Source organism: Pezoporus occidentalis, unplaced genomic scaffold, assembly GCF_034315485.1.
Source record: "Pezoporus occidentalis ecotype Australia unplaced genomic scaffold, CSIRO_AGI_Poc_V1 ctg158, whole genome shotgun sequence".
NCBI lineage: Eukaryota > Metazoa > Chordata > Aves > Psittaciformes > Psittacidae > Pezoporus > Pezoporus occidentalis.
Genome location: NW_026913404.1, coordinates 2,751,316 through 3,037,490, shown reverse-complemented (window position 1 = coordinate 3,037,490; position 286,175 = coordinate 2,751,316). Strand labels below are relative to the sequence as shown.

Here is a 286,175-nt window from a genome sequence, read left to right as displayed (position 1 = left end):
ATGGCAGGGGGTTGGAACTGGGTGAGCTTTAAGGTCCCTTCCAGCCCAAGCCAGTCTGGGATTCTATGAAGATGCACTTGAAGCAGGACTGCTGAAAGCTTGTAAGCTGGCAGGGGAGGACTGATAGCCCAGCCCTGCAACCACAGAGATGCCCTGCTCCAAATGAGTCCCAGAGACCTGGTTACCCCACACTCCATTCTTCCTTCAGGCCTGGGCTAAGGCACTGACAGTCCTGCGGGGAGTCTCTTCTGAGGATAAAGTGCAGTCTTTATTCTGCTGGGATTCCAGGCCAGCATCTTTCCCCAGCACGGGCTTCACTTCAGGAAAATGAGGTGGTTTTTTTTTTTTGTTTGAATGTTGCTGTTTTTAAAGCAAATTCTTAGGGAAAACACTCACTGAGATGGATCAGCTCATTTTCAAAGTTATCCTGAGGCAAAAGACAGAGGGTGTGGGCTGCGATACACACCCACATCTGTACAATAAGGAAGGCAACAGCACAAAGCAAAAACAATTGCATGAAAAGCTTTCCAACAAGAAAGTTTGCAAACCCGCAGAGCCCAGCCTATTTCTTGTGGTCCATGGGTAAGAGTTCCCAGATAATGGGGCCTGACAATGGAACAATGGGGGCCGAAAGACGCGGCTCATGATTAGGAGTTATATAACAGCAGCTGGCATTTATTAATAACACTCTTGTTGTGCTTTATTCTCTTGGTTAGCACTTTTCAGGTTCAGAGGACTTTACAACCCCTGGCTATCCCAGATTTGTTGCTCAGCAGGAGGTGACTGGGAAGAAACACTGGCCCGTAGCTGCAGGAATGCCTTTCATGCCTGCTCCCGTTGTAGACTTTAAAAGGGAGAAGGGGAAATGCTAAGTGATGGGCTTGCACTGGCTATTTGGGACCTCTCCTCTTCCCCACAGTCTTACGGGTGGTATAAGACCACAAAGAAACCTCATTGGGGAACACAAGGTTTTCCTGGTATGAGTTATGGAACCTTAACATTTTCAAAGTGCTCCTTTTTCTGGAGAATGAGCAAAGCTGGGTCTTTCACTGGAATGGAGAAGTACGGTTGGGTTCAATCCCAAATGGGAACCAGCCCTGGAGGAGAAGTCCACAGCCAGCCTGCAGCAATGGCATCTGCCTCTTGGCACGTCTTTGGGAGCAGGAGTGAAACATCTCACTGGAACAAAGACAATCCTGATGGCTGCCTACCACATCCCTGGGACGTGCTGGTTGAAGCAGTAACCATGGCTGCTCTTGGAGAACCCGCTAGGTGCAGGCTGGGCCTGGCCAGAGGCTTTCTCTCCTCAGCACATGAGACCTTGACACAGAGCAATAGTTATTCTGTCCAGCACAGGGGATGAGTGGTCCAGTCTGAACAGGTTGTCTCCTTCTGGTCTGGGTAGGCTATTTATTGCTCCTCTGACTGTTGCTCATGGTATGTGCTGACCGCTCAGCCTGCTCACGAAAAACAGAATTCCCATCCAAGCTCCGGTGCCAAGCAGGCAGCGATGGTTTTCTTCTCAGCAGGCCTGGGAACCTCTTCTCATCCCTGGAGGGCAGATGTCTCCAAAGCAGCTCAGACCTGGGACAGTTGTAGCCCTGGACGAGGCTCTGGACTCAAACACCCGAACAGCTCATCAGACAGCCCTTGGCCTGTCCAAAAGCAGAACTAGCACAGATAGGAACAAAACCTGCCCATGTGCATGCAGGTGAAAGCCAAGGGATCCTCACAGCCCCACAGCTCTACTAACCAGGAGGCATGGGAGAGCTGCAGATTCCCACAGTGAGACTCTTCTGCAATGAGAATGAGGCAGGTTTTGCAGCTACAGCAAGGGATGGGACCTGGTGCTTTTCCACTGGTTCTTGGACTGCACATGCTCCAGTGAGCAGTCCTCAGGCATGGAAATTCACACTTTCAGCAGCTGCTGTTATAGGAAAGGGCTGGGGATGCCAAACAAAGCCAAGGGTAAAGAGCCACTCTAGGGACAGCCCTAGGAGAAGCCCAGGGAGTCCTGGGGAGGTGCCTACTCAGCCTTCACTGCAGTTCTTGGGTTGCTGACTGAAGGTACAGGGCTATGATGCTGAAGTGTGATTCCCAGAGCAAGTCAAGCAGTAGCCAAGCTGATACATCCTGTAAGGACAAAACCACATTTGTTAGTGTGACTTAAATCAATCACATCTCCCTAGACATGCCCACCTGCAGAGGACAGATCCCGAGATAACAGGTAGCAGGACCTTTTTTATTTCACCTGCTGTCTCAGAAGTGCTGGCAGCATCAGGAGCATCTCACATCCATCCCCTATCTGAGAAAAAGCATCACACATCACCAGCTGATGTTCTCTGGTGGAGAGCATATTGCCTTCTGTGTTTCAACTACCAGAAGAACTGTGCAAGGCTCCACACACTGGCAGCCACCTGCCAGCTGGTGGCTTATCATCTCTTCTTAAAGTATTGAGAAAGGGAACGGCAAGGTTGACTACTCGTTGCACATCTCCTCAGCCTTTGGCTGTTTGTGTGCCAAACTGTGTGAGAGTGACAGCAGGATGGCAGCGGCTGAGCATCCTCCATGATGCAGCCAAGGAGATGAGTGCAGCAGAGCTAGTGGCAGGCGTCAGCGGTGACACATGGGGACCACAGTGCGGGATGGGGTTGCTTTCAGTCTTTGACGAACACATTGCTGGTAGGGAAAACAAGGCCATCTCCTGGGGTTCCTCTCTCATCTAGGGTCTGGCTCAGCCTCAGAAAAGAGTCAGTCCTGGGGCTTCTTCCCACCCCTGTGTGCCTTCTTGCCTTCTTGGCTGAGAGAGCCTATGATGGTGCATAGCTGTGCTATGTGACAGGGGTATTAACAGGGGACAGTGCCCCTCAAGCCCCCACCTCACGATATCTGGCCCCAGTGATCTCAGCTACAGGATGGCTGGGATGGCAGCACGGATGGGATCCAGCTGCCTGTTCCTATGGGATGAGGTGAGACTGGCTGGATGAGACGGGCAGCCAGAGGAGATGATGAGAGTCATTTCAGACCTTTTAAACCAAGGATTACTTACACATGCCCTTTGTTGCTGAGATTGAAATCAGGACCCTCCCAGCTTCAACGATGGTGGGCATAAACGATCATATTTCTGTTCATACCTCCAGCCTGAGCTATATCTAGAAATATCTAAGATCACACTACTTCCAGGCAGGAAAATCCTTGTTATGTGCCCTGACATATTGCAGAAAAAAGGTTTAATTACAAAGGATTTTCTTAGGGCAAGAAGGACATCCTGATCCAGGCAAGTTGATGAGGAATAAAACATTCTCCTTGCACTTACTGGGAAAGGATCACACCTACTATCCTGAAAGGACCTTTCGTTTTCTTTTTGCCTTGTGTCACTGTAACCACACCAGCACTGCAGTCTGAATGTATGGAGTCTGGAGGCTCAAGCTGGATCAAAAGGCTTTCATGCTGTCCAAAGGAAACCTCTAGAATGCATTTTTTTTTTTTCCCCTACAACTTGATTTGATGGGTAATTGCACAGGTAGACAAACAATATAGTTTCAAGGTAAGTCTTATCTGAAAAAAAATCCTGCCAATTAGCAAACCCAGTTTCCAGGGCTGTTTCTTTCTGGTGTGGGTTTCACATGCATTTGTCGTGCCTCCCCACCTCCAGATGAGGTGCGTTTAACAGTATGGCTTAACGTCATCTGGCTGCAAAGCTGGTCTCTCTGGAGTCTAGTGACAGTTCTTCAATGACCCATCCCCCATCTTCTTGTATTTCTTGATCTGCTCTGCCTGGTTTGAGGTTTCACCCTGTTAGAGGTTGGGTGGGTTTTTTCTGGACCTGTCATTGCCAGTACAACCCGCACCTTGGAGATCCACTTGAAAAGCTTGTGAAAGGAGAAAGAACTCCATATTCTCTGAAGCTGCCCATGGCATTGGGATTTCCTGGCCTTGCTCCAATGGTTCTCAGGGCACAGCAGAGCCAGCCTCCCACCTTGGGAGCTCAGTGTCACAGCAAGAATCTTAGAATCATAGAATGGTTTGGGTTGGAAGGGACCTTAAAGCTCATCCAGTTCCAACCCCCTGCCACAGGCAGGGACACCTTCCACTAGACCAGGTTGCTCCAAGCCCCTACCAACATGGCCTTGAACACTACCAGGGATTAGGCAGCCACAGCTTCTCTGGGCAACCTGTGCCAGTGCCTCAGCACCCTCACGGTAAAGAACTTCCTTCTGAATTTCCCCTGTTTCAGTTTAAATCCATTACCTCTTGTCCTGTTGCTACAGTTCCTGATGAAGAATCCCTCTCCGACATCCTCACAGGCCCCCTTCAGATACTGGAAGGCTGCTATGAGGTCTCCATGCAGCTTCTCTTCTCCAGCCTAAACAGCCCACATTTTCTCAGCCTGTCTTCATACAGGAGATGCTCCAGCCCCTGATCATCCTCATGGCCTCCTCTGGACTTGCTCCAACAGCTCCATGTCCCTTTGAGGAAAAAGGAAGCAAGAAGAAAGGAAGAAGTCTGCTAGCAATGAGCAGAAACACAAGTCTGCAGGGTTTGTTAGTAGGAATTACTGCCATATATTACCAGTGCACTCCTCCGTGGCCAGGATTAAAGCCTCATGTCCCAGGCTTTAGCAGGCTTGCCCAGAGTGCACCAACACATGCTTTTATTCTCTTGTGTGTATGCACCAACAGAGACATCTCTCACCTGTGTTACAAAGGGGTGGAGGTTTGCAGATGGCCTTTAGCAGACAGATGTGCCATGCAGCGCTTGCCAGCACTTTTGGATGAAAAATGGCATAAAAATATTAAATTCTGGTGAAGAACAGAGGAAAAAACCTGACTGAATTTTCACCATTCCTTTCCTGGCTCCTGGCTCACTACTGAGCTGATCAGATGTTTCTAAATTCAGCCACACTTCAAAAATTTTGACCAAAAAACACAAGGATTGTTTTAGAAAAACGTTTCTCAGTTTTTCCCTTCTGGTTTGGCCATGTGTCCTGCTCAGTGAGACAAGACTCCAGTTGGTTTTTCTGACTAGAACCACACTTTAAAGAGTGCAGCCATTCCCTTAATTTGGGCTGATAAATCTTGCAGGCATAGATGAAGATAAATCACATTTTGAGCCCAGAGTACAAATTCTCAGGGTTTAAACATTTGTGTGGTATTTGTTAAGCAATTTGAAGGCTTATTGAAGTAACTGAGCTGGACAACAGGGCTGGACCTGGACCAAGACAACAACTATGTGCAGACGGCGCGTAGGCAACAGAGATAGAGGGGTTAGATGAATCCCACTTCACTCAGAGCGTTCACGGAGGATACCTTTTTTCTTCTATGCAAGGGTATCTTTGATGGTTCCTCTTACACCACTCCCTTTGGGAGGATGGAGGGCTGCTTTGTCCACCACTATGGGAAGCATTTATATGCAAGGCATGCTGAAGTTCCTCATGTAGAACATATTTACGTCAGCTCAGATGAAAGCTGTAGAGGGTTTTGGACTTCTGGGGTCTGTTTGCTGGCCAGTGGCTGCTACTGCTGCTGCAGAGGGAAAGGAGGCTCATGCAGCTCTGGGGTGGCTTCATGGGACATCCCATGGGAGGTCGATGGTGGCTGGTAGGAAGCTGGAATTAGAATCATAGTATCGTAGAATGGTTTGGGTTGCAAAGGACCTTAAAACTCATCCAGACCAAACACTCCTGCCATGGGCAGTGACACCTTCCACTAGACCAGGTTGCTCCAAGCTGTCCAATCTGGCCAGGGATGGCACAGCCGCAGCTTCTCTGGGCAACCTGTGCCAGCGCCTCAGCACCCTCACAGAGAAGAATGTCTGCCTAATATCCAACCTAAATCTGCCCTGTTTATTTCTGAACCCATTATCCCTTGTCCTGTCCCTACACTCCCTGATGAAGTATCCCTCTCCAGCATCCTTGCAGCCCCTTTAGGCACTGGGAGCTGCTCTAAGGTCTCCCCTTAAGGAGCCTTCTCTTCTCCAGGCTGAACCAGCCCAGCTCTCTCAGCCTGGCTCCAGAGCAGAGCTGCTCCAGCCCTCACAGCATCTCCATGGCCTCCTCTGGACTCCCTCTAACAGCTCCACGTCCCTCTTGTGTTGGGCACACCAGAAGTGTCCACAAACTGTGTGTTTGTGACAGAGCTGCTTGTCCAACAATGTCACCCATCACAGGCTGAGGGAGCCCCTACATCACCACACTGTGCCTCAGCCCGACCTGGGCAAAGGCTCCACTCTGCTCGGCACATCGGGGCCCAGGCCGCTGCTCCCCGGGGCCCTGAGCCCAGCGAAGGCTGCTGGGGCTCTGCCAGGACCCTCCTCCGCGGGTTTCACACTGGTCCCTGTCCACGGTGACACGGGAGAGGCCGGGCACTGCCACAGTCCCTATGGGGCGGGCAGAGGGGAGCGGCAGGGCGGGGGCCCCGGTGGGGTGTCTGAGGGCCCGGTGAGACGGGCGGAGAGGGGCAGAGGCGCTGCGAGGGCCCGGCGAGGTGACACCCCGCGGCAAGCAACGTGCGGCGGACCCCGGCGGGTCCCGCGGGCCGCCAGGTGGCGCCCTTTTCCCGGCTGAACGGCGCCCGCGGCGGAGACGGCCACAGATGGGCCCTGCGCGGCCCGACCGGCACCGGCGCCCAGGAGACGGGAGGCCGCGGGGTCCGGGGATGCCCTGGAGCTGGAGCAGGCCGCGGACAGCAACCCCCGGGCAGGGGCCGCCTTCTTCCCAGTGCCTGTCCCCGGAGCGCCCCGGGGGCGGGGGAAGGCTACCCGGCCCCACTGCGCGCACCCAACACCCCTCCCCGCGAGTCCCAGCCTCTCTGGAGCCCTGAGAGACGAGTGTCAGCGTCCTCCAGTGCTGCAGAGCAGCCCAGCAGCCCCTCAGCACTACCCCGGGCCTCTGCTCGCTGTGGGGTGACCGGTGCCCTGCTGGGAGCACCTCCAGGGCAACGTCTGGCAGGAGGGGCAGAGCGCCGTGTGTCTGGTTCCACAGAGCAGCACAGCAGCGCTGCCCGGGCTGAAGGCACCTCCTTCAGCCGAGGGCTCCGTTGGGTACCACCGCACTACACACACCATCACCGACATCCTTCGTTATTAGTGGCAAAGTCCAGCTTCACTGCTATGCGTTGACCTGCATGCCGCTTTCTCTGCCTCAAAGAGGTGGCCGAGAGGATTGCTGGCTGCAGTCCTGGTGCGAAAGGGGGAGGCAAAAGTAGGCTCTTTCCTAAAATAGAGTGGAACACCAAGTCCAGTTCAGTGCTTAATCTCAGCTCCAGGATGAAATATGGTCCCTTTCCCAATAAAGTAGATAAACTGAGCCAAGGCTGGAGGCCCAGTCCTTTGTTAGTACCATCTCCTGGAGTGTCTTTTGGCAGTAAATGGGATGGAAGCAGACCAGACAATGCCTGAGGACACAGCCAGCCTCAGAGGAGATCTGATGGCTCTTGCACAACCTTCCAAGAAGCCTATGGACTTCAACACCTGTACGTGATCCCTCAGAGTGAATTACCATCTGTGACAAGGAGCTCTTTCTCCAGCATCGTTGTTCTCTTTTCCCACTCCAGATTCAGAGCCTGGTTTCCAAAGACTGTCCTGCCCTGATACCCAGAGGTGCAGCTTTTACTTCCCTCTGCAGCATTCCTGCTGCTCAGCTTTGGCCCCTTCTACCTTCCCAAAGCAGCCAAAGCTGGAACAGAGGAGTTGCAACGCAGCATGCACTGAATATGCTGCTGCTCAGTGGGTGGGATCACCATTCTGGGAGCTCCAGGGTCCTCACTGTGGACCTCCCACAGCTCTGGCAGCACTGGCTCCAAAGCCCTGGCTTTTTGTAGTGGCTTTAAAGACTTCTCTGGGGGAAAAGGTTCAGATCTTAACTAAGGGGGGTGGCCAGTGAGCTTGGCTGGTCGCCTTGTTCTCTGCTCTCCAGCATGGGGAGATAACTTGTTTCGAAGCACCATGTTTGTGATCCTTAGACCACATGGTAACAAGGCTCATAGAATCAGAATCATGGAATCAGCCAGGTTGGAAAAGACCTTTAAGACCATTAAGTCCAACTGTTCCCACAGCACTGCCAAGACCACCACTAAACCATGTCACTAAGGGCCTCATCTACATGACTTGTTACTTCCAGGGACAGTGACTTCACCTGGGCGGCCTGTTCCAATGCCTGCCCACCCTTCCACTGAAAGGGTGGCTGACGTGGCTGACCTAGTCATGCCCTCTGAGAGCAACCATGCCTCACGTCTGGCATTACCCAGTGTAACACCCTTCACTCCTAGTTTCCAGATCCAAGAAGCAGCTTTTCCCATTGTACGCTCCATCGTATCTCTGGGACCATGGGCTTCTGTGAGGGCTTCTCTCCCTTTCCAGGATATCTGTGTGATGCTGGAGATCAGGGTCTCTCTCCTAATATGCCCCAGTGGTGGTCCGTGTGCCCTTGGCGGTCTGTGCCCCATGCCTGGGAGTCTGGCAGGAGGATGAGATTCTTGGGGCAGGGCAATGAACCTCCTCGAGAGGAGCAGCGGGGCCTGAAAACTGGAAGAGGTGGAATTGGCCCTCCCAGATTCACTGCACCTTTGCTTGGGCTTGGACACAGCTGCACTAGCCACATCCCACACATCTGCTGCAGGGCTTGGGTGTCTCCCTAGCAGACTCCTCCAGACTGTTTTGCTGTTTGCAAACTAGCCCTGTGTTTTTGTGAATGGATTCATTCACCAGCCCCTGAAAGGGCCACTATAGCCAATGGTTGTCCTGCGAGCGCTGCCTCCCAGCTCACCGGGATTCACTCTTCATGCGTCTGCCTCTCTGATTGGGCTCCTGGGAGCCACATGATGTGGTCCCTTCTCCTTGACGGGCTGACATTTTTAAGCAGAATACCAGGCAGCTAACACTGAAGAGCAGCCGTGTCTCCTGGATGGTGCTGCTGTTAATGTTAGGGTTTCATTCCCGAGGGGGAAGGGAGTGACAGTGAGTAGAGCCCAAGGTACCCCTGCAACCCCTCATGCACATGCTGGCGAGGAATCAGGGCCCAGCTCTGCCAAGCAGCAACTGGGCATGTGGTTGGCTTTGCTGTGCATGGAGACACAGGCAGCTAAGGAGAACTGCAAAGGAGTGGGGAGAAAGGCAGCCTAAGGTGGGTCTTAGAAAGGAAGAGAAGGAAGGAAGCAGAGCCCCTGCCCTTGCACCCAGCAGCCGTGAAGAGATGGCAAGACAAGAGTCCACCTCTGCCCATGCCACGAGGCACATCTGTGCTCAGCATGGTCAGCACTGGCTGGCACTGGTGCTGGTCACCTAAACACCACTGCATGTTTTTCATTATGGTTTTGAATGGGGATCTGGGAGTGCCTGGAGGAAGCAGGTCCAGCTTGGTTGGAGATCTTGGCCAGCAGCAGTCGACAGGTTGGGCTCGCCAGGGACCTGCTGGTGAACCAAGCAAGATGCAGGGAGTCTGGCTTTCCCTGAGGGCTCCTGGTGGCCATGCTGGGCTGCAAAGGTGAGTGACAGCCAACACTCACACTAAAGGAGGAGTTGAGAACAATTCTGCACATTGAGAGAAATCTCAGCTTAGCCTGGGCTTGAAAGTTTGAGGAGGCAATTACTGAGTCCAGACCGTTCATCTGCCTTTCTAGGAATGATGAGTGATGGGCTTAGATCATCATGTGGTCCTGAGTCAGATATCTCAAGAGCTGGCATTAGACACCTGCGAGCTCTGGACCTGTGAATCCTGGGTCACCCTGGCAGAGCCAGCACGCCAACAGAAACCTCATTCCTGGAGACTGGCCTTAACTAAGGGGACCTGAGCTAAACCGGGCAAGGTGGCATGGGAAACAAGATGAAATATTCTCTGCCAGCAGAGACAAAAAGTTAACCCACTGCTGGTTTCAAAGCCAAAGTGGGACATGAAAGACGAATGGGAAAGTGCTCCATACCAGTGAGTCAAATGTCAGAAGCCATTCTGTGCTTGCATTCCCTCCCAAGACAAGATTGTCTAAATCTAGGGTTTGTGCATGGGAAAGCAATTCATGAGGTGAACGAAGGGCTTTGACATGCGAAAGAGATGAAGACCTCTGTGGACCCAAGAGAGGAGCTCTCTGCTCTGAGCCATGCTTTGTAGGGACTACAAGGAAGAGATCAGACATGATCCAGCCAAGGGAGCTGCCCAAGCACAGTGCGTGGTGTCAGAGCAGGCCAGCTCTGTGGAGAGGAAAGCTTTGCCAGTTGACATGTGACCTCAGAACATGGGGCAGCCATGAGGTAGGTCCCATGGGTCCCATGGAGCCACCTCCACCATATGTGTTCTGCCCTGCTTGAAGGAAGAAGGTGTCAAACTGCTGGTCCTCCCGCTAACCACCTTCTGCTTAAGCCCTGAAACTCAGCACAGAGAAGGGAGACCGCAAAGCACCTGGCTAACTGGGGAGGCCACACTCCCCCTGCAAATCCTGGGTGAATAGAGGAATGGCTGGGTGTCCAGAAGCAGGTGTGCACACTCCTGTCAGTGTGTGGCCACAGCCTGTCTCTTGCCAATGTGATGACAAGTGGGACCCAACCTAGGGGACAACACCTGCCTTTTGGTGCTCTGGGCCCATCTCCCAGGCCAGAACAAGGGAAGAACCCCTATCTTCAGAAGTCAGCACCCACCACATCTCGGGGTTCTGCCGGTTCTGCCCCCTTTCTCCCCCCCAGCTTGTCCCTTAATCATAAGCAGCTTGGGGAGACAATGAAATAACCGCACCAAAGAACCAGGCTGGTTCTCCTTTGTCTTTCTCTCCTTTGAGGCTCAGCAGCCAAGGCCAGCCATCACGCCCCTGGCCTGGCTGTCACACGGCCGACTCATCCCCTCCTGGGGCAGCTGAGCAGGAGGTTCCTCAGCACAAAGTGACCACACACCAGAGCCTGGGGAGCTGCACACACCCCGTGGGGCTACCCTCAGCTCCCCGGCCCCTGCCCACACCAAGTACCTCTGCTCCCGAGTCTCATGCTTTCCTCTCCAAACAAGCTGCCATCTCAAGTGGGACCACTGAGTCTCCCCAGAGACGGAGGCAGCCCCCCTCCTCCCTCCAGCACATGGCACAGAGGCTTTTAGGCTGTTTTTTGCTGGAGTTCACACAATTCTCGCCTTCCCCATTCCCACCCCCCCTTCCCCATGCAACTGAACTCAGCCATTGAGCCCAGCGAATGGTTTATTTCCCAGGTTAGCACAAAGCAGGGGTCTCTGTGTGCCCCTGGAACCAGCAGAACAAAACGCACAGACGTTAGAGAGCCATTTGTAACCAAATCCCAACACACCAGATACTGTTGGGATTATGTCAGAAATATTTTCCCAGAATGCCCTCCCCCCATGCTCCCTCCTACAGATGTTCAGCCCCCACACCACAGATGTTGTTCCTCTTGCAAAATGAGCTTTCCCCTTCCTCTCCCAAATGCCCCTGATGTTTTGCACATTGCCTTCACCGAGCTCTCCTTTTCACCCTGCCCTCCATGACTCCCCCTTCCCCAGTCCCTCGCTGACAAACGCATGGAAAGGCCAACCTGCTCCTCGCACAGAGCTGAGCGGATGTCCTCAGGGCTCTGCAGGGACATGGGCTGAAGAATATCACTGTCCCTCTGGCCTTGTCTCCACCGTGCCCACTAAAAAAGCTCTTTCCCAGTTTCGGCCTCAATCTGTGCATAACCTCCAGGCCTCAATCTGTGCATAACCTGCAGGCCTGCTCCAGGGGGGTTCACTGGACCGCAATACCCTCAGAGGATGATGGAGAGATGCGAGCCAGACCCCTCAGAGTATCCTGGTGCCTTCCCATGGGATATGGACTTGGTGTCACACTGCTCTCCTCTGCTGTGTGCCAGGCCAGAGGGGGACAGGGTCTCCCTGCTGCTCTGCAGACAGCTTGGCGGAGCGTGGCTTCTTGCTGGCAAGGGCCTTCGGCAGCAGTTTGTTCCTCAGGGATGCTGGGCACGTTTTAGACACTCTAGGGAATGGCCAGACCTTCCCTCCACCACCAGCAGCCCACATGAAGCATGCAGGAGGACGGCCTAGCAGCATGTCAGGGCCCCACTCCAAGCCCTATGACAGACAGACAGACAGATGTCCATCGGGAATGGTCTTGCACTGCCAAGGTCCCTGCTCACCAGTGCTGGGCTCTTCCCCAGTGGCTCCATTGCCCACAGCCTGCCAGGATGTCTGTCCCTGTCCCTGGCTCCATGAACTCCAGCAGAATAGTGAGGGTCCCGGTGGCCCTGGCATACCAGGGTGGGAAGCTGAGGGCATGCAGAGCCGTTGTGGGATCTGCAGTTCCTCCTCACCCTAGCTTACGACAGGCCTTGGGCTCCGTGGCAGCAGCAGGGCTGGGCACGGGGCTTGTCAATATCCTCCCCTCCCGTGCTAGCAGTGGCAGCCAAGGAAAAAACATTTGTTCTGACACACATGGGGCTGCCTAGCTGTGTCAGGCGCTTTGATGGCTGGGGTAGTAACCTCGATTGCTTCCTCTGCCAGTGGGAGAAGAGCTGAATCCAAGAGCTACAGAGCATGGAATCTCCCAAGGACTTCAGATGACACCTTCTGGCTGGGACATCGCACTCTTTTTGCATGTTATGAGCCATTCCTCTCCCCATTTTTTTGTTTCTCTCTCCCCATCAGGTTAAACACACAGAGCCCAGAGCATGATCCCAGGCACAGAAGCCAGTGGAGCTCCACCAGACTCAGGAGCGTGTCACGATTCACACGGCCAAAGCCCTTTACTCATCACCTGCTCTGAGCAAGACCTGGGGTCTCGGCAGTTCCTGTGGGGAAGTGGGGTGCACCATGGGGGAGAGGGCTCCTTCAAAGATAGAGTTTATTGCTAAAAATGCCTTTTTTTTTTTTCTGCTCAGTGATAGCTCATATTTACATTGATATGTTTTTAAAGGAATATTCAAGTAAACATTTCCAATAGTTTCTGGCATAATCTCTAGCTTGTTTGTTTTTTTTTTCCTATACACAAACGTTAAAAATAAATAAACTGTACACAGAAAATTTCCTTTAGCATCTCTACATGACTATATGTATTCCCACACAACAAAATGATTCCACTCTTTCATAGATTTGTAATTTAAAATTTCCTGAATTAATTGTTATACACTTTAAAAAACAACCCTAGGGAGCGTGGCAAATTAGTTCAAACATCAGGGACAAGGTCTGAAGAAGACAAAATACAGCACAGAGAAACAACCATCTTGGGGGCTGCTGCTGTTCCTGCTTTGCTTTCTTTACCCCCCCCTTCCCCCCTTTCTCCTTTTGATAAAATCATCTTTATGGGAAATCTTTGCCCTTCCCTTCAGCACAGAAGTGCTCAGGTTCTGTGGGGATGGGTTTAAAATGTGGTCCTATGTCTTTAAAATAATAATAATAACAATAATTATAATAATAATTAAAAAAAACCCCAACAACTGCGATTTCCTCCCTTTCCTTTAAAACCTCTCTATTTACACGGCTGGTAATTTTTTTTTTTTTTTTTTTATTTTCCTTTTGTTAGAAGGCTATATACGTATAAAAATAGACATCTGCTTGTAGTGCTTTACTGTGCCTTTGGCCTGCCCTGCAGTTCCTGGGTTCGCTTTTCCCCTTTCAAATAAAATAACATTAAAATAAGTCCAGAAAAAAACAAAGAAAACCAAACGACCCAGTTCCTCGCCCCAACACCCAGCGCTGGGCAGTGTGAAAACACTCACAGCCTCTTTCCCCAAATCATGCGGGCGATGCCGGGCGGTGGGGCGAGGCCGGGGGGGGTTAGCAGGAGCACTTGCACTCGGAGATGAGCGGGTACTGCACCGGGATCCAAGTGCAGTACTTCTGACTGGACCAGCCCTGGCAATGCCAGCGCAGGAAGGTCTTGGTGACCGACTTGACGGGCTTGCAAAACATGCCCTCTGGCAGCGAGCAGGACTTCTCGGCGAAGCAGTTGCCCTCCTTGATGTAGCGAGGCCAGAACCGGACGCCCAGGTCCTTCCATGTGTAGAGGACGGGGCAGTAGGTGTACGCCCAGAGCCACTGCAGCACCTTCCGCCGCGCCTTCTTGCCCACCCTGAGCCGCGGTCCCTGGGGCGGGCCCAGCTCCAGCCGCCGCAGCTCCGCCGGCAGCGCCGCCCGCGCCCGCCCCGCCGCCGCCTCGGCGCCCGACGCGTTGGCCGGTCCCGGCACGGCCACGGCCATGAAGCCGGGGTCGAAATGGCTGCCCAGCTTCTTCCGCAGAGTCCTCTCGTCCAAGTCATGCTCCTTGGGGTCGTACTCGGGATCCGGGTGCTCCACGATGTCTTTGACGGGCAGGTTGTCGCTGGGCGAGGGTCGCAGTCGCAGGAAGGGCTGCCCGCCCACGGGGCGCAGCAGCCCCAGGCAGGAGCAGAGCAGCAGCGCCCGGATCGCCGTCATGCTCCGGGCGGGCCCCCGCTGGCGTCCCCACGGGCTCGGCTCCTAGCGCTGCCCGGCGGTGCCTGCCAGCTCTGGGGGACTCATAAATAGGCAGAGACAAAAGTCCGGCGAGGCCCGTTACTTTAAATAGCTCTGCCGGGGTTGTGTGACAGACACATCTGAGGCTCGCTCCGCGGCCGCTGGCTCCCCGGGGCTCCCCGCCGGGCCGGCTCCAGCCGCGGCCGAGAGCGCCGGGGGTCCGTGCCTCCCTCGCGGGGCAGGGCAGGGCACGGCGGCGGCCGAGCCTTCCTCCGTCGCCGCTCTCCCTCGCTCCCCCCCCCCCCCCCCCCCCCCCAAATTCACAGCGGACTCGTCTCCATCGCCATGGTGACAGCTGGGCCGAGCCCCACGACAGCTTGTCTAGACGGTGTGACAGGGTTTGGCGTGAGACCGGAGCCCGAGAATAAAACCCTCCTTTATAGCCGGGCGGGCAGGGCGAAGGGCGGGGGGAAGGGTCACGGCGGACCGCTCGGGCGGCCCCTGCGCGGGCACCGTCAGGGCGCGGGGCTCAGGCGGCGGCTGGCAGCGGCGGCAGCGCCCGAGGCCCGGCCGGGCTTCTCCTCATGGCGAGTGGCGGGGGCGGCCAGCTGGCCCCCGGAGCATCCTCGGCGCGACGGAGTGTGTGTATGCAGGAGATGTCCCAGGCACCGGCTCCCGGTGCGGTCCTTGGCGGCGCCCGCCGCTCCGAGCGGCTCCTCGGCGAGGGCGGGCAGGGGCGGGCTCGGCCGCTCAGCAGCCCTGGCGACCCATGCTGCTGCCGCTGCCGGTGCTGCCGCTGCTTCGGGGTCCCGGCCGGCTACGCTGAGCTCAACGGATCCAGCCGCGGCTCCGCGCCGCTCTGCTCGGCTGGGCTCAAAGCCGCTCAGCTCCGCTCGGTTGGGTTGGGTTGGGCACGGCTCAGCTCGGCTCTCCCGCGCCCTCCGCCCGCCCGCCGCGCTCTGCCGCGCGCCGCCCGCTGCCCAAGTTAAATACGCGCCCAGCGCGCGCCCGCCCCGCCCCCGCTGTCACTTTCGCCGCGCGCAGAGTGACAGCCGCGCCCGCAGGGTCCAGCCGCCCTCCCCTCTCCCCCCGGGGCCGGCACCAGCGGTGGGCAGGCGCTGCGCTGGTGGCGGTGGCCCCCGACGCGGGAGGTGCCCCCTCCTCTTGCCTGCCCTCGGCATCCTCTGTCTGCATCGGCCAGGAGGGCTCTGGGCACCGGCACTGACCTGACCGGCAGCTCGTCCCTCTCTCTACCTCTGGTGTCCACCACTGCTGCTGTTCCACAGAAGCCACCTCCAAAGCCCTCTTCCAGCTCCACGCAGAGCTAGAAGGAGGGCATGGCACCGCGTCGCACCAGCACATCCAGATGTCACTGCCGAGTGTATTCCAGCATCGCGGCATGCTCAGCGTGGGAGGCTGCAGCCTTCCAGCAGCACCCCTTTCACTCGAGGCAGTGTTCCTGCATCCCACGGTGCACGTGGTGTGACGTCGCTGGATCTTTTTTTCACCCCCTTCTCCGTGGTGTGGGGCTAAAGCTCTTGGTGGAGAGCTGGACCCTCCACCTTTGAGGCATACGGGGTGGGAGACTGGTGTGTGTCCACATGGCACAAACTACAACCCTTCTCACGTCCTTTACCTCCACATTGCTTGGCACTGAGCTCACACTTGAACCATGTCCAGGAACTGGGCACACTGCTGGCTCCTCCAGGCTGACGGTGTGTAAGAACATTCCTGCCCATGCCAGTCACTCCCTCCCAGGGGCATGAGATAACCATCTACCCACTGAGGCTGAGGCAGGGTGTGGGGAGGGAGCAACACAGACCATGATCAACTTCTCACCACAATGCGCTGGTTAACCACCAGGCAAAGCAATGGGCTGCAATATCAGACCAGCCAAGAGCACCCCACTGAAGTGTGCCACGCACTTGCAGAGCCAGCTTTCATCCAGCAAACTAACAAACAGAGCATGTCCCCCAGCCTTCGGCCTCTTCATCGTCCCAGAAATTCCAAATGTTAGGAAAGAAAACAAACCCCTCCCAAAATGGCGAGGCTAATGATCCAGTCCTGTGTCCGCATAAAGCCAGAGCATTCCCTGGACTTCAGGGAGACAAAACTGCTGCTCAGAGCCAGCCACCCTGCATTCCAGTTATGGTATTAAAGCATGTGGTTTAAATGTATCCAGCCTTTCTTCCTTTGCTGTGTATTCCTGACATGATCCCAGCTTGGGATTTCTGCTGAACTTCTTCAATCATTTGGATCATACTCTGCAACAGAGCCATGAAACGACACTGTTCCCCAGCCCTGTTAACATTAGCTCTCAAAGCAATTTGCAAAGAAAATGGGTATTGTTATTTCTTGATACTGAGTATTATCAGGAAAACACATTCATCACCAACTTCCTGACCCCAGTGTGATGCTTGAAGCAAAGCCGGGCAGTCCTGCACTGGGGTGGGAGACACCGGTGTCTTGAGAGCATTGAAATTCAAACAAGCAGCTCACAGGGCAGATACACCTGGGAGTCAGTAGTGGGCAGTCACACGGAGAGGTGTGCTGCTGCTGGCACTGCTGCCTTCTTAAACCCTGGCAATTAACATCTCACTGTAATTGGAATAACCTCCTGAAGTTCAACAATGCAAAATGCAAGATCCTACACCGGAGTCGGGGCAATGCCAGGCACAGCTACAGGTTGGGCAGAGAAGAGATTCAGAGCAGCCCTGCGGAGAAGGACTTGGGGGCATTGGTCAATGAGAAAATGAACATGAGCCGGCTTCAGTGTGCGCACACAGCTCAGAACACCCCTGTGTGTTGGGCTGCATCCCCAGAGCGTGAGCAACAGGTTGAGGAAGGGTATTCTCCCCCTCTGCTCTCGTGAGACCCCACTTGTGCTGCGTGCAGTTCTGATGTCCTCAATGTAAGAAGAACAGGGAACTGTTGGAGCAAGTCCAGAGGAGGCCATGAGGATGATCAGGGGATTGGAGCATATCCCGAATGAAGACAGGCTGAGAAAGTTGGGGCTGTTGAGCCTGGAGAAGCTGCATGGAGACCTCGTAGCAGCCTTTCAGTATCTGAAGGGGGCCTACAAGGATGTTGGAGAGGAACTCTTCATCAGGACCTGTAGTGATAGGACAAGGGGTAATGGGTTTAAACCGAAATAGAGGAAGTTCAGGTTAGACAGGAGGAAGTTCTTCCCTGTGAGGGTGTTGAGGTGTTGGCACAGGTTGCCCAGAGAAGCTGTGGCTGCCCCATCCCTGGCCAGTTTGGACGGGTTTGGAGCAACCTGGTGTAGTGGAAGGTGTCCCTGTCCATGGCACGGGGATTGGAACTGGATAATCTTAAGGTCGTTTCCAATCCAAACCATCCTATGATTCTATGAATAATAAAATCCAGCATATATACAGCATTTTTCATCCTGGAGGATCCCAAAGCCCTGGAGTAACTCAACTCATTCAGCTGTCTCTTGGACTTTCTAAACATGCTTTGGAATCATCCCATGCCAGTAAAAATGCCTTTGCTCCAGGCACCTCACTTCAACAGGTCTCCATGATAGAGCAGAAGCTCTCGAGGAGGTTTCCCCTTTCGAAGGCAACGAAAATAGTGCTTGTGGCGTCCCCAGAGCAGAAGGGGGAGGCACCAGGTCTGCAGCAGGCTTGGAAGACTCCACGACTCCCTATCAGGCAGCCCGCAGTGGGCTAACTCCATGCTCTTGTGCTGGCTAGTGTGAAGCACTTCTTTTGGTGGTGGTCTCAACTTCTCAGGGTGGGTAGGGAATACAGACAAGCCCCAGGAAGGTATTATAAGGCTTAATTGTGCCCGTGGGATCCACCATGGCAGCCCCTTCCTGTTCTCCTCAGAACCAGAAGCACTGGGGAAAAATCCTACTTATGGCTGTAAGCATGGACTGAGAAGCTGAGTGGTGCGTTCAACTACCTTCCCCCTCTGTGGGCCCATATCACAATCTAGCCCTTCATTAGAGGATTTAAAGTTGGAAAGTTTACATATCACATACAGAAAAACCTTATCAAAATGATTCCATGTAAGAAGAAAGATGTGATGCTAAAGGCATTTTAGCACTAAAGGCTAAAATGGTTGCAAACTGCTTAGTTTTGCTCCTTTCCCTCATCTGGCATCCTTTTGCCATCTAAAGAAGACCCAAAAAGTGTTGTGACAAAAGAAAAAGGGCATTTCTGCTTTACATTTGAAGCTTGGGCAGTGCCTACTCTGTTTTCAATGGGAGGCTCCACAAGCAACGAAATTTGTAGCAGCAAAACATCAGTGGTACTGTCCTAGCAACACAGTTATTCAACTGTCAGGATTTTTTATCTTTTAGCTTGCTTTGGGCAGCACTAATTCAAGTCAAAGCTGGGGTGAAGATGTAGAACAAAATGATCTTTGTTACAAAGTCATTCTTATTCCATCAGCTGTAGGCACAAAAGCTTCAAATCTACACCTTCATCTTTGACCATGGAAAAATATAGAGAGCAGGAAGCCCATGATTGGAAACCTAAAAACGAGAGAGGAGAAGGGAAGAAAAGAGAGAAGAGAGGAGAGGAGAGGAGAGGAGAGGAGAGGAGAGGAGAGGAGAGGAGAGGAGAGGAGAGGAGAGGAGAGGAGAGGAGAGGAGAGGAGAGGAGAGGAGAGGAGAGGAGAGGAGAGATGGGAAGGGAAGAGGAAGAGAAGAAAGAAGAGAAGAGGAGAAGAGAAGAGAAGAGAAGAGAAGAGAAGAGAAGAGAAAAGAGGAAAAGGAGTTTCCAGCCAAACATTTTTTGTCTGAGTTTTTCTCTTGCTTTCTCTTTGGTTAAGTTTTCCAGGCTCTCTTTATGCTTGAGAAATAATGCTGATGGGTTGGCATGGCAAGTATGAGGAACAGCTTGGGTGCTTAGGTCTGACAAGACAGAATCCCTAATTTTCACTTAAAAAAAAAAAAAAAGAAAAAGGGAAAAAAGACTAAATGGTGGCGCACCAGGTTTTCATTAGAGATATGTTTATTTTCCAGTAGAAATACATTACCCTGCTCTCGTCAGTATGTCTAAAGGAATGGTTCCCAAAGTATGCCATGGCAAGTGGTTGGCAGGGCTCCACAGAGCAGCCTCGCACTCCTGCAGCAGCTCAGGGCTTGCTGCTTCCCTGTGGTCTGCTGGGTGCAGAAAGTTCTGAGCCTGTGGGTGGCTGGATGGCCCCAAAGCCTTGTGAAGCGAGGAGATTTGACCTCATACAGGACACACAATCACACAGTGTTCCTTGTTTTCATCAGACCTACTTAATTTCTGTAAGTAGTTCAGTAGTCCCAGTGTTAATGCAGTTAATCACCAGCTCACAGGTTCCAATTCCCATCCCAACAGGACAGGCTCAGGAATGGGATGGGAAGAGAAAAAGGGGTGGTAGGAAAGGTGGCCCCAGCCACCTTTTGCTTTAGGGACTTAACCTCTGCTCCCAGCTCCCTCCTCTACCACCACAGGCCATCAGCCCCAACCAAACCCCCTCAGCTGCCCAGTGCTGCCCCAGTGGGAAGTGCATCTGCAAAGGTCTCCTCTGAGCACCTGATCTGATAGAACCTCCTCATGCTCCTGGGAGCTCAGCACCGCCTCGGCACTCAACTGCACCAAGTTCAGGTGTGCCAAAGAGCTGATGGGAAAAAAAAAACCAGACCTGAAACTCCAGGGAAGGTATTACTTGTGCCTCAGAAATAGATTTTTGCTATACCAAGTAGGATGGTTTAACTATTCTGAGCTTCACAGCATCATGTTTTTGTTCTTATCATGAAGTATTTATCTGTTTTTCAAGCTTCTTATCACTTTCTTTCTCTTGGTATCATGGTGTTGTGGCCCATCTGTCACTGCCTCACCCATTTATGATCCCATCTGATTTCCTGGCATAGGCCTGGCCCCATATCTGCATGTTTTCTGTGTAGCTGCACCTTCCAGTTGCCCATCAGCTGCCTGGATTTCATCCTTCATTGCCTGCACTGTGGCTGCACGCTGGATGCAGCACCTTGGTATTCCACACTCAATTTCACTCCCTTCAGCCCCCCATTTCCCTGCTGTCCTAAGAGCCCAACAATTGCCCTACTGGTTCCAGTTAACAGTCTTGCCCAAATTCTGGAACATTTCCAGTAGTGCCAGATGTCCTAAATGCTTCAGAAAAACGTATTCTATTGCCATTACATGTGAAGAAGTTTAAGTGGGGGGTTTCTTCCTCTTCCCTTATAGCCTGGGGTCAATTACATCCCATTTGCTGTGGCCTACACAACCAGGTGATGCCTGGGCTGATTGATAAGGCTGCCCTGAGCAAAAGGGTTTGTTGGTCTTAATCCATGCACAGTGACCATAACACTTGCCACTGAATGGACCATACTGCCTGGGCTGGTGTCCTCTGGGCAGGTGCTGGCATTGCAGGAAGGCAGAAGGAGGGCTGTCTCACTGCGCACATCAGCACTTTGCATTGCATGCATCAGTCATTGTGGCTGTCCTGGGTTCCGCAGTAGCAGTCATGTTTTTCCTTTGTGTCAGAATTTCTGTTCAAAGTTGAGACACACTTGGTACCAGACAGTAGGAGGGAAAGGTCGGCTCCTGTCTGTAGAACAAGAACAGTGGCCCAGGGCAGGAGACCTCACCCTTAAGCGAGGCAATCTGTGGAAGGAAAGTCCCCAGTGAAGCTGTTTGATCTTTCTGACGCCCCTCCAGCTCAAAACCTTCACCACAGAGCCCGAGGTCTTGGCAGAATCCAGGATGCTGGGACAGGGTCCTCAACAGTGTGAGCTCCCTTCTCCTAGGGGACCTAGAGGAACGCACCTCACTGCAGAGACCAGGAATTATCCCTGGACAGCTGCCAATGGTAAAAAAACAGCATGGAGCTCCAAAATCTCTACCCGCTTGGCATACATCTGTCACATGTGTTGACACGGAGCAATGCTGCCACATCACGTGGTATGTGGCAGTCACTGTCAGCACTAGTCCAAGGCAGAGGGAACTGCTCAGGGCAGCTGTTTTTTGAAGATGTCCCAAATAAAAGGACTGGATCCTGCCTTTGGGACACGCGTTGGGTCCATGGACTCGCTGGGAAGCAGCTTGGATCAGGGACTCCAGAGCCACTCTCTGGGGAGAGCACATTGCTGTGAGTGTAAACCAAAGCCAAATGACCAGTCTCAGGTGACGCAAGGCTTTGCAACATTTGCCACCCTTTCCCTTCCTTTCCACTCTGGTAAGCCCTTCCTTCTGCCCTGTGCCACCCTGGAATGCGGGAAGACCTCGTAGCTGGTGATGAGAGCTCTGACCATGCAGACACACAGGAAAAGCTGCAGCCCTGCACAATGTACCCAGCCATTGCCCAGCACAGCTACAAGGAGTCCCCTCCATCTGCAGCCAGACTAGTGATCCAGCTACAGCCTATTCCCAGACCACTCCCCACGCATGTCTCTGAGCAAACGTCCATCCCCCAGCAAACACTGCTGGAGGATGCAGCACTGTCCTTTTGCTGCCTCCTGTAGCCTGTCCCAAGCACTGACTCAAGCTCTCCTTCCCATAGACCCCTGGCAAGATGGATCTCAGTGGTCCCAGCCTGCCTTCAAGCCTCCTTCCCTAAGTCAGTGTGCCCCAGACCCAGGTGCCAGGCCATGTCCCACCATGGTGAGCTTGAGGTCCATGGGAGCACCGTAGTGGTGATAGTCCCAGGGGCATCAAGTTGTGGCTGTAACTAACTGGTGTGTGATAGAGAAAGCAATGGGAAGTCCAGCTCACAACCAGGACAGGGCTCAGCACTGGCTGCCAACCCCCTGTGGAGTGGTTCAGTCACCCACATTGAGCTCCACAGAGGCTGAACTGCTGCTGTGCCCAGACTCCTCGCTGAGGTTCCAAGGGACCTGGGTGACCTGCCATACTGCACCTGCAGCCCTCTTCCCAGCACACTGCAGGGTCTTGGAGAACCCTCCTCCAAGCTCACATCCCTGCACAGAACTTCTGGGTCTTTCTTAGAGAGCTACTTTGACCTGATTATCCCAGAGCGTCCCCCAAGAAGAGACATCTCTTCCTGCTGGCACTGCCCTAGGAGGGCATGTACATCAGCGGAGTGCAGGGTTAGGGGAGTCAGCTTAAATCACCTCAGTGTCTGTGAGGAGCTGGGCCCATTGCTCCCTAAGCCAAGGTCTGTGGAGGCCAGAGCAATCCTTGCAGCACGTGTGCAAGGTTTAATTCTGGTAAATTAAACTGGTACTTCTGGTGCCTCTCCTGGACAACAAGGGGCAAGGGTCAGTCAGAGAGAAGCTCCATGGGTTTGCTTCCTCCTGTTTCATGTAGCTCCAGGAGGGACATTTCTCACTGCAGAGACATGGTTCCCTTCCCAGAAGAAGCTAAAGGAAGGCAGCAGGAGGCACGGGCTGACACAGGATGGAAAATGGGATCCTATGTCAGCAAGTGGACTCATGCTTGCTCTTAGGAGGACGCTTGTGTGGAGCTATCCCATCCACTTCTCCCTGTTTTCCCTAGCTCTTGCCCCACAGCGTGATCAGAGTCTGCTCCACGCTGACTGCAGGAGGGACAAGTTCCTTTTGTCTTTAAATCCCAGGGAACCCAATGCTGGGCTGAGCTTAGCCCTTGAGAGTGATTAGCACTGTCCCAAAACCAGGAGGGGCAGAGGAGGGTGCTGATGTCCGGGTGGTTCTCCCTGTAGAAGGGATTTCTTTTCACCCTGGAACTCTTCATGCACGGCCTAACAGGGGATGCTCAGGGTACCCTCTGCAGCTCAGAGATGGTGCAATCTCCATCTTCTCAACCCTGTTTTCTCCCACAGCCTTATCACCACGGAGGCAGGACACCCACTGCTGCAGATGCCCCCTCCCCCCCAGCATTTCTCACTCCAGGCTGCAAATTCTATTTATTTCAACTATAGGAGACAAGGTTATGATGTTTGACAAAGATTCTAACAAAGACACACAGTAGCATCCTACCTCTCTTGAGTTCAGGTTGGAAACTCTGCTACCTGGTTCAAAACCTGTGGGAACTACAGCTTTCCAGCTTTCTGTAGGCTTTGGTCAACCCCCTGGGGGATTTTATGTTGTACCCATGCATCCTTCTCTCAGCTGTGTTCTGCCAGTGAAGTGGTTTTCTCTCTATTCAGTTCCAGCTTTACTTGTCCCTAAGATGCTGTGGGGATGTCAAGAAATAAGCACGGGGCTGGGTGACTCAGGGACCACGTGAGAAGGAAGCAGGCAAAGGGTGCCAAATCCTCCTTAAATTCCTGTTTGAAAAAGCCTGTCTGTGGAGAATAACTCAGTGTAATAATGTCATCTCAGACTGGTTGTAACTCTCACTTCAGCCCCTGAAGAGTGGGAAGTCCGGGAGGGAAGCAGCTGTTGCAAAGTGGAGGACAAGAGCATCCCAGAGAAGGGCAGGCAGGAGCAGGCAGGGAAGGGCTTCCAGGACCAGCAGCACATCCCTACGAAGTGCTCCTCACCCGGAGGCCTCTCCAGAGCTCTCTCAGAGGAGAGCTCTGGCTGGGCAGTGAGGAGCTGCTGGGGGGCTGTGGGGTGGTCAGGATTGGTGCCTCCCTGGGGCTCGGGCTCCCGTGGGAGTGAGAACCTGAGAAGGCACTTGCATTTTGCCCGCATTTTCCTGGTTAATCGGGACCCTTCAGTCTAGTCACTTGCTTATTTTTTTAAAGCAAAGAAAGAGATTTCCCAAATCCAGCTGGCTCTAAGATTACACACAGGCAGAGACAGCATCAGTCTCTGTCAGTCATTCCCTCCAGCTGGAAAGTTAGCAGCAAAGGAGTTCAAATGCAGGAGCGGTGGAGCTGAGCCTGGCTCCTGCTCCCCTCCCATCCTGTGCAGCTCTTGCTGGGTGCAAGGAGCTGCTGCTCCAACCTGGGGCGTTTTGCTGTGCAACTGGAATTTGCATCCAGGAACTTCTGGGTCTTTTGTCAGCCCTGGAGGGGACCACAAAGGGTGAGAGAGAAATGCTCATGGTATAGTTGATGCTTTGATGTGGCCTTTGTCCTGATGGACGATTCAGAGGGCAGCAGAAGAAGGAAGGAATAACATCAAGCTCAGGAGAGCTGTGGGATATCTGCTCCAGTGTGAGGATGGGCTCTTCACTGCCTTTGGGCACAGACACCAGCAAGCAGAGGTGGCAGAGGAGAGGAGGAAGGCCCAGAACCCTGCCAGTGTTCCTCAGCAGTCAGGGCTTCCTGACTCCAAGGAGACTCCTGTGCAGCCCTTGCCCATCAATCTGGCATGGGAAGCAGGATACATGCCACAGGAGAAGGGACACAAGCACCAGTTCCAGGAGTCTGGGAGGCACTGGGGAAGGACAACTGCACTTTCACCCTTGGAACTTGGCATCTGCAACCAGCTCTGCTTCACCACCTGGGTGGAAATCATAGTATCATAGAATCCCAGACAGGTTTGGGCTGGAAGGAACCTTAAAGCTCATCCAGTTCCAACCCCCTGCCGTGGCCAGGGGCACCTTCCACAAGACCAGGTTGCTCCATGCCCCGTCCAACCTGGCCTTGAACACTGCCAGGGATGGGGCAGCCACAGCTTCCCTGGACAACCTGTGCCAGTGCCTCAGCACCCTCACAGGGAAGAGCTTCTGCCTAAGAGCTCATCTCAATCTCCCCTCTGTCAGGTTAAAGCCATTCCCCCTTGTCCTGTCCCTACAGGCACTGTTCCAAAGCCCTCTCCAGGTTTCTTGCAGCCCCTTTAGGCACTGGAAGCTGCTCTAAGGTCTCCCCTTAAGGAGCCTTCTCTTCTCCAGGCTGAGCAAGCCCAGCTCTCTCAGCCTGTCAATGTCCATAGCAATTATTTAATTTTTTGATGTCTAAATGAAATCTTTCCAGACTTTTCCTTTTTTCCAGAGGAAACTGTGCTTAATTTGATCAAAATTCAGGACAAGCCTTGACTGCTCCGAATCTGCATTTAGCAAAAAAAGCAATAAAATATTAATCTGAAAAATCTCATTCAGCATCTTCCAGACCCAGGGGTGCTCCAGCCCCTGGCTGCAACTTGGAGAGCAAAGGTGAAGAAGGGGTAGGAGGACCTCTTACAGCACACTGCATCTGGGGCTGTCTGGAGGCAGGGTGCTGTGGGCAAGGAGAATGTGAGCTCCTTGCTGGAGAAGAGCGGGGATATGAGAGCAAACTGTCCTTCCCTCCACACTGATGTGAAGCCCAGGCCTGAAGCTGCTCCAGGTTACAGCAGGGGGTTGGCAGGGTTTGTCCAAGGAGTGAGTGATTTATTGACCTTCTGCGTCAAAGGACGTTCCTCATTATTCAAGTCAACTTGAATTATCCAAGACAGTCGTGCTTCTCAGTGCCTTCAGACATCCACAGGCCTTGTCCCATCACCTACTGGACACCACAGGGGCTCCTGCTGTGCTCTTGCACTCTTGACTCCTGCACAAAACCAGAAACAATAGGAACACAAGTAAGAGACAACATAAAGCTTACTCTCACAGCTGTGCCAGGAGGTATGGAGCACTGACTGGGACCTTGCTGGAGGCTGGCTGTGCTGGACCCAGGATTTGCAGACAAGCTGAATGGGATAATTCAAGGGGAAATGGATTTAAGCTGAAAGAGAGTAGATTTAGATGAGATACTGGGAAGTTCTTCCCTGTGAGGGTGCTGAGGCACTGGCAAAGATTGCCCAGAGAAGCTGTGGCTGCTCCATCCCTGGCAGTGTCCAAGGCCAGGTTGGATGGGGCTTGGAGCAACCTGGTCTAGTGGAAGGTGTCCCTGCCTGTGGCAGGGGATTGGAACTGGATGATCTTAAGGTCCTTTCCAACCTAAATCAGTCTGGGATTCTATGCTCCAGGTTTCCCCCACTGCATCTCTGCTCAGTTCAGGTGCAGGTTCCAGCCCTTCTGCTTCTTTTCTTGTGCCTCTGCTTTGCTTCATGACCTTGCCCTGATGTCACACACCACTGACTCCTTGTCCCAAGCTTCATACCTCCAACCAGAGCTGCCCCTGGAGGCTGCTCTCCTTGGTCCGGTACAGGTCTCTCTGGTCCTCTCCCCACTGTGAGGAGCACCATCCAGCCCAGCCCCTCCACCTCACTTGCCAGGGCATCCTGCTTGCCTGAGACTCCCCTTGCTCTCCGCCAAAGTTAGCCCTGGCTATGTGTCTCCAAAGACTCCTCTAGCTAAAAAGACACCAGTCACAGGAGTCCCAGAGTTCTGCTGACTAATTTCCACTGGAATCAGGAAGCTGAGGCTACAGGCAGAAGTTATGAATGAAAAGAGCCGGCCCTGGGGTCCATGCAGACCAAAGGCATTACTATCCTATGTGATGTGTAATTAAATTGTGGACCTTATTGCCACAGGATGCCATGCAGGCCAAAAATACACACGGCTTTGAAATGAGATTAGACAAATTCACTTGAGCATTCATTCACTGAGTGGTGGCTGTGACGGGTGATGGCACGCAGACCGCTTCTGGCTCAGGAAGTCACTGATGCTAAGGCATCAATTGCTAGAAAATGGAAGGGTATCACAAGGGCAGTGGCCTCCTCTATCTGTCTGCCCTTTGTCGTCATCAAAGGCTGGGGAAATGCTTCCTCAGATGACCCAGACACACTGCATCCCGCTCTGCTGCTTTCTGCAGCTGCACCCACAGATGCCTCGTGCAGAGAATGGCACCCTGCAGAGTGGTGGGGATCCTGCCTTGTCCTAGCTGTGTGCTCTTCCGCATCACCTCACCCCCAGGCAACCTCTCCCAGACCAACCCTCTGAAACCAGGGCTCAAAACCTTTCTCATTGCACATGACCACCCAGAGGTGCTACTGCTGCTGCAAGGTTAGCAGTTCCTGGCCGTTTATGCCAAGATCCATTCACAAGCCCATGAACCCTTTGGGCTTGTCCTTTCCTTGCACACTGAGGGCCTCCTGGGATGGATGAGCACCAAGCCAAACCCTTGGCTTGCACTACCTACCTGCCCAGCCAGGAGTGGTACTGCCAAGTATCTGCACTTCCTGACTCCCAGCAATAAAATCTCTGCAACCTCTAGTCTGGCACTTGCTATTGTGCCTCTGGATTAGGATGCAGGGAGCATGGGAGCATGTGCTATGAGCACTGGACTTTGCTGATTGTGTTTACAGGGGACTGGCATTGGTGGTTCACACCAGTTTGCCCAGCTGCTGTCCTGCTGCTGGTTGGCCACGGTGCCTTGCACATGGGCAGACAGGCATGGGGCAGGGCAGAGCCACGGGTGCAGCCTCCCCAGTGGAGTGTTTCCTTCACTCTCCCTCTCATGAGCATGAAGCCCTGGATCCCCTGTGGAAGAAGGAGTAAAATTTTGGTAAAAACTTTGACTTTAGGTTTTGGTTTTGGTTTTTGATAGATAATTGTGGGGGAAAAAAAAGATGAGAAATGGATAAGATGCTGGAGGAATAAGGCCCAAAGCTTGGAGGAGCTGATGGAGGGAGAATATGGTTTCTTTATATAAACCCCAGGAAAGGGACCATGCATCTACAGAACTGCGAGTTGTGCACGCCATTTTGGAGACACAACTCATTCTCACATTAAACAGGGCAGAGAAGTGTGACTTGAGAGTACTGGTGAAAACATCTAGTGCTGAGGAAACTGTGCTAGCATGAGCAATTGGATAGCCTGCATGACCCTCACTGCTCCCTCGGCACGGTGTCTGTCACCTCCCACCCAGTGTCACAGGCAGCACGGCAGCTGGAGCTTTGGAAACCCTTTCACTGACATAAATCAGGAGCACCACTGCTGGAGCAGTCATTGTCCCATGAGCATCAGTGATGGCCGCTCCCAGGAATAGTTGTCCTGTTCTCTTTTGGGCAAGGTTGCCATGTGATTTTGAGGTGGAAGAGGTAAGTTTTGGGCACACAAGGGACAGATGAACAGTGCCAAAGCCATAATAACAAAGCAGATGCTGAGATGGGAGTGGGGCCATGCACAGACTATAGCTGTGGTACAGGAGCATCTCAGATTCTGGGTGTTGATGGGACAGGTGAGAACCACAAGGATGGCCTTGGCTGGGTTATCAGTGGAGATGGAGGTCAGGAAAAGTGGCTAATGGGTGTTTTGTTGTGCTCAAAACCTTCCACCCTTCAGTTCCTTTTGTTCTGGTTTCTATTTTAAAAGGAATTATTTTTATTTTACTTCTTAAAAGAATGATTTCCCTGTCCTCTCAGCTTCTCCAGAAGCCCTTGCTTTCCAGCACTTCTGCCTCATCTCCATCCTGCCTTTCCTCATTGCATCTTCCCCCTCGCCATCATTCCCATCCCTCCTCCCACCGTCTGCATCCTTCCAGCCCTCTCCCAGCTTCCCAGCCCTGCACAGCCTTCCCTGCCCCCTTCCCAGGCCCGGAGGTACAAATGATTAGATTTTCAGCCCAATTAAGGCAGGCTGTCTCCTGGCTGGGACAGAAAAGGTTTGGCTCTGGAAGGTGGGAAACAAGCTTTGACAAGTCCTGGCGTCCCCAGCGCCCTCCGATGGCTCTTCCCGCTGGGCTCCTTTGTGCTGCTCCAGGAGCGGGGCCAGGGATCAGCTGGGGGTGCTGAGGGTCTCCTCTAGCCCCTCCTCTTCCCCAGCCCAGCAAAAAGAATAGCTAATTAAGAGGTCTAAACGCAAGCAAAACTAATTCCCTATTCAGAGCTCTGACGGGCAGTGGGGAGGGAGGGGGAAGGAGGCAGGCGTGAGCTGGAGATTGTGGTATCGACTTCTGCAAAAGCCAGGGACCTGGGGGAGACAGTTAACTCTCTCCTCCCTGCCGTCTGGGCGAGACACACCATCTCATGTCCCTCACACACCAGGGCAAGACTGTGGGGTTCCCCTGCAGCAGTGATGCTCAGCCACACATGCTGCAGATCCCTCTCAGCCCCACTGTCCTGGCCCAGGGCTGGCTCTATCTTGTCCAGGCTCTGCAAAGAGAAGCTTCTGACACGTTTCCATCACCTGCCACCCATGGGTAACATCAACTGGCCTCACTTGTACCCAGCAGCACCATGTCGTTGCTGTGAGCCCCTGGTCACCCCCTGTCCTACTGCAGGGGCCCACTGCTGCCTGTTCCTGATGAGAGTCCTGAGCCATGAACATCCCAAGGCAGCTGGGGATGAGCCCAAACAGCTCAGCTTCCCTCTTGCGCCTGTATCCTACAATCCAGGGACCAGCCTCATGTGATGCTGCAATACCATGGAGGGAGCATGGCTGCATCCAGTCCAGCCCTGCCCCTGCCCTGGGAAGTTCCTGCTCTTTTTCTGGCTCTCCATAGCATGACCAGAGCCTAGCACAGTCACTTACCTGGCTCTAAGTGGTCATGCTTTGGGTAAATGGAGGTGAAGAGCTGAGGCTGCACTGGAAGAGGAACCCAAGGGGATGCTGCTGGGATTTAATTTTCTTTGCTTTAAATAAAGGAACCACATGCACCCAGATGAGGTGCATAATGAAATGCTCTTTATGCACCTCATCTGGGTGCATGTGCAAGAGGTTCCTCAACACCTGTGCAGGGAATTACATGAGTGCCACTGCAGGCAGGATGCGGCCATTTCCTACATGCCCAGATCAACATGTATGTGCAAAGACAGGTACCCCTGCAGCCCTGAGGCTGGTCATTGAGACATGACCCACACACCGCCCATGCTTGCTCCACAGCCAGCACCAGGAGAAGCCCAGGGACTGCTCCCGTGTTCCCATGCAAAGGCACAGGGCACAGAGAAGAGCCTTAAAAGTCTTCCAGAAAAGTCTGTCCCCTTGGTTTGCATGCTCTGTGCGAGCTGAGCTTCCTGGAGGCTGAGGACCTCCCTGGACTAAGGGTGTCCCCAGATAGGTGAGAGAGGAGATGACAGCCTGTGGGTCACAGCTACATCTGCGTCCAGTGACATCTCTCTTCCCTCCCTCCAGCTCCTGCCAGACACGTCTAAGTTTACATATGAGCGAAGATAACTCCATTTAACTCCTGTCCTGAGCCACCCAACCTCCAGCTCCAGAGGCTGGACACTCACACAGTATGGACCAGCAAAGCATTGCTCTCCGCAGGACAGCATCATTTCATTCATGACAGGAATTTGGTTACCTACTCCTAAACCCCAGCTGCTGTGCTCAGAGCCCAGCCTCTTCTGACACGCATGGCACATTCAGCACCCCGTTTCCTCAGCAGGGCACCCCATGGCCATCAGTTGTGGTGTGTGGTGATGCCTGTCCTGCAGCAGGCACCAGTGGTGCAGGACACTGATGTCATCTGCACTGGCATTGAATGCCCTGGGTGATGGCAGGTGATGAACGTGCAGCCCCAGCCCATCCTCTCCTCCAGAGGTTGTCTAGAGAGGGATGACGAATTCAGTGATAATTAGCCTCCCGGCATGAATCACTGCCCTGTTGGGAGTGATGAACGGTGCCAAAAAGCAATCCAAAAGCTTTTGTCTGCCAGAGAGCTGGGAACATTCAGGCCAAACTGTGGTTAGCAGGAGAGTGGAGTCTCCAGAGCTTCCTAGCCTGTCAGCGGCTGAGTGGGAGCAGCTTCCTAGGATACTATACTTCCTGGGATACTATATTAAAAAAAAGCTCAACAGGGTCTTGCTCTGCCTTCGAGAGGCATGTGTTGCAATTCTACTTGTCTTTTCTGAAGGAAGCCCTCATCTAGCGACTGTTGAGCAATCAGGTCTCATACTACTATGAATCGTGGTTCCTTGTACTGTGAGTTCTATCCACTGGCACCGCCCAAGGCAATGCCCATGTGTCCCACATGCTCACAGCCAGCAGCAAGGCCTGCTGTAAATCTGCTTCAGCCTGAGGAGACAAGACAGACAGAGTTGGGGGGAGACACCCAGCTGTCTATTTTCCATTGAAATGGAAGTACTTTCTTTGAAAGAAATTGGGTGAAAAGCATCAAGAAAAATCTGGAGAATTTCCATGAGGTTTTGTGATGTCGTGTCTTTCAAAGAGATTCCACAGAAAATATTAGCAGCCAAGTGCCTTCATACTGCTGGAAAGCTGCGGGAGATGGCCCTGGGTGATGTTATGCCTTGAAACCTTTGGGTGACTTCACCTAAGCAGGAAGAGGAGTTCAGGAAAGAAGCAAAAATGCCAGCCAACACCTCCAGGCCAGCCGGGGTGTTCAGCCAGCCAAGAGAGCTGGGTACCCCCACCCTTGGCCCAAGGGTGCATCTGCTGAAGGGGAGCACATGAGCCGGGGCAGTAGGGAGGGGTGCTCAGGGCCCCTCAACAGAAACAGCCCTCTTCTTGCTTGGGCTCTGTGGTGTGGCCATTTCCTTGGTCTGGGCCCCAATTAAAAGAGCCAAATGGAAAGGGCTTGGAGAGAAAGAGTGAAAGAAACAACATTTCCTGCCTGAGGAGATTAACTCTCCAAATTACAAGTGAACAGAGAGGGAGGCGAGAAGGGAAAAGGAAACCCAGCTTCCACCCCAATAAAAGCCAGTTCATTTAATAAAGGAGGAGCGAGGAGGGGGAAGGTGGCTGAAAGAAAATGGGGCTGGGGGGTGTGGAATTAGCCTTGTCAAACAAGGGGCTTTGCTGTCCCAGAACTACTTCTTTATTGTTCCAATTTTTCATGCTTACTTAGCTCTCAATGCTGCAGAAGACAACAGCTCATTATCGGGGGGTGGGGGCGTGGGGGGGCAACACAGGGGCGAACGGACGCAACTGAGGCAGTGCTGAGAGTGGAAAGGAAATAAAATTTTGAGAAAAGGAGAGTTTTCCCTGGGGCTTCAGGTTCTGCCCCCCGCGTGGAGCTTCAGACATCATGGCTGGGAGGAGTACAGCAATTTCTAGTGGGAAAAAGGGTCTCCAAAACCTTTAGCACCAGCACCCATACAAAAGGAGCTGACCCTGAAATGCCATCTTATGGCCTGGGGAAGGGGAAGGAGGGTGACACAGAGGGCTCTCCCATCTCCTTAATGCTCCTGTCCCAGCGGGTGCTGCGGGAAGAGGGGCTGAAGTGGGGCCAGGGCAGCCGGGAGTGTGGGGACAAAGCCTCCTGTGCCCCGTAGCCAGGCTGTTGTGTCTACAAGGACCAGTCAGCCAAGGCACATCTGTGGCATCATTGTCTACTGAACAACATCTTCTCTGACTCTGAAAAGCTACTTTCAGCCTCCTCCTGGGGCTACTTGTTTGCTTTCTCCCCAGGATTTTCCTGACCAGATTGGCTTGGCTTACAAAGCCGAACTCACACCAGAAAGGGTATCACGATGTTTGTGGGGAGGAAGGTGATGCTTCATATTAATGATGCTGTTTTATAAAGCCCTGTTTGCACAGGCTCATAAGTCTCCGAAAAATGCTCCCTTTTAGGATTAGACAGCAAGGACAGGGACTTGCTTTCCACCAAGTCACCTCCCAGCAGTACTCTGCTCCCACACACAAGATCAGCACTGCAGGACTGGGCAAGCTGGAAGACACAGAGGATGGAGGAGCACCAGAGGCAGAAGAGCAGCTATGGCCAGGCTGGACATTTTTCTGTGGTCCTTCATAGAGACACAGGGTACAAGAGTGCAGCTCCACCTTCCAGATAACCACCGTTTGGAGCCTTCAGCCACCAACCAAAAGTGGCAGCCATAGAGGAACAGTTAGGGGCACTCCTGGACTGTGAGGAGCAGTGACATGGGCATTCAGGACTTGCTTGACACCTGCAGTGGATGGAGGAGTCATCTTACGTTTTTGTGTAGGTTCAGCTGCCTATCATCTCTCCGTAGCTCAGTTAGTCATAGGATGACGGAGGGAAGATTGAGATGAGTTCTTAGGCAGAAGCTCTTCCCTGTGAGGGTGCTGAGGCTCTGGCACAGGGTGCCCAGAGAAGCTGTGGCTGCCCCATCCCTGGCAGTGTTCAAGGCCAGGTTGGATGGGGCTTGGAGCAACCTGGTCTGGTGGAAGGTGTCCCTGCCTGTGGCAGGGGGTTGGGACTGGGTGAGCTTTAACGTTGCTCCCAATCAAAACCAGTCTGGGATTCTATCATTCTATGACCAAGTACTCATACACTGAATCTGAAGAGCTTCAGTGAGCACAAGGCTCAGCCTTGCCATTGTCCCCAGTAAAATCTGTGGAAGGCTTCCACATATGAAGATGTTTGGCTTGGAGGTGACTTGTAGTTGTGTTTGCACATTACAGGTTGGGTCACTCTTTCTCAATGGAAGATTAACCCTTCCAAAACAAAAGCCTCTGCAAAACTCATTGCTGTTCTCCAAGAGTGAAGCAAAAACATTCCCCCATTCTCCCCAGTCTGCTTGAGTTGTCCAGTTACTGGATCCAGTTTCCACTTGGGAAGCTGCAGGTCCAGTGAGGTCTGTTCTGGAGGCAGGAGGAGTGAGGGTCCCTCAGGACACCCTTAAACTTCAGGGGGTTCCTGTTCACCAGTCACAGTCCATTCAGGTATATGGTGCCACCAGGGACAAAAAAGTGGCAGAACAGTTACATGCCCAGGAAACCTTTGTAGGCCAAGAAGCTTCTGATGGACCAAAGCCACCATGGCTATGGCAGAGGGTATACCCAAGCCATGGACACCACAAGGTCCCTTTGCTCTATGACAAATGCTGATGCTGGCTGCCTGGTTCAGAGCAAGCCATGCTCTCGTAGTCCTGTGATAGGAATCCTGGAAACTTCTCAAATATTCAGAAACAGCTCCTTTTCTCAAAAAATGTAAGGCAGCCTCTCTTGAAGAGCTGCAGACAGTCCCTCCCACCATGTATTGACAGTCTGTGGCAGCCTCATGCTTGGGCTGCAAGCCTGGGGAAAGCCTTCCTGATTTTCAGGCTCTGAGAGGGATACTGCAGCAGGTGGGTTATAGACCCAATGTCACTGCTCTTTTAGAAGTTCCCCTCTTTCAGAAGGTCTTTTTCTGCTCAGGAATACTACCTCCAAACGTCTGCAGCAGTAAAACCTTCTGAGGCAGTAGATAGAGAACAAAGTGAGCAATTAATGCCATGGTGCCATGCACTGCAGTACCTGGATCACTCCTTGCATTGATCCCAGCAGCAGACTGCTTGGCTTGTGCCAGCAGCTCTGGGTAGGGTTCAAACAGTTCAGTTCTGCTGTCAGGGCTGAAGCATTACCTGTCAGGGGTTGCTGTGGCATTTACCACCTGCCTGTGGGAGGCCATGCACAGTTGCACAAGCAGACACAGCAGTGATGGGGCAGGATGGGGTTCTCACAGGCAGGCAGAGCCCTGCACCCAGCACAGGACAAGAGTGTCTGCACGGAAGTGTCACTTCTCCCAGTCCCACTGGGTCTCCTCAGCATGTCCTGCCTGTGTTCTTCCCAGGCTGGAGATGTCCCAGTCCCCAGAGTGGAGGGCTGCAGCTGATGCTTGGCTGCTCCCAGCAGCAGGTGCTCAGTGGGAACAAAGTGCAGTCCCGTGGTGTGAAGCAGGGCAGACAGACAGACAGGTGAAGTAATCCTAAAGCCAGGCTGAGGCCCAGCATCCCTGCTCAAAGCCTCTCAGGATGATAACCCCAACCCCTGCATAAGAAACTGCTCCTCCATAAGATTCCCCACCCTGCTTGGGTGTGATGAGCTGGGGGAAGCTCTGGAGATGCATGGCCACTACCTGGCACAGTTTGGGTCTGTGCCCATATGCCCAGGGACTGACACTTCCTTTTCTCTTCCCATTTCTCCCCTCTGCACTCTTCTCCTTCGGCTTTGCCTTCAAACAGTAAGGAACAAATTCCAGGGATTTTGCCTGGGGGCCCACAGAGTGGGGATGCGAGCTGGTCTCCATCTGACTGCGACCAAGTCTCTCCCCCTCACTGGAAATTGAAAGCAGAAGCCATGGAGCAGTGACAAAAATCTGCATTACGTTATGGCAGCTGGATTTCTTTTTCTTTTTTTTTTTTTCCTGAAGATTTTATAATACATCGTTTTGAAACGCTGCCAGTGAGATCAGCATCAAAGTGAGAGGAGCGCCGCGGAGAGAACAATGGTGGCGGAGGGTGGGGGAAGCCGGGTGGCTGGGTATTGATGTGTAATCCTTTTTAGAGCCTGACCTAGAGACAGCATGGGATATTTTACTTTTTTTTTTTTTTTCCTGAAGCGCGGATACAGTTTAGTCTGCTGAGGGCAGCCAGTGAGAGCACAGCCCTAGACAGAGGTGCTGGATTGCATTAGGGCTGAGCCGCAGTTAACCCACACTGCGCTGCCACCTGCCCCCGCTGCTGCAGCCCCGGCAGGGCAGGGAATGGTGCGGGGTGGGGACGGGGGGACGGGGACTGGAAACGCAGAGGTCCAAAACAGAAGCTCAGGAGAGACCAGATGGAGAGGAGAGCAGAGCAGGGGACGGGAGGAGCATACTGCTGCCGGCAGGGCCAGGGCTTCAGATCCTGCTGGGAATCACAACCCAAGACACATCATGACCTTCAAGGGCAGAGGCTCTGGCGCTGCCAGCGCGGTCTCTTGGGCTCTGCCAGTGCCGCGGGCCGCCCCTATCCTCCTCGAGCAAAGCCCAGCCAAGCCAGGGGAGCACTCACACGGCCCCCAGTGCCTTGACATCAGCTCCTTGGCCCGTGTGCTTCCCTTGCTACCCAAGCAGTCAGTTTTACTGTCCTGTTTCCCTCAATATGAGGGTTCCTCCTTCAAGCCAAGAAAACACAGGACCTTTCCTAAACCCTGCCCCACTAACATCCTCCAACTGTACAGAAAGAGGTGAATGAGAGATCCCAGCTCTTGTCCCAGTGGCAGTGAATGCTGTAAAGCCTGGTGGCCTGGGGGGTGAGTGTCAGGGTCTTGGGGTGCTAAGGTGCTTCCCGGAGCCTGAGTCTCTCTTAGGTTCTTTTGGCTTGAAAAGAAACAGAAAAGTTTAATCCCCAAATTAGCTGTTCACTGTAATTTTGTCACAGTAGCTGTGTCAGAAGCACTGATGGTTCTGAACAAATTCTTAAAGATAAAGGTTGCCCAGAGAAGCTGTGGCTGCCCCATCCCTGGCAGTGTTCAAGGCCAGGTTGGACGGGGCTTGGAGCATCCTGCTCTAGTGGAAGGTGTCCCTGCCTGTGGCATAGGGTTGGAACTGGATGAGCTTTAAGGTCCCTCCAACCCAAACCGATCTGGGATTCTATGATGATTCTCCACTCTGCATACGCAGCAGCCTCTCCAGCACCACGTTCAAGGACTAGCCCTCTTTTTCTTGCCAGATGCAGGTGACATTACATAGCAACAATTGCTCAATTCCTTCACACCATGGAGAATTGCTCTGCCCATCAGAAACTGTGAGTCTTCCAGGTAAACTACAGCTCACCTCGTTAGAAGTGACTGCTGGCATCAGCTCAGAGCTTCCCGGCTTAGGAGATAGCTTGCTAGCTAACAATATGCTGATAATTAAGTCCAATCCTTTCCAAGAAGATCTTCCCCTACCAGTTAATCCTGACAGCAAATAATGTAGATTGACTGTGTCTTGGTCCGTAAATGCACTGCCACGGTGGATGGATGATGGCAGAGCGGTGGATGTAGTCTACCTTGACTTCAGCAAAGCATTTGACACAGTCTCCCACAGCATCCTCACAGCTAAATTGAGGAAGTGTGGACTGGATGATCAGGTAGTGAGGTGGACTGCGAACTGGCTGAAGGAGAGAAGCCAGAGAGTTGTAGTCTATGGGGCTGAGTCTAGTTGGAGGCCTGTAACTAGTGGACTGCCTCAGGGGTCAGTACTGGGACCGGTATTATTTAATATATTCATCAACGATTTAGACGAGGGAATTGAGTGTACTATCAGCAAGTTTGCTGATGACACTAAGCTGGGAGGAGTGGCTGACACGCCAGAAGGCTGTGCTGCCATCCAGCGAGACCTGGACAGGCTGGAGAGTTGGGCAGGGAATAACTGGATGAAATATAACAAGGGAAAGTGTAGAGTCCTGCATCTGGGCAGGAACAACCCCAGGTTCCAGTATAGGTTGGGAAGCGACCTGTTAGAGAGCAGTGTAGGGGAGAGGGACCTGGGGGTCCTAGTGGACGACAGGATGACCATGAGCCAACACTGTGCCCTTGTGGCTAAGAAGGCCAATGGCATCCTGGGGTGTATTAGAAGGGCGGTGGTTAGTAGGTCGAGAGAGGTCCTCCTTCCCCTCTACTCTGCCCTGGTGAGACCGCATCTGGAATATTGTGTCCAGTTCTGGGCCCCTCAGTTCAAGAAGGACAGGGAGCTGCTGGAGAGAGTCCAGCGCAGGGCAACTAAGATGATTAAGGGAGTGGAGCATCTCCCTTATGAGGAAAGACTGAGGGAGCTGGGTCTCTATAGTTTGGAGAAGAGGAGACTGAGGGGTGACCTTATAAGTGTCTATAAATATATAAAGGGGGAGTGTCACAAGGATGGAGCCAGGCTCTACTCAGTGGCAAACAATGATAGGACAAGGGGTAATGGGTGCAAACTGGAACACAAGAGGTTCCACTTAAACTTGAGAAGAAACTTCTTCTCAGTGAGGGTGACGGAACACTGGAACAGGCTGCCCAGGGAGGTTGTGGAGTCTCCTTCCCTGGAGACATTCAAAACCCGCCTGGACACATTCCTGTGTAACATTATCTAGGTGTTCCTGCTCCGGCAGGGGGATTGGACTAGATGATCTTTCGAGGTCCCTTCCAATCTCTAGCATACTGTGATACTGTGATACTGTGATCTGCCAGGCAGGTATGTCCCAGGCAATGTGACATGCTAGTGTTGGGTTGACAAGTACGGATCTAGAGAAAAACATTCCCTGCTGGGCCTGTCCCAGAGCTGAGCTCTACATGCTGTCATGGCTATAGGCCTTCCTTCAGCTCTCCAGACCTTCCTTGGATCATGGAAGACATCTTCCACCTAGAACCTCTCAGTGACACCAGTTCTGGGTATCATCTCCAGACCTGGAGAGCAGTGCAAGTCTAGCTCCTGAGCAATTTGTCTTCCTGGTGCTCTTCCTCCTCCCAGGCAGGGATGCCCGGTGCCTCCAAGAGGTGGTGAATGCCAGACTCCGAGGCATTGCCCAGCACTGTGCCAGATGCAGATGCCCAGCCTCAGCCTGGAAGAGTCCTGCACCTGCTTAGCATGGGCATCTTACCACTGATTCCACCATCATACGTCAGGCAGAGCATCGCGCTGAGATGCTCTGGCTATAGGGCTGCATGACGCAGGGAGCACAGGGAATGAAACCCTCCTGAAGAGGCTGCCCACATGGTAAGGCTTGCTGGAGCTTCTGTGGGATCACGTTGAAAGATTTCTGGCTGACAGTGAAGAGCTTCCTACTTCTGGTGTGAGTCTGACCTGTCCTGCTATGCCTTGCAGCTGCCAGTCCTTGGCATGAGTTTCTGAGAGAGACCGTGGGGTGGGAGAGTGAAGTGGTCTCCTCAGCTCAGGGACAGCCTCACTCATTACGATTAAACCCACCATTGTGTTTATGGCAAGTATCAAAAGGACCTTTGACTTCAAGACTGTCAAAACTGACCCCATCTGCCTGCCTGCAGTTAAGATGCTGTGGCAAGTCAGTGGTGCTCTTGGTAGGGAAATGGGGAAGGGTACCAGCAGTGGCAGCAAGCCTTTAAGGATGGTTGCAGATAGCCATGGCCGGAACAGGAATCCCTTTGCACTTGAGTTTCAAACCACGGTCCTTTCCTCTCCACCTTTCCATCACATGCACCCATCTAATTGCCAATATACTGGGCACTTCCCCAGACCTGTCCCCAACCCACTCATCCTGTTCCTTGCTCTGGGTGGATGGGGACATTGTCCTGCTGACACTGCTGACACTAACCAAGCCTTCTGACCCCACCATATGTGGATGTCAGCTTTCAAGGGATGCACTTTCCCCTCTGAGGCTCAGTTGTAAAGTTAACAGGGCCTTGGTGGGTGGAATGAAGGGGCATTCAGCTCTGCCCTGTCATAGGGACGCTTCACCACCCAGTACTGCCTGGAGGCAATGAGTCCAGCCTAGGTGACAAATGTCCTCCCAGAGACACCTTCATTTTGGACAAGGCTGGGCACAGGCTGTCCTAGACAGCTTGCTGGAGAAAGCTCCTCCCAGCACATGTGGTGGGAAGCCAAGGCAAGGACCAGGCACTGAAATGCCACTTGGCCTCTAGCACAGTGGCTTGCAGCTCACTCTTGGCTGTGGGCAAGCTGGATGCACCATGTCTGTGTCCTCTCCTCCTGACCATGGAGCAAACAGCTACTTGCTCCTCCCTTCCAGCCAGACTCTAAAAGAGGAAGTCCTCTTCTCTCCCCAGTCCCACCCCTCCACCTGCCTTTCTAAACGTGGAAGGAGAGGGGAACCTCCTCCATCAGCTGATTTCAGGGATTTCCTCCACGGCAAGCAGGAAAAGGGCCATGCTGTGTGGGGAACTGACCTTCAATGTCCCCTCCATTCCCCCTACAGCACAAGAAAGTCCTGGGGTCCCTGACCGCTGCCTAAGGTGGGCCACAGGTCTCCTGCCCCCATAAAGCTAAAAGAAGCTACAGATTTTTGGCAAATGCAGAAAGAAACTGGTTCCTCCATCCCCTGCCCAGCAGTCTTCCACTTCTGCTATCCAGCCTTGGGGTGCCTTCTATCTCCCAGTCTGGGATGATGCCAGTCTGCTTTCTGCAGGATCCAAGCAGGACAGCCACCTCCTCCCTGCCACCCTCAGGTAACTCAGAGGCTCCCAAGTCCAAGGCTCCACCCCATGTGCCTGGGTTGGCTCCCAGTCCCAGCCCAGCAGCTCCCAGTAACCAGGAGGCTGCTGCTCACCCTCTTCCTCCTTGGGTGCAACGATGGAGGGTGCCAAGGAGGGGCCAAGCACACACACACACAAACACCTCTGAAATGATCAGGCTGTCCTTAATGAAAAGCAACAGATGGGTATAGCTGGCAAGTGCAAGCTTCCATGGTGGGGGCCTTTAATGATGTCTTTAAACATTGTGAGTGTGTCTGTCTCTCACTCGTGTCCCTTCTGCTGTGCAGCATTGGGGATGCTCTCCCCAGCCATGTCTCCAGCAGGGCAGGTCAGGGAGATGAAAGCATGCCTTCGAGCCCAGGCTCACACCTCCTAGGAGACGGACATCGCCTCCCAGCCCGGGGACAATGGCAGGGTCTGGTTCCCCCATGTTGTCTCTAGGTGATGTCACATCGATCAGAGCAGTCACACTGAGGGGAGGGGAACAAACATGCAGCACACAAAGGAGGCCTCTTTGAAGTCCTGCAGAGGAGCGTGCCTGCTGCCTCCGGGCCACTGCTCTGTGTGAACCGCACAGAGCACCAGGAGGGTGCACGCAGTGGCCTCAGGGGAGGCTGGAGCCCACGAGTATCCACTGTGCTCCCAGGTTGCAGAGGGGATGGAGGCTTTGGTTTCCTATACCTGCCGCAGTCTGGTTTGCACATGAGCCCTTCCTTAGCTTGGGCAATGCAAACTGGCCTTTCAGTAGCTGCAGAGATGTTCACTGATAGAATTCCAGAGTCCCAGAATCAGATTGGAAGGGACCTCTGGAGATGACCCAGTCCAACCCCTTCCAAGGCAGGGCCACCAGGAAAAGGTCACACAGAAACATGTCCAGGTGGGTATGGAATGTCTCTGGAGAGGGACATGCCACAACCCCCCGGTCAGCCTGTTCCAGTGGAGGAAATTTGTTGTAGTTTAGTTTATGGCCATTGCTCCTTGTCCTGTCTCTGGGCACCACTGAGAAGAGTCTGGCACCATCCTCCTGGCACTCTCATGTTAACCACACTGACTATACTGGGTTTCGAAGAGTTGCCCTTGGTTTACAGCCAGTGGTGGTATCAGTGACAGGGATTGGTAACGGCTTCAAGGTGACAGAGGGGAGACTGAGATGAGCTCTTAGGCAGAAGCTCTTCCCTGTGAGGGTGCTGAGGCGCTGGCACAGGGTGCCCAGAGAAGCTGTGGCTGCCCCATCCCTGGCAGTGTTCAAGGCCAGGTTGGACGGGGCTTGGACCAACCTGGTCTAGTGGAAGGCGTCCCTGCCTGTGGGAGGGAGCTGGAACTGGATGAGCTTTAAGGTACTTTCCAACCCAAACCATTCTGTGATTCTATGATTCACTTGGCCACCCAGAGCCAGAGCTCTGATTGCAAGCAGTAATGAAACACATTTGGGTTCTTCACATTTCTCTCCTGATGGACCAATTTTCTCCACATGCAGGAGTCCTGGGAGAAAAAAGAAAGCCTTGCTGCAGGGGAAAAATGAAAATCTAGGGAAAAAGGAAAGCCTTGCTGGATCTCATAACTTCAGGATCTGGGAGTTTGATGGGAAAGCAGCAGTACGAATACCACATGCGCTCACACCACCACTGCCATAAGAGAGTCCAGTGTGTGACCAGCCTTCAGCAACTTGTAAAGCAGAAAAGGTAGGGGCTTATTTAATTTCTATGTGCTATATGTATCAGCAGCTGGATTTGCCATCAGATTTTCTCCTTTGTTATGCAGAGTAGTGGTTCCCATCCACAAGAGCATGAAGCATCCATCACTGTACCTCTTGGTCTCGTTTCAGCCAATGTTATTGCACTGGTCGCTCATGGGACAGCCCAGGACAAACCTTCCAGTGCTACAAACAAGCAAAAGAATCTGTGCTGCTGGAAAAGCTGGGCAGAAGAGCAGCGAGCAGCCGTGGTGCATGCAAGATGAGTGCATGGAGAAGGAGCAGCAGCCACTGGACTGGAAGACCTCCCATCCTCACACTTCAAATGTGTGCATACTTTGGCACAGCATCACAAGCCGTATCCCCAGCCCAGTCTGGCCCTGGTGGGTTGGGGCATGATTCCTATGGACTTCAGAGTTCACCTCAGAGGCTGCACTTACTTCTTGGAGAATAACTCCCAGATTAGTATAATTCTCATTTTACACACTCTCTAAATGCTGAATTGGTGCCAGCCACACTGGGAACTCAACTCCACCCAGAGCACAGCTTCTGGCCCTGGTCACATCACAGCTGAGCAGAGCAATAGAAACCATTGGTCACAGTTTGTTTGAAGTGACTAATTGATTTCAGCATCTCCCTTTTAATTAAAAAGTTAGGGATCAAACCAAAAGCACCCGACAATAATTCAGTTTTGAGAAGGATCGGTGCACTTGTCATCTGGGAAAATCAGGTGGCAGGCAGCTAAAAATAGAGATCTGAACCTCAGAATACTGTGTTCACTTGTGATGGTTTTCCTCCACTCCAGCCGCACGCAAAACCATCAAAACCTTTCCTCTGCTCCTCTGTTTGGGCAACAGTTTAATCAAACATCACATGTGTGCCAGGGCAGCCACAGACAGGCCCTACTGATGAGCAGGCTCTGCAAGCCGTGGCTGCAGTTTGTTTTCAGTGTTAAATGCTCATGAAAGTGGTGCCTGTATTTTAAAATAAGCATGTTTTTTTCATCTCCTGAATGGAAGATGGCCTGTGCCTGGGTTGTTACAGAGAGATACTTAAAGCCCCTCAGGAGCCATGTGGTGCTGCAAGCAAGGAGGATGGATACTTGTGCCAGGTCCTGCCAGCATTGTTGTTCTTCCAAACTACTCTGGACAGAGACTGGGGAACAGTTGGACTTGATGATCTTAAAGGTCTGTTCCAACCTGTTCCAACCAAGGCTGATTCTATGATTCTATGAAAGAGACACCCCTCGGTACCAGGTGGTGGGGCTGTGCACGCCTTGGGCATAGAGGTTACAACAGTGGGCAGTGCATGCCTGTGCAGTGATGTGCTGATTGAGGTGCAAGTGTTCAGTGCCCATGGTGTGCTGCTCTTCCTCTTTGAACCCACAGCACTGGCAGATGTGGCATCAGGCACAGCATCTTTTTAAATGGTAGAGCATCTTCTGGAGTACCTCCACCTTTGAAGGAACTACCTTATAAGCTTGGAAGTCTTCACAGCCAGCTGAAGGAGACGCTGAGGACTATCAGGGAGTGTGAAAGGGAGATCGACTGGTGGAGTAACTCCCTGGCGTGCCAGTCGGAACGGTTCCAGGGAGATACCCCCCAAAAGGGGAAGGACCCCCTGCCCTCTCAGTCAGAGGGGGATGGCCCGAGACAGCCCCTGCCCTGTAGCTGTTGCGCAGAGGTAGGGGACCAAAAAGACGACGAGGGTTGGAAGCGAGTTCCAGTTCGACGTCGTGGGAAACCCTCCCCCCTTCCTGCCCTGCTTCCCCAGGTGTCCCTCCGTAATAGGTTCGAGGCCCTGGATCTTGAAGGAGAGGTAGGTGAGAATGTGGGGCAAGGCCAGCCCACAAGGCCACATAGGAAAAGGGGGTCGACTTTGCACCTCAAGACTGCCTCTGTTAAGAAAGAAAGAAGGGTCATTGTAGTAGGGGATTCCCTTCTGAGAGGAACAGAGGGCCCGATATGCAGAGTTGACCCTCATCATAGGGAAGTGTGTAGTCTGCCTGGAGCCCGGATCAGGGATATCACCAGGGCGCTCCCCAACCTGGTGCACCCGACAGACTACTACCCGCTGCTGGTCTTCCAGACAGGTGGGGAGGAAGCTGCTTCCCGCAGTCTGAGGGGGATGAAGAAAGACTACAGGGCCTTGGGGCGGATGGTGAAAGAGTCTGGGGCTCAAGTGATCTTCTCCTCACTCCTTCCATCTTCCACTGATGATGTGGGAAGGAATGGGAAGATTCAGTTCATGAACAATTGGCTTTGAGACTGGTGCTGCAGGCAGGGCTTTGGATTCTTTGATAACAGCTGGTTTTATAGGGCACCAGTCTGGACAACGACAAGTGAGAAAGGTTTGTCTCACAGAGGCAAAAGGATGCTGGGGCACGAATTAGCAGGGCTCATTTGGAGAGCTTTAAACTAGATTCGAAGGGGGATGGGGTTGTTGCTGGGCTTGCCCCAGTGGGGCAGCGCTCCAGAATTAATGAAGACTGGGAGGCCTCCTATAATCCTAGGGTGAAATCGGTGTGCTCAGCTCGCTCCCTGAAATGTCTGTACACCAATGCGCGCAGCATGGGAAATAAACAGGAGGAGTTGGAAACCTGTGTTAAGTCAGGAGACTATGATCTGGTGGCAATTACAGAGACGTGGTGGGACAGCTCACATGACTGGAATATAGTCATGGAGGGCTATGTCCTTTTCAGAAAAGACAGGCCAGCCAGGAGGGGTGGTGGGGTTGCTCTTTATGTGCGGGAGGAACTACAATGCACCGAGTTCTGTCCGGGGACAGATGATGAGCGAGTTGAGAGTCTGTGGGTGAGAATTAAGGGGCAGGCTGGCAGGGGGGATACTGTTGTAGGTGTCTGTTACAGACCACCAGATCAGGGTGAGGAAGTTGACGAGACCTTCTACAGGCAGCTGAGAGCGGCCTCACAGTCACAGGCCGTGGTCGTCGTGGGGGATTTTAACTTCCCTGATGTTTGCTGGAAGGACCACTTGGCAACCCAGCTGCAGTCCAGGAGGTTCCTCCAGTGTATGGATGATAACTTCCTCCTGCAAATGGTGGATGAGCCAACCAGGAGAGGAGCGCTGCTGGATCTCATCCTCACTAACAAGGAGGGTCTGGTTGAAGCAGTAAGGGTTGAGGGCTGCCTTGGTTGCAGCGACCACGAGATGGTGGAGTTCAGGATCTTGTGTGGTAGGACTAGGAGAATACCAAGTAGAATTGCAACCCTGGACTTTAGCAGGGCAAACTTTGGCCTTTTCAAGCAATTGCTGGGGGAAATCCCATGGGCAAGGCTGCTTGAAGGTAAAGGGGCCCAAGATAGTTGGTTGACATTCAAGGACTGCTTTTTCCGTGCTCAAGATCGGAGCATCCTGACACGTAGGAAGTCAAGGAAGAGGGCCAAGAGACCTGCTAAATAGGGAATTGCTGGGTATGCTCAAGTGGAAGAGGAGAGTTTACAGGTCATGGAAGGAGGGGCTGGCCACTTGGGAGGAATATAAGGCTGCTGCTAGAGGATGTAGGAAGGCAGCTAGGAGGACTAAGGCATCCTTAGAATTAAACCTGGCAAGAAGGGTCAAGGACAGCAAAAAGAGCTTTTTCAAATACATGGCAGACAAAACTAACACCAGAGGCAATGTAGGCCCACTGATGAATGGGGTGGGTGCCCTGGTGACAGAAGATACAGAGATGGCAGAGTTACTGAATGCCTTCTTTGTCTCTGTCTACTCTGCTGCAGGCAGTCCTGAAGAGCCCTGTACCCCTGAGACCTTAGATGAAGTCAGGTCGACAGAGCGGTTTGCCTTAGTCAATGAGGAATGGGTTAGAGACCAGTTGAGCAATCTGGACATCCATAAATCCATGGGTCCAGATGGGATGCACCCGCGGGTGCTGAGGGAACTGGCAGAAGTCATTGCTAGACCCCTGTCCATCATCTTTACCAAGTCTTGGGAAACGGGAGAGGTGCCTGAGGACTGGAGGAAAGCAAATGTCACTCCAGTCTTCAAAAAGGGCAAGAAGGAGGACCCGGGTAACTATAGACCGGTCAGCCTCACCTCCATCCCTGTGAAAGTGATGGAACACCTTGTCCTTGGTGCCATCTTAAAGCATATCAAGGATAAGAGGGTTATGAGGGGCAGTCAACATGGCTTCACCAGGGGGAAATCATGTTTGACCAATCTCTTAGCCTTTTATGAGGAAATAACACGGTGGATGGATGATGGCAGAGCGGTGGATGTAGTCTACCTTGACTTCAGCAAAGCATTTGACACAGTCTCCCACAGCATCCTCACGGCTAAATTGAGGAAGTGTGGACTGGATGATCAGGTAGTGAGGTGGACTGCGAACTGGCTGAAGGAGAGAAGCCAGAGAGTTGTAGTCTATGGGGCTGAGTCTAGTTGGAGGCCTGTAACTAGTGGAGTGCCTCGGGGGTCAGTACTGGGACCGGTATTATTTAATATATTCATCAACGATTTAGACGAGGGAATTGAGTGTACTATCAGCAAGTTTGCTGATGACACTAAGCTGGGAGGAGTGGCTGACACGCCAGAAGGCTGTGCTGCCATCCAGCGAGACCTGGACAGGCTGGAGAGTTGGGCAGGGAATAACTGGATGAAATATAACAAGGGAAAGTGTAGAGTCCTGCATCTGGGCAGGAACAACCCCAGGTTCCAGTATAGGTTGGGAAGCGACCTGTTAGAGAGCAGTGTAGGGGAGAGGGACCTGGGGGTCCTAGTGGACGACAGGATGACCATGAGCCAACACTGTGCCCTTGTGGCTAAGAAGGCCAATGGCATCCTGGGGTGTATTAGAAGGGCGGTGGTTAGTAGGTCGAGAGAGGTCCTCCTTCCCCTCTACTCTGCCCTGGTGAGACCGCATCTGGAATATTGTGTCCAGTTCTGGGCCCCTCAGTTCAAGAAGGACAGGGACCTGCTGGAGAGAGTCCAGCGCAGGGCAACGAAGATGATTAAGGGAGTGGAGCATCTCCCTTATGAGGAAAGACTGAGGGAGCTGGGTCTCTATAGTTTGGAGAAGAGGAGACTGAGGGGTGACCTTATAAGTGTCTATAAATATATAAAGGGGGAGTGTCACGAGGATGGAGCCAGGCTCTACTCAGTGGCAAACAATGATAGGACAAGGGGTAATGGGTGCAAACTGGAACACAAGAGGTTCCACTTAAACTTGAGAAGAAACTTCTTCTCAGTGAGGGTGACAGAGCACTGGAACAGGCTGCCCAGGGAGGTTGTGGAGTCTCCTTCCCTGGAGACATTCAAAACCCGCCTGGACACATTCCTGTGTAACATTATCTAGGTGTTCCTGCTCCGGCAGGGGGATTGGACTAGATGATCTTTCGAGGTCCCTTCCAATCTCTAGCATACTGTGATACTGTGATACTGTGAATAGACAGTCTTGCCTTGTGCCTTGTGTCTGCTGCCTTGCACTTGGAGAAGAAGGGGCATCCGAATCCAAGAAACCAAGCAAAGAACACCATCAGCACAGAGTATGCCTCTGGCTCACAGGGATGAGAGGGGAGATAAAAGAAATAAAAAATGAACCAAGCTTTTAAGCAGAAGTTCTATAGCATCTTTAAAGGAAGGAGGTAACAGCTATGTGCAACATGTCATTCTCCTGTTGCATCCTCTTTGCTCCCATCAGATCTCCTTTCTTTTAACACCGCAGTGCATTATTGCCCCTATAAGCTATCAAACATGAACAACTGATGGAAATTTTTTCACCAAGCGGGTCAATTTCTCTGGCACCTTGGATGTCAAGCATTCCTGAGGCAATGTGGTGAAAATGCAGCTCACAAGTGGGGCATGTTTTGGGCTACAGTAAACACCAGTGCTACTCCCTCTTGGGGACTTCTCCTCCCTACTCCGTAACCCAGACTGCGCCACAAAGGAGCAGATGCTGGCACTGCTGCAATTTATTTTAATTCCAACCCCTGTCTTTTTCTTTCCCCCACCCCTCCCTTTTTTTTTCTTTTTTTTTTGATTTTGCGTGTGTCTGGGTAAATTTAGTTCCCATAAAAGTGAAGGACTGTCATCACCAGCTCTGGAGCCAACCATACTGCCGGCAGCTGTTGTGCAGGCTGTGCACACACAGCCCCCGCCTGCACTTTGGTCTGTCCTCCCCAGCCCCATGCAGCCCTTTGGTAGGTCCAACTCCTGACCCCTTCATCTCTGCCCCGTGGTCTGGAGCCCCAGCTCAGCTCACATCACACAGCCTCCCTGCCTCTGGTCCTCCCAGCCCTCCTGATCCCCTCAGCCCGGCTTGATCCTTCCTGATCACCATCTGCCCCATGCTGCAGCGTGCTCCTCCTGAACTCCTCATCCTATCCCATCTCCTGCACCCTTCTGAGATGGGCATCCAGGCAGAGTTTCCATCCCTTCAACCAAGGCAGTATCCCAAGGGCAGGTGAACCCTGAGGGGGACAGGACAAAGTCCTGCTGAGGGGTCTCTCCTCGCATGGCGGATCACAGTAAGTTAGCTCTCCTTGCAAGGGGATCTCGCCCAAGGGAGCTGCACATGGCCAGACAGAATGGCCATGCTGGAGGGTCCTGCAGCACTCCCCACTCCCAGCACCTCTGCCCTGTTCCTCCCCTGTGCTGTGCAGCATCCCTTGGCTCCCTCTGGGCATTAGTGGATCCTCCTCAGTGGGGTTCATCTCACCCAGGTCTGTGCCATCATGGATTCAGGGCAGGGGCCCAAGGAACTCTACAGGCAGACTGCTTTTCATTCAGGTGCTGAGGGACCCCATCCCACCATAGGCAGTCCAAGGGGAACCAAGGGGCAAGCGCCTCTCTCCACTTTCCCACAGCTCTAAGATCACAAGGGGATTCCTGTTTCCTCCCCTAAACCACGAGATGGGTCTCAAAGCCTGGGGAACACTTCGTTTTCAGGGCTGCTCTTTAAATGGAAGAGTTTGAACATGATTTGTGTTCTAACACACCTTTATGCCTCTGCATCCTTCTTCCCCTGATTGCTGGAATGGCCAAGTTCCCCCAGCTTCCTCTTGGCCTTGCTTATTCATGGCATTGAATCTGGTCCTACCTCCTGCACAGTGTCTGGGTGAGTCCAGCTCCTTTCCCTGCCCAGGGCTGGGTCCTGCAGAAAAGTCAGTGTGGGTCTGGACTACTGGGCTTCCTCCATCCTGCCTGCATGGAAACACTGTTCTCTGAGGCAAGGGGAAGGCAGCTCCTTGGTGGTGGCTCTTCTTCAGAGTGGATTCAGCCTGTAGCAGAGGGTTGAAATTGCCTGGGGCATGGCCAGAAGGACTCAGCCCACCAGGAGCTTGCTCATGGCAAGAAACACAACGCTTGCACCAGCAAGCACTGAGAGGCTCTTCAAAGCATCCAGACCAGCTCTGCACACGCTCCCCTTCTGAAGCTCTTAAACACCTCAGACAGGAGACCCCAAAGTCCCTACCAGTGTCTGCTGAGCTGGGAGAGGAGTACACATGAGGAGCCCCTGTTCAGGAGCAGGTAATGCTCAGCCTGTTGCTGGCCCTGCTTGGAGGTATGTCCTGCCAGCGCACTGCATTCCCATGAGGATGCAGTCTGCTGGCAAGCCTGACCAGTCCCTCCGAGCTGCTGGCGGGCTGTCCCTGACAAGGACTCATCCTGCTCCTGATCCACCAGGAAGCCAACTGCACAGGAAGCCGAGCTGAGCTCCTTCACCCTCTCCTGCTCTGCTGCACCACTGGAATCTTCTCCATCCAGCATCTCCAGCAACCACACGGTGCTCCTGAAGCCTTGCCATGAGTTTGCCTGTGCCCCCAGCTGCCTCCATCCCTCTCCCCAGGAAAAAAGGGTGATTCACATCTAAGGGGTTTGGAGGGGCATCCTGGGGGCACAGTGGTGTGAGGTGTTTGACAGGGTTCAGCACAACTTCACCTTGTATGGAGGAGATGGCTGGGAAGCGGTTAACACTTTGGTACTGGATTGATTTCTCCTGGAAGGAAGGAAGTGTCCTCACACAGAAAAAATGCAGAAATAACAGGGTTGAGTGTTTTTTTAATTTTTTTGGGGGTTTTTCTTTTTTTAAAAATAGCTATTTTTTTTTTTCCAGCCATCTGTGCCATTTGCAGCTGATGGGAGGGGGGATGGTGCTGGATGGGGGGAATCATTTGGGTTTGGGACCGATACTGCACTTACAGTCTACAAAACAAGAGAGGACATCTGTCCCCAGTGGAGTATTACGCACAGATCTAGGATTTTAGTATTGCGCTCACATCCAGTGCTATCATTACAGATGCACAGAATGGAGATGGTCATGCACAGTCCTGCACTCCCTCCTCCTTCCTGTCTTCTTTGTCTGCAATCTGCCACTGCTGCACCTGAGCAGCAGTGGGGAGCATGCCTCTGCCTGGGCCACAACCTGATCCTTTGCACCTCTGCAAGGCCAACCACAGAGAACAGCTTCCTTTGCAGATTGCAGGTCTCCAAGTTCTTTCAGGAGGAGCCCTCAAGAGACTGCAAACTCATTCTCCTCCAGATAAGATGTCACTGCAGACAGCACCATCCCAAGTGCTAGTCATGTAGTGCTGCAGGTGATGAGCTGGCTACAGATGACCCCCCAGAATGCTCTAATTCCCATTTAGGGACTCTGGTGACTGGCTATGCTCCTTGTTAGCATGTCACCAGCCAAGTATAAAACCTGCCAGGCTTGTTTGGGTGCTCTGCTGGTGCTTCCACACGGATCATGTTGACTGGCGCAGAGCGGCAGAGCCGTTTGCTGGGGAATGGCTGCTAGAAGCATCCCAAGGGAGCTCCTGCACAGGAAGAGTGTGCAGAAAGGGAGGAGGCTGCTCCTGCTAAAACTTGATCCCACACGGAAGATAGCGATACTGAGGTGAGCCTCAGCTGGGATGCCCTTAGTCACAGCCCTGGCACTGGCATGGAGGCCAGAGGTCCTGGGTGGGTGCTTGCTGGCCCTGCCATGTGCTCAGAGCGGGGTGGGCTCTGGCTGTGGCAGTGCCTCTTTGCCAAATGCTTTTCAACAAAACCTTCATCCTGACGTTGACTTTTGCTTTTGGCATGTCCCTCCTCTGCCTTGCCTGGTTATTTCCAATGGTGTGATCACCCATGCAGCATTTTCAATCCCACCAAAAGAGCTCATTCAAGTTGTTAGCAAATATTCAAATGAAGCAAGATGCTGCTCTTGTTGGCTCAAGCAGGACAGGACCCAGTTGTGTGCAATGTGCTCAAAGTGTGAGGTCTTGAAAAAGAAGTGACCTGGAGAATGCAGCTCTGCTGGAGAGGTCCTAGGTCCCTTACTCCTGCCCTTGAATCTGGACAGTAGAAGGTGGAGAGGAGAGGGGCAGATGAAAGATGAACCATAGGAAGAAGAGGGAGTTGAGTGAGCAGAACATCCCACGTGAATTTTATTATCTATAGATAAATGTGGAGGTTTTCATGTGCCAACTGGAGGTTTGCATGTTGTCCAGAGCAGGCAAATGGGAGCAAATGTGGTCAGGAGGAGACGGGTAGAGATGGCAGAGTAGAGAGGACTACCAGTGACTGGGAGAACCTGTTATGACAGCAGGGAAGTGAGCATGTGCCCCATGGTTCTTTACAAGCCCTTCTGTCAATTGCACTCACTTGCCTTGGGGCTTTGGAAGAGAGGAGCAGCAGACTGGTGGCTACATCCCATGATTTACAATACATCTGATATTTCTATCCCATTAATAAAACACGCAGTTGGCCATGAAAGGCACATCTGCCTATTTTGAAGACTATAATGGATAAAGCTCTGACACATGGATTTCTGTAAGAAAGCTAGCACTGTAAATAACATTCCAAAATGATGTATTCCATCAAATTCAACGGGACAGTTATTGTATGCTAATTAAATACTACTGAAGTATTCAACGGTTGGATGGTGAATAAAGACACAATTTTAGAAAGTCCCTCAGAACACCCACAGACTCCCAGGACTTTTACTGCTGTCCTCAGCCTGCAACCAACTCTGATAAGAGGCTGTGGACAGGCAGAACAGGCTATTCCCCTATAAACTGGATCCAGCTACCAGCAGTATTAACTGAGTCAAGTCACCTGTCTGTCAAGACCTCTGGGATCATTGGCACAGCTGCAATCCACTGTCCAGGTGGTTTAATGATATCAAAGATTACGCATCCTGTCTCCGGGAAATCAGGAAGTGGCAAATGCCCCATCCCTGGCAGTGTTCAAAGCCAGGTTGGACAGAGCCTTGGGTGACATGGTCTAGGCTGAGGCATCCCTGCCTGTGGCTGGGGTTGCAACTGGGGTTGGAACTTTAAGGTCTCTTCAACCCAAACCAGTCTGGGATTCCATGATCTCTTGCTCCAGTCATTTGTTTTCTCTTGGGAGAAGAGCTCCACACACTCCTCATTGATGCCTCTTGCTCCTTCCCAGGATGATTTTCTGTGTTGCTTTCCAAGGCTTTCTTCACTTTAATTCACACAGTCCAACCTTACTTTGCCTTTTGAATGTGTGTTTTGGGCCCTCCAACCCGGGCAGACTCTTACAGGCTACAAACAAGCAAACAGACAAAAAGGGCAAACTACAAAGAGAACTCCAGTATTTGCCATGGGAGACGTGTGCTAAGAAAGACAGGTCTTGCCCCAGCTCTAAACTGACCTGCTCGAGCCCCTGGATGTTGGCTGCAGGCATGGAGAGCCCCAAGGGAGTTCCCAGGAGCAGTGCTGTGCTCCACAGTGCCACAGAAAACCCTTCTCCAAACTCCTGTGCTGTGGCAGACCAATTCTCAAACAACTCCAGCTTGTAGGACTTCCTCATCCTCAGCCCTTTTAACTGACAGACAGAAAGCTAATGGAGACAGGCAGACAGACAGATTTCCAAATCTTCACTGGTGCCTGACATTATAATATACATGTAGGATCTCATTCCACCCAGCACCTTGGTCTGGAAGCTTTCACATGAACCAGCCCGTGAGTGCTATGCTCTCTTTACAAGAGCAGTGTATTGATAGAGCCTTTGGACACTTTCAAGTCTGCTAAAAAGATGTTTTGAGGTGACAGATCTTAAGCAACACACAGAGCTGAGTGCTGCTCTGCTCTCTACACCCTTCCCTGCTGCCAGGGGAAAGCAGCCACTATCAGTGATAGCTGGATCCAATTTATTAGGCGCTTCTAGGAGACATTCATCAGGCAAGGAGATAAATAATCTTCAGATGGAACAATTAAATTTAATTGCCTGAAGATTATTTGTCTCCTTCCCTGATGATTGTCTCTGCTGAGAGCCTTATAAATTGGATCCAGCTATCAGCAATATTAACTGTGTTTCCCATAAAGACTGGTCCAGCTGCCCAGACCAAAACACTGGGCTCAGAATAAACTTTCACTGTTACACATGGAAGATGATGCTGCCTTGAGGCTTGTGTCTTTTTCCTAGCAGATAGAAAGGTCCACAGTCTAGTGGCTGGGTTTTCTGGTCCATGATGGGTGCCTCCTGAGCTCAGCAGTGCTGCTCCTACTCCAGTGGCCCTGTGGAAGTGATGTCCTGCTTCGAAAAGGCTTGAGGAGGGATGTGGTGAGCCCTGAGATGGACCGTGAAGGGTTGCAGTGAGCTGGATTTTGTTGTGGCTGGAGTACTGAAGAGGGTAGTGGCATCCATAGGACACGATGGAGCAGTGACAGCATACGCAGGAGCGTGCTTGTGCTGCCTGCAAGAGAAATGGTGACAGAGCCACATCTCAGACTGGAGAGACCTTCGGCATGTGTGTGGGCTCACTAATGCCTGTCCTAGTCAGTCTGCCAGCTCAACACCAGTAAACTGCGGAAGTGAAGATTTTCCATGCAGAGAAAGAGACAGGGTAGCCACCATATTCATTTACTCCAGGCCAGGACCTGGAATAAAGCTGGAACCTCCTCAACAATCCAGGAGCCATCAACTCTGTATATGTCTGAAGTCTGGAAAATATCTTAAACATGGGAGAGGAAAGGGAGGGGGTTGATCCTCAGCTGGTGTAAATCAACAGAGCTTCATTGACATTGTTGGACGATTACTGAGACTTATGTCCTTTGACCCCAAAAATTTCTAGGGAGGGAGGTAATGACTGCAGAGCATTCCAGTGTTGCAAGAGATCTTCCTCCAGCCTGGCTACAGGGAGGCTCTAACTCCAGGGGCTGGGAAGTGCAGGGATAAGTGTCTGGGTGAAGGAAAGGAAGAAAACGCCCCAAGATTCCTCACGCTAGGTCCCAGTTTGAAGGTAAGCTGGAAACCAGAAAGGCTGAGCTGCAGGGACCATATTCATAGGGAGATCTCACTCTCCTGAACCTTTCTGAATGTGGAGGATGGATGGCTCTGGATTATGAGCACCATGATCTCTGATCTCAGCCAACCTCTGGGCACCCATGGAGTCCAACACGTCTGCCAGGCAGGACTGAGCTCAAGTCCACACTGTGCACCATGGGAGCCATCAGCCACTCACCCCACATTGTCCACTCTCCTGCACTGGGAGAACTTTGGGCTGTTGGCAATCACCAAGAGCCACGGGCAAGGCAACCTTCAGCCCAAACGCTGCCGATGCTACAACAGACGAGCAGCGTTCAGACGTCCCTGAGCACAAGGCAGCGTTCGGTGGTGTGGGCTGGGTGCCAGCGCTGTGTGCTCCTTCCTGCGAGCAGCACAGAAAAGACCCTGGAATCAACATGTTTACTGACAGACTCCTGCTCTGTTGGCCTGGTTTTCTAAGGAAATGAAGCTTGTGCAATCACATTGTCTGGGGGTGTCTGTTCCTAATAACTTCTCAGTCCACCAGCCAATTCCAATCTGATCTGACGGAGAGGGAGAGGTCTCAAAATACTGCATTCTCCCAAGTGTCTCAGCAGTACACTGAGGTGTAGGTAACTTGGACAACGCAAGGAATGGAAGCATCTTCTACACAACATCATAGAGGAAAGCAGTGAGGTCATGGTTGGTTGCCAGCAGGTAACCCACAGCCCTGCGGGGAAAAGGACCTCACCAGCAGTAGCCAAAGCTGAATGAGCATCATCAGCTAGGAGAAGCATGCATGTCCGGAAGGACACAAGCTCCAGCTACGAATAGCCTAGCGCTTCCTGCAGTTAGCACATGTCTGGGCAGAGGAGGACAGTCTGCATCAAGCCATGGCTGCCAGAACGTGTGGAGCTGAGCACTGAAAAGCCTCCAGCTCCCCAAATCGCCGGGGCTGAGGGATGCTTGACTGGAAGGTGTGTGATCCTGGAGGGCAGTCTCCCTTCCACTGGGGATGGGTGTTTCCAGGAGTGGAGCTGTGGTGTCGCCTCCTCCCCAAGCAGAGCGGGACCCACTGGCGCCCCGCATAGTGTCTTGCTTCTGTCTGGAAAGGATCTGGACTGCAGTGCCTTGTTTCTCCTCTCATTGACTCTGGTTTAATTTGCTGAAGGCGCCCGATGGTGCACATGGTCTTTCTAGCTCAGCCCTGCCAGTAATACGAGCTTAACAGAGCTGGAGAGGACTTTTTTTATTTTTAAGTGCTATACAAACATGATTTGTTTTGTAATAACTCTTATTCTGTTCTGTTTTGATGATGGCTCTGGGACCTGAGGGACTTGGAGACAGCTCAGAGCAGCTCAAATTCCTCCCCACGTGCTATCAATTAACATCTTCATTAAACACCCAGATCAAAGCCCCTTCCAGCATGACAGCACAACAGAGCTAGGCTTCATGAAGTCACCCACAATTGGTGACAAATCAAAAAGGTCTTGGTTTGTCCTGTACCAGCCACACATAGAAATGGGAGCTAACTGCCCGTGGAGGGAGTGAGTGTCCTCCCACAGCTCCTCATCACTACCTGGACCAGAAAACAAGAGACAAGCCATGGTGAGGGATGAAGGACCTGCTGCATGTGTGCTTGCTGGGAGAGGCACTGTCTGCAGCAGCAGATCACCACCCCTTGTCAAATCACTGGTCCCACTGGTGCCAAGGGCATCTCTCCAGTTGACTTCATTGAGACTTGACCTCAAGTTAACCCAGCAAAGAAGAAGGGCTGGGAAAGTCATCTGGAAGGAGCCACCACTGTAAAATTGTGCAGATGTTTTTTTCCTAGAGTCTCTCCAGTGTGTCTTCTAGCTCTTTTACACTGAGCCTGTGGGCATTCAGGAATCCCAGCTCCTGGTAGAGTACAAGCTGCTTGTCTGTACCACCTCACGCATCCCTGTGTGATCAGGCCTGGCCAGCACAGGGCCACAGCTTTCTGCTAGCACAGCTTCACTTCAGCTTGCCATGGCAGTGAACCCTGAGCTGGTCAATACCACACCCTGGACTTTGTACAAATATCTGTGCTTCAGCCTGGTACAAAAAGGTATGTTTCCACTTACAGTCAAAACACCAAAACATGGGATTTCAATCCCTGTGGCAGCTTGGGTGCACTGTTAATCCATGCTCAGTGCTCAGCCTAGAGAGAAGAGACTGCAGACAGGGTTTTCCCCTTGCAGCCCTTAGCAAGAAAGCCCAACCCCTCGGTGAGACCTGGCAGCCCTGGGTCCCACCATGCAGACAGGCTGTCCAGCTCTCTCTTCCCACCCTCCTTCCTGGGTACCACCACTTCACTGTGGTTCTCACTTCGTTCTTGTGATGGACACAGCAGGAACAGGCAGCCACAGAGAAAGGATGCAGCTGGGCACAGCAAGGGCTTGCCCACCAGCCTGGTGGTGTGATCCATGCTCATGCTTTACTCACACTGACTGCAGGATGCAACACTGGGACCCTGGCACATTCTCCTTCCTTTGCTTCTGTGCCCAAGCACACATGGCATTTGTGCCTGTCCTCCCAAGCCCGCCCAAGGGATGTTTTCTTTAAACCTATATGGATCTGTAATTAGTTGGTCATTTCACGAATGCTTTAAAATAAATTTAGTAGACTTTCGCACCTGGTTTCAGCTTGCTGGTGTCATTACAGGACAAACTGTGGGTAGAGCAAAACTCCAGCATGCACAGAAGGGGTGCCCTAATCTAAGCCATACTGTTGTAGAAAAGCCTCCACCCCATGACCTGCCCAGCTTTGCACTGATGGACAGCACTGGTGAGAGGACTGAGCAGGGTTTGTTCTTAATGTAGATCAATTAGCTGAGCGCGTTGCTCATGAAGGAGCAGGAGCAGCATCCCTGGGTGTGGGAATAGCACAACACTTGTGGACACGTCTCCCAGTACACTTCTCCACCACGACACACACCCATGAACCACAGCACACACTGCTAATCCTTTCTGGGACACTTCACCCTTTTCCACCTCTTTCTCCAAGCAGCATGGCCAGGAGCTTGGTGGTATGGATTCCCAGGACCTCAGTGGAAGCACCTAGTGCCTTTAATTTGAGGTATTGCTGTTGGAAACTAGCTGTCTTAAGGGAAAACACTAGGAATCAGGTCAACTGATACCATCCTGGCAGTGGCATTACAGGTCTAGGAATGTGGTCCAGCAGCTCAACAACAGTCAAAGAGCAAAATCATACTTTTGTTGCTATCTTAAGATCAAATTAAACTACTTCAGGACAAACACGTTTGCACTTCCAAAGGTTCTTTGAAGCCTCAGTCAGCACAGTGCATGCTTCAGCTTTAAGAACTTAAAGCTCTGAGCACGTGATCTACAATCTATTGGATTAAGCTGGAGCTTGAGAGTAACTATACAAAAAGTGTTGGTTTAACACATCATCTGTTGGGTTTTTCTTTTTCCTTCCCACCAAAAAGGCAGTTTAGTCATAATATAACTGTCACAAAGGACTGCTGGCTTCAACACATGGTATCCTTCAAAAGTTTTGAGTTAGGACAAACTTGTAGATAGGCACTGAACTGTTTCTCTGTTGTGGCTTTTCAAGTGAAAATAAGTTTGGTTAAAAAAAGAAGCACAACACCTTTTTTTTTTTAAAAAAAAAAGTGGAAAATAAAATAAAGCCACTATTGCTCCCTCATGAACTTTTATCTTTGTATTTTCAGTTCCTGTTTTCACTATGTTTTATTTCGCACGTCTCTTTGGGAACAGACTTTCTTGTGTCCTAGGAATTTTCATGGATTGGAAAGAGCTGTTTCCTGCCTAGTCTATAGGTGGGTTTGAAGAACCTGAAGCCAAAAAATCCTAGACACACCAAAGTCAGCTGGAGCTTTCCAATGGTGCTGATGTTACCAGGACTCTCATCTCCTCCAATCCAAGTGTCTTTGTGGTTGGGAAATTGCAATCTTGCTCTAAAATCTGCATTGTCCAGCCTGATTCCACATGGGAAGTGGCTTTGCCCACAGCGTACAGAGTAGGCCAGTGTGTGGTTTCTCAAAGAGACCTGGGCTGTCTGACTGAAGGCCACTTGACAGCAAGCCTCAGGCCAACAGTGTTTTTGCTCAATTGCTGCTCGGCAAAGCTGCATCCTCAGTGGGCATCTGTGCTGGGGATGGAAAGTGTGGGCACCCTGCGACTCCTTGAGTCACCCAGCATAAATCTGATCACACCACATTGCAACATGGCAACTCTATTTATAAGTTATGTGGGTAAACAGTCCATGTAACTGCACAGTAATTGTACAGAGTTCTTACAGATGATAGAGCAATAATTAACTTAGTAATTGCATGTGCCAGAATAGCCCTGGAACTTCTACAATGTGTTTTGGATACTTGCTTGCTTTCTCACCTCCTGTTTGAGGGAAGAAAGGCTTCCACTGACTTAACAGATCACACTCAGAACATCTCTCCTCTGTGGACGGTGCAGCTGCTTTATAGAAAGGGTAGTTCTTCAGCTCTTCCCCATAACCAGAACTAAGGATAGAAGTCCAGGTTAAAAAAAGGTGGGAGAAAAAGGCAAAAAAAAGAAAACAACATCAAACCCCTTCCATGTTTCAGATGCAGAGAGACAAACCTTGGGCAATACAAAGCTGGATTTGTGTCTGATAAACTGAGCAACTCCCTTTGGATGTGAGGAAAGAACTGCAGATGCTTTAGAACTAATGCCAACAAGCTCATGATTTTGAGGAGGAAATTCAGTGTCCCAGTTCAGGTTTATGATGAAACCATACAATGTGAGCAAAATGCCATGCAGGCATGTCTCTTCTGATGGTGTATATTAATGCATCCATTCACCTTCATGGAAGTGTGGCAGTTTTCTCCTGCTGAACCTCTGGACCTGGGTCTACCTCCAAGTGGAGGGAGGAGATCTGGTTGCTAGACTGGACAAGTCGATAGCCAGATGAGGTTTTCAAGGATGCCCCATCCACCAGGATGCAGGGTTGTTTGGGTTAGGTGGGTATACGGTACGGCTGCTGTGCAGAGTGTCTGGGGCCATTTGGAGGGGATGGTTGCATGCTGGAGATGCTCACCTGGCCCTGGGTGTACTGGAAAGAAGGGAGTGCTCCAAGCAAAATGATGCCTCTTTCAGCTCCAGCTCCATTGCTTTACCATGCCAGGAGGGAGCAGGGCTGAGGCCAAGTGCTCTGGGGATCTTCCTCCATCACCTGTGCCATGGCGCACATGCCAGTGAGAGCCAGGCTAGGTCCTCACTGAGAAAGCCCCTTCATCAAACCTCTGCCACCAGTGTGAGGAGACCAGGACAAATGCTGTCAGTGAGGAGACCAGGGCAAATGCTGCTGAGATCAGCCCTGGCTCCTCCTCACCTGACAACACACCTTGTCATGCTGTGCCATTGCCCAGAGAGCCATCATGAAGCTGGTGGGAGGTTGTCAGCCTTGTGCCAGCCTTGCTTGGGCCACTTGCTGTCAGATGCATGGCTTTGGGTGGGAGAAAGAAGGGAACAGAGCATGGCTGAGGTACAGGGTGGTGAAGAAGTGACAGAGCAAAGCTTGATCCACCTAACTCAGAGCCTCAGTGCCCCTTAGGGCCTTGGGCCACTAAGCCCCAGTCAACTGTAACACCAGAGCATGCATGACATAGCCTTCAAATATTAAAAACCAACCTTCATGTAAACAGCTTATGACTCCAGGCTGGTTCAAAGAGCCACATAGGCTCTCCACAGCCCTTAGCACTGAAGTTATAGCCTTAGAGATTGCCACATGCAGAGCCTACATAGTTTCTGATCTTGCTCCTTGGCTATGGGGAAGGGCAGGAGAGTGAAGACTTCAAGACCTGTTAGAAAGAAAATAGTGGGATGTGCCCATAAAGGCATCCAAGGAGAGAAGGAGAATGTGAAAGCAATCTTCCAATACCTCAGGGGGGCTACAAGAAAGCTGCTTTAGGGTCCCTTCCAACTCAAACCATTCCATGATTCTATGATACCCTGAAAAGATGAAGTGCCATTCTTCAAGAAACATTGCAAGTGCCATTCTTCAAGAAACATTGTGCAGCAGAGACTGCCCCAGAAATCCCTCTTCTTCCCAAGGCCCTCTTTGCTCTGCTCTTCACGGTAGTGCCACCTCATCATGCACCATTTACCAGCGTAGGACAGATATGTCCATAAAGTCCATCTCACAAGGCTGAAGATGTGCTTGGCAAAGGGGTGAGGCTTCCATCAGGACATTGCACGTCCCAGTGCTGCTCGTAGAGGGGTTTCCTACAGAACTACTATGCAACTTCTACCCTTCCCACTCTGACTGTCTCCAACTCTGCTTCTACCCAGACCTCTGCTCTTTCCCTCTTCCTCTTCCAGGAGAGGGGAAGAGGTCCCATGGCTTGCCCAGCCAAAGAGTCAGCACCCAGCTTTGGGTCACAGCTTCATCTGTCTTGATGGCTTCTAGGAGAACAACTGCTTAAGAGGAGGCCTTTCTCCCTTCTGAGGTAAAATAAAAGGGCAGCAAGAGCTGCATGGATCCATGCTCCAGAGCATCAGGAACACAGATGTAGTTTTCAGTTCATAACCCTGCTCTAATACTGAATTCACTCTGTGACTTCCAGAAAACCACATAATAGTTTTCCACCAGTTGTGCCTTCCCTCTGCTCTGCCCCAGGCTCTGATCATCAGTAGGTGATGCATGTGAACAGGCTTTTGATAGGGAAGGGCTCCTGCCTCTTCAGAATGTTGATGCCCATCGATGCCGAACAAGGGTAACCTGTGTGCTCATAACTTACTTCTTCCTTGACCTGGAAAAGTGGGATTGGTTTGAATTTGAGGCAGGAGACAAGTGAGATGGGAGAAGTGCCTTTTTAAATGTTCCTTTGCCTCTCACCTCTGCATCCCATGGTGGTGTCACTAATGACTGAGGTCGATGCAGTGCAGCTGACTTGCACCAGCTGGGGGGCTGACACACAATCCTCCCCTATGAGTGCTCTGACATTGGATGGAGAAGGGCTTGTGCTGGGATATATCCCTGCCTGCACTGCAGCAAGGCGAGGAAAGATGGACCTTCATCCTGGCACTCTGCGACGGGGTCTGCTGCCCACCCCAAACCCCTCCACATAAAGAGAAGGGGAGGGAGGTGGCCGCTAAAGGGGCATCAACAACATGGGCCTCACCTCACCAAGGGCCACAAGCCCTGCACCTTGCTTGGAAGTGTTCGTGCCAGCGGCAATAGAGTTGTGAGCTCTCGCTGCCTTCCACTCTCTATTGGTGTTCTTCCCTTCGGGTCTTCATGCACTTCACTACAGATAATCAGGGCCTTCGACCATCAGGTGTCCAACACCACGTGGAGGGGGCTGCCTTTGCGTACCAAACTTATTTTACTGCCTTACAGAGCAACACAGCCCAGAAAAAAACATTTTTAACTTGCACTTTGCTCTCACACATGGGATTTGGGTGTTAATGTAAGCCTCCACTGAGAGCATCCACAAAATGCTCCTGGGAAAGGTAAGCCCAGCCCTTGACAGGACCAGTTTGGGGGATGAAGGAAAGCTACCCATCAAGCCACAAGAAGGAACAGTGCTACGCAGTCAGCAGCAGTCATCTTTCTTTACTATGGACCACATGAGATCAGAAAAATAACCTTGTTAACAAGAGACCTAGTAGCTAACAAAACATCATGCTATAGGACATACAAGAGAGGCCAAGCACAATTACCAAACAAAATAGCAACCGAGGAGGTAAGGAAACCCCAGGGTGGTGTGTAGGGTGCTGCAGGAGGTGAGGCTCTATAGCAAACGTGGTATCAACACGGCTGTGTGCACCCTGTGTGTGCATGGGGCCAGCTGCCTTAGAACAAGTCAAAGGGTCTTCACCTCCTACACAACTCCAGTATCTCCAGCACAATGATTATAAACTTATCTTTACAGAAAAAAAAAAAAAATTGTCCCAAGAACTATGTGCAAGGATTGTTTCTCCAGGTACAGTGAAAGGAGGGCAGATGGGAAAACACCCTTCGCAGTGCTGTCCTTGGGACTCCTGCCCACTCCTCACTGACACCACAACCCTCCCCAGCAACCCTCTGTGGCTTTGCCTTCAGTGAATCCCCAACAAGCCTTTTCAGAAAAAGAATAAAGAAAAAAAAAGGTATTGCTGCTTCTTCTTGTCATACTTTTTTTCTCTCTCATTCCCTCTCCTTTCCCCTTAAAAATGTTTACTTTCAGAAATTCCATTCCCGCAGAGATTCCTCCCGGGCTCTGAGGTCTCCGAGCTCCACCCTCCTCTTCTGCAGTCAGAAAAACTGAGTCTTGATGTCTCTTTGGTAAAAAAAAAAAAAAAAATAATAAAATAACACAAACAAATAACACACAGCCCAGTATGATCCCATCCACCCCACGACGCCTGATGAGAGGGTGTCTGTGGAAGAAGGAAAAATCAGAGACAAGCTGTCTGCTCTCTGGAAGCTGAGGTCCCCACGCTGCCTGGCCGGCTTTCCTGCTCTCATACAGTGGTTGCTGGCCCATACTGGAGCACCAGAGGGGATGTCTCCTTGATCCGGACATAGAACTGCCCCTCAGGCCAGGTCGTTTGGAGGGACAGAGGCAAGAAGTCATCAGGAAGCCACCGCTCACTGTCACTGGAAGCAAACACCAGTCCAAAGTGCTCCAGCTGCTCCTCGCCATAGCAGAAGGCAGCTGAGCCACCCAGAACACTGCGGGACATCTCATTCATCTCGAGCACCACCAGCTTCACCACCTCCCCAGCAGATGTCTGGCTGGTGATGTGCAGCTGTGGAAAGAGAAGAGAGATGGGATGTAAAAGGGAGAAATGGATGTAAGAGGGAGGAACGAGGAGGAACTGGGGGCCGGAGCCAGCACGCAGCGTGTCCTACAGTGGTGATTAGGAGGGTGAAGAACTGCGACCCCGTGGTGTCCAGTGAGCAAATGGCAGCAGCCCGGCATGGACCTGTGGGCAAGTTGTGCTCCAGGATACCAGAAATCCCATACTGCTTCCTTGCCTCCACTACACTGAGTCCTTACAGCTCAACTCTTGCACGTAGTACCTACACCCACCTGCTCAGCTCAGGTTGCCCACCACTCCATTATCTGCCCTGGAGAGGGACAGTCCCAGCCCTGCGCCTGGAATCTGTATAAAGTCCCTCTCATGAGCAGGATCCAGACCATCAGATCAGCTGAGCCACAATGGCTCTGCCAAACTAGTGGTGCTGAGCTGAAGCCTCTTTGGGAAGTGGCTCTAGATTTCATCCCATTCACAAGCTCGAGGTTCTCCCACCAACAGCTGTTCCTCTGTTTCCTTGGGAACTGCCCATGAATCCCAAATACAGCCAAGAAAATGAGCTCATCTGGGATTCTGGCTGCTAATGACCATTGGGAGTCCACTACTTGATTTAAAAGGTCCTGCTTCAGGACATCCATCCTCACCCAGGCAAGGCGATGGTTTCCTTTGGCACATTGGTAAGGCTTGTGGCAGTGAATCGGCAGGGTGGTCCAAGCCCTCAGCCCACGTGAGACCTGCCAGCTCCTAACAACCACTGCAGGGCTCAGCTGATTTACACTAGCTCAGGAGTCTTTCCTTTTAACTTGCTTTTCTTAGAGAAGAACATCATAAAATGCTTCCAAACAGGCATGTCCAGAGCTTTGCGACTTCAAAAGCCACATGGGCAGCCTGCCAGGAACCTGAGGGCTGCACTTCAGTGGCATAGAAATCTATGGAAATTTCTCCAGTGGAAAATAAATACCGTGAGGCAGATTCCCCTCTGCTCCTAACACCCTGCTGAGTGTGGAGACACCAGCTATCAGAGCTGCCCAGCAAAAAAATCCATCTGTCCTTGGCTCTGCCCTTCCTCTGCCATTTTATGGGCACAATGTGCACTCAGGCTGCTCCATCAGCCTTGGCTCTGGGCACTGGCAATGTTAGAAGGGATATTTCAACAGGGGAAGAAACTTCATGGTGGGAGGAAAGGAGGTGGCAGAGACAGAGGGGGACCTGCCCAAGATGTGTGTCCTGGAAGACCTATGAGGCATCCCACCCGGAGCAGATGAGGGTGACTGGAGATGCTGGGTCAGGTCTCAGAAGCAAAGCCCTCATGGAGAGGAACCAGGTCACACAGCAGCTCCGGCAGACCCTAATGCCTGAGTGAGGAAGCAGCTTTGCCTGCTCCCTTTCATGAGCTGGAGATTAGTGGCTCCCGCTCTCCTTTCCTCAAAGGCACACATGGCTGGAAGGTGGGAACACAGACCCTGGGGTGAGGGGAGGCTGTGGGAGGGGCAGGGCTGGGCCAAAGGGGACATGGCTGGATTTCATCTGTGGGGCTGATGTGGTTGAACACAAGGAAGTGGTGAAGGAAACTCATCTATGCGACCTTTGCTCACTGCCTGCCCACTCTGGATGGCACTAACCTACTGAACCATGGGCTGAGAGCTGAACCACAGCTCTGATGCCTTGTGCCCCCAAAAATTCCTGATCCTGTGGCCCTGGCTCATCCCCTCTGCAGCTACAGCTATCACTCCTGAAGAGCCACACACCCTACCCCTAGGCAGGGACATAGGGACTCAGGGCAGGAGGGCTGTGAGTATCCAGGGGACCTCACCCCTGGGATGGTGGAGGATGGAGAGGGAAGTGTCAGGTGAGGGGCACGCGAGCCCCTGCTGCCCACCTCTCCATCCTGCCAGCCCTTTCCATTTGTGCCCAGCAGAGCTGTGGCGCTGCCCTTTGCAGGCTCCAGTACCTTGACACTAGTCTCTTTGGAGAGTCCAGTCTCGTACTGAGGGCAGACCTGCAAGGTGACAGAGCCCAGCTTCTTCCCTTGATCACCCAAGCACCCAGGCTGCTCCGACTGCTCCTGGAAGTTCTGAGTCCACTCGGCTGAGCGCGTCCGGAAAATGGGCTGGGAGCCCTGTGTGCTGCGGCTGCACTCAGGCCTGGGTGTCACTGCAGCACCCAGCCTGCGCTGGCTGCAGTGGCCCGTGGTCCTGCTCTCTGTTGGGGAGCTGTCGACAGAGCCAGGGCAGGACTTCCTGGCTGCCTGGCAGAGCGGTTTAGGGAAGTCCAGGCTGCTGGTTCGGACACAGTATGCCTGCCGCTTCTCTGTGATGCGCAGCAGCTCGATCTGTCGGCTGGGCAGCACGAAGTCACTGTCATATTGCTCAGGGGGTGGTTGGGGCTCCGCCAGTGGTGGCGGCAGTGGTAGGGGGGTCTTGAGCTCATGGTTCTGCAGGACATCTGGGGCGCTGTCCTGCAGGGTGTGGGCAGCCCTCCTACCACAGCAGTCAGGCCCCAAGGAGGAGTACACCAGGTCAAGCTCCTTCGGGCTCTGTGCCCTGCTGGAGTCGTAGTCACTGTCAGTGGCCAAGAACACCTCTGAAGAGCCCTCCTCATCCGACAGCCCATGTGAGTCTGCAAGGGGTGCAAGAGAAGCAAAGAGAAGTTCAGCCTTGGTGTTGACAACCCCAGCTGAGGGGTTGAACTCATTTGCACCAGATGGGAGTCCAGGGAAGCCCCAGAGCATTCAATCCCTTGCTGTACACCCGACCTGCACTTGCTAAGACACAGGCAGAGCAGGTCCTACCCCAAATGAGACCAACTGCCCTGCCTGTACCCCCACAGTGCAGGGTCAGCCCTGGAGCCCACCAGGCAGGAGCTTTGCAAAGCCAGGTCCTTACCAGAGTTGAGCTTACAGCTGGTCTCTGGTGAGGGCGCCGGGGAGGTAAGGTACTCGAGGTGGGATGAGGTGGACCGGGTTTTCTCCTTCATTGCTCCTCCAGCCTCACTGAGGAAGCCACTGAGAGACACCCCACAGGAGGGCTGCTTGTACCGGGCATGTTGCAGGGCATCCATAATCCAGCGCATCTCACGCCAGATCTCCTCCATTTGCTGCCAAAATAGGACAGGATGGATCCCTTCCAAAAAGCAAACAGCAGCAACAAAAAGGTCCCAAAGCAACACATGGGCTCTCCCACACACCTTTCCAAAGAGGCAAAAGGGGGAATCCCTGAGCCAGGAAATCCCAAAGAAGTGCTCTCAGGTGGGAAGATGCTGCTTCTACCACTGTTGGTTCAAGCAGGGGTGCTGAGAAAGGGGTAATGTCAGGTGCTCTTTCAAACAGCCATCCCAAAATGCACTTCCAGGCCCTTTTCTAGCAAGGTGGGGAGCCGCAGAGCAGGAGCCTTTGGCTCTCCCGTCAGGATTTTTAATGTGACTATTGCTACACAAAGCCCTGCCTGCTGCTGCCCCGCAGAGAAACCCCACAGGGTCCCAGCCAAAGGACCAGTGAACAGCCCCAGTGCAGATGCCTCTGCAGCTCATCCAGGACATCACTGTCCTGGCTACATCCCGCAGGCACAGTCAAGTTCAGCTCCTTCCCACCACACTCCCACTGTGCACACCTGGATATAGTCGTGAACCTGCTGGTGCCTCTGCTTTGCAGTGGAGAGCTCAGCATCGGAGAAAGCTTCTCTGAGGCTCTGCTGAGAGAGGAGCGACTCCAGCTCCAGGAGCGCAGATACCTGACAGTACTGGGTGATGAACTCCCGGTCGTATGTGAAGAAGTGGACTGAGGAATGGAAAAAAAGAAGGGGGGATTGAAAAGCATCAGGTATTGGCTGTGGATGCCCTACAGGCTCCCCCCAGCTCACGGAACACAGGGAGGAGGGACTGCTGTCCTCTAGTCTACCTGGAGAGCCCTCAGCATCCCCTTCCATCCCTCCTCTCCTGGAGAAGGTGAGGGAGCTCCACCACACCCCACTGCCCATTCCAGCTCTCACGAGGTCTCAGAGGACAAGGAGACCAGCAAGGTTGGTTTTCGGTATTCCCTCTCCTTACCTAGCTCGAAGATCTGCAGCGGCAGCGTGAGGAAGCCAGAGCGAGGGGTGTAGGGATTGTTCTGGCCTGGGGCGGTGCAGACGTCATCTGATGGAGGCAGCAGCAGCAGAAAGGAGACCTGACCCCCAAAGTCCAGCACTTCTTGGCTGTACAGACGGAAATCTTTGGCCTGCAAGAAGACACTGCAGTAAGGCTGCAAACATCAGCTGGTGGGCCCTCCAGCAAGTGCTCATCCACAGTGGAGTCCTCAGGGACTGCCTGGAGCCAGAGGACATTGCTGTTTCAGCACACAGCCAGCACTCCTGGATTCTGGCATAAAATGTACACTTCCCTATCTCTCTTCTTCTAAAAGTCTCTCTACCTCTTGCAATGGGATGTTCACCAGGGTCATCAGCTCCTTGACGGCCACTTGGAGCTCCTGAAACAAGCAGTTCTGGGAGGCCTCAGCCTCTGGTTCTGCAGGAACAGGCTCCTCCACGCTGATCATCTTTTGCAGCCATTCCCACTCCTCCCTGGAGAAGGGCAGAGAAAGACACATGAAGGAGGGAGCAGCTTAGGATGGACATGAACATGTAATAACTACAGGAACTACATTTGGTCAGCCATTCCTCCTCCAGACAGTGCAGCATCCCCAGGGATGAAGGAGCTACAGTGGTAGAGGGGGACCTTGGTTTGCTGCAGATTCAAGCTGTCCTGCATGGCAGGCAGCGGGTCTGACAGGCTGAGAGACCTGGGCTTGTTCAGCCTGGAGAAAGAAGCCTCCTTAAGGGGAGACCTTAGAGCAGCTCCAGTGCCTAAAGGGGCTACAAGAAACCTGGAGAGGGGCTTTGGACAAGGGCCTGTAGGGACAGGACAAGGGGGAATGGCTTTAACCTGACAGAGGGGAGACTGAGATGAGCTCTTAAGCAGAAGCTCTTCCCTGTGAGGGTGCTGAGGCGCTGGCACAGGGTGCCCAGAGAAGCTGTGGCTGCCCCATCCCTGGCAGTGCTCAAGGCCAGGTTGGACGGGGCTTGGAGCAACCTGGTCTAGTGGAAGGTGTCCCTGCCCGTGGCAGGGGGTTGGAACTGGATGAGGTTTAAGGTCCTTTGCAACCCAAACCTGTCTGGGATTCTATGATTCTATGGCTCTCTGAATTAGATCCTGCTGTCAGGAGATGGAGCATAAGCAGGAGGCGATGTGGGCTCTTATGCCTAATGGAACAGAGGAGCCTGGCTGCTCTGCAAGCCTCACCTGGAGATGTTGGGATTAGAACGAATCTTGACGTGGCACAGGATGTTGGGGAGTTGCTCTGGCACTAGCACTCGGATCTGATCCACGGCACTGCAGAGCTTCAAGTAGCCCAAGTAGAGGCCCCGGGAGAGAGCATGGCTGCTCCGCTGGTGGTAAGCCAGCTTGTCCTGAGGAGAAAGGCACCACTGAATGGAGCAAGCTCTAGTGGGGGGGGGGGTGTCTCCCCTGCCCTGGTGCCGGCTGCCATGGCACAGCCAGCCCAGTCAGCAGAAGGGAAGCAGCAAAGTACAATCCGTTGCTGCCTGATGAGCCTGGCATCAGCTTGATGCCTCCCCTTGAAGCTACACAGGGTTTCTGCAGGCTGGCTGTGCTCTCCTCCCTCTCTGCCTGCAGCCAGCACTGAACCCTTGGTGGCCCAAGAAGGAGCAGGAGTGCTGGTGGTCCCGCAATTGAGCCAAAGGCAATTCCCTGCAGCAACAGCACTGGGCAGCACCTGGATGGAGATCAGCAGCATGTCCAGAGCAGTGGGCTCCTCCGGGGAGGACACGGACTTGCGACTACTCTGCAGCTTGCAGATGGGAACCCAGCGGACACTCTCAAAGGTCTGGTTGGTCTTCACCTCCTTCAGAGTGACGATGAGGATATTGCCCTGTTTGTCTTTGACAGGCTCAAAGAAGACCTGCCCCAGGTCCTGGATACCCAGCAGCCCCTGCACAAAGGGATGGGAGGGCAGGAGAAAGACAGTGTCAGGTGACATCAAGGCACAATGCTCTGTGGGACAGGGCACCGGGGACATGACTGGCCAGGTTGGATGGGGCTTGGAGCAGCCTGGTCTAGTGAAAGGTGTCCCTGCCCGTGTCAGGGGGTTGGAACTGGATGAGCTTTAAGGTCACTTCCAACCCAAACCATTCCATGATTCTATGACTGGCAGCTGCCTGCTGGAAAACAACCTGCCAGGCAAAACACCCACTGACAGCTCCCAGTCTTTCTGCATGAGATTGCCATGAAGACAGACATCTCATGTACTAGAGAAGACAAGGCAGGGGAATCCCAAGCTGCTGCTGACCGAGCCCTGGGCACGACCGGCAGAGCCTGCAGATTTCCTGGCTGCAGCACGTCCACGTGCTGCTCCCAAGTGCCCCACAAGAAGCACTTGCTCCCCATCCAGACCACCCTCACCTGCATTTGAGAGATGGCAAGCAGCATCTTGAAGCGTGTCTGTAGGATGCAGGAGCAGGACGACTGGGAGACGGTGACACACTGCCGCAGCCACAGGATCTCATCCCACATACATGACACCTGCAGCACACCAAAGGACTGTCACCACTGGCTGCCGCTGCTTCACACGAAGGTGTCTTGGGGAAATCCATTTGCCTTTCTGTTTGACCTGGGTTAAGGATGTGCTTGAACACATATTGCCTTTGAGCAGGGGTGAGATTTCCAATGCCACAGGCACCCCAAGAGCCTGTACCTGAGGCAAGTACATGTGTCCACCCAGACATCTGTCTTCATCTAGGACTAAGACCTTAAGTTTGAGTAGAAGATAGCCAAGGGAAGGAAGGAGAAGGTAGCCTTCTCCTTCACTAGGAGCAAAAGATTTTGTCCCTGAGCTGCCCACCTGCCCTTTCACTAAGCCTAACGACAGCAAAGACCAGCAGCGCCCTGCACATCCTGCTTTGTACAGCAGAGGCAGAGCTGCGGTGGCAGGATCAGTTAAACAGCCAAGAAGCTGCTGGCATCCCTGCAAAGAGGCAGCAAGCATCCACTGTGGTGGCATTGGTGCATTGTCCCACCTTTGGACTTCCAAGGGCTGGGCTGAAAGTGCCATTCCCTAGTGGCTTCTTGGTCCAAGCCTGTGCTGCCGCAGCAACCCAGGGTGGAGGGAATCTGCTGCCATCTGAAGGCAGCAGTGGTCCATGATGGCCACTTGGCTCACCCGGGGCTGCTACCGGCTCTTGGCATTGCTCAGCCCCGCAGTGGCACAGCGAAGGTCCTGGAGGCAGCACCGGGAAGCCCAGGAACCACCAGATGTTGTGTTGTCTGATGCTCACTTTGTGCACATGAGGTGTCCCCTGACACTTCTCCCAGACCTGAATCAGACCCAACCAGCCCCAGTGAGAATGCTCAAGCATGATGGGCACTGCTGCCTGCACATGCAGCACTGGGGAAGGTGCTGCAATGAAGGTGCTCTACGGATCGTGAGACTCTTTAAGGACACATTGTCCAGGGTGGTGGCCATCATCTCAGCAGCATCTGGGGTGGCAGTGTTCAAGGCCAGGTTGGATGGGCCTTGGGCAACCTGCTCTAGTGGAAGGTGTCCCTGCCCGTGGCAGGAGGTTGGGACTGGATGAGCTTTAAGGTCCCTTACAACCCAAACTATTCTGGCATTCTATGATTCTGTGTGTCAGGAGACACACTGCTGCCATGTTCCAGCACACAGCACAGGGTCCCTAGCCAACCCACCTTGGTGAACCAGAGAAAATCCTGCATGAGCAGGCAGGAGTATGTGTCATCAATCTCCACCACAGGGATCTGGTCTTCATGAGTCACCAGGATGTTGTCATCCTTGTAGAAGATGGCTGTCAGGTAGAGGCCCCTGCATGGGAGGAAAGACAGACTTCAGGGTCACCCCCGGCTGCCAACTTCATCTCCTAAGGGTCTCTCTCCCAAGGGCAGAGGAGATGCCCTGCCCCAGGTCCACCTTCTCCCCAGAAGCCTGTGTCAGAAGAGGCACAAAGCTAGTACAGGAGCAGGAACAGGAACACAACGCTGCCAGTGACACAAGCTTGGCTGACGCCACAGCTGATGCCCCAGCACAACGGAGGGGGATGGGGCCGGGCCTGTGCAGGAGACACACTGTGGTGTTTGAACGCCAAGGGTGAAGGTGGGCAGTGAGAAGCTGGTGGGGTCTAGAGGAGGATGGAGTGTTGGGTGATACTCAAGAGATCAGGTACAGGGCTTGGCCAGTCCAAGTGGAGACACCAAGAAGAAACATTTGATTTCTTGGCAATGGGAATCCTCTCTGCTAACACCACCAGCTTGCTCAAGGCAAGAACCCACTTCTGCACACCCCCAGACTCTGCAGGCGCACACAGCCCCACGTGCCCACTGGGAGAGGGGGTCTCCACCACACCAGCCTCTCACCGCTTCAGCGTCTTGAGGAACTTGCTGCCAGGATGGAAGAGGTGCTTGAGGCTCTTGGAGACTGAGTGTTTCCTGCTATGGGGCTGGCTCTTGCAGGGCTCTGGGGAGCAGAGAGCAGAGGATGCTGCAGCACAAGATGAAGAGCTGAACCAGCATGGCATGCCAAGTCTCTGCCAAGGTCTCCATGCCCAAGCTGTCTCCCTGCTGTGCTCATCCATGGGAGAGACAAACTCTTGGTACCACCTCAGCTCCCTGGACCAAACCACAACTCTGGACGCCCTCCCCCCTTTTCGCCAGACTCCCCATGCACTCACCATGGCAAATGCAGTGCTGGTGGGCAGTCTTCACCTGCCCCAGCAGATGGTCCAGAGCTTCAGCTTGTCCCCTTCGCCGTGGGGCCCGGCCATCGTACTCCCGCCAGTCTGTGGGGAACATACTAGCATCACCCCTTGGTCCGGGGGCAAAAGGGGGTCCCATGCCCTCCTCCCCATGGTACATCACCTCCCAGCATGGCATGGCATGGCATGGCATGGCACCAGATGTGGGTGCTGGGCATCTCAGGGCAGGCTTTGGGAGATCCCCAGGAGCACCCTGCCTCTGCACAGCACCCCATGGCACCCTGCAGTGCAGCAGGGACACAGCACAGGGGAAGAACAAAGTCCCATCTGTTGCTGCTGTTCTTTGCTGGCCTTAAAAAATCAAATTCTTTCCAGTGTCTTCCTCCAGGTCTTCCCTGGAGCTGCAGCTTTCCCGGGCAAGTGCCAGGAGCTGGGCTCACCTCAGCAAACACATTAATAAGATCCTGCCAGCAGCAGGACTCAGAACAGGGTTGGGTACCCACCAGCTCTTCATTAGCTTTACATTAATTGCATCAAACACCCCTGTGTCCTGCCTGCTGCTGTTTTCCATGGGTAGTTCAGCTCTGTTAACAGTGACTATGGCCTACCACTACCTTTAGTAGCTTTAAAAACACCCAGGGAGGTGCCTGACTATACTCTGCTGGGCCGGGGAGGGATCTTTACTGAAGGGAGAAATATTAATGGAGATAAAAATAAATAAAACCCACTCATGTCTGATTCACTTCTGCATCAGTGCCATGTGGGAACGTGACCCATGTGGGATGGCAAAGGGGCTTTAAAGTGTGCAAAAGGACTTATAGTGTGTCAGACACGACTGACACCCTGCCAGGGCAGGGTGAAGCCATGGCCACACAGCGCAGGCACAGACTTTCTACATGCATCCATTCATATACGTGTAAATGTGGTTTTGCATATTGCACCCTGGTGCTTTGTCTCTTAGCTGCATCTAGAGCTACACATGGAGCCTGCATGGCTCCAGCCCCATCGCTGCTCACTGGGGTCAGACTTACACCTCTGATGCTCCCAGGCAGCAACGTGCCTGGTCCCTCGCTGCCTGCTCCCCAGATGCTCATGGTGACACTCCATACACATCCTGCAGGACCACTATGCAGCAGAAACACATTTTGGTATGGGTGCTGAGGGGCAGAGGCCACTCAGCCCTGAACTTCAACATTTGGGTCTGCTTCTTCCAGTTCAGTCCTTCTAGCCTGGCTCCTGCAGCACCCTGGGGTGCATGTGTGACATTGGGTGACTTTTCCCCACTACTTGCCCCATTGCCAGTGTTGGGAGGTGAGTGCTGACAGTCTGGAGCTTGTGGGTAAGGCTCGTGACCCCCATGCCACTTCAGTGCTGGGGAACGCAGGTCCCTGGGGATTGGCTGGATGGGCCTCTCGCCCATCATGCAGTGGCACAGGGAGGGCCTCACACCCACTGCCAACCAGGACCAGGACAGCTCTGAGGCCTCGAGGACACCTCCAGCTGGGGCATCCCACTGTGTCTTCCCTCAGCATATGCCAGTGGTGGTTTTGTGCAAGTTTGCCTGCTTTGGGGCAGATGTCATTGAGATGGTGAGGAGCTGCCCAGCATCAAATGACAAACCTCTGCTGAAAGCCACAGGGCTGTTTTTCCTTCCTACAGAGAAGATGGCTGCTCTGCTTCCTTTTTACCTGGGAAAACAAAGCACTCTTTTCCCAGCTTCTTTCTTAGGATGAGCTGACACAGGTGGCCTAAAATGGCTCAGCTAGCAGAACTTCAGGTTGAAAAATTGCTATTTGGCAAAGCTCCTATTGCCTGGAGGCATCACCTGCCTGCCTGGTCTGAGATCCCAAGTGCTGACTCCATTGTCGGGTCCACCAGACCCTATACCAGCAGGGAGAGGGACCTTGGATGGCACAGAGAGCTGCCACTTCCCGGCATCGACCCTGCAGCTGGGTCCAGCTCCTGGTGGTGTTCCCAGTGGTACTTACTAGAAGGGATGGCGAAAGGGGGCACGGAGGCTTGTGGGGGACCCCAGCCCTTCATGTTGTAGGCAGACACCTGGACGTAGTAAGCTGTGCCCTGCGAAAAGGGAAACCACACTCAGCATTCTGGCACTGATCCTGGCTCAGTGTGCAAGAGAAAGGATTCCCCCAGCCCAGTACACCAGGACACCATGGGCAGTACTAAACTGGGAGCCTGCAGCCCAGGTCATCAGCTCTGACCTCCCCCCACTGTACAAAGCTTGATATCAGACACTAGAGAATCTCCACAGCGTGGGTGGGTGGCTTTTGTGGGAGAGGCAGGAGAAGGATGGGACATTGCAAATGCTCCTTGCCAGGAGATGCTCTAGCCCCAAAGACACAGGACTTCCACAGTCTGGAGGGTCAGGGTGCTGCCTTCCTGCTGGGATGTGCAAGGATCCTGGAGACAGGGAGCTGGCCCAGCGCTGTTGAGGGCTTGTAGCACAGTGACAGGGATTAAAGGCCTCTGATTAAAGCCCAGTCAAGCTGCCAGATGTTGCAAGGCCTCCAGGCACTTGTGAAGGCACACAGGAGCCTGCAAAGCAGCTCTGAAAGCCTGATGGATGTGCTCGAGCCATGCCCATTCAGCAAATGAAGACTCAAGCCCCATGCCACCACACACAAGGGCAGCTTCTGCCCCACAGTGGCTCCTGGGTTTCAGCACTGCTGCTTTGGCCAAGCCCCTCTAACCACATTGACGTTTTCCCTGCTCCTCAAGCAGGTGGCCCCTGCCTGCCCAGAGCTTTGATCCTGCAACTCCCTGGTAAGGGCAACCCAATTCAACCCAGCATCCCAGTATTCCCATTCCAAGCTCCATTTCGCTGCAGTCCCCATCCCGCCCCATCTTCCCTGCACTGGTCCAGTACGTGCCTGGACCAGATAGCAGCCCCTGGAGAGGGGACAACTGACAGGCAGCATAGTCCCTGCTCTTCCCAGCGAGATAAACCAGCCCGTGACTGTGACAAGCTCCTGGAGATGGGGACAGGGCTGGCTCCCCCTCTCCAATGGGGGACTGTGTGAGGGGTCGATGTGTGCAGGTGGCCAAAGAACAAGCCACTGATTTATTGCCCAGGAAGGGGATATCTGGAGACAGGAGCAGGGTGGGAACAGACAACAAGTCAGGTGCTGTGTGAATGGACCCATTCTGCCTTTTACCCCAGAGCCACAGGCACCCCTTCACTGGCTTTCCCCATTGCCAGGATGGCTGTGAAGAGACACAGCCTCTTCCAGCCCCACACTCTTGGCTCTGCCCACAGGCTGTACTGAACACAGAACATACCACGGCACAATCCCATTCCTCCCAGTCAAGATGATGCTCCATTCCCTCCCCACACTGGCTGCGGGGAAAGACCCAACAGGCTGCACTGTTGCTGTGGGCTCTTCCCCCGCAGCCTAGACCCCCGTGAGCTCACCGACACCAGCCCCTGTATGGTGAAGTGCAGGTTCTTCAGCTTGTCGATCACAGCCTCCCCCATCAGTGGTGAGAAGGTGGGGAAGCAGCTCCACTCCACTGAAAGGAGAGAGATCCCAAGGTGCTGTGTGGTTCCAGAGCAGACACAGGCTGCCAGGGCTGGCTGCAGCATGTCAGTACCACGGCAGCACGGGAGCTGGAGACAGGGAAGAGGAGGAGCCACGGCAGGGGGCACGGCACAGAGAGCTGTGATCCTCTTCACCAAACCATGTCAACAAGGTTAGCACTCTCAAACTATGGGTCAGGAATTGGGGATGGAGGAAATTCTCCCAGAAGCCAAAAACCAGCTGGTTTAAGCAGGTGAGGGGTGCAGGAACAGCACGGTAACAAAGCACCCCAGTGTGTATGATGAGGGGGCAGCAAACCAGTGGCACCCTGAGTTTTGCCTTGGTGTAGGATGGTGGAGCAGTCTAGCTCAGACTGTCCAGCAGCCCTGGCTCCTCCTGTGCTCAGGCACAAAGGTGTATTCAGTGTGCAAGGCCAGGCTGGATGAAGCTTGGAGAAACCTGGTCTGGTGGAAGGTGTCCCTGCCCATGACAGGGGGTTGGAACTGGATGAGTTTGAAGGATTTTAAAGTTTAAATTGGATTCCAATCCAATCCAGTCTGTGATTCTGTGATTCTACAATAGGAGCTTGGCAACACTGCTCACTCCTCAGCATGCTGGCATGGTGTGCAGGGGGTGAGCAGCCCAGTACGCCCCACTGGCACACTCAAAGTACCTGCCCATGTCTGTGTGCCCTCTGCACTGCTGTGGGGACCCCATTCCTTACCTTTGTACTTGGTGACAACAGCTGAGTTGAAGCGCAGGGGCTCCCCAAAGGTCACCTGCACTGAGGAGCTGCTGGCCACGGAGAGGTGGACATTGGTGGGGGCATCTGGCACTCCTGGGAACAGAGAGTGCAGGGACCACTACACTGAGGACAATCACTCTGAATCCCATAGTATCCCTCCTGGGCCTCCCCCCAGTCCCACCAGCATGCTCCCAGAGCATCCATATGGTGAGTCCTGGCTACGGAGTGTGGGGATGCTCTAATGGGTGGTGGTTCAGCCCCATGACTGCACCACGCAGCACCTTGCTCCTTCCCCCAGTGCTGCAGCTGGCCCCCAGGGCCCCCAAGCTTCCTGTGGGCACTCACGGGCATGTTCAAACCCTGCCTTCATGCGCTTGTAAAGCCGGTATCGCCACTCCCAGGCCTTGAGCTGCTTCTCTTTGTTGGAGCAGTCGGCGTTGGGCGCCTCATTCACCACCTGTGCTGTCAGCTCGTTGACGCGCTGCTCTGCTTCCCGCACCAGGGTGGAGAGGTGCAGTGAGCGGCTCTCCAGGCTCACAACTGTGTGGTGGGCGGGATGGCCGTGGGTCCCAGAGGGGAGCCAGCAACAGGGAAGAGAAGGTTAGGGCAAGCCCAGGCTCTGCTGGCAACAAGTCGCTTCCCTGAGACCCCATTCTGTGCTCCATGGCCTGCTACTGGGCTCCGCTCCAGCGCATGGCTGCACTCGAGCCCCTGGTGCAGCCTGCACCAGTTTCCCACAGCCCAGTGACCACCTCCCCACGTGGACCCCACTGTTTGAGCTGCCCCACTCCACCAGATTGGTGACCACAGTAACAAGCACAGCATGGCTTCCCCATGCCAACTCACAGTGTGGGCTCTCCTTTGCTCCTGCCTGCAGCAGGGCCCTGGCAATGGGAACATTGTTGGTCATGATGGCGATGTCCAGGGGCAATAACCCCTCACTGTTGGGGGTGTTTAGGTCCAGCTCTTCGGGGCTGTACTGCTTCAGCAGCTCCTGGACCCTGTCTCGGTCCTGCAGCTCCACAGCTTCGAAAAGGGCAGCATTGCTCTGGAACTGGGTGGAAGGAGAAATGCAGGTCAGCATAGGGCACCCTCCTTCACCCCACCAAACACCATAGCCCCTCACCCCACAAACCCAAACAGGAGGGTAAGCCCTGGCTCAGGGGCTTGGGAGCATTTGCACTTTGCAGACACAGCTGGGTGAATCTGAGCAAAAACCCAGACCACCTCCAGCTGAACTTGTTCCAGGGTGGCTTTTCTTAACACACCCTTGGTCTTCCACCCAGGTGACAGCACTGCCCACACACAGACCCTCCATTCCCATCTTCCCAGCCACAGCAGTGCTAGATGGAGCCAGTGGGCACTGACCAGGTAGGACTTGCGGAGCTTCTCCTTCTCACCCCGTCCCGCCAGGCTGCCCTCATCAAAGGACGTGTAGTTGACACGGAATTTCCCTGACAGGTTTCGGTAGAGCCTCTTGGCTGCGTTGGGTGAGGAAGGGCCCGGAGGCTTCCTGGCCTGAGCCAGCTGCAGGTCCCTCATCTGCTGCGTCATTTTAGGGGAGGATGACCTGGGGAAGGGCAAGGGTGTGTGGGGAAACAAGTCATGGAGGGCGGACAGAGAGGCAGAGGCACATGTGCAGAATCGGGACTGAGGCACAACCCAGGAAAGCCAGAGCAGAGATGGGGCAGGACTGAGGTGAGTGGCTGCAATGCAGGTGCCAGTGCCAGTGATGCCTTCATCTATCTATCTGTTCTCACCCGAGGCTGGTCCGTTCCTCCTTCCCATCACTGCTACTGGCCCTGCGGAGGTCCTGAGGGGTTCATATGAACCCTGTGGGTGAGATATCTTCATTCAGACCCAAGGGCCAGTCTGGCCCCTCTCCTCTTAAGTTGGGATGCCCCAAGCAACCTCAGGCTGCTGTGTTCTGCATCTGATCCCCATCCATCACACCAGAGAAATCTCTCCTCACTCCCATACTCCACCGTCCAGCTCCAACAGAGATGTGCTGTCCTATTCTGGGTCAACAGCCCCCAGCCCCATGCTGGATGAGTGCTGCCCACCACGCAGCTGGCTTGGGATGGCCTCACACACCCTCTCCACATCCATCCTTCCAGCAGGAACCTGTCTCCTGCACTCATTGCTGCCCCTCAGCCCTCTTTGCTATGTGACTGTCCTCAGGATCCATTTATTCCAGAAAAGGGCACCCTCTGAAAGTGACCCAGGCTTCACAGCTGCTCCTCTCTCACCTTCTCCATCCACATTAATTATTAAGCTACAAAAACTTTTCTCCACTCTAAGTTTGGTTTCTATTTTAAATAGCAGTGATAAATATGTAGTTACTAGGAAAGCTGGGACCTACATGAACCCTGGAGAGGGGTTTTTGACAAGGGCCTGTAGGGACAGGACAATGGGGAATGGCTTTAACCTGACAGAGGGGAGACTGAGATGAGCTCTTAGGCAGAAGTTCTTCCCTGTGAGGGTGCTGAGGCGCTGGCACAGGGTGCCCAGAGAAGCTGTGGCTGCCCCATCCCTGGCAGTGTTCAAGGCCAGGTTGGATGGGGCTTGGAGCAACCTGGTCTAGTGGAAGGTGTCCCTGCCCGTGGCAGGGGGGTGGAACTGGCTGAGCTTTAGGGTCCCTTCCAGCCCAAACCATTCTGTGATTCTATAATCTTTTCTTGGCTTCCCAGAGGGGAAGCTGACCCTCCCCCTGCAGCTGTGACTCCTATGTCCCCACCAAAACCTCTTCCCACAGTGCAGCATGGCCCCGCTGCTGTGAGGGGATTTTGCCCATGAGTCATCCCTGACAGCTCAGAGGGTTTCCACTGGCGTCAAACATCTGATCCCCTTCTTGCTGCAGCCCATGGCACAGTTCCCAGACGAGGAGCACCAGGTCTAAAGAGCATTCAGCACAACTACACTCAGCACAGTTTCTCCCAGTTTTGACCTCATACCCCTGTGCATAAGGTCAGATATTTAGGAGCAAGGTCTTCCCCGTATCACTTTATTGGTTAAATATCAAGCAAGGGGTAAGCGTGATAAAAAGCAGCATGAAAGTTGTCTTGAAGGTCATGCCAAAATGCTACCACAAGGCTGTGCCTGTGGTTATGGTGTTTATAAAGCCATCATCAGGAGGCAGGATATTAATAACAACCTCGCTACGTGCTCTTCATTGCCCTGATTTCAGATTAGGCACAGTGGGCTGCAGGAGGCCTTTAATGATTTTACCTTTTATTACTGTGATATTTTTAAGAGGAAAACGATAGGGGGGTTGGCTTCTGCCAATCACTCATCTCACTGGCTTCAGCCTATGGATTTAGAGGTCTTGAGCATGACCCAAGCCTTGGCGTGAAGTTGCTGCCTGGATTCCTCCAGGAATGGGTGTTATCTGAACATAGGGCTTTACAGACCAGGCCAACGGTGACCACCAACCCTGTGAGCTTCAGACACCCTAAGCAACCATGCACTCTCTGCAGCAGATTCTTGCCAGTTCTGATGGGAAGGAAGAGGAGCAGCTCCCCACCAGAAGAGCATCACCATGGCAGGAGAGATGTGCAAAATGCAGGGGAGGGCTGAAGGACCGGCCCTGGGCTCACTGGGACCTGCACAGCTCTCAGTCATCAGCTTACAGCCTGAGCACATCGTGCTTCATCATGGACATGGAGCAGCTCCTGGCACGGCCACAGTGGAGGGCTCCTTATGCCAAAGGCTCTGCACATGGCATATGCAAGCCTCTATAGACAGCTAGTACAAAACCCCAGGTATAAAAGGAGTGGAAAAGCATCACACAGTTCTGCTGTCACTGGTGCACATAAACTAAGAGAGAAAAGCCACCCGTGCCTGTGCAGGCAGGGCATTTTGGCAGGAAGAGGCAATTAGGAAGGCAGGTCCTGACCCACAGGCCAAGACCAAGAAGCAAAGTGCTATCTGACATACTTAGGAATGAGAAATCGATCGAGTTGATACCCTCCAGCAAAACCTTGTCCTTTCACTTGTGTTTAATTGCTCCCTGCTGCCCAAAACCTCCTCTCTCCACCTCCAGCTGCTGGTGGAACACAGCTTTTCAACATGCTTGTCAACAAGTTACCTAATTCTGTTGCATTTCGCCTTTATCCAAGTGGGCAACAATGCTCTCCTACATCAGTAAAGGGAGAAAGACCCCAAAAGTACATCCCTGAAAGCTGGAGTAGACCCTGTTGTAACAGATCCCTGCTCCCTTCATGCCTGCAGAATCAAGGTTAAAAAAGGAGAGGTGCTTTGGAACAAAAGCACTTTTTTCTGTCAATTAAAATGTACGGCAAATGACCCAGTAGAGGCAGAGTGCACAATTTGGAAGAGGTTTTCTCAGAGATCATAACAACAGGGGCAACAGAGAGAAATTTCTCACTGTTTTCCCTCATCTGATTTGCTTTTAACGAGAAGTAGAGACAGAAATTATTCAGAGCTCAGGAGTGAACATTCATCTGTATTAAACTGGCTGTCCCAAAGATAAAAGAGATCCGGACTCAGTGAAATGGTCTTGATTTATCCAGAGCTAAACTTTGCCCTGGCACAACTGATAGCTGATAACAATCCTCAGAGATGCTGTGCCCTTGAGGTACGACCAGCCAACACCAGCTTGCCCCAAGGCAAAGCCCCATCCTGCAGGGATGTGGTGGGAGGAGGTCCCAACCTCCTCTGCCTTTGTTGCCTCAGTGCAGCCAGACTAAATTTATCTCAGCCACAATCAGTTCTTGTTGCTAAGTATTTGCCAACCTACTACAAACACCATGGCACTGGACAGGTGCTTTGCTTGCCCCAGCAGCTCAGTCTTCCGGCCATGGGATGTGTTTGTGACCATTGAGAAGGCAGTGTGGACATCAGGTCTGCAATGCCATAAAGCCACATACCAGCAAACTCCATCACCCCCTCCATGGAACAGGCTGAGGTTCTGACACAAGGATGTGCTAGGGCTGTCCAGACTCATGTCATGAAACCAATGTAATGAGGATTATTTTCTTTTAAAGCACATGAGGATGGATGTGAATAAGACAACTTCATTTTACTCCTCCTTCTGCAGCTAACACAAGCAAATCCACTGGGTACTTTGTAACATTGTGGTTCCTTCATATTCTGGGTTTTAATGTTTCCAGTCCTGCAGAGCTTGGTTCAGTAAACAGTGTTAATAATTCTTGTAATTATATGATTTTAAGTGCATTTTGTTTAAGGGTGTTGTCTTTCTGAGTCTCAGCAAAGAACCAGTCCATGTCAGCCAGGGCTGCTCTATCCCACTGGCAGAGCTCAGACCCTTGGCTGGCTGGAAGAAGCCTTGCTCGCCCCAAGCCCAGCAGAACCTGTGTGTCCTTCTCTGAGCACCCTATGAGGATTCATGCACCAGGGAAGGAAGCCACCCACTGTGTGAACCCCACACACAGGGACTTTGTCCTCCCTGCCACCATGTGCTCCCGTTCCAGGGGCAGGGGCTGGAGGTACCCAGGCAGGCAGGCAATGATTGTCCTGGCCCAAACTCACCAGACTAAACATAAGGAAGAAATATTTTATGCTGAGGGCAGTGAGGCACTGGCACAGAGAGGTTGCCCAGAGAGGTGGTACATGCCCCATCCCTGGAAACATTCAAGGCCAAGTTGGATGGAGCTCTAAGCAACCTGGACTAGTCAAAGATGTCCCTGATCACTGCAGAGTGGTTGAACTAGATGACGTTTGAAGGTCCATTCCAACCCAAACTATTCTATGACTCTACAATCCTATGACGTGGGTGGTGGAGACCAGAGTGGCCATTCCACATCACCTCCCACCAGTGGGAGCCTGCATGGTGAAGAGGCTTGTGTGCAAGCAATGCTGCTGCTGGTAGCAATGGTCTTCTAGCTATTCCCCGGGGCTGTCCGGTCCCTCCTGTTCCACATGTTGGCTGTGGAAAGGATCAGTTCATGGGAGTCTGCCCATGCTGGCTGTGAGAGGGCAGCTTGAGCCCCCAGGGCTGACATGAACTCAGCACCATGCTCCTGTCCTTGGGGGGGGGCGTGGGTGTCTGTCACTTTGGGAAGCTGCTTCCTGCTGCCTGCAGCCTAATGTGGCCAAGAGAGAAGCCACAGGGCTCTGTGCATGAGAAAAAGGATGGAGGATGAAAAGTGATGAAATGCTTTGAAAGGACAAGGCTTCTGGTGAGGAGGAGGAGAAGGGTCCTTGCAGAGCTTGTTGTAGCCTCATGGCACCGTGGATGTCAGTTGCCAGGGATGCTTTACTGAACCACAGACCAATTCAGTGCATAGGGTTATCCAATGAAGGAACAGGCAAAGGACAGGAGAAGCCTAAAAACCAGTTATCAGGTAGAGCCAACCCAACCCAGCCAACCTCACCCCAAACTGGGAGCTTCCATCAAGAGTTCAGCTGGTAAGATCAACATACAGGCTGCTTCCAAAGGAATCTGAGCGCAAGGAGTCTGTTCAGTCTGAGCACACTCAGCCTAACCCCACCACCAGGACCACGCTCACCCTTGGTGCATGCAGCAAAACACTTGTCATGGCCACAAACACTGACACTAAATACTCCACAGCAGAGACCAGTTGAGCTCCTCATATACAGTGGAGCTCTTCTCAGCTCATGGGGACATGAACCAGAAGCACACTGTCCAGCTTGAAGAAGAGCTGCTGATGCAGTCATGTTGCCCATTCTTTTTGCCCAAGTATAAGCAATTTTTCATGACTGGCAAAATAGAGACTGGATCCAAAATGGGGAACAAGTATGGGAGCACTTCTAAGAGTGGGATTTCACAACCCAACGAAAGGCACACTCAAAACTAGGACAAAACCCTGTGCCTAGCATCCCTGCAAGGCAGCAGGGCTCATGGGAGCAGCCTGTACACCAGCTGCCCAGCTGGAGGTGTGAGGACCTCAAAAGTCATGTTGTGTGATGACCTGCCTGTGCAAAGATGGAACAAAACACTCCTGCTCCATGGAAACATCTGTGTGCCTGGAAAATGCACTTGCTTATTGAAACCTGGGTCCAGGAAAGGCACCAAACCAGAGCCAGGGCTTTGTTAGTTTCCTACAGATTTTCTCTTTTTTCCCCACTTGGCAAACCCACTGGGTTTTGTTTTGAATGGAGCTGAAGCGAACATGCCTCTTTTGTTTAGCAATAACAACTAACTTACACAGCCCCTGCCAGAACATTTTTCTTTGAGCTCCAGAAGCCCAATGCCATCAGCCCAATGCTCAGAGGACCTCAGGATGATGCAGGGCCAGGAGCTGCACAGCACCCAGTGCACTGCAGTGTCTCCCGAGCATCAGGGACCCATTTGCCAACACTGGTATGGCTGCATGTTGCCTCTGCCACCTCCATACCAGACATGCCATGGTGCATGTAGGTGCTTCTTGAGGAGCTCATGGCCCAAGGCAGGAGAGAATGGATCTCATGGACACACAACCTCCTGCAGTGGACACCCAGCAGCCCGGTACTTGGAGGAGAAGAGCACACCCTGGGTGAGACCTGCAACATCCCACCAGCGTTCAGTGCCCTGCACCTCTGCAGGGGAAGAAGTGAAGGATTCCTCTGCAGGGGCAAGAGGGGGTCAGCATCATGCTTCAGTGCCCGGGCATCCCAGAAAGGGATGTTCTTTTGCATCCCTCAGGAACACGTGCTGAGGGTGCGCCTGCTCCTGAGACGAGCCCTCACTCAGCTCCTGGAGGAGCTGTGGCAGCAGGGAAGCACATGGGAAGCACACAGGAAGCACACGGGCTGGACACACGATGTCCCACATCCTGGGCCCAGTTGGCAAGTCAGCACTGTCCTCCAGAGGCATGGCCACATCCCCCAGTGCAGTACAGCAGGGAAGAGCCTGCCCCAGTGCACCTAACTCCTAAATCACAGGCTCTGAATTTGGGACAGAGACTTCAGGACTCCAAGAGAGGCTGGAAGACAACCAAGTAGATCATTTGCTGACAGCCTGCGGAGGGCTCCCATAAAACACTCCGTTTCTGCAGGCCCAGCAGTACCTCTAGGGGAGGAAGGGAGCAGAGACATGTGCAAATTCTGCTGCAACATGATAATGCTGATGCTTCTTTCTGTTCTTTTTTTTTTTTTTTTTTAATTAAGCATCCCAGTCATTGTTTTTAAGTGAGTCCAGAAGCCCGGTGGCTCAACTGCCATTAAAATACAATCAAAATCAGACTGTCAGCTCTCTGGCCCCTGTGACCATCACTGTGGGGACTGCAGTTGCGCTCATGCTGCAGTCACAGTGTGGCATCATCCTGGCTGTGCCCACATGTGCAGGTCCCGCCTGGGCAGCTGCTGCCCTGCCTGCATGTAGACCTCAGCCAGCACTGCCAGGACACTGGGGCACTTCTAAGGGACAATGCACAATGGCTGGCTCTCCAGGCAAGGCAGATGATTCTGACAGTACCATCAGCCCAGCATTGAGTTGTTCTTAAGTGGAGACCAGCTCTGGGCACCCTGACATATCCGTCCCTTGAGGGAAGGGAAACAAAACCTCAGAGGCTCACATAGACAGGGGTCAGGAAGGAGATGCTGGAGGGGAGAAGAACGTTCGTTCAGGCCCTCAGCTGTGCATCCAGGCCAGCTCTGCTGGCTTCACTGTTTTCATTGAATGGTTTGGGCTGGAAGGGACCTTAAAGCTCATCCAGTTCCAACCCCCTGTCATGGGCAGGGACACCTTCTACTAGACCAGGTTGCTCCAAGCCCCATCCAACCTGGCCTTGAACACTGCCAGGGATGGGGCAGCCACAGCTTCTCTGGGCAACCTCTGCCAGAGCCTCAGCACCCTCACAGGAGAGAACTTCCCCTATTTTGGTTTAAACCCATTACTCCTTGTCCTGTCCCTAAATGTCCATGTAAAAATTCCTTCTCCAAATCTGTTGTTGGCCCTTTCAGATGCTGGAACACTGTTACAAAGTTCTCCCCTCAGACACATGGTAAACCCCAGCAGAGCTCCTGACCTACCCTGCCTGGATGCTCACCCCTAGAAAATCTGCTCTTCTGCTTCTGCACTACCAAATTCCTGTGGGACTGAGCTGACTGAGGGTGTCCCTGCCTGGAGGGGCGCAGCATCCCTCTGTCACAAGACCCGTTGTCCCTGGGAAGCCCTGGTCCTTGCCCAGCAGCAGAGTCCCTTGGTACTGCAGACGTGCTGCCGGGAGCTCTGCTCAACCCGGGGCTCTCCACTCCCAGTCAGGGTAAACCCTCCTCCCTGCGCGCCCCACAATGCCAGCCTGTAATTGCTGCTTGACATTAAGTATCTGAGCAAGGAAGTCTTGGGTAAATGTTCTTGCCATGGGAACACACAGTGCTGAGTCTCTTTAATTACATTGTTTTTATTTGGCTTGTTTTATTAGTTGTGCTGCGGCTTCCCCTCCCTGACAGCCCGGTGAAGTGCACACTAAATATGGCCGGGTTTAAAGCCCGCCGTGAAATCCGAACCGCGGCACCAGACTGGCTGGACCCGGGACACGCCAGGGTTATGCGGGACGCGCATTCCAGCTGCCCCGCGCCAGCCCTGCACCCCATCCTGCTCCAACACTGTTACCGCCGTGGCCGCAGCACAGCTGCTACCCTCTAGAACATCCGCACAGCCTCCTCTTCCTCACGCCACTAAACCCTGCTGGGAACACTGCCCAGTCCTTCACTCTACGGGCCCCAGGCTGCCCTATCTCCATCATACCCTTTGCTTCCACACTAATCCCCATCCCACCCCATCTCCATCACACCCATCACTTCTGCAGCAGTCCTTATCCGCACTCCATACCTGCTCAGCCCACCTCTGGCTGCCCCTCAGGGCCCAAGAGCCCTCTTCCCACCAGCCACACTGCTTTTATCTTCCTCTGCCCCTCTTGTTATTTTAAAGGCATTCCAGAGGATGCTGTCAGGCTTGGATGTGGTTTGGTTGGGTTGTTTGTTTTCGTACTGGAGGTTTTATGATCGCGTTGGGAACAAGTCCTAATTGAGCTGCAATTCGAATTGCAGTCCGTGGGTATTTGTTTCATTTTTGGAAGGGCTGAAATGGCAGCTTAAGCTGGAGAACGCATTTGGTTTTAACTGGAACCTGATGGAGATGGAACTGAGCAGGATGAGCTGCCCCAACCTGTGACTAAAGCCCATGGGGAAGCCCTGTGCAGCCACCATGGTGGCATGTACCCATGGTGCACCCTGTGACCATCCAAAACTCCTGCTGAAGGACAGGAGGCAGCTGGTGCTGCTCCTGCCATGACAAGCGCCCAGCACATAGCCTTGGGGACTGGTTTGGTTTGGGCTTACAACCATCCTGCAACCCCTGCACCCTGCAAACCCATGTCCTGCAATCCCAGCACCCTGCAAGCCTCTGCACTGCAGGGTCTGTAACCTTGGGCTTGCCCAGCAACCCAGAGAGGGAGCTCAGAATCCTGCCTTGGTGCTGGGGCTGGCTGGTGCTCCCTGTTCCACTCAGGAGCTATGTCCAGACCAAGAGCTGCTCGCAGGGACCAGGCAGCAGAAAGATAGGACCTAAAGGTCAGTGTATAAACTACCCTTCAGAGGGTTGGTGTCAACTTCTGCTGACCGTGCCGCCAGAACTAGCAGTTTAGCCCCGGCACCCAAAATGTGCCTGATGCTTCTGGCACTGGCAACCAGCTGGACCTTTGCAGGTAGAGACCGGAGGGCAGACAGATTTCCAGTGCACAGAGGGACCGGCTGAGCACCACCTGCTCTGCATTGTGATGGCACTTCCTCCTTTCCTTCCAGGATGCCACGAGCTCCAGATGCTGGAGCAGGTCAACAGTGCTCTGGAAGTCACCTCCAACCTGCTGCTCCATCCTGGCTAAATCAGACTTCCGCATATTAAAAGCAGATGAGCAGTGAGGACTCACGGTCCCTCTTTCAGAAAGAAATCCTATCCCAGTTTGGCCTGCCAGCAACGAGCACTGCTCTGTGCCACAGATGCATGTGTGCAAACTTTTCTCGGGGGTATCAAATGCAGAAGCTGAGTCATACGACGCCTGCTCTCAAAGATCACTGGAGGCAAAACGAAGGAGAAAAAAAAATCTCTGTGTGGTTGCAGGGCCCCAGCTCAGACCCAGCTGGAGCAGAACTCTCAGTGTGGGGATGCTCACCGATGCAGCCATAGCCTGGAGGAGTGAGAAGGGATGTAAGGACATGCTCATCCAAGCTTGGTTCTGTCCCTTGCTCTGGCCCTGACACTCGCTTCCTGGTAGAGAGCAGGGCAGGCTCCTGGGGAAGCTGCTGTGGCCTCCCCAGGGTGATGGGTGAATGCGTGCAGGCTAGGGTGGCCAAAAGGCGGCTTCATCAGCAGGCTGCATCAGCATCTCCAGATGGGAGAAGAGGCCATGGGGGCTGGGATGGCATTGTACTAGCTCCTCTGAGGGTTGCCACCATGTACCTGCACCCAAGCAAAATGCCCTGGAGCCAGGAAGAAGCACTAACTTATCTTCCTCTCTGATGGCTTAGGTGTGTGCAGGAGGGATGTTCTGCACTTCAGCATAGCCTCACACCAGGGTAACATCCCACGTTGCCTCCTCCTCATCCCCCCTGTGACGCACTGGTGCTGTCCCCCCTGACACTGAGACAGAGGATGCTGAGGCTCCGCAGCACCTGCATACCAGGCCCCTCACTTGGGTTCAAATGTTGGTTCAGCTCCTTGCTCTGCTGGAAATGGGGCTCCTGGGAGCTGCATGGCTGTTGCCTGGCCCTGGGGCTGCAGCCCTAGCATGGGGGCACAGCTACATGCCATGGTGGCTAAGACCTACAGACTCATCACAACAGTGAGAGGCGATAGGAACCCATACCTGCGAGGATGAGCAGCAAATCCTTTAACCTCCTGCGCCACCTGGTGCCACCAGGAAGAATACGCTGGTGGGATCCGGCTTGCATGGGAAACCACCTCTTCTCCAAAACCATGAAATTGGACAAAATTGGCCCAAGGAGGAATTCTCACACCTGTGCCTGGTCTCCATTCTCAGCCAGCTGCGTCCAACCTGTGCTTCACAGCCCTCCAGAGGATTTCCCCAGCCCATCACTGGGATGTCCTTTCTGGTGGAAACCCACCTCCAGTCCATCCTCCTACCCAAGCCACCCAGATAGACAGGGACCAAGCTGCTCAAGCACGCTGAGGCTGCACGATGGAAACCAGCACCGCTGGCTGAAGACTTCCAGTGCTGAAACCAAAGGGGTTATAAAAGGCAGGCCACAGACATTGATCTCAGCAGGGAGGAGGAGACGACAGCCAAGACACAATGGAAGAACAGACAAACACACACACCCGGCTCCAGAGCTGCTGCCCAGCTGGTAAATGTTACTGGAGTCAGAAAACCCCTTTCCTGCGGGAACGCAATCAGCGGGAGCCAGCCAGCAGTGATGGGCACATTGGTTGCTACCCACGCGGTGTTCCTGGCACCTCTACCAAAGAGCTGCCACCCCCCTTCAGGGGTCTCCTTGGACTGGCATGTCCTAGGCTGGCTTCCTTTCCGCACAGCTTCATGACAAGGTTTGCTGCTGGCTTGCTCCACAACCAGCACCCGCTGGGGTCTTCTCTGACCAGCCCCACCACATAGCCCTGGTGCCAGTCTCATGCTAGCACCACCTAGTGCAATGCCAGAGGAGCTGGATCACTGCCCCTCAGCTACAAAAGCACTAATGTAGCCAGAGCCAACCTTCCCTCCATGCATCTCTAGGAAAGTCAGGGTCTAAAGGCTGCATTCCAAGAGGAGGAGCCAACTGTTTTTTTTTGCAATTTTGCTAGGAAACACCCCACAAGTACTCAAGTGCTCTTGCAGTGGCACCAGCTGGGAAGACCTCACCCCCGGCCAGGCCTCCTTCCAGCCAAGGTTTGTCTGCTGCTTCCATCTGACTGGAGCTTTCCCACCCCCTGTCTCACTTTATTCTCCCTCTAGCTTCTCCCTCTAGCTGCATAAAGCTTTGAGATGCCATCAGGTAGAGAACCTCAAGCTGAGGATAACAGATCTACGGAAGAATTGTTACAGCCCCCACAGTAAGTAGAAAAGATTCCCACACTACTACTCTCTCTCAATATGGGAGCTCTGGGAAATGCTCTTCTTCTTACCAAGTATTCTCAGCTGCTCATCAGAGACACTACCCAAGTTGACCTGAGCTCTGTTCCTTGCTCCACTGGGAGTGAAAGGCAGGTGATGCCGACAGCCAGTGGGAAATTGAGATAAAGATGATGCTGTCTTTTGTAAAGTGCTTTGAGACTTGCTAATGAGTAGCACCAACCAACCCTTGCTCTCCCTGCAGTCACTACTCCTGACCTGAACTTGCATGGGCAAGGGGGTGCCTCTAGAGATGGAGCAGGAGGTGCTGGGTGCTGCTGGAGAGCAGAGGGTGCAGTGGCCAGAGCCTCTGCAGATGGGGACCTCAGCAGCCAGCCGCTGAAGGGCTCTTCAAGTGTGTACAACCATGCTTTCCAGAGGCTAACAACTTGACCAAATTGTGCTGATTTCCACCAGAAGTGCACCAACCCTGCCAAATTTCAAGTCTCTTCCAAAGCATGGAGGCACCAGGAATCCTCAAAGAGACAGGAGGAGAAAAAATCCTGCTGAAACCTGAGGCAGGGAGAGGTGGGGAAGGAGAGAAAAAGTTCAGCCTAATGTAGAGCAAGCATGGAAAAGTTCAGCCCAAACAGTTAAAGTCTGGCAAAGGTATAAGCAAACAAACTCCCACTGGAAAGTGTTCTACAGCCTGAACAACAGGCATCTGCTGTCTCCGTCTACAATTAGTATGTTGGGCCAGAGGTGCCCATCTTGCCCCTTGCCCCTCCACAGGAGCACACGAGGGTAACTTCATAGCAAGGGTGGCAGGGACCAGTGCCTGTAGGTGGCCCTGATGATAGGAGGTGACAGCACAGGGCAAGAAGAGACAACAACTCTGACCCCAGCACCTCAGAGATCTCTCAAAGCAGTTGGGAGATACCTGTTCACATGCTTACACTGAGCAGGAGCTTTGAGACAGACATAAGTAGTTTGGGTTCCTCCATCACCAAGGGGCTGGGAAGCATGTCACAGAGCTGGTGGCCCCAACACATGCTGGGTACTGCTGTGTCCTTAACTCCCCTGACAGGTGGAGACACCCAGTCATGCCACCATGCTCCTCACCCTGTTTCTCCTGGCTGTGTGCTGCAAGGCAGCTTCCTCAGGACCACGATGCCCACAGAACTGGAAAGCCTCTCTAGGTGCCCACTGCCCCTGGCACATGCTAGCCTGGGATGCACCACCTTGTCCCCCCTGTTGACATGTGGGGGCTGCTCAGGCTGCAGTCAAGGTGCTGCAGTGGGGTGCCTACCATCCCTCTTAGGATCAGGGAGAGCAGCAGTTATGGCAACATGGTCCCAGTGTAGCCCAAGGACAGCGCTATCAGTCTGCTGGCACTTCTACCTGGAGTGATGAGAAGCTGCTGAGGCAGCAGATACCTCCTCTGTGGAACAGGAGGAGGATGATGGTACACAAGGAAGGCAGACTTGGGTCCCTGTGCAAAGCAGCATCCTGTTCCTGACCCACCTGCATCATCAGGAAAGAAAAGGGCCAAAGAAACTTCACGAGTTCAAGTGAAGCTCACCTCAGCAGAGCTCTGCTCCATAAGCAAAACTGCTTTGCTGCTTGCCACGAGCCTTACAAAGCTCATGAACAGGGCAGAGCTGAGCCAGGGAGGATGGGGGGGGAGGACAGACACTGGGAGGATAGGACTTCGTGCCAGCATCAGCCTTCCACTTGCACAGAAAGCAGGCCAGCACTCCATTGTATTATCCACTCCTTGCTCAAGTTGCTCCAGGCCCACACTCAAGAGTCAAGGTTTCCTCAGACACCCCCTTGGACAGCCAGCAGACACTGGGCACAGATCGGGGAAGCAGGAGCATTAGCTAAAGGTCACACAGGCTTATCTGTGTCCAGAAGCAGCCTACTTACTTCCCAGGATTTGGCCTGCTTTCTGTGGGATTTCAGCGCACAGGGAAACCTGACACAGGTCTAATAAACACCAGCAGCCGACTGGCACAGGGAAGGACGTAGCTCCAAGCTGCTCCTGATGTGCGACAGCAGGAAGAATGAAGTCGAGCTGGTCTGGAGTCCCACGAGGACACAGGGCAGGGACAAGGCACCCTTGGCATGTGTTAGACCTTAGTCGAGCTGCTTGCACACCAGCACATACATGGCTTCACCCAAGTCCCTTTTCTGACAAGGTGCAGGGGCAGAGCAGTCCCTGCCAGCACCAGGAACCCCACTAAGGCTCACTGGGCTGTCTCTCCCCTCAAAGCTGTTCTCCAGCACAAGGTCTCTCCTTCAAGGATTATGTCTTCTGATGAAGGCCAGGCTTGCAGAAAAGCTGAAGGCTACATCACACAGCGGGAGCAAGCACCCTCTGACTCCAGAGCCCAGTGCACACTGACATTTAAACCCAAAAGAATTTAGGATTATACCTGCCTGGATCCCCACATCCCACCTGCCCATCTCTGCTCCTTTCACTGCTTCTGATCAGAACTGGCTCCTCTTCCCCAGCAAAGATCCTGATGAATGAGAACACCATTTGGAGGCGGATAGACTCACTTTTTTAGCATCTGCTCCCTGGACAGAGGAGGTTCCACCACACAGGACACCTCATGCATCACAGAAACTTTGACCTTTGTGCGCCCTGCTGAAGTGGTAACATAAGCTAACAGCTTCAGATTGTGATTCTAAAGTTACAAAGCCTAAGAGTAAAGCTTCACCTGCCAGCTCTGAGCTTGGAGCCAGCCAACATCTTGTCCCTGGGGCTGGGGGAACAGGTTTGCCAGCAGATGACCCCCATTTAACCAATTGTCCTGATGCAACAGTCAGCTCCTTCATCAGTAGATCTCGAAGTGCCTGAGAAAAGAGGTCAGTGTGCTGTGCTCCTTTTAAAGGGTGAGAAACCAAGGCACAAAGAGGGGCAGATCTCACCCTGTTGCTCAGTCGGCCAGGAGAAGCCAGGTCCCCTGTGTCCCAGGGGACCTTTGTCCCCTGCCCCCAGCCCAGGCCACATTTCTCTGATATGGGTGAAGCTCAGAAGCATCGATGAGTCAGTTTGGGTGAGCCTGGGGGTGGAGAGGAGAAACAATGCTGCAGGAAGAGCTGAGTCACCACACTGCCAGATCTTCCTCCATCTCAGGGGATGCAACAACCATGTGCTTGCAAACCCATAGGGTTTGTATGGAGAACATCAACTCAACAAGTCACAGCATCCTGCTGAAGGTGATGATGGCTCCCCTTGGGGCAGTGGGACAGAGTCAATCCTGATAACACCAAGAAGACATGTTTCTTGGAGCTCTGCTCAGCTCAGCAGCTGCTCTGGTGGCCATGCCTAACAAATGCTGACACATATTGTCATATGTTCATTTTTCAAAGCTCAGAAACAACAGCTTTCACAGTGGACCATCACGAAGGAGCCTGCCCTTCCTTAAGGCAGGAGATATTTACCACCCAGCTACTAACTGGTCAGCTCTTACAGGGCCTGCTGGCACATGTGGATGGAAGCCAAACTCTGTCTGAACAGATCTGGTGAGGGCTCGGGTGAACCTCCAAAACATGGGCAAAGTGAAGACCTTGTGTCATTCTTGTCACCATTGTGACCTTGTCACTATGCTCATGATAACACTGGCAGCTGCTGCCAACTGTCCAATTCCACTTTGGACAAAGCCAAACATGAACCTTGCTTTTTCCTGGCCCTGCAACTGGAACTTTTATCAGATCTGCACTATTTTGAACTGCTGACATGGAAAAACTTCCTCCACATTGCCCAACAGCTCTTCACAGAAGACCTTCATCCCTCTTCAGCCCTCCCTGATAATAATGCCAATAAAGGCAACAAAGGCATAGTGGAATGGGGAGAGGAATGTCCCTGGGGAGTGAGCTATTGCAGGGTGCATGAAGGTAGACGGATGAGCATTTCAATATTGAGGAGAATGGGAAGAAATCTGGAAGTAAGGAGCAGAGTGGAACATAACTGCTTCTCCCTGACCTCCACTAGGCATGAGGCTCAGATGTGGACTTCACTTGGACTCACAAACCTTCTCTTAAAAGCAAGCAAGCAAGCCAGCAGAAGACCAGGTAAGAGAGATGGGTGTGAAGCAAAGCGATGGGGAAGAGTGAGTGTGCAGGTAGCAAGAAAGACTCAAGCAGAGGTGGAGAGAAATCTCAACACACCCAAGGACATGGTCCTCAGTGTCCCAAGTGTCCTGGGCTGGCTCCTACATCCAGTTTGGCCTCCCCACTGAGTGCTGCCCATCCTGCCAGCATCCAAGCCAGTAGGTCCAATATTTACCTGGCACCGAGAGATGCTCTCCAGGAAGATAAACAAGAGGTTCCTGAAGTTCTGGCAGGCAGAAGTGTCTCAGCCAGGAGGAAACTACTGAAGAGCAGAGAAAACCAGCACAACAGGGACTGCCACCATTTAAGCAACAAGGAAGGATTAAAAGTACTCCAATACCTTGAAAGTGCTGGCTGTCAGAACAAACTGGAAATGTTGATGCTTCTGGGCTTCCTGACCCCAGTGGCCCCAGCAGCAAGACCAAGACCAGAAATCTTTTCTGCTCCAAGGGCAAAGCTGTCCCAGGGCTGCAGTGGCCCAGGGCAGAGTGCCTGCCTTGCTGGGGCTCTCCATGCACACAACTCATCCACACCATCCTTCCCCAGCTGAGAATCAGCTCAAGGAGAAGCTAGGTTCAAAGCCACTGGTCTAAAACCTGACCACTAGCAGGAAACCAAGTCTACTATCAATATTCCCACCAAAAGACAAATACTGAGATACTTTGTGTGCTGGCTAAGAGGACTAGAAGAGCTAAGACCCTCCAAATTCAGTGCACTATGGGAATACTAGCTGGTGTGGAGGATCCATGGGCCCATCAGTAAGGGCTTGACTCATGCGAAGATGCAGACACTCATGAAGTTTCCCTTGCATGCCAAGGATCGGGGCATCCCTGCAGTTTTTCTGAAGCATAACCATGGGGCTGCCTGCTGTACAACCTTCTGGGCATGGACACATCCATGGAGAAGAACCGGTGGGGATCCCACAGAATAAAAAGCATCGTCCACACTCCTCAGCAGCATCCATCCTGCTTTGCAGATTCAGGCCATGGGAAATGGCAGAGAGATGATGAGAATAAACCAAAACAAATCAAGCAAATAGGCTATTTGAGAGCCATCAATGTGCACTGAAGATAATGGATATGCTGCACTGAGAATCTTACTGGGGCTCAGAGCTATCAGCTACCAGCAGAGGGAAGAGGCCAGAACAACACATCAGCACAATACCTGAAGCTTGTCTTTGAAATAAATGGTGTTTGCTTCATGTGCTGTCAGTGAGGAAGGGATCTGGATGAGGGTTCCAGTCCCAGACAGGGAGAACCTGGAAATCAGTCTTCTCTGAGCATTTCACTTCTGTCACTTTCCTAGAGGGCTCAAGTGACACAAGAAAAAAATGCAGATGGAACCACTGGACCTGCTGGAGCCAGTGCCTGTGGTGGCCAGTCACAATGCTGCACACAGAGGAGATCCAGCCCTTGGTCTGCTCCCAACCTCTCCATCGTCACTGGAATCTCAAGCTGAGCTGCCTCTCCCCAGGTGAGGAGGAAGCCTGGGCTGATGGAGGTTGTTGCACCAGGAGGGGAGGCTTTGCACAGACCTTACAGATATGGATGGTCCCAAACTCGTCCTATGCTGCTCTCCTTTCCCACCAGTGTCCATGGGATCAGGTGATCCTACTTCCCTGCCAGCAGCACAGGATGGCAGAAGTAGAGCTGCATGGACCATGACCCCTCTGCTGTTGCAAAGACCTGCAGCAGACACATCGCTGTCATTGTGCACAGCAGTTGCCCTTGCACCTCTCTCTGTTTGCAGATGATTCAGGCAATGAGGATACAAGATGATTTTCTGCAAACAATGTGTTTTAAATGCTTTCCTAAGGGCAAACCCAACTTTCAGGGACATATTTTGAGGGCTTGCTTCTCCCCATTCCCATCAGCGAGTTCCTCACAGTCACTGGTGAACCACTGTCCCACCAACTCCTTCTCCCCCCATACATTCAGAGGCATCAACCATGGCCATCCCCAGGGTGGTGGCGATAAAGCCAAGCTCTTGAACCACATTGCCCCATCCACTTTTCAATGCCAAAAGCTCTGGGACTCCCTAACTGGCATCCAGTTCACACATGGAGAGGTGTCGTGGGAGGGTGGAGGGGGGCAGCACCAGGACCAGGCAGCCAAGCCCCCATCCTGCCTTGGTACAAGGGGGTCTCCACAAACAGAGCCCTCCTTGGTGGGGCTGCAGATCCTCTTGATCACATTTATTGCCCACAAACTGACTTTCCAGAGGCCTGCTGATGCAACGTCCATCAGCTGTGCTGGGGGAAAGCTCAGGCTGTCCTTGGGCAAGGGGCCCTGATGCAGGCTGGCTCCCAGGGCAACCAGGACATGCTGGCAGACCACAGAATGGTGTGGAAGTCCAGCTCCCATACGGCTAATTCAATAAGTCACAGATACCATGAGTTCGTAAGGCAGAGAGGCTCCACAGCTATTAGGGGAATTGTGCGCGGGGGGAAGAGGAGCTGAAATGGAGAAGGGGTGGAGACGGGGAGGGTGGAGAGGGGGAAGCTAAGACAAGCAGCAGAACAAAACATCCCATAAATCATGAGGAGCTGCTGAAATACCAGAACAAATGACCCCATAGCTTGGCCATTGTTCCCGAGCGAGGGCTTAAAGCCCTCCCAGTCGAGACAAAGCGCCTCACGTTCCATTTCAACACTGCGCTGGCTTGTCCGGGACCTGTCCTTGGCACGGCTGAGCTGGGGTGGCTGCGCTGCACCCGAGTAATGGCCAGGATCCGTGGGATGAGGAAGGTGACGCTCTGAGCAATGCTGGATGCCCCACACTGGAGCAAATGTGGAGCCCACATCTCAGCCTGCCCTGAGCATCTCTGCTCCCAGATGCCCACATACCTCCCAGGCTCTGGCATTCCTCCCCTTCCACAGAAAGGCTCAGGGCCTTGGTTTTCCCTCTTATTTTCCCTCACTCAGGCTAAGAGCTTCCTCAGTGGGGGGCTCCACATCTCCTCTTCTGTGTTGGATTAAGTTAGGGGAAAGACAGCTCGAGTAGGGCTGTGAAATCCAAAGGAGCTCTGGGTGCTCTGTCTTTAGCGTGCTGCTTCTCCCCACCTCCCAAAAAGTTGCTGACAATTCACTTTGTGCTTGTTGCCCCTGGCAAACCATTGACCGTCAAGCAAAGAGTCCTGGGACAAGTCCTGTAGACCACTGTGATGGAAACAGCACAAGGCTTTTGTTGAGCTTTGCAGTAGCAGCCCTGCAGTATGCTGGCTTGGGAACAGTCAGACGAATCAGCTGGCAGCTCAGCACCTCCCCCAGGCTCTGCAGCCCCCCAGGACTTTGGCACTGGGGTGCCAGGAGGTGAAGAGCCTGCCGATGGGGACAGGTCGCAGCGCTGCCTGCTGAGGGCAGCTATGGAAGGAGCCCAGCAGCACCAGGCACCTCCTTGGCACAGATTTCACACTGCAGCACAGCAGCTTAGGGAGAATTTCCACACCACATGAGACCACTTAAAACTAAAGGGGAAATATTACAATATAAAATTGTAAATAACTTCCATGAAAATACTGCCATTAAACGCTTTTGCTTTATAACCAAACCCAAAGCATGAGGCAGAGCGTGGCAGTGGAGCCATGTGTGCCGTCTCTGCCAGCCCGATGGCATCAGTGTGGCTCCTGTGCCTGGTGGCTGCAGCTTCTGCCCTCATGGCACCACAGTCCCATAGCACACGGACATCCACCAGCCCGGAAACCCAGCCCCAGTGCTGCTGGATCATGGGAAAACCCCTCCTCACCTTCCCACCAGGCAGGCACGGGCTGCATGCAGAGCTGCTGGTCCCAGCACATCGCTCTCAGCGAGGAGCCGTAGGAGTCAGGCAGCAAAACAGGCTGCAAGCAGGGCTGAGCCCGAGCCGGCTGCCTGCCTCTAACCATCAGAACACATGCTCCTGCCAGCGCTGCTTCAACAGCTCGTGATTGGCAGCCAAGGAGCAGAACGAGATAACAGGATGGTGGAAGTGAGAAATGTACTGCATTTTTCCTGAGCCACCATGGGAATAGGCAATTTTAACCATGGATCACAGGGAGGCTGTCCGGCATGAGACACTCGAGGAGCCCAAAGAGAACAGGCAGCAAGCAGAAGTAAAAAAGCAAGAAGAAAATAGGGTGAACGAGAGGTGAGCATGGGAAAAGGAGCATGGGGGAACGGCAAGCAGAGGAACAAATGGAAGAAGTGAAAACAGACAGAGAGCTAGGAAAGGAAAAAGAAGAGGTAAATGGATGCCAGGAGAACAAACCTACTGGGGCTGGAACTATCGATGAGCACCAGAGCTGGAAGGATGCAAGAGGGGGACAGAGGCTCCCAGGCTCTGCACGCACAAGAGTAAACCAGTGGATCATAGTCATTTTATTGGATAAGGCTCTCTTAAGAGGAAAGATAAATGTGCCTCATTTCTCAGGTGACATGCACAAGAGGCAAGGAGGCTCTTTGCCTTGATTCACCCTAAGGGGGGTGAAAAGGGATGGCTGATTTCAGGGTTGCTGGGGGGACAGTGGGATGTCTCTAAAGGCAGAAGGTGGAGAGCTTCAAACGAAGAGGGCTTTTATCTTGCAGGCCTTCATGCTGTTTATGCTTTGGAGCTAGATCAGTATCACAGACTAGCAGAAAGCAGAGTTTTAATAAATCAGACCCCAAATCCATCCTTGCCTCCATTACCAGATTTGCCTCACTTGGAGCTTAGGCTGCTGCGGTGCCAGAGCAGGCACCAAACAACAAAGAGGAAGAGAGGAAATCAGAAAAGGGGAACAGAATTGGACACCAGCAGCACTCACTTTCTCCCGAAGCTTGGGAAAGCCTGGCTCTACCCTGCTCCCCCAGTGCCTCTCTCCAGGCACCTTCCAGCAGCAATACACCGGCTGGGGGGAGCCCTGGGCTGAGGTGATCTGGCACATTCATGGGGCCTAACAGTGGGCACTTTGTGGCACTGGCTTTAAAAAAAAAGTAGCCTAAAAAAAGCCTAATAATGAAGTATTTATTTCAGTAAACAACATGTGAATGAAAGAAGTGTTTTCCCAATACTTCACTTTTTCCCTGCCTTCACTCCCTTCCCCCCAGCAAGTTTTTTTCACTAAGTGAAACTAACGAGGCTCTGCTCACGGCCGGGCTGGGAACAGCAGCAGTGCACTCTGCACAGACTCATGTGCTGTGTGAATAAAGCGTGCCTTGTGCCGGGGAGAAATGGGACCAACTGGCACGTTCCAACAGCCAGTGGGGAAGATGTGCACCAGCAGACACACCAATGTGAGACCTGTGATGGGAGCGTCCCAGCGTCCCAGGAGACATTCAGAACCTTGTTTTGACAAGGGCCTGTAGGGACAGGACAAGGGGGAATGGCTTTAACCTGACAGAGGAGAGACTGAGATGAGCTCTTAGGCAGAAGCTCTTCCCTGTGAGGGCCCTGTGAGCCCTCCTTGTCTCACTACCTGGCAGCACTCAGCTCAGGAGACACAGTGTCAGACAGACACTGTGATGCTGTAAGCTCCTCTTCTACCTCAGCTCCATCCACCCCTACCTGGGCACCTGAACAACTGTGAATGCTGTATTTGCATCAAATCTGTATTATTTATATGTAGTATGTATTTATAAGCTTAGCCCAAGGGCACCATGGCATCGTTTTACCTGCCTCTGTGCAGAGGGTGAACATCCATGCAGCTCATAATCTCTACTTGCTCCCTGGCAACAGGTAATGCAGGTCCAGGAGCCCTTCCTTGCCTTCAAGCCTTGGAATTAAGATGGGCAGGATTCTCAGAAGCCACTGATTTAGGAAAATATGGTCCATCATTTCCATCCCCCTCCTACCCCCATGGGATGAGCTGAACCCCTCTCATATACCATGTGGATGTTCACCCACTGCACAGAGGCAGGTAAAACGATGCCATGGTGCCCTTGAGCTAAGCTTATAAATACAGATTACATATAAATAATACAGATTTGATGCATGTGGGTATTTGCTCAGGAAGCCAAATAAGGCATCTGTAGTTTGCGAGGGCATGAGCCATGTTTTCGATCAGCCACAGAGCCCAGGACCTCCCCTGCCTGGCAGTGCTCCCTGTGTGCAGCAGAACTGTTTAGAGCAACTAACCAAAGATGTTGATCTCACTGCATTGATCATGGATTCCTGGAGATGTACAAGGAATGCAGAGAAATGCTGTTTCACATGAGGGAAAAGCCCGCGTTCCCCCTTGGGAGGATGAGGCTGTGTAGGAGGCCTGCATAGGAAAAGACTCTGAGTGCCTCCCCAGAGCTGTGTGGAAACCTGCGTGCAGTGTTTCATGCACAGGTACCCCCAGCTGTTCTCTGGAACCTGTGCTGTGTGCACGTAAATGACAATTAAATCCCTGCACTGCAACAGCACAGCCAGCACAGCTCCTGGGTTATCTGCTTAACTGTTGAGTGTCAGAGGGCCCCAGCACACAAGTGCAGGCACTCCAGCCCACCCGCGCCTGGCTGCCAAGTTGGACATCTGATCCAGCTTGAGATGCCTCCAGCCAAGGATAAACCCCATGACCAGGTGTTGCCCTCTGGCCAGAGCAGCTCCCTGCAGAAGCCGTGACATTAGGTCGTAATTAAACATGTAGGCCCTTTACCAATTACTGTAGTGTTACCAGTTTGAACACTGGAGTGGTCTATGTGGTGTGAGGTAAATTAAAATGACACTAAGCTTTTCCATCCACTCAATTTGTCTATCCGACTATAAAAAAGTGAGATAGCACAAGTGTGTAGACGCAGCATTTCGGGACATGGTTTAGTGGTGGACTTGGGGTAGGGCTAGGTTTATGGTTGGACTCGATGAGTTTAAAGGTCTTTTCCAACCCAAATGATTGTCTTTCAGGAATCACACTTCCCAGCCTCTATCTCCAACGCAATGGCATGGGGCAAACTGCAGACAAAGGCAATTCCTCCTCACCAAGAGCTCATTCCCAAGCCAGCTTACGAAAAACCCATAAACCAGCATCACCTTCCACTGCAGTCACTGCTCTACAAGGTGCTTTGCAAAATACTATAAGACAGCTTCCCCCAAGAAAATGCTACAGTGTTAATGAAAAGGTACCACAAACAACCTGACACCACAGGGTTAAAATGGGATCTGGGGCTTCAGGGAGACATTTAAAGGGAGAAATGAGATTTACTGACTTCTCTTGCTTTTTTATTGCAAATAAAGAGAAACTCTGGTTGGTTTTAATGAGTTCCTTGCTTGTTTTTCTATCTGGTATATTACAAATTCACATATTTGTCTATTTGGAAGATGAATGGTAACTGCAGAGCAGCTTTCCTGATGACATCATTTCAGCAAAGGAAAGAAAATTGTGCAATAGGGGAAGAAAGCAATCTGTCATCAAATAGCTTAAATTCTTTCTTTGTCTGCCTTCATTAATACCTAGTCAGCTTTGATGCTTAACTAACCTCACAGATAGAGGAAGCCTTTGAGGAGGACTCCACAACCTCACACTGAAGAGTTAGAACATACAATAAATGCCAGAAAGATTGCCAAAACAAGCAGGGAAAAACAAAACCAAGCTCGACATTCTTGCAATTTCTAAGCATTTCTTTTCTTCTTTTTACCCTCCTCTAGCCATCTAAGGAAGCAGAAAGCAATGAAATTTCCAGTTCTTTTAAATATCCTTAGTAGGTCACCTCTAATGCTGGGAGGGTTGACTATGATCTGCTTCCAAAGGCTGTTGCATTAGAGCCTGCAACCCAGGATGAATTGCTCCCTGCGTAAGCAGGGGCTGCAATTTCAGACCTATGCTCAGCACAAGGGGCCTTGAGGGCACTGCAGCAGCAGCACTGGGGCAGAAAGGAGCAAAGGGATGGGTGAATGGGGGGTGGCCTGCGCTGGGGCACCTCTGACCTTTACAACACCCACCCCAGCGTGTTCCCTGCCATGGCTTCTGGTGCCCCCCACACTGGCTGTGGCCATCCCAGTGTGGCTCTTGGATCTCGTTTATCCAACAGATATGTGTCAGGCAGCGAGGGGCTGCGGAATGCATCCTCTGGAGCACCAGCTGGGAAGGGAATGGGAGAGAAGCAGCCATGGAGGGGAGAGGAGCACCCACGAGTTGTGCGCTCATGTGCCCCAGTCCAGCAGACATGCTTTTCACATTCCACATGAGCCCCAAAAGATCCCCATGGCTTAGCTCATGGGGTGTCCTTCAGGCCTCCGAGGAAGCAGCTGCCTGGGTCTCCCTGCTGCTCCCTGCACTGGAATGAGGGGGCATGTTTTAGTTTGATACCCTGGGGGAGCTTCTGCAGCAGGCAGAGGGGTTTGAAGAGGGGTTGTCGCACAGCACATTGCTTGGACAGGGACAGAGACTGGCAGCAGTGGGGACAGAGGTGGGGATGAAGAGGCAGGAGCTCCCTTCCCCCAGCCCTGTTCTGCAGCTCTTACCATTCAATGCTCAGAGACCTGGGGCGGAAGGCAGACAGCTCAGCCGAGGCATACTCAGCTTTCCTTCTCTTCTCCTGCTTCTGCTTCACCGACAAGCGGTGGGCAAATCTAGAGAGGCTGCTTTCCGACCTGGGGAAGGGGAAAGGAAAGGCATTAATGTCACTGCAGCTCCCTGTGGCAGGTCCATGGTCCAAAGCCAAGTAATGCTCAGAGCTGAAAAGAGGGTCAGCAGCACCAGGACAGTGAGGCACCAGGTGGGGAGGGAAAGGGGGGAAAGAAATGGGAGCAGCAGCAGCGTTAGCATCACTTCAGCAGGCCAGGGCCAGCATGGGTCCATGGTGTGCTGCTAGCAAAGCTGAAGCTGTGAGATGGCAGGCTGAGAGCACTGGATCCCTAACCCACTGCAGCACCATCACCTCCTGCCCAACACCAGCCAGTGATGGCCAAAGCTGGAGACACACCAGCTGTTTCAGCTTTTTTCACTACCAGCCTGAGAGAGGCTGTGCAGCAAGGGAAGTATCTGTGGAGAGAATCAAAGCAGATCTCTGCACACCCACACTCCTTTGGGGAAGTCCCAAAGCCCCTGGAGCTCCCAGCCAGGGGTTTCAAACACTGGGACAGCCTCCCTGATGAGGGCTGACAGGGAAATGAGCCCACATCAGAAATGGCTTGGGGGAGGAAACAGAAATGCATGTGAGCAAATGAATTTAGCTGCAAAACCCATCTGTGCTGAGGACAAAGCCCCTTCCTCCCAGGCGGATGCTCCAGCATCGCTCCCAGTCCCTGGGACCGGGAGAAAATCAACCCCTGGCTCCAGGGCCACGCTGCAACACTGGGGCTCCAACAAGAAGAGAACCACTGTCCCAAGGCACAAGCACAGTCTCCAAGCCACCCAGATGTAGAAAGCTGGTACTGAGATTTGCTTTGGAACCCAGCAGAGACCTGGGTGCCACAGCCCATCCCTGCTGCCCATTCACTGGGAGCAGGGGCGAGAGCAAGGCAGAAGCAGCTTGGGGAGCTGGAGCTGGGACACCCTGACTTGGGCACACGACCAGGCTGGTGGCACTGGTGCCATTTCCCAGTCCTGCCAGCACGGGCACTGCCTCCCCTCCTTCAGTCCTGTGCCAGCACAACCTGCTCCCACACCTCAGCTGGGCAGGGCGTGCAATGCGGCAGGAGAGATCTGACAAAGGTTCCACGGGATGAGGAACAGATCTGGGGGGAGCCTTTGAACCTACACACAACGCACTCTTCCTCTCAAGTCCTGACCAGTCTCAACCAAACAAAACACCACCCAAAACAGAAGGAAGAAGGGTTTTCTCAGAAACAAGAGGTCCTTTCTTTTCCTCGCAATAATTAAGCCAACCACGACCAGCTAATAGTATTTTTTCCTGATACATTTCAAAGGCAGACATCTTCAATTCATTAACTCTGGTTACTGATTTATTTTTCAGCTTATGAATTGCTGTTGCTGGGGACGGGGTGGAGACAGCTTTCTGGAGAAGGCTCTTGTCTCTCCAATCACCAGCAAGAAAGAGCCACTCAGACCTTCCAGGGTCACTCTTTACATCCTTGAGAAGAAAAACTACTTCAGTGGAAAGGATGAGGTCTGCATTAAAAGAAACCCAACAGAAAACCCAAAGCACAGCTTTCCCCTGCTCACAGCTGGAGGAAGAGGTGTTTGAAGAGGAGCAATCCAGGCACCTTGGGAGAGCCCATCGAGCAGAGCACAGCACCAACACATCCCCACCACCACACCTCTCATAGAATCAACTAGGTTTGAAAAGACCTTTAAGATCATCAAGTCCAGCTACTACCCCAGGGGACAGATGCTGTTGGCTTCTTATAGCACCTCCTTAGTGGCATTTTAGTGTTCCCACTGCGATAGAGGCTCCTGGGGTGAGGGCTCCATCCCCAGCTGCTAGCACACTGGTGATGTTGATCTCCGGAGATGCAGGGACTGCATGAGAATGCTGTCCTGTTTGGTATGCTAGTCACATCCCCTCCATATTCCCTGCACCATTATAGCCACCCCTCCCAAAGTGGTCCCCAGCCCAAACAATCTGCATGGATGCAAGAAGGCAGACACCCCCCGTGAGAAACAAGTGCCTCTGTCATGCTGGTTACGTGCCTCTTGGGACCAACAGAACCAGAACAATTAAGAAGAAGCTCTTCCATGTAAGCGTGCTGAGGCACTGGCACAGGTTACCCAGGGAAGCTGTGGCTGCCCCATCCCTGGCAGTGTTCAAGATCAGGCTGGATGAGCAACCTGATCTAGTGGAAGGTGTCCCTGCCCGTGGCAGAGGGCTGGAACTGGATGAGCTTTAAGGTCCTTTCCAACCCAAACCAGTCTGAGATTCCATGATTCTATGAATTATACAACCAGGAGGTTTACTCAATGCATCCACATGCCCCAAGCAGGCTTGCTCATAGAGCCAACAGAATCCACTGAGAAGAGCTGGCAGGCGGAAAACAGGGTGATGTACAACATTGCTTGGAATGAAGAAGCATTAGTCTCTGGGGAACAGGGTGCACTGACAGGGCTGGAGAAGCCACCTGAGTGCTCGGGGACATGCTGCCGGCATTGCAGGGGAAGATGCAGGGAGGAAAGGGATACTCTAGGGGATGCTCCCCAGCTCAGGGCAGGTGCTGTGCAGACCTGCCTAACCCAGGGTGGGCAAGTGAGACAGAAGTTGACCAATGCTGCTTTCACCCCCAGATCAACCCTTCGGCCTACCTGTCACCCACCCCCTCCCACTGCTCACAGCCAGATTAATGGAGACGGCTCTGACAGGCCACTACCTCCCCTTGAGAGCTGTCAGCCACTCATCCAGTGCTCAGCAATGAACCAGCCTCCTCTCACCTCCGCTGGACCCAAAAGCTCCAATAGAAGAATCACTAATTAGAGAGCTAGGAGGAAGTTCATGTGTCATCTGGCTATTTATACAGTGCAGCTTTACATAAACTGTACAGCAGAAGAAGTAATGAATCATACCTGCTGTGCCGTGGCTGCACAGAGGCAAACACAGCCTGGCGCCAGCAGCCTGCTCTGCCCCCCTCCCCTTGCCCCACTGAGACCCTGCTTGTGGGTCAGCTTCCCCCAGCTCCTCTTGTCAGGGCGACTCCACCCCACAGGATCGGGATGGTCCCAGGGCCAGGATGCTCTCACAGCTGAGCACTGAGCCCAGGGTCTGTACTCAGTGGGTGGCAGCAGTGGTTAGACACTAACATGGGGAGAGAGATGCTGTTGGGACCATACTTTCACTGCCCAAGAGCTTTCCAAATGCATGTAGATGTCCCTGTCCCTTCAGAAAGATCAACATTAGGGGTCTTAAGGTAGAGACAGGGAAACTGAGGCACAGAGTGCCTGTGTGATTGAGGCATTGTGGCTGTCGGCATCCATCCTCTTGTGCACTTCACTGGTGAGCAAAATTTTCATGCCTTTGCCCATCAGTACGAGCACACTCAGCACCACAAGTGACAATCTGGGGAGCAGGCACCCCTAGAGAGCCACTGCCACCTTGACCCAGCTTCATCCCAGCCACAGGATGGGGACAAGGACAGCATAGCTCTCCAGTTCCCCATGGGAGTGCTCATGGCCCAGCCTGAGCAGGACTTGGGGTGACCTGCCCATTCTACCATAAGAAGCAGCATCCCTGCAGCAGCTCACATCAGTGCTGCTGTGGCTTGAAGGACCCCGGCACCAGCTGCACCAGAGCCTGCCAAGGCCACCGGTGCTCCCTGGAGCCAAGGGGACACGCGGGAAAACCCCTCAATTGAAACACCAACAGCAGCACTGGGAAGAATTGTCTCCTGACAACCAGAGGTGGTTGTTAGATACCGTGCTGTATCATAAATCACACCTCTATGACTTGCCATCTGTCAGCCAGATTACACATGTTCAGAGTCCCATGTCAGTGCTGAAGTCAGAACGCAGCATCTTTCCTGCAGAAAGAATTACCGGCCCTGGAGACTCCTGCAGCAATATCCATGCTCAGCCCTTCCCTCCAAAGCTCCCAGCAGAGCAGAGCTGGCAGTGCCAAGGATCCCACATGTGACATCTCCCCCATACCACTACCTCTTCAGGCACACATGGAGTGTCAGGAACCCCTGGCACCAACCACAGCACCCAGCCCTGGCCACAGGCAGGGGCAGCCAGAGGCAGATACTGCTGCTGATGGGAGACGGGGACAGTGGTGTCACCAGCCTCATTTGTGCTGATGTACTGCAGGGTGTTCAAACAGGGTGAGCAGAGGGTGCCCAGAGCAGCACTTGGACCCTCGATGCCACCACAACACAGCCTGGCCAAGGAGGAAGACTCCAGCTCAGCACCAGAACATGCCATGTAATACCAGCCTGACGGTCATCCTGTCACCAGGCACAGTTTGGGGGGGGCGTGGCCCCAACCTGAGTGATGCCTGGGTCTTGGAGGCGTTCGGAGTGCAGGCACAGACACAGTGTGCTGACAGCCTCTGGCTCTGCCAGCTCCCTGAGCCACCACAACACACAGCATCCAGCACAAAAATCCACTCAGCTGCCTTTCCAGATGAGGACAAGGCTCTGAAGCGCCTCCCTCCACCCCCTCACTGGCCAGGCAGTGGGTGAGCACTATCACTAGTACAGAAATACATAGGGACTCAATTCATCCCTCTGGCTTCACCTGCTGTGCACAGGCATGGATTTGGTCAGGGTCTGCAGTGCCTCACCACCACATCCCCCACACCACGCCATCACTGGAACGTGATGACAAGCACAATCCCTGTCCCCTGGGCTCTGCATCCCTGCCTCTCCCCCACAGTGGCCCATGGAGGGACACGGTGCTGCCTCTGCAAGGAGCAGCACTAATCAGCAGCCTGCTGCCGCTGGACTGCAAGAGCTGGCCGTGCAGTTTCCAGAGCTGCAGGACACACACACCACGGTCTGTGCTGGTACAGTGCACCATGCCATGAGTGTGGGATGACCATGGTCATGAGGCAGTGCTGGTGCAGGCACTGGCATGGGTCTGGCAGCACCAGTGATGCTCCTGCTCTACCAAATATGCCCAGCCAAAGCCCTCACCACCACACAGGCACGAGCCATTCCATCCCACAGAGATGGACATCTCCCAGCCTCGGCAGGAATAACTCCCACTTGTTGCATTCCCTATCTAGAGAATCGGGAGCCAGCACGTGCTTGAATGTTGTTCTGAACTAACCCAGCTCCTGGCAGGCAGCTTCCAGCCTCTTGGATCAGCACAGGCAAGCACAAGTCCCAGGACATGCTGTGCAGAGGCTATGGGCAGCCCTGGCACCTGGCATCAGGGAAACAAGCAGCATTTTCAGCTGGTCCCCCCTTTGGGAACAATCAGTGTAAAACCAGCTTTGGAGATGGACTTATCCCCACCACGGGCATCCCAGCTGCAGCCTGGCCTTGGAGAACTGGACACTGTCTCCGGGTGAGTGCAGCTCAGTGCACTCCCTGCAGCAGCAGGGCTCAGCTCCTGTGAGTCTTTCATTTGCACAGGTGCAGTTAGAATAAAATAGAGGGATAACAATGGATGCTGGAAAGGTGCCTCCAGAGCAGGCAGACTGTTGGGAGAGGGAGGCATTAGGAAGCAGACGTGCATTCAGCCAGCTCCAGGACAGACTTGGCCCTGCTCACCTGAGCACAGCACCCACTAACCATGGCTCCAGCCATGACTGTGCCCCCAAAGCAGGAGCCAGGACAGGAGCCTGGGTGAGCTGGGCGCAGCACAGTGACATGCCGTGCCCGGAAGGATGCGCGGCGCCACGCGAGCGATGCTCACTCACCTGCACAGCCGCTGCTTCCTTTCCTCCTGGCTCTGCTAATCGCCTGCTGCTGGAAGAGCAGCTCATCCAAGAGTGGCTCTTTGAGAGAATCCCTGTCCCCTTGACGCACACAACCACAGGCACGCTCCCATCCTGGCCAGCATCCCCTGCTTCATTCCTCATCTGCCACCTCAGCATCTCTCACCCATCACCTCAGGTTTCTCACTTGCTCTGGGCTTGGCTCTTTTCTTTTTTTTTTCCCTTTTCTTTTTTCCTTTTTTTTTTTTTCTCTCAATCTTGTTTCTATAGAAACGAGATTAGCAGAGGGGGAAATAAACCAGCCCCATGTGACTCAGATTCCAACACTGAAGAATCTCCTGGTCACGCTTGCTGGAGCTTTACGTAACCACGAGTCTGCATGGGCTCAGCTGATGGGACCAGGCTGGGATGGAGGGACCAGGTTTGGATGGGGGGACTGAGCTCAGATGGGGGACCAGGCTTGGATGGGGAGACCAGGCTTGGATGGGGGGCTGAGCCTGCATGGAGGGACCAGGCTTGGATGGGGGGACTGAGCTCAGATGGGGGACCAGGCTTGGATGGGGGGAATGAGCTCAGATGGGGGACCAGGCTTGGATGGGGAAACCAGGCTTGGACTGGGGGGACTGAGCCTGCATGGAGGGACCAGGCTTGGATGGGGAGACTAGGCTTGGATGGGGGGACTCCGCTTGGATGGAGGGACCAGGCTTGGATGGAGAGACTGGACTTGGATGAGGGGAACCAGACTTTGCTGTAGAGGGACCAACCACCAGGCAGGATGCAGCAATGCTTTGGGGTTACCTCCCCTGGCTTTGAGCTTTCTGTGGCAGTCCTGATGCAACAATGTGCCACCAAACCCCACTAGCATCCTCAGAAGATGTAAGCCCCTCACACCCTGTTTGGCTACCTGTTGATATTGAGAGGGGGAGAAAGCAGAGAGTGCTGAAAACTCCCTGAGTCCCACTAAAACTTTTGGGGTGCCCAGGCAAGGTTGGGAAGAGGGAGGCCCAAGAAACCCCCACACTGCCAGGCTCTCCTGCCCCAGCCCTCACCACTCAGGAAAGTGGGTTTGGCTATCCATGGGGTCATGGGTGACCATGCAGGGAATCTGGTGAGCTGCAGCCAGCCACATATTTCACACTCCCCACATTCCTCCTCCACAATTTCCTAAATCCATGAGCACTGTCCATGAGTTGAGCTGTTCCACCACTGTTAGAGTGAGCAAAAGGCACAGGACTCTGCCCACAGTGACTTTCCAAGCCCTGGATGTGTTCCCTTAGCTCACAGATGGACACTGACTGCACATGGCTATTGCTGCCTGCCAATGCTGCCCACCCAGGCTTCTGCTGATGAACCCCACATCTGTACAGGACACTGGAGATCTGGGGCTCACCTCCACCTCCCAGGGCTGGAAATGGGAAGCTTGGGTGAGCTCCTGCTAGGACACAACAGTTCAACCCTAGGAGCAGTGCAGTGCCTTCCCCAAGGCAGCAGCACAGGAGCTCAGTTGAGCTCATACTCCCTGAGCAGGGCTGCAAGAGAGCATCTCAAAGGGGATCAGTTCTTGACCCAAAGAGTGGGGCATTGGATCCACACAGGGAGAGAAACTCGTCAGGAAATTCTCCAATTCCCATGTTTCCTTCAGGGATTCATTGTCCCATGTCTCAGGCTGACTCAAAGAGTGATTAGTCTCCGAGATCTGATGCCATTACAGCCCAAGGTCTGCCCACAGGCTATCACATCAGGGAATCTCTCCCCTGCTGAGCACCATGGTGTTGAACATCGCATCAGTGGAACAGGCTCCAGTTTGCTTCAGAACAGATCACCCATCACCTAACAGCAGTTTCAGAGGATCTCAGACTGGTTTGTATCGGAAAGGACCTTAAAGCCCAAGTTCCAACCCCTGCCATGGGCAGGGACGCCTTCCACCAGACCAGGTTGCTCCAAGCCCCGTCCAACCTGGCCTTGAGCACTGCCAGGGATGGGGCAGCCACAGCTTCTCTGGGCACCCTGTGCCAGCGCCTCAGCACCCTCACAGGGAAGAGCTTCTGCCTAAGAGCTCATTTCAGTCTCCCCTCTGTCAGGTTAAAGCCATTCCCCCTTGTCCTGTCCCTACAGGACCTTGTCCAAAGCCCCTGTCCAGCTTTCTTGTAGGTCCATTTAGTGACTGGAGGTTGCTCTAAGATCCATCCTTGAGTTTCTCATCAGCCAAGGTAAGGAGGAGTGGCAGCTCCACATCCCTCTTGCATTGTTGCCCCAGAGCTGCGGGGGGGGTGGTGCCCAGTGAGGGTTTTCTGCAAGGGGAGGAGAGTTCACCACCATGCTGAGGCTTGGCACAGTGGGGATGCTGCCAGTGGGGAAAGAGTGGCAGGAGTTGCAGGAGATGGTAATGAAAGCAGATGGAGGTCTCGACAAGACACAAGGCAAAATGTCTGACAGCCCTGGGGGACATTGCTGCAACTCTAGACAAGTTGACCTGAGCCCCTGAATGGTTCAGAAAACCTGACCTATTCTTCCTTGTGCCACAGCACATGTCAGTGTAAGCTGCCTCTTGGTTGATGAGTACCCTAAAGCTATAAAGAAGATAGATCAGAGCTGCAAAACCCCAATAAGCAGAACCCAGGGCAGCCCTGCAGTGACAGGGACTTAGGGAAGGGGCTTTGTGGCAGCAAATTTCTTGGTAGTCACCAACATTTGCCACGAACTGGGGGGGGCATAAGCAGCACTTAAAGCTTGACAGTGAGCGCTGCTTTGGCAGGCCTGGTGGACGCAGGCACTGACGCTGATGCTGGGCTGTCTTCCCTGGGAAGGACCAAGCTGGAGCCTGCAAGCTCTGGAGCAAGGAGCCAGGATGAGCAGACAGGATCCTCTATTTAAAGTAAGAGAAGAGGGTCACAAAAAACTTCCACCAGCAAAAATGCTTCGATATGTACAGCTAATTATAGTTGGCATTATCAGGCTTCATTACGGTTAGCAAGTTGGTGGCTGGTCTCTATTTCTGACCTGCCACACAAGGCGGGTAGGTACACCCAAGGATGAAAGGAGAAGGGAAGCAGGGGGAGAAGGACAGAGATACCTCACGGGTGTATTTAAAAAAGCAGCACAGCTGTTTCCAAGCTCGGTGGAATAGGAGGCTTTATTTGGAGGGTACTTACAAAGAAAACCAAGGAAAGAAATACCACCCATCCCTTCAGAGCAGCCTCTGGCAGCAAGCGGCGTGCCTCATGACCGTGCTTGCTCCAATCCCTTCAGCACCCTTCAGGTGTGCTCTGAGGTCCCACCCCTCCAAGCAGCAGCCTGGGCTGACTTTTCAGAGCAATTTAGAGGCCAAATTAAAGCAGCATTCAGAAAGAAACCAATCAAACATCCTACTTGCACTTCCTAAAGCCTGCTCCTGTTGGCCTGTCCAGTATTCAGCACTAGAGAGGATGCTTCACGAGAGCAGAAGCAAATGAACGCAGCAGCAAACCCTCGAAATGGATAGCATTTTTAGAACTTTTTTCTTGTTTTCTTCAAAAACCAGAGTTTTGTCAAACTCAGAGTATTTGCTGCAGAGAATCTGATGCTAATCCAAGCAGAAGGAACCATCTGATGAGTCCCAAATTAAAATGTTCCTTTGCTTAGGCTTTCAAACATACTATTTTAATACCCATGTACGCTCTGAATGGAAGGTAAATTTGCATGTCCTCCCCCTAAAAATTCTTTATCAAAACAATGTTTTTGTTCATTTGCATTTTGACAATAACTGTCCCCGCTCTGGCCAACAGCTGCCACGCAGGAACAGAGATGCTGGGCACGTGTGTCCACAGCCTGGTGCGTCACACTGCACCCTTAGCCCCCATCATGCTCGTACCATTGATGGGGACATGACCTGCAAAAGCATCATCTTCCTCCCTGGGCATCATCATCACCCATGGGCATGCACAGTCCTGTTGGGAACTCATCCCTATGGGGGTACAACTGGAAGCATCTCATGGACAAGCACAGTAAGGATGCAGTGGGACATGCTGCCAAGAGACCCTGCCCCTACCGATATGAATGTAGCCCATGAATGGGGCTGTGGGACTTGGGAAGAGGTGGGATCCTGAAAATGATATAAAATGATACAGAAGTTTCCTCTTGCTCCGAACTCTAAGGGATATTTAGACTGAGATCTCCTTGCACATCATCATGTCAAGTTAAGACACTATTATATCCAGTGAGCTGTAAAACAGCTTAGAAGAAGAGAAAGATCTGTGGGCACTGGTGGATGAAAAGCTGGACATAACCCACAGCGTGCACTTGCAGTCCAGAACCCCCTATGTGCTGGGCTGCATCCCCAGAGCGTGAGCAGCAGGTTGAGGGAGGAGAGTGTCCCCCTCCGCTGTGCTCCGGGAAGATGGCCCTTGCAGTCCTGATCCAGCTCTGGGGCAACAACACAAGAGGGACGTGGAGCTGTTGGAGCGAATCCAGAGGAAGCCACGGAGATGCTGCAAGGGTTGGAGCATGCTCTGGAGCCAGGGTGAGAGAGCTGGGCTGGTTCAGTCTGGAGAAGAGAAGGCTCCTTAAGGGGAGACCTTAGAGCACCTCCAGTGCCTAAAGGGGCTCCAAGAAACCTGGAGAGGGGCTTTGGGCATGGGCCTGTAGGGACAGGACAAGGGGGAATGGCTTTAACCTGACAGAGGGGAGACTGAGATGAGCTCTTAGGCAGAAGCTCTTCCCTGTGAGGGTGCTGAGGCGCTGGCACAGGAAATTCTCCAATTCTGCCTCCACAGGACAGGGCTTGGGGCAACCTGGTCTAGTGGAAGCTGTCCTGCCTGTGGCAGGGGTTGGAACTGGATGAGCTTTAAGGTCTCTTCTAATCCAAACCTTTCTGTGATTCTGTGTAAGCAAAGATCTTTTCCTGACTCCCTGCCACAAACCATATCATTGATGAGCGCTGTTTCATGAATGGCACATACCAGTATGCTTCACCCTCAAAATCAGCTTAATCTACTTTCAAAACAGAAATCCAGCCATCTACAGGCAACAGTTAAATAAAATCTACGAAATAAAATAGACAAGTATTCTTTTCCCTAGGAAAAATCTCCATCACTTTGCTTATTTTTAACAAGTCCATACTTTCCCTTTACTATTATTTGTAATGAAGACATAGCTCCTTCCTGAGCAGCAGGACAGACCTTGGCCTCTTCCAACTGGGCTGCGTGAGCATGCTTCACTGTATGCCTGCCAAGGCAGAGGAACAGACTTGGTCCCATCTTGCGAGGGGACAGGAGTGCTCTGTATCCAGCCCTGGCAGTTTTCAGAATATCCCCCCAGCAAATAAAACTTTTATCCTAATTAAAAAGATGATAGAAAATAATAATAATAATAAAAAAGACAAAATGACAGAACCCAACAAATCCTTTTCTATGTGTGCAATCAGTGTGGACAGGTGAGAAGCACCCTGGAAGGACCTTCATCTTTCTCCGCCCACTCTGGCAGCAGCTTAAGCTGAGCCCATGCCTGGCAAGACACCACGGTGTCATCCCAGCATCCTGCTATGCCCCAGCATCCGTGCCAAGTCTCAGCATCCCTGCCATGTCCCAGTATCCCCACCATGTTTCAGCATCCCTGCCATGTCTCAGCATCCCTACATGGCCCTGCATCCCCGCCACACCTCAGTACCCCCTTCATGTCCTGGCACCCCCACCATGCCCCAGCATCCCTCCATGACCCAGCATCCCTGCCATGTCCCAACATCCCTACATGGCCCTGCATCCCCCCCACACCCCAGTACCCCCTTCATGTCCTGGCACCCCCACCATGCCCCAGCATCCCTCCATGACCCAGCATCCCTGCCATGTCCCAACATCCCTACATGGCCCTGCATCCCCCCCACACCCCAGTACTGACTTCATGTCCTGGCACCCCCACCATGCCCCAGCATCCCTAAATGACCCAACATCCCTGCCATGTCCCAACATCCCTACATGGCCCTGCATCCCCCCCACACCCCAGTACCCCCTTCATGTCCTGGCACCCCCACCATGCCCCAGCATCCCTCCATGACCCAGCATCCCTGCCATGTCCCAACATCCCTACATGGCCCTGCATCCCTGTCCTGCCATCCCCATCTGCCCTGGCAGCTGTGACTTCAGCCTGCTCCCCCTTTGCGGGGCACAGGCTGCTCTGGGGCTGAGCCGTTGTTTAGTCTGAGCATGGCACTCGTGCTGGAGCTGGCTCTTGTTTGCCATGGCCCCGCATCCCATGCTGCTGCAGAAATGGAAAAGCTTGTTATGTTATTCTGGGCTGCCAGGCAGCCCAGCTTTTCCAAGTGCAGGAGAGCAGTGATGTGGTTAACACGAGCCTGCCGCAGACCCACAATGGTTTTTCTTTCTGGGCTGGCCCCAACCTCCTTCTGCGGACCACACTGAGATGGGAACGCGGGTGCCAGGAGCTGTGCGTGCATGTGGGAGTTGCCTGTGCACATGGAGTGCTTGTGAGTGCCTGCATGCTTGCACTGGGGGCTGCAGAGAATGAGCCCAGACCCTGGAGGCACCAGGATGTCTGCCCAGAAACACACCCCCAGCAGCATCCCACTGGCCTAAGGGACATGTCCCATGGGGACACACAGAGCCTGACCCATGCATGTGTTGCCTCCATCTAGAGCTGGGAGCTTGGTGGTCCTGGTGGCCCCCAAAGGGCCACGCAGTACCTCTGTGTTTCATTCACAAAGCTCCTCAAACTGGTGAAGCAGCACCTATAGAAGAACTACATACTAAAACCCAATCCATGGAGGATCCTGGCCTTTTTTTTTTTTTTTTTGTGAACTAACTAAAGGGAAAAAGGAGGAACGCAGAATTCCACAAGACTGACCCTAAGATATAACACTGATGTACATCAGCACCAAGTGGGAAAAACTCATCAAAGTATTTTCAGTCAGAAGAACAATGCCATAAAATGCCACCAAGTTACACACAGCTCTCTTCTGCCCTCTGTGCTGCCTCTCCTACAGAAAGTGAGTAGTTACAAGGGACAGCTGGGTCAGTCTATGGACCCCGCTCTGCTCTCAGGACCCTCCAGGTGATGAGCAGCAGCAATGGTCCTGGAATGGGTCCCAGAATGGACAGCAGGAAGATGTGTAGTTGTGGAGGCACCCATGGGACTTGTGCACAGTATGCAGTGCCCCCTGACGGTTCAGCTGCCACAGGGATGGATCTGGGCTAGGGACTAGGAGATGGGGACCCACCAGGTCAGTGTTGCAAAAACATCGCTCCATATTAAAGAACGATTTCCCTCAGGTTTTGGGAGCACGTCAGGATTTACAACCCAGCCTGCTGGGCTCTCTTGCAACAGTGCATGAATCTGCATCTTTTTCTGTTCCCAGAATCTTCAGTGCTTCCCTGTTCAGTGAGAACCTCTCACCACCCTACCCAAGGCACTCACCCATCAGCTTTGCATAGCAATGTGCACGGGGAGGCAGCACGCTGCTTAACAGCCCTTGAAATAACAGGGACAAGGAGAATGGAAAACACATCCCTACAGGCAAACCATAGCTCATCCAAACTTCCTCCCAGTCCAAAAGTCCCCTTGAAAAGGCATGACAGGGATTTACAAAGGTCCCTCTTGCAAGAAGGGGGAAAATGCAGGAAAGAAAAGCCCTTGGCGTGCCACCCCCCACGGCGGGGACGAGCTGCCAGGCTGTGAGGGACTTGAAGAGATTTGCAATGCAATAAAAACATTCCTGCCTGCGAAGCATGAAACCCCAAAAGTTTATGGGAAACCACTGTCTTCGGGATGTCTGCATATCTTCAGGCATCCTGGGAGCTGTAGTTCAAAGAAACCAAGAAAAAGCAAGCGATCGATAATGATGGTTTCTGGATGGAGGTTGTGTGACTATTGGCTCCCACATGAAAGCCTGAATTTCTGGGATGCTGAGCCCGTTTCTGCAGCCAAGTGAAAGGATTGCTCCTTGGCGTCTGGGGCATGAGAGACTCCAGCAACAAGGCGAGGGAGAGCAAGAGGTTCTTGCTGCCCTCAGGGAAGAACAAATGGCCTCAGCTCCAATAAGAATGACCCAAAAGCCAAACATCCATGATTAGGAGGAGGGATGTGCTGCAATGGGAGCCAAGCAGGACAGGCCAAAGCCACTTCCAGGGCCAGGAACCTCGCTGTGATCCATCAGAGATGTGGTCCCTGTGTGGGGCATGTCTCCAGCTAGTATCCAGCCAAGGACTGGCTGGATGAGGTGACCTCAGCGAGGGACTGCGCACGGGGATGGGGTCCTCCTCCAGGCTGCAAGAGGACCCAGCACAGCCATTTTCACCTGGTACTATGAAAACTATGGGACACCAGTCTGGGCTGCAGGGACTCAGCTAGTAAGCCTCAATCTCTGTGCCTCGGTTTCCACATTAACTCTTACTATCCACCTGTCCCCAAGCGTATAGGGACTGTCCTTTGCTGTTTGAACACCCACAGGGAGATGAGCTCCTCAGAAGCCAGCTGTCTACACTGCACCATGCCCAGCATCATTCAGTCACCATCAGGTGCATTTCCTCAGACCCCACCAGGCCAGCAAAAGGTGGTTTATTCTGACACAGGAGCCTTTTAATGTAAAAGAGTCACCTCCCAGCAGGAAAACTAGTGGCACTTAACATCCTCCAGATGAGACATTGCCCGTCAGCAGAGCTCTGGCACCTAAAATGCCCTTCATGCATGACCACACTGAGGGCAGCAGTGCAGGGACAAGGATGTGAGAGGGCTGCATCTCATCCTAGACTGAGCCTCAAGTGATGCAGATGAGACACTTTTGTTCCCAACCAAGAAATCCTGCGGCAAAAACCACAACCATAGGGCAAAGGCAGCAGCAGGGACATGAGCCACGGTGGGTGACCTTCTCACTATCTGCCTTTCATTGTGGGCTTGGGCTTCACACATCAGACCACAGAACTGCTCCATGGCTGTGCAAGGCCCTCTCTGCCTTTGGACAACATCTGCCCACCAACACAAGCACAGTGGAGACACACAATGACAAACCCATGATGTGAGGCTTGGCACTGGCTGACCTAAAACCCTAGCTTGACAGCAATGAAAGATAAACCACGGGATGGCTTGTCCTTGGAGAAAACCTGTAGCCCTGAAGAATCAAGAAGAGGTGGATTATACACGCTGTCAATAGCATGGGTGTTTTGCATGTCTCATCTTCCCCTCCATCCTTGAGCACAGAAAACATTGCAGGTTGTTGCTGTGAACATATCTCAGTGCACAGTGAATGATGCCTGCGGCTTGAGGACACCACGGCAGGCAGGTCCCACTGAACACAGCACCCTTCACACCTTGCTGCAACTCCACCTAGGCTATAGCCTTCCAGCTTTTCAGAGCAAAACCTGCCTTTTAATGCAACCAGCTGGCAGATCCACAGGGCACTGCAGCCAAGAGCTGAGTCTCTGGAGGCTCCAAAGAAAGATGTCTGTTTTCAAGAACAGTACAAAAGGGACCCTGAGACAGTCACTGCCATAACAGGTAAGATGAGAGACCTTGTCTCCAAGATTTAGGGCATCATGGTGTCTCCTGCTTCCTTTTCCTTGATTGTCAAACTCGCACAGAGATCCTGATCCTCCCTGGAACTAAATCCCAGGTTTACTGAAACCGTATCATGGACACAGCCTTTTCCCTGCTCTGAGGTGTCTCAGCCCTGCTTGGTACAAACCCCTCCTCCACAGGAAAGGGTCCCACCAGACAGGTGGCCTCCTGAACCTCCCTAGACCAGGCTCCCTACCTCCAGTCAATCCCCATGAGTCCTCGGCATGGGGCTGTCACTAACGCAGCACATGGGTTCAGCACATGGTGTGCTCCAACCCCCCAAGGCAGAGCATGGTCTTGAAATGGTTGCCCTGGCTTGCTTCAAACCTCAGTCTGGTGTCCTCAGTCTGTTCCACAGTACTGATAAAACCCTACTGAGGAAAATGGTGGGGCTTCAGGAACAGAACAGATGCTCAGCCTCCCATCCAACTCCAGCCAAAACATGGCTCCCCACCTGCAGCACATGCAGCAGCTCAGCCTTTGCTGCATATTCTCAGGCACCTTCAGTCTTCCCCTACACCACTCAACCCTGTTAGAACGGTTTTCATTGCACCCTGAGCCTCAGCAATGAGCAATGGGTATCTCTGAAGCAGAACCTCGGGGGGGGGGGGCGGAAGGGAGGAGCAGGATGCTGCTGTTCAGCCCATTTCTGAAAGGAAAAGCAACCATCTGGGTTCAGAGCATCTCTCAGCAGCTTGGAGGAACACACACATGCTGGCACGTTTTGATACGAGATGGCTCACTTCTGCCCAGAAACATAACTTAGGCCTCATGCAGTCACTTCACCGAGCCCTCTCTTTGAATTAATGCCACTTTTCAAATCAGACTGAAAGTGCTGATGTCCTTCCCAAAACTACTTTTTCCAAATGAGCCAAAGCAGCAAAGGGTTACTAACTAGGGATAAAATGAGGACAGGGAGGGAATGTGCTGTTCTTTGATAGGGACTGCTCTAATGAGCATTATAAAACTAAAGAGCAGAAAAGACTTAATGACTTCAACCCTAGAAAAGCTCCAGTCAAGCCCCAAAGCAAAACAGCAGAAAGGCAGGGGAAAGTCCAGTGTGGTCCCAACACCTAGGGCCATGTTCAGTGCCTCTCATCTCTAGCATCAGGTCGCTTGATTAAAGCGGAGGTCACCCAAGCCCCTCTGCTAGTCCTGGGCATGTTTTAAGCCAGCCATAACCTAGTCATGATATAGAAAGATCATTACAGTATGATCATGATAGCATGCTGAGAGAGCTGGGCTTGTTCAGCCGGGAGAAGAGGAGGCTCCTTAAGGGGAGACCTTAGAGCAGCTCCCAGTGCCTAAAGGAGCTGCAAGAAACCTGGAGAGGGGCTTTGGACAAGGGCCTATAGGGACAGGACAAGGGGGAATGGCTTTAACCTGACAGAGGGGAGACTGAGATGAGCTCTTAGGCAGAAGTTCTTCCCTGTGAGGGTGCTGAGGCGCTGGCACAGGGTGCCCAGAGAAGCTGTGGCTGCCCCATCCCTGGCAGTGTTCAAGGCCAGACTGGACGGGGCTTGGAGCAACCTGGTCTAGTGGAAGGTGTCCCTGCCCGTGGCAGGGGGTTGTGACTGGATGAGCTTTAGGGTCCCTTCCAGCCCAAACCAGTCTGGGATTCTATGAAAGGGCTGTTAGGTGATGGCTGATCAATGGCTTTGCAAAACACAATTCACTAAGAGCACCACTGCAGGCACTGGTTGTTGTCTTCTCTTTCAGCATGTCCTACCACCCACTTCCTGGGGACATGCAGCTGCTGTGCCTGCTCTCCCTACTCCTCCTTGCAGCTGGTTAATCCATGGAGAAGAGGAGCTGCCACACCATGATGCTCAGGCCTTGATGCTACAAGGGGATCGAGTTCTTATGGCCTTGTGAGTGGCACTTAGGTTTGCTTGAATGGTTGGCTTTGGTTTCCTCAGCTGCTGCAAGGACTCTGCTTTTACAGGACTAAGTCCAATCAAATGCTTAAGCATGTGCTCATCTACCTGGTAAGAGCAGCCTGTAGAGATCAATGCTTCAAAAAACACACTTTCCTGGATCAGGGCCACAGTGATGGAGCTACCACCACCAAAGCCATACCTGAACAGGACCTCCCGGTGCTGTCTCTCCCTAGGAAAAACAGCAGAGCTATACTGAATATCAACCTACATTTTAGGTCTTTCAAAATAAGCAAACCTCCCTTCCCCCGCAAAATAAGAGAAATCCTAGAAAAAACAGAGCACAAACTGTACCTTCACACATCCCCCACTGAGCGCCAGCCCAGGGCAAGCACAGGGAGCCTTGAGTCCAAAGACAGTCACATTTTCTAGGGAGCATGTTAGCACAGCCCTGGAGCTGGTGGTGACAGGTAAACTGGCTGCAGGGAGCCCCTGGACTTCCAGCACCATGCCGGGCTCAGCAGAGATGGGAGCTGGGCCCTGGCGGGACAGATGCTCTAAATTGGGAATGAAAACATTCCCTCCCCCCCCGCTCAGCAGAAGCGTAGGCTCAAAGTGAGCCCTTGTCTGGGACAGCCAGTGGGCGAAGTGAGGCGACGACGACAGCTCCACCGGAGTCCAAAATATACTCGGCAACTTGTTTTGAGTTACCTTACGCAGGGCTTTAAAAAAATCACTTAAAAATTTCCACCCAACCTGGCTGCGGAGCAGCAGGAGGACCCTGGGTTGCGTTTCCACCAGTACGGTGATTCTGATCTGAATTTCCACCCACCCCATGCACCCTGGGTAGTGAATAGAGAGAAATTTCAGTGTGGAAAAGAGCCACGGAGATGACAGCCACCCAGCATATGCTGATCTTGAGTGATGACCACAAAGGCACCTGGCTGGAGGTGGGAGCGATGCACCCTCCCGCCACCCCAGTCTTTGCCTCACGGTGCCCGGACCCCACAGGCCGATCAACCTTAGATAAACCCCCAAAGGTTTATCTCGCTGCACAAGCACCACAGTGCAGCCTCCCTTCCTCACCCCCTGGCATTGAAAGCTCCTGCTCATGGCTCAAATCAACACAGCTGCATTACAAACAAACCTGTAGAAGGGAGAGAGAAAGAAAGAATCCCTAAAGGGATCTGGAAGGTACTGAAGGAGCTAAAAATAAGCACTGCCAACAAGTCAGTGTAGAACCAGAAAGCTAAAATCCCTAATAATAGAGGGTTGCCAGCCGGAGGAGGGAGACGCCTAGCACCTCACACTCTGGCTCTGCCCACCAAGGCTCCTGGGGAGAGCAGGAGCACGGAGACCAAAGGGGCATTGCTGCTTCTCAAGCAATAGTGGGTAATCTCCAACAGAGCCCAACTCTCGGGCAGGACAATGTGGCACTGAGGTTCCTTGATGCCTTTTAGCCTTGTGTTTTCAAATCACGTCTCAAGATGGGCCAGCAACTGTGAAGAACCACGGTGCTTGAGCCAAACTCCTCAATCCCTCCTTCTCTCCCTTCTAAGCTCCAGAAATCAAGCCAAATCCGGTGTCCTTTCCAGTGCTGGTCACCATTTTTCCCACATTCCTCAGGTGACAGCAGTCCAGTCTCAGGGCTCAACTCCATAGCTTAGCTCTGCTATTCTCTCCCCTCCAAGGATGTGTGCCCTGACCCAGGCTTTACACCCCCATGAACATGTGTCATCATAGGCCGAAACCTCAGCACACGGGCACAGTGATCCCACAGCTATAAGGCAACAGAACCATTCTTGGAGAGTGTGTCAGAGGCTAAGGATGGCAACTCGCTTGCAATGAGAAATTCAAATGTGAATTTCAAGATACCACAGGACCAGAAAAATCTGCCCTGGATGCAACTGTGGTAGACGAGGAGGGTGGAAGAGCCCTGGGTTTATCCACCAGGCTCTAAGAGAAATCCAAGCCCATTGGAAGGTCCCAGTGCAACGGCTTTTGTTCTCCGTGTCCCCAAGGCCTGGAGTGGGAAATGCATCCCCAAGGTTGATCGGGAAAGCCCCCATGTTTGTGCCACCCCAAGCCATCACGCTGCCAACAACACCTCCATGGCCAAGAGGACATGTACTGCTTACACCCATCCATCCTTAAAGCCAACATCTTCCTCCTGTCCCCAAGGCAGCCTCGGCACAGGCCTCCTGGTGATGAAGGGCAGCACTGGAGGGACACGAGGCAATGACAGGCCAAGCGGGAGCAGGGTAATCTGATGACTTGCACTTGCCTCCCCCAGCCCGGTGGCAGGCTCGGGTGACTAATGCTGCAGGAAGGGGATGCTGCTCTCCTGACACAATACACGCTGTTAATCCTGCAGGTTTATCTGTCACTTCCGTGCCAGCTGCAGGAGCCAGCACCATCCTGTCCAGCTCCTGGAGCACTCCCATGGGAATTGCATGACCTCCAGCTCCCTATGTGCCTCCCAGCTTCCCTATCCGCTGTCCCAGCTCCTCCTTTCTCTTTCCTCTTCTTCAATAAAAGCTCTTGGAGGAACAAAGCATGTCAATGGAGTGTTTGCTTAAATAAAATGAGCTGGAAATGAGTGGGAGCCTGAAAGTTCATTGCCTGGGCTCAAAGAGGGAAACAAGGCTACAGCATGGATGGAAACTCATACCTGAGGTCAATGCAGACACAGGGCACCCCGCTGCAAGGGCAGGGAACCACAAAGTGTAGAAATTCCTAGATGGGGCAAAGTTCCCAGTAACTCCCAGCCCTCCTCAGTGCCTCCCCACCCCACTGCTCCATTTGGGGACCCCTGTGCCCCCCACCACCATCGGCAAGCAGGACCAGGACTCACCCTGACCTGCCCGTCACTTGCACACCAAGCACCTCACCTCCATCTCTGAAGCAAGAGCCCTGGACAAGCCCAAAGGATGTCCCCGGGGACACAGACACCAGGTCCCACAGGCAGCACTGGCTCTTGGTCCAGAAGCCCCACAGGCAGATAACCTGCCACTGGTGATGGCCTGTGCCATGCAAGTGCTGGGGCATGCGGCTCACCAATAACCCAGCTCTCCAGCTCAGGAATGTCCAAATAAATACAGAAATACATAAAAAGGCCATAAATAAGGTTGCCTGAGATGGCTGTTTGTCTCCTGCCTGGCCAGGATCCCCTCTCCCCTGTTGCTGTTTGCCTTGGCAGATGACAGCTGGGTAATTTGTTTCCATTGCAATGAAGTCCTAATTAACTGGAATAAACTTTTTACACTAAGTGTGTTTGTTTAACAAACTGGCTCTTTCAGAGCCTCACCGAGACCTGATTGATGCATTTCAGGGGAGTGGAAACATGCTGGGTGCTTGGACATTAAAGCTGCAGTGTTTGAGCATGCCAGGGCTGAAAGGGCTCTCTCTGTGTTTGGGAAATCAAAACTGACACCTCTGATGTCTGGCCTAGGATGGAGATTTCAGCATGGCCTTTGTGTACAAATATTCAGGGTTTCACATTCACTATGGCTGACACCCCCTCCCCAGTGTCCTCACTGCTCAGGAGAGCAAGGTCTTGTGGCAAGGAGATCCCCTAGGACCATGCTCTGCACTGGTGTGATCCATCATGTGGTCCAGCCTGACGCTGATGGATGATCGATCATCATCCATCAGGTCCATGATGCTGATGCTGATCCACATAGCGGACCCACTGCTGACTGTGATGGACGTGGTGCCTCCTAGTGACAGCACTGGTGGCTCTAGCCAGCCAACAAAATGCTAAAGGTGGGACCTCCACAGGATGCTCTCAATAAAGCAGGACTGATGTCTTCAGCAGCAGCCATGCTGCCTCCTCCCCACCTTCAGAGATCGGCTTCATCACTTGTGAAGCCAGTGATTTGCAACAGCGACACTAGGGCAGCTAGAAATCAGTCTGAGATGGTTAGAAACTGGTTAGAAGTCTGAGACTAGTTTCTGGTTGTCCTGGGTTCAGCAGTAGCAGTCATTTTTTCCCCTTCTTGGTAGCTGGTGCAGTGCAATGTTTTGACTTTCAGCTCGGGAACAGAGCTGATAACAAGCAATGTTTTGGTTTGGCCAAGGACTTTGTGAGCCTCATGCTCTGCCAGGGAGGAGGGGAAGCCAGGAGGAAGCAGAGACAGGACACCTGACCCAAACTGACCAAAGAGGTATTCCATACCACAGCACGTCATGCCCAGGAGGTGACTGGGAGTTAGCCGGAAGGGCTGGGGGACTGCAGGGTTGGAGGAGGTATCGGTCAGAGCTTGGTCGGGCTGGGGGGGGCGAGTTATCGGTCGGCTGGTGGTGAGATGATGTATTCTCTTCCCTTGTTATTTCCTTTATCATTATTATCATTGGTGGTAGCAGTAGTGATTTGTGTTATACCTTAGTTACTAAACTGTTCTTATCTCAACCCGTGGGAGTTGCATTCTTTTCGATTCTCCTCTCCGTCCCTCCGAGAGCAGGGGGAGGGCAAGAAAAGGGGGGGAAGTGAGCGAACGAATTACCTGACTGGGTTTAAACCACGACACTGGTTGAAACCAGGACTCTCAGCAACACTCACCAGCTGTGAGGAGCCCAGGGACACAGAAGCTTCATAAAAGCCAAGAAGCAGATTCCTCCTCATCCTCAGAGCCATCCAGTTGGTCTGGAAATGGCAAAACCAAGCAGCCGCATGGCAGATTTGGTATCCAACACAACCAGGTTTGGCAACCTGGCCCTCACACAGGTGGTCAAAATGCTGTGCATCCAAAGCTTACTGGAAACATCTGGGAGCAAGGGAAACATATGGAGATAGTAGCTCTTGTGCTGTACCTTCTTTAGGAAGATTGTTGCCAAGAGCTGAAAGACCCACAAGACAAGCAATGCTAAGGCCACACATTTGGATCCTGCCTGGAATGCTGAGCCCGCACCTGGGGCCCGAAACATAAGAACATGGAGCTTTTAGAGTGAGTCCAGAGGAGGCCACAGAGGTGCTGCAAGGACTGGAGCAACTCTGCTCTGGAGCCAGGCTGAGAGAGCTGGGCTGGTTCAGCCTGGAGAAAAGAAGGCTCCTTAAGGGGAGACCTTAGAGCAGCTCCCAAGTGCCTAAAGGGGCTCCAAGAAACCTGGAGAGGGGCTTTGGACAAGGGCCTGTAGGGACAGGATGAGGGGGAATGGCTTTAACCTGACAGAGGGGAGACTGAGATGAGCTCTTAGGCAGAAGTTCTTCCCTGTGAGGGTGCTGAGGTGCTGGCACAGGGTGCCCAGAGAACCTGTGGCTGCCCCATCCCTGGCAGTGTTCAAGGCCAGGTTGGACGGGGCTTGGAGCAACCTGGTCTAGTGGAAGGTGTCCCTGCCCATGGCACGGGGTTTGGGACTGAATGAGCTTTAAGATCCTTTCCCACCCAAATCAGTCTGTGGTTCTGTGATCTGCCAAACGGTGGCTTAGGATCCAGGACAAAAGCTTTGATTAAAAGAAGGACAGAAGAGGAACACAATGGGAAACAGATGACCAAACTGGTGCTTGAAGAGGGCACACAGAACTACCTTGCTGACTCTGGCAAGACTTCCCATGCAATGGAAAATTGCAATGCTGCACAACTCCATGGTAGGGCCTAGGTCATGAGGAGCCCCAAGCTGAAGCTGTATTTCAGCTTTCTAATGACATAGCTGTATCAGTAATAAGCATCTCTGACATCTGAGGGGCAGAATGAATGCAGCTGAGCCTTTCCTCCTTGGGTGCTTTTTCCTTCTTACATCATACCACAAAGAAAAACCTGTAACAGCTCCTGTTTGAGAGCTGTCAGCTCCAGAAGTTTCCTTTAGGCATTCAAGCCTTTTGGAAGGTTTGGCTTTTCTATTTTTAAATGTGGAAATGGGATTTTGCAGGCCCTGGGGTTCCTTTTGACTCCTTCTCCAGCCTGTTTCCTGAAAGCAGTGCACACAATTCCATTTACCGTGCAGCAAGAAGGTGTTTTCTTGTGGCTGAGGGTTAGCAGCCTCCCACAACCTCTCATTAGAATGTGCCAAAGTCTTGCCAAGGTCTATCTCCCTGTACTTTCCATAGCTTGATTCAGTCAAGTCTTTAATTAGGTAGAAATACCATTCTCCAGTATTTCTTCAGTAATTATTATAGGCTCAGCCTACCTTCAGTCATACCTTCTGGATGTGTTGACAGCCATAAGTGGCAAGACTGATGGCACAGATCTGAGCTAGCTGTCATGGAGAGATGAGGCACTTCTGGAGGAAGAATTAATTTCCCCATAAATTACATGGTGATGCTGGAGGTGATGCCCTTTTACATGATGTCCCAAGCCTGAAGACACAACCAAGCACCTGCACCCTTGTCCCTTCCCACTGCACATCTTCTGGGGGTCACTGTGCTATTCTGAATCCTGTCTTTGATAATGCCAGAAACCTGCAGAAAAGCTCAAAGCCTGAGATATCTGCACACACCGAGTCGTCAGGATGCAGTAAAGACAATAGCATTTTCCTCCTTTAATGTCCCCAAACACCCTGTTCCCTGAGAAAACTGGTGTTACCTACATGTCTCCTCACAGTCTTCTCAGTACAGACCAAGTAAATCAGTGTATTCAGCCTGATTATCCCTCCAGAGCAAAGAGCCATAGGATAAACACCAACTCCAGAGCTTGGGGACCCAGCCAATTGCCCTCAAGGTTAATGCTGTTTTTTCCACCACCACCAGCAATCTGTGCTTCTTGGGAGCTCAGGTGGCTCAGAGCCCCAGGGTCTCCACCCACAGCATACATCCTGCTCTGCTTGTGGTGCATACCAGTGCAAAGCAGTAAACAACCATGCTGGAGACAATCACAGAACTGTTTGGGTTGGAAGGGACCTTAAAACTCATCCAGTCACAACCCCCTGCCATGGGCAGGGACACCTTCCACTAGACCAGGTTGCTCCAAGCCCCGTCCAGTCTGGCCTTGAACACTGCCAGGGATGGGGCAGCCACAGGTTCTCTGGGCACCCTGTGCCAGCGCCTCAGCACCCTCACAGGGAAAAGCTTCTGCCTAAGAGCTCATCTCAGTCTCCCCTCTGTCAGGTTAAAGCCATTCCCCCTTGGCCTGTCACTAAAGAGAGTGGATCACTTTGGAAGTACACTGCAAATAGTCTTTCCCAACTGATGATGCCTGATGGTGGGCTCAGGATGCTCTTCTACAGAACAGCACCACTGGCAGGTGAGCATAGGGCAACCTCCGGTGCTGCCACACTGCAAAGTGCTCAGATACTCTCAGGTTGGCCCTGGTGAGGCTGGTCTTGGGTGAGGACAAGCTGCTGAAGATAGAGCAGGCTGCTGTCGGTGCTGATGGTTCTGTGGCCCAGCTGTGTGACTAGCACCACAGATGAAAGCATGGAAAGAAAACACCAGAACTGAGCATTTGAGTAAAAAGATCTCTAATCTGTGGTTGTTCCAGGACAGAGTATCAGAGCCCTTACTCCTGCTGTGCTGATAGGCAAAGCAGCAAGCTCTTGAGATGATGTGAGGCAGTGAGGTTGAGAAAGGAGCATGAGGAATGGGAAAATTTCACTCACAGGCAGAAATTCAACACACTTGACATCACTGAAACCTGCTATGACTATTTATATGATCAGAAGTCTGCGTAGGAGGGATGGCAGGGAAGAAAGAGGAGGGCACTCAGTGTTTACAGTACATGCCATTATATTCTTTTCTTTAGAACTACAGACCTTTTAGCAGTCAGTTCTTGAAGAAATACACATTTACCTTCTCACCAAGGACTGGGAAGAGGCACAGTACACCATACCTGAGCCAGCACAGGAGCTCAGCCTTAAATATATGTTCTTAATGGACTGAAAGAAATAATGTGTTACAAAGGACTTGGGTTTGTGAGTCACACACACCAGGAGACTCATGGAGCCAGCAGTAAAATACCACATGCATTTCTAAAGACTGCAGTTGATAACTTTTCAAGACAGAAGTTAATGCACTGAATGTCTGTAAAATCCTAATTTCACAGTTAGGAAAACTCACTTAGAAATCCTCTTTGCTAAATGAAGGCTAAAAAGTGGAACTGGAATGTACAATAAAGAGTGGTCAATACAAATTTAAAAATACAATGTGTAGGTAACTGATAAGGGAAACTAAAGGAGGGGAAAATGCATGGCTGGAGATGCCAAATATGCTACTGAGAGACACACACTCTAGCAATAGGTCCCTTTCCAGAGAGCAATGGGACCATTTTTAAGCAGAGACTGTAGGACTGCTCATAATGATGCAGGAAAAGCAAACACTCAGTAGATATTTATTCTGTGTTTGGGGAAAAAGGGTAGTGAAGTACTTTCTAGCAGAGATGAAGCTTTCCAAAACCATTAGTATACTCACCTGCACCCAAATACACTAAACCAAATACACTAAGCAGCCAGCACAGATAATGTCCCTGCAAAGCTGGGGAGGGATTTCTGGGCCTTGCTGCTTGTTTTGAGCAAACCTGGAGCTGCCACGTTCAGATGGCAAATGACTCCTTCACAGCAATATTCCCAGCCAGCAGTGAAGATGACCTAGTTATTTACTAAATGGTCAGCCTGATATAAGACCCAGAAGGCAGGGCTCACCTGGAATTAAATTAAGAAATAATTAAAGGCTGTAAGTTATAATTAAAGTCACTCAATGTGTCTTTGTTGAACAGAGATCTCATCAAATGAGCCTGATGTCACTCTAACAAATATAGGCTGAGCTGAAAAGGCACCACATATGTTAGTGCTGTGCAGGCAGAGTGCACTAAGTGCTTCTTGACATCCTGATTTTAGAAGACAGGACTATACAGTACCAATAAAGCAAGTTAAATGATGAAGAGATGGCTGACAAGTCTCAATCAGAAACTGTCAATGGAGCTTCACAGGGAGCATGCTAGTCAACACCTTCATCGATGAGCAAGGAGAAAATACAAAATACTCACCCCCAAAAAATCAGCAGCTGACAGGAAGATTGATGTAACAGTAAATATTGATGTGGAGAGAGTGAAATGTGGGTTGCTTGGTAATGCTGAGCCCATTCAAACACTGTATATGTTAATGCAGAATGACACACCTATGGAGAAGGATTTCAGACCGTATTTATGAACATGGACTGTATCCCAGACAAGAAAGAGCCTCCAGAAAGGCTTGAGGTCACCATGGGTGACCAACCCAACACAAGGCTCTAATGTGATCCTGTGATGAAAAATGCTGATGCAGTTCTTGGGGGAGAGGAGAGTTACACATATTGCACTGTTCAGACAGACGCAGAAGTGCTCCAGTGATACGGGTCCCCACATTTAAAAGGGGACATGGAAAAAGCAGGCTGAAGGGATGAGTCACAAAATTGATCCATGGGCTGAAGAAATTATCCTGCTGCAAAAGATTTGAGCTATATTGAGTTTATTGTCAAAAACTCTGCCACCCCTCCACAAACCAGAGCAGAACCAACTTCTTTTATCCAGTGAGACACACAGGGAGCCAGGGCCTGGGAGCTGAAGCCCAACAAGCTCAAACAAGTTTCGGGTCAGGATTAGGTACCTCTCAGAGATGCTCAAAGGATTAGGTCCCTCTCAGAGTTCAATCACAAGCTCTTCAGCTTGCTGAGAAGCATGTGAGCAGCATTTACATCTCTACAGCACACAGGAAGCCAAGAGGCGTGATCCCAGACCCTTTCACACCTAAATCCCATACAAATGAATCCCAGCGGATAACTGGAGCTCTGAGGATAACCCCTGGCATGCATTATGATGAAGAGGGGTGACTCACAGGATAGCACTGGCTTTGGAGCGCTGAGGAGCAGGGAGGCACCGAGCAGCAAAGACAGGTGCCGGCTCACGAAGGCGAGGTTCAGAGCTAGAATCATAGAATCACAGAATCATAGAATCAGTGAGGTTGGAAAAGACCTTTAAGATCATCAGGCCCAACCGTTCCCCAGCACTAAACCATGTCACTAAGGGCCTCATCTACACAGTTTGTGAACACTTCCAGGGACGGCGGCTCCACCACTGCTACCCTGGGCAGCCTGTTCCAATGCCTGAGCACCCTTCAGGGAAGGAATTGTTCCTAATATTCAGTCTAAACCTCCCCTGGCACAACTTGAGACCATTTCCTCTTGTCCTATCATTTCTTCTTTGGGAGAAGAGACCGATTGCCACCTCCTGGCTCCATCCTCCTTTCAGGTAGCTGTAGAGAGCGATAAGGTCCCCCCTGAGCCTTCTCTACTCTAGACTAAACCCCCCAGGTCCCTCAGCCATTCCTCATCACACTTGGGCTTCAGACCCTTCACCAGCTCCATTGCCCTTTTCTGGACCCACTCCAGCACCAAAATGCCTCTCTTGTAGTTAGGGGCCCAGAACTGAACACAGCTAGAAGTTCAACCACCTGTGAGGAGTCCCTGTCAAGCCTCATGCCAGGAACAAAGTGTGTGGGAAAGGATCTCTCACAGCTCTTGGAGAAAAAACAGAAAAAAAGTGCTGCCTGAGCACCTTGGGGAACACCTCAACTCACTTCTCCCTCTTGGCACCCAGCTGTGGAACCAATGGCTGCTGTGGGTGGAAGCATTACCTCCCATGTTAAAAGCATCTCCGTGTTGACTCACTGCAGCAAACACATTACTCTCTCGCTCAAGGGAGAATGCAGCCTTGGTTATTGTGTTAAAAAATGCCCATCTTCCCACGCTCGATTCCCTTTTCATTATTAATGCGGAGCAGAGTGAATGTGAAAGGGCTGCAGCTGGTGCATAGGCTTCTGTGCCGGGCTCAGGTCTGAGCTGGCAGTGTTGTTCTCCCATCCTACAAGAAGGGAAGGCAGCCCTGGGCTCAGGCCACTGGAGCAGGCAGATCCCATTTCAGTGTCTTCACCAAAGGACCAGCAACTGTCACCAAGTGGCCATGCACAGTTCCATTGGTTCAGAAGAAGCAGCAAGGAGAGGAACCTCATGGTGAGCGAGGAGATCTTCTCCTACCATGAGGCACCATAGGAGATGGGCTGAGGATCAGCCCCAATCTCAGTGGGATGTTCTTCATGGGAACAGAAGCACACCCAACTGAAAACCTGCCTGGTTTGCAGGAACATGCACCTTTCAGTTGGGACAGAAGGAAGAATGACATAAAGACACCAAGTCCTTATGTGGCAGTGCCAGGGACAGGGAATCAGGGCCAGGCAGGTTTTCAATTGTACTGGAACTGAAATTACAGGGGATGGGGGGGAACCCAACTCTGCTTTGGTTGTAAGAAAAGGGCAGGGGGGGGATAGGAGAAAAAAGCCCTTCAAGTTTCTATGACAACCTGCACAGTGAGAGCCTACATGCAACCTCACTTAACACATTAAAAGCTGCACAGAAACAATGAAAACTAAAACTTTGTTTTACCTCCAGGTCTGGGAGGGCTGTTCCCAGCTGGAGAGCAAGAGTGGGCACCCAGAGCAGGGCAGCATGGGTTCCACCAGCACCAGCAACTCCTTCTCCTGTCCCCTGGACTCAAGGGACTGCTGAAACCAAGTGGTTCCTTATGACCTCCCTCAGGCCAAGATATTTAACTTGTCTTATAGAGGGTCCTGGTGCCATCTCCATCCCCATAAATCTGGGTGTGGAGCACCACCAGCCCCAGGACATGTAGGGGTCCAGGGTGAGCACTCTGACACAACCAGCAGTAAAAAAGGAAACAAGTAAGATTTGGATTCATCCATACTCCACAAAACCCAGTGGTCTTCAGCAGGACCCCTGCCCAGATCAGCCAGGTCTCCAGAAGCCCTTTTGGGCTGAAGGCTACTGGGAGAGACTGGACCACCTCTAGCTTAAAAGATTAGCACACCACAGAGCAGGGGACACCTCCTAAAGGCCAGAAGGAAAGCTGCACAACTGTTCAGAGGCTGGATCACCAGCCAGTCTCTTGCACCCACTGCAAATGTCCAATACAACTCCCTGCCACAGCATGACCCATTTCTGCTAGAACCAGCTCTGCTCTCCACCTGTGGACTGGCATTTGATGAACCAGGACATTTCACCAAAGTACCTTTCCAGGATTCCCTTCCTTTGCCAGCACTCGGACAGGCTTAAAGCCCCTCCACCTGCCTGGACCTCAGGCTCTGAATCCATTTCCCCCAGAGGAAATATGTTCTAAGCTTGCAGTAAAGTTTCAGTGGCCCAGTCCCAGCTGCTAGCCCCAGCCAGCATCATAATCTTCTTTACTTAGCTCCATCGCATGTTGAGTTAACACCCCGACTCCCCAGAAAACTTCCTCAGCCAGGGTTCGGGGTTGGAAGCTTGGAGCCTATGCTCATGGTCCCTTCTAGAGGGTTCCACTCCCCTTCAGTTGCCAACCTGCACCTTTCTGAGGGGCACCTACCCCACAGAGCCGAACACCTCTTCCACCCCACTGCTCTGCCCTCCCACTGCCACCAGAGATGCTGGGGATAGCACTTCATCCTCTCCTACAACTGAAGCTGGGAGAAGCATCATCCAACCCTGCGAAGGCATTTTTGGGGCAGTTTCTTTCAGTGTTGAGTACCCCATGGCTTCACTACAGAAGGGCAGCCTCGGCATTGCTTCTCCTTTGCCACCGTTCCCCTTGTCTCATCTGCACCATCTCTTACTCCCTGCTTTCTCTGTGTGTCCTCCTCCCACTGCTTGGCACTTTGCAAGGGAACCTGAGCTACGTGAAGAACACCCCAGCTGAATGACTCTCAGCCATTACCAAAGGAGTCATATCATGTAGCATAAATGTGTTATTATCATCATTACTATAACAATTAAGTCTGAGTTAAGGAGGCAATGAAATGAACACCCGGCTTAGGAACACATCTAGCTTATTATGATGGCCTTTAATACTTCCAAGACGTAAATACCGATTTCTAGATCCTTTAAAACACTGTGGTTTTACAAGATAATGATCCAGCAGCAAAACGCTCACTTTCATCTAAATGCTGACATGGAAAGGTTTTAGTCTGAGAGATGAAATGTTCTGCTTTAAAAGCATGTTGACAATGAATTAACTGCAGAGACATCTTGACGTAACAAAGACTACAAGGCAAAACAAACACGAGCTGCTGCTTTGTGTAAGGTGGTTTCAAAGGCTCCTTGTGTGTTTATACATCTGAGGCTTAAGAACAGAAGGTGAGCAGCAGTCTTTAATCTGGAATGGAGACAAAGCCACAGAGGTGCCTGTATGGAAGGGCTGTGGGAATCTGCTGGAGCAGGAATGGGCTTGGAGACATCAGGTCTCTTCAGTATAGCCACATATCCCAAGGGACTGAAGAAGCAGATCAGTGGAGAGCATTTTGTGTCACTACAGAAGTGTCTCTCTTGACACCTCTAGTGCCTAGCAAATATTAACTGCTCCTCAGTGACAACTCTCTTGACTGATGAGCACTGCTCTCAGCAGAGGAGACAGCATGAGGAGGGAGCACCAGCAGCGTCTGCAGCAAATCAGTGACACTTTAATTAAACCCAGATATTCCAGTCTACATTTGCTAAGGGTTTGATGGTTGGTATTATCACCAACATTTCTTTCTGGGTTTTTTAGAAACTGAGTCCCAGTTAGTGTCTGACACTAAAGAGCAAATATATGCCAGGGGAAATCAGCAAACACACCAGACTTCAGCTCCTGAAGTCTTCCAACCAGCCATGGCAGGAGAGTTATTAAGCAAAAGCATCTGCCCCAGGAGGGCCTATTCTTGTCTCTGAGCCTGGAGTCCCTGGGTCTCCAGCCAGCAGGTCCTTGCTCAGGAGACTGTCTTGACAAAGCACTCAAGGACCTCCGTGAGAAACAGGGAAGGACCTCTACAAGCCTGGATATTCTAACATTACAGCTGCATTCCAAACTTGGCATGACAAAGGAGTAAGCAGCTCAGGGCTGATCTCAGCCCAAGAGGTGTTTCTTCCCTGGTCCCTATAAATATGGGCCAGATCCCAGACGCAGTGGGCCTGTTGTTCTATTCTGACATCTGAACAACCTGCTTTGGAAACACAGAAAGGCATCTGTACTTGTCCACATGAGACAGCTGAAGGAGCTAATGCAGGTGGGAAAGCCTGTGCCGGTGTTGGCTTGCTGATGGACTCATGGCCATTCTCAGGCTCCTCTCTCAGGTGTTTCAGCTACAGGAGCTATTTGGGGGCCTGTTCTTTCCAAGACGATCTCTAGTCCATTCAGTTCTCCAGTGATGTAATGTGCATCTGTACCTTAAAACCTCTTGGATGTTCTGGGCAGAAGGGAAGAGCCTCGGTAAAGGCCATGAAAGGCTGGTGCATGACAGTAGACACCTCTCCATATCCTTGATGAGTACTAGACTTTTCCAGGCACTTAGGAAACACCCTGCTGCTGGCTGAGATAGACCAATGGCAACTCTAGGGCAAGGGAACATAATGACAGCCTTTCCATTTCTGAAGGGAAGAGGCAACAAAGGAAGGAAAGTAGTCACTCAAGGTGACACAAAGAAACTCAGATAATGGAGTACCTGATGTCCAGTGAGGAGGAGGAAAGCTTCTGAACATGGCAAGAACAGAGCAAGATTCATTCCTAGGTTAAGTGATGATAAACCCCACAGCGCAGATTTCTGGCATGTGTGTATTTCCTTTTCCTTCTTCTACAAACTGTGTTTGCTGTGAGAGCCCAAACACACCAGCCTGAGAGCAGGGATGTTCCAACCCCACTCCTGCAGTGCAGGGGTTTGATGGGCAGGGCGAACTCCTGCCTCTGAAGCACAGAAGAGGAAAAGCAGAGGTACAGCCAATGTGGTCTGGCACACAGGGTCTACAGGACCAGCCATTCACTACTAGACTTGTCCCAAGCTCTCTGAAGTCCACCAGGCCTCTGGCAGCTGCCAGGGATCTTTCTCTGCTGAGGAAGACCAAGCTCCAGTCCTGACAGAGGCTGAGGGACTCCCTAAGGTGCTTGGCCCAGCCGTAAAGAGGGGCTGCAGCAGTGGAAGCAGGTGTGCCTGCAGCAGCAATGGTGCCAGCCTCCGCTGGTGGATCGGAAAGCTGGGCTGGATAGGGTAGTGGTACCAGGCAGCATCACAGCCACAAACTCTGCCAGTCACAACCCCAAAAGAGCCACTGAGGAACACTGTAATATATGATTAGTCAAGTCACAGCTGGTATCACAAACTGCTTGGACAAATCATAGGGGTCCTGTAGTGTCATGGCACAGACAAACAGGTCAACACTAATAAGGCAACCTGTATCTACAAGACCTTCTACCCTCAACAGCTCCACAATGGAAGCCCATATTCTCCCACTGAAGGTAGAGAAACACCCTTCATTTCTCTGGTAAGATGAGCTATAGAAGTAGCACTATAATTGATGCTACGAGCACCAAAACCACCCCAGAAAAACAAAAGAGTAGGAGCTACTTACATATTTCCTTCAAAGCTCTTACTTAAAGCCTCAAAAAGCTTCATCTGGAATAGGGACACGAGAGATGCTTTGATCCCTTGAGCCTCCTTGTCAGAACACACACTCTAGCATCACAGCAAGAAGCACCAAGATCTTGGAAGACTATTGTCAAAGGTCACAAAAACATGGTTATAAGTCCTTTAACAAATGTTTGTTCATTTTGTTGTTGCATCCACGATTACTTCATAGCCTCCTGGAATATGCCTCTGATCTCCCAGAAAGCCAGGTGAGATTAAACAGGTGGGAAATGGCTCTGGCTGTACTTCCAGTAGTCTTTAGCTGCCAACAGCTTTGGGAAGCCAGCGATCAGCACAGCCTTCGGATGAGCCACAGAGGAGCTCCCCAAAGTCAGACTTTTTAGTACACACCTAGGAAACTTCTGGTGGAATAAAGGAAAAGGAACCAGCAGGTAACTGAAGAACCTGAATGCACCAAGCACTTGCACACCAAGACAGCGAGCAGGCGGCTCCATAACATGCTTCATGACATTTCCAGCCTTTGACATGACTCCAAATGTATCAGAGACACGAAGAGTGACTCGAACTACAGTGATTCGCTGTGTGCTCAGGCACCACTGGGCAGCAGCTCTGCAGGAGTGTTTGGGAGAGAAGCAAAGGAAGACCAAGTGCAGAAGGACAGTGAGTTCTGGAGGAGATATCTCCTCAGCCCAATTCCTTCTGAATCTTCCAGAAACACACTCCTTTGACAAGGGTGCACATCAAAGCACTGTCTGCAAATTCAAAACAATCTATGATGTTTTTTTTTCAGAAGAAAAAAAGTGATAACATGAAGATGTTCACTTCCCTAACAGAGCAGGATCGACACAAAGTCTCACATGCAACTCACACACACACAGCCGCCAGAGCCAAACCTCAGCATGGCTTTTCATAGTTTGCCACTATCCAAATAACGGCGGTATGGGACATATACTTCCTGCAAAGAGACACACTGGTTGTTCCACACTGGGTGGAACAACACAACTGGCCTGCTACTGCAATGCTCTGCTTGCATCTTAATACAGGTCCCAGAGGTTGACAGCTGTAAGTGCCCCATACTCATGCTCTCGCTTATGGACTGTTGCAGCTCAGAGCCATGGACAAGGGACGCACTAAGTAACCAACTGCTTATGTTAGTGGGGTGATTTGCAGGTCCTTTGTTCATGTTCATGAATATGGTGGCTCCAGAAAACCACTTCCTGTCCTCTCACCCCTGCTGCTCACTGTGCTTTACAAAACACAACAGATGGAAGACGGCAGGCATCAATGCCAAAGTATGGGCTGCAGGACACATGCTTCAAGATCAGCCCATTGTGACAGAGAACGAAACCCTTCAGTTCTCCAAAGCAGCTCAGCTGTGCAAACCTGAAGCAGAGGGAGCCAGAGGTGGGAAAGGTTACCCCTCCATTTCCCCTGCTCTCAGCCACCAGCTCTGTCCCTCAGACTCAGTCAAGTTGTCGTGATTCCTTCTGACCTGACCAAATGACTTGCATGTGCCCGAAACCCAAAATGATTGACAGCCTTTCCACTGTTATCCTCACTTGTGTAATTGCAGCAGCTGTTCTTGTACATTGAAATGTCTAATCTTAGCAAGCCACAGAACTGCTCGGGAATATAGACCAACCGGGAATTTCAATGCAATTACTCACCACAGCTACTGGCACTTACTTTGGCTGGTAAAAGTCTTTCTTGTCTGCTGACCCCAGGCTCTGCAAGACACAAAAGACAGATGTATTGTTTTAACTCTTGCCAAGCAAGTATCATTGATGAAGATGTGGTGAACAGGAGAAGGCATGTGCTTTTGGTTGCCCAGTGGTGTGGGCTGGCTGGACAGGCAGTTAGGACCCCAGCCAGTGAACATGCTGTGGGCAGAGGCCAGGCAGCCAAGAATGTAAAAATGAAGAGTCAAAGCAGAGGTGTAGAGATGCATTAGGTCTGAACCCAATGTATGCATCATGTCTGCATCTCCCATTGCTTGCAGAAGTACGGCCCCTTATGTTAGGAGGGGACTCCCCTGGGGAACCCAGGGGTGACAGGCCTGCTTTGGGCACATACCCAGGTACGTGTATGCCACAGACCCTTCTCTGGATGCACACGAGGGTATGTGAATGCCACGCACAGAGAGCACGGACCCATCGCTGTGCCTTGTCCTACTGCCTGACAGGGCTACAGGCACCCACATGCACCCAAGTCTGTACCCCAACATGCCGTGTCCCAGAGGCACCCATGGCTGAGGCTGCCCTGAGACCTCAGTTCTGCTTGCCAAGCACAGACGGGCCCCCGCTACCAAGGAAGGTAGAGATAGACCAACCGACACCACAGATCTGAGTGTCAGCAAGCCATTGCACCGTCAGAGCCCTCTCTTCCTCCTCCTCTTGGGGATGGTCCTTACCCTCGTGCTGTGCTGTGCTGTGCTGGGGGACCATGGGCAGCATCACGGGCTGGCCCCAGCACTTGTCAAGGTTCCGCTCCCGGTCCCTGCACGGGCACCAGGCGGGTGCCGGTGTGAGTGCACGCTCGCAGGAAGCACGATGGGACTCTGGGGCTGCTGTTGTAGTTTTGCTCCGTGGTTGCCAGGCAATGGCGAGCCTGAACGCCAAAGCAGCGGGGCCGAATGCTAATGAGGGGAGCGGAATTCTCCCGGCGCTCTCCAAAGCAGCCCAGCGCTCCCACCCTGGCACTGAAAAGCGAGGAGGGAGAGGAGGGCCCCGGCTTTTAAGCTGGTGGTGATCCACAGTCGCCACAACATCCCCTCGTCTCTGGCCAAGCCAGTGAGATGGGACCGTGGTTTGGTGGTGGCTGACCCTTCCCACAGCATGGAGGTGTTTGTTGACACCAGCATGGGGAAGCTGCAGCCAAACCCGCAGTGCAGGGTATCTTCGTCTGGGTATGTACTGTCCTCTTACACATCTCATGGGCACACACCAGAGCTCCATCCTGGGATAGAGCTGGGAGCGTACAAGGAGCAGTCCTTGGGGTGGGCAGATCTCATCTGCCCACTTGCCAATTGCCATGTGAGTCGCAAAATCTCTGCGCAATCCCCACCACTAGCAGGATGCGCTACACAAGCACCCTTTGGCTCTCCCCACTGCTTCCCGGCCTCTGACATGACAGCAGCAAGAAGCCACCACAAAGCCCTATGGGATCAGTGGCCAAACACTGGTATGGGGTGGTCCAACACTAGCACAGGCTGTCCAGAGAGGTGCTGGAAACATTCAAAACCCAGCTGGGCATGGTCATGTCCACATGGTCACGGGCATCAAGGAGAACCCAGTGCAGTGATGCTGCCTTGAGCAGGAGGTTGGACTGGGCGATCTCCAGGAAATCCCAGATCTCCTCAACCACTCCATGCATTCCTGAAGCAACAGAGAAACAAGCACAGCAGTAACTGCACATGCCTTGAGCAATAGCACCTGTCCTCCAAGCCCACAGCATGTGCAGAACACCTCCACTTCCTCAGACACAGCATTCCCATGAGATATTTCCTTACTTATTTAAACCTGACACCTAAAAACAAAGATGCTGGTTCCCAAACTATGGATAAGCTGCAACAAGGTTCACAAGCCATGACAAATCCAGCTCCTTCTGCTATCTCTGTTAGCAGGGATCACAGAGAACTGATGATACTTGAGGAGAAACCACTTGCAAACAGCTTCCTCAGTGCTATTGAAACAAGAAGTGGGAAACCAGCATGCCCCAAGTCAGACCCTCCACCCACCCGCAGCTGAGGCCCATGGTCCCATCAACCCCATAGCAAGGTCCAGACAGCACCTGACCTTTCTGGTAACTAGTAACAGCAGAAAACAACATTGAGACTCTTCTACCTTTCTAAAGCACTGGGGTAACTATCACTATCACCAGCATTCCCAGCCCAGGAGACAACAGAATCTGCAGCAGTGATGGGTGCCACAAGTGTTAACCTCCTGAAGGTGCAGGTATTTGAAGCCAAACCATAATGATGGGAAACCACCTGGAAACTTGGGAGAAAAAGAAAGTCCTGCAGGAAAAAGAAGGTCCTGCAGGAAGCACCGTGGCTATGAGCCATGAGTAGGATGAGCTGTACAAGTATGCTGAGAGAAGGGGCTGTCTCAAGTTTATCAAGCAATTATTTTTCAACAGTCAAAGAAAACTGAGAAGGTTTTATATATCTGGAATAAAAGAGAGAGGCATTAATTTTGCGGAGAGGGGAAAACACCCCAGTGAAACAGGGACTCAATGCAGCAATGAATAGCCAAAATAGCTGACTAAAGCTTTCTGAGAAAATAGCACATGAGGAGGAAAAGCAGATGTGTGACACAGCAATGTGTCCAAGGAATTGGGCCTGCAGCAAGGCCAGGAGCTGTGGATCAGCTCCTGGCTCTACCACCACCCCAAGGTCTGGTCTTCAGCCATTTCTTCCCTCTTCATGCCTCAGTTTCCCCATATTGCCCCTGCACAGCCCTTTGCCTCCTTACTCTTCCCAGAAGAGAAAGGGACTATGCCCAGCAGTCAGATGAAGTTACACAGGTCCATCCTACCATGTTGCATTTCTTGCACCAAGCTGGTCTAGTGGAAGGTGTCCCTGCCCATGGCAGGGGGTTGGGACTGGATGAGCTTTAAGGTCCCTTCCCATGCAAACTGCTCTGGGATTCTATGAAAACCAAGTTGGCTGTGGATCCAGAGAGCTCCAGGAGAGTGGCAGGAAAGCACTTGGCCACAAGAATCACCAACAAATGGAGCAGAGCTTTCTGGAAGCTGTTAGCGGTGATACCTGGGCAGGAGAAGGTGGTCAGGGCAAGCAGGAAGACCAAGGCAAGAACACGTTTTTGAATGCCTCTAAATGAGATCCTCATGAAGAAGAAGTGAGCATACGTGGTGTCACAACAGCAGCCACAGACAGGGACCTTCCACCGAGCTTAACAGACCACATAGAGGATAAACCAAATACTTTGATAAATGCAAGTAAAGCAGTGCAGAGCCATTGGCAGGAGGAAGAAGGTGAGAAGAGGGAGACCGTGGGACACCTTGGGCTGGCCTGACTTTGTGCAGCAGTTCACTACAGGATATAGTTGTAGTAAAAACATGCCCAAGGCATTTTGCCCAGGGCAGGAACATCACAACAGCCATAACTATTCTATGATTCTATATTCTATGACTGTCCAGGAGCACTGCAAGAGCTCAGAGCAGCACCTGGAAAGATCCTCCCAAGCAGGGGAGCTGGTCTCCACTGATGGATTGAGGGTATTCACCTGAAAGCACCCAGGGTGATGGGTAGCTCTGGGCAGGAGCTGCCTGCACAAAGGGGCAGCAGCTGAAGCATCTCCCCAGGGGCAGCAGCATGGGCTGTGACAGTGCCACCAGCCACCACTCCTGTCTCACCACACTGGGTATCACAGAATCAGGTAGCATCCTCAGGAGAGCAGGATTATGGAGAAGTCAAGGGAAGGACAGGACATAAAGGAGCCGGGTAAAGGGAACATACAGCCTGGATCACAGGGAAAATGTCTTGGCACTGAACTTAAACTGAGTTGGAACCAACTCCAGCAGGAGAGATAGAGCAGGGCTTCAAAAGGCCTGCACAAAGCCAGCTAGATAAACCAGCACAGAGGGGACAGTCACTGGCTTTCAGGGAGCTGGGCCTGGTTTTCCTTTTTCTGCCTGTGCCTGAGGACTAAAAGAGGCAGAAAGCTTCCCAGAATGAGCAAAAGGCAACCTGGCATTTTCCTCTGATTTCTGGGAGGAAAGACCAGTTCCTCCGGAACTGATATGGGATCTGGAGGCTTTAATCTACACAAGTATATGATAAAACAGATGCCTGCACTGTTGGCTGATCCACAGGCTTCTACAGGAGCATTGTCTGCTGGTGGCTCCTGTGTATCAGGGCATGGGAGGGGACTCCAGAGAGGCACGGCTGAGTGTGTGTTCAGCTCCCAGAATAGATCTGGGCTCCCAGAGAGCTCCTGCTGCTGCTCTGGATGCTAGGGAGACTCTTGGCATTGCTGAGAGGGAAGGAGGGAGGATGGGAGAGAGCATCCCCTGGTTCATGAGTCCCCTGCAAGCCCCAAGCCCCAGTGCAGTGTGAGTCACACTCCGGCGGGACCTACTGTGCTGCTCCTCACTTGCTCATTTCATTGATGACTCAGGATTTAGGAAGCACATTTTAAATCCCTTAATGAAATAATGGAGAGAGTAATTTTGATCCACGTGTCTTTCTTTTTAAAACAAACACTTCAAGCGAGGGTTGCGCCCATCTCCACTCTTTCCTGCCCAGACATGGAGGCAAGTGGCGGTGGGGACTGGGCACCTCAGAGACATTTGGAAGGGCAGGAGCATACTCACTACCCTGCACATGGAACTGGGCATGGCAGCAACTGAAACCCTGCCAGGCAACAACCTCTATTCCTCTGGCATTCAGGGGCAAGGAGAGGGAGATGGGACACCAGGACACTGTCCAAGATGATGTCCTCAGAACCTGGCGGTGTTCCCAAGCACCTTGCTCACCCCTAGTGTGTGCCTTCCAAGTGCCATCTCTTTCGGATTCAGCCAGGCACCATCTTTAATCTCCTTCCTCCCAGGCAGAGGCAGTGGCAGAAGGAAATGTGGGTGCCAAGCCCACAGCTCCTCCGTGCAGCCTGCCAAGAAGCAGGATTACCTGCCAGTATGGTTAAGTGTTGTCTCAAGGTCATTCCACAGCTACCCTCTGCCCCTCCCCACACAAGAATCATAGAATCACAGACTGGTCTGGGTTGGAAGGAACCTTAAAAGCTTTATCTAGTCCAACCCCCCCCTGCAGTGAGCAGAGACATCTTCATCTAGATCAGGTTGCTCAGAACCACTTCCAGCCTGGCCTTGAACGTCTCCAGGGATGGTGCATTCACCACCTCTCTGGGCAACCTGTGCCAGTGCCTTACCACCCTCCTTGTAAAACATTTCTTCCTGAGCCAGGCTTGCGCTGCCCTTGCTGTGGTGGAAAATGCTCTCCTCTCCCTGACATGCTCAGAGCCCGTGGAGCTTGCAGAGAAGAGCAGCATCCCAGGAACGCCTCAGAAATGCCCTGGAGGAAAGGGAGGGCAACAGGACACCAGCTTCCCCAGTACTTTTATCTGGTGCAAGATGGACTGAGAGGCTTTATTAGCCAGAGGCACCCATGTCCCAGTTCTCAAAAAGCACCTTTCCAGGAGGTGTAAAAATGCAGCCTCCAAAACTAGTAGAGCAACACCCAGCTGCATCTGGGCTAAGGCTTGTCCAGTGCATCAAAACCAGTGGAGGGAGCAGCAGGAAGACTTCTCATTTTCCCAGTGGCATTCCCAGTGCTGCCCTTCCCAACCCTCCTCACCAGGCCATGGTGACCACAGGAACACACATGCAGCCCCGGCTCCCTTTGGCCCTGCAAAGCACCTTTGTTAACACACTACGTGTTGTACTGAATGTCAAAGACATTTTTGGCCTTCGCAAACCTGTGAGAGGCTGGGCCAACATGAGTGCCTGAAGTTACTCTGTTAATTTCACATTTCAGGCACTATGTCAGCTATTTTGTAAGTTGTTAAATTCATCTATTTAACTAGCCCAAGTTATACAACGTACATAAGCCACAGGCAGGCTTCTCTAGGACATCTCATCTCCACAGCTGGACTTGCTGGTCCGTGATAAGAATTACCACAACATGCTGCAGACAGAAAAGATGAAGCTGATGGAAAGGACTGCTCTGAATTCCATACTTCAGCCAAGCTAGGTTGATAACAGACATGGGGTTGGAAACACGGATGCTCACGGAGGGGCTAAGGCAGAGGTATTGATGATTTATTTATTCCCACCAGCAGACATCAATCCTGTTGTACTTTTTCCTCTCCTAAATGTTGCCAAGCATAATCTCAGTTTATCCTTTTCTGGGCAGGGTCCCTGGGAGAGCGAAGTTATTAGTAAGGCTGAAGGATCCTCATGCAATTATTTAGAACTACACCAAAATAATCCCCAAGGACAAGCAGCCGCTTGCAGGTGGCAGCTTTTTAAGTCATTCCAATAAAATCTGGCTCAGTAACTCCCAGAGTAATCAATGCCCACACAAACACAAGACATAAGAACTGAGGATGAGCTATTTTCCATGCTAGAACAGGATCCTGCAAAACAAACTAATGGGCCACTGCCGACAGTGGCCTGTGCTGCTAACTTCCCATCCATGCATGGTCACTGTCTAGGACCTCAGCACCCACCCCAGCATCCCTGAGCTGAGTTCCCAAGACAAGCCAGGGGGATTCCAGGGGGATTTGGGCATGGGCAGCAGGCGCTTGGGCCCCAGGGTGGGACATGGTGGGGGGACCAAGGCTGCAGAGCCCATCCCACCCATCCTACCTCCTCACCGCTGGATCCTGCCGGTTGGTGCTTTCAGGCACAGCTGTTCGTCAAGCTCCATGTCTCTACAACATGTTGCAGTTATGAGTAATCGGGACTTGATGCCTGATTGTTGGAAGGGGAATGAAATTCAGAGCCTGAGATGTGAGAAGGTTGTTTGGAAGGAGGAGGAAGGAGATGCCATTCCCCTGACCCAGCTAGCAGCATCCCTCTGCGCAAGGGCCAACCCACCCAGAGCACCCCAGGTCTCGGTGCACCATGTACCCTTCGAGCTCCCTGCCTCTGGCACGGGTTTGGCCAAGAGACCAAAGGGCTGTGGGGTGCTGCCTCCTCCCTTGCACCAGTCCACCCACCACCACAGCCTGTGCCCAGCACCAAACCCCCAAAACAGCCCTGCCCAGGCTCCAGGCTAGTACAGCCCCAGGTGACCCTGAAACATGAACTGGAGGCAGAATGAACCCTCAAATCCCAAAACCTGAATTTCCAGCTGGATAAACAAGATTGCTCAGCTGAAAATCATGGTGGTAACTCCTACCTTCTATGTGGCCGCGCTGCAAAGCAGCTCCCACCTGGGAGGGAGCTCTGGGCACCTCGGAAGGCCGCCCTTGCTGAAAAGCAGGTCCCTCCTGCCTGCATGCCAAAGGATGGGGGGGATTAAGGAACAGAGAACAGGGGTGATTAAGAAAGGGTAGGTCACACCAGAACAAAATTGGGTGGCAGGGGAACAACCAGGCTGTGGATGCAGCACTGCTTGCCCTGATGGTGAGAACGAAAGGGCTGGTTCAAGGGCAGGAGGAAGGATGTGTGCCACTGGGAATAAGAAATGGGCCTTGGTCTGTTGGAGGATGGCATTTGGCAAAGCTGAACACCATGGCAGACCATGGGGAGATGTGTTAAGCCACCAGCATTTCTGCACTGCCAGCCCCAGCCCCTCGTTGTGGTGATCCTGCCTCCTCTTGCCTTAACTCCAAAGGCTCCAAGGAGGGAAAGTGAGTCCCTGCAGACTTGACCCAGCCAGGGGAGGATGCCAATGGATCCAACACATTCATTCTTCAGCAGCCAGCTCATCCCACCAGCCCTGGAGCCTGAACCTGCTATCACACTTGCCTATGAACAGCACCAACCCTGTGCATGCACAGGGGCATTGACGCTCATCGAGGTTGGGTTTGAGTTCAGTGGAAGGTGAAAAACATGCTAAGAACTATAGCGACATGCTATTGGACCATTCAGCAGGGAAGGAGAAGGAGAACATGGCTCTACATGAGAAGTAAATTGAGGTAATCCAGGGAACAGAAATGAACCCCTGCAGCCATCCCCCCTGCAGAGCAGCTCAACCCACACTTGAGAGCTGTAGGAGCTCATTGTGTCCTCCCAGTAGCAATTCCCACTGGAGACACCACAGACCCAAACAGGAAGAGGCCCCATGTTTCACTGCCTCCCACAGCCTTGCTCAGACTCCAGCCTGAACCCACCACCTCACCATGCCAGGACATCATCCTGCGAGCAGGTGGGCACCACCCTCCAGCTCATCTCACCAGAAGCTGAATGCTCTCTTCTGGTTGCTCATCAACCCTCACATCTTGGACCCAAGAGGGGAGATCTTGGTGTTCTCCTAGGGGCTGAAATGCAAATGTAAACCTGGTTCTTTGAATAATTGGGCTTCATCTTAACCCAACCTGTATCTGACCCCAAGAAAGCGATGGGATGGATTCTCCTAGACAAGCAAACCCCATTACCAGGTTCACTCCAGAACATATCTCAGCAGCAAGCCCTGGCCCTGTTGACAGGCTGTACTCATGTGGGCCAGGCCAAGACAGAGCATCATTAAATTTTGCTTCCTCTTCCTCAGAGCGCATCCTTTGCAGAGGAGCAGAGATCTGCCACACGTGTGCATTGGACCAAGGAGGAACAACAGAGCCACACCCCAGTGCCACAAGTTACACTGGCACAGCCCTGGCACCCACCAGTCCCACAGCACCCAGCGATCCCCCTCCTCCCTCGATATCCTTCCATTTGGCACATAAATCATAGAATCTCAGACTGGTTTGGTTTGGAAGAAACCCTAAAGCTCATCCAGTCCCAACCCCCTGCCACAGGCAGGGACACCTTCCACTAGACCAGGTTGCTCCAAGCCCCGTCCAACCTGGCCTTGAACACTGCCAGGGATGGGGCAGCCACAGCTTCTCTGGGCACCCTGTGCCAGCGCCTCAGCACCCTCACAGGGAAGAGCTTCTGCCTAAGAGCTCATCTCAGTCTCCCCTCTGTCAGGTTAAAGCCATTCCCCCTTGTCCTGTCCCCACAGGCCCCTGCCCAAAACCCCTCTCCAGGTTTCTTGTACGCCCATTTAGGAACTGGAAGCTGCTCCAAGGTCCATCTTTGGGTTCCTCATCAGTCAAGGTAATGAGGAGCGGCTCCATCCCCAAGCTTGCCTTCCTACCAGGAGAAAAAGCAACTCTGCTAATGAGCACACACCAACACCCGCAAATACACAAGTCAATTTGCATTCAGACTTTCCTTCCCCTGCCACGACCCCTTCCCTTGCCTTCCCACCTCCCAGCATCTCCCCGGCCTCTTCCTACCCTGCTCCCTCCAGCCAAGCTGCTCACCCTCAAATCCCTTGCAGCTCACACCACGCTGTGGCAGACCCACACTTCAAAGCATTTCTTTACCGAGAGCTCATCCAGGAAACTTTGTTTTCTTGACTCCCCTTGTACTGCTACATGCCTGTAAAAATTGTCATGCATATATTCAGATGCATGCACGTACAGACGATTTACTGCAGAGCTTCTCCTTGTGGAAGGATCTCCCCAAGACGTGCGCTTGCTGCTCATCAGAGCTCCTCTTGAATGAAAGATCCTGTCAAAGCACTGGCAAAACCACTGAAGCTTGTAAACTCTCTCAGCTCAACAACATCATCCAGGGCGACAGGCACGCACAGGCGTGGGCACCTCTCCATGTTTCCATTCATCAGATCCTGAATTAGGCAGGTAAAGGTGCAGGGAGGAGCAGCAGACCCCCAGGCTCTATGTTCACCCACAGCCTGGGATCAACAGCGTGCTGCACACCCCAGTTTCCACCTTATGTTCTCTTCTCTTTCTTGATTACAGCCTGAAAACTATCACTGAGACTTGAAGGAGCTGGGCTTAACTGTTTGCAGAATCAGGGCCATGATGTGGAGCTGACCATGCTGCTGTTTATAGCGTGGAGCCCTGAGCTCAGCATGTGCAGGGGGTGCAGCATGGCCGGGTTGCTCCTAGAGCCTGTTTTTTTAACTTTTTGACTCATTTTGGGAAGGTGCCAGTTGCCTGATCTCCACATGGCATTCATGCACTGCCGGATACCCTGAAATATGACTTATTTTGTTTTAATCCTCAGGCATACCAGCTTATACATGTATACACTGGTTTATAGGTGAAGTTGTGCGTTTTGTCATGGAAAAGAAAAAGGAAAGGCAAGGGAAAAGACTGGCAGCTGAGCAGTCAGCTCTCACCCCGAGGGCCTGCAGTGAATGACACTGTCCTCCAGCATGGAGTGTGTCAGCACCCCAACTGCAGCTCTGCCACCTCAAGCTGGGGACCACCATGCCCCTGAGGCATGCAGGGGGATGGCAGCACAAGGATGAGGGTCTCCAGAAAGGTACTTCAGGTGGTGTCCCAGGAACTTGATCCCCCAGGAGCACCTTGGCAGGGAGCAGACCCACCATGTCACCTCTGCACCCTTCACCCTGCGTTACAAGAGTGGGCTCAGCATGGCTGGTCCCTTGCAAACCCTGGAAAAGAGAAAGCTCTGGGGAGATCTTCTAACAGTCTTCCAACATGTAAAGGGGCTAACAAGAAAGCTGGAAAAGGGCTTTGGACAAAGGCCTGTAGGGACAGGACAAGGGGGAATGGCTTTAACCTGACAGAGGGGAGATTGAGATGAGCTCTTAGGCAGAAGTTCTTCCCTGTGAGGGTGCTGAGGCGCTGGCACAGGGTGCCCAGAGAAGCTGTGGCTGCTCCATCCCTGGCAGTGTTCAAGGCCAGGTTGGATGGGGCTTGGAGCAACCTGGTCTAGTGGAAGGTGTCCAGAGCAGGAGCAAGATCTGGCCAACTGGGCCAGTCACCCACCCATCAACGAGCTATTAACAACCACCCCAAACGCAGGACCTGCAGAAATATGAACAAGGCTGTCCACAGGGAACCGAGTAAAATGCAGCCGCTGCAGTGGCCATCATCCAACCAGAGCTCAAAGCACAATGAGAGAGCAGTTCTCTCAGTCTTCTGGCCCAGAAAGTGGTTCCCTAAGGTTATAGAATGTCTGAGTCAAACTATGTAGATACAAATCCTCATTCCTGGGATCCCAGCTGCTGGCTTTGTACCTGCCAGCAAAGGCATGTTGCAAACATGACTATGATATGCTTTGAACTGCTCTTAACCCTGGAGGAAGAGCAGAGGTGCTTGCAGAACATGTCCACCACAAAATAATTGTGCTCCTCACAGCTGACCTCTTCATCATCCTCCTTGGTGGCCAGCAGTGAACCCAACACACCGAGATGTTAAATCTGCTCATCCCCAGGGAGGTGATGGATCTAAGCAACCTATGGGTCACAGGAGGCTACAACACACTCCTCGGGTGCTGCCTTGGCTTTGTCCTGTGCCAACTAAAGGGAAGCGTGGTTTGGTCAGGAAGGAGAGCAGAGGGAGCACCTGAGTGAGGAGGTTGTATTTATAGACACTTTACAAATTAAAACTGCTGCATAAAGGGCACAGACATGACTTCAGCATCCAGGGTAACACTTCAGGGCTGTGCTAAGCACACCTTTCCCATCATTGCCCAGTTAAGATCGTAGAATCCCAGACTGATTTGGGTTGAAACGGAATTTAAAGCTCATCCAGTTCCAACTCTCTGCCATGGGCAGGGACACCTTCCACTAGACCAGGTTGCTCCAAGCCCCATCCAACCTGGCCTTGAACACTGCCAGGGACGGGGCAGCCACAGCCTCTCTGGGCACCCTGTGCCAGCGCCTCAGCATCTCCTCGCCACCCCAGTGCTGTAGGAAAGAGGAACCCGTTCACTCCAGACCACCTGTTTCTCATCCAGGCAGTCCAGGAGAAAGAAGGGGGATGAGAAAAGGATGGGGATGGCCAGGCCTGCGCTCGCCTCCCGGGCATGCAAGAGGCTGCAGCAGCATGAGAAGTATTTACAGGGGCTCCAGCCAGCCAACCACCACTAAATATTTAGGCAAACTCCATAAAGGAAGCACAAGACGCACTACAGAATAAGTTGAGTACACTAGAAAAAGCCTGGAGGGGAAAAAAACAGAATTTTTGGAACGTGTTCTCAATCTGATTAATTGGGAAGACAGCCTTGGAGGGGGGAAAAATAATGATTTTATTCCTCCCAAAACCATTATCTGCTCTTCAGAGTGTATCATATGAAAACAGTTATATAAAAGAATAAATTATATTTGGAATGGCAAGAACCCCAGAATAAAGCTAGAAACTCCGATGTTCCCATATAAAGATAGGAGACAGTTATCTGTTCCAAATTTTCAAGTTTTCTGTTGCACCACTTCGAATTCACGACATACCAGCATGGCCATATAAAGGGGACTCCACCCATGTAATCTTGGAGCAAGCAGTAATCCCCCAAACTATCAATTTAATGCATGGGGATACAAAATGAGACAAGAATGTACTCACAGAGAGAGCAATGCATTAACAACATGGCAAAAGGCACCAGAATGCACTCACAGGAGTATCTATTTAAAGCGACATTTGCATCCAAAGACTAGATCTGAAATTAAGATTTCTGCAAGCAGACACCATAGATTCTTCAAATTAAAAAGCCTGTTCTAGATCCAATGTGAATTTTCTTTTGTTGTTTCATTTTCTCCTATTTGTTCAGTCATGTTTCTTGGCCAGGATCAGGGAAGCAGCTCTCCGACAGGGATTGTTAAATGAAGGTTGCTTCTGAGCAGCTTTCCAGCCCTTCTTGCTCAGGACCTCCTGAGCAGCAAGGGAACAGAGAGGGTGCAGGGTCAGCTCTGCATGGGTGTAAGGCTGGAGCCACGCAGGGTCTCCTCCACCTGCAGCACACAGAGATGCCCCAGCCCCAACCAGGGGATGTGGGTGCTAGGTGCAGCATCCCCTGCACAGGAGGTCCCAAGCTCCCCCTTTCCCTGCATTATATCCGAGGTGGGTAAAATCCTCCCTTTTCACTCATTTTCAATCCCAGACTGGTTTGGGTTGCAAAGGACCTTAAAGCTCATCCAGTTCCAACCTCCTGTCACAGGCAGGGACACCTTCCACTTAGACCAGGTTGCTCCAAGCCCCATCCAACCTGGCCTTGAGCACTGCCAGGGATGGGGCAGCCACAGCTTTTCTGGGCACCCTGTGCCAGAGCCTCAGCACCCTCACAGGGAAGGAGAATGTGATCCCACAGGATGCCTGGTCAACGTGCTGTCACATTTGAAACCACAAGAAGAGCTGGTTCCTCACCTAAACTAAATGACATTCAAAGTTCAGCAAAGTCCGCATTCCAATACAGAAATAACAGGCACACCAGGATCCAGGGAGCACCCCAGTATCTCCACGTGCCTCCCACCAGCCCTGTGGGCCCCCATGCCAACGGCACAAGGCAAGGAGATGGGAATGAGGGTCAGAGCTCATCTTCTATCAGATCGACAAGCAGTTTTGAAACCAGCTGAGTACTGGGGCACAGAGCCCCCTTGCCACCAGTCTGAAGAAATGGCTTTTGTTTTCTCCAGCTCTACCAGCCTAACAAAAATCATTAGAAATAATAACAATAACCTTCCAGAAACTTCCTCCACACAGACCATGAGGAGCACCGGCAGCACCACGTCCAGCACCACGCTGGCTCCAGCGCTGCAGCAGGCAAGCAGCAGCACAAGCAAACGCCCTGGAAGGCAGCCGGCAGCCAGCAAAGAGACCTGTCCAAGCCTTCAGGATGGCTCCACAGACAAACCAGGTCAGCTAAGTGTTTCCATCCAAGCCAGACAGTGACTAAGAGACGGCATTAATTTCTTACTCAGCTGAAGTTAAACTTTTCAGACCCAGAAGAGCCAAATGGTTGTTCCAAGTGAAAAAAATATTGCAGTATGCATTCCTTTGCCCTGTCCCAGGAATACCCAGGGATTCATGATTTCAGGATGGAGCTGACAGCTCTTTCATATATCACAAAGATTAACAAACTAACCTTTCTGGTTTTCTTTTCACTCCCCAAATGCTATTTACTGGTCGCAGGAAGACACACGTCACGTTTACGCAGCCCTCCTGGTGGGTGGAGGCTTGTACTAGCTCCACATGCTGTTACTGCAGCAGATCAAATGAGCACAGAAACAAAGATTTGTTTTATTGGCATTACTGCTGTCAGCACAGAGAAGAAAAGAGGGTGAACGAGGGACCATCCACCTTCGACCTCTTTCTGGATTCAACATAAGGGCACGCATGAGCTTCACTGAGGGATGTGAGGCTGAGAAACACAATTGGACAAACCCTTCAGTCCTTGGAAGCTGTTCCAAATGAGTCCTGCACCGCCTGCTTTGGACATCCACACACACAGCAGGGATGGGGCAGCACCTCCATGCTGGGGTGCAAGGACCAGCACACCCAGGCAACGGGGCAGTGCCCGGTGCCTTGCTGCAGGGCAGGTGGGGGATATCACCAGAAGCTTTCACTATCACAGCAACAGCCTTTTTATTTATTTTATCCTATTGGACCTCTAGAAAATGATGTTTTCACGGGCCAGACCCAGAGCCAGGCAGGGCTCATGCAGAAAACCTCGTAAGGTGCCATGAAATGCCAAGAGGGTGGCACAGTGGATGCAGGGGGAGCATCTCCAGCCCCAGGCTGAGGTCCCCTGAATGCCCCACAGCACTGCTGCCCTCCTGAGGGCAAAAATACAGAGGTATTTCATCCCATCAACCTGGAAAAATGCTGCACAGCAGAAATCTAAACAAAGGTATTGCCGCAGAGACCGCATCCAGCTTCATCTGAAACACCCACTTCAGGGAACTATGAGCAGAACATGTCTGTGATATGACATAGCCTCGGTACATCCTTGTGAAGAACACAAAGTAATGCACATAACTTGGTTTATAAAGCCTTCTGGCAGTAGGTCAGCCCAGGGCTCTGCAAAACCTCTCAGTTCCAGCATCCCTCTCTGCAAACCATCAAACTAAGTTCTGCCAAGATGCCATGCTGCAGAGCTAGGAATCAAACTCCCCTCTGCCACAAATCACAAGACCCTGCACACCTTGCTGTAGCCTGGCCCCTTATAAAGCACACCCATACCCCTTTCCTCCATCCCTCAGGATCTGTGGATCAGTTTTAATTCATAAGCAAACAAGTTTAAGATATCTCTTGGAGGTGGGAGGGTGATGGAAGTGCCCAGAGAGGCCCCCAGCCCCAGTAAGGACCTTTGTGGCTGCATGCTGTCACTTGAGGGACAATGGTCCTCACACCCCCCTAGGCAATGAAGAACAGGAAGAAAGGTGATGTGCTGACTCCACCAGTCTCTAGTAAAGCTCTCACCAACTTCAACCAAGCTGGGCACCCATGCACAGGATGACAAGCACATGAGAAAGCAACTACGTTCATGCAGGGCATCCCTCTGCAGCAGGCGATGCATATTGGAAGGACTGAGCCGAAATGTAGCAGCTGCTGCAGCGGCAGGTGACATATCACATGCTGCGTGCACAGTGCTCACCTCCCCAAGCTGCTGGGGCTGGGCAGGGCACAGCTGCTCCTCCTCCCACCACCTACAGCCCTTCCTTGTGGCACCTGCTCCCTGGTCCCCATCCTGCAACTGCTGCCTGAGTCCTCACCTTCACCCTGTCCCACTGGCTCAGTGGGCTTGGGAGGCCTTAAGATGAGCATACCATTGATCCAAACCAATGGCCCACTGAATAGCCCTGGTTGAAGCGGGGGGCACAAGGGCTTGGGGCCAGCTGCTGCAATGCCCATTGGAGTGATCCCTCCTCCACCGTGTTCCTCCTTCAGCACGTCCTCCTGCTCGCAGGGGTCTGGGCATTAGTTGCTTCCTTACAGGCTGTCCACTGAGCCCATCTACCTTTCTGGCCTTCATCGCAGCCTGATCCACAACATCTTCATGAACCAAGTGAAAGAAACAGCTGCCTTGAATTCACTGTCAGCAAATCTCTTTGGTACCCCCTTAATTCTGGTATTAAATCACTCACCATCTCTATAAAGCTCAGAGCAGCACAGGGGCCCCTGCTTCTTCCTTATCCTCCTGTCCCTTCTCCTCTCCTTGTCATCCTCCTCCCCTGCCTCCCTGGGTGGCTGGGCTCTCCCTGGTGGGAGGGCAGCACCCTGTCCCGAGATTCCTATCCAGCCACCCGCAGCCTCTCCCAGCAATTACAGGCCTCTGCGGCTGTCCCAGGGTAAATGGCAGTGACAAACCTCGAGGCAGCTTCCATGGAAATGTCTGTGTTCAGAGGCAGGTTTATCTGTCCCTGCTTTCTCCTGCCTGGAGAAGAGCAACCCACATGCACCGGTAGTATGGTGATCCAAAACAAGTGGGCGGAGAGCAGCAAAATGCCCTCAACCTGCTAGAAAACAAGGGTATGGGTATTGCCCTGGGACCCTGCATCACACCAGCAGCCCTGGTCCCCAACAAGGGCAGGTCTGTAGAGCCAGGGCAGCCACCCCAAAACCAGGGTGACGGCTGGAAACAGTCCAGGGTTTATGCAAGCTGCATTTGCATAAAGTGATCCTTTAATGGTGCACCGAAATAGTTACTGGTGGGATTTTCTAACCAGCAAGACAATATTTGGCAGGCACACTCGTGCTGTCTGGCTGCAGTAAGTTCCGGGTGCTAGGCTGCAGGAGAAGCTTCATACACCAGAGCTCAGGGTACAGAATATCCCAAAGAAGCACATCCCTGGCAGTGTTCAAGGCCAGGTTGGACAGGGCTTGGAGCAATCTGCTCTAGTGGAAGGTGTCCCTGCCCGTGGCAGGGGGTTAGAACTGGATGAGCTTTAAGGTCCTTTCCAACCTGAACCAGTCTGGGATTCTATATATTTTTATGTTTTGTCTAAAAGCACAGGTTCTAGGACTGCTCCCATGGGAAGCCCATGCCTCGCTGCCCTGGCCAGGGGTCTGGATATGCAGGCAGCAGGAGGAAGGCAAGCCAGGTCTGCCTGCAGGCTGGCAGTAGTGAAGCGGTTGCAAGGGAAGAAATAAATCATATTTTGTCCACGCTCAGTAAATGCTCGCTAGAGTCATGATTAAGCCTTGCATATGGCTTTCATGGTGGCACTCTGAGACTGTGGGGTGACCTGAGCCCCTGCCTGTCCCTTGCCCTCTGGGAGCATTCCAGCACCTTGGGATTCCTGGCAGCAGCAGAGTGGGTATGGCTGCCTGCTATAGAAATGGATTGGGAAAGGCAATATGGGGGCAAAAAGGCCCTTTTAAGAGAGGAGGGGAGAAGAGGAAGTTCAAGAAAAAAGAAACAGGGAAGAAAAAGTTGCTGTATAAGAGATGCAGGAAGGAAAAAAGAAAAAAAAAAAACAAAAAGGAAGAAGAAAGTTGAAAAGAAATCCCTGGGGAATTGTGGAAGAGAAGAAAGACAGTAGACATGCCAGGCAAGCCAGAGTGAGAGCCAGAGAGCAGGAAGCGCCTAACTAGGATGGAGACAGAGATACTACAGGATCGCCCTGACGTCATGCCGGAGCTGCAGTGGTTTCCAAAACAACTCCAAACTCCAGCGCCCAGAAAAGGAGTGGGAAGTACAGGAGCAGTGGGGCTCTGCGCTCGGAGGGAGCTGGAACAGAAGCTCGAAGGAGTCTGTGGAGCTGAGCCTGCTCCCGGCTCCCTTTTGGTTTGCATTGGCGGGCGGGGCTCTGGGGAGCTGGCAGACACGGAGACAGGGGTTATTGTAGAGCCAGGCAGCATCAGTAAGGAAATACCTGAGGGAGTTTTCCTAATTGACATGGACAATGAAGTTACAGTTCCCCAAAGCCCCTTTCTGCAAGGTAAATGGTGGGTGCTCCCAAGAAACAGAGCCAAGGAGTGAGCAACAACAGAGGCGATGACCCAGAGGAAATAAAGCTGCAGTAAATGAAACCATACACAGAGTTGTCCCGGTGGCAGCAGCGTGGCTCTGCCCCAGCCTGTTCGGATTAGGGGGATTGATGGCTGTGCTGGCCAGGGTGGAGGACATGTGGGGAGACCTGCCAAGGCATTGAGCAGGCTCAGAGCGGTTTGCGGAGGGTAGAGGACAAAACGAGAGGAGTAGAAAGCGAAGCCCTACTTGGTCAGGCTCTGATCCCCCTTGCTTGTGATGGAAGCTGCCCAGCAAGTGCTTCCAGCCCATCTCAGTGGCCAGATCCTGGCAGGGCAATGGCAGGCCCAGCTGGGCTGGGCAACCCACTGCATGAGGGACTTCATGACTCAACAGTCACAAAGACTCTGAAAAAGGACATTTCTTGTCTGCATGGATAACCTGGTGACCAAGCAGCTTCTCACCCATGGGAGGGAATCAATTCACCCTCATTTCAGGCTGGGAGAGTCCAGCACAGACTCAGAGTCTGTACAGGACCCCAACATCAAGGACAAATAGCACAACTTCTGTGAAGTCCTTCTGGAAGAGATTTCTCTGCCAGAAGGATGTCAGCCAGACAAGAGAAACCCATCTTGATGCCTTCACTGGCATCACTCTTTGAAATGATGTCCAAGCTCAGGAAGATGCCAAACCCCCAGGCAGTACTGGCATCCTCAGTGCTCCCCAGGACCCCTCTAGTAAGGCTGGCCCAGGCACGTGTGTCAAGGTTCCCTCTCTCATGATCATGGTCCAGCCAAGACTAGGAGCTGGTCCATCTCAATGCCACAGCCATCACCACAGCACCCACAATGTCTCCATCCTTCTGCTAGCCCTGAAGGCAGCCAGGATGCCCAGGATGCTCCTGGCACAATGCAGGTGCCAAGGGAATACTTTCAACATGCATCCTCCAAGATCAGAGCTAAGCAGGGCTTCACAAACTGCTGTCCCACCAGCTCTCTTATGCCTGCAACTTTGGGGAAGCTTTGACTTTTCATGTCTCCCCAACCCCGGAGGTGTTTCTAGCAACTCTGTGGGCAACCTGCCATAGGCTGCAGGCAGCTCTGCAGCTCCTTTCCTTACCTACTTGGCCAAAGCCAAGCCAAAGGTAGCAGCCTGAGTGCTCCCCATCTTTGCTCTCACAGCTTCCCCTACTGCAAAGCTGGAACCCAGGATGGTCACAGGACCATCACTGCTGTTAAGTTGGCAAAGCTGTAATTAGGGCTGTCCCTGTGCTGGGGTTGATCCTGGGGTTCAGGTATCCTCAGCAATCCAGGCTGCATCCTGCCGGGACACACAGGAGAGCAGTAGCTGCATGCAGCTGACTTGGCCACGAGTCCTGCTTCCAAACTTTATCCCCGTGCCTAGGGGAATCCTTGAGAAGGAAGCAAGACTCCTGAGCAAGGACAGTGCCAGGCAGGAGATGCAATAGTTGCTGGATTGGCCATGGGTGACTCGGAGCTGGCAGCACCTGGGAACAGGGTGGCCACCAACAGAAGTCCTTCCCTGTCAGCTTCCCGTGGTCCTCATCCCTGCTCCTGTGTAAAGCTCATCCCACCCGGGGGCGAGGACAGACTGACTCACACACTACAAGGAATTAATAAGTGATCAGAGAAGCCGGGCTCATCCCATGCACCAGCAGCATGAATCACTGCAGCGCTGAGTGTCTCCTGTATTGTTCCAGCACTGAGTCAGTAATGCTGTGCAGGCTAACAAGGGGAGAAATTAAAAGTTATGGCCTATGAAACATAGCAGCACTGAGAAATGAGCAAAGAAGTGCTTCAGTAAGCAAGCTAATAGGACTACGCAGAGGCCCAGAAAAGAGATGCTCTGTGCTCCATCTTCCCCCTCCACAGATGTGGCCCCCACCATAAATCAAACCTCTGTCACAGGCAGGCTCACTGCCTGCAGCAATGCGCTTCTCAGCACCAGTTTTCTTTCTGTTTCAGAAATGCCACCTTTGTATTTATCAGTTTAAATTTACAACCTTCACTGGATGACGTGGTCTGGTTGTTCTTCCCGCCCTGCGCAGCTGGCACACACACAAGCCCATGACTTCCTGTTGCCCCCTAATTCACAGGTCTGTTGCTTCCTCCAGAAGGACAGAATGGGATTTTGAAGGCTGAGGAGGAGGAAAACAGTAACTCCCAGAGCAAGTTCTGTCTCAGGGCAGGGGAACATACCCCTTCTCAAGGGCCAAACCCCTCCAGATCCCCTCCAGCTGCCAAGCTTGCTCCATCTCTCCCTGGTAAGCAGAAATCCCTACCTGCTCTTCCCAAGTATGCCAGCCCCTATTTCCCATCCCAAAGCAGTTCCAGCCATGCAGTGCTGCCTCCCCAGTGTGAACAGCAGCTACAGGCTGGGCCTTGCAAAATAGATCATACTTTACCTCAAAATAAAGCTAAAGACTCCTGCACTCAAATTGCTGCAACAGCTTCCTTTGTAAGGTGGGAATGGAGCATCTCAAGTCCTTCCAAAGCCCCAGGAGCTGCCAGCAGCCCCCCTCCATCGACCCATGCCCCACTGACCATGGTGGTGGTGGTAGCTCTGGGCAGGTCCCAACATGAACATGATGTGATGCCTACTTGTCCATCTTCCAACCCAGTGTCATCCAATCCTCAGCGACCCTTGAAAAGCTTATCTCAATCAACCATCAACTCAAAACAAAACAAAAAGCACTCAAAAAGCACAGAGCACACGGTTACACTGTCCTCTCCTACAAGGATCTAATTCAGCTCTAATAGGACAGTTATTATTATACAGTAAATGAATGACAATTGATTATTAAGAGTGTATTCATTGAAACTGGGTCGTTGAGTAATAAGATACCTGCCCATTACATAGCTGTAAAACCACACTGAATACGCTTCTAATGACCAACTGGTATTTGCTTAACATTCAATATCCATCACTAAGAAAGGTCTCACTAGATTTAATATGCCTCTGTTATTTTATGTTTAATTAAATACCATCCATGATTAAAAACATATTTAACTGATGCCGAAACCAGTAAAAACTGTATCTTATAACACAGCTGCTAAACCTCAAATATCTTCTTAATGATTAATTGGGTTTTAGCACATGATCGCTGTCCTACTGAGAGTGAAGGGAAAGTGGATGCTCAACCATTCGGGGAGCAAAGTGCTTTGCTTCTGCAAACAATTCTGCTGGTTAATTCATTTGGCTAATAAAAATAAAACTGAGCAGTGGGAGCTCCAGTTCCTACAAAGCCTGGCTTTGGAAAATTCAGACTAGAACACAGCCGCTTCCATGGCACCAGTCGGGCAGGGCCAGGCAATTTGTAGGGCTGTGTCCTCCTGCACCCAGGGATCTGGGAACCAGGGGTGCATTCCTGGATGCCAGGACATCAGCAGGACCTCTCCATGTCAGATCTACCCCAGCTTAAATGTAGAAGCTCTGGCACAGTGGGCTGGGGGCCTCCTAATGGGACAATTCCAGTTGGGATTATGAATGGTATCCTGTCTGCTTGGGCTGGCCAGCTAGTGAGGTTCAGTGGGTCATCACACCTACCAGCTTCCCCAGCAGAAAGAAATGGTGTCTGGAAGAAGCTGAAAGTGGATTTGTCATGTGCCGTAGTTTGACCCCAGCCAGCAGCTCAGCCCCACGCAGCCGCTTGCTCTCTCCCTGAGGTGGGATGGGGAGAGAATCAGAAACTCATGGGGTGGATAAAGGCAGTTTAACAGGTAAAGCAAAAACCACACACAATGCCACATGGGCAAAGCAAAACAAGGAATTCCTTCACCATTTTCCATCACAGGCAGCTGATCAGTCATCTCCAGGAGTGCAGGGCTCCATCATGTGTAACGGTGACTTGGGAAGACAAATGCCATCACTCCCAATGTCCCCTCTTCCTCCTTCTTTCCCAGCTATATGCTGAGCATGATGTCCTATGGCATGGGATATCCCTTGGGTCAGTTGGGATCAGCTGTCCTGGCTGTGTCCCCCTCCAACCTCCTTGTGCATCCTCAGCCTCCTCTCTGGTGGGGTGAGGAGCAGAACAAGCCTTGGCTCTGTGTAAGCACTGCTCAGCAGTAACTAAAGCATCCCTTTGTGATCAGCACTGTTAGCAGCACAAATCGAAACCATCACCCCATATCAGCTACTATGAAGAAAATTAATCCTACCTCAGCCAAACCCAGAACACCCTGATGGTCCAAACCCCTGATGTTAAGAAACAAGAGGCATTTTCAGGCTATGAGACCAAAGAGCTCCCAAAATCAAGAAGCCTGCAAGCACAAGTTCTGCTGCAACAGCCACAGACTAAGGACAGAGGCTTCTGGTACTGCTCCATGCCCTCCACAACAGTCACAATGGAAGTCACACAGTCACCCAGCCCTGCACACCCACAGCCATGCACTACCCATCACCTTCATCACTGGGCTCGGGGACAGCTGATGGGGGAAAAAGGCCTCCTGGCAAGCTTGAACAGGAAATAAGGAGAAGTCCAAAGCATGTCAGCACTTGGGAAAAATTCATTCCACCTCAGTGACCTCCAGCAAGAAGATTTGATTTTATTGGTTTTGTTTTGAAAGCCCTTGAAAGCAAAATCTGATACTAGCAAAGCATTAAACATAACAGCACATCCCCACACAGACTGCACAAGAAAAAAAACTTTAAAATAGAAACAGCAAGAATGAATACGAATGCAGAGAAAAATATCAAGAGAGGTAATCCAAGAGGGTCCTTCTCTTCTGTTGTTCCCTTCTGTCCTGGGTTCAGCAGTAGCAGTCATTTTTCTCCTTGGTAGCTGGTGTAGTGCAGTGTTTTGACTTTCAGCTCGGGAACAGAGCTGATAACAAGGATGTTTTGGTTTGGCCAAGGACTTTGTGAGCCTCATGCTCTGCCAGGGAGGAGGGGGAGCCAGGAGGAAGCAGAGACAGGACACCTGACCCAAACTGACCAAAGAGGTATTCCATACCACAGCACGTCATGCCCAGGATGTAACTGGGAGTTAGCCGGAAGGGCTGGGAGACTGGAGGGTTGGAGGAGGTATCGGTCAGAGCTTGGTCGGGCTGGGGGGGGGCGAGTTATCGGTCGGCTGGTGGTGAGATGATGTATTCTCTTCCCTTGTTATTTCCTTTATCATTGTTATCATTGGTGGTAGCAGTAGTGATTTGTGTTATACCTTAGTTACTAAACTGTTCTTATCTCAACCCGTGGGAGTTGCATTCTTTTCGATTCTCCTCTCCGTCCCTCCAGGAGCAGGGGGAGGGCAAGAAAGGGGAGGAAGTGAGCGAATGAAATTACCTGACTGGGTTTAAACCACGACAGTTCTTTTTGGCGCCCAACGTGGGGCACGAAGGGTTGAGATAACGACAGATCTGACCAGATTAATAGCCACTCATCACAATGCTGATTTATTGGCTCTCAGAGTTGTTTCTCTTGATCTCACAGCTTCAGAATGTTGTAACTTACGTAGAGCCGGTATTTGCTGTGATAGTGTTTATCAAGTGTGGGGCCTGGGCTAAGGTTCTTGTCTCACTGTGCTTTACGGCAATGGCTTGTAATACGGGCGGGCTCCAGCAGCAGGGCGGGACGGACGTGGCCTTGGACTTGTACCTGGCCGTCCGGCTGCTCTTCACCGTCCTGGCCCTCACCCTACTCTCCATCTTCGTGAGGCTGCGGGGAGCCGAGGGGGCGCGGCCCCGGGAGCCGGCGGCAGCCGAACCGGCCCGGGAGAGCGGCCCCGGGGACCAAGCGGCGGCGGGAGCGGGGCCGGAGGCCGCGAGGGGACGGCTGCCGGTGGAGGAGGTCGGGGCGGTCGAGGAGCAGAAGGAGGCGGCTGCCGAGCAGCGGGAGAAGGCGGCGGAGGAGCCGAGCCCCACGGAGGAGCCGAGCCCCAATGCCGAGCCGAGCCCCGCGACGGCCGAGAGCATTCCCCGGAAGCCGCCCGCCGAGCCCCAGGAGGATGCAGGAGACCAGGCAGCATTTCCCAGCAAGGCAGAGGAGGAAGAGCTGAACTCAGGAAAAGAGAAGCTGATGGTGGGAGAGCCGGCAAGCACAGCAGCTGCACCAGCCCCAGTGACAAGTACAGCAGCATCGTTTGAGAGTTCTGAAGGTTTTGAATGGCCTTTGGGCATCCTTGAGACCTGCCTGCTGATTGTGATGGGGATCAGCATGTTGGCACACACACAGGCTGTGTTCTACCCACAACTATTTTGTCTGATCTCAAAAGTTAAGCAGAGTCAGGTTTGGTTCTTGTCTGGGGTTAGACGAGGATATAGGGGGACCAAGAGGTTTTCCCCAAGGCTGGACAGTCATGAGTGGCAGGGTGTGTGGGACAGTATGGGCAAGTATCTAGTCCCCTGGGCCCCTCCAGTGCTTTGGAAGCATTGGAGATGGAAGGCAGCTGTATGGAGTCCCCAGCAAGAAGCTGCAGAAACTGCTTAAGGGGACAGTGATTTATTTTGAGCCTGGTGGGCCCATGGCACTTCAGGCCATCAGAACAGAGATGCAACACAGAGATGGACTCATGATCGAGGGGTGGACTTAGCAATGGACACTATTGCCCAGGTTATTCACGAGTGTGAACACTGCACACAGTCTCTCCTGCTCTGGAAGACTGTTACAAGAGATGGAGCCTGACATCATGGACCAGATGGACACAGCAGCTTTATAGGGACTGGTCCATGCACTAAGATAAGAGTGCACTGAGATAAGAGTGATGGTATATTGAAAATGTGGGATCTGAGCATGACGTGAATGGTATGGAATAAGGGGTGGATAATGTCCTGGGTTCAGCAGTAGCAGTCATTTTTCTCCTTGGTAGCTGGTGTAGTGCAGTGTTTTGACTTTCAGCTCGGGAACAGAGCTGATAACAAGGATGTTTTGGTTTGGCCAAGGACTTTGTGAGCCTCATGCTCTGCCAGGGAGGAGGGGGAGCCAGGAGGAAGCAGAGACAGGACACCTGACCCAAACTGACCAAAGAGGTATTCCATACCACAGCACGTCATGCCCAGGATGTAACTGGGAGTTAGCCGGAAGGGCTGGGAGACTGCAGGGTTGGAGGAGGTATCGGTCAGAGCTTGGTCGGGCTGGGGGGGGGCGAGTTATCGGTCCGCTGGTGGTGAGATGATGTATTCTCTTCCCTTGTTATTTCCTTTATCATTGTTATCATTGGTGGTAGCAGTAGTGATTTGTGTTATACCTTAGTTACTAAACTGTTCTTATCTCAACCCGTGGGAGTTGCATTCTTTTCGATTCTCCTCTCCGTCCCTCCAGGAGCAGGGGGAGGGCAAGAAAGGGGGGGAAGTGAGCGAACGAAATTACCTGACTGGGTTTAAACCACGACACCTTCCTAACCTCAGGCACGCTGGAGAAATCAGGGTTAGTGAGTGGGGTGAGAAATGAGTCAAGAGCCTCGAAGGTGCCCTCAGCACCAGGCAAACCCAGTGGCAACCTCATGTTATGAGCTCACCCACTTCACATGGAGGAGCCCTGGTGTCAGTGCTTGGCTTGTAGAACTCTAGTGAGATGCACTGAGGAAGCGTCACAGCGGAGCCGCTCACCCCAGTGGGGCAGCTGGATGTGGTTGGAGGTAACCAAAGCTCTTCCCCAAAGTCATATCCTAAGAGTGAATCATCATCCTGCCATGACTGACATACCAAAGAGATAAGAAAACATTCCCAGCATCTGACAAGGCACTGAGCTGTGTGTGCCAGGGGGATTCTAAATATCTACCCTGAGCAGGCATCTTTGGAGGAAAGCCTCTATGTTACTCAGTGTTTCTGAAAACAGGAGACCTCTGGAGTCCAAGCACCTCAATCACAGGGAAATGGTTCAAAGAAGACCGGGGTGGTTGCCTGTCTGCCTTGTAGTTAGAGGCTGACTCCACAAATACTCCAAGGAGAGGACATAAACGAGAAGAACCTCTTGGGAGGACACAAGTGGAACAATGACGTCACCCAAGAACCTCTCCCACCTCCCAAGCCTGAGCACCGGGATTAAAGTCCAGTTGGTTTTTATTTCCTTCTCCAAGCAGTATATGTTTATGTATATGCATCTATCCAAATAAACAAACTACCTACTTACTCTTCACAACATCCCTCCCATTAACTAGCCACACCGCAATGGTAAACACTCCACATGAGATTCCATTTGAGTTGCTTCAAAGCCATGAGGCTGATTAAGTAAATAGCAGAGGTGTATGTCTGAGGAATATGGTGATGAAGGATGTCTCGATCTCCAAATCAGCCTTGGAGACCTTGCTGCAATATTGACTACTGCTCCACAATGCCACAGAAATTGCTCAACACCCGACATGTCCTATGTCATTCAGAAGTCAGTGGATGGGAAGAATCGGGAGGAGGCCTCTAGTGGCTCCTTAGTCCACTGGAGGAGAGATACCTGCTCCCTACACATTCATCTCTACTGGACAGTGCTGGACTTCCCTTTTCCCCTTGTTCAGACAGAAACCTTTGCTCATCTTAAAGCAAGTTAATCTCACTTTTGATTGACTCTTCATAAGGGTACAAGAGCCCTACAATCTAACATTGTATTTTAGTTTCTACAGATTACTCCCATGTGGTTTGGGAGGCCTCAGGAGCTGCACCAGCACAAGCACAAGGATTTGCCTGTTTCACATCTCTTCTCTGCAACCTCACAACCCCATGGTTCCCATGAAAAATTACTTACAAATACCTTTTCTACCAAAAGCAATATGATCCCATGCACATCTTCAGCTGGGGCTCCAGAATATGTCCTGTTGAGCTCAAGTGTTGCCAGGAAAACACAGCACAGCTGAAAATGGAAAGGGGCCCAGGCGGGCACCATGGACACGTGGGATAAGGAAATGGAGATGGGTGAAGCAACCTTCACAGAGAACCCTCTGCAAGTTTACTTCCATAACAGTAAGTACACTCCTTGGCCCAAAGCTGAGGTGAGGTGAGCCAAGCCCTCTGCGGAGGAAGACAACTAAAACAGGGCTCACAACAGAGCCAAATCCCACTTCCATTTCTGCTGGACATTTCTTATGCTACTTGGGAAGTACCATCAGGCACAGGTTTAACATCTTCCCTTCCATGTCTGCCATGGAGGCATTGCTCCAGTCAGTGCAAGGTGGGGCTATCTCCAAAGCACCATTTTTCTCCTCTGTTTCACACACCCATTCACATGAGCGAACGACGCTCTGGTGATGCCCATTTCTCTCCATCATCTAATGAAAGGAACCAAAATACCCAGCCCAGACCTGTACGTCTGCACCGCCAGGTCTCTATTTTTACAGACAAGTCCCACCACTCCTGTTTGCGTGCCTCAGTTTCTTCCACTGCAAAGGGAAAACAGGCTGTGAATGCCTTCCCAACCCAACCACAGCAACAGAGTAAGGCTTAATTCATTACAGCCTGCAACCCACTTTGAGATCCTCCACTTCTGTATGAACCCAGTGGTGGTATTTGTTTAACCTCGCGGTGCAGACAGAGGCAGGCACCCAAAGCCACAGCACTGCTGGCTTCTCAGAGCCAGCCTGGCCCCACCATGGGCAGCAGATGGATTGGCTGCTGTGAAACAACAACTTCCTTCTTTCTTTTTGCTGGAGTTAACTGGGGTTTAGACTGGGATTTCGGTTACGTTCTGTGGCCAGCCTTGCTGGAGACAACCATCCCCCCTGATGCTGGGGGAGTACAAGATGTCTAAAACCACACAGTTGGGTTTATTTGGATTCCAACCTTCCAATCATTCAAAACCCTGGGAAAATTAATGTATACTGCTGGGATGAAATTTTTGGTTTGGAAATAAGTGTTAGACTGGGGGCAAGTGGTTGTCCAGCCAACTTGCCACTGGCTCCCTCCTGCCCTCATCTTGGCTCTCTTGTGCTTTCCCATTCATACAGTAGAGCAGGAGTTTGCAAGGATGACAGTGATGTGCATGGCCTGAGAGATGCTCAGGGGCTTGCAGGCCAAGTGAGGCACAAAGGCTTGCACGGAGTCTGCCCTCACCAAAACCCGACACCGCACTGGAATGCAGAAAACTGCAAATGATACTTTAATTCCACAGTCACTCAACAGTAGCTCCAGCCAAGGGAAATAGTGGGAAAGGTGCATGCTTGGGAGCGTTTACACACAGCATGTCCAACTCCAGTCTGATCCACCGGGCTGGAAACCAGGCTATCTTTATGAGAAGTTCCAGTCCCACCAGGTCACCCCACCTGCCTGCCCTTGAATCAGCAGGAAGCGCTGCAAGGCACCAGGCAGCTCCGGGTTAAAGCAGTGCTGGAACCGAGCAGATGCCTGGCAGCTTCATTCTGCCACACCACATCTCAACGGCCACAGAGCCCCTTCCTCCAACCACAAGCTTCATCACTGCCCTCTCCATGTCCAGAACTGTTGTGCTGAATGGTTTTGTCCCTCCGCTCCATAAGGAGGATCCTAAAGCACATTCTAGGCATGGTGAACCCTCCTGGCACTCAGCAGCAGCCCCAGCTTCCAGAACTAAGCCGTGCCTCCATCCTGTCTCCCCATCCACCCCCAGCTGCTATCCCATGTCTGGAGCTGCGGGAGGATGCATACCCTGTCCTACCACGGGGATGTGCTCAGCCACAGAGCCTGCATACCCTGTGAACACTAGAGGACCCACACCTGTGTCATCTTCTCCCTCCAGGAGCTCATAGATCCTGTGTTTTTAACCTGCTCTGCACCATGAGCCCATCACCAGCAGACCTGTGGGGTGCCTGTTGTGGTGAAGAGTCAAGAATAGACCCAACAAAACCAAATGCAAGAAGTTCTATGTTAGGACCTCAGGAACTGCCATGGTTGGATTTACTACTAGGAAGGAGGATCTGAACTTCAAAAGAGATCACAGTTAAGATTTAACACCACTTAGCGTTCTGCCAAAAGCATTAGGAGACAGAGGGAGGCTCAGCACATTGGGATGAAGGCTGCTCTCATGTTTCAGGAACTTCCTGATCCAGTTTCAGGTCTTTTGAGCTCTCCCTCTGAAGCTGATGGGTTCTGAAGACCAAAGAATAATGAAATTTGCTTCACTGCTGCTGAAAAGGGGCTTTTAGGTCCCTGCTGTCATTTTCTAAGAGGCACCCAAGGGGCAGAGGGGGTATTCCCAAGTGGCATGCCACATTCCACAGTCCAGAAGACCTTACTTGGACCCTGCCTGTGCTCCTGCCTCCCCTCTGCCTGCTAACCTACAATGGGTCAGCAGCAGATAAGGTCCTGTTCCCCTCTAGCAATGTGTTGCACAGTGGAAGAGCTGCCCCACAGTGTGTCACTCAACATGTCACACCACAGAGGGCCAAGAAGGGGTATGAGACAGCCTGCACTGGCAACACGAGATCCCTCTCCACACTGCAGCCTACCTGGATGAACACTTGCTGTGCCTGCAAATCAGAAGGATTTAGTGCTTCTCCTGCACTGGGTGGCACAGCAACTGTGGCCTTGTAACTTCACCTACCCCAGGGACGTGCCATAGATGACCTGTACTGAATTAAGATTATCACGATGAGAAAAGTCTATTGCATTTCCTATAAAGCCCTCCTGTCCCTCTGAGTCATTCTGGCCCCTCAGCTGAAGTCTCCACACCATGACCACACAGGGCTCCCAACCACGGAAAATTGCTGCTCCCTTTCCCTGGTCCCCATTGTCTTTGCATTTAGCACACACTCTAGAACAAAGGTTTCTTCTTGTGTCCTGTGCCAAAATACCAATTCTTCAACAGAAGAGATGCAGTGGGATACCTGAGGCTCTGCAGGAGCTTTTATTGATCCTGCATGAATCTAGTCTCCAAGGATTTGGTCTGGCGAGGTCCCCTCCATCAGGGGGGGATAACATACAAAGGTGAAGTTCCTATCCCTTGCAATACCAGCACACATATCTCCAAGTGTCCAGACTAACACAAGCCCTGGGTATTTAGTATCAGTTGCCCAAAGGCCACCCATCAGCTCAATCCAGGAACCACTGCCTCCTTCAGGAGGTTCGGATCCCACTTGCATCCATCAGAGAACATCTCCCTCCTGACTGAGCACTCCCCCCATAGCTCCTGTTTCCTTGGGAGGTTTTGCCTACAAGCAAATCCGTCAAAACCAAGAATCAAATGAAGCCCTGACCATTTTAGGGAGTGGGTCACAGCAGACAGCGGGGAGAGCACTGGTGTCCCAGTACCACCTGTACTGGTTTCTGCTCCCAGAGAGCCCCGTTTGCTACCTGGAGGTTCCTCCTGCCTGTGGACTTCTGCTTCTTGGCACAAATTCCTCTTCAATGGGGAAGCTGGGTTTTACTTTGTGCTTGGTATCAGAGGGGCAAGAAGAGAGAAGCCCCTTCTGCCACCCATCCAGAGCGTCACACCATGCGCTGGAAGAGGGTAACCCGAGCTGTGGTTTTCCCAACATTCCGTGTAGCTCCAGCTCCCCAGCCAAAAAAAACCCAACATTTTCCTTCTTTTTTTCATTCCCCCCTCACCTCGAGGCAAAACAGCAGGAGGAGGGTCCCCCACAGTTCTTAGCCAAAGTCATGCTGGCTGGAAACCAGCTCATCCCAGATGGTTCCCAACACCATTCCCAGCACCCTGCTCCCCACAGCAGCACCCAGGGTGTATGGGGCAACCCCGTGGGGTGATGCCATGGGGTCAGGCCACACAGGGAACATGTAGGAACAGGACGGCTGCTCCTGGCTCACAGAGATCAGTGCCTGGAGAAGTGCTGTTGATTTACACCAGTGGGAGCAGGGGGCTCCGTCTTTATACAGCTTTAGAAACCTCCCTGAGACGAGCAAGTAAGAGGAAAGATGATGGTGCTCCAGCAACTTCATCAGTTGTATTTGTGTTACCCAGCAGACACACCGAGAGCAGTGGAGCTTTCCAAGGAACACGGAAAATGAACTGGAAGGTGTCCCCAGCACAGTGTTCATGAACACATGGGGCCCAGGAAGTGAGGAGGAAATCATGCCCCGAGGCTGCCCATACACCACCTTCCAGCAACCCCCAGCATCAGTACCCAGGCTCCTGCTATCAATACCATCCTACAGCAGACGAGCAACCACGGGATGGGGAGCACAGCTTCTCTGCTCTCACCAAACACCTGAACCCACCATCCCATGCCATCCTCCTGTTTTATGAGGCACACTGAAATGCAACTGGTCAGGAGGAAGTCAAATCAGGCTCAATCTCCAAAGCACTGTGTCATGGGGACGCACTGAGCCATGTCCCCAAGCAGGGGGAGGTAGCAGTGAGGAGTCCCAGCCACCAGCCATGGACAAGTTTGACCTGATGACCACCCAGCTGCTCTCTTGCTCCCCCTCCTTAGCAGCAGCCCCAGCACAGGGGTCACGCTTCGCGAACCGCAAACAAACAAGAGCTGACCTGGAAAGATATGAGGTTTGCCGAAGTAGAGCTCAAAACCCATCAGCCTATTTCCCGAGCCACTGTTTTGGCTTGAGCAGGGCAAAGGGGAAGATGTTGAGCTGAGTTCTCCCATGCTGACGAAGCACTCAGCAATGATGTCAATGGGCATGTTGGGCATTGTGACGAGGGGCTCTGGGGATGGCAGGAGGAGGAAGGCAAGCTTGGGACGTTGGCATGGTGATCCCAGAAAAGCAGGTCTCTGGTCGGTCCAGGCCCATGGGCAGCACTATGAAACTGGACCTTCATCACCCCAGAGAAGCCCTGGCACTGCCGCTCTTCAGGTAAGAGTGAGCTGGGTGCTGGGCACTACTCGGTGCAGAATCACCCTCCAGCCTGGGTATCTGCTGCATACCTGAAAGCTGAAATTCTCTGCCTTAAATAGAGGATCATAGATTTAATGATTAGAATGGCTTTTCGCTCAAGGTTAGCTCTTCCTAATTCACAAAATAACTGCTGCTTGCTGCCATCAACCTGAGAGCTGGCTCCAGAGCAGGGAGGTCTCCATGATGGGGAAAAAAATTCCATTCAACACCAAGGAACTGCAAAGAGGGAACTGCTGTCCCGGGTGGGCAGGAGATGTTGATAAGGACAGAGTCTGCATCACCCTGAGGTGAGAAGTGGTCCCAGTGCAGAGGTACAGAGGAGAGGCAGAGGCACTTCCCTGGTGGGGAGCAGCCATTCTGAAAGTGCTAAAAGCGGCTCCTCAAGACAGAAGAAGAATCAGAGGTGAGAAACTTCAACAGCAAGCAATGACTTGTCATTGAATGTGAGAGGACTGATAAGCTCCCAGCTAATTCAACTGGTTTGCGATAAAATCCCACACGACCCTGCACTCACCAGCCAGCCCTAGAGCAGACAAGGAGGGGCAAGGAGTGCCATTCCCACCCCTGATGCTGGAGTGCATGGAGCAATCGTAGGCTGAGGGCCCCCCCCAGGGCTGGGTTTTACCATCCCAACCCTAGCCATGGGACCTCCACTCTTCCCCAAAGGCTCCCTGCCTCAAGCTGCAGACTAGGGAAAGAGTTAACACTTCCCCCCAGCGCCTTACACTGTTATTCAATACATTATTGACGTTGAAAAGTCGTCACGTTACAAGCCAGCAGTCCACGAGTATTAAGAGTAAAATAGAGGCACGCAGAGAGAGACACACACCGCGGAGACGTGGGCCCCTCTGAGCTACAGTTACGTTACCGCACAGAAACTCTGTTCCCAGACTCACTTTCCTCCCCCAGTTGGTGCAAAACCAATTCGTTTGTTATTTGCATTTAATGCCACAGTGAATCCCTAAATCCAGCTCACAGAAAGGATTACTGACTGGGGAGGGATGGCTGCACTGGCAGGCTTTTTCTCAGGCTTCAACAGTTCTGATGCCTTGTGGCTCAAATGAGGAGAGGGACGATGGTGCCGGAGGCTGAAGCCCCTTCACGGCAGCCCCACAGCTGCTTTGCTAGACCTGTGCCCCCCCCCCCCCCCATACTCATGGACACCCCCCAGCACCCACAGACCCAACCCCAACACTGCTGGCACAGCACTGCCACTCAACACAGCTCTCCCAGCCCCAACTGCCATGGCTCTCAGGGAGCCAGGGATGGCAGCTCTCTGCAGTAGTTGGAACCATTCATTACAGAGTACCAACACTGCTCACATGAAAAGAATTATTCCCTATCCCTTCCTCCAACCCATACCTCACCCTCCACTCAGGGCCCTAAGATGCTGCTTCTCTGGGGAGTTCTATCTCAGAAAGAAAGGGAAAGAAAAAGAAGGAAAGGTGGAAAAGCAGGTGCCCACAAAGGGGTCTCATACCTACAGCCAGCGCCAGGGGGGAATCATACCATGCTACAGAACCTGGTCTGCCACAAAGACTTTGCCTCCCATCAAAGCTCCATGAAGGGCTTCAGGCTCCACTGGCTGCTCCAGGCATGGACATCTCCACCCATGGGAGCCCCAGATTGCAGCACGTGCCCTGCCCATCCAAGGCAACCCCAGTGCAGGAGCAGCCCAGGTGAGATGGGAAGTTCTCTCCTCATTTCTCACTAAAGGAGACATTGAGGTTTTGGAGTGGGTCGAGAGAAAGGGCAATGGAGCTGGTGAAGGGTCTGGAGCACAAGTGTGATGAGGAACTGCTGAGGGAACTGGGGGGTTTAGTCTGGAGAAGAGAAGGCTCAGGGGGGACCTTATCACTCTCTACAACTACCTGAAAGGAGGATGGAGCCAGGAGATGACTGGTTTCATCTCCCAAGGAACAAGTGATAGGACAAGAGGAAATGGCCTCAAGCTGCACCAGGGGAGGTTTAGGATGGATATTAGGAACAACTTCTTCCCCAGAGGGTGGTCAGGCATTGGAACAGGCTGCCCAGGGTAGCGGTGGAGACACTGTCCCTGAAGTGTTCACAAACCATGTAGATGAGGCCCTCAGTGACACGGTTTAGTGATGCCCTTGGCAGTGCTGGGGGAACTGTTGGACTTTGTGATCTTGAAGGTCTTTTCTAACATGCTTGATTCTATGATTCTGTGGCTGCAGGCAGGGCAGGCAGCGGATGGCAGCACCTGCCTACTGCAGGTTCCGCCATGGGCAGGGTGGAGGAGAAACAAAGGATGAGGCTGGAGTGGGAGACAGATCTCGCCAGGCATGCTCCCTCCTCGCTCGTATTTTATTTCATCCCCTGATGGGTGAAATGTGTCCTCAATTTGTTCTAAAAGAAAAAGTGAGTGAGCTGCATTCTCACACCCAGAACGAAGACAACATGCAAAGCCCTCGCAAACCAGGCAACACACATACTCTGCACTACCTTTTACTTAATTAGAGATGTCTTTTCTAGTTAGTTGGGGCTGGTAATGCTGCTGGTGGGGCAAAGACCCATGCGCTGCCCTCTCCTGTTCCACGGCCAGGCACCAGGGCTGCACTGGGCCTTCCAGCTCAGAGCACGAGCATGGGCAAAGGAACTCATCCAAGCCCTTCCCAGACAATCTGTCCCCAGAGGGCTGCTTCTGGCTCAGCTAGTGTTTGAGAAATAGTGGTGCATCTGGTTTTAATCTTACCCCTCGCGGTAGCTGTCATCATGGGTTTGCTGTCAGGGTAAAAGATGCTTTCACATAGCCCCATGCCAAAGCAGCAGACATGGAAACCTCAGGCTACAGCAAAACCCCCATGTCCTGGACTACCCCAACCCCTAGGGCTCTGCGCCTCGGCCCAGGAAGTAGGGGAAGGGGCCATCGCTCCTTCCCATTGCTCAGGGGTCACCAGCTTGGCTTTCACTGCAGCCAAGCAGTGTGGTGAGAAGGGGTCTGACCACCCCAGGGACCACAGCAGCAGCACCCGTGGTGGGACAGGCACCACAAACCCTCCAAACTCCGGTTGCCTCCCCCAGAGCATGCTCGAGCCACAGATCTGTGCTGCAGCCGCCTCTCCCCTTCTCCCAAAACACACAAAGAACCACAAGAACCACAAAAATGCCTCTTCTCCACAGCACAGAGCTTCCCTGTGAAGGGCACGCTGCGCTGCCCAGGACCAGCGCTCTGCTCACCCACAGCTCAAGCGCCTGGAGAGCTGCCAGCTCAGAAAAGCAGCTGTCACATAAAAGCAAACACTGAAACCCATTACATTTACAGCAGTTTATCTTTAACGCCAGCTCAGGTCTTGACACTGCTCCATTCTGACTCAGTTAAACGTTTTTCCCCCCCTTGCAGCAGGCCCCTCCTGCATGTTCATGCCTGCCAGGACACTTGTCCTCGTCCTCATCATCCTCCTCTAATTTTGCAGTGCTTTGACATCATGCCTGGACTTGTGCAAAGCGTTCAACACTGTCCCACGACATCCCTGTCTAAACTGGAAAGGCATAAATTTGATGGATGGTTCACCCAATGGATAAGGAATTGGCTGGATGGCAGCACACGAAGAGTTACAGTCAACAGCTCAATGTCCAGCTTAAGAATGGTAATGAGTGGTGTCCCTCAGGGGTCAGTGTTGGGACAGATCCTATTCAACATCTTTGTCAATAACGTGGACAGTGGGGCACCCTCAGCAAGTTTTCCTGCAACACCAAGCTGTGTGGTTCAGTTGATACGCTGGAGGGAAGGGATGGGATCCAGAAGGACCTGGACATGCTAGAGAAGTGGGCCAATGCCAGCCTTATGAAGTTCAACAATGCCAAGTGCAAGGTCCTACACCTGGATCGGAGCAATCCCAGGCACAGCTACAGGTTGGGCAGAGAAGAGATTGAGAGCAGCCCTGCGGAGAAGGACTCGGGGGTGTTGGTCGATGAGAAAATGAGCATGAGCCGGCTTCAGTGTGCGCTCGCAGCCCAGAAAGCCAACCGTATCCTGGGCTGCATCAAAAGGAGCGTGACCAGCAGGTCAAAGGAGGTGATCCTGCCCCTCTACTCTGCTCTTGTGAGTCCCCACTTGCAGCACTGTGTGCAGTTCTGGTGTCCTCAATGTGAGGAGGACACAGAGCTGTTGGAGCAAGTCCAGAGAAGGACCACGAGGATGATCAGGTGCTGCAGCACCTCCCATATGAAGACAGGCTGAGAACAGTGGGGCTGTTCAGCCTGGAGAAGAGAAGGCTGCGTGGAGACCTCATAGCAGCCTTCCAGTATCTGAAGGGGGCCTACAAGGATGCTGGAGAAGGACTCTTCATCAGGGACTGTAGTGATAGGACAACGGGTAATGGGTTCTAACTGAAACAGGGGAAGTTCAGGTTAGATATAAGGAAGTTCTCCCTGTGAGGGTGCTGAGGCGCTGGCACAGGTTGCCCAGAGAAGCTGTGGCTGCCCCATCCCTGGCAGTGTCCAAGGCCAGGTTGGACAGGGCTTGGAGCAACCTGGTCTGGTGGAAGGTGTCCCTGCCCGTGGCAGGGGGGTGGAACGAGGTGAACTTCAAGGTCTCTTCCAACCCAAACCAGTCTCTGATTCTGTGATTTCAGTGGGCACAGGATCAAGCCCTTCTGAAGCGGAGAACTGCGCTGGCAACTGTGACGGAAAACCTGAGCCGAGGCATTGCCCACCGCTGGTAAGGCCAGATGCAGGGAATGAAGTACGGGGGAGTGCCACCGGGTTCCACTGAAGCCTCCTCTGACTGCCCAAGGTGTCACCCTCAGCAGTGCTTGCTGCCTTGCCCAGAGCCAGGAGTTTTATTGATGTGGAAAACGAAGAGCAGAGCCCCAGAGCCTGGGAATGAGCCTCCCTGTGCTCTGAGCCCACAGCCACCCAGGCAGGAGGTGCCAACTGCCCCAGTCCAGCTTAAAAAACTGTTAACTCCCCAGCCTAATTGCGACCACTTAACATGTCAACACCCTTCACCTCTCTCCTGCTGAACAAGGAGAAGTGTTGAACTAGCACTGCTCAGGCACACGCTTGTGTTTGATCCCAGGCTGTGTTTTCTTTCCATCTTCCTCCTCACTATTGTTTTGGATGGTGTCAGAGCCCAGCTTATCCATACAGTTTCCCAACCCAACCAGGGAGCAACATCTCCTTTTCCACCCAGCCACATTCTTCTTTTTCCACACACACCCCCAACACACACAAAGGGAACTTCACTTGCAGCATCCCAAGGTTGCACAGGGAAAAAAGGAACAGCAGGAAATTAAAAAGGTTTGTGTAACACCATTAACAAAACTGGAATGCACAGACAGTAGCTATGAAAATGTGCCAGACGAGCCCCTTGCAGGACAGTGCCTGGGTCTCAGCAGAAAGGGTTTAGCTGCAGGCAGAAGGCAGCTCTCACACATTTCCAGGTGTGTTCTTCCAGTTTTCATCACGAGGTTTTCCTGAAATGCTGTTACCACGTACTGTATCTACTCACATCACTCCATCTTTTGCTTTTCAAGGTACAGAAGATGACAAAACAAAATCTCTCTGTGACTTTAGTCTTCTGCCCCATTTGACATGCACAGTTTCAGCACTGTTTCTCCAAGGCCACTGTTACAGACATCTCCTGTTCACATCCCAACAAACCAGCAGCACAGAAACACTCCAAAAAGGATAATCATGCATTATTATTCTCAGAAAAGTCTACTTCTGAGGGCAAGAGCAGTACCAGACCATCAACTCTTCCCTGTTGTACTGGGATGGAGGGGCTGGATAGGTGAGAGCCAGCACCAGCACTTCCACTTGCCAAGTACCTGCCTCCTGAGGCTCACCAGCACCTTCAGTGTTCTGGAGAGCAGAAAACTCACATCAACTCCATTAACAGTCAGCTCTTTCCAAGCACTCCCCTGCATGGCTCCAAGGGATGAGCTGATTCTCTCTTGAAGTCTCAGACCTTTGGATTCAGGATGTAAACTCATTCTGGCTGATCAGGATTGTTCCTCACTCACCTCACTCCCTGACTTGGAATCAGGGAATTCTGAGCAGTGGTATCTCCCCACCATCATCTCTGTGGTCTCCCTGCTTAGCGCTGGCTTTGAAAGTCACCTCAAAGCTGGCAGAGCAAGCTGCTGCTCTGGAGGGTCACCTGCTCTAGGAGGCGGTAGCAAATTCACCTCCTGAAGTTACAGGGCAGATGCCAGCATAGCAGAGAGCTTCCATGCAGATGCTCCCTTCTCAAAGCTGGGATGACCTTGGAAAGCCATTGAACAGACTCTAGTCACTGTGCTGCTAAACAGACCACATTGATCTATGTATCTATGTGTGTTGGCTTCACCCCTTGGGGATGCACCCAAGCTCCCCTCAGTGGGCTGGTGCCAGCCAAGAACCTCTCCAGCACATGGGCATCCACCAGTCCCACAAAAGCTCATTTTCAGCACATTATGGTCCTCTCCTGGTTCTCCTGCCTATTCCTCACTGGGAAAAATGCTAAAAGCTGAGCAAGCCAAGCTCTGAAGAGCATTCTTTGCCATGGGTGGCACAGCAACCCTGGGCAGATGCCCCAGAGCCTGGTAGGCCCTCTCATGGCCTGAGAGAGGACAGCAGTTGAGCTGACCTGATCCTCCAACCTAGTCATGGACACTCTTACAGGACTGGTCCCTCACTGACCTCTTCCAGACTAAGTTATAAACAGCCACATCTCCTTCCTCAGCTGTCCACCTTCCCTGAGGTCCTCCCTTGAGTGGAGAAAAGAGAGACGAAGGGGCAGCAGTCTCTGCTACAGTCTCGGCGTTTCTACCTTGTGTTGAGCAGGACACCACAGCAGAGCAGACCAGAGCAGAGCAAGGGCACTGATAGGTGCAAGGGCTCATCCCAGTCTGGTCCACATGCTGTCAAGGGCATAGAGAAGCCAACCTGACTCACAGATGACACATTTGTCACTTCTCAAGCACCAACATCTCATGTAAGCAAGCACCACAAGACAGCCACGACCTCAACAAGCTTCTACCGGCATCACAAATTAAAGTCCAGCTAGAAGTGAGGAAAGGGAAGAGAAACATGTTCAGCTTCATGGGTGAGAGAAGGGAAAGTCTGGAGGACATCAAGGGAGAGAGAAGGCAAGGTTTGGGAAAGCAGAAGCCAGACAGCCAAGGGGTTTCACTCCACCCTGGAGACATCGCCCTGAGCTCAGTGGGGTTGTGAACAGCGAAACCTGATCGCTGCTAACCCAGGAATGCATGGAAATGGCAACTGCACATAACTCCAGGGAATCCATCACTGGTGCCCCAGCACCCGGAATCGCAGGGATAACTGGCGTGCCTGGCTCATGAGCTCATCCCAGGGATAATGCTCTTGCATGAGCCCAGCCAGCAGGAATTCGCCGCACGCTTGGCGGGCCAGGGGTGGACACCCTTCTCCTCCTGCTCCTTTCCCCTTCCCCTCCTACCACCATCCCACATTTCCCACGGGCCCCAGAAACCAGCAGGAACTCAGCTTCCCTTCGTGGGGCTGCAGAAAGGTGATGGGAAATCTGCTTGACTCCATAAAACACTATAAAGTCAGGCCAAAACGAAAGGAGGGAAGAAGCATCTGCTCTGCTGCATCCCTAGTGCCAAACCTGCTTCTTCCTGTTCCTCCTCCTGAGGATCAGCTGGGAAAGGCAACAGGAATATCTTGTCTGTTTTCCCCATGTCCCAGCTGCTGGTGGTGCTTCATGCATCCAGCACAGTGCACGGAAGGACCAGGAAGAGCCATGCTCCTGGGAACACTTTAGCATCAGGTGTTGCACCACTCTATCCATGAGGCTTCTCCCCTCTGCTGTTTTCTCTCACCACAGTCTGCCTCATGGAAAGAAGCTGAAATCCACAAGGATTAGTATGCTCCACAGGGCAGATGTGGTCTGTGAAGCCAGCTTGACTCACAGATGACACATTTGTCACTTCTCAAGCACCAACATCTCCTGCTGATGGTGGCTCTTCTAGGGACAAACTAAGATTACAAATGGTAATTCAAATGGACCTGTCTGCCCCTTCCACACTTAGATGTGCCTCCTTCAGCAAGCAGCTGTCCTGCATCCATCTTCTGGTGGGAACCAAGGGGAAACAAAGCCATCACAACTGGAGGGAAAGCTCAGACCTGAAAGGGTAGAAATCAAGCTGCAGATCTTGGGGACACAGGGATGCTCATGCTGAGAGGGGTCAGCAAATCCCATGTCCATCGGGAAGACAGAAGATGGCAGAAGGCAGGAAGATTGCAAGCAACAGATCATAGAATCCCAGACTGGTTTGGGTTGGAAGAGACCATAAAGTTCATCCAGTTCCAACCCCCCACCACAGGCAGAGACACCTTCCACTAGACCAGGTTGCTCCAAGCCCCATCCAGCCTGCCTAACAGATACACCTATTTGGTTTGCTAAAGAGAAGGGGGACAGCCATGCCCAAGGCACTTGGTTTGGGGTGATGCGGCCAGACCTGTTGTGTCTTCCTCCAGCCATCACACACCCTGCTGACATGATTGTGGTGGGACTTCAGAGAGATGTCTTGAAGTCCCTGCCCCAGGAGTGAGGCAGTTTCTGCCTCCCCTCACGCTTAGCCAGCTCCCTCCCAAAACACAGAGCCTTGTAGGGGCTGCCTTGCAGAAGGGAGAGCCTTTACACCCAAGGTCAGACAATCTGAGTTTTGGAAGCAATTCTGGGCTTTCTGAACTGCCTCTAGCCAAGAGGGATCTTCTACCTTTTAACTCACTGATCCAATCTTCCCACAAGTGCTCCACAACTGAATCCCTCCCCTCCAGCGGCTCCACCCCGGAGACTCTGACGTCACTCACCCTGGAAATGCCAGAGCAGGAACAAGATGAGCCAGCCCCAGAGTAGTTGAGCCATGACAGAGGTGCAGACTGGCCATGTGAGGCTGGTCCAGAATATGTCCCACTCCAGCTGGACAGGCCCTGAAGGAGCACTAGAGATACAATGGATGCATCAGCAGAAACACAGCTCACTTTACACCTGGGCATCCCTGCTCTAAGTGGTGCCACATTGGGCTGTGCATCTCCTGAAGATTTTTCCCATGTCCCACCCTCCACACATGGAATCGTGGAATGGTTTGGGTTGGAAATCACGGAATGGTTTGGGTTGGAAATCACGGAATGGTTTGGGTTGGAAATCACGGAATGGTTTGGGTTGGAAATCACGGAATGGTTTGGGTTGGAAAGGACCTTCTCCAGTTCCAAATCCCCTGCCATCGGCAGGGATACATTCCACTAGACCGTGTCGCATGGGAGAGCTCCCAGCCCAGGGCAAGCTGACCCAGGAGCTGGCTCATGACCCAGGGGTTGCAGTGGGAGCAGAAAGAACCAGGCTTAAATTGTGAAAGGATCAAGAAAATGAAGAATTAGTTCAAGAAAACAGCTGAGAAGTAACATAACAGTGGAACAAAACAAAAACAAAAAAAAAAAACCAACAAAAAACCAAATGTGAGGCAGAGCCAGGAGAAGATGCAGACACTTAGGACCAGATGTAGATTAGGTGTAGCTCCTGGTTTTGACCCCTTCCTCCCCTGTTGAACACATTGTTTCCCAGTGCTTCCCTGCCCACAGTTAAATGCCTCCTGGGCAGGTCCTGCAAGGATCCTGCAGGTATCAAACCATTAAGCTTCTCCACAAATTATTTTGAAACCTACAGTTTATTATTCTTGAGAAACTTTTCTGGGTTTCTCCCACACCAGACTGAAACACTCTTTGGCAGGTACAGTTTTCTGTACTAAACTCCAAACAAAGCTCTATTTCTAGCAAATTACAATGATTTCTCTGGGCCAGCTGAGAACGGTCACAGTGCCAGGGCCTCACCTCACTTAAATGCACCAAGATGCCAATTTGCCATGGCCACACAGGATATTATTTCAATTGAAGGTAACAGGGTTTCTGGGGCAGCACTGGTTCCAGGAGCAAGGGCTGCTCTGCTCTGGGTACTTCCACCCCTGAAGCACTGCAGGTGGTGAGTTGACTGCAGACAGGACTTTACACTAAACCTCAGCCACAAAGCACCCATGGATGCTGCCAGGGTGCAGCACACTGCCCCAAAACTCCCTCCCTCTCCTCCCCATCCAACCCCATTCCAGTCCACCTTGGTACAGAGAGAGTCATCAAGTCCCAGACTGGTTTGGATTGGAAGGGACCTTAAAAGCTCACCCAGTCCCAACCCCCCACTACGGGCAGGGACACCTTCCACTAGACCGGGTTGCTCCAAGCCCCATCCAACCCGGCCTTGAACACTGCCAGGGATGGGGCAGCCACAGCTTCTCTGGGCACCCTGTGCCACCGCCTCAGCACCCTCACAGGTGTGAGGCTCTTAGGCTTCTGCCTAAGAGCTCATCTCAGTCTCCCTTCTCTTTATCCATGAAGATCCACTCTTGGATGGGGGGACGAAGATGCTCCAAGCGCCTCAGGAACTGCTGCCACAGCACATACAGGTAAACAGTTATTTCAGGTACTGGTGGTGTCTGACAGGCAGGTGCACACTGGCTGGTCCCACCAAGCACAACACCAGTGGCTACTGAGCAGGGCTGGAGCTCTCCCAGAGGTCCAAAGAGAGAGGAAAGGGCTTGGCTGCTGCAAGTGAGCAACAAAGGAGGAGAGAAGACCAACATATGGGACAAAGCAACTTGGATGCCCCCAGATTCTTCCTAAGGCATGAAGACCACATCACTTTCCCATGGGCAGAGCAGTAACAACCTCAAACTCCACCCTTCTGAGAAGGGGAAACCTTAAGAAATATTGTTCAGCAAGGGAAATATTGACATATATTTACCATGGGGACAGAAAGGAGCATGTATTGGGCCTTGCTGGGTGGAGTATTTCATTTCCAGAGCTGGTCTCTGGCCCTGCAGGTGAGCTGGGCAGTGCTGATCCCAGCAATCGCATTTGAGACTGAACAAGCAGCATCCCAACAGAATCTATCAATACTCATCACCCATGGGGAGCAGGCATCCAGTGGCTCCCACACATTAGTGTCTGTGTGTGTGTACAGAAATGTATATGCTGAGAAGGGAAAGTCCCACACTTCTTAGAGGGAGAGAAAACCAAGACAAATTTACCTTGCTCATTACACGGGCTAATTCACCCATTGAAGCCAAAGCTGCCCCTTATGCATGGCCTCGGTGGAGGGAGGTGCCTCCCCACCAGCAGTCTCCTGTTCCTAAACACCTCACCATCATCCCGGGGTTGCATCAGCTCCTCACTTGTATTTATATCTAGCTTTTAAAACCTGATATTCCATTTCCAGTAGCTCTGGAGGTTGGGGGGGGGGGGGAGGGGGGGAGAACTGAATTCACAGGGGCCCCAGCCAAGCAGCTGCTGCCAGCGTGATCCCTCTTCCCTTCAACATCCTGCTCAGAAAAGCTCTCCACCGTCAACCTGGTGCCAGGGCTTACTGGCAAGGGCTCTTGAATTAGCTGCCCAAGCCACAGGATCATTAAAGAGGTAGCTGGTTGATTTGGGAGAGGGAGAGAAGGGGAGAGGGAGTTCAGGTAGGTTTCACACCCACTGGAATTGCATCAACCCTCAGCACATGGTTCCTCCCCTCTCCCAGCAAGTCTGAGTCTATCCCTGAGATTTAATTTCCAGATTAAAAAGACCCTCAAAAACTATTTTTAAAGTGATGGATGAGTGGAGTAGGGGCTTGGGAAGAGAAGGAGAGAAGTCCCTTTGGGACAGCAGGCTCCATCCCAAGCCTCTCACTCAGCACTCCTTACAAGACAAGTTGGAGACCTTCTGCAGAGCTCCTCCAGCACCAGGCTCTCCTCTGTCTGCTTCATCCTCATGACAGGGCAAGCGACCCCCTGCTGGAGCCCCCATGGCTCGCAGGAACTACAGCTCGCAACCAGCAGGACCCATCTCTGCCATCAGCCAGCACAAACCAGGGACCCCTGCTCCCTCCAGGAGTAAAGCTCCAGCTCCTTTAGGCTATAAACACACAGGGACCTGATGCAAACAGCCAATCTCCTGGGCAGCCCGATCAATCACACACCTACTGAGTGTACAAAGCAACCTCACAAATTAAAACCAAGACTCCAGGAGCAGGTCTGAAGCTTGGCTGGGACCCATCACCCAGTGTGCTTCTGTGTAGCACCTATTGCCACAGTTATTTCACGTTCCCTATTTTTCATGGAGAACTAGAGATCCAAATCCAGCAGAAACAGTAGAGAAAAGAGAACTCAGGACTGACACTCTGAAACAAACTCTCTCACAGCCTCCTCTGAACTGTGTGTGTCCCCAGAGGCCAAGCAGTTTCCCTGTGCACAAGACCTCTTCCAGAGAACAGGAAAAGAGAATCTGCAAGCCTGAATGGGGCAGTAAAAGGACAAATTGCCTATCATTTGAAACGTGCTGCAGAACCGCAGCTGAAAAGTATCTGGAAAATGCAAATTAGCCTGAAATTCCCCAGGCTCCTGCATGGATGCTGCAGTACTGTTCCATCCCACCCTTGCAGAGACACAGCAGCCACTGAGAGAGCAGCAGCTGGGAGGGCAGCAGCTGATGCACGATGAGCAAAACCATTACCTGCTTCCATAACGACCCAATGCTAATAAATGAGAATTGCCAATTTCCTGGTCACGCAGAAGAGGTTTCGAAGGAATCATTTCCAGCAAAGCCCTGGCTCTATAACCCTTTATCCTGTCCTCCTTTGTTCTGGGACTCCCAGCAGCTGCTGTCTGAGGTGGAACGGGCTGGACCCATGAGACTTTTTGTGACTTTCAAGACCATGATGTGACCTGTTCTGGAGAACATAGCTGTTATTGTCTGATAACCCCAGAGAAGAAACTGAGCAGACTCTCAGTGAAGATGAAAAAGAAATGCAAAACCCAACCCTACTTCAGACGAGTGCATGAGCTCATTCCAAAACCCCACCTTTCTGATGGGAAGATGTTATGCAGAGAAAGCCTCTGCTGCCAACCCCAGAGCAGTGAAAGTACAGGAGTGTCTCTCAGGAGTCACCATTAACTGCTCTGAGCTGAATATCCCTTGGACTACAGCAGGGAGGCCACACACGGCTTCCTCTGATCCACCTCCATGTAATTACCCAAAATGCAGCATCTCCAGCAGGGAGGCAGTTGCTGCCTTCAAACCTTCCCATGGCCAGGGACAGCCACCAAGCCTCAGGGCAGTCAGGGAGGAAGCACAGCATCCACAAGAGCCTTTTACTGATTATCTGACCCTTTTTCTGACTGTAATCATCATCACAGAGATGCTGAGAGGGCTGGAGCAGCTCTGCTCTGGTGGCAGGCTGAGTGAGCTGGGTTGGTTCAGCTTGGACAAGAGAAAGCTCCTTAATGGCAGACCTTAGAGCAGCTTCCAGTGCCTAAAGGGGCTACAAGAAACCTGGAGAGGGGCTTTGGGCAAGGGCCTGTAGGGACAGGACAAGGGGGAATGGCTTTAACCTGACAGAGGGGAGATTGAGATGAGCTCTTAGGCAGAAATTCTTCCCTGTGAGGGTGCTGAGGCGCTGGCACAGGGTGCCCAGAGAAGCTGTGGCTGCCCCATCCCTGGCAGTGTTCAAGGCCAGGTTGGACGGGGCTTGCAGCAACCTGGTCTAGTGGAAGGTGTCCCTGCCCTTGGCAGGGGTTTGGGACTGGCTGAGCTTTAAGGTCCCTTCCAATCAAATCCCAGTCTGGGAATCTGTGATCTTCACCTCTGGGTGGTGAGGACAAGCCTACATGCAGAACACAGCATTCATAATTTCTACTAAAATCTGGTATTATTTTATCTGTTCTATTTGAGGAATCCACTCCCCCTGTTAAAACTGCCGAACACTTGAGACATACATACTTGAAAAACTTGAAAAGAGGAGCGAGCTCCTATCCCCAGCCCTGCCTCTGTTTGCTGAACCCCTTTAGATCCCATCCTACTCTCCAGCCCTGCTGCAGAGGTGCCATCTCTCAGGAGGAGGGCAGGGCCTGCAGCTGCCTCCTTGCTGACTGCTTGGAGCTCCTAAGATAAAAGGCACCACAGGGCTGCAAACTACAAATGTGTCTGAAGTCAGAAGGATTTCAGGAACATTAATCTTTATCAGTTTTAAAATTAACATAACCCTTGTACCTTGTAAGCTGACCTGAATAGATACCAGTGCCTAAGGCAGGAGGTGCTCTCAGATCATTACCTAGGAGAGCAAGATGCTTACACATTATAACACCACCACATTCTGCTCATTATCTTGCACTACCCAGTGCTCAAGTTTCATTTGTGCAAAAATAACAACCAAGCAATTATGTTCATTCCCATTCACCCTCACATCAGAAGCATTATCAAATGGAGCAGAGGCAGGTTGCTTACCCACAGGCAGCAAGAGGAGCACAGCAAAGCACACACTGCTTTCACATGAGAGACCTTGATTGTCTGCATAAATCTGGTTCTCTGTCTTCACAGCAAGACTTTTTGGGTACCATCTCACACTGTGGTTAGCATCAATCAATCCAGCAGCTGAGATCTGGATGTGAACACCAGACTGAATTAAACTCATCAGTCACTCTAACCCCAAATCTGCAATTGCTGCAAGACCCAGCAGCAGGATGTGTATTATCTCCCCTCAGACATCTCTATGTCCTGCAGCTCCTTTTAACAAGGAAATGCTAGTTTCTTCTCACCTGGATGATGTGTAGGCTCTTGCCAATGCAGTACGTGGGAGCAACCCAGAAAAAGTCTGTGCCCAGCTTCCAACTGGTCCCGATGACCCAGATCCAAGATAGCCTGGAGGACAAGTGATTTCCCTGCACTTTTCACTGACCAGCAAAGGAAAGTGGAAACAGAAGCTGACTCGCTGGTATTGTTGCATGTCATAGATGAGAACAGCAACAATAAATCTTAAGACACTTGCTTTGATTCCAAGTTTCTTCTGTAATTAAGAACAAGAGCTACTGCAGCAAAATAAACTGCAGTACAACTCTTCTGCACGACCAATGAGGGCACAGGCACAAGGAGTCATTACACTGAGTAGGGTGAGGAGGTGAGCTGAGTCCTCCTCCACAGGGCTCAGCACCATGAGAATGTCCAGGTAATGGGCTCAAAATTAACATCAGGGTCTCACTAAGATAAAGAAACATCCAGAGGTGTCAATTCCACCTAATCTCAGCTTTAGGATCACGCTTCCTTTCTCAAGGCATCTTCAGGCTGCCCACCCATTCCTACAAGCTGCCCCTGCCCAAGTGCACTTAATGCTGGTTAACAGCCTGTATGCCCCAAGTACCTTCACAACTTCAAAACCAAACTCCAGGGATCCAGAAAGAGTGCTGTGGAGAAGATGCATCCAGAGCAGACCTCGTGGCCCACCAGGAAAGAGCTGTCTCAAGCACAGAGCCTGCAGCGCATGCTTGTGTTCCCAAAATGCACTCCCAAAAGGCACTACATAAGAAAATGTCATGTTTTCCCCCTGGCAGGGCTGCCCAGCCCACTCCAGCAACACAGTCCCACGAGCATGTGGGACAGGAGAGCACAACTGCTCCATGTCTGTCACACATGAGCTGGCTGTGCAAGGCAGAGCCTGTTTGCAGAGACAGGCACCGAGAATGAAATAAGGGTATGAAAACCCACCAGGGCAGAGAGGAAGGTGTCTTCTGTTGGGAAATGCCTGGTGATGTCCAGCTGGCTCTTGGCTGGGAGGAAGGAGGCAGCATGCTTTGTGTGAGGTTGAGTAAAGATAATAGGAGCTTCCTCCAATAAAGCAGCTGAAGGCCACAAATCCCAGCATGAAAATGTCAGAGTAACTTCACAGCTGAGCAGCTGCCAAAACCATCAATACAGATGTGGTGCCTGCAGACAGGACTGTGCAGAGAACAGGCAGCAGAGGCAGACAGGAGCACAGGCTTCTTCAGAGCTGCCACCCTGCAGAAGGGCTGCAGTGCCCCAAACAACACAGGCATGACCACAGAAGGCAAGCGCCAGAAGATGCCTGGACTGCACATCCCCAGGATAAACACACAAGCCCATCTTTAGACTGATCCTGGGAGTTGGTCCAGCAGCCAGGTGAGAGAGACCTCTCCTCCTCTGGCCGAGGGAGGACATACAATCCCAGACTGGTTTGGATTGGAAGGGACCTTAAAGCTCGTTCAGTTCCACCCCTCTGCCACAGGCAGGGACACCTTCCACCAGACCAGGTTACTCCAAGCCCCATCCAACCTGGCCTTGAACACTGCCAGGGATAGGGCAGCCACAGCTTCTCTGGGCACCCTGTGCCAGCGCCTCAGCACCCTCACAGGGAAGAACTTCTGCCTAAGAGCTCATCTCAGTCTCCCCTCTATCAGGTTAAAGCCATTCCCCCTTGTCCTGTCCCTACAGGCCCTTGTCCAAAGCCCCTCTCCAGGTTTCTTGCAGCCCCTTTAGGCACTGGAAGCTGCTCTAAAATCTCCCCTTAAGGAGCCTTCTCTTCTCCAGGCTGAACCAGCCCAGGTCTCTCAGCCTGACTCCAGAGCAGAGCTGCTCCAGCCCTTGCAGCATCTCTGTGGCCTCCTCTGGACTCGCTCCAACAGCTCCACATCCCAGACCAGGAAACGCACATGAATGTGACAGTCAGTGCCTGGCTAAGGACAACTCATCTTCTGAAGTTCCAACAGATGAGCTGCTCCTCCTGACAGCCTTCACCTCATCTCTTGGCTTAGTCTAAGGCCATAGAGTACATTTTAAGGCATGACACACATGATTTATCTCTAAACACATCATCTTCCACTTCCTTGTCCTCCTACAGCAGAAATTCAAACACTGCCTATGTTTAACAAACCACAAAGAACCAACAGACAAAACATCCTGACAGGAATGAACCACAGAGTAGGAGGGAAAGCCTGATCCTTTGGTTTTATTTTGCTTAAAGACCCAAAGAACCTAATATTAGGAAGCAGGGGGGATTTCAATAATTAAAATCTTACATTCTTTAAACATAGAACTGAAAAAAGAAAAGAATCCTCTGGTTCTCCTTGAGTTATTGAGGAGAAGCCTGCCAAAAAAAAAAAAAAGGAAAAAAACAAGAATTCATGTTTCTAGGGTAAAAAGCAAGTCTGTGCACATATGCGTATGCTCTTATACCCTCTGCATCCGGATTCGTAACCTACATTTTCATTAACACACAGGCCCCCCACTACAGACTGTGTGGAAGGGCAGCACAGGGCATCTCTGGAAGGCTGGGGTTTATGTCATCATGTCAGAGGTAGAAATTAATTTATTTCCTCTTACAGAGGCAGAATTAGACACTTATTTCTTCTCTGCTCCTTAATCAGCACTGGTGCCATCAGGAAGACTCACTGAGAACGCCCATGAGATCTCTCCTCCCGAGGGAAGGAAACCTTCCCCTTGTCACTGCCATGCTCATTTTAACAATGGAGAGGAAAAAACAGCACTCAACTAATTCTACAGGCACATCAGTAATAAATTCCTCTTGTAAGAATGGTTATTTTTAAACCAGATGAGATACCAGGCTGCCCTGTGTTTGCACACTCAGTATTCAGTCTTCCAAAAAGTGCTGTCCACAGAGGACGGACCAGCTCCCTCTGACCTGGGCTTGGCTGGTGGGAAGGGACCTGGACTGTATGGTCCTTCATCACACTGGGTAACAAATTCTTCTCCACACACCCCAGACACTCAAAGAGAGGCCTCTGTCCTGCAAGAGCTACTGTACAGCCCTGGCCAAGGGGCAGCACGGCACCCTGCCTGCCCTGTGTCACCTCAAGGACATTCTGCTTTCCATAATGCCACCAAGCACAGTCTGTCTAGCAGTGTGTGCTTTCCTTTGGACCCCCAGCTCATCCCTTCTTGCTCCCAAGCTCTCTCTCAAAGGTGAGCAGCCTTAAGAGCTTAGCTGGGATCTGCAGATCCCAGCTCCTGCTGATAGCTTGGCTGTGCTCAGATGGGGTGAACCAGCAGCAGCAGCACCTCGAGCAGCCAGAAAAGTCAAGGTCTGCATCCAGCAGCAGCAGCCCCGCCTCTCCAGCAGCAGCCCTGCTCCAGCATGTGCATCCCCTCCAAGGGGAGAAGCAAGAGCTCAGCAAGAGCTGAGGCCAGAGGCAACTCCTCTCTGAGGAGGACAGCAGGATCCAGTGGATATCCTGGGGCCATCCTGCTCCATACAGGCTTCAGGTGCTCATGTGTTTCTGTGGGGGGCCTGGCACCCCCCCCACACACCTCAAGGAAGTGGGACCACTGCTGGCATGGAGAACACCCTGCTCCAGCTGCCCATCTGTGGTCAACTGTGACTGCAGAGGGGTCTGGCATAGCTCCAAGCTGGGGGAAGCACTGCAGCAAACCTGCACCATCATCCGCCAGATGGGAAAACCTCACCACGACCCAGCGTGAGAACCTCCCCTCCTATGACACCGGAGGCGTCTGGAATTGTTTTGAAGGTGATCCCTGAACAGCTCTGTGGTTTCACAGCTTTCCCACTGTAGCAGATGCTTGGGGGATGCTGCCAGCCCCAAAAGCAGCCCTTCCAACTTGCTCCCAGGCCTCAGTGGGAACTGTTGAGGTGCAATAAGAGCCAGGAACCAGAGGGACCCCACGGCCAGCAAGGCAGGACAGGACCATCTCTGCCCTGTGAGGAACAGGGCAGACCTGGACATCATGGCCAAGCTCAAGCAAGAGTGGATCACCAGCAAGTTGGTGGATATGAGGCAGGTCTGAGGTTACAGTGGGATGTCCACCCACAGTCAGGGTCAGGATTAGACGTGGTCTGCACTGGGCAGGTCTGCAGACGTAAGGACAGGGTCATTCTTTCAATCAGCCTGTGATCCGGGGATGGAGCCAGAGGCTCCAGAGTAGGGCAAAGCAGAAGACCAGCTCTTCGACAGTGCTGTCAGGCAGAGTCGTTTAGCACCATCCATGTAGACCATGCAGAACCATTCATCCCTCCACGCCAACAAGGCAGCAATGTGGATTGGTTCTATGCATGCCTCTGAGACCAATGCACATAGAGTCCCAGACTGGTTGGGTTGGAAGGTACCTTAAAGCCCATCCAGTTCCAGCCCACTGCCATGGGCAGGGACACCTTCCACTAGACCAGGTTGCTTCAGGCCTTGAACACCACCAGGGAAGGGAAGATTGGAATAACTCTCTGTGCCACAACAGGGCTACTCTTCCTATCTGATGCAGACCACAAGTCTCCTGCCAGGGGCTGCCATTCCTGCAGAGCCACATTACTCCGGATTCCTGACACTAGTCGTTAGTTCTTCCCATCTAGGGATGCCAAAGTGAAAGGACTCACTCAGCAGAGCATTTACTGAATATAAGCAGTCGCACAGAGCCTAGAGCACAGAAGACCTTCACTGATGGCAGGCTACGGACTGTGCTGATTTAATGACATTTGGTTGCTGGTGCTCAGGAAGAGCCCTGCAGCAGATGGGACGTGCATGGGTTTTACTGCTGCACATCATCTGTAGTTCAAGGCAGGCAAGTTCATGCTCAGGAGCAAAGAGATTAAGTTCATAGTGCTGAGCAGCAATCATGGTTCTTTTCTGGAATTCACTGATGCCAAAAGTAACCTTGATATTGGCTCCCACAGGCTGCTGTGAAAAAGCTTCTGCCTACCTTTGTCAGGGCCTCTAAACAAAGCTGGATGATCCCTATAATAGGCAAGGCCAGTCCTCAGCCTGCCTCCTGGCAGAGGAGGAGGAGGAGACACTATCTCACTGGAGAAGGAGATACTGGAAAAACCCATCATCTACTTAGTCATCCAGCCCCCAGAGGAAAAAAGGGTTGGCCACGTTCACAGGCAACCCCATGCATGGCTCTTGGGCTGCCTCATCCACTGGGCTCTGAAGCAACCTCTACCCTGACCTCAGAGCAAGATGCTCCCACAAGCAAATCCTCCTTGGAGTACATTAGCTCTCCTTGTGCTCGTCACTCACCATGTGGATACTGCCAGGCAGGAGGCCTGGGCAGCACTGGGGCTCCTTAAGGCAAGCCAGCACACTCCCCATGCCCTCTTCATCCCCACTCCCTGTTGTGATGGACCCCAAGATATTTTGACCCCCAGTGGGACCTCACTTCAACAAAGGAGGCGACAGTCCCCACCGCAAAGCAGCAATGCAGGAGGACAAAGATTTTGATTCACAAGATCTGCAACTTTGGCATCTCCCATCACCATTGCGGGAGTGAAAAGCATCCTCAAAAGTTTTGCCATATCTAAGCCTGGTCCTAAGGCTGTACTGGGCTTAAAATGGTGAGAACTGCTCCCATGTTCTCTTCTGGTGAATGTCCTGGTGGAGAACAGACTTTGCACACAAGGCAAACCATGATCAGGTCAATGGTTCCCTGCTGGCAGGACAGCCAAGTCCTAGTTTGGTTTGGATTATTACTCATGAGCCAGCATTGCTCCACCCGAGCCAAGCATGGAACAGCTCTAGGGTTGGACACATACAGGAGGGAAGCTGGGCAGTTCACATGGGCTTGGCATCTGCACATGGAGACAGGGCTCTCCAGCACACAGAGGCCAAGTGGCTGCCCAGGGCCACGAGCAAAGCCGGGCTGAGACCATGTCTCCTCCAGGGCACCAGCCTGCTGCCTCCTCCCTGCACACATGAACCCCAGGACTGTGCTGCTTCCACAGGCACAAACTGAGACTGCCACACCCCAGACCTCATTGCCCTTCCCTCACAGGGTGTTACCAGGCCTCTGTGCTCCTCCAGGCTCAGGTGGGCAGCTACAAGACCCTTGGAGGACCACAGTGGGGTGAAGCAGACCCTAGCCAACCCTGGTTTGCCCTGCAAGTGCCAGCAATATGCAAAGGTGCTAGGGAGGAGAAGGCACAGCCATTAGCATCAAGAGAGGAACCAGAGCCCAAGGCCTCATCCTACTTTGCCTATCCTGCAGCTGCTGGCCTGGGAGCTGGTGGGAATTCCCCCTGGATACACAGGGGTCAATCCATACTCAGCTGGAAACCAGAAGGACACATCCTGTCTTCAGACAGCACTGAACACAGGCACAGCTACCAACAGTGGGGGGATTGAGAGCACTATCAGGGTTGGGGCTTTCCCCCCTCAACCTCCCAGGCTCACAGCAGCTCAAAGGGTTAGAGCAGCAGGACTCAGTCCCATACTAATGCTTCAGCCCCTGACCATACAGGAATGAGGTATGAGATAGTGCACTACGGAGAGCACAGATATGTGTCAGGAGATGTGACCACCTGGAGATTGTCACAACACACATTAAGCACCATGAATCCAAAGATCAGGTGCTGGAAGTGCTTGGCAGGGCAAGAACTGGTACTGGAGGGTTTCAGACAAGAAGAGAGAGGGTAGAGAGTTGGTATCAGCACTGGAACTAGTCTTGTGCATGGGGGAGAGACTAAAGAACAACTCTGTATCCTAACAGAGATGAACACCACACTCAGTCTTTATAACAAGTCCTGATACCATTTGGAAAGATTCAATCCCTGCAGCCCCAAGTATTACCACAGATAACAGCTCTCCCCTAGGAGAGCCAAGAGCCTTTTCTCATAGATTTGCTGCCCATAAGAACAGCCACATCTTACCTCCTCTCCCAGACTCTCCCATCCACATATCCCAGAACAACACAAGATTTAGGGTATGTGAGTTTCCACGTTTCAAGGGGGCCCCATCACCTCCCACACATGCCCAGCTCTATTGGAGGAAAACATTTAGAACCAGATCCTCTAAATACCACCCCACTGGCCAGGCCAAGAGCAGTCGTGCTGCTCAGGAGGGTGCAAGAGCTCTTTCACGTCTATTCACACATCAACTGCCCTGCAATGCTGCAAACCAGGCACCATCAAGGAGAGCCTGTGCTGGGCCACACTGGTGGTAGGCGACCAAGGTGTTGCAAGGCATCCCTGTGCCTCCCCCCTTCTCCTCACCAAACCCTTCTGGGTGGGCTCAGCTGGAATCAGGCAAAGGCAAAGTTGAAGGCAAAGTTCAAGCCCACACTGGGCAAGGGCACAGAGACCTCCAGGATTTACAGAGATGCTGACAGGCTCACAGAGGGGTAACCCTGGGCTCTGCATCCTAGCATGACCAAACATTGGGGTGCAGGGGCATGTGCTCGGAGGTGCAAGGCTGGCCCCAATAAACACATCATTTTCTCTTGGTGGCTCATGTACAGTAATGTCTAAATATATACTGGATGGAAAGTGTGGAGTGATTTATTTTTGTTATTGTTGGTCTAAAGTCATGCCAGCTGGAACAGCACTCCTGAGCTACGGAGCCTTGCTGGGCACACACGGAACATTATCAAAGATATGTCATAAAGCAAATATTAGCATGACTTGCAGTGGAGGTTCTACAGGGCCACCGCTGCCAAACACAGCCACCCCACAGCAGGAGCCACTGTGGAGGGTGACATAATGCTGCTCTGCCACAGGCAGGTCCTGCAGCCGAACAGCCACCATCCATCAGGATGGAGGAGGAGGAGGACTGAAAGAGGCCAACAAGAAACCTGGAGAGGGGCTTTGGACAAGGGCCTGTAGGGACAGGACAAGGGGGAATGGCTTTAACTTGACAGAGGGGAGACTGAGATGAGCTCTTAGGCAGAAGTTCTTCCCTGTGAGGGTGCTGAGGCGCTGGCACAGGGTGCCCAGAGAAGCTGCGGCTGCCCCATCCCTGGCAGTGTTCAAGGCCAGGTTGGATGGGGCTTGGAGCAACCTGGCTGGTGAAAGGTGTCTCTGCCTGTGGCAGGGGGTTGTGACTGGATGAGCTTTAAGGTCCCTTCCAACCCAAACCATTCTATGATCATCTTGCCCTAGGAAAATGCCAGGATGTAACAGGCCCTGATGGGTAAGGGCTGCATCAGGCTCCCAGCCAGCTCACACAAGGCAGGAGAAACCCCCCCTTTCTGTAGAAGAGGTCTGAGCTGCATGGCTTCTCCCTGCAGCCCATCTCTGGTAGCAAGATGCAATCCCTTCGAGAGATCCCATACGGGAGTTATTAGCCTTTCATCAGCAAGTGTGCAGATGAATGTTATAAAAGTCAAAAAGCCGCCATGTACTGAAGCCACCCAACCACCCAAACTGAGCAGCACATTTCCCTGGGATGTCTTCCCAACATTCATTCTGTGCTGGAGGGAGGGGGAGACCTCTGACATTGGTGGAAACCTCTCCCTGTTCTCACCAGGAGGTCTTCCTGCTCCCTTTCCATGCAGTGGTCATCACTGCCATGTCCCTTATGTCTTTAATGTGCAACAGTGACCTGAGAGCCCTCTCCACTCCAACCCCAGGCACCCACTTGCCCAGGAGAAATGCCCATCACACAGAGAGGGTGAGATAGAACTGAGGAACCTCCTGCCAGGAGGACATGTTCACGCAGATCTCACACCAAGATGGAAAGCCTCTCTCCCTCTACATGTGAGCTGTGGTGCACAGCCATGGGCACCTGGGGGGTCCCTGGGCAGGAGGATGTCAAGTGCTCCCACAAGTCCCCACAGGCAGAGCAGGACCTGTGGTGCTCCACAGCCACAGCCCCACAGGGCAGCTGGTTCCTCACCACACAGCAGTAGCAAGAGATCAAACTTTGGAAAGCTTTGCCTTTCCAAACAAAAATCCCCTCCAACTGGCCACCTCTGCACAGATTTCCAGCTATGCCTTTGTACAGAAAGTCCTTATTACTCCTCTGGAAACCCTGCTGTGCACACTCTGCCTGAGACAGATCCCGAAGATCTATCTGCCGGGATTTTGCAGGCAGGAGCAAACATGCAGATGTTGCTCCTCTCCCATTTGTAGGACTCCACCTCTACCTGACACCAGAAGTCACTGGCACAAAAGACCTCACCATGGCATCCTCTAAGCAATCATAGGAAACCCCCATTTAAGGAGTCCCATTTTACAAAATACTTACTTAAAGCCAGGGGTTTTGTGGATCAAGGCTTCACAACACCTGTGAAACCGGTGCATAACCACTTATTGTTGAGATGTTCCTTGACCTGTCCCCCAGCACCAGCTTCAGGACCACACTGTACATGAGAAGCACCCTCCTGGGTGGTCACCTGCCTGTGGGACGCACCAGCAGTGAACTCACCAGCAGCACAGGCTGAGCAGCAAAGCCACTTTGAGACCCAGCCAAGCCCTTGAGGAGAAAGCGGCCCCCACCAAGGCTCCACACAGAGTTAAACCTCCAACTCCTCCATGTGGGGTTGGTGGAGCCACACAGCCTGTGGCCAGGATGGGGATGGCAATGAACCCACCGCTTCAGATGCCATCATAACCTCACCCATGCTGATGTTCTGTCTGCTCAATCACTCCCAACTTGGGGCGAATGCCTGCAGACCCCGAGAAGAACACACAAACTGCTTACTCAAAGATGCTCACTGTTGTAATTTCCGCAGGACAGAGGGGTGCAGAGTTCAATCTTCCGCAGCCCCAGCTCACCTGCTGCTCATCCCAAATTCCCCTGTTAAACTTCACAAGCCTCCCTGGTTTTCCCTCTCTCAGCATCTCCTTCAAACACAATCACGCTCCCTCTATGCAGGAGACAGGAGAACTGAACAAGCTTCAGCTACAGAAAATTAAGACAGCAAACTCTCTCCCTACAATTTTTCTTAAATTGTCCTTCCTTATTAGTCACAGACAGAAATCTGAAACCCCCTTTAAAAAAAAAAAAGAGATATATAATGATTTTCAAAGCTGTGTCACATAATTAATGTCAGATTTATCTCTTCAGTTGTAGAGATAAAAAGAAACCATCTGTCCATGTCCTCATTATGTTTTATTCTCCTTTTAACTCCATGAGATGGGGGTACTTTAAGGGAGGAGCAAGTCTGACTTCCACTTTACCCACACACCTATTGAAGTGATAGAAGATGTCGCCTTTCCCTCTTCCCTGTCCCCTTTTCTCCATCACAGCTGATGGGAGGGTAGGATGGGTTGAGTATCCCTTGGGCAAACATCTCCTTCTGCCCCATGTAGCTGCTCCTCTTTCTCCCCACCACCTTAAGTTTAACAGGGGACATTTCAGCAGCCAGGAGCTTTCCTCCTGTATTCTTCAGCTGAGTAAAGAGCCAACCTTCCCAGGTCTCCTGTGACCTGCAGACCAAGTCCCACAGCAACACTAGTTTTTAAAAGCCACATACATTTTCCATCATTAGCAGAGTTTGGATTCATCTCACGTTGCGTCCTGCTCCATTTCGGGGGATGCTGCCCACATTAAATCGACACTTAACACCACAGCCCTCCCCAGGGCCATGGGAACACTGAGCGGCCGCTCTGAGCGGGACCACCAGCACTTTCCCCATGGCTGCTCATTCCCACCCTGCCTCCTCATGGCTCAGGGCTTCCTCCTCCTGTACCAGACAGCCTTGTAATTATGTCCTAAGAAGTGATAAGGGCCCTTTAGGATATCTGGTGAATGCAGATAATCTGTTTTTGATCAGCTTATGACAGCTCCAAATTTTGCAGATAGAGCTCTCCAGGGCTTCCAGCATGCTTTGTGCCCCATACATCCACACTCAGCACTCCACCAAGACCCATTGACTGTATTCTGCCCCCAGCCTCCAGTCCCACCAAGGACCTGTTATTATGTGGTCCCCAAAACATAGGGATTGAGTAACAGTGAGTATCAAACAGAGCTATCAGTAGGAGAAAGGGCTGCCAGATCTCAGGAAGCACAGGGGCCCCAAGACCAATCCCGTAGAGAGAGACCTCTCATGCAGACCATGCTGATACCAGGGAGCTTTCTCATCTCCTTGACCACAACCAAACTGCTTTTGTACTTTCTGCTACACATAAGCTGAGCACTGCTGCTGCACAAAATCCACATGCTGAGTATTAGTTTAACAGGGATGAACACTCTATTCACTGACCTTCTTCAAAAGGAACCCAGAATGGCCATCAAAAGCTGAATGGCGTTTGGAAAGCTCCCGGAATAGGAAGCATCAGGTCCCAGACCCCTGCATTTGACTCAGGACAGCATAAGCCACTTAGCTCCTCCACATTGCTGGCCCTAGCAGACAGGCTCAGAAGCCGGTCCTTTCAGCCAGGAATGGCATTGGCAGAGGTAAAAACATTCCCCACTGTCTGAAGAGCATGTGGGTTTGCATCCCCTCTGCATGGTTTGAGACATTAGAAAGAACAAGCTGACCCTCCCCACTGGCTCTCCCAGAGCTCCAAGGAAAGCTCTTTTGGTCAATAGATAACCACAGCCTCAGGTGGCAGGTACTGAACACCAGGCTCAAGATTGCTGCCTTCATCTCGGCTCACAACACCAGGTCAGAGCTCTTTTCATCTCATGCCTTCAGTTGAGCTGGGGTAAGCAGCCACTGCTGCTGTCATGCACCCACTCAGGCACAGTGGAGGTGGAAATGCCATGTTCACTGTCCCCAACCCTGCTCAAGGGGTGCTGAGCCTAAGCAAAGTCAAACGAATTTGCCACAGACCATGGATAGGTTTAACTTTGCATTTCTACCTTCACTGCATCATTTTTTTCAGGTAGTAAATCACACCCAGAGAAGAAAACAAGTCTGTGGGCTCTTCCAGAGAACTGCTCTTGCTCCACATCCACTTGAGTGGACCGGTGGTCACCCCAACCTTCCTTCCTTCCTCTCTCTCTTGAGAAATGAGAAAGAAAAAGGGGCATTGCTGTTGCTGAAAGCTTCACCCAGCAAAAGCAGGGGAGTCAAAGCCACTCTTCACTTCTTCACATCGAGCCCGCAGTCTTGAAATGAAAGGGTTGCCCAGAGTAAGATAACTTCAAAGTGCCCTACAAGCATATGGCTTCACAGCTCATGCCCTACCTTCACATCAGCTCCCTGCCCCAAAGCAAAATCTCAGCCAGGGAAAAGCATTAGATGGAGCAACTCTGGCCTGCAGAGCTGATGATAAATCACAGTTACAAACTGCAATTGTGGCTTGTCCACAAAATCTCTTTGAGTGAGCGGGTGAATGGCAGGAGGAAAAGTTGCACCACTGAGGGAAGGTCTCCCCTGCTTCAGAGTGCGCTGCACAGCACATGCTGCCAGCATCTGCCTCGGGATGTGCATGGAGAGGCAAGACTGCTCCCCAGCGTACAGATAGACACACGAGTTGCCAGTGCCGGGTAAGTGGCTCTGTGGGGAGCTTCCAATTGTCAGAGGTCCTTGGGGACAGAAGAGGGGCTGGTCTGCTGCGGCTGCTCCTTCTGCTGGGCAGGGACCAAACCTGCCCAGGAGAGGATGGGGCAGTTTGGAGCTGCAAACATCCCCCACCAGACACATGATGACAAGTGGCACTAGAGACATGATGGCAGCCTGTACATGGGGGTCTCCCTAGAGCACAGCAGAGGAGAATCCCCTCCCTCGACCTGCTGCTCATGCTCAGGGGATGCAGCCCAACATACACGTGGCAGCATGTCCATCTGAATCCTTACAAATGAAAACAGAGCAAATTAAGTCCAACCCACTCACACAACTGTTTTTTTTTATGCATGGCTTTTGGTGTTCAGGTTGGCCATGCTGGACCAGGAAGTCTTTAGCTCAGCAAGTGGTCTTCTTCCCCAAGCCCACACCACCCGGCATCATGCAGATGCTGGAGTAGACCATGAACCATCCTCCTCATGCTGTATGCAACTGCACATCAGGAGAAGGTCATAGCTTCAACTAGCCAGTCCCTCTCTCCAAAGATTCATCTTCTGTGGAGAAAGCCAGAGACCTGGGCTTACCCTCATAACAGGGATTGGCCATTCTGCCTCGGTGCTGCTCAGCATCTCCTTCACCCCCAGAGCAAAGGGGAAAGCCAAAAAAATTCCCAGTTGCCACCACCATGACCTGGAGGAGCCTTGGCCATACCCAAAGTGCCAAGGTCTGAGAGAACAGCAACAGAGGCACCAGGCACATGGTGAGTCTGGGACATGTTCAAATTCTCCCCCTGCTGACTGCCAGATGGTAGCATTTACAAGACAATATGCCCCTGAGGAAAGTTTTTCTTGACCTCTTCCACTTAAACATCAGCTCACATTCACAGCTCTCCCCTGCAGCTCTCCTAAAAGACTTTGTTTTCCCTTAAACCTTTGCTATTGCAGCTCACCTTTCCGCTGTCTGCTCCCCTTTTCACCTTACTCAATTTCCAGCCAACAGTTCAATTGCATCCCTAAATTTCTGGGAGATCCCAACACCAGAAAGGCACCAGGATCCCCGCCTTAGGTGAGGTGAAAGCAAAACACCCGCTTTTGAGTTGGCGTCACTAATCTGTCACTGACTGCAAAGGCCACGTGAGGATGTTGTGATTCCATCCCTCCACACCAAGAAAGGGCTGAAAGCTGGGCTGTCCCACTATTGTTTGAGAGACTAACATTTGGTGCCTTTCCAGAGCTCCTGAGCTGGGACTTGACTGCTGTCCTACCCTGGACAAAGACACACCACCTCCTGCCAACCAGGACTACATAACCACTAACCCCTCTTGGACCAGGCACCAGCACCTGAGAAGGGAACAGAACAGCAGCCCCAAACCCATGGGGTTTCACTGGGGGGCACTCAAAAACTGAGCCAATCCTGACCCCACTCCAGCATCACACCCAGCCAAACCTGGCAGCATCCCAGTACGGCAGAAGAAAACCACAGGGAAATTAAGCAAAAAAGGGGAAGCAGGAATCCATGACATCCATCCCTGGCGCCCTCCCTGGCCCCCGTAGCTGTGTCCCAGACAGGGGCTGGCAGAGTTGGGGGGTTTCAAGCGGATCAGGCACCCTGCCACAGGTTGCCCAGAGAAGCTATGGTTGCCTCATGCCCTACAGTGTTCAAGGCCAGGTTGGATGGGGCTTGGAGCAACCTGGTCTAGTGGAAGGTGTCCCTACCCAGGGCAGAGGATTGGAACTGGATGAGCTTTAAGGTCCTTTCTGATACAAACCATTCCATTATTACAGAACATGACGATATAGACGTGTAAAGTCTGCCAACCACATCAGATTAACTGTCCAGCAGCGTGGCTTCACTGCAGTGCAGGGCTGGGGTAAAGAGTGAGCCCCCCCAGCTCACAGCGTGCCCCAACAGAGGAAATACCTTGATCAGCAAAGCAGCAGGGAAGCAAGAGCCCTTCAAGCTCACAGAGGGAGTGTGGGACAAGCCCTTGCTCTCCCTGCTCCCAGAAAACCATGCACGAAGTAATCTAGATAGTCACTATGAAGAGCATTAATCACTGAGGACAAAGCTCTAGATGCCCTTCTCTTAAAATAAGGGGCCCCAACACATGCAGAAAACCCTGGCCATGGGGACAGGAGGTCCTCTCCACGGCCAGCACCACACAGCAGGTAGGAGAGGGAAGGGACGAGGGAGGGTGAGTGGGTCAGCATGCCAAGCACAACCTGCAGAACAACAATACAGGTCAGGCTTCACCCCACATTCCACCCCTGCATTAGGTGATTAAACAACTGAGAAATTCCCAGGGGCAGCAAGTGGAAGGATGCAGAGCACAGGGCAGTGTAACTGCCACTGGGGACACTGGCAACAGGAGACTTTGTGACACAGGGATGGGAAAGGACTGGGACACTTGACTTCCTTCTTTGCACCCCTCCACCATCGTGCTTGCACACCCATAGTGGGGGCCTTGCTTTGCTTCTGAAGCCCTCACAAGGTTCTCCCCTATCCCCACTCTCTTTGTGTTTTCCTTAATGGCAAACAAAACCCACCCGAGAACATTCCTGTCTGGAGGACCTGGCTCCTCAGCTCAGCAAATCCCTTTGCCAATGCCCCTTCAGAGAGTCTGTCCTTCAGCAAAAGAGAAAAAGACGAAAAAACAACCATCAGCCTCACCTCAGGCTGCCAGTGCTGCTGCAAGTGGCCCCTTGCCCAGCCTGCAGTAGATGGGGTATGTTGCAGCTGCTAACGGACCAAAACCCTTTTTCTTCCTGAATAACCCCCAGGTTACATTACTGCTTTTGAGCCTGGATGATAAAAATGTAAGAGGGGATCTTTAAATGTGAAGTATCTGGGGTGGACACAGCAGTGATAACAACAGAGAGCCCAGGAGACAGAGGGCAGAGAAATGTGGGACCATTGAGTAACACGAGGGCATACAAGAGCAGCCACTACCATTCTTTAATTCTACCTGGAATGGTGGAAATTTCTTTAATTTAATCAAGTATGGGTTCCCCACCTCTTTTCCATCTAAAACAGGGAGTAGAGTTGGCATGCCTCTTAGAAACTGCCCCCCAAAAGAAAAAATGCACACAGTTGTTGTTGACCAAGCAACTAATGGTGACTCATGTTCTTAGATGCAGTAACACTCCCTGCATGGAGCCACCAGCTGGGTTTTGCTCCCAGAGACCAGTCTGGTGGAGCTGATGAGACAGCTCGCTGTGTTATTCTTGGAGGGTAAGCACTGGGTATGTGGATGCTGCTGAATAAAAATCATTGCTCCATATGAACAACGAGCCAGTCATCCAGCAGCAAAACATTTAGCATGAAAAAGAAGATAACTCTTTACACACTTTCCTGTGTGGCTCTTCGCAGCCCGTGGAAATCAGCTCTGCCCCAGCCTCCCCTTCACATCAGGGCCAACATCAGACCCTTATATTGCACAGCCTGGCCTCGGATGACAAAATCCTTCCAAGCACCAGAAAATCTCATCAACACTGCAAACTAACGGCTGCCTTCAAAATCCCACTGGAAAAGGCAAGCACTTTTCCTGCCAAGCCCACCAAGAAGGGATGAAAGGGGAGCCCTGGCGTCTGTAATTTGTACCAAGCAGTACAAATGGAGGGCTGGGTGTTACCAGACCTCATCTGAGATACATCTTCATGGATGGGGCTGACCTTGAAGCCATGTACTTGCCGATCACAGGTGTGATGGTGCCATGGAGGTGCCAACAATGGATTCCTAGTGGTGGACAAGCCAGATCCAGACAGTTCCAAGCACCGTGGTCCCCAGCCACACAGCGTCCACACAGCCCCGTGATCCCTGCCCTCCTGTGCCAACCACCCCAACGGCTGTGCCAGCATTCCCCAAGGATTCCAGTCCATCAGAAGCTTCACTCCCACCGCAGGACCTTGATGTGGCCTCTGGACCGCAGTGGGGATGACACCCAGTAGATACCCACTCCCGGCACTCAGAGGCGAGTATCAACACCTTTAAGAAAGAAAATACATAAAAATAAACCCCACAATGTTCTTCAAACATCTGCCAGTTTGCTCCTACACTAGCATTTGTGTGCCTGGGCTGGGCAATGCATTTTCCAGCTTGGCATCCAGGTTTCCCTCAGAAATGCAAGTCTTTTACCAGCAATTCACAGCAGGAGAAATCAAGAAGAGAAAGGGGAGGGATGGACCACCCCCCCACCCCCCCACCCCCAAAAAAAAAACAAAACAAAAAAAAAAAAAAAACAAACAAAAAAAACCACAACAGCTTTAACAGCTTTCCTGTTTTGTCCAGTACCAAAGCCTTTTTCAGGTCTACTCCCCTTTGGCTCACTTGCTTTTCTGGGTCTACCAGCACAGTTTAGATAATGAAATGCACATTTGCTGGTCAGCTCTAATATATCCAGAGGGACTGGTTTGCATGTGTTTGTTTTAAACTTAAGGGTGTTGTAAGGTTGTTCCAGCAGCCCAAGGACAGGATGATAAGACATGGCAGGCAGCGCCTGTTTAGTGGGTGGCTGTGGTGTTAATATTTATCAGATAATTCAAAGACATGACAACATGGGAAAAGCAAACTACCACCACGTTTCCTTACAAGGCACAAGCTGAACCCTCTGCAGAGACCACCAGATACGAGGCATTTCATACACACCTTGCCTGTTGCAGAGAGAGAAAAATCTGACACAAGGCAAGTTCATTAGAAAAAGAAAACAAAGCAGCAGTTGAAGTCAGAATCAGGCCTGCTGCTGCCCCTACTGCTTTTCTAGCCTGCTCCTTCAGCTCCTACTCTCCTTTGGCTGTTGCCAGAGCCCAAGCTGGATGCTGGACCATCCCCTGGAGCAGATCATCACGAGCCAGCCCTGCCTGCTGAGGAGGACATGACTCCATCTCTGCACCACCAAACCACATCCCTACAAGTGCTGCTTCCACCTCCAGACAGTTTTCAGACTGATGGAGATCATGCTCACAAAGCTACAGAGAAGGCTTCCCATGTAAACTGATTTTGCGCTTGCTTGGTAGAGAAAACAACTAAAGATCTCTTACTCACCTTGCAAAGCAAAACCCCCTGCCCTTCCTAGAGCAGGTACTGGGAAAGAGCTCTTGCTCTGGAGCCAGGCTGAGAGCGCTGGGCTGGTTCAGCCTTGAGAAGGGAAGGCTTCTTAAGGGGAGACCTCAGAGCAGCTCCCAGTGCCTAAAAGGGCTACAAGAAACCTGGAGAGGGGCTTTGGACAAGGGCCTGTAGGGGCAGGACAAGGGGGAATGGCTTTCACCTGACAGAGGGGAAAACGAGATGAGACCTTAGGCAGAAGCTCTTCCCTGTGAGGGTGCTGAGGCGCTGGCACAGGGTGCCCAGAGAAGCTGTGGCTGCCCCATCCCTGGCAGCGTTCAAGGCCAGGCTGGACGGGGCTTGGAGCAACCTGGTCTGGTGGAAGGTGTCCCTGCCTGTGGCAGAGGGCTGGGACTGGGTGAGCTTTAAGGTCCCTTCCAACCCAGACCAGTCTGGGATTCTATGAATTTTGCAGAGCTGCAGATCATCCTCAAGCAAACAGCAGAACAGTGTCAAGAGAGGAGAGAACTCCAAGCGAGGGCCAGTGGGAAGCTGGCATTAAACAGGCTGTTGCTACCAGACAGTGAGCTGTGCCCTGTGGAAGCAGCAAGAGTCCACACAAGACTTATGCGCCCACTCTGCATCTGGGCAGCTCCTCCAAAACTGAGCTCAACAAGAAGGCAAACAGCAGAGCTCCCATGCTGGCCTTCCCCCTCTTCAGTTCTGTCTTGTTCCACACAGCCTGACAGCAAGAGATGGGAAGGAACACAGCTCCCCATAAAACCCTCTGGCTGTGGGCAAATTCAATGTAATTAATTACGCTTAATGATCATTGGGATAGGAAACACAGATGAAGAAGGCAAGAGCTTAGAGTTAGTAAAGCAGAGATGCTGTTTATGAACATGAGGGTTTGGCATTTTCTGTGGTCAAGTTAACTGTAAAGCACCTTCTTCTACCCTCAGGCTGCCTAAGCCCCCAGAGCAGCCTGCTTTAACTCCACATTTCTGTGACTGTTTAGTAGACAAAGCCTACACACAGTCTTACTATCTAGGTGACATTTAAAGTCCCAACTGGGGACTTGTGATTTCTCCCACAGACACACACATCAGCCACCTCACCTTTGTTAAGGTCAGCTGTTTCCCACCTTTCACTCTCAGATCTCTTCCAAACTGTGCAGCACAGGTCCAGGTCCCCACATGGAGAATCCAACCTTAATTTGTTCTACCTGCGTTCCCTGGACACAGAAGGAGATGCTCACTTCAGGGTCTTACCCATAATGGTGCTCACATTCCCTCTAACAACCTCCACATTTTCCACCCCTTTCCTTTCTTCCCCAGGACAGACAGGACTTTATTTATGTTGTTTTTCAGCTGCTGGCACGCGATTCAGTTTATCACAATTTTAAGCTCAGAAACACCAGAAGACACCCCAGCCTTGTACTGCACAAGGTGCTCTGCAAGGGGTTCCTGCAGCTGAGCTCCCTCAGCTCCTTGTCTTTCTTATTTGGCTGACAATTAGGAGGCAACTGACCCCCAGCCCTCTCCCTGCACACAGGGTGCACTTGCTGCCAGACTCATTTATGGAAAGCCTCTGGGAAGAGGCATCAGCTGGCAAATAAATGGCTTCAATCAAAATATTTTAAGCCAACAGCACAATGAGCCCAACTATTCCAGCTCCATACAGGACTTGTCCATGGCAAACAATAGAGTTTGCCCAAAAAAATTTTAAAGGTTCACTGATCACAGTTAGACATGTCATAAATTTTCCTGAATAGTTTGTTATCCCCAAAAGTTCTTATTAAACTATCTTATCTCATCTGGGTTGGCAATTAAGCAAACTGTGCTCTGGTTACAGCTAATCAAGCCGGCCTCTAATGACAAGGCATGTGCTCCTCAAAAAAAAGGGGCATGAAGAGCCTCAGCACTGCCCAGCCCACACCAACACATCGTCCCTCCAACCACCTCTTCCCAACACACACACAACACCCCAGGCACAGCAAACCACCCAGAACAGGCATACTATCAAATAAGGTTTTTTCTCCTTTCCTTTCAAATATGCTACTGGGAGGGGTGGGGGGGAGGGAATATATCTTAGATATTTATTCAGCTGGCTTTTGCCAAAATGCATGCCCTGCATTTAATTCAAAGAATATTTTTCTTCTGGAATCACAGCAGCTATTTTATCATCAGTGTTTTATTGGGAAATGTTGATATTGTATGGCCTTTTTACGATTTTTTTTTTGGCTTTTCAATTACATGACCCAGAAATAAATCCACTTCCCGGGTTGTTCTACCTGCTACATGACTTCCAGCTTTTCTGTACAGCCCAGTCCAGTTTTCCTTTATAATCAGGTCAGGCAAATGGAAGCAGTTTTCCTATAGGAAACAAATCACAGGAGCAGCCCATCCTGCCACACACAGGCCCAGGTGATCAGAGCCAGCCTCAGGAAGCCAACAGGCAAAGCCAAGCCCAGCAGCATCATATGGCATCATGAACATCCCACCCAACAGCCTGATGCCATGGTTAGAGCCAGGAACATTTTATTGAGACATCCCAAATATCAGAAGACATTTAACACTTACCAGTGCTGGTTTAAGCCTTCAATCACTCTACCCAGATACTGCATTTAATAGAAAATGCTGCCTGATGCACAGCTGGCTGGTGGTGGGGCACCCTCAGCTTCTACCCAGAGCTGGATGAGCAGCCACCTTCATAGAATCACAGGTTTGGGTTGGAAGAGACCTTAAAGCTCAGCCAGTTCCAACCCTCTGCCACGGGCAGGGACACCTTCCACTAGACCAGGTTGCTCCAAGCCCTGTCCAACCTGGCCTTGAACACTGCCAGGGATGGGGCAGCCACAGCTTCTCTGGGCACCCTGTGCCAGCGCCTCAGCACCCTCACAGGGAAGAACTTCTGCCTAAGAGCTCATCTCAATCTCCTTCAAATATGCAGTGATTGTGGTGTCACTGAACACCTCCTCTAGCAAGACTCACTGAACATCCTTCCACCTGGTGCCCAAGGACACGGCTGAACCACACGTGTCACATGCCAGTGACAATAACATCGCCCTTTTGTCATCATTTACAGGAGAGCTGCCCCTGCCCAGACACCCAGGCTCTGGGCTTGACCTCCGACCTCCAACCTCCTGCAAGACATGCCCAAGCGCTCCCTACCACCACCATCCATCTACATATCATCCCAAACATCTCCCAGGACACTAAACAGCAGTGTCCTGCTCCCCAATGCCTAAAAAGCAGTACCCACAGAAATCCCACCACCACCCATCAAGTTTTCCTCTCACAATAGAGTTATATGAAGGTTCAAAGCTCCTCAGTGAAGCTTACAAAAAACATCCAATGCAATCACAGCAAGCAAGCAAGCAAGCAAGCAACCAACCAACCAACCAACCAACCTTCTGAGAATCCGATAGCAACCTGCCTGCCCTCAGCCGCATCATGAACATTAATGTTTGCAGCTGGTAAAGACAGCGCCTCCTCCTCTCTGCAGAGACACCCCTCCATCCTTCCTGAGGACACACAGCTGCTGCTCATTACAGTCCTCATCATAGCCTCAGCCACATGCCTATATTCAGGACCAGGTTACAGCCATCACTCACTTAAACCTCAGCTCAAAGGCAATGCCTAGTTTAAACACTTACTTACAGCTTTGCTCATTTCCTCTGTTAAGTGTGAGCCCTGACCCGCTCCTCCACTTCCTCAGCTAGATAAGGTCCCACAACCTTGGGGATATGGTTCCCACACAACCATCCTATGTTATACCACCATGTCACCAATGTCCTTCATGCCATGCCAGGAGAGCTGAGCAGCCATTCCCATCAACATCCTCGGGAAGGGACTAGGAGACAGTACAGGAGCCAGGGGAGAGGTCCCAGGCACCTCTGGGGAGTTTGATGGGCAAGTATCCCACACTGGTTTCTCAGACTCCAGGAAGGCAAGAAGCAGAAGTTGTAGTAACTTAGGAAGCTTTACAATGAGTTGTGGGATAATCTACCAGAAGAACCTCATGCTAAGGCAACAGTACCATGGATGCAGGCTACAACTCCCAGAACACAAGCTGGTGGGACCATTTTGTCATGGAAGCCAGGCCCCAGCAGCCACAGAGAGACCTCCAGGTGACTGAGCACCCACACTCCAACCACAGCACAGGCCACCACTGCCTATGACTGATAAACTTCGTGCATGCAATAAAGACTCAAAGCCACCACAACATGCTGCACATGCAGACTGCTGATGTGTCCCAGGCCCTGTGCCATGGGATACATGCTGACCTCCAGCCACCACGGTGTGGGTCACTGGCACAGCAGGAACAGTGCCACCTCCCAGCCAGATCACTACCACCAGCAGATCTGTCTCCAGCTCTCCACCAGGCAGAGGGAAAGGGCTGGATGGCGATTCCCATGGCAACACAGGGATGCCATCAGCAGAGGATTAAACTCCAGTGGGAGGGAAGCGGGAGCAGGAGGCGGGGGTTGATCAACAAGCACAGCAACAGGGATGCTGTGCAGGAGCAGAACCCCACAGCATCGATTTTCACGCCCATCGTCCCCTCTAGCATAAAAGTCTCAATTTAAATGACAGAGTTTGACACTTAAGAACTATCAGAGCACTGAACGCTGCCCCTTCCTCCCACACTGTCACACCCACAGCAACAGAGAACTGCAGGACCCAGACATCTCCCCACAAGTCCCAGCATGAAAGTACAGCAAATCTGCGTCACACAGAGAACCTTTGAAAGACAATAAAAGCAAAGTGCAGGGAAAAATTATTACTTTATTTGTAAAGATCACATCTCTTGTCATTCTAATTCATTGCAAATCCTCCAGGCATTGGACAGCTGCAGGTTTAATCATGAATATAAAAATCAGCAACACATGAACAACAAAGACTCCAAACACAAGATGTGGAGATGAAGAATTCAGTCTGGTTTGGCTGCTGCTCTCCCTCCTCTGTACCAAATGGAAGGAAGGGATGGGTGAAGCCAGGACTTGCCACCTCCTCTTGCCACCTCACATCCAGGAAGCCCAGGGGTGCCTCATCTGCTCCCAGACATGGAAACACCAGCCTGCACCTCTCCTTCCTTTGGCAAAGCCTCCCCAACTCCAAGTGGGAATAAGCAGCTGCAGGCAGGACAGCAAAGAGGAGGGGAGAGGGAGAGGAAAAAAGAGAGAGGGAAAGGGAGAGGAAAAGGGAAAGGGAGAGGGAGCCAGGAAGGAAAACCACAGCATTTAGTCTATGCAAAATGGATACACCAAGCACTGGGAGGTTGCTCACTGCTGCCTGAGCCTTGGCCATGGCATAGCAGGGTGTCACAGGGGCACACAGAGGCTCTCAGCAGGGACGCAGTGCCAGCTCCCTCGTGTGCACTCATGCCACAACACTTTATCTCAAACACCAAACCTACTAAAGGCAGGTCCTGCAGAGGCTGCTGCTGCCAAAGAGGCTTCCCACACCTGCCTTCTGCTGCCTTGCATGTGTTTTCCACACATTATGATGCTACGAAGGTACTGTGCAACTGAACACACGGCAGGAAGAAATTGATACCTGAGCTGATTGGAAGAGAGCTGGGAGAGGAGCTGCCCAGAGCTGGCCAGAGGGTGCTCTGCAGGACAGATTCTTTCATTTCTCATATGAAAAGGGCAAGGACCAAGTGCAAGACAGGGCTGAGCAGCTCACACACAAACCACCTCTCTCCTGCTGCCAGAAACTCCTGCAATGCTCCTCGCACTAAACTCAGCAGCCAACATCCAAGGAATTTGCTTTCCAAGGACCTGAGATCCAGCACTGAGGCAGAGAGCTGACCAGCCTGCAATAGCCAAGGACCAAGTCCTCAGTGTTCATCCCAATGCCATCTCTGCAGAATTACCTTCTTCAGCCTCTCTGCAGACTTATTGATCTACACTACTGTTTCCCTAGAAGTGATGGGGGATGGAGCTGATGTGTTCTAACGTGCAAGCTTTGGGGGGGGGGGGGGGGGGAAGCAAATCAAACCAGATGGGGAAAAAGTGGCTTTTGAGCTTCCCAGAGATTCCCTGGGGTGGAGGCAGGCTGTGCTCTGGGTGCCAGGCTGCATGCAGGGCCACTGGTGGGCCATAAGACCCCGGCAACCTGGGAAACCTATTTCTGCCCAAGCCCCAGCTCCCAGAGTCACCCGTAGCAACACCTTCACCTTGTTGACACTGCACCACATCAAGCTTCAAAGCCAAAACTGTTCTCCTACAGAGGGAGAATTGCATCCCATTTGCCTACCCACTGCAGAGCAGTCCATGTTTCCCAGTGCACCTGGTGAGTGCAAAACCCTGGACTCACCAGGCCAGAGCTCTGTGCCTTAGCCTGGCACAGGATTTCTCACCTTTTGTGCAGGGACCTTGGTGGAACACAGAAGCCACCTCACTGATCCCTGTAACTGGTGGCACCATCAGAGCAGTGTCAGGCACACATCTTGCTCCCACCTCTGCACCAAGGCACAGCTGATGTGAGAGCTCCTTGCAGAGACGGAGCCGGCACAGTAGTGAGGGGACCCTGCCAGCTCTTCAAGCCCCACAGCCCCAAACAGGCTTGTACACGGAAGATCAGACATGGTTTGGGGGGTTGAGATGCTGCAGAAAGCCTGCAAGCTTTCTGCACCATCCTCCTTCCTTTCTGCAGGCTCCCTCATAAAACATGCCAGGAGGAGAAGGGACTTCAGAAATATCTGAGCTTTGAGATTACTGAGACTCATCAGAGGAACAAGATGATACCTGGTGTTTACCCTCTCCCCAGCACTCACTGCCTGGGTCCAGCCTGCCCCGACACCACAAGAGCCAAGGGTCGTCCAAACACTAGGTCAATTCTTAGATGGGAAAACACCACTAAATGCAGACTGCTGACAGTAAGAATCAGTGTATGTAAGAAAAAAGTCCAGTTCCCAATTCTGCAAGGAAGCAAACAGGCACAACCTTTCTCCTCCACCAGCTCTGAGGCCTCCAGAAGCCCATTTGTAAGACCACTTTTCCTGATCCTCTTGGCAGAAGCATCTTACAGGAACACCAGGACCACTGGTATTTCAGGATACTTCCAACCCAAACCAGTCTGTGATTCTTATGATTAAAGCTCATTCACTTCCAATCCCCTGCCTTAGGCAGGAACACCTTTCACTAGACCAGGTTACTCCAAGCCCCATCCACCCAGCCTAACCCTACCCAGTCATGGCATTGCCAGCACAGGATGGAGATCCCAGGACACCCGCATCCCTACAGCCACCAGCAAAACCCATCTGATGGCTCAACTGGTAAACCCAAAGTCCAGTGACCAGGAAAACAAACATGGCCAAACCTCCCTTTCCAGCCTGCAGCGAAGCTAAGTCCATCAATGCTGAGCTCCAAGGAACACTGCTGCTCCCAGCCCAGCATACAGCTCCCCAGCCAGCTGCACACATCTGTGGGAACCATAATCTCGCCATAAAACCACAGCCTAGGGCTGGGACAGGGTGTCAGAGCAGCAGCAGTCAATGCTGTGCTTGCCACTGGGAAACACAGATGCAAAACCACAATCCCCCTGTGCCAACTGCAGCAGCTTTAGCAGCTTTTCCCAGATGGCCTTGTAGCCTCACCCTCGCCAGCAGAATCTTCCTGCCAGCACAGCTTGGACACAGCCCCAGCACAGCCGTGCCCTCCAACAGTGCCACTGGGCTGAGTCGAGCAGGGATGGGGACCTGCGGCTCAGGGCAGGGAGCAGCACCCTGAACACCTGCCAGGACATGCTGAGAGGTTTAATCCCCACTACAGACATGGGCTGGACTCCATGTTCCCCAGCTCACAGAATCATTAGGGTTGGAAGGGACCTATGGAGATCATCCAAGGTGGGCCAACCAGGAGCAGGTTACACAGGAACATGTCCAGAGAGGTATGGATGTCTCCAGAGAACTCAGAACCCCCTCGGCAGCCTGTTCCAGTGCTCTGCCACCCTCAATGGAAAGTTCTTCCCCATGTTGAGGTGAAACTTGTGTTTTAATTTATGGCCATTGCACCTCATCCTGTCGCTGGGCACCACTGAAAAGTGTCTGGCACCATCCTCCTGGCACCTGCCTTTAGGATACTGATCTGCATTGATGAGATCCTTTCTCAGTCTTCTCTAGTCTAACCATGCCCAGCTCCCCCATTCTCTACTTGTAAGAGAGACCCCTCTCGAGACCCCTGATCATCCTTGTGGCTTCCGCTGGACCCTCTCCAGTAGCTCCTTGTCTTTCTCGTACTGAGGAGCCCAGCACTGGACAGAGGACCGCAGATGTGGCCTCATCAGGGTTGAGTAGAGGGGGAGGAATCACCTCCCTTGACCTGCTGCCACAGTCCTCCCAGTGAACCCCAGGACATTCTTGTTCCTCCTGGTTCAAGGGCACTCTGCCAGCTCATGGTAAACTTATCATCCACCAAGACTCCCAGATACTTCTCAGCTGAACTGCTCTCTAGTAGGTCAGTCCCAACCCCTGCGGATACCTGGGGCTCTTCCTCCGCAGAAGTAAGACCCTACACTTGCTCCTCCATGGGCTCAAGAGGGAGAGATGAGAAAACACACATCATCTCCCATGCAGAGAGCACAAGGCCCTCTGGGAATGGCCACAGTGACAAACTCACTCCCCTCCCCATCCCAGCTCATCTCCTCAGCCCCCCTTAAAAACTGCCTTTCTTTAAGAAAAAGGAACAAATGGAAGCAAATCCCAATGCGGAGCTGCACAATGGACACTTTAGGGAGAGAGAGACAGGACCTTCAATGCCTAAACAAATTCAATTTGCTTGTTCAGAGGGGGCTGGGGAAGGTTAGGCCGAGGGTAGTGCTGCTTATTCACTTCTCCCAATTAACATTCCAGCGGCGCTGCTCTGCTTTCCAGGAACAATGACTTTTTAGGAAGGGGGAGCAACATTCCTGGGGGCTTTGGATGGTCCTGGAGAAAGGAAACACGGCCAAGCCTTAACAGGGTCTCAGTGTATGTATGATGGGAACTGCTAAACAAAACCAACGAGAAATAAAGATCTGGCCTAGGCAAAAAGAACTTGCCAAATAAAACCCTTGCCATTCCTAGACCAAGATTATTTGCCTTTGCTGCAGATCTAAATATTTTCTGCCTTGGCAACAGAAAAAGAGGTGCCTTGTCACTGGTTTCATTGCAGAAGGTCTCCAAATGCAGGATAACAAAAAATATTCAGAGCAGGCTTTGAGCTGCACCATCCCCACACCAGCTCCCAGCAGCCAAGGCCATTGACCACCTGTGGTTTAACCTAAACCAGAGCCCCCAACCTCTGGCAGGCTCCCCCACTGCTGCCAGGTCAGGCTATGGGAGGATGGCCAAGAGTGGGATGCGGACAGAGTTACTTCATCCCTCCACCAGTTGCAGAGGAAGGATCAGAGTCACAGAATGGTTTGTTGTTGAAGGGACCTTAAAGCTCATCCAGTTCCAACCCCCTGCCACGGGCAGGGACACCTTCCACTAGACCAGGTTGCTCCAAGCCCCGTCCAGCCTGGCCTTGAACACTGCCAGGGATGGGGCAGCCACAGCTTCCTTGGGCAACCTGTGCCAGTGCCTCAGCACCCTCTCATGGAAGAGAGCTTATGGCTCCACAGGCTGGGTGTCCTGTAGGATGAGCAGAACTGGATCCCACCATCTCCTGAGCTTCCTTCTGCACTAGGAAGCTCCCAGGCCCCTTTACTATGGTCAGCCCACTGCTCTGTGACAGCAGTTTACTCATTTATTTCCTTCTTGAAGAAAAATCAGCCTTTTTCTAGCATGGTCATGAATTCTTCCATCAGAGCACACTCAGAGCTCCCTTTTTTTTTTTTTTTGCAGCTTTTCAATGTTCCCCCAAGGACAGCTGCTGCTCTTCAGTCCTCCTTAGGCATACAACCTCCGGGATGGTGCACACACAGCAAACAAGGAGCATGAGCAAACCCAACTGCAATTGGGAAAGAAAAGCTCCAGCGGGGCTCTGTGCACACCAGATGCTGCCACCCCGACCATGGGACAGAGACCAGCTCCAGCTGAAGCAGTGCCCATGACCATCTCATGTGATTTGGCCTGAAAAGAGCAGGCTCGCCTTGTGAAACTGAAAGCAAGCACCAAAACCAAATGGGGCTGTCAATACCCCACGGGCATATGTGCTGGGGTGGATCTATTTCACCACTTCACAGTTTCAAGGGATTCCCATGAAAATCTAGCCCAAATAGACAGATGGCTCAAGCTCAGCATTCCCAGTCACCACACAGAAGGAGGAATAGGGTACGCTAAAGCAGGACACATGTGCAACTGGACAGACGTCTCTGCAGAGGCACCACTGGCTGTTAAGCTCTGCTGTATCACCTATGGATGCCTATGGCCATGTATAAGGAAAGAAAAGCACTTTGATCAGGAACTAAAGATAGTTTACCCTGCAGGTGTTAAATCGATGTATAAGCCCAGGAAAACAGGCCCAACTAAAAAAGCTCCTATCAGCTTCAGCTCATCCTATCAAACAGGCACAAGGTAGACTCAAAGCAGGCAACATGTGAAGATGCTCTAGTTATTTAAGTCACTCAGCAGCAATACTTGAGCTGAAGAGCTGCAATTTCTCCACTTGGGCTTCTCGGATGACAAAGCAGCTTGCTGATTTTCCAGGCACTGCATAATCATGGAAAACAGCTCTGTGGTGGCAATGCCATCTCTCAGGAAGAAGATGGAAGGATGGTAGGTAAGTACCTTGGAAGGTAGGTCTCCAGCACATCTCCTGTTTCCCACCTGGAATCCTGCCCACAGGAGAAACTGAGGTCAGCAACAGAAAGTCTCCCAGGGAAGCCATGTGGAGCACGAGGCATAGGCCCAGGGCAAGGAGTTGGTGCCTTTTCATGACAAGCAAAGTCTGCAGTGCTTTCCCTACTTTTGGGGCAGCCAGTGCTCTTGTCCTACCAGCCAAGCAGCAAGACCTATTGTCCCAGAGCCAAAGCCACAGATGCTCACCAGAGGAATGTTAAACAGTCACAAGGACCAGTGAATGGTCATTTGAACAAAAGTCTGGATGAACCAGCTGAGCTATGAGCTGGATTTGCTATTGTCTTTCAAGCCTGAAAGAGGAACCCATAAAAACACAGAAGCCAACTACTGAAAGGGAAAGGTCCCCACCAGAGGGGAAGCACCATGAACCAAAGCACATGCTCACCTCCACCATGGCATACCAAAGACTACATGTATGCCTCCTCCTCTCCATGCAATGCAGTTAGTGCTGTAGTTGAATGTAGGAGTTGAACAAGGACCCAGACCCAGCATGCCCCTATCAATATTCCTTCCTACGGAGCTTGCCTATGTGAAACTCCATACCTGGTCTCCTGCTGCAATCAGTTTCCTCCCTCTTCTTCCCAGGAGATTACAGGGGCTCAGGACTGAAGCAGAAGTGTCAAGACCCCACCACCCCACAAGAAAATAGTGTGCTTTCCAGGACAGCAGCTTTTCTACTGTCTTACTCAAGGAATCCTGAGGTGCTTAACCTCTTTAGGAGACAGGGCATTTCTGCTGGCAGGAAATGGGAAGATCTAGAAGCTGAATGTTGTCACGCTGGTAAGTGGGCATCTCAGAAAAGTTATTCTACCTTGGAAATCCCTCTCTGTAACAGCCAAAGAAATCAGAGGGAAATTCTCACCCCCACAAAAGCATTGCTCTGCCTTTCTCCACTGCCAGTCATTCCTGGGTCCCAATTCACCTTCTCCTGGGCTTCTTGGAGGCTTCAGCAAGATGAGATTCAGCAACTGGCACCAAGTGCACCCCTTGCCATGGAACAAGGTGTCAAGAACTCCACAACCAAAGCATCCATCCCGGCTCCCTTCAGCCCAGCCTATCCCCATCCCTCCTCCTCCAGGGCAAGGGTCAGCAAGGCTGAAGGTCCCACAGCTGCAGCCACACAGCCACCCATCACCACCCCTCTGCAGCTATTCTTAGTCCTCTGGTGTGACCAGGCTCAGACCGGAGATGTGACTGCAGCAGCAGGAGGGAAGAAAAACAGCTCTTCGCATGTGACAGGCAGAGACCTCTAAATAGTCAGCGCCAAAAGAGATAAATCTCCTTTTCCTTCCAGGAGATCAAGGCACCACTATGCAAGCGGAGCAGCCTCCAAAGGCACCTTCCTCTCCATTGATCCGGGGCTATTTCTGCCTCGGCAAGTACTCCCTTGCAGAGATAAGGTTTGTCTTTCTGAAGCTCACAAACTAAGCAAAAACATAAAACACAAGGAGAGAGATGAGAGATGAGCAACATGCAAATAGGACCCCCCAGGTCAAACCATCTCCCTGTCACCAGGCCCTCCCTTTGCCAGCACATTCCTACTCCTAATGAGGCCCCACTGCTTCCTCCTCGCTCCTCAAGTTGCTCCTGGTGATGCAAATCCATCGTCTTTGTTTCTATTCTTGGAGTAAAAACAGAACCAAAGTAAATAGCAAAACAGCTCTTAGGTTTCAGGATCCTTTCTTTTTCCATCCTTCCCAAGAGCCGCAAGGCTGTTGTTGCAGTCACAGCGAGGTGACACCCGACCCCAGACACCGTCTGGTTCCCACCGGAAATGCTCCACTTAATCTTCAGCCTCTGACATCCTCTTTGAGATCACTGCCAGCTCCTTCTCCAAACCTCTGCTTCACTGTGCTCCTCACATATCACCTAGCATGAGAGAGTGGGAAAGCCGGACATGGGCTCTGGAGATGTCAAAGAGCTATCCCCATGCCCTCTCCCTCTGCACAAGGCTGGGGACATCCCCACCAGACTGTCTGCTCCTTCCAGCCCAAGGAGCTGAACCAGCTGCGATCTGTGCCCAGAGAGACCGCATGGTGCCCAGCATGTTCCCACATGCCAGAGGGGGTACCAGTACATGTGCATAGAGGGGGAAAGGAGACATGTGGCAACATGAAGTTAGAGACATCACCTCTCCTCATATCATAGAATTCCAGACTGGTTTGGGTTGCAAGGGACCTTAAAGCTCATCCAGTTCCAACCCCCTGCCGCGGGCAGGGACACCTTCCACTAGACCAGGTTGCTCCAAGCCCTGTCCTGTGGAGGCAGTGTTCTCACAGGAGAATGGATAATTGGTACATAAACTGAATAATCCTGAAAGATACAGCAAGGCCATGAGAGGCGCGAGGAAGCTTAAGCAAGATAAGAAGAATCTGGAATTCACTGAGTTAATGAGAACTGTGGACTGTTGGCAAGCTTTCGAGGTCAAGTTCTCACACCTGTGCTTAACCACTTATATGTTAGTCACTGAGGGTCTTCAAGACATGTATCCAATCATAATATGCCAAATCACTGTAAGTGCATGTAAGAAATAGTATATAAGGAGTTAAGGCTTTGTAATAAATGGCAATCGCTTGATCACATTGATCGTCTCTGCGTTGTCCGTGACTCCCGCGTCAACACCGTCCAACCTGGCCTTGAACACTGCCAGGGATGGGGCAGCCACAGCTTCTCTGGGCACCCTGTGCCAGCGCCTCAGCACCCTCACAGGGAAGAACTTCTGCCTAAGAGCTCATCTCAGTCTCCCCTCTCTCAGGTTAAAGCCATTCCCCCTTGTCCTGTCCCTACAGGCCCTTGCCCAAAGCCCCTCTCCAGGTTTCTTGCAGCCCCTTTAGGCACTGGGAGCTGCTCTAAGGTCTCCCCTTAAGGAGCCTTCTCTTCTCCAGGCTGAACAAGCCCAGCTCTCTCAGCCTGGCTCCAGAGCAGAGCTGCTCCAGCCTTCACAGCATCTCTGTGGCTTCCTCTGGACTCACTCTAACAGCTTCCTGTTCCTCTTCAGTCGGTGACCCCAGATATGTGCCAGTGTCTGGTGAAGCAGCATGAAGACTGTCCTGCTACATGCACTGCCATTGAAGCTGTTCATACAGGGAAGAGGTGGGACTGATAATCAGCTCTGCCATTGCCAAGCTCCCACGAAAGCTGCAGACACAGGAGGGGCAGGTAAATGAGTCTTTATGCCAGAAAATAGTTTCTGGTCTGCAACAACATCCCTCAAAGTCACTTGCTCCTTAGCTGAGGTCCAGCAAAGCCAAGCAGGCAGCAAAACCTACATGGGATTGTCTCTGCCCATGGCAGGGGTTTGGACCTGAATGTGTTAAGGTCCTTTCCAACCCAAAGCAGTCTGTGATTCTATGATTCTAAGAGGTGCTGGGAACCTTAGTGCCTGCAGCACTTAGTGCCTGCCGGGTGGCACCAGGGCCATGTCCCAGCACTGTCCTCACCATCACAGCTCACACTGGAAAGCAGACAGGAGTGAAGAGCCAAGCCTAGGATCCAGATGTAGATGGAGGGAGAGCACAGAGCTGTGCAGCTCTCATTTCAGGATGAACATGCAGATGTCACCACTGTGTTTGGACACAGTGACCCTAGTGCTTCGGGGAGCTCTGGTAGCTTTCCCCAGGCTCCCAGGTGCAAGGAGCAGTGTGTAGACTGTGAGCCTGAAGGGAACTCCACACTTTCCAGCGAGGGCAGAGATAGGTGAAGCGAAGCCCTTCTTCCAGAGATGGGGAAGCAAAATTAGAGCAGCCCGAGGAGCTGCTGCTCTCCGGTGGGTAGCAGCATGCTGAAGCGCAGTGCTGCAGAGACCTCTTGCAGCACACAGCTGCTACTGCACGCACCCCTGACACCACCAAGCATCTCTTGGAGCTGCACAGATCTAACAGAAAGCACTTCACAGCACTCTGGTGACTTACCCTGCACATCCCCAGCAAGCTGCACCTCCTGAGGGCTTGTAGCATCCACTGATGGCATCCAGCGCACACCAAGTGCCACCCACATACAGTCACTACTTTAAATTGCTCCTAGTTCTGCAGCTGAATCCACTTGCCAGAGCCTACACAAAGCCACAACAATGTCCAAAAGGGCTTATTCAGGCACAATACTGCATGGATTTCCTCGCAGAGAAGTGCTCTGAAGCATTTAAACCTCAGGCTTTCAAAGTACCTTCTTTGTTGGCACTCTCCAATACCTAATTATATGTATTTTGGGGATTGTATTACTCATGAACCTGGGGCACTTGCCTTCCTCAGATCAAAAACAGTCAAAGACCTGAAGACTGAGAGGTCCGAGCTGTATAGGGACAGACTACAGCAACCAGATTTGCTGCCTCGCATCAGGGAAAGCTCAAAAGGAGGAGCAGATCTACCACAGGAAACACAAAAAAGTCTGAAGGTGGACCAATAGGTCCTATGGTCAGCAGAGGCTGTAGGCCTGGTCTGAGCAGCAACCAAGCTGGGATCCAGGGACACACAATCATGAAGCCACTCTTGGTGGCAAAGAAGGCACCCCAGCCCAGAAGTGAGAAGAACGAGAAATCAGGCAGACAAAACCTATCAGGCTGTACATTTTGGGATGAACAGAAACAAAGCCAGGAGCCAGATCCTCTCTGGCTCAATGCAGAAGCCAGGATGGGCCTCAGCAGCCCATCTGGCCACTGTCACCATCACACCCAGTGGCTGGGAGGGGACAACCAGCCAAAGAAGGCAGGTAGAGAAGCCATGCTGGGCTGAGACACCACATAACCTCAACCAGAAAATGGCCAGGGTCCTGCCAGCACAAGGCTTCATGTCCTCAGTAAGACTGAGCCATCCAAAAGTGTTTACTTCTTCATGCACTGGGCCAGCTCTGGTTGCAGCCCAGGGCATCCCGAGCCCACCCTGATCACTGGGACCCAAAACAGGATGCAGCACCACGCTGAAAACTCATCCCAGTTTCATGTTGCAAGGCACTAGTCCTGCAGCAGAGGAGGAATACTCTAGCTCATGAAATGATCATGGAATCCCAGACTGGTTTGGGTTGGAAGGACCTTAAAGCTCACCCAATTACAACCCCCTGACATGGGCAGGGACACCTTCCACCAGACCAGGTTGCTCCAAGCCCCATCCAACCTGGCCTTGAACACTGCCAGGGATGGGGCAGCCACAGCTTCTCTGGGCACCCTGTGCCAGCGCCTCAGCACCCTCACAGGGAAGAACTTCTGCCTAAGAGCTCATCTCAGTCTCCCCTCTCTCAGGTTAAAGCCATTCTCCCTTGTCCTGTCCCTACAGGCCCTTGTCCAAAGCCCCTCTCCAGGTTTCTTGTAGCCCCTTTAGGCACTGGAGCTGCTCTAAGGTCTTCCCTTAAGGAGCCTTCTCTTCTCTAGGCTAAATCAGCCCAGCTCTCTCAGCCTGGCTCCAGAGCAGAGCTGCTCCAGCCCTCGCAGCATCACCATGGCCTCCTCTGGACTCACTCCAGCAGCTCCACATCCTTCTTGTATTGGTGGCCCCAGAGATGAGCACAGCTAATGTCTCACTTGGTATAACTCACTGTGGTTGTTTTCTTCTTCCACACGAAGCCAATACCAAAGAACACAGTGCACATTTTTAGCAAGTCTACCTGGGAGAAGCAGAATAAAATTGGATCTTGGCTTAGGACTCTGCTTCCCTCCCCCTCAGCCCCGGGGCTCTCTGTGCATTTGATGCTCCTTGCCCAGAAGCAAAATGCAAATTCATTGGAGACTGGAAAGTTTCTGCTTTTCACTCTTTCAGCTCAACGGATTTTCTCTCCATCACCTCCCAAGCCAGCCTTGCGCTCCATCACCATTCCCATACCCACGCAGGCTGGACACAGGTTGCTCCTTCCCAACGCAAAGCCGGCAGAGGGAGCAAACGCTCGGTTTGCAGGGAAATTGCAGCAGGCTTTAATTGCCGTTACTGTGTTTCGAATCTAGACGGTATTTCTCAGTAGTTTGCATAAGTTAATTGGAAAGGCCCGAGTTAGGACCAAAGCCAGCCTGCATCTTCTCTTGTAAGGGTGCTGGGAAATGAGATATAGTTCGCACTAAGATCCAGCCTGTGAAATGGCAGCATTCAAATCAAAAACAATCACAGAATCCCCAGCTCAAGTGTCATGTTATTTATCAGGGTCATATGTTTTTTTAAAACTTATAAATGAGCAATAGTTGCCAAGTGAGCATTATGCCAAGGTGGGGGCAGGCACAGGCATGGGACACACTGTGAGCATCTTCCATCCACCTTTGTATTTACCTCTTTAGGCAGCCACTGGGGGCAGTACCACCTTCATCACTCCACTGACCTCTTCATGGGCAAAGACGCGATCCAGGGCAGCCCTGAGGAGAAGGACTTGGGGGTGTTGGTCAGTGAGCAGCTCCCCATGAACCAGCTTCAGTGAGCTTCAGAACCCTCCACATGTGCTGGGCTGCATCCCCAGAGCATGAGCAGCAGGTCAAGGGAGGGGATTCTCCCCCTCTGCTGTGCTCTGGGAAGAACCCCCTTGCAGTCCTGATCCAGCTCTGGGGCAACCGCACAAGAGGGATGTGGAGCTGTTGGAGCGAGTCCAGAGGAGGTCATGGAGATGCTGTGAGGGCTGGAGCAGCTCTGCTCTGGAGCCAGGCTGAGAGAGCTGGGCTTGTTCAGTCTGGAGAAGAGAAGGCTCCTTAAGGGGGGACCTTAGAGCAGCTCCAGTGCCTAAAGGGGCTACAGGAAACCTGGAGAGGGGCTTTGGGCATGGGCCTGTAGGGATAGGACAAGGGGGAATGGCTTTAACCTGACAGAGGAGAGACTGAGATGAGCTCTTAGGCAGAAGTTCTTCCCTGTGAGGGTGCTGAGGCGCTGGCACAGGGTGCCCAGAGAAGCTGTGGCTGCCCCATCCCTGGCAGTGTTCAAGGCCAGGTTGGACACAGGGGCTTGGAGCAACCTGGTCTGGTGGAAGGTGTCCCTGCCCATGTCAGGGGGTTGGGACTGGATGAGCTTTAACATCCTTCCAGCCCAACCCATTCCATGATTCTATGAAACACAGCTGGCCTGCTCTAGACTGAACTTTTAATATTTGTTGCACTCAACTACAGGGCACAAACAAGTATCAAGTGGGTGGTTGCTAACATTTTCTCAAGTCAGGGATGAGAGAGCACAGTCTGTATCACATAAAACAACATAAAATAAGGCAGCAGGAGTGTTAGCACTGCAGTCACTTCCCTGGCATTGGTGGGATTACAGCGGGGCTGAGTCTGACTTTGCTGTCACCAAAGCATCACATCAGAGCCCCCAGTAGCACTGCTGCACACAGGAGATAATGGGCTCCACTCAATGGACTCAGAAAGTCCCTGCACACATTGCGGTAAAACAGGGATGGGTCCCACTAAGCAGAAACCTTTCTGCTCCAGGCTCTGCCTGGCACCAAGCACTCAGTCCAGGATAGTCACATCCCATGCTCCAGTGCTACTGGGGCAAGATGGCTTCTGCAGCTCCTCAGCATCACTGCAGTGTCCATCAGGAAGAGGAGGAGCCCCTGGACTGATCATTAGCCATGGGAATAGGAAAACCTGGATTGGGTACATGTCAGTCAGCACCTGCCTCTTTCTGGATTCCAGGCACTGTTTGTAACTGCAGTGAGCACCAAATTTGACCAGGTTTCTGCCACAAAGCCAGTTTGTCTTCCCATGCCTCCTTTTCCCAGGCTCTACCGTTCCAGTTAGCCTTTCCTTCTTCATTACGGGAGTTGCAAGTCAAGGATTACCTCTGTGCAACTCATCTGCAGAGTTCCCAAGACAAGCAGTGCTCTAGGTCTTTCCTGGAGGGCACAGACATTTCCCAACAGCATAACTGCCTGGAAAAAACATACCATATACAAAATAATAATTAAAAATTAAAAGTAATCACTGCGTGAGAATACAGACAGGGAAGCAACACAAACTTGAGAGGGAAGCAACACAAACTTGAGTCTCGCCGAGTTGAAACACACATGACCTGCTGCAAATCAAGCTAATGGCCCATCGGCCAGCACCCAGGACCCCAGGCACTGCTGGCGCTTCCTCTTTTGGGGACGAACAGGATCTGCACTATCAGCTTAACAGGTTCCCTTGTAACATCACAACATCAGTGGGCAGGACCAGGAGGACAGGGTCAAGGGGAAAAACAGAGTATAAATTCAGCCAGAGCTGTGCTGTAATCTGCGCTGCCTATCCTAGCAGTCACCACAGACCATGACTCAGTCCTGGGTGACCTCCTTTAATGCTCCGTAAGGCTAATGGTGAGTTCAATAGGGTTAATTCCACCTTTATTGAGCAGGGCTCCTGTGAAGCTCAAGAGTTTCAGCACAGCCTGTAACACAGCCATCATGCTCTTCTCCTTACCCAGGCAAGGTGCACTGCAGAAGGTCTCATCCCTGCTCCTCACTGCCATCTCAGAGGCAGCCCAGAGCCAGTGCGGCAAAAAACCCAACAGAGCCCCTTGTCCATCACCAAGTGACCCAAAACCACACATGCAGGTCCCAGAGCACAGCCCTGGCCATGGCCACTGCCTCCATCACAGCACAGACGTGCTGGACCCACAGGGGTAAGGCAGGGGAGCCATGTGACAGGCAGGTATCAAAAGCCATCAGATGCTCCTCTTCCTCAAAGATGGAAGAGGATGTCACCAATGTTCCAAGCCTTAGAGGAGTTAAAGGAAAGGCTTATTAGAAAGAAAACTCACTGTGACAATCACAAAAACTGGGATTCATTTACAATTTGAATTATGCAAATTCAAGTCATCTGTACATGCAGATCCATCACATGCCAGCAGCGGGACTGCAAGCATACACCACCCCACCATGGCTGGGGGGAATCCGCCCTCCACCACACTCCCAGAGGATGGCAGCCATGGGAAGGGCTGCCCCTGGGGAACAGGACCAAGCAGGACTTGCAGGTGCACCATCTGAGAAGCCAAGAGCTACCTCAGCACCCCAGCACCCCATCCTCGGGATGCAGGGAGGCAGCTTCCAATGTTTCCACATGAGCTATAAGAAATTCTCCCTCAGAGAAGCTTAGACGCCCAGGACCAAAATAAAGCCTTATAAGGCATAGAGGCTCATCAAGTGGATGCAAGACATCTGCACAGTACAGGGGGCATGTGGGCAGCAGCTCTGCCCTGTCTCCATCACCCTGCCAGGTTAGGGTCCTGGATGCCCCCTTAAAAACCCTGCATCTTCCCCCATCACTCAGCAATTCCCAAAATAGAAAGCCAAGGAGCTGCATCACAAGGCAAAAGCAGCTCAAACTGTCAGCACAGCCAGAAATCAACTGTTACGAGCTGGATAAGTGCAACAGCCTGAAAAAATGAATCAAGCTTAAATATGGACTTTCCTGAAAGGTCCCAGATGAGCTGCTTGCAGAAAAGGCAAATCCTGTTCTCTCCTGCAGTGCCAGCCAGGGACTGGCACAGGTTGCCCAGAGAAGCTGCGGCTGCCCCATCCCTGGCAGTGTTCAAGGCCAGGTTGGACACAGGGGCTCGGAGCAACCTGGTCTAGTGGAAGGTGTCCCTGCCCGTGGCAGCGGGTTGGAACTGGGTGAGCTTTAAGGTCCCTTCCACTCCAAACCAGTCTTGGATTCTGTGAAAGTACAATGCCTCCAGCACACAGATGGAAAACAATTGCCAAACCTTGGGAGGACGTGGAGCTCAGTACTAACAACCTGTTCTTGGAAATAACTTCCATAGGTCAGCAGGACTTTTAGTCTGAGCTTCAAACCTAGGCTCTCTAGCTGGGTGGGAAATACTGGTCCAGCACCAGCCCAAGCCCCAGCTGCTGAGCTGCTGGCTCTGCACCCTGCAGCTCGCAGCCCCAAACCTCCACTGAAGGGCCCTGCTGATGCCCTCTCCAGGTAGGATGAACCTGTGTTTCTCAGTAGGTCTCACAAGGTCCCAGCCCATGGCCAAGCCTAGAGCAACATCTCATAGCTGTTAAAGCAAACCAAAAATGACATAGCAAGAAGAGGGAAAAAAAAAAACCACCCTAAAAAATTCCTGCTCCATTTCTAGATGAACAGCCAGCTCCATGGGTTCACCAAGGAAAGCTAGAAGTCCCCAAAACCCCGTGAATCCAAAGGCCAAAGCAAATTAGACACAGACAGCACAGACAAGTGCTGACATGGTGCTGAGAAGCCAGGAGGGTGCCCCATGGGGAAGGGCAGAGCCCAGCTCCCTGCAGGCACCAGGATGGTGCAGAGAACCCAAGTCCTTCCACACCTTTTGTGCCCATCCCCACTGCAGAAATGAGGCTGTGGGTGACAGGTCCCACAGAGATACTGAAAGGCAAAGACCGCAACATCTCAGTGACCTGCCCACCCTCCCACTGTCCTGGGGGCAGCCTGGGGCTGCAGATCCAGGCTGAAAGACAGATAAATCAGACTCAGTACCTTACCCTGCAGCAGGACCATGTCATCTTAAACACCTCCAACATCCTTCAGCCACTCACCGGACGCCCCATCCCGCTTCTGCTCATGTCCATCCCTGAGGCTGTCACCCACATCCTGAGCCTGAAGACAGCAGCTCCCACAGAAGGAGTTCACAGGCACCACAGGTAGTTCCCCCAGACTCACCCCTATGGACACCCACTTCTGCCGCACATGGAAAAGAATCAACAGACTGCCAAGGTCAAGTCTGTTCTCCTGCAGTGGGGATGTTCATCAGCCCATCCCAGCACAGAGAGCCAAACACCACAGTATGCAGTAGTGACACAGCCCCAGGGACACCAGAAGCAGCACAAGCCTGTGCAACCCGGTGAGGGATCAGCCTCTCCTCTGGGCTAGAGGACGGTGAATGACTTTGGAGGTCCAGTGTCTCAGCTGGCAGCTCTCAGCGGCACTTGAGGTTACATGGATGTCTGATCCCATTGTATTGATGCTCCCACCCATTGCCAATCAACACCAAGTGCTTTTCAGCACAAGGACACCCGAGCCCTCATTACAACCCCACAGCCAGTAACAGGCAGGAGGAAGGACACCCAAACCCCCATCTCTAGTGTCTCGGGGAAGACAAAAGACAAAGCCCATGAAAAATTGATCAGAGCACCTGCAGCCGCAGTGTAGCCCTGCCATGTCCCTGCCATCCTGCCACGTCCCTGCCATCCTGCCACCAGGATGCCCCCCCAAAGGCTGAAGCTGCCCAAGGTTGATCTCAGCAACGCAGCCCCTCACTGCACCCATGGGCTGGCCCAGGGCAGACCACTGAACAGACCCAGTTGCTCACATATGTGAGGCAAAGGATGGGAAAACTCACTGCCTACTTCCAATCTCACTCCATCCTTTGGGCAGCAACACCCAGAGACTTGCCCTGCACATAACCCAGTGAGCAATAGTATGGAGAGGGGCTCTGCCACAGGGTGGGCAACCTTGAGCTGCCATCATCTGCTCCACCAGGCTGGAGCAGCCTCTTTATGTGTTGCTTTGGAAATGCTGAGCATAAAAATAGCTCTCTGACACGTTGACGGTTTCAGGAGGATGCACATGTACGAACGCAGAGGGTGCAGACACCCCAATACTCACAAACTGCCGCCGTAGCTTGGTCTTGACACGCTCAGCCTTGGTCTCAGCTGGGTGGAGAGCATAGCTGAGGGAGCCAAGGTGGTTGTCCACCGACAGACTCTTTCTCATGTAGAAGGAGCGGGTGCGGAAGTAGCTGAATGGGGCATCCTCCACCGCTGTGCCGAGCTGGGCATCCTGGCGGGGGTCCGTACAGTCATCCTCCAGCTGCCAGGCCTCCCCTAGAAGGACATGCCACCCCATCAGAGCCATAGCCCAGGCCATGTTGTATCCCTCAGTCCACCTGGGGATGCCCAGAGGGCAGCCTGGATCCACCCTGCCCACCCCATCCCACCAGCATGCCATGGGGATGGGTGATGCAGAACTTGGAGGAGGTTGAGGGCGCATCCCTGCTGCAAGCCTCATGTACCCCATGCTCCACCATGTCCAGGCTCATGTCCCTAGTATCTTCCTGGTTGGGACTGGTCAAATACAGTTGAGCACAATGAAGACTTGGACAGAGATGAAGCCTCCAGGCACTACTGCAGTTATCATAGAAACCTGGAGTGGTTTGAGTTGAAAGGGACCTTAAAACTCATCCAATTCCAACCCCTTGCCACAGGCAGGGACACCTTCCGTTAGACCAGGTTGCTCCAAGCCCCAGCCACAACCAACTGCTCTGTCTCCTGCTTCTCAACACACACCTCTTCTCCAAGCTTCCTGAGCTTTTTAGGGTGTAAAAACAGATCACTATGCGCAGAGTTCTACCAGTGGCTCTGAAGGCACCAAAACAGAATGATCAGAACCAAGAGGACAAGCTGAAAGAGGGGCAGAGAGCTGAAAACCATGAACAAAGAGGCGACCTGGAGCACAGCACTTGTGTCTCATCCTTTTTTCCTCCCCTACTTTCAGTTTAATAAGCTGCTCCTGCTCCTCTCCAAATGTCAACTCATACAACACAAGAACTGCTGTTTGAAAGCTGTGATTATTCAATGCACAAACACATCAATCGGAGCCCAGACCCAGGCTGCCAGCACCAGATCACATCGCTCCGGGGCCACGCTGGGAATGCCGTGACACGGGCACAGAGCCCTGGAGCAGAGCCCCCCAACAAGCAGGAACATCCCACGCGGAAGGAGGAACCAGCCCTAGGGCCCCTGCGCTCACCTGTGATGGCTCAGCCATCATCCCCTGTCCCCAGCCTCACATCTCTTCACATGGGAGGTGCTCCAGCACCCTTATCATCCTCATGATAATCATAGACTCATAGAGTTTGGGTTCAAAGAGACCTTAAAGCTCACCCAGTTCCAACCCCCTGCCACAGATAAGGACACCTTCCACTAGACCAGGTTGCTCCAAGCCCCATCCAACCTGGCCTTGAACACTGCCAGGGATGGGGCAGCCACAGCTTCTCTGGGCAACCTGTGCCAGCGCCTCAGCACCCTCACAGGGAAGAGCTTCTGCCTAAGATCTAAAAATAATAGAGTCTCCTGCACCTACCTACCTACCCAGAAGTGTTCCCCCTCATATCTCAAGGAGCCACCTATGCCAGCTGTCCCACAGGTCTGCCTCCCATCAAAGACCCCCTCTCACAATGGGCTGTAAGGACAGCAGGGTCCTGCAGTAGCATGGTCCTGCAGCACACCCGGAGCACCGCTGTGGCCAGCACAGCAGGACAAGCTCTGGCCATGCCAAGGTCCTCTCCAGGCAGGACTTGCCAGAGAATTCAGAACTGAAACACAGGCTGCAAAGCATTGACATCAATCCAGCTCACAGTGACCTGACCATGAGCAGAGTAGATTTAAAAGATCAAAATAAATATACAAGAATTCTGCTGGAAGGGAGCTGGGTTTTAAGGGTATATTTAGCACTGGACTATCAGCAGTGGATTGCAGCCCTTATCACTGTTTCCATGCTAATAATCTCTTTCCCCATCATTTTTATGGCCCTGGAGTGATTCTGCTGGCACCAAAAGCACTGAAACACTTCAGCAATCAGCAGGTTTTTGCTAATAAACTTGCTCAGAGCTGCTAGCCCAACCCTATCAGTATTTCATCAGGATCAGCACACAAGTAGTAGAACATGAGGATGATCAGGGGGCTGGAGCACCTCCCATACCAGGACACACTGAGAAAGCTGGGGCTGCTGCTCAGCCTGGAGACTATATAAAGATGGGGAGGTTGAAATAATGGGCCCAAAGCCTCAGAGAAGAGCAAAAATTAGCCCAAACCTCACCAGGAAGGGCTGCTTTTAGAGGAGGATAAACCCCACACAGGCTGGACCTGGATTTATTTCATCGTTTCATAGAACCATAGAATCATAGTGAACTAGGTTGGAAAAGACCTTTAAGATCATCAAGACCAACTTTTCTCCCAGGAATTTGTGCCCCTGGAGAAGTAGGAAAGATTTGCCAGGATCTGGCAGGCAGGGTGGAAGCTCAGCAGAAGCTACTTACCAGCAGAAGGGACTGTGCAGCCTTTCTGGGGGTCAGGGGCTGAGTGCTTCTTGTAGGGCTTCTGTTCTGGCATCTCCTCCCTGTACACGGTGGGGTCGAGAAGGGGAAGTCTGTTCAGGACCGGGGACTGCGGGATGCTGGGCAGTGTCCGGGACTTCCCCAGCAGCGGCCGCTGCAGCTTCCTGTCCAGAGACCTTGAGGGAGAAAACACAGGATAACCCTGTCAGTGGGGTGGCTTCTTCAGGCCACAAGCCTTCCGTAACACACAGTGCTGCCACTGGGCTGAGAGCCCAGGCCATGCTGCGAAGATTCTGTGACAAATGGGAATGTGATAAAAAGGAACAGATGCCCAGTACTGCTATGGTGTGAGGAGACAGAAACCGAAGCACAGAACCATTAGGAATGGAAGGGACCTCTGGAGATCATCCAGTTCAACCCCCTGCCAAAGCAGGGCCACCAGAAGCAGTTCATAGTGGTGGGGTTTGAATGTCTCCAGAGACGGAGAACTCACAACCCACCTGGGCAGCCTGTTCCGGTGCTCTGCCACCTGCAGCAGAAAGTTCTTCCTCATGTTGAGGCGAAACTCATGTTTTACTTTATGGCCACTGCTCCTCATCCTGTCTCTTGGCACCACTGAAAAGAGTTGGCACCATCCTCCTGGCACCTGCCTTTGAGGTACTGATCTGCATCGATGAGATCCCCTCTCAGTCTGCTCTCCTCTGGACTAACCAGGTCCAGCTCCCGCAATCTCTCCTCATAAGATGCTCCAGACCCCTGATCATCCTTGTGGCCTCCGCTGGACCCTCTTCAGTAGCTCCTTGCCTTTCTTGTATTGAGGAGCCCAGCACTGGACAGAGGACCGCAGATGTGGCCTCATCAGGGTAAAGTAGAAAGGGAGGATCACCTCCCTTTGATCTGCTGCCACAGTCCTCCCAGTGCATCCCTCCTGACAAGAGACAAGGATCATCCAGTGCCAAGAGCTGTATGCTGAGATCACTCCAAAACCATCCCCTGTCCCCTGCTCCCCAGAGCCCACACCAGAGCCTGACTCAGCTCCCAGCACACCCTGAGGGGAACTCAGCAGAGTCTCAAGGCTGTTCCCAAATCTCACACTGAATGATGCAAATCCTTCAAATTCCCATCCAAAATTCAATCCTTAGCTGGTTTATGCTCAGTTGTTCTTGTGACAATTTTAACCTTTACCTTAAATAATTATCCTCTCTCTCTGGTATTTGTTCTCATGATTAATTGCTATTACACTTCAGTCACAGCCCCTTCCAGCCTGTGTTTCTTTAGGCTGATTAAGGCAAGTTCTTTCAGCCTCCTCACACAAGATGACCTTGGGTTGTTTCCACAGCCCTTCCTCCAGCTTGGACCAGCATCCTGATCCCATCCCAGAGCACCGCACAGAGCCAAGCTCCTGGCAAGAAAAGGGCGCTCTGCCTCCCTGCACCTTACAGCACTCGGGTTCATTCCATTTCCACTGCATCAGGCCTCAAGATCACACAGGGAGCACACCATGCAGAAGCTCCTGCCTCTCGGTGGCCACTTGTCACTGCTCCCTTTATGATGATCATTTCTCACTCCCATTACAAATGTGACAGCAGCTCCCAACTGCTGTTGGCACGGGGTGCAATTCCCAGGCAAGGAGCAGCACTCACTGCGCTGCGATTCCTGTGGGATGGCACTGCTGGTGCAGCAGGCACATAGCAAGGGATGGGCTGGCTACACATGGGTGGAAGGCAGAAGCCACAGCACGGGGAGCCAGGCACACCCTGTGCCTACCCTGGGGGCCCTTTCACTCAGACCATGAAAGACACATCCATCAGAGCAGGGAGAGGGAACACATTCAATGTGTAGGTTCAGAAATGCGTTAACTGCATTCACCCTTGTTTATCAGGCAATCATGGAATCACAGAATCCCAGACTGGTTTAGGTTGGAAGGGACCTTAAAGCTCACCCAGTCCCAACCCCCTGCCACAGGCAGGGACACCTTCCACCAGACCAGGTTGCTCCAAGCCCCATCCAACCTGGCCTTGAACACTGCCAGGGATGGGGCAGCCACAGCTTCTCTGGGCACCCTGTGCCAGAGCCTCAGCACCCTCACAGGGAAGAACTTCTGCCTAAGAGCTCATCTCAATCTCCCCTCTGTCAGGTTAAAGCCATTCCCCTTTGTCCTGTCCCTACAGGCCCTTGTCCAAAGCCCCTCTCCAGGTTTCTTGTAGCCCCTTTAGGCACTGGCAACTGCTCTAAGGTTTCCCCTTAAGGAGCCTTCTCTTCTCCAGGTTGAACAAGCCCAGCTCTCTCGACAGTTGATGATATGATGCTGCTCTGCCCCACAGAGCTGTCACTAAGCACTGCGGTGACAGGGACAGCTCTGCCCTAGCCCTGGAGAGGCACTGTTGCAGCTGCACCAAGCACAAAAACATCCTGTCCACTCCAGGCGCCACGCCTCACTTGCATTGACATGAAAAGCCAGGAGATACAAAGCCAGAATTAGCATCCGGAGTTGTTTCTATTTCAGTACAACGTATGTACCTCCCATTGTAACATATTTCACTGGCACAAGACAACAAGGCTGTAACAACACATCACTGTGCTGCATAAATGAGTCCTGGGCTCTGCCAGCATTCAAAACCTTCCTTTTTTCTTGCATGCAAATCTCAGCTCTTTTAAAGGCACCTGGGTACAGCACCATCACCTGCAGAACAGCATTAGCATTTTAAGTGCTAACATCCCCTTGTGCCTACACACAAATCTAATGGGGGAAAAGAGGGAAGAATTCTCACCCTCTCAGGAGCAACAACTTTAATGTTGCAAAGCTGCAGACAATGATTTATTAATGAAAAAGGAAAGCAACTAGAAACCTGTTTATATGTGAAATCTGAACTTGAATTCCCAAGCACGCTCCATCTATGTGGCTCTACCACCTTGTGTGTCCTCAGCCAGCAGCTATATACCACCTCCCTGGGTGGGATGGGAAGGAGGATCAGAAAAAGGTAAATCACGTGGGTTGAGGTAAGAGCAGATTAATAATTTCTAGAGTGGTTTAGGCTGGAAGGGACCTTAAAGCTCATCCAGTTCCAACCCCCTGCCACAGGCAGGGACACCTTCCACTAGACCAGGTTGCTCCAAGCCCTGTCCAACCTGGCCTTGAGCACTGCCAGGGATGGGGCAGCCACAGCTTCTCTGGACAGCCTGTGCCAGTGCCTCAGCACCCTCATAACTGAAATGAAATATTATTAGAATAAAAATGAAAAGGGAGATAACAAAAAGAGATAAATAAAATCCAGGAAAACCCAAGTGATGCACAATACAACTGCTCACCACTCTCTGACCAATGCTCATCCCTGAGAAGCAAACAGTCCCTTCCAGCCAGCTCCCTCCAGTTTATAACTCAATCCTCATGCTCTACGGTATGGAATACCCTTCAGCTAGTTTGGGTCAAATGTCCTGCCTCTGCTTCATCCCAGCTTCTTGTACACACACCCCCCCCCACCCCACCCCCCCCCCACCTCATCGGCAGAGCATGAGAAGTCTTTAAGCTTAACGACTTAAACCATCAGTGTGGTCTCAGTATCATTCTCAGACTAAAGCAGAAACACAGCACTGCACCAGCTACTAGGAAGAGAACTAACTCTATCCCAGCTGATACTACGACACCAAGCACAACTCCAGAGGCCTCAGCATTCACTGCCTGCTGGAACCTGACACCACCAGGAAGTCACGTTGCACCCATATATGCTTCCCAAGCAGGCTCCACAGCTAGGTCTGGTCAGTACTAAAGATCCCTGATGGAGTGTAAAGCTCAATTAGAAAAGCCATAACGCTGTTGCAGCCTACATTTAGTAGCTGCTTGGCATTTTGATAGAAAGGAGAGCACATAATCAAGTCTTGACACGGGGGAAAAAATCCTTCTGGCTGCCTGTGAGAGCTCAGGCAGGAGCCCAGTGACAGCTCCATCACTCCCAGTCTGAAGCCAGATGGGGAAGTGTGAGATGAGTCCCCAGGGCCAGGTCTCCTGTCAGCAGCCCTGGGACAACCGCCAGGCATAAGCCAACCCAGCTGAGTGCTCCAGCATCCCCCACCAGAGCCGGACACACAGTGCAGCTTCCTAAGCTTTCAGTGAGGTCAACAGGGTAACTAACAAAGCCACTGTGACAAAAAAAAAAGGTAAAAATGATGATCTTTAAGGTCCCTTCCTATCCAAACCATTCTATGATTCTATGAGAAGAGAGGCAGAACACATCACAAAAGATGTGCTGTGTCCAAAGCCTTCCCCATGGTGATGTCCTTACCCAGCTTCTCCATCACCCCAGCGGAAGCGAGGGAAAGGGCTAAGCAGAGATAAAAGGAAGGGAGGGCTAGAAAAAAAGTTAATGAAAGTTGAAATGGGTCCAGAGGAGGCCACAGAGATGCTGCGAGGGCTGGAGCAGCTCTGATCTGGAGCCAGGCTGAGAGAGCTGGGCTGGTTCAGCCTAGAGAAGAGAAGGCTCCTTAAGGGGAGACCTTAGAGCAGCTCCAGTGCCTAAAGGGGCTCCAAGAAACCTGGAGAGGGGCTTTGGACAAGGGCCTGTAGGGACAGGACAAGGGGGAATGGCTTTAACCTGAGAGAGGGGAGACTGAGATGAGCTCTTAGGCAGAAGTTCTTCCCTGTGAGGGTGCTGAGGCGCTGGCACAGGGTGCCCAGAGAAGCTGTGGCTGCCCCATCCCTGGCAGTGTTCAAGGCCAGGTTGGATGGGGCTTGGAGCAACCTGGTCTGGTGGAAGGTGTCCCTGCCCGTGGCAGGAGGTTGGAACTGGATGAGCTTTAAGGTCCCTTCCAACACAAACCAGTTTGGGATTCTATGATTAAACCAGGGAAAGCCAAATCCTGCATGCCTCCTTCAAGCAACTGCACACACCCCCTCAGCCTATGCTTCCCCTTATTTCAGTGTGGGAGAAGCTGCTCCCCAGGGCACTTCCCAAGCCAGTCTAGAGAGGACAGAGTCTGCAGCTTACCCAAGGGAAGGATAGAGGAGTCACTACACCAGCCACAGCAGAAACCCAGCAACACGAGAGACAGCAAGCAGCAAGGGAAGAATAATCCTAAACCCACTACTTGCATGATCCAAAAATGACCCCAATAAACCTCACTACAATTTCCCAAGGATCTGAGCAGGAAAACCTCCTGCACATGCCTTGGAAATGCCTGAGGATGGTGACTCCCCAGAAATGTCCCGTTCCTGGGAGAAGGAAAGCCCTCACCCTGTCACAGCATTCAATCAGCTCTCAGAGAAAGCCAAATGCACCCTGCACTAGTCCAGTTTCCCTCTCACCCATTTTCCCAGAGCCAGGCTGCTCATGGAAAACGGCAAGGAGAAGACATTAAGGCAGGGAGCAAGGGGGTAGAGGGAGAGGGGCAGAGCAGCAGGGACCCTGCCTGCTGCTCCAGAGCTGGGGATCGGTGCCAGCCACATGCCCTGATGTGTGAGGCCATTTCCAAGCTCAGAGGGGAACAATGTGTGTCCCAAAGGACTCACAGCTCCGAAAAGCAAGGATTCAGAAAAAGATGGAGATGCCAAATGGCTGCTCCTCCTGCAGAACATTTCACAGGGAATTTTGCAGCGCTCCTCTATAACCCCAGTCAATTAATTCACTACATCAGCCAAGCAAAGGAAGATCTTAATGCTGAAGGTTTGGGGAAGAACACCTAAATGAGGTTCTGGGATTAGCCCAGGACTGGCAGAGGATGGCAGGGATAGGGGCAGGAGAGCCAGGTTATTGCAGAGGGACACCACTCCCAGATCTTCCCTCTAAGACGTGGCTTAGCCAGCTCCTCCAAGGAGGTGTAACTTAGCAACCTGACCTTAAAAACTCCGCAAAGGTTTCTGATGGATTCGGGAAAATGAGAGATGCTGCAAGCCAGGAGGAGCAATTCCCCACCACAACCTGCTCCTGGGCTGGGGGGAGGGCAAACATGCCTCTGGCTGGGGAGGAGGGTGAAGGTGCTGTGTGCCTCCTCCTCCACATGGCCTCTTAGCACCAGTGATGGTGCAAAAGGCAAAACAACAAACAAGGCACCATATCAACCCCTTGAAACAGCTGCAGAGACCAATTTGGGGGCAAGGTGACTGTCACAGGAGGACGACATGTATCCCAATGAGCTCAAAGCCCTCCAGAAAAGGTGGAGAAGCAAGGGCAGGGTGACCATGTCACTGCCATCCCCGTAGAGCTTCGCCCCACTTTGAATCCATGCCCTGGGTAGAAGCAGAGCCTGCTCCTACAGGAAGCAGAGCTGGATCATGGACATCTCAAAGTCCAGGCATGAAGCAAGGCAGGGCTGTGCCTCAGCACCCTGGTTGTGAGTACTGCTGCTGGAGGACATGTGCCATGGGGAAGCTCTGGAAGCAACAACACAAGAGGGACGTGGAGCTGTTGGAGCGAGTCCAGAGGAGGCCATGGAGATGCTGTGAGGGCTGGAGCAGCTCTGCTCTGGAGCCAGGCTGAGAGACCTGGGCTGGTTCAGTCTGGAGAAGAGAAGGCTCCTTAAGGGGAGACCTTAGAGCAGCTTCAGTGCCTAAAGGGGCTGCAAGAAACCTGGAGAGGGGCTTTGGGCAAGGGCCTGTAGGGACAGGACAAGGGGGAATGGCTTTAGCCTGACAGAGGGGAGACTGAGATGAGCTCTTAGGCAGAAGCTCTTCCCTGTGAGGGTGCTGAGGCGCTGGCACAGGGTGCCCAGAGAAGCTGTGGCTGCCCCATCCCTGGCAGTGTTCAAGGACAGGCTGGACAGGGCTTGGAGCAACCTGGTCTAGTGGAAGGTGTCCCTGCCCATGGCAGGGGGTCGGAACTAGATGAACTTTCAGGTCCCTTCCAACCCAAATCTGTCTCTGAATAATTTCAAGAGCAGTGATTTGTACAATGCTCTCCTTCATCCCCATCCAGACAGCAGCAGGAGACAAGAGAACTGGTTTCTGCAGAGGGGTTTTGCAGGAAAAGGAAGCAGCAGGAGAGGTGAAGCAGAGGAGGCTGCAAGTGCCCTAGAAGCTGTTTCTGTACAGAAGCACGTGGTAACAACAGCAGCAGCCTCCAGATGCAGTTCAGTGTGGTCCAAAGCCCAAAGCAGCAGCAGGGCCCCAGAGAGGGCAGGGAGTGAAGTGTGGGGGCGTCATTCTGCAGTGGGAAAGCCTAGAGAAGGGCCCTGAGAGGAAGCGAGACAACCAGCTAAAACACAGAGTGGCCTTAAAAACCAAAGGCCAAGGATTTAGGAAGAGTGGAGCCTTCACAGGCCACCAGTGGGTGTTCAAACCACCATCATTTGCTCTGGAAGCCTCATCAACTGTCAGCAAATGCCTGAGTCACCGGTACTTTTCCAGGGACCCTGTGAATTGCAGAAGTCAGAGGAAATCTCTCAGAAATCTTCTCTTCACATTCAGAAAACACCCAAAGAGGAAACCTGCTCTTGCTGCCCAGTGTCCGCATCAGAGTTAAGCTCCCAGCAGCCAACACAGAGCCACACCAGTTCTCATCACAAAGGCACTGAGGAGTGACAATCACCACCTCCTTGCAGCAGAACCATCCCCATCTATCAGAGCCACATTTCTAGCAGGAGACATGAGCAGCTGAGCCCATACTCATCATTAGGGAGCAGAGAGGAGGCAGGAGCATCCCCTCCTGCTGTGGCACAGGGCACAGTGGTACCCCTGAGCAGGAGAGGTTCAGCTGTGTCACATCTCTCTCTTCCCAAATCAAGCCAAGCTTCCACAAAACTGTCTTCTCGCTGTTAAAAGGTAACAGGGGCTGAAGAGTGGAGGATGATAGCTGAAAACAGTCTTTTATCTGACTGTGAAACACTTTCAAAGCAAAACAAAACCCAAAACAGCATTCAGCTTGCAAGTTCAGAAAAGCAAAGCAGAAAAATAAACCCAAAGCATGTGAAGCTATAAAAATACCTTTCCAGGCTCAGCTGAGAGCTGGTAAATACCATGATTTCCACCAGCTGGGTTGCAAAAGCTTCCTCTCCTGCCATCTCTCTGGCTTGAAGGGCATCCCTCCAACAGGGACCATCACCTGAGCACTGGACAAAAAACTGCCGCTGAGATCACCTTCAAAAGGACGCTGCTGCTCCTGACAAACACAGGACGGAGGCTTCAGGCATGAGTTCTACAGCACAGGAAGCACAAAGGCACTCCAGCCAGTGCTAAGGCTGCTTGGCTTGTTTTAAATCCTATCATTTCTGCAGCATGACCAGGTTTTCCAGCCCTTGAGGCTGACAATGGCAAAGCTGGCTTATCTCTGACTACTAACCCCTGGCAAAAATCATTATTTCATATGTTTTGGTCAAAAAACATATTTGTAGTCATAGGCTTGGCCAGCACAGTGCTGTTTTAAACCATCCTGTGCATCCAGAGCCTTAGGCTGGTTCTCATTTTCCTCTGAAGCAGCAGCAGCACAAGAGGAAGGTTGCCATTGTGGTCAAACAGACAGCAAGCCTGTTCAACAAGACAGATATTTATGCTCCCAGTTTGGACGCTGGAGACTCTTCATCAGGGACTGCGGTGACAGGACAAGGAGTAATGGGTTCAAACTTAAACAGGGGAGATTTAGGCTGTATGTAAGGAAGAAGCTCTTCCCTGTGAGGGTGCTGAGGCGCTGGCACAGGGTGCCCAGAGAAGCTGTGGCTGCCCCATCCCTGGCAGTGTTCAAGGCCAGGCTGGATGGGGCTTGGAGCAACCTGGTCTGGTGGAAGGTGTCCCTGCCCATGGCACGGGGTTGGAACTGGATGCGCTTTAAGGCCCCTTCTAACCTGAACCATTCCATGATTCTGTGATGATTCTAATGTGTCACAGAAACATCCCTAAAAGAAGTGGCTTTTGGTGAAGGGATAATGGATGCTGCAAGGAGCTGGAAGCAGAGCTAGGAATAGATCTGGGAGTGAAGACCTCCCTCAGGAGCTACTGCCCTCCCAGGGTGGGCGTTAATGGGTGGGCTGAGGGTCCGTCCTATAGAATCCCAGACTGGTTTAGGTTGGAAGGGACCTTAAAGCTCACCCAGTTCCAACCCCCTGCCCTGGGCAGGGACACCTTCCACTAGACCAGGTTGCTCCAAGCAAAAGCCCCCATGGGGCTGCCTCAGGTGGGCAGCGAGGGCCGAGACTGCTGCCACAGCTGGCTCACCACGAGCTGCTTATTCCCACCTGCATTCTTCCCATCAATGCACGCTAAAAATATGTTGCATAAATTTGTATAATTGCCAACTATTCCTACTGTAGAAAACAGATTTTTGAGGGGAAAAAGCTAATTATTAAAGTATTCTTATCTTTGCATTTGAACTATTCTGAACAGAAGTCTCCTGTTTTTTTCTTTCCTCTTTGAAATTTCTCCTCCTGGGTCCAGAAAAAGCCTCCTCTGTCAAGCCATCCCCCCCTCTCCTTGCTCTCCAACTCTTCAGAGCACCCATCTCAGCTCACCTGTGGTAGGAGAGCATCATCCAGATGCACCCCCAGGAGCAGCCAACTCCCCAGCAAGGGCTTTGGAGGAGATAACCCACCCAAACGTCCTCACAGGAGGGTGCCACTGCTGCTCTGTCTTCCATTTCCCACTCTCACATAGTGGCCAGGTCAGGGCTGGTCACTTTTAGAAGGCCCTTCAGCACCCAAGGTCAGGTAGAGGATGGGTCCTCCAGGGAGATGGATGGATGATACTGTGTGCTAAGAGCCCTCCAAATCATGATGGCATCACTTCCTTGCTCCCCAGAGCTCTGCCCACTGCCCCATGGCACTCCCATGCTCCACCACCACCGTCTTCCTGGAATCCCCACCTGTCCCATTCAGCTCAACATCTCCCTGAGGCACACGAGGGCACAAAGCCCCTTCCCTTCCCCTCCACAGGTAAGTGATGCCGATGTAGGTACTTTGATGGCTGTCAGGAGGAAGCCACACACCCCCCCACCCCATCACTCCCCTGTGCCTGGCAGGGTCCCTTCAACCCCACTCCCTGCTGGAGAGCAGCATTTGCTGCATGGTGACCCACACCTGAGGCTGAGTAGGGCAACCAGGGACAATCTTTGCTCAGAAACCTTCCCCCGCCAGCCACCACATTTAGTAGAAGCTGTTAAATTCACATCTGCTGTCTGAACTCACTTCCTTCCCCCTCCTCATGCGCAATTCCCACTGTGTATTGCTGGGGCTTCTGTTTCCTACCTGTGCACCCACCCAGCAGTGACTCAGTGCCAAAACACTGGGGGAAGGAGGAATCAAACTGTCTTTCGAGCAACCGTGATTCACAGGCCAAGGCTTCCTGCTGAAGGAGATGTTTGCTGAAGTCATGCTACAGATGTAATTCTCCTTAATACCAGTATAACTTCCCCTTCCTCCTGCTACCCCATCCAACTACTGTTCCAAAATAAAGGATGACAATCCATTACTTTCTGCCTAATCCAGGCAAAGATTAACTTCAGCTTGTGCAGAAAATAGCTCGCAACCTCAACACCCATTCCAAAGATTAGCTCTAAAAGGACAGCAGAAGCGAAGCCTGAAGGAAGAACATGGGGTGGCAGACACATCCTGTGGCTTTCAATAAAAAATGGCCCCAAAACCCAAAAAGACAACAACAAGAGCACAGACGTGCCTTTCTAGCCTGCCAGTTCCAGGAAGTTTGATTTTCCCAGCCAGCTCCACACATGTAGATAATTCCATGGGAAAGATAGAATTCCAGCCTGGTTTGCGTTGGAAGGGACCTTAAAGCTCATCCAGTCCCAACCCCCTGCCATGGGCAGGGACACCTTCCACCAGACCAGGTTGCTCCAAGCCCCATCCAACCTGGCCTTGAACACTGCCAGGGATGGGGCAGCCACAGCTTCTCTGGGCACCCTGTGCCAGCGCCTCAGCACCCTCACAGGGAAGAACTTCTGCCTAAGAGCTCATCTCAGTCTCCCCTCTCTCAGGTTAAAGCCATTCCCCCTTGTCCTGTCCCTACAGGCCCTTGTCCAAAGCCCCTCTCCAGGTTTCCTGTAGCCCCTTTAGGCACTGGGAGCTGCTCTAAGGCCTCCCCTTAAGGAGCCTTCTCTTCTCTAGGCTGAACCAGCCCAGCTCTCTCAGCCTGGCTCCAGAGCAGAGCTGCTCCAGCCCTTGCAGCATCTCCATGGCCTCCTCTGGACTCGCTCCAACAGCTCCACGTCCCTCTTGTGTTGTTGCCCCAGAGCTGGATCAGGACTGCAGGGGGGGTCTCCCCAGACCACAATAGAGGGTAAAATCCTCCCCTGACCTGCTGTTCATGCTATCTACAGCCACAAGAGCAGGTTTTTGAGGAGCACCAAGCAGCAGAGATGACCAGAAGCAAGGCATCACTGGCTCCATCCACATCACTTCCCCTGCAAAGCTGCTGGTGCCCAGCACCATGACCATGCAAGGGAGGATGGAGGCAGCAGCCCCCACTGACAGCAAGGCTGTGGACAGGGTATTGGGTGCTGGAACTGGGAACACACCCAGGTGTCCCCAGTGCACAGGAACCCCCACAGAGAACCAGGATCTGCTGGAAAGGCCCCTTGTAATGACAGTCTTAATGGGGAGAGAGATTTCTTTTCCATGCTGCTCCCTTTTCTGATAGATCACAGCCACACTGATGCAAACAACTGGGGAGAGCAAAGCCAAAAAGCCTCTTGAGGTTTAAACGTACAAAGCCCAGGCAGTTTAATCGAGCAAGAAAAGCTAAATGTCATTTCCTCCCATGGCACTGCCACTCTGCTCACAAACACAGCCCTTTACGTCTGATGGCTTGTCATCTTGGTGACACACCAGGGATGCAGCTCACAGCCCAGGGGAAAGCTGACACAGAGCAGAGGGGAGGAAGGCTCAGGCCACCACTGAGGGTGAAAGAGGCAGGTCAAAATGCAAGAGCTCCTGAAGCTGCTTCTCACATTCCTGCCCAGCCATGCAAAGGGAATCACTAAGTTGTGCAGGTGCTGAGTGTCCTGTCACAGGTAACAGGAACAACAGACACTCAGCGCTGCTGCAACGAAGCCATGGTCTGAGTCACTCGTACTGAATTTAGGACTCTATCTCCAGCTCAGCCTGGGCACAACACAGAGCACATCCACCAAGCAGCCATGGACATCATTTATTCCTTTTAAATAGGTTACAATGATCTGGGGCATCAATGCTGCTGATCCAGCCACCCACATGCTTTTCTGCTGGCCTCTCAGCAGGGAGGAAGGTGTCAGTTCTGGGCAGTTTGAAATACAAGTGCCACCAACACCTTGTTCAATAATCTCAGGTGGAAACTTCTCAACCCAAAACATTTCCAAGTTCCTTCTTTGTTTTCTCTTTTAAAATACACAGGTACCATCTCATACTGGTGTGTCATTTGGAAGCAGGAAGGTTTTGTTCAAAACTTGTCCAAACCAAAGAGTAAAGTCAGTCAAGCTAACATCCATGCACAAGACCCTCAGTGCCCCTCAGGGATGCCCCACAGCGTGGGGGAAGTTTTACCTTGTGTGAAAAGCCTCTCACCCAGCTCAAGCAGCAGGATACAGTACCTGGGGAAAATGGTCCATGTACATTTGCTGTAGGTGGGTGCACAAGATGCCCCCAGCCACCCAGCAAGGGTCCCCTTAGCTCTACACACCCCAACTGGCTTCTTGGTCCATCCTACCACCTCTCAACACCTCCAAGCATTTAAAACAGCCAGCACCAGTTAAAACCCCCCAGACTGGGACTTGGAAGGGGTGGGCTGAGTTCCAGTGCCATGTCCAACATGATACCAAGTAACTTGGTGCCGCTGTGACACAGTGGGAGGATGCACAAGGCAGGCATGCTCTGACGGTGGGACTGTTGAAAGGCCATGCTCTAAGCCAGGAGTGGAAGACACGCTGCTAGTTTTCATCTGCCTCACAGAAAAACCCACACAGGATTTATTCCTTCAGTGCCTTTTTCCAGCCCCAAAACTTGCCAGTTCTTTCTCTTCCCTATCACAACCATGTGATGGAACGCAGATGTGCTGCCAGAGCTGAAGAGAGATATTTAAACATCCAAAAACAACTAAGCCAAACCCTGCCAGGAGAACACTGCCCACCACCCCTCCCCACTCACCCACCTCGAAGCCCATCCACTTTCACAGCAAGGAACACGGATCAGGAAATCAGGGTGGGACATACCACAAAGGAGGGGAGGTTACAGCTCCCCAGTGCAAAGAGCTTCCTGCAAGCCCCAGTATGGGCTCCAACAGCAGCAGGGACACCAGGACCCACCTCTGCTCCTTCTGTGACTGCAAATCAGGAGCATCACCTGGAGATTATCTAATGGCATGGGCAGAACAGGCCAGGCAAGTTGGAAATTTTATGGAATTTTTAGATAATTTAACACCCTGCAGCTAACTGCTTGCCCACTCCCTGGTTCAGCACAAGCCAAGCACCTCTCCTCCCCATTTCTCAAGCTTAGCTTCCCTGGGATTCACTGCAGGTTGCTCTACTGCCTCTACCCAAGCCAGGGAAAAGCTGCCCTCCTGCAACCTGACTGTATGCTCTTCACCCCCCATACTGTTGAGGGTCTTCATTTCTGCTGCTTCCAACGCTGAAGGTCCCCCCCAGGAGAAGGACACAAGATCCAAAACCAGCCACAAATCTCTCCTTCCTCTCCCCCCACCCTGAAGATCTTGTTTTCCGTAATTAGGAAGTGATCTCCAGATGAGCACATCAAAGCCCCTCTGTGGGGACCGCATGGGACTCGGGGGACCACAGACCTATAATGGAATGGTTTGGGCTGAAAGGAACCTTAAAGCTCATACAGTTCCAAACCTTTCCCACGGGCAGGGACACCTTCCACCAGACCAGGTTGCTCCAAGCCCTGTCCAACCTGGCCTTGAACACTGCCAGGGATGGGGCAGCCACAGCTTCTCTGGGCACCCTGTGCCAGCGCCTCAGCACCCTCACAGGGAAGAATCAAAGAAGAAATGTGCATCAACCTCCTGAAGCCAAGTGAGCAGATCTATCCTAAAACAGTACTGGGCCAAGAGAGAAAGCCAGTATATCAAACAGCCTCTGAGCTCCTGCCTAGAGAACAAGATACTTCCCAAAAGCCACCCCAGGACAGTATTTGGGATTTCTAATGATGTGTCATTTGCTTTAGAACCATAAAATGGTTTGGGTTGGAAAGGATCTTAAGATCAGCTAATTCCAACCCCCTGCCATGGGGAGGCTGTCACTGCTGCAGGTCGCAGCTCCCTGAGGGAAGGGCTGGTGTTCTCAGGGGGGGTCTGCTGCCAGCACTGCATTCAGGCTGAGACCAACCGCAAGAGGCTCCTTAAGAAGTTCTCCAAGAACCATGAACTCTGTCAGTGACACTGGATCCTGATCTTCCAGCAGCACTGCAAGCCCCTGGCCCTCGGCCAGCATCTGCCAGGCTTGCTGGATGCTAAGCAGCCTTGGCTGAGGACAGCAGCTGGGAGAGGTGCCAGCGGACTCCTGAACACTTCCAACAACCTCCCCCAGCCCACTCCCAGCCGATCACCGCTGGTCTCCCAACCCAGTTACAAGACAACAGCCTTCCCCGATGTTCTGATCCACTCTCAAAAGCTGCAGGAACCCAGAACTGGCTGCCCAGACCTTCCAGTTTTAAAATAACTCACTAATGAGCTGTTTTGTAGAACCTGACTTTTCCCCTCATTACTCTTCATGCCCGAAGCAGATCCTCTTTACCAACACACAGACAGCTCGGCACACGCACCTTGAGGCTGACACCATAACACAAAGAACAAACCCCAAGAAGCACATCCAGGCCCTCCTGTCTTTTGCCCACAGGCATCTTCATTCAGTGCTGCAGAGAAAACCCCATCATCCTGTACAAAGCCATGCGGCTCCAAAGCCAGTCAAGCCAATCGTCTGGTTCATCCCTCAATGCTTCTATCAGACTGGAAAAAGTTACTGCAGATAAACCATAGAATGGTTTGAGCTGGAGGAACCTTAAAGCTCATACAGTTCCAACCACCAGGTTCCTAGACCAGGTTGCTCCAAGCCCCGTCGAACTTGGCCTTGAACACTGCCAGGGATGGGGCAGCCACAGCTTCTCTGGGCACCCTGTTCCAATCCCTGGCTGGTGTGTTTACACTCAGTCCCCACACCCTACAAGCTGCATGCTGGGACACTCTGATCCCCAGCATGTCGCACCTGGAGCCTCTCAACCCCTGGAGATCTGACTGTCCAACTGATTCAACAATGTGAGACAAACACGCCATGCTACTGCTCTTCCATGTACAAGTTTGAGCCCTCAATTCCCAAATCCACCTTGCACACATTGCTCTATCTGGAGGTTTAGTTTGAAAACCCAGGCAGATTACTTAGGAGCATAACTACACACCTGCTAATGTCTGTGAGGTCCCCCGGGAACACATGGAACCACTATATTTAGAATTTAATAACTCCAGTTAGTGCATCCTCCTTGCTGAGGACCTGCCCACACTTGATTGCTGCAGTCCCAGGGCACCACAGGCCTTTGACAGGAGTGGTGGGAGCCCGACTGGGCTGAACCATGCCAGGGCCATGACATGGCTCAGACATCACACTTGAGCTTGCATCCAGGATTTCCAGTACTTCTGTGCACATGGAAACAAGGGGTCTGAGCCACTTATTTCCTTGTTTAATTTGCCCCTATTAGCATGAAGAAATAAAATCAAACCAGAACGTCGCTCAGCAAAGGGAGAAAAAGCCTCATCTAGAGTAAGGACAGGGTCAGATGTGGCAGGAGATGCCTTTTGTTTGTTTTTGGGTCCCTGCCATGAAGTGTTTGGCTTCCTGGCTGGTAGCAGCCAATGCAGCTTGGGTCAGGGGGCTCAGGTGGGGCTTCTCAAGGTACAGACATTGGAGGGGAGAACAAAACCAGTAAAAAACTCAAGCAGCTTGGGTGGAAAGTGACACTGATTTCAAAAGCATCCTGTGCTTCAATCAACACATTTTTACCGCCATAATCAACCATATGCAATCAAGGGAACATGCTCAGGATCTGCAGGTGTACTTGAGCCCTGGGTCTGCGAGTGTCAGGACCAAGGAGCACTGTCTGCACACTCAGAGCCGCTGCATGGCCCCGGGGCAGGGAAGCACGGCTGCTTCATCTCCAGCTTGGCCATGCTGCACCATCCGGGCATGTGCAGAAGCTTCTGCTTGGAGGAGGCATGTCAGGCAGCCTCACACAGAGCCCCACACAACAGCCACAACGACACAGCACAAACCACACTCCTGCTCTTAAACACGTCCTCACTCAGCATCTCCCCAGCAGATTTGGTACTTTAGCTACCCACCAAAAATGACACTTGTGTGACTAATGCCCCCAGAGCTAGGAAGGCACCACAGCATCTCCTATTAGATGGGAAATCACACAATTCACCCCAAAACCCAAGGTCCAGAACAGCAGCAGGCTATGCAAGGGGGATGATAGGTGTCAAGCCCCAGGAGCATCTCCTCACTCCCCTCATGCCCAAGCCACATGCTTGCTCTCCTTGTGGCACTTGGGTGCACACCAGCGAGCCCCATGGACACACTGTGCTGGGCAGTGCCTGCAGAACTTCAACATGCCCATCACACTGGCACAGCAAAAAACAGAGAGCAGAAACCAGGGTTACTGTCCACAACACCAAAGAAGAGCAGAACAAAGCTCCTGGCTCAGCCAAGGATGGTTTCGTGTTTCCAGAGAAACCGTGCCAGGCTCCAAGTGAGTGGGGAAGAGGCAACTGAATCCTTCAGCCACCGAGTGAGGAGGGGAGACAACAACAGCACATCACGTCTCAGCAGCAGCATTGGAAACAACAAGAGGGGCTCAGGCAACAGACCCCCAACTTCTTTTTAATCTGCCGATACTTCAATAACCTTTAGAGGGCTCAACACCCAGGGAAGAAAGCAAGCAATTATCATGGTGCCGTGTTTCCCTCATGTGTCCCCACACAGACCCACATCCTTCCAGCAGCAAGGAGTTGCCATGTGCAGGTCAGCAGAGGGTTTGGGGACACACACACTGCTCAGGCTCTAACCCTCTGTCTCACCATGAGCCCACACAGAGAAGGGGAAAAGCATCAAGTGCTAGCCATGTCCTGTACAATGCTTGCCATTCCCTACACACTGCTCATCATTCCCCAGGACAGGTAAAGCTACCCAGGCACCCAGCAATTTGCTTCATTGCAATAACTGTGTTGACATGCAAACCAAGGATGTGTGGGGCTGGCCCTGCTGCTTCCCACCACAACCCCAATCACTCCAACAGCAGCACGCTCCAAGGGGACTTCCAGTCCACCCAGTGCCACCCATCCCGAACCCCAGCATGTTCCCCTCATCAATCCACCCCCCAATCGAGCTGACAAGGAGCAGCTTGTCTGCTGCCTAGAGAAGCCCATTTTACATTGCAGCCTGTCCTGAAGCACCACCAAGACCCCCCCAAACCAATCCCCTGCATGCCAGGAGGCTCCACCAGCACCAGGTTAATCCCTACCTGTGAAGCCACATCTTGCGCTTTTTCAGCCCAGGACTTGGCCCACAGCAGAGTGAGGGGCAGAGGTAAGAAAGGGCAACGGCAGCACAACCACCTCCTCCTCCAACCAGGAGACAGTGCAGCGGCACTACACACCAGCCAAGGCAGAGGCAGGCAGATACACTTGCAGACATCTGAGGTGCAACACCGATACCCGGGATGTGCCCTGGGCAGGGACACCGATGCCAGGAGCCTGCTGGAGATGTCCCACGGCAATGAGCTGCTCAGGAGCCCCTCAGGACAAAGGGGATGCTTCCTGAGCTCTTTCCATGCCCCCAGCCCCCTCCCCAGTCCCAGGTGCCATAAAGGGAAAGCAAAGCCCTCAGACTGCATCTCCCAGCCCGCAGCCCCCTGGGGCACACACGAAGGCAGCACAGGCCACCCTGTACCTGCACTCCAGGCCACTACAGCAGCAGCTCCCGCTCCGCCGGCCGCGCCACCCTGAGCGCAGCTCCGTCCTGGACTTCCTCAGGCTGAAGTATTCCGTCAGCTTCCCAAAGGAAGCCATGGCCCCCGCCTGTGTCCCTGGGCGCCGCTCCCGCCGCACGCTCACGCATGCTACATCCCGACTGTGCTCGCTACTCTGCGGGCTCTGGCAGCCCACGGGACCAGTCAGAGAGCGCTATGACCCAGGCACGGAGCAAGGCAGGAAGAGTACAGCCAGGAGCGACGTGTTGGGAGATTCACAGGGCGCTCCAGGAACGACTTGTTGGGAGATTCACAGGGCGCTCCACGGCGATCCCTCACATTTGCAGGGTGGGAAGCTCTGCCTCCCTGAGCCAACTGCAGGCGCCGGACTGCACGAGAGCAGCTGGCATCCACACGCTTAGATACTGCGACGCTGCAGAGCTGAATTAAGGAGGAGGAAAGAAATAATACAACTACTAATAAGCACTCCTGCTGGAAAGGGTCCCTCAGTAGTAATGGCACAGGTCTGTGAGCCCCCAAGGCAAGTGGCCACTTGGCAGGAGAGGTGGCCCAGGGTGGCTGTGGTGGCCCTCGGCCGGGCAAGGGGATGCTCTCTGGATCAGAAGTTGATGAGAAACCCCAAGGAATTGGCTGTTCAGATGGCTTTCCAAAAGGTCTGTTCTTACACCACAATAGGTGGAGAGGATCTCAGCTCGCTCCTCTTGCGAAAGAACCCCACTCGCTTCTCTTGTGGCTATTCAGAGTTCAGTTTTTCCCTCCCTCCCTGTTTCCAAAGGCAAAAGGCACCTCTCAGCCTCCAGCAGCATCTCCCCATCACGGTTTTCCAGCCTGCCACCAAACAGTAGTCGGAGATCATCTGCTCCCCAGGCTCCAGCAAAGCGCCTTTCTACAGCAGCCAGCAGAGAAAAGGATGCTCCAAACCCGAAAGGAAATCGTAGAGCCAACCTCCCCTGGTCGGAAGCTCTCAGCTCTGCATCCTCAGAGCCTGATGCCAGCTGGGCAGAGGAAAAACACGGGCTTCAGAAAATCCACACACAAATACACACCCCAGCCCCACAGAGCAAAGCCAGACCAAGTCAGTGAAGCACATCCAGGGCAGGGGTGTGTGACGGGACTCACGTGCCAGGGACCCTCGGACACAGCAAACAAAACCTACGTTAACCCAGCTGGCAGAGCTCCCCCTACATCCTCTGCATCCCTGTTGTGGATGCCATGTTAAAACACACACAAGCCCCTTTCATTGCTATTTCCCAGCTTAGAGCCATCCACGGCAACCAGCCTGCGAGCACCGAGGGACAGCGGCCGCCGCCGAACCCCTGCTGTGCGCTGTGTCCGGCCCCCTCTCCATCCTCCCCTACCCCCACACCCCCCCACACCCCACCCCTGCTTCCCGCCTCCCTTATTTGCTTCCCTTTCCTCTAGGCTCCGGATCAGCTTCCAGCTCGGAATTCAACAGCGGACGGGTTAGCCCCACGGTCACTGGGGCGGGTGGCTGGTGGCTCTCGGAGCCACTGTCACCATCTCTGCTGCAGTTCCTGGGGGGGTGTTGTAATTCCTTTGATCCCGCTCCCAGCAAAACAGACCCAACCGGTGCAAACCTGCACAGGAAACGGGGGGCTGATGGTGCACAAGGAGTCCCCAGGGACATCATAGATAGGTTCACGGACCTCCAGCACCTTCTGCATTCCATTCACACACCAGGAGGAGACAGCTCAGGCTCTATCCCCTCTCACAGACGGGGACAATCAGCTGTCTACCCGCTGCTCAGGACAACCTCCCCTTCATTTCCCACCTTTTCCCTCCGATGGGCTCCACCGCTGCTGGGGAGGGCTCCAGGGCGCTTCCTGAAACGGGTCCGTTTGCTGATACAGCGCAGCGTGAGGCTCCTCCGGCGCAGCCTGAGCCGCTCACAACGTCGGGGCGGTCGCCCTCTTATCTCCCATCGGCTCCCCGTTACCAGTGAAATGCAACACGTCAAAGGAGGTCAGAGGAGCCGGAGCGGAGCGGGCTGGGAAAGCAGGCGGGGGGGGGGGGGGGGGGGGAGTGGGGTTTGGAACATAGAAGCGCGAGATGGAAGGGAAAAACTCTTGTTTCGCTGCTAGAGACGGAAAGCACAACTTCGGCTTTGGGAGCAGCTGGGGTTCAGGCACACACATGCCTTCAGAGGAGAGTACCAGCACTTATTTGGCAGAGATGATGGCTCCTCAGCTATGCAAAGGCAACAGGAGAGCGGCTGGACCGGGCAGCAGCAGCCGTGAAGAGAATGAGCAGGGTTAGTTTGAATCTTTATCTTCTCCTGATGGGAGGGAATGGGAGCTGCCCCGGGGATTCTCCTTTAGCATTTGCAAAGCAGAATTGTTTAGGGACAAAAGGGCAATTTGGAAGACTCTAGGACAGACAACTGGAGGATTAGCCAGACTGACAGACACTCCACAGCAAGCCAGCGCTCCCCAGCATAACCCACATTCCAGGTTGGATGGGGCTTGAAGCAACCTGGTCTAGTGGAAGATGTCCCTGCCCATGTCAGGGGGTTGGAACTGGATGAGCTTTAAGGTCCCTTCCAACCCAAACCAGTCTGGTTTGGGATGATTCCTAACACGCCTCCTAGGTGAGCAGGAGCCACAGCTCTTTGCAGAGTGTCAGGCCTTCTGCAAGGCTGTGAAGCTTCCTGCGAGCCAGACAAACAGGAGGAGGCTCTGCCTTGATGAAACGCGTCCCTGCGTAGCTGGGGGTGGTGGGATTCAAGGTACCAACACCTGAAAGTTCAGGCAAGTCTATAAACGCCTTCATCTGTCATCAAAAAGTGATCCTCCCAAAGGGACTGCTGTCCCACAACCCCCCTAGTGCATCCCAGTCCCCCATCTGGCTAGAAGCAGACACAGCACAACCTCCCACATCTCTTAATGTCTGGTTTTCTCTGGTGACCTGGGGCAAGAGAAGGGCTGTCTCCTTTCCCCCAAGGCAGAGGAACAGCCTCAGGCCTTTTCTTACTGAAGGAATGATGTGGTCAGGCCTTCAGGGTAGGGCTGTCACACTAACTGGTCTCCCAGAGGAGCTCTATGCCTGTTACGAAGCAGCAGAGGCAATGTGCTGAGATAGATAGATTGCTGGAATCTCTCGAATTTCCCATTACCAGTCTGCTGTGCTAAGGTGCACAGCCATGCACTCAGGGATGCAAACAGCAGCTTCCCATTGCCACTTCATAGTAGAATGAACCACTCTATAAGTGAAACTGTAGTTCAATTTGCAGGATACATAAAATGATTTTTAAGAGGATCGCTGGAGGAGACTGCTAAAGCAGAAACCAAGACATATGCAGTGTTGGGACTGTCTGTGTTGGGTAACACAGAGCACTGCTGCACACAGCCATCACTGAGACACTTGCACAAGCATCTCGTTCCCTCACTTGCAGACATTTTGGAGGACAAAACCCCAAGTCATGAACACAGCCACAGTCTGGGTCCATCTCACACAATCCTGTACATATGCTTGTTCAGAGACCACCGTTTCCCATTTCAAAACCCTCCACACACAGTGAAGCCATCACAGTCAGGGGAACCAGCACCAGTCCCAGCCTGAAAATCACCACGAAGCTTCTTCAGGCCAGAGGGCTCCCCAGGAGCAGTGAACTGGGAAGCATCTCTGCCAGATCCCCTGCCCAGCCAGTGTGGTGGGACAATCTGGGCTGCACTGGAAGGTGGTGGCCCCTGCTCCATCCCAGGAAGACTCCTCACAGCCCATGGTCACTGTGCTTTTGAGGAAACCGTATCTTGTTGCATCCTTGTGGCTTCCCCAGGCAGCTTTCAGTCTGATTACACTGCTCAAACATGGCTAGGCATAAGCAGGGAAGGAGGAAAAGGGCGATCTTCAAAACTGACAGCTTCTCCATGCTCTGTTGCACTGCCAGAGGACTCCAGCCTGTTTCTCCAGGGCTTCAGTGTCACTCCTCCACACCAAGGCCACTCAACACAACTTAAACTCTGCCACCCTAGCTCATTTGGGGAGCTGCATCCCAAAGAGCCCAGGAGATGCTCACAAGTACCTGACCACTGGTGTCCAGGGTATGCAGGTAAAATGGAGTTAAGCTGTACTGGGAGTAGACACCCCATTAACAAGCAGAACCTTGGCTGTGTTAAGGCTCCCTTTCCATGTGGCCCTTTCCCAGCCTGGCTGCTACTCAGAGAGAAGCAGCTGCCACCTCTTTGAGGTCCCCCAGCAATAGGGAAGATAGAGCCCATCAGGATGCATAAGCAGAGTCCCAGACAGCAGCTTTGAAATTAAAGTGGTGACAACAGCAGAACACTCTAGGAAAGCAGAGAGCCTGGCCAAAGGAGGAGCCAAAGCCTGAGCAGCACACCAGGGACAGAGCCTGGAGTAAGAGACATGTCTACCTGCTCATCCTGAATGTCCTGTGGCCAAGGGCAGCTGTTCCCAGAGCCAGTTCAGCAGGGGGAAGGACTCTGTTGGTCCTGGCAACCCAGTTCCCATCTATTGTGGTCCAAGTCCCTCTCCCCCAGCAGGAAAAAACATCTGCTGAGATCCCAGAAATTGAGCAAGGGGAAGCTTCCCTATCCGCCAGGGACAGCTGGTTGGAGAGGATTTCTCCTGAGCTGCCTTTTTATGCCAACAGGGGAGGAACCAACTTCTCCAAGTTACCTGGAAGTCAGCTGGAAGCACCATGGTGACCTCAAAGGGGGTTTGGACAGGAGTTTTCCAAACTCCTGAAAACTGGCCCCTGATGTCAGACATCACCTTCCTGCCAAGCCTTATGGGAAGGAATGAATGAAGCCAATAATGAAGAATTTTTATAATCACCATTTTTTTTAGAGAGCAAAGTAAGTTTTGAGCACTAACTTGACCTGGTCTAGTGGAAGGTGTCCCTGCTCATGTCAGGGGGTTGGAACTGGATGATCTTTAAGGTCCCTTCCAATCTAACTCATTCCATGATTCTATGATCCCTTATTTCAAGGGACAAAGGCACTGTACCAGTCCCTTCAGGACACTGTCATCACACCATTGTGTGAGGCCCTCTCTATCCAGAAGCTTCCACTTAAGAGAAGTGCAGTGGGAACAGGGGGATCAGGCCACTGCTACCTCACATCCAGCCCAAGGTATAGCAGCTGTAGCAGCAGCTGCAGCACACAGGGTACAGGATGAGTGGAGGATGTTTCCCTGACTCCAGCTCCTGGAATCAGCCACAGCAGCACCAGATGCACCCATGTTCATCAGTTCCTCCTTGGCCACTGGCAGCATTTGACACCACCATTTTGTGCCAGCTCAGACATTCCGCTGTGGGGCCCCTATGGAAGTGCTACATTTAATACAGCTGTAATAAAAAGCAGAGTATACAGAAGGCTCTATAATTCCCCTCTAACTAGGCACTTTGCCTTAATTGTCATATTGCATTACATACGAATTTCAGTGCTGATACCAAGCAGAACCCAACTGCATCAAGTCCCTAATTTGCCTGGCGTGTCGCTGCTACAACTCCTTTAGCACAATTACTCCAATTCCAGCAGCAAATCCAGATGTGCTGCCCAAAATACACTTAAAATAACCTTGGTTTTAGGGACAGTATTGAATTACATAGGAGAAGACTTCAAAGCCACATTTCTTCTGTGATTTGGGCCACTGTCCTGGTGGGAAGGGATGGTATCCAGAAGCATCTGGATAGGCTGGAGAGGTGGGACCATGCAAAGCTCCTGGAGTTCAACAAGGCCAAGTGCAAGGTCCTGCACATGGAGTGAGTCCAGAGGAGGCCATGGAGATGCTGCGAGGGCTGGAGCAGCTCTGCTCTGGAGCCAGGTTGAGAGAACTGGGCTGGTTCAGCCTGGAGAAGAGAAGGCTCCTTAAGGGGAGACCTCAGAGCAGCTCCCAGTGCCTAAAGGGGCTACAAGAAACCTGGAGAGGGGCTTTGGACAAGGGCCTGTAGGGACAGGCCAAGGGGGAATGGCTTTAACCTGAGAGAGGGGAGATTGAGATGAGCTCTTAGGCAGAAGCTCTTCCCTGTGAGGGTGCTGAGGTGCTGGCACAGGGTGCCCAGAGAAGCTGTGGCTGCCCCATCCCTGGCAGTGTTCAAGGCCAGGTTGGACAGGGCTTGGAGCAACCTGGTCTAGTGGAAGGTGTCCCTGCCCGTGGCAGGGAGTTGGAACTGGGTGAGCTTTAAGGTCCCTTCCTACTCAAACCAGTCTGGGATTCTAGGATTCAGAGAAGCACCCAGAAAGCAGAGGTGCATCCATCACCAAACACTGTTGGGCAGCAGGGAGGTAGCTGCAGACCCCACCAGAGACACGTGTGCTGATGCAGTAATTTGTCTGCAGCTCATTAGCATCAGTCCCTTTTCAGAGCAGCACGGGATGTGCACACTCATGAAATCCAGTTCCCTTTATGATCCTCTTAGATGGATGGGAACTGCCAAATTATTTTACCTACTTTAAAGACGTTCCACCCACATGCCACACTGTGCAGTTAAATCCCTCCACACAAGGACAATTACCTCCCAAAGCAGTGACATCCCTGGTGCCTGGTCCTTGTTGGCAGCACAAAAACCTGGCTCAGGCTTGCAGGGGAAAGATAAGGGCAGGAAAAAGCAGACAGCAGCACAGCCAGCTGCAGGAGTCACAGGGGCCTCTATAGCCTTACTATAAAGAGAACATAAATTGTTTAGTCCCTCCTAAAAAGTAATTTATTCAGATTAAAAGGATTGAAGAAAGTATCAGACATCAGCAGTAATGTGATGGGATGAAACACAGCAAAAGGAAAAACAAAGGCAAGATAGTTTGAAGGCATTGGAGCTGCATCTTACACGTGAGGGTGCTGCCTCTGTCCATCACCTTGGCTCTGCCACCTTACCCATGGGATACACCCAAAATTCACTTGATTCTTTCACAAAACCCCCCAGTTCTGCCCAAGTGGAACAAACAGGGCACATGCCATCCCCCCATCCTCAGTCAGCCAGGGACAGACCCAGCTCAGCACCCACCAATTAGAATCATAGAATGGTTTGGGTTGGAAAGGACCTTAAGATCATCAAGTTCCAACCCCCCTGCCATGGGCAGGGACACCTCACACTAAACCATGTCACCCAAGGCCCTGTCCAACCTGGCCTTGAACACTACCAGGGATAGAGCATTTACCACTTCTTCGGGCAACCTCTGCCAGTGCCTCACCACCCTCACAGTAAAGTTCTTCCTTATATCTAACCTGAACTTCCCCTGTTCAAGTTTGTCTTTTGTCCACTAAAGACCAGCTGTGGCCAAACCCAAAGTAAGAACTGGAAAAGTCAGTAATGTGATCAAGAGTTTCAGAAAATAGGAAGGAGAATCATTCCTGCAATCACAGCCCAGCAAACTTCGTCACTCTGTATTAATAACAATCAATATGTAGCGAGCCGTCTCCGGGCTGGATTGTCTCAGGAATACGATCGATATGGCTGCCAGCATCCAGCAGCAGCTTCCAGTGTCTACCTGGATCTCTGAGGAGCAGCTCCCTCCCCACCACCAGACCTATGGATGCTGACACAAGGGTTCCCTTAGCAAGCACAGAAACCCTGTGGCACCCCAGCTCCTTCCACCTTCCCCAAAGGTGCCAGGACTTGCAGTGGAGAAATGGACAGTCCAGAAGAGGTGGGAAGGCATGGGGGGGTTGTGCCCAGCTGCCAACCTGTGTTGTAAAAACACCCCAGTTCTCCCTTCATGGTGTTCTCTCCCCACTTCTCCCAGTGCCACACATACACCACGGCTCTCCATGCCTCTGCCGTAAGATGCAGCTCCAATGCCCTCAAACTATCCTGCCTTTGTTTCTCCTTTTGCTACCTCATCACTGGGACAGTGAGGTAGCAGCCATGGGCTTGAGACACAGGAATATCATTAACTTCCAGGCCAGGGAGGTCACTCATGAGCAAGAGAAGTCTCCAACCTGCTCCCTTCACTCTCTGCTCTGAAGTGAATTATGGATAAATGCAACAACCCCACTGGGAAATTGATCATCGTGACCTCAAGCTTCCCTCTGACTGAAGTCCTTCCACTCATCCTAGAGACAGCTTAGCTGCCCTTCTCAGGGCTTCAGGACCCAAACTGCTCCGGAGCCAAGGCCCAAACCAGCGCTACCCAGGAGCACAGGGGATCCGCATCCTCCTCTCTCCCAAAGTAGCACCACATCCCTCCAGGAGCACAGAGCTCCCCAGGACCTGGGATACAACTCAGAGGGGTACAGGCATCCTCAGCATCCTACAAAAGGCACCCACATGTACCAGGGAAGTGCAGTTCTCCTTCCAACCTTTTCCTTCTCTCACACAGTAATTATCCCATTTCTGCATCAAAGAATCTATTAAAATCTCAGCTTCTTTCCCAAACAATAGATTAACATAATCCTCTTACAACACAGTGCCTGTTGCAGTCAATGATTGCAAACTTTCAAGCCTGAAGTCAAATTTTAACTTTTCATGTCAAAACTCTGAAGAGCACAACCATCAGATAGACAGGGATGCTGGATTTATCCAGCACAAGACTTTCCACTTAATTAAAGATTTCCCCCCACCCCCACCCCCACCCCAGGTTACATCAACTTAATTAAAACAAAGTAAAAACAAACCTCTAAAACTTCCAAAACTGCTAGTTGTAAAATTAAAACCTCTAGAACTGCCAAACAGAACCCAAATAACACCCAAGGGGAAACAAATACTGCCACTTAGTTCAGCAAACTAAAAACATTGACCAACCAGGAAGCGTTGTGTCCTTCAGAATAAAAGCAAAAATATGCAAAGCCCCCACTGGGCAGCACCAAGACACAGATGGCCAATGCCACCAAAGGAGAAGCTACACATTGAGACACCTCACCTGAGATGATGTCCACAGCCACACAGCTCCAAGTCACCACTTGTCCTGCTCAGATCCTCACCATAAGGTGAGGAGGGAAAGACCTCTCAAAGAGCTGCTCAGGGAACGGCCACCAGCTCTTTAAGCCCTGAAGTTGGCAAGATCAGCTGTGGCCTCGTGGTGCTCCAGGGAAGTCCCCAGCCTTCCAGCTCCAGCTGCTGCACCTCAAGTCAGTCCACAGGAGCCCTGAGGAACCTCCCTGATTCCAGACCTCTTCCATACCTCATACTAGGCTCATGCTGCAAACACATGGTCCAAGCCCGACACTGAAACCTTGTATGGTGTTACCAAGGTTTCTGCTGCTGAGAGAAAATAATGGAGAGAGGGAAGGAGACCCTGCTGGTATCGCACACCCCCTTCCCTCATCAGTGCTTCCCATCCTACCTTCACCTTGCTTTTTCCCCCATGGGATACTGCTTTGGTACCAGCAGAGGGAAAGTAAATCCTGCAGAGTCACACGGGCAGGGTGATGGGGACTGGGCGGCCTCAGGGACAGACCTCTGTGGCACACTGTGGAGGTTGCTGGCCCTGTCCCTCACCTGGGAACAGAAATCATAATCTTGAGAACAGAAAACTCAACACAGCATCAGCAGAAACGTGCCGTGCAGCCCTGGGATGAGCTGCTGAGCTGGTCTGGTACAAACCAAAACCCAACCCAGTCCACCCAGACTCCCTCAGTGCTCTGTGACAGAGCAAGTGGATGCATCCCATGACCAACCACTGGACCCTGTCATGAGCAAGGTGGCTCAGTCCATGGTCTCAGGGGTCTGGACCGTTCCTCAGCACCCACCAGACTGTGAAGATGTGCCCTGAGAACCTGGAGGGGACATCATGCAAGCCCTTGCAAAGCATCCTAGGATCCTGCAAAGCCTGGACCATGCAAGGAGAGGCAGCATGAAGTACTGCATGTCCAGGACAACTAGATAATGAAGCATATTAAAACCCCCAAACATTTAAGTACTAATTGACCATACGGTTTAACCAAGGGTGTTTCTGCCAACCAGGGTCAAGGATCCACTGGATTCCTACCACAGTCCAACACCCTCTCCCAAAGAGACTGTAAGGCAGCACCTTCCTGAACAACCCCCTGGGGTCTGTCAAGCTGTGTTTTGACACAGGGGGAAGGCAGCCAGCAGAGCCTATTGCCTGCAGCATGGGGGAAGGAGGTCCAGCACCAGACACTTTTCCCAGCAGCAAAGCCCCCAAACCTCCAAACATGTCAGAGTGCCAAGAAAAATAACTCACATGCCCTGCACAGCCACTGCTGGGAAGCAAACAGGGGATAAACGCACCTCATGCTTAAGAGATAAAGTAATTTGGAAATCAAAACTGATTCACCAGACAGGAGGTGGTGGAGCACAAGGTATGGAGGTCAACGATTCTTCAAAAGACCTAAACACCAGCATCATATAGGTGTCTGACACAACAGGCTACATAATACATGTCCTCAAAGCAGCACAGCCCCTAACACAGAGGTCACAAACGCTTGAAATAGCCACAGAGATGTTTGTTCATCAGACTTCTGTGAACCTTATTCTCAGGCACAACATGTCCCTATGCCCAAGCAGGGGCACAACCATCACATCAACCCTCACAGGACCCAGCACCATGTTACCTGCAGGGTTGAGCAGCTTCACTGTGACATACAGCACCTGGTAGTGGCAGGACAACTCTGCAGGCACCTCTGAGCTGTGTCACGGCCTCCCAAACACTGACCAGCCCCAGCCGATGTGTCTGCTTTACCCTGGGCAGACCCACAGCACCCCTCGCCACCCGGTGCTTATAAAAGCAATAGGTGAGAGTCAACAGGAGCATCGTGACAGCACAACCCTCCCCCAGCTCCCTACTCAGCTCCAAGTCCCCAGAGCTCAGGCAGCGCAAAACTGCACATGAACCAACTAGGGCAGAGACCAGCTCTCTGGACATGGGCCCCGAGGAATTGCCCCAGACGTCATCACCGCTGGGCAGACCTCAGCATTATGCAGTCCCCAAGGAATTAACATTGGGATATACCCTCTCCCACAGGCCTGAAAGCAGAACTGAAGGTGCTGCTTCCCCTTCCAGGATGGGCTCAAGATCTCTCGGGCTGAACAGTTGCTCCAAGCCCAGCAGATCCTCAGCTGTGTGACAGGCTGCCACTGTGCTGTGCATAGGAGTGGTTTCCCAGCTGCGATACCTCATTGGGAAAGGAGAGAAAACAAGAAAAAGGTGGCAAAAAGGAAGACTGCATCTCACTCCATGCTGTAATAGAATCCCAGACTGGTTTGGGTTGGAAGGGACCTTAAAGCTCATCCAGTTCCAACCCCCTGCCACAGTCAGAGACACCTTCCACTAGACCAGGTTGTTCCCAACCCTGTCCAACCTGGCCTTGAACACTGCCAGGGATGGGGCAGCCACAGCTTCTCTGGGCACCCTGTGCCAGCGCCTCAGCACCCTCACAGGGAAGAGCTTCTGCCTAAGAGCTCATCTCAATCTCCTCTCTGTCAGGTTAAAGCCATTCCCCCTTGTCCTGTCCCTACAGGCCCTTGTCCAAAGCCCCTCTCCAGGTTTCTTGTAGCCCCTTTAGGCACTGGGAGCTGCTCTGAGGTCTCCCCTAAAGGAGCCTTCCCTTCTCAAGGCTGAAGAAGCCCAGCTCTCTCAGCCTGTCACTGTGCTGAATGTCTCTGCTTTGGTCCCCAGCTCGCTGCACTTCAGCCACTTCCAATGCTAGACCCATAAACCCACCTCAGCCTCCACTTCCAGCAAATGCCTCTCTGAGCCCTCATGTGCTACCCACAGATAATGCCAGCTTGTGCCTGGGGCACACAGGTAAAACCCCTCACTCCCCAAACCCCCAAGAGAAATTCTGGACAAACAAATCCCAACCCCACCAAAATCAGAAGCCCTCATCATTCTCTTCAGAGTCTTTCTAAAGCACCTGGAGTCTGGACAGCACCCAGCAACCAGCACCCATAATGACCATGGGCCAGCACCTGTTGCTCTGCACCGTTCAAGCTGCAAAACACAGTCTGGTATTTTTATTTTTAGCTCTGGCTAAGCTGGGTGATGTCTCAACTCAGCAGTGTCTTTCCATCCTTCTGTTTTCCAAACAAAACTTGGTTTTGCCTCCATCCATGTGCTCCCCTTTGCTATAGGGGCCACAGCAGCGGTACATAACAATCCATGTGGGCATCTGTGCTGGCAAGAGATCTGGCCACAAGCAGAGCAGGATGGGGCTGAACAGGTCAAAGGTTGGGTGTCTGCTTGGCGCCCAGAGCATCCCACCAGCTGCTGCTGAGAGAGCTCTAAAAGTTCTTCCCTGTGAGGGTGCTGAGGGCTGGCACAGGGTGCCCAGAGAAGCTGTGGCTGCCCCATCCCTGGCAGTGTTCAAGGCCAGGTTGGATGGGGCTTGGAGCAACCTGGTCTAGTGGAAGGTGTCCCTGCCTGTGGCAGGGGTGTTGGGTCTGGAGGAGCTTTAAGGTCCCTTCCAACCCAAACCAGTCTGGATGATTCTGCAATCTCTGCCTGGCTGGGCAGGTTTGGGCAGTGCTGCACATGGGATGAGCACAGGAATGCTGCTGAGCCAGGCCACACTCCTAGTCCCCACACCAGCAGCTTACAGCAGATGTTCTGCAACAGGGAAGAATCCTCTCACCCTGCAGGAGGAACAGTCACCAAACTAGCACCACCACGTCCTCCCCAGCATGCTACAAACAGCTTGGCATCACTCCTGCCACCTCTGGGGATGCAGAGCAGGCCCTCCACATATGCTACAGGAGACAGCACACCTTCACATGCACCCAGAAAAACACATTTTCAAAGATCACTCTGCATCTAGTACAAGGAGCAGGAAATATTTAAAACAAGCAGTGAAGTATCAGGGGACATCAAACTGGTTACACTTCTACCACACACATCCTCTGGCAGGCCAGCACTGGCCAAGAACCATGAAGATGTGAGCTGTGACCAGAACCAGACCTGTGAAAACCACATGGATGAATGCACTTGTAACAGCAGGAGAAGCCCCATAGGACTCAGGACTAAGATTAACTGGTAATAGGGCAGCTCTGGCAGTTTAAGCAGCTTTCACATTACAGTCACTTCATGAGCCCAGAGGACTGGAGTGGTGATGTGTGTGAGACTGACCTGCTGCATCAGGTACCACTGCTTGGGAGATGTGGTCATGGCCCAAACCTCTCCAAATCACCTCCAGAAGTGGGCAGAGAGTTCACCCCAGGAGCAGGATAAGGGCCAGTGCTCTTCTGGCCCTGGTCTAGGCCCTGGCATCCCAAGAGCCCAGCCACACAAGCACACACAGATGCTGAGACCTTCACAAGGCACATAAAGGTAGGTAACATTAAGATAAATACAGCAAGGATTCAAACCATCATCCTTCATCAACAGCCAGGCATTGTGCAGAAGTACAGCTACATGAGCTAAGCTGTGCAAGTCCAGGTTTAATACAGCTTCTTCCAGCCTCCCAAGCCTGAAGATTTCCCAGGCCATCCTCAACCCCATCTTTGCAGGTGAGCAGCATCCTGCAGCTATCTCTGCCTGATTTGGAGATCTGTCTGTTACCTACATACTATTTGCAGAGGAACAGGAGGAGAGATTGTTCCCTATTAATGTATGCTCCAGGCAGTAGCTTCAAGTCTTTGATTTACTCTTTTAGAGGTCGCTGTCCCTGTAAATGTATATCAAAGGCAATTGCCAGCACAGTCAACAGCTGCGCTGGTGGTTGGGCATGAGAAATGAAAGAGGCTTTCCTCCCAAATTACTCCTGCCTTGGAGAGAAGGCTGAGAAGACACAAAGCAGGAGAGAGGAAGAAATAAAAGGTCAGAGCAAGCAAAGGCATGCAGCAGAAAGCAACATGGAAGCAGGTCAGCAGGAGCAGGCTGGGACAGTGGGAGCTGGACGAACAAAGTCCTCTGCTTCCCTGCCCCACAGCTCAGCATTGTGTCAGCTGATTGTCAAACAGTGTTGGCTAAACTAAGCTCTCCAAAACTGTCAGCACTCCTGAAATGCTTAAGGAAATGGGACGGTCAGGGATTTTTGAGGATGGGAAGAAAAGAAAGGCAGAAGAGACCTGCTGGAACATGGCTGTTGGTAGTGATCCTACACCATGTTTCAATTTCTGCTCATTCACCCTGCACAGCCCCAGCTGAGGTGACAAAGGCACACACAGTACAGAGAAACTTGCCTGCCTTAGCACACAATGGATGTGGCATCACAACAAAGCACAGAAAGAGAAGCAATGCAGCCCTTTGCCACCCCAGCTCCCCTCCAATGGGTCCGACTGCCTCAGCTGCAGCTACTCCGAGGAGTAAAGTCCTGGGGTAGCATTAGGGCTGTGTAAGAGATTAATAGCAAATGCAGAGTGTCTGAGTGTGCTCCCTTAGCAGCTTGCTGGATTAAAGATTTAATGCAATGTGTCCCTCTGGAAGAAATTACCCAGGCTATTAGGAAAGAGGCGCCTCTCAGCTGATGAAACCCAGCGATGGCTGCAGCAATACGTGCACACAACAGGCTCTGTGGAGCAAAGGGAAAGCTGCTCTGCTCTTGTGAGCCCTTTCTGAGCAGAGGAACTAATGAGGGAAGCAGCAGCTCCATTAGCGTAAAGCAAATGTGCAGACACAGCTGTGCCTGGAGAGCAAGATGGGTCCTGCTTCCAAGGGAAGAAGTACAAGGCTCAGCAGCAATCCCACAATCCCTGTTTCCCACTGGCATTCCTCAGGAGGCTGCTGGAGCTGGCAGCAGCAGGGGGCCTTCAGCATCTCCCGGGGTCTTGCTTCCCAGGAAAGAGTGAGGAACATGCCAGTGCCTCCACCCCCGAACTGGGAGCACTTTGGGAATCCAGGGTATTAGCTAATGCTTCCCTGATGCATAAGCAGGAATTAACCCCAGGATCCTCACCCAGGGCCAGCGGGACAGGAGGAGCACAGGCTGTCACAGCAACAGGAACAGACATACTAAAGCATCTTATTATTGTGGGGGGGTTAACCACACAGTTTAACACAGTGTTACTCAGGGTGTAGCAAGCGCATCTTCCTGAGAAGCAGTGCGGTGCTGCAGACAGGAGTACTGGCTCCAAACTCAGCTCCAGCATCCCCTCAGTGTTCAGTGGCTTCGTCACAAGGGAGCCTACAGTAAAAACCATCAAACAATCAAAGGGAACAGGCACAGGGACACAGCTGACAGCAGAGCTGACATCAACATCCATGATCCCTTTGGTGCAGCAAAGCCTTCCACACAGCAGGAAGCCCATGGAGATCTTATTTCCAGGGAACCTGTCCCAAGACCCCTGAGCTCATTCAGCAAGGACCATGGATGCACAGAGCATTCCCAAGTCCTGAATGAGACCCTGGTGTGAGCCAGTGAAGGGCAGCCACCCACATCCCTGGCACTGCTGAGCTGCTCCCCACACTCAGAGCTACCAGTTCCCACCCCTTCCCAAGGGAGAGAATCAGTTCAGATGCTGTGCCAAGCTCCACGCCACAGAGATCAGGGCACCTTCACAAACACACAGGGCAGGCAATAGGCACAGCAGAGCTCCCCTTCCCCTCCCAGCAAGGGTGGTACATGTGGGATAACACCTGCTGCAGTGACCCTCACAGTGGGGTTGGCTTCCCACATGCTGCATGCACCTCAAATAATCCCAGACTGGTTTGGGTTGAAAGGAACCTCAAAGCCCATCCAATCCCAACCCCCTGCCATGGGCAGAGACACCTTCCACTAGACCAGGTTGCTCCAAGCCCCATCCAACCTGGCTTTGAACACTGCCAGGGATGGGGCAGCCACAGCTTCTCTGGGCACCCTGTGCCAGCGCCTCAGCACCCTCACAGGGAAGAACTTCTGCCTAAGGGCTCATCTCAATCTCCCCTCTGGCAGGGTAAAGCCATTCCCCTCCTAGCTCCAGACCTTCCCAGCTTCCCATCACAGGGTAAAGCTGAGCCAGTCACATACTCTCCCAACCCTTCCTCACGCCCTTTAAGCCCCTCACATCTCAGGAGCTTCTGTAGAAACTGGAGGTAGACTTACAGAAGAAAATAAAAGCTTACATTCAGAGTTGCTGTGGTCAAAGCAAGGGTGGCCACTTGTCCAGTGACAAGTTGGACAACTCAGGCAGCAGAGATGCCTGTGAAGATGACTTGGTTTGAAACACCAACTCTTGCAACCTGTGTAGGAGACATAGTCAGACGTGGCATAGTCAGAGTGACTTTCCAACATCCCTTGGCTTCCCCAGCCAGCTCCTTAAAGGGTCCCAGGGGGTGCAGCAGGCAGAGCAATGGCCACCAGCAGTGAAACACCTTCTCAAAGCCGTGGTACCCACTGTGCAGCACGCTGCCCATGCACCCTGTGCATATACAGGGATGATTTTGGGGGTGAGCTTCAGCCCCCAGGTCACTGCACTCTGCAAGCCAGCACCAGCAGCGTCACACTTCCACTCTTCCCATGGGATTGATTAGTTGAATGTGTCAGCTTTGAACACTGCTGCTTTTTGGCAGCTCCCTTCAGCCTAGGCGTGAGCACACAGCCAGAACCTACAGCTCAGATGATGAGCAGATCTTTGCAGGTGATTAATGAAATCATTTATTGGTTATTGCAATGATTCTGCCAAAACACAAGCAAAAAGCATCATGGTCACTACCAGCAAACCTGACAGTTCACAACAGGTCAGGGAAGCAAAAGTTTTTGGTGTTGCCTTCTATAAATGTAGGTTTACAGGACCCCAGTGACTAGCCCAGGCTCCTCCTGTCAGAACTATGCCTGTCCCAGGTATAAAGGGGCCCAGCAAAATCTGTCTCCTGCACAAACCCCTTATAGAATCACAGAATCATAGAATCAAACAGGTTGGAAAAGACCTTTATGATCATCAAGTCCCACCATTCCTCAGCACTGCCAAAGCCACCACTAACCCATGTCATAGAGGGCCTTGTCTACATGGTTTGTGAACACCTCAGGGATGGTGACTCCACCACTGCCCTGGGCAGCCTGTTCCAATGCCTGACCACCCGTTGGGGAAGAAATTGTTCCTAATATCCAGTCTCATCCTCCCCTGGCACAGCCTGAGGCCATCTCCTCTTGTCCTATCATTTGTTCCTTGGGAGCAGAGACCAGCCACCTCCTGGCTCCATCCTCCTTTCAGGTAGCTGTAGAGAGCGATAAGGTTCCCCCTGAGCCTTCTCTTCTCCAGACTAAACCCCCCAGTTCCCTCAGCCATTCCTCATCACACTTGTGCTCCAGACCTTTCACCAGCTCCATTGCCCTTCTCTGGACCCACTCCAGCACCTCAATGTCTCTCTTGTAGTGAGGGGCCCAGAACTGAACACAAGATTCAAAGTGCAGCCTCACTCACACAGAGAAACATTCATTCACTCCAGGAGTTTCATGGCAGAGGTGCAACCAAGGCTGTAAGTATATCCCCCTTCCCACTGCTGCATCCCAGTAACCCTCTGAGATGCAGCTTAGGTCCAAAACCAGCCACTGACACACACCCCACACCCCCCCCCCCCCAGCCTCATCACAGTGTCTCCCCCCAGAAGACCCAGGGAAAGCAGAAGAGCAAAGGAAAACTGTCAACCTGCCCTAACTCTGCTGTTAAACACGGAAATCTCTTCCTCCAGCACATCAAGAGCCTGTGGAGATCAAGGAAGTCTATTCCTTCATACACTCCCCAGGGCACAGAGCTATTTGCAACCTGAAATATAGTTGCTGTCACTGCACATCTGAGGAATATCCTGAGCTCAACAGTCTGGCTTTAAAGGAACAAGCACAACCCAAACTGCAGTTTTTTTCATGCTCCCTCCAAAGTGCGCCCAGACAGGAAGAAAGGGGGATGCAGCTATGGCAGCAGCATCCACCCACCGGGACAGAGACCAGGATCCCCCAAGCCCCAGCACTGTTGCCAGATCTCTGCAGATCCACTGCTGACAGACCTCCGGGGACCCCGAGACCCTGCAGGCAGGAGGTGTCAATGGAGAGACCCCCCCCCGCCCCCCCCGCAGTCCTGATCCAGCTCTGGGACAACAGCACAAGAGGAACATGGAGCTGTTGGAGTCCAGAGGAGGCCATGGAGATGCTGCGAGGGCTGGAGCAGCTCTGCTCTGGGGCCAGGCTGAGAGAGCTGGGCTGGTTCAGCCTGGAGAAGAGAAGGCTCCTTCCTTAAGGGGAGATCTCAGAGCAGCTCCCAGTGCCTAAAGGGGCTACAAGAAACCTGGAGAGGGCTTTGGGCAAGGGCCTGTAGGGACAGGACAAGGGGGAATGGCTTTAACCTGACAGAGGGGAGACTGAGATGAGTTCTTAGGCAGAAGCTCTTCCCTGTGAGGGTGCTGAGGCGCTGGCACAGGGTGCCCAGAGAAGCTGTGGCTGCCCCACCCTGGCAGTGTTCAAGGCCGGGTTGGATGGGGCTTGGAGCAACCTGGTCTAGTGGAAGGTGTCCCTGTCTGTGGCAGGGGCTTGGAACTGGGTAAACTTTAAAGTTCTTTCCAACCCAAACCATTCCATGATTCTGTGAACAAGGAGATGATCAACGGGCAGCTGACACAGACCTCAGAAACATCAGCCACAGGGTCATCCAAGGGAGCACCAACAGGAGCATAAGCTGAAAACTTGTCACTGAAGACCTTAAGTACAGAATCTGGTTTCCTGTTTAAGCAGAATGAAGACAAGCAAAGGACCAGAGCATCACAGAAATGAATCCAGATGTGTGTCCGAACAGCAGATGTGCCTCATGCAGGGCGAGCATCCATCACCCATCCCTGTGCCCAGCACTCCAGGTGTGAAGGAGCTGCTGCAGAGCTGGGAACAGACACCACCCTCCCTCCTCATACTCAATGAATAATTAATCCTCCAGAAATTAGTTAAGTCTTTAACTAAGCCAGATCAGCAAATGCAGTGAGGAATTTCCAGGTCAGAACTATGAGGAGGGCTGAGTGAAAAAAAAAAGAAAAAGGCTCAGGGCTCTGTCTCCAGCTCATTTCCAAGGATTAGCACCTACTCTGCCTTGTCCAGCCAGGGCCAGCACCTCTGAAAGAAGAGCTTGGATGAGGATCACACCCTGTCATCCTGACAACACCAAAGGAGATTCCTGTGCAAAGCATGTCTCCATCTCAGTCTCATTTCTCACAGAAGAGATGAAAGCACCTTACTACAATTATATTTGTTATGTCCTTCCTGTTCAGTGACTTTGACGCCTTAACTGCCACCTTCTGCAGAGAGGCTTTTTCCCCTCTTCCCAAAGCTGCAACCCAGGCTGAACCAGCCCAGCTCTTTCAGCCTGGCTCCAGAGCAGAGCTGCTCCAGCCCTCGCAGCATCTCCATGGCCTCCTCTGGACTCGCTCCAACAGCTCCACGTCCCTCTTGTGCTGTTGCCCCAGAGCTGCAGCATTGCAGGTACTTTAAGACACACACGGACAACCAGACCCCAGAGAAGGGCAAGGAAAAGCCGTGCAGGAGGTTGCTTCCTCTACTTGAGGGGCAACACACAGCTCCAAAGCTGCATCCCTCTGTCCTATGGCAAGAGCACCAAACCCTTGCTGGAGCGTGAATATCCTTGCAGCAGCAAGGTGGGGGTCCATGGCAAGCATCACACCCTGCCCACCCTGCCTGTGCCTCCAGGCAAGGGGGGCACAAACAATCCCAGCATTGAGAGGCTGCTCTGCTCGCCCCATCCCATCTCTGGCAGACAAAGACTCCACAGCTGATGAGGAACCCTGCCAAGGCGAGGTAGACAACCCACCCTTTGTATCTGCCAAGGCAAAGTTAGCTTTGGGGAAGGTTCCAGAGCTCAGCAACCAGAGCCTGGGCTTTGGCTGCTTTCCACTTGGAGGGTTCCAACCCACGTGCAAATGACAGCAGCAATCCCCAGTGCTCCCTTTCTTGTGCCTGCCCCACTCATGAGATGAACTGGGGCTCCCACCACAACTCCTCCCTCATGCAAGAACCTTTGGCCCACGAACTCACACTCATATTGACAGGAGGAGTGAGATAAGAGGGTTTGACACATCCCAGCTTAAACCCATGTATCACCTGGGGCTTGCCTCCAGACCAGCAGAGAGCTAGGGACTCAAAAATGTTCCTCCCCCAGGTAAAACAAGCAGGGTCAGCACTTCTGCCCTCAGATCCGGCCCATCCTGTCCCTTCCCAACGCTTGAACTTCTCATCCATGCCAGCAATGATTTCCATATGCAGAAAAACAAAGCCGCAAGGACAGCAGGTTTTCCCTCATTTCCTCTCTTCCCCAGCTCCAGGACCAGAATCACTCTGCTGCCTCCAGCAAGGCAGCAGCTGTCTGTCCCCACAGCACAGCACAGCACAGCACAGCACATGCACTGTGCTCACTGTGTTCACCTCCATGCCTGGGCAAACACCCTCAAGTGATCTCAGCACAGATCCCAAAGGTAGGAAGCATTTAGCGGTGGCCATGATGGCTTTTGCACAGCCAGGACAGCCCACCCCAGCAGATGCTTCCCAGGGGAACCTCTCTGAAAAGGCAAATCCTGTCTGCAACTTAATGGGAAAAACAAGACCAGATAGAAAGGGAATCAGATTTTTTTTCTCACTCTGGAAAGCTGACAGAATGAACTGACATTAAATACGTGTATTTATGTATGGCTGTGACCACTCACCCCTCTAAGGCAAGGCACAGCCTCTCCCCATGGGCAGGGGTCTGCTTTGCAGCATCAAAATGGAACAAAGGCATTGTGCACACTGAACGCTCACGTTGGAGAGCCCTGCACAGCCTTGGCTTGCCCAGACACCAGTACACCTCCTCCTCTGCCAACCACTAGTGAAAGACAGGGAGCAAGGCCCAGCCCGACTCACCCTATGGGAAGGTCCATCCTGCCCCTCACCTCAGGGTCCACAGCAGCTCCTCTGGGGCTCCTGGCAGCCAAGAGATGGTGTGATGTAGCCCTCTGTGCTCCACCATTGCTAGCCACCTTGTGCTGCTGGACGAGGAGAGATGGAGACCCTGCCCATTAGTGGGACAGACAGAGCGCAGCACAACCTCAGCACTTAAACCAGAGGTGAGCAATGCCCTGAGGACAAGCACATGCCCAGCACGGTTGTGCTTCCCACCCAAGAGACACATGATCCAGCATAGTCCCTACATTAATTTCTTACTGAACAGTAAAAAGCAGATGCATGAGGAAGAACTAGGGCTTTTATTTCCATATATCCTTCCTCCCCTCTATTTGGCACTAGCAGCCAAAACATAATGGTGCTTCCTCCTGACCTCAGTAAACATGCCTGGCTTGGCAAGAGCGCCTGCTGCATTTACTCACTGCCATGCTGACATTCCACACAGATGTCTACTCATTATCCTGTAACCAACTGCATGGTAAGAGAGGTGAGATGCCCTGTTCAGAAGCCAAGGCAGAAGTACGAACCTCCCATGAGGAGCACGAAACTGGTGTGGATCAGTCACCCTATGGTGGGAAGAAACCCACCACCACACACACAGGCTCTCCATGCTCTGGGCTAGCCTGCCACTGCAGAGAACATGGAAATGGGAAGGTGTCATGGTTTAAACCCAGTCAGGCAACTCGCTCGCTCACTCACTCCCCCCCCCCCCCCCCCCCCCCCCCCCCCACTTCTTTCCCTCCCCCAACTCCCAGAAGGAGAAGGAAAAGGAATTAGTGGGGTAAAACCCTCAGCAGACACTGTTGTTGGGTGAAGCTTTGCTGTCCAAGGGGAACACTAACACAGAGGGACCCACAACCCCTCTTGTGGCATGATACAGGCTACAAGCACAGCACCCACCAGGCTTAGAAGGATGCTCACTGCTGCCCACAGCCATACAGACAGCAAAAGCTCAGGGAGGACAGGGAAGTGCACAAAGCTATCAGGAAAGCTTTGCCACAAAGTCTTCCTCCATTAGGGTTAATAGAAGAAAAACACCCCCACTGAAGAGACATCTCTGTGCTTTTTTCCCCGTGTCAGAACATTGCTCCATTTTCATCTGTTTCAGCTCACAGCACCTCTGCTTTTATCCTCCAAGCCCTAATGTGCATATCACTAAGCTGCCTGTTGCAGATTTACTCTGTGATAGACAGAAAAATGCAGCTGCCAGTCTTCAGCATCACTGAAATCCAGACAAACAGCTGCCTGGATTCAGTCTCCACTGTGAGATTGCAGGCTGCTCCAGCATTTATATTTGAGGCAAATTTGTTGGGAGGAAAACATACAAAGAACATTATTTTCAAATCATTATTTTTGCTTCACTAGAGTTGGACACTGATGCAAAATATCTGAAGCATGTCCTCACTCAGACCTGCTAATCAGAAGCCTGATCTCACCATGCCAGGACTGCACTTCTCAATCTGTACTGATGCACACAACCAAGTGAAACGCTTTCCCCGGCTCCTGTTCCAGATGTGGCTGCTGAAGCAGCTGCAAGCACCTGCCCAAAAATTCTTTACCCTCAGAATAAACAGATCAGTCATCAGGTGGAAGCCTGGAAAGCCCAGTTTGATCTAGAAATACTTTTCTGCTTGTAAATTGGAGGCTGCAACTTCAGCCAAGTAGTGAAGGCTGTGTTTGACATGGAGAAAGATGCCAGGGAGATTTTATCTATGACACAGCTAATGGGGTTTGCCTTAAGCACTGGATAAATCTTCCAGCTCATTACCCAACATTAAGAATCACTTGGCCAAATCAGGAGTTGGGAAGTCAAGCCTGCAGAGCAGCTTTTTAAGTTACCTTAAGCTGTCCCCCATGCCCCGCCTCAGTCACCATCACAACACAGCTGCACTACCAGTAACATCCAGAATGCAGGACATGTAATTACAAAACTGTTTCCTCCCTCATTTTACAAATTCCCACTCCTCAGGCAAGATGAGTTGTGAAGGTCCCTCCTAACCCAAACCTGTGATTCTAAGGATGCTGGTTGCAGGTTTGGTCCCATGGCCTTGCAGCTACTGTTTCCCAGAAGGGGATTTAGTCCATACACCAGGACATTAGCACTGGTGGCCAGAGATGCAGACCCCAGCCCACATGGGACCCCATATAGAAACAGTCCCCCTTGTCTTCTCTCAAAAGAGTTCAGCTCAGACAGTTTCAAGCCGTTACATTTTTAGGCACCTCTCGTGCAGGATTTGCAGAATGAGGATCGTTGGCCTGGCAACCATGGATTTTTACATTAATGGTTTGACTTCTTTGCATAAAATGGTCACAGCCAAGTAGAGTGCAGAAATAAACAGCTTCAGGAGGCTCCCTCAAAGAAAGGAAAGAAAACTCCCATTTGCCAAGAACAAACACAGATCATTCAGGCATCCCTGGGAGCTTAGGTTGGGTTTGTTGGTCTGCTCCCACTTTCAACTCATAGTCACTGAAAGGGTTTTGTGCCCTTTACTATTGCACGTGCCACCAAATCTGCACCTTAATGAGAAGGAAGATGAGAGTTGCACACTCACTGCTCAGGCATTTGCACGTGGATTCATACACAGGAGGAGGAAGCAGCAGCCATGCCAAGCCCTGCAGCCAGCCTGCCCCATGGAGCTGGCATGGGGCAGGACCTGCCATCCCCAGCAGCACCCTGGCCAGGCTCTGCCCCCCCCCCCCCAGCCATCCCTTTGCTGATGCAAGTACACAGATGATGTGTAAGAAGGGAAACCTTCATGCCATACCAGGCATGAGGGCAAACCCTGTCCCCCACACAGAGACCCAGAGGAGCAGCCCCATGTCCCTGGGGACAGCACTGGTGTCCCATGTGCTATACACCCCCTTAAAGAGGCTGCCCAGCTTCCCAATCCCCTCACCCTTCACAAGAGCAGCCAGCTGGGAAAGATGAGCGTGAAAGCAAACTAAGGAGAAAACTTTAGGTGAACACCTTGTGTGGATTAAGAGCAGTGTCATAAACCATAGGCACACCACAGGCACAGGCCAGCTCAAGGTGGGGACCCAGCATGTGAGTTAAAGTCTCCCACCACTCAGGGAGGGAGCAGAGATGCACTTGTCCATCGGGATGCAGACACACTGCTCATGGGACTGTACAACACAATGTCCCCCTTAATACCTCCAGCAGAAAGGCAAGACATCAACCAGGTGAGGATGCACATATGAAGATAGGCTCCTCCCGTATGAAGACAGGCTGAGAAAGTTGGGGCTGTTCAGCCTGGAGAAGAGAAGGCTGCGTGGAGACCTCATAGCAGCCTTCCAGTATCTGAAGGGGGCCTATAGGGATGCTGGGGAGGGACTCTTCATTAGGGACTGTAGTGACAGGACAAGGGGTAATGGGTTAAGACTTAAACAGGGGAAGTTTAGATTGGATATAAGGAGGAAATTCTTTCCTGTTAGGGTGGTGAGGCACTGGAATAGGTTGCCCAGGGAGATTGTGCATGCTCCATCCCTGGCAGTGTTCAAGACCAGGTTGGACGAAGCCTTGGGTGATATGGTTTAGTGTGAGGTGTCCCTGCCCACGGCAGGGGGGTTGGAACTAGATGATCTTAAGGTCCTTTCCAACCCTAACTATTCTATGATTCTATACACCCTTTGAGGAACTTTTTCCCTTTAGGCTGAGCTTTGCTCCCCACGGCAAGATCACTGGGTGAGAAAGCTGCTGCTCTGCTCTGGTTTATGCTCCCCAAGATCAGCACAGATAGCATCAGGCTGGCGGGACCTGATGTGCCAGCACAGAGGAGTCCAACAGGAAGGATTAACCGCACATTCCTCAAAGACTTTTGGAGGAGCTCAGGGGTGGGAGCTGACAGCCAAGGTCTGCGGCAGACAAAGGCTGCTGCAAGCTCCAGTCCAGCTCTTCCCCATCTCCCCTCCACGCTGCTGCCCAGCAGGAACTGGGATTGCCACAAAGCCCATGGAAAGGACTCCCTCTATTAGGATTGGCAAGCACTCAGGAACAAGCTACTCCCTTCCCTGCCAACTCCAGAGCATGAGAGGAAACTCATTAAGAGCAAGCTGAAGGGGCTCTGAAGGCAGGGCAGGAAGGAGTGGGCCATCCCAGGCACCCAGCCACCTTCTCTGTGCCCCAGGCACACCTCAGCTGGAGGGACCAACCCACCAGGGAGCCAGGATCATGCCACGCTACAACAGTGATGGATGGTATGAAAGAGCCTTTGCATGCTGTTCTGTGCACAAACACGAATTCTCTGTCCACTTCCGATTCCTGGTGTTGCCAACAGCCCTGTCCCCAGCACAGTGTCAGGACACGGCTTCTGTGCCTGGCCATGGCTCCTGCAGGGGCATCTGCCTATCATTACAGCATCAGGTACTGCAGAGCTGCCACAGCCTGGGGATTCCTTAAAATCAGGTTCCTCTGTCACAGAAGCAGAAGAGACCGCAGACAAATTTCAACCCCAAGGAAAGCAAGCACCGTAACTCATACATCCCTGGGCAAGGCACCCAGGAAGCCACACGTCCCAGAGCAGAGCACAGCTCACCAACAGAGCACATGGTCCCACAGAGCCGGTGGGGCTCTGCGCTCAACAAACACAAACTCAGGGCCAACCAAATCCCCATGTGCTGGCATGACCAGAGCACACCATGATTTTTCAGTTTGGTCTCTCACAGGTGGAAGGCAAAATGTGGCATCTCAGCGGCTGACAGTGATTTCTGGCCAGAGCAAAGAACAACTGAGCCCATCGCCACAACACATGGTGGCAGAGCCCTGTGGCTCACCAGGGACACCCCAGCACCTCAAGGAGCACCCAACAAAGGAGCAAAAGAAGCAGGGCTACGTACTCCTCCTGCACCGGGGAACCTGGTGGTCACTGAGCCAGGCTGGGGCAGAGCTGGGAAGCACAAGCGCTGTCCAGGTCAGTCACACAGAGGAAGGACAACCCGATGGAGGCACCATGAGTACCTCAGCACCACATCAGCAACAATTTAGTTCCCAGATCCAAGGCAATGCTAACAGAAGCAGCCGGGCAGAGCTGCGCTCCCCCAGCACTCAGAGCCCAGCTCCCTGCAAGACTCCAGCATGTCAGCAAAGAAATCCTCTTTGCCTATGGGCAAGGGAACTGCATGGGGGAATTAAAAAAAGGCATCAAGAAACTCCTTTTCTACAAACATCCCGGCAGGGTGCATGTGCAGCAGGAGCTTCCTGATGAGAGTGGAGGGGGAGCCTGAAGTTCAGAGACAACATTTCCACCTGCAGCTTGAGCCGGTCACCAATTGTCTTCTAAAAATAAAAGTAAACACTGAAGAAGAGCCCTTTGGTTTTATTTCTGCTGTGTCAGAGATGTTTCTCTGATAGGAACCTCCTTTTGAATCACCAAAGAATGAGGAAAGCCAAGGCTTTCTAACACATAAAAATCATAGAATCCCAGACTGGTTTGGGTTGGAGGGACCTTAAAGCTCATTCTGTTCCAACCCCCTGCCATGGGCAGGGACACCTTCCACCAGACCAGGTTTCTCCAAGCCCCGTCCAGCCTGGCCTTGAACACTGCCAGCTTCTCTGGGCACCCTGTGCCAGCGCCTCAGCACCCTCACAGGGAAGAACTTCTGCCTAAGAGCTCATCTCAGTCTCCCCTCTGTCAGGTTAAAGCCATTCCCCCTTGTCCTGTCCCTACAGGCCCTTGTCCAAAGCCCCTCTCCAGGTTTCTTGGAGCCCCTTTAGGCACTGGAGCTGCTCTAAGGTCTCCCCTTAAGGAGCCTTCTCTTCTCCAGGCTGAACCAGCCCAGCTCTCTCAGCCTGGCTCCAGAACAGAGCTGCTCAATGCACATTAGAAAAAAATAAGACTGAGATATGCATGTGTGTGTATCTCACTTTGTTTTGCTCCCAACCCTTGCTCCTTGGGCTGCCAGCGAGGCCAAGCTCAAGCCCCGAATGGCCCCATGCAGCCAATAGCACTGATGAACAGCCAGCACAAGCTTCCTCACCAGGCAGCTGCTGTCATCAGAGCATCTTACTGCTTTGCCAGTTGTTTGTTCAGGTTCTTCCTCTACCACGGAGCTGCTGCACAAAGCTGCAGGGTAAGGAGACGCACAATTACCTTCTCTTTTTCTTGACCTGCACTAGGAGTCAATCCAGCTTCAACAGCCCAAAGCTTCAGGAATCCTCCCTGATTTATAAAGTTGCTTTTCTAAGCAAAACCCTGCAGGGACCAGCCCCACTACCCAGAGAAGAGCTTTTTCCCATACATCCTTATTAACACCGTTTCTTTAACATGCCAGCTCAAATCACAGACTGGTGGGAGAATAAAATAAAAATAAAATTAGAAATAAGAAGAAATTAGAAATAAAAAATAAGAAGACATTTGGTTTCCTCATTTGAGTGCTCCAACCCACTTCCCAAGGAAAGGAAAGCCCCATGGGACATGCACCACACTGCTAAGGAGCCCCGGCCCCTGGTGAATAGCACATGCCAGGAGGAACTGGGCTCCTGGAGACCAGGGTTATCCATCCCAAAAGCAGCTCAGAGGGACAGGAGGACAACAGACCCATACTCTGCTGCCCTCCACCCCACGTGGGGACAGGTGCATTAGTGATAACAGATTTGACAGAGCCCTAGCTCCATTACAGCAGCTCCAAGGGTCAAAGAAAGCAAACGGAAAGGGCTTATCATTGCACACATCCTCCCCAGGGCCCCATGACCCCAACAGTAATAAGGCTCAGTAAAGTAAATCAACACAGTCCTGGGCAACAAGCTGATAAACACACCATTAATTCCCAACCCATACACTTCCCATCTAACAAGTTGTGCCCAACATGTTCCCTTGGGGCTTTTCCACCCACCCCTGGGAAATGACAGTGACCTGAGACTGAGTGCAGTCAAGTCATCCCCCTCTTCAAAAACAACTCAACCCCCTAAAGCCCAGCAGAACTCTACAGCTGCAGGTATATGTGAGTGCTGGAGTATGGAAAGCACCATCATTAAACACATCCTGTGCATGTGGGCAGGGGGTGACTTTGCCACCACCAGCCCAGGGGAGCTCCATCCTCCACTCCCGCTGCCCAGGCTGCAGCTTCAGACCACATGCTCCAGCCCAGAGGGAGGACTCAGCACTGGTCAACCTCCCCGGCCTCCTCCATCATTTTCCTGCCCTAACAGCCGGGTCTAACAGAGGATGGTTCAATTTCCTCAGCTATCCAACTACTCCCTCTTGCAGCAGCACATCAGCTCTGGTGACCTGACACATCTCACACCACATAAAACCCAGAATCAAACCCATGATGCAACTCAACATACACCCAGAAAAGAGAGAAAACAGCTTTGCTGCTCATTAGTTCACCTATGTGCCAGAAAAACAAGTCACACCACTAGAATTTGGGAGCAACAGACAGCAACTGGCCGGCTAGTGAGCACTGGCACAGGCTGTCCAGAGAAGCTGTGGCTGCCCCATCCCTGGCAGTGTTCAAGGCCGGGTTGGATGGGGCTTGGAGCAACCTGGTCTAGTGGAAGCTGTCCCTGCCCGTGGCAGAGGGCTGGGACTGGATAAGCTTGAAAATCTTTTCCAGCCCAAACCATTACATGATTCCATGACCCAGCACCCTCTATTGCAGCAGGGTGAGTTCTAGTACCCAGCCTGGGCTGAGCAGAGGCTGAAGCCCAGGCAAGCCACCAGTCCCACATGCCCAGAGGTGCCCCGCCAACAGCTTCCACCTCTGCTCAGCCCCATGCACTCGTCCCAGGAATCCCAGAACCTGAGAAGCAAATCTGGGCACAAAGCTGGGGCCACACCAAACAGCAGCAGGGACATGAGGGGATCAACCCAGGGACTGATCTGGCCATGCCTATGCTGCTGGAGCACTGGCAGCCTGGATGAGACACTGCTAGGGCCTGGCTAAGAGCTGGCAGGAGCAGAGATGTTGTTAACCAGTGCTTTAACCTAACTGTAACCTTTGCTAAAGAAACCTGAAGATTTTGAACATCCCAGTTAAAAACTGATCAGCAGTAGTGTGAAAAAACAACACTGCCCTTACAGGAGGACCCACTTACTACAGCTGTAAACTTCTACAACACCCTTATTTGGCAGTGGTACCAGGATCAGCTGCAATTCCTTAAGTTGTGAAATTACCATTTTACAGGTGTATGGATTAATTGACTCAAGGCACATCCCCTGGGAACCCAGGAGATGCTTGTCAACACCCATCGCTGTCTGACTCGAGGCACAGAGGAACACTTCACTCCCTCAGCACTCCAGTGGGAGTGAATCCAGTGGGAGCCATGGAAAGGCTTTGGCTTTCCTCCAGTCATCTTAATATATTCCAGTGTGCTTCCTATATTGGCATTAGAGGCAAATCAAGGCAATAACTTGCCAAAGCTATTGGCAGTCATCTTAATATATTGTATATTAATATATAAAGCTATTGGCAGTCATCTTAATATATTCCAGTGTGCTTCCTATATTGGCATTAGAGGCAAATCAAAGCAATAACTTGCCACCACCAAGGCTCCCGGCCGCTGCCTGAAGCCGTGGGCCCACAGGACAGCACCTAGGACAGGGCTGGGTGCCGGCAGTGCTGCCAAGGCAGGTCCCATCCCACCACCCAGCAGCCTCCAAAGCTGCAGTACTGCCTGCTGTCATGGACCAGACAGGAGATCGGAGGAGCTGCCCCACGACCCACATACCCAGAGGCAGTGCACACCCACCTTTCACAAGCCAGGACACGCTCAGCATTCCCTGGAAAACACAGAGGAGGGCAAAACCCAGCCCTCACCCTCCTGCCCTCCACATTAAGCTGTGTGCAGGCAGTGCAACAGCACCCAGGAGGGGTAATTCCTAGGACAACTATCCCAGTTAAAAGTTACCTGGCCAGGTGTCTACATTTCTGTGCAGCAACAGGTTGCCCAGAGAGGTGGTAGATGCAGCATCCCTGGAGCAATCGGATCTAACTGAAGATGCTCATGCTCATTGCAGGGGGGATTTGGACTAGATGAGCTTTGACATTCCCTTCCAACCCAAACTATTCCGTGATTCTATGACAGCTCCTCTCTGCACACCCTGAGGGTAGGGCAGGACCCTGTCCCAGGGGAAGCAGGACTCTCAAGGGTGATACGGGGTGGGGGGGAAGTGGGAGTAACTGAAGTGCCCAGCCAAGGAGGGCCACTGCCTTTCCCTGGTGCCCTGTCCCTTTAAGGCTCAGCAGCTCCAGTCATGCTGCGGAGAGGCTGGACCACTGAAAAGCCGGACAGCTTCGCCAGCTCTGAGCCCCAGAACTTTCAGCTATTCTTTGCCGTCAAGAGCACATGTCTCCCAGCACAGGAACTCTTCTGAAGCGCACTCACCTGCTTCTCTCCTCTTTCTAGTCCATGTTAGTGTGCTGCCCAGTGCTCGTGCCTGGCCCTAAGGCTGATCCCCAGCTCCACAGGGAGGATGCGCTGCTCGACAACTTTCAAGAAGCAGGACAGGCAGCTCTGGGAGCAGGGACCACGCTGGTGCTCAGGGGGATGGAGTAAGAGCCCACAGTCAGGCATGGGGAGTGCAGGGCTGGCTCTGACCCCCCCAGTTCTGCCAAACCCAACAGCACACCCCTGCTAGGAGAGTCAGTTTCAGTTTGCAGACCAAAGACCCTTCACATGGAAAAGCTATTTCCAAGGGGCAACAGCTCCACAGGTTACAGAACAACCCACATATCTGAGAAGATCCAGCTGGAGTTCACACCTCAACTGAAGCACAAATAGAAAGCCAACAGTCAGAAGAAGCTGAAAAATCTTCTTTTGCATCAGTATTAAAGGGAGGAAAAGGAGATCAAGAAGGCAAGATAAGATCAAGTGTGTGTTCTGTTCAACCCAGCCTCAAAATTAAGTCCTGAGGAAGCAGAGCAAATTAATTATTTTTACCTCACTGAAAAGCTTTAGCTTTGCCTTTACTGTTGCCGAGAGCATTCATGTTCAGGACTGAGTGTGTCCAAGGGAAATGTTCTGTAATGTGCAGTTAGTGGTACAAGGCAGGGCAGAGGCAAGCCCACTGCAGACCTTTCCTCCAAGGCGTCCCATTTCTGCATGGATGCTCGTCCTTTATGATGGGGGGCTCCTCCAGGGCAGAGAGCAGGTTCACACGTGCTTTTCATCTCAAGAGCTACAGTCTCTGTGACCCACTGACCAGCAGCACCCAGTGCCCAAGCCCAGAGGCTCCAAGGAACAGTGTTAGCGTCACCACTTAGTGAAAAGGCTTTTAAGCAGGTTGTTTCATAAATGCAGCTAGGAATGTCTCTGCCTGGAGGTGAGTAGGGTCCGGTGCCCTGACTGAGTCACTGCTGCTGGCTCACATACTGGCACCTCCAGCAGAGTTGGCTGGGCTGTAGGCAAGGAGATGTCATGGTGACATGGACTCACAGTGACTTTCGTCCAGCACAGGAGTCTTGCAGGATCTCCAGGTGTCCTGGGTTCAGCAGTGGCAGGACACCAGGTCAGCAGGGGCTGGTGTCTCCACCACCTCCCCCACTCCCCTGCATCCTCTCCCACCTCCTCATGCCCCCCATACTCAAGCAGAGGCCATCCTCACATTTGAAGCCAACTTCATCTGCTCTGACTTCACCTGCTCCAGTGACAAGAGAGCTCCCAGCAGAAGCAGGTGAAGCCACAAAACCATTTAACTTACCAAAGAAAGGAGTGGAGAGGAGCAAGAGGCCACGATGCCACCCAAAGCAGTGAACCCAGAGCCAGAAGGCTCCAGCTGCCACTCAGACCCCATCTACAACCACTTGGCAGGGCACATGCTGGCTCCTGTGCTGGGCTCTCCCAGCGGAAAGCCTTCTGCATCACTGTTTCATCCTCAGGGAGAGAAGGGAAGAGGGATGTGAGGCTCAGCCAGCAGCACTGTCCCACCACTCCCTCACAAACACAAAGGTCTCTTCACAAGAAACACGTGAGAGGGTTGGTGTCAGTGCTGGCTCTGGGAGCAAGACACAGAGAGGGTCAGAGCTCTACTATTAGAGCAAAGATGATGACAGAGAAGAAGGGAAGGAACCAGAAAAGCACAGTATAAATAGCAGCATTGTCCTTAGTTTCACAGGGCATCAGATGTCAAATACGATCTTTCCCTCAAGAGCTGAAGCCTCTAATTGATTCCCATCTGACAGTTTCTTATCCAGCAGTTGTTATCCGTCCAAACAAGCTGAGTAAATATGCTTTGCTCTGTCATTAAAGCTGGCAACAAATCATGGGCTTGCAACAGAACCAGTGTAAACAGCATCCTCCCTCCCAGACCAGGAGATCTCCTGTTCCTCTGACCTCCTCCCGCTGCTGCACTCAATGCTCTGCCAACTCTGGTCCTGGCACAGGTCAAAGGTTTACATGGTGGCGACCATCAGCAGCCCCACAGCTTTGGGAAGAGACATTGCACATTCTGAAGGATTTGGGCTCCCGAAGCACCCTTGCATACCTCGAGGGAAACCTGACACAGCTCAGACATCCAGCCTACAGCCTACAATCAAGAGTCCTCACAGGAGGCAAAACCTAAACCGGGTAGAGAAAGTTTAGCCTGGCAGTGCCCAGAGATGTCCTACAGTTGGGCAGAGCTGAAGACTGTGCAAGTTCTTGCCCTGAATACATGTGTCCCAACTTTGGGGGTCCCCAGCAGACCTCAGCACCCTCACAGACCACAGACACCTGGCTTTCCTGCTGTTCTGCCCCAGCCTTCTCCAAAGAGACTGCTAAGGGATACCACAGGAGCCTGGGCATCCCGTGGTACATTCCCTTAGACATTCCCAGTATCCACAGCTATGGGATGACGAATATCAGTGGGTATATCCCAGTGCCTTTCAAACGAGTCATCTGCCTCCACCACCTACTGCAGCACCAAGCTCCAGACACTTGGTACCTGTGCAGTGAAGCGGTGCCTGCCTTCATCTTCTTTCAAACCCAGTGGTTTCACTGCCACCTCCTAGTTCTGGTACTGAGAGGTGAGGTGAGCAGCAGCCTTATCCAGCTCACCACCTTCATGGTTTTGGGAGCCTGGATCAGGTTATTGTTCATTCCTCTTTTCAGACTGCTGATGGAGCCCCCAGACCAGGGGCCCCACCACTGATTGTTCCATCTTTAATAGTCAAAAGGTAATCACACACCCCCTTCCCAGTACCTATGAGACCTTTCTTCCAGTGCCTGAGCACCATCAGGAAGAAACAGTACAGCCAAACCGCACTGGGGCACCAAACACATGGGACCAAGGATGCTACTGTCCCAAGAGCACTGTACCACCACCAAGCATCTCACCACAGCCTGGACCTGTTGGCACATACCAGGCGCCACAAGAGAGCCAGCTGGAGCTTGAGGAAGCAAGGCACATGTGTATCTTCCCTGTGTGCTGCTGGTGGATGAATCCAGCTCAGAGGTTCTCAAACCTTCTGTACAGAGAGCACAGTGTCCTTCAGTGCAAAGCTCTCAGCTCACGCTCCTGCAGCTGACAACACAGCCACAACTCAGATAAAGAGTTACCCATCCCAGCATGAGATCCATGCAGCAAATACATCCACAGCTCTGCCACAGATCATGCTGGAGTATCTCTGAGCAGCGACTTCACCAAAGGCTTTGCTTAAACACTCCCTGATCCCAGTGTAAGCAAGGGCTTTGCCTTTCAGCATTTGCAAAGCCCCAAAGCCCTGAGCTTGGAAGAGATCCAGAGGAAAAAGAAAAAAGGAAAATAAAAAAGACTTGACATTTTTCAAAGATGATTGTTGAGAGAGAAACCTGGCGGTTTGACAGGGTCCCAAAAAGCACGTGTGGCTTTTAAACCTGAATGAGAACAACTGCAGAACTGCAGTTGTACCGACTGCAGCACAATGATCAGCACACTCCAGTGAGGAGGAGGAGGGAGATGTGGGGAAGTATGTGAAGGTGAGGAGAGAGGCCTGGAGCAGCTCTGCTGTGGAGAGAGGCTGAGACAGCAGAGTTTGTTCAGCATGGATAAAGAGAATGCTCCAGGGAGACCTTAGAGCAGCTTCCAGTGCCTAAAGGGGCTACAAGAAACCTGGAGAACCTGTCAACCTGAAAAGCAGTGCAATAAAAGACCACATGTAATGCAAAAGCACAAGTTTCAGAGAGCTCTTTGCTCAGGGAATTACAAATATTTGTAGTGTTTTGTCCAATATGCCTTCGTATTTGCCTAGTGCATAAAGATATATGAACGGGTAACGCACACTTAAGATATAAAGATTTTGTAAGACTTTATGTGAAACACCAGTGAGGCAGTTCTCCACACTGCAACACTGAAGCATCAGCAGGCACATGGGAGACAGACTGCCAGTGCCACAGTACTGCCAGTGCCACTGTTCCTGTGCCCCTCTGGTCACTGTCACCTTGCCAACACCAGCCTAGGGAAGGGATTCTCCTCCTCTGCTGTGCTCTGGGAAGACCCCCCCTGAAGTCCTGATCCGGCTCTGGGGCAACAGCACAAGAGGGACGTGAAGCTGTTGGAGTGAGTCCAGAGGAGGCCATGGAGATGCTGCGAGGGCTGGAGCAGCTCTGCTCTGGAGCCAGGCTGAGAGAGCTGGGCTGGTTCAGCCTGGAGAAGAGAAGGCTCCTTAAGGGGAGACCTTAGAGCACCTCCAGTGCCTAAAGGGGCTACAGGAAACCTGGAGAGGGGCTTTGGACAAGGGCCTGTAGGGACAGGACAAGGTGGAATGGCTTTAACCTGACAGAGGGGAGACTGAGATGAGCTCTTAGGCAGAAGCTCTTCCCTGTGAGGGTGCTGAGGCGCTGGCACAGGTTGCCCAGAGAAGCTGTGGCTGCCCCATCCCTGGCAGTGTTCAAGGCCAGGTTGGATGGGGCTTGGAGCAACCTGGTCTGGTGGAAGGTGTCCCTGCCCGTGGCAGGGGGTTGGGACTGGGTGAGCTTTAAGGTCCCTTCCAAGCTATGATTCTATGTTGTATCACCTTGGCGTGAGTTCGGGGGTAAGACCTGTCACATGCCTGTTTGCTTTTGGAGGTGGTAATTTGGGTTTGCAGTCGTGTATCGAGCGTAACTTCATCTTTCCTGCACAGCCATCTTCTGCTGTGTAGCTTCCCCTGGTTTCTGCATGTACATGGCAGTTGGGTTGCCCAGGGTGGTTGGTTCCTGTCTGGGAAGAACGAGTTTATTTTGGGGGGAAGAGCAGGTATTAAGGGTGAGCTTGTTATTGCCTCAAACCAAGTGAGTAAGGTTTGAAGGATGAAGCAGAAACTTGAGGAGCAGTTCCTGGCAGTGGTCTTGCTCGCTCCTTTTGTGGTCAGAAGGTGTCTCTGGATGGGCAGACACAGCTTCTGCGTGTGTGGCAGGGAAAATCTTACAGAAGGGGGAAAAGATGCTGCAAGGGGCTGCCACAGCAGAGTCCCCTTTAGCAGAGTGCCTGGTGTGCGTTGAGCATATTTTCCATAATAAGTTCCATGCCCTTCTTATGTTGAGGACACCACAACTGCACACAGTGCTCCAAGTGGTGTCTCACCAGAGCAGAGTACACATAATGTCTTTGGAGGGGGCCCAGCAGCAGCAGACAGCCGCACAGTACAGACCCACACCATGTAGTGGAGAAGAGCTGTACCAGAGCTGTGCTCAGGGTGTGTCCAGCAGGGGCTTTTAGTGTCTATATGACTTCTGTCAACTTCACCACAAAGGGAGAGGAGCTAGAAGGATAAATTTGAGCTGCAGAAGGGGTCGTTAAAAAAAGGAAAAATCAAAGGCCCATGATGCAAAATGAATTAATTCAAACTTGGGCTATTAACATAAATTAAACATTCAAACCACATACAGCACTATGCTTCCTCCCAAGCCATTTTCAAGAACCTAAAGTGCTGCAAGATAAGTCAATCCCTCATTCCATTCCTTGGCAGTGTGCACAGGGGAAGTTAACCTCCAGTTAACTACAACTCATTTTAGTCTTGCAGGAGTAGAGCAAGCACACTTTATGAGAAACCCTCTCAACATTACCCCTCGTAGGGAGGGAACAGAAGCTCTTTATGCTGCCTCTTTCCCTTTCCTTACACACACATCATTCCTCTGCAGCTCCTTGTGCAGCCTCAGCTGGAAGAGCAGAAGCATTTCACAGGTGACTGGCAACAGAAAGAGCACAAAGTCACTTCTGCAGCATTCCTGCTCAGGGGAACAGGGAGGCACACGGACACTAGAGCCACCAAGGAAAGGGTCACAAAGAGCTGCTGAACCACACGTGTTGTGCCTCAGTTTGCCTGCAAAGTAACGTAGGAAAACCAGTGCTGAACCTTGCTGGAGTTGCTCTGCGTGTGCAAAATGTGACAGCTATAGAGGAGGCAACATGGAAAGGACCAGCCTTGGTACAGTCCTTCCCAAGCAGCCTGCAGAGCAGGGTAAAGCTCACTGCCCTCCTCAATCCCTCCCTCCCACCTGTTGAGGCTCCGAGCCAAACCTGCATCTGCCGGAGTTCCAAGAGTGCCAGTCCAGTCACGGCTCCTGTGCTGTCGGCACACCCAGACCTCCAGACCCATCACTTTTTTGGCAGCTCTGCGCTGCCAGAGCACACAGCTGCCTGGTCCCAGGTTAAACCCAGGTACATGGGCTCTGCTGCGAGTCCTCACCCAGCAAACCAGCTCCACCAGGAGGCAAAGACCCGAGTCAGAGCCTGAGGAGGCTCCCAGCACCTTCATGTGCCACCGGCTCTGCCTCCAGGCATGCCCAAGCCTTCCCCCATGGACCAGCTCTGCTTCTGCCCCAGGCTGGCCTGGGTCACAAAGCGCTTTCATGCAGGCTTTTGCTTTAACCTATGCAACCCCCCCATGCTACAGGGTTGCCTCAAGCTCCATTAACATAAATTGATGCAAACCATAATTCAAAGTGAGTTCAAAACATCCACTCTAAAACCCTTGAAATTTGCCTAAATCAGTTTAAAGACTCCCAGTCCCCATGCTTAGGGCTTCTCTGCAAAGGGAAGGAAGGCACTTCCATCATCCTGGACCAATGCCACCCCTGGAGTAGCCCAGTTCAGCAAAGCCAGTGCTCTCAAGAACCACGAGGCACCCACAACAGCCTGAAATCATGCACAACTCACAGCTCAGCCGTGCTCACGGGGCACAGCCCGAGTTCTGCTCACACCAGTGGAGGGGAAGAACCAGTTCCTGGAGACCCCAAGATCCCTCTCTGGTGATGGCTATGTTAAACACTGCCTGCCTTGTGTGTGGGACAGCCCAGCCACCAATCCATGGGCTGAGAGCCAGGGACACACAACGGATGTGCCCATTTGCATTCTTACTGCCCTTAACCTGAGCTTCTCATCCCATCCCCGCGAGCGCCACTACCACCACCTCCTGCCACCACCAAGCCAAGTAAACTGGTGACTTCACCATGGCTTCTTTCACCTAAATTGCCTCAGGAGATCCCACCACTTCTTCCAGCGGGTGCAGCATCCTCCCAGCACAGCCGCACAGCCCCCACTTCCTTCCTCTCAGACCTCTGTTTTGCATCCACTGTGGTTTAACCTTAACCTCTCCTCCACTGATACTTGCTCCACAGTGATGCCTGTGTGCTGCAGGACAAGTAAAACCAGCAAGCGACCAGTACCCCTCCCTGGGTCCTCCTCTCCAGTGCTTACACACACAGCAAGAAGCTTCCAGAGGCTCTTCAGGGTCAGTGTGATCAAGATCAGAGTTGAGCAGTGCTGGTGAGAAGAGGCAGGGCAGGAACCATCACCAGCCTGGGGACAGGCATCATCACCACCACCATTCTGCTCCGGGATCAGAAACTTCCCACAGCATCAGGCAGAGATACAGTTGCACCCAAGCCCCCAAAACACAGGATGGCATCAGCACACCAGGGTGGCAAAGTACGGCCAGCAGGGAGGGAGAACACCCACAACCCCTGCAAGAACCCTGGAGGATTTTGGAAAGAGAGCTCCTCTGGGAAGAGCTAACCCATCAATGAAACATCCCCATTGATTCTGAGGGACTTTGGCATTGGAGCTGGGCACACAGGGACCAATGGGCAAGGCTCAGGGGGTGCCTTGCATGGACATGTTGGATATCAACCTGCACTTGGGATGCTCCTTCAGAGCCCAAAAGGGACAGTTTCAACCAGCCCAAGACGAGATGGCCCACAGAGCACAGCATCACACACTGCCTGTTGGGGGCTATTATTGGTTTTAGGTTTGCTGAGCTCTAACTAACAGCTCTATTTCCCCCTTAATCGGTGCAATTGCCTTCAGCCCTGCTCCTAGAGCCCTGTTGCCATGGTTACCCCACACAAGCCCCAGCAAGCGAGATGTATTTTTAGCATTGCCGAAATCCACATCTCCAGCAGAGCCGCTGCGGACAGAGGTCTCCTTGTTCCACCACATGGCATTAAGGACACTCAATGGGATTAAAAGGTGGGAAATTCAAAACCAATTAAAGGAGAGGCCCACGGTGCAGGGTAATAGGGGGGAACCAGGCTTCCCTCCAAGGCCCAGGGGCAGATCCAGGACATGGTTGAGGCTATGGCCTCATCAGGACCACAGGACACAGTGGGACAGGTGAGATGACAGTGTTGTGATGGATGCACAGGGGACAGCAAGGAGAAGCTGCTTGGAGTGCATGGAGCTGTGCCTTGGGATAGTCAAGAGCTTAAGGCTTAGGGCTGGGAACAGATCAACACAGGTGACATTGTGGTGGTGTGCCTGCAATAGACCACCTGATCTGGCCAAAGTAGTTGAGACCTCCAGAAAACTGGGAGAAGCTTCATGTTTGCAGATCCTGGTTCTCACAGAGGACTTGAGCAACCTCAGTACCTGCTGGAGGAACACCACACCAAACCAAAGGGCTCTGGAGAGCCCTGACAGCAGCTTCCTGACACAGGAAAGCAAGGAGAGGAGACACTCCGCTGGACCTAGAACTTACAAACAAGGAAACACTGGTTCCGGATGCAAAGGTCATGAGTAGCCTTGGCTGCAGTGGCCATGAGATAGTGGAGTTCAGCATCTCAAGGGGGGTGAACAGGACAACAAGCCTACAGACCACAGCACTGGACTGCAGGAGAGCCAACACTAGCCTGCTCAGGGACCTGCTTGGAGGAATCTCATGGGACACAGTTCTGGAGAGAACAGCAGTCCAGAGTACCCAGTTGATTGTAATGGATCATGTCCTCCAAGCTCAAGAATGATCCATCTCCACTTTCTGGAAATCAAGCAGTAGTGGCAGGGGGATGCACAGATGAGCAAGTAGCTCCTGACTGAACTCTGACACTAAAAGAACACAAGGGATGGGAGCAAGGGCAGGCAAGCCAGGAGGAACACTGAGTCACTGAGTCTGTCCCAAAGGGTTGTGCTGCCACTAGGAAGTATCAACAGGCTGGAGAAATGGGCCAACAAGAATCCCACAAAGCTTATCAAGGATAAACATCAAGTTGTGCAGCTGCCCCTTCCCTGCACCCACACCAGTGCTGCTGAGCTCAGGTCCTCAGTCACCAGAACACCACCATACACCCCCAGTATGCAGCCTTTTGTCTGTGCAGCTTCTTGAACTGATTCAACATAGGAGGAGAATGAGAGTAAAGGTATGAACGGAGAAGGGCAGTTCAGCAACCACAGCCTCTGTCTGCTTCTCAGGAGTTTTCACAATAGAAGCAGCAGCAGAGGAGCAGGTCCTTGCAGCAGTCAAACCTCCAAACCTGCATTTGCAACCCACAGACATGATGTTGGCTACACAAACTGGTATACAAGTATTTCCTCCCAATGGTTCTTTAGGGAAGAGTCCATTAGATCACCACCTACAATACCCCATACAGGTGGTGGGGAGCACTGATGGAGCAGTGGACCCAGAAAGCTGCCTGTGTACCTTGCACAAGTGATACTTCACTGTTCACGGCCAGTTGACAGGCAAACCCTAAGGTGCAGAGATCTCAGTCCAAAAACCACCTCAGTTCCAGTGCACCTCACCCTCCTCCAAGAGAAAGACTCTACCCCACACCAGTTCCCTCAACTTCAGGGAGAATAAAAAAAAAGACACCTGAACTCAGCCAGAAGGAAACACTAGGAAGAAAATCGAAAGTATAGCAAGAATTAACAATAGTTTACCTGAGGTCAGCAAGTGGATCAAGGGGAGGGAAAGCTGCAGCTCCAGCAGGAGCTCATGCTGTTGCAGGAAGTGTTTCACAGAAAAGGACAACTTCAATAGCAGCTGATGAGCTGTGAACACACAAAGAGCCTGACCCAGGTTCCTGCAAGGACCCATCAAGAAGAGAGGGCACCGTGGAATGGAGACCACAGTGTTGATTTTGTTACCCCCCCACCACGCTCCCAGGAGATGCTAGGCAGAGGTGGAAAACCACCACTCACCTCCAGCACATGTGGGATGGTCAAGTTCAGCCTGACTTCTGCTCAGAAGCTACACTCTGACTCAGGTATGGGCCTGCTCAGACAGACCGAGAGCACAGTAGGTCATGTCTCACAGCCCATCCTGCATTCCCTCTTAGCAAGTGTCCTGGGTTCAGCAGTAGCACTCATTTTTCCCCTTCTTGGTAGCTGGTGCAGTGCAGTGTTTTGACTTTCAGCTTGGGAACAGAGCTGATAGTGATGTTTAGGTTTGGCCAAGGACTTTGTGAGCCTCATGCTCTGCCAGGGAGGAGGGGAGGCCAGGAGGAAGCAGAGACAGGACACCTGACCCAAACTGACCAAAGAGGTATTCCATACCACAGCACGTCATGCCCAGGAGGTAACTGGGAGTGAGCCGGAAGGGCTGGGAGACTGCAGGGTTGGAGGAGGTATCGGTCGGAGCTTGGTCGGGCTGGGGGGGGGCGAGTTATCGGTCGGCTGGTGGTGAGATGATGTATTCTCTTCCCTTGTTATTTCCTTTATCATTATTATCATTGGTGGTAGCAGTAGTGATTTGTGTTATACCTTAGTTACTAAACTGTTCTTATCTCAACCCGTGGGAGTTGCATTCTTTTCGATTCTCCTCTCCGTCCCTCCGAGAGCAGGGGGAGGGCAAGAAAAGGGGGGGGAAGTGAGCGAACGAGTTACCTGACTGGGTTTAAACCACGACAGTTCTTTTTGGCGCCCAACGTGGGGCTCGAACCCACGACCCTGAGATTAAGAGTCTCATGCTCTACCGACTGAGCTAGCCTGGCCAAGAGAAACGAGCTGCACCCGGAAGCCCCTGAAAGGTACGGAAGGTGCCAGCTGCTGCCCCTCATCGCAGCTCTTCTGGATATGCAGAAGGCAAATGCACAACCATCACACCTCTAAGGAAAAGCATGACCTGCTGACAGTCATCTCTCCTGAGGCATGTGACCCCCACAGCAGCGGCTCTCAGTACCCTGTCCTCTTGAGCTGCACCATCCAGCCCTGCCCAACCATCCTGGCTGCCACAGTGGTGTTTCCTCATGAACACACCACTGACATGAGGAAAAAAACTAAAAAACCCTAAAGAAAATACACTAGGGGTGCAAATGCCAAGGAGGACACTTTCTCGTTTAAAGAGCAGATGTGTTTGACAGCCCGCAAAGTCTTGAAGACTTACATAGACTAGAGAAAGGAACAGTTTGGAGAGACACCCAGCATGCTGCACATCAAATGGCATCATAAAAATCAAGCCAAAGCTTGCACAGCAAAGTCCAGGAATGCTGCTAATGCTCTTCTGAACACCCCTACAGACAGTTGTAAGGAGGACCATAACCATTCCTGGCTGAAGCTGGATTCTGCACTGCTCCATGGGCACTGCACATCTGGAAAGATGCCTTCCCAAAATCACCTCCACAACTCGCTGCAGAAGCCTGCCAGCAGCCATGCTCCTGCTGTCCCATCTTTTTCATGAGCACATGAGTAATTACTGAGCACTCAGGCTACTAAGACTGATTAGAGCAAAACAAAATGGTTTTGTTACAAGGCAATGACCCAACCTTGTTAATGAGGTGAGTAACTCACTAACAGTATTTTCCTCTTCCACAGTGATGTCTTTCATTACATCTCAAGCTGATTTATAAAGGAGCTAGCAACCCATTTTGCATAGGAGGAAACCCAAGCCAACGTCTGCATACCCAGAGCACTGCTCCCTGGGAAGCAAACTGTATTGATGCTGTGAGTATGGAGAAACACCACCCAGCCCAGCCAGGAGCAATAACTGGAGGCGCTGGTGCATGAAGCAGTCTCTTCCCTGTGTTGCTTCAAAGCAGGCATCAGAACAAGCAGGTACATCCCAGCCAAGGCAGATCCCTGCCAGACCTGCACAGCAGGTTTCTTACTCCTCAATAATAAACTCACACCTTGCCCCTTCCTTTTAAATGAAGAGAACAACTCTGGACACCCAAACTCACTGTAAAGCCTCACAGGAGTTAGAGATTTTGCCATCCTGTGATATTATTAGCCCCAAGAAACATCCTGTTGAGCCAACCAGCAGCTCCCAAAACCTCTCTCACATCTCTTAATAGACCTCAGCCACCAAATAAGAGCTACCAGCTGCCTTGGAGTCAGTCGCAACCTCCTGCATGAGGGACCAGCACAATGGCAGCTTCAAGGCCAAGCCAAGGTTTTCTTCTGCACTTGCAACGTAGGGACAAAAAGACCTCAAGATCCCGCTGCCACCTAACACACACACACACACACGCACGCACGCACAAGTGCACACAGGGTTGCATCGAGCAGGGCACAGTGCATGTCTGCATCTGCTGTGAAGTTATGGGGAGGTTTGTGTGCATGTGCCTTAAAGCCCCAACCAAGCCCAACACATAGCTTATAAGCAGTACTAATACACTCAGCTTATGACTCCTAAATGCATTTAAGATACTAGTACAGTTTCCACTCTGTACTCTACTGTTAAAAAGGGATGTTTTTGCAGCAGAGCAGCAGAAGAAGAGGTCCAATCTAAGAAGCTAGAGGGCAACTGTTCTCTTCCCATTTTAATGACACACCAACAGAGGCAGAGGGGAACTTGCAAGTGAAAGAAGCAGAACTAACATCTGAGGGACTTGTGGGGTCTCCTGTCTCTATGTGTACATTCTTAGCACTCTACAAGAAATTAAACACAAGCCAGGCAGCTGCCCTGCTGGACTTTTCTTTTGCAGGCTCACCTGTGTAGACGGCAATCCATGGCAATTCAGGGGTCACTTTGGATGCTCTGAATCACAGAATCACAGAATCCTAAGGGTTGGAAGGGACCTCAGAAGATCATCTAGTCCAACCCTCCTGCAAGAGCAGAGTAACCTAGAGTACATCACACAGGAACTTGTCCAGGCAGGCCTTGAATATCTCCAATGTAGGAGGCTCCACAACCGCCCTAGGCAACCTGTTCCAGTGCTGTCACTCTCACAGTGAAGAAATTTTTCCTGATGTTCACATGGAACCTCCTATGCTCCAGTTTACACCCATTGCCCCTTGTCCTGTCACTGGACATCACTGAAAAAAACCTAGCTCCATCATCCTGACACTCACCCTTTACATATTTGTAAACATTGATGAGGTCACCCCTCAGTCTCCTCTTCTCCAAGCTAAAGAGTCCCAGCTCCCTCAGCCTCTCCTCATAAGGGAGATGTTCCATTCCCTTAATCATCTTTGTGGCTCTGCACTGGACTCATTCAAGCAATTCCCTGTCCTTCTTGAACTGAGGGGCCCAGAACTGGACACAATATTCCAGATGCGGCCTCACCAAGGCAGAGTAGAGGGGGAGGAGAACCTCTCTTGACCTGCTAACCACACCCTTTCTAATGCACCCTAGGATGCCATTGGCCTTCTTGGCCACAAGGGCACAGTGTTGGCTCATGGTCATCCTCCTATCCACCAGGACCCCCAGGTCCCTTTCCCCTTCACTACTGTCCAGCAGGTCAGCCCCCAACCTGTACTGGTACGTGGGGTTGTTCTTCCCCAGATGCAAGACTCTACACTTGCCCTTGTTGAATTTCATCAAGTTCCTCTCCGCCCAACTCTCCAGCCTGTCCAGGTCTCGCTGAATGGCAACACAGCCCTCTGGTGTGTCAGCCACTCCTCCCAGCTTAGTATCCTCAGCAAACTTGCTGAGGGTACACTCAGTTCCCTCATCCAGGTCATTGATGAAAATATTAAACAGCACTGGTCCCAGCACCGACCCCTGAGGGGCTCCACTAGTCACAGACCTCCAGCTAGATTCTGCCCCACCGACCACAACTCTCTGCCTTCTTCCTTCCAACCAGTTCTTGATCCACCTCACTACCTGATCATCAAGCCCACACTTCCTTAGCTTATCTATGAGGATGCTGTGGGAGACAGTATCAAATGCCTTCCTGAAATGAAGAAAAACCACATCTACCGCTCTACCATCATCCATCCACCTAGTTACTTGCTCATAGAAGGCTATAAGATTGGTCAAACATGACTTCCCCTTGGTAAAGCCATGTTGGCTGCTCTTAATGACCCCCTCATCCTTGATATGCCTAGAGATGGTGTCAAGAGTAAGTTGTTCCATCACCTTTTCAGGGATGGAGTTAAGGCTGACTGGTCTATAATTACCTGGGTCCTCCTTCTTTCCCTTCTTATAGACCGGCGTGACATTTGCCATCCTCCAATCCTCAGGCACCTCACCTGTTTCCCACGATTTACCAAAGATGATGGAGAGTGGCTCAGCAATGACCTCCGCCACCTCCCTCAGCACCCGCGGGTGTATTCCATCCGGACCCATCGATTTATAGATGTCCAGATTACTTAACTGATCCATAACCCAATCCTCATCTACCAAAGCAAGCTCCTCCTTTATCCTGACTCCTTCCGGGGCTATATGTGCCTCTGAGAGGCACAGTCACCCTCTGCCACAGCTGAATGCTGCACAACACCAGCACCGAGTGCCTTGAGGTGACGCTGTCTCCAGTTACCTCCAGTAAATATAAACAGAGCAAGAGTTGGGGTCTACACTGCAGACATCACATCACACATGCCCAGAACCAGGCTGGGTACTGGCACCAGTGCACACACAGGGTGTC

At 52.2% G+C, this 286,175-nt stretch overlaps 2 protein-coding genes, 2 long non-coding RNA genes and 1 other non-coding gene across 11 annotated transcripts; 1 reads left to right on the top strand and 4 right to left on the bottom strand.

Moving 5' to 3' along the window:
- Nucleotides 1–647: 647 nt before the first annotated feature.
- Nucleotides 648–2,661, bottom strand: LOC134160124 (uncharacterized). Its single transcript, XR_009963454.1, has 2 exons — nucleotides 2,252–2,661; nucleotides 648–2,133 (listed from the first exon to the last, which is right to left on the bottom strand). It is a non-coding gene; the product is annotated as an uncharacterized LOC134160124 (long non-coding RNA).
- Nucleotides 2,662–12,801: 10,140 nt separating this feature from the next.
- Nucleotides 12,802–14,699, bottom strand: LOC134160220 (noggin-2-like). The gene has a single exon (XM_062612021.1). The coding sequence runs from the start codon at nucleotides 14,387–14,389 to the stop codon at nucleotides 13,751–13,753; it is 639 nt and encodes a 212-aa protein (XP_062468005.1). The 5' UTR covers nucleotides 14,390–14,699; the 3' UTR covers nucleotides 12,802–13,750.
- Nucleotides 14,700–47,070: 32,371 nt separating this feature from the next.
- LOC134160123 (uncharacterized) lies at nucleotides 47,071–48,329 on the top strand. The gene is made up of 3 exons (XR_009963453.1): nucleotides 47,071–47,422; nucleotides 48,034–48,141; nucleotides 48,175–48,329. It is a non-coding gene; the product is annotated as an uncharacterized LOC134160123 (long non-coding RNA).
- A 13,121-nt stretch (nucleotides 48,330–61,450) lies between these two features.
- Nucleotides 61,451–243,504, bottom strand: LOC134160218 (ankyrin repeat and fibronectin type-III domain-containing protein 1-like). 7 transcript variants are annotated; one of them, XM_062612016.1, is made up of 23 exons: nucleotides 243,354–243,504; nucleotides 223,649–223,842; nucleotides 221,218–221,435; nucleotides 135,460–135,500; nucleotides 101,205–101,333; nucleotides 77,066–77,267; nucleotides 76,544–76,751; nucleotides 76,043–76,237; nucleotides 75,677–75,790; nucleotides 74,847–74,944; nucleotides 73,402–73,492; nucleotides 71,390–71,497; nucleotides 71,076–71,175; nucleotides 70,395–70,527; nucleotides 69,111–69,230; nucleotides 68,425–68,640; nucleotides 67,932–68,098; nucleotides 67,063–67,213; nucleotides 66,702–66,870; nucleotides 66,266–66,432; nucleotides 65,543–65,753; nucleotides 64,609–65,276; nucleotides 61,451–62,648 (listed from the first exon to the last, which is right to left on the bottom strand). In XM_062612016.1, the coding sequence occupies exons 2-23, from the start codon at nucleotides 223,719–223,721 to the stop codon at nucleotides 62,361–62,363; spliced, it is 3,867 nt and encodes a 1,288-aa protein (XP_062468000.1). In that variant the 5' UTR covers nucleotides 223,722–223,842; nucleotides 243,354–243,504; the 3' UTR covers nucleotides 61,451–62,360. The 7 variants fall into 7 exon arrangements, with proteins under 7 accessions (XP_062468000.1, XP_062467997.1, XP_062467999.1 ...); XM_062612013.1 differs by lacking the exon at nucleotides 243,354–243,504 and adding an exon at nucleotides 241,522–241,804; XM_062612015.1 differs by lacking the exons at nucleotides 68,425–68,640; nucleotides 243,354–243,504 and adding an exon at nucleotides 241,522–241,804.
- Nucleotides 243,505–282,286: 38,782 nt separating this feature from the next.
- TRNAK-CUU (transfer RNA lysine (anticodon CUU)) lies at nucleotides 282,287–282,359 on the bottom strand. The gene has a single exon. It is a non-coding gene; the product is annotated as a tRNA-Lys (tRNA).
- Nucleotides 282,360–286,175: the final 3,816 nt, after the last annotated feature.

Bases quoted from the DNA above. Each gene is read 5' to 3' on its own strand.
- LOC134160220 (XM_062612021.1), bottom strand. From the start codon at position 14,389: ATGACGGCGATCCGGGCGCTGCTGCTCTGCTCCTGCCTGGGGCTGCTG.
- LOC134160218 (XM_062612013.1), bottom strand. From the start codon at position 241,640: ATGGCTTCCTTTGGGAAGCTGACGGAATACTTCAGCCTGAGGAAGTCC. The intron at 71,498-73,401 runs GTAAGTACCACT...TGTTCCCCACAG, and splicing joins CCCTTTCGCCATCCCTTCTA to ACTGGCGGGAGTACGATGGC. The intron at 71,176-71,389 runs GTGAGTGCATGG...TCTGCTCCCCAG, and splicing joins CCAGCACTGCATTTGCCATG to AGCCCTGCAAGAGCCAGCCC.